Below are 288,358 nucleotides of genomic sequence, written 5' to 3' on the forward strand. Positions count from 1 at the left end.
CTAGATATACTCATAGTGACCCGTACATTCACTTAATAGGATGAGTATCAGTATGTACTATAGCATGAAGAGTTCACTCCAACAAACAAGGAGAAGAACCAATGTCATTGATGTATCTGTATAAAAGGAGTCAAGGTACACATAGCCATCCAATACGAGATGGAGGCTCTTATAGTGGACACCCCTTTTATAGGAACATATCAATTTGTTGGAACTAAACCACAAACAAAAAGCCAAGAAAAGACCATGCCCCCAGTCATTACTTCTCTAGTCAAAGATGACATCATCGAGTTGCTCGAGGAGATATGATAAAGCAAAAACAAAGCAAACAAAGAAAAATCTCAACATATCCAAACAAGTATATCATTTTTGAGTTCAATGTTTTGGGATTGATGTCAAGTGTCAATGTCTAGAATAAATTTGAAAGAAATTTCTTTAGTAGGGTGACAACCATAGGCAGACGTAGTCAAAACAACTAGTGACTGAGGTCAAAGAAGAATTTTCACGATGAAGAACCTAAGAAGGACTAAGCAATAGTAGACAGACATAGCCAAGATGACTGGTGACTGACACAAGAGAGATCTTCCATAAAGGAATATGGAGACATGACCTAACCAATAGTAGGCAAACACAGTTGAAATAATTGGTGATTGTTGTGAAAGAGATTCTATGAGGAGAATCTTGAAGAGAGTGTCACTGGCAATAGTAGGCAGATGCTATGAGGACAACTGGTGACTATCGCGAAGGAGATTCTATGAGGAGAATCTTGAAAAGAGTGACACTAGCGATAGTAGGTAGACGCAGTGAGGACCACTGGTGACTGTCACGAAGGAGATTCTATGAGGAGAATCTCAAAAAGAGTGACACTAAGGGGGAATGCCCTCGAGCTGTGACAAGACTCAATCCAAGGATACATGAGCGTAAAGTAGGAAAAGCAGGAAAGTGAAAGCATGAAAGCGACTGTATAGAATAGCCAGAAGATGCACTACAAGATGGAGCATTAGGAACAAGAGGTGCCTATTTACCAAGTTTTCACCTTCTTGGCTGTATTTCTTTTTTTTTGATACCATGATGCTTGTTTCCAGGTTTTCACCAATGGCAGTTTTCTTGTTTTTCAATTTTTTTGTATTTTTCTCTTTTTGAATTTTTTTTTTTTGAATTTTTGAGATTTTTCAATTTTTTTGGTGTTACCAAGGTGCCTATTGCTAGGTTTTCACCAAGGTAACAATTTTTCTCAAGACTTTTTCTGATTTTTATGATTTTTTCAGAAATTACTAGCTCTCAAGAAGGATTACCTTGATTTTGTTCCAGTGTCTAGCAAGGTGCAGGACAATATGTAGTAGCAAGTTGGTGGATAAGTGGAGATGGAAGACAAGGAGTATGAAGTGGTGAATGTTACCCTCAAGGGAAGCCTTCACAAGATTACCCAAGCTAGGGAAAAGGATATAACAATATAAGCTCATGGTGTAATGAATGGTATCGTGTAAGTAATCCAAGAAAGTGATCATGTCAAGAGACTGCCAAGAACTGAGTTTTCTTCTTTCTTTCATTGATCAAGACTAGAGGGTAAACTGAATAGGATAGCAAAGTTTGTTATGGAGGTTATGAGTGAGTGACTTGAGACAAGGACATTTGAAGGATAAGCAAGATCATGATAGGATGTCATGGATGGAAGAATTATGCATGACACCTATTTACCAGGTTTTCATCATGGTACTTGTCCAAGGTGCCACAAGAAGTGGTTTTCACCATAGGACAGATTTATTTTTCTTTACTTTTGCTACCAAGGCGTCTGTTTCCAAGTTTTCACCAAGGCACTTTTTTTTACTTTTTTTTTTTTTTTTGAATTTTTTGGATTTTTAGAGTTTTTAGAAAGAATTCAAGCTTTTCTCAAGTTATATAGCATGCCTATAAGAAAGATAAGTTATGGTAAGCCAAGGCCATAGCAAGGTACACTCAAAGATGTTGATAAGGTAATGGAAGGGAGATAGTAGAAAAGATATATGGAGGATAAGGTTTTAGGCTATGGATGAGATAAATGGGATGGAAGGATAAAAGGTGGAGGATAGAAGGTGGAGTTAATAGGGTATTGAAAGGGATGTGCAAGGGTAGAACAAAAAGTGGGCAAGATCAACGTCGACACACACCTTGAAGGGTAGTGGAATGATGGAGGAAATATGGATAAAATAATATGAGGTTTAGATGTATGAGGTGGTGGAATAATTTTAGAGGAAGGTGGAATAGAAGGCTTTGAAACCTTTTTAGGAAGATGTTGGGAAGAAGGTGGAGTGAAAGCCTTTGGAAGCTTGAATGTCAACTTTGATTTGTTTTCAATATTCAAGTCCTTCAAAAGAGACTTGGGAATCCATATAGCTTTTGATTTTTCATTAGATGCTTTGGAACGCATTTCTTCAATAATAGATTTAAGAACCCATACTTTCTTTAGTTGAGCTCTTTGAATAGTGGACCTTCTTTTGCATATTTTCCTTCTTGACATTCACATGTCGATTAGGGGAGACATGGTGAACTTTTGAGGATGGATTCATGCACGTGTGTTTGAGTTGATCATCCAAATTTCTTCCAAAGGGCTTGGGATTTATGGATGAATGAGGCCAATATGACTAGTTTAGATGGAAAGGTGGATGTGAAGAGTTCAAATATGTGTATCTTTGTTGATCTTTTGGTAGGGTAGGAGGAACATGTAATGGGCTAAGAGTGGAAGTAGGAGATAGAGGAACATAAGGTCCCAATATGGATGGAAGACTTGAAGGTTTTAGCTTAGATGAGTATGCACCAAGGATAGATTTAGAAGATGTGAATGGACCATGAGTATGTATATCAGCATCTTTAGAGTGAGCAATATGAGCAAAGTCATCAATAGATTTATGAGTAACTGTTATAGGACCAATACCTTTGACAAGAGTATTTAAAGCTGGAGCATAGTTTGGAAGTGAATGTAGCAAGGTAGAATAAGAGAGTGAGGGAACACTTTTCTCTTCAAAAGGAATTTTGGGTAACATAGGAAAAGTATCCTTCTCTTGGTCTTTTGTAATCTTCTTAAGGATGGTGGAAGGAATATCTTGATCTTGCTTAGTAGAGGTGCATGACATGGGAGATGGAGGACTATGTGGCTCTTGAGATGGAAGCACGAGATCTTGGAAGACTTGAAAGGGGATGAAGGAATCTTGGTCTTGATCAACACTTGTTTCTTCATCATTTAAGTGGTCCTCTTGACATGAAACCAAATCCAAGAATGAGGGAGTATCTGAATCCGTATTCAAATATATTTCTAGAGTCTCCATAACAGGCTCTTGAAGGGACAATGGAGGAATAGTTGGATTGGGGATAATAGGAGGAGCAACACATGGAAGTTTTGGATCTTTTCTTTGTGTAGTATGGGAGAGGTTTGCAGCTAAGTCAAGATTACCTTGAGTTTCCTTTAAAGGTAGTCCTTGAGGGTACATATAGTCAACTGGGGGAGTAGTGAGTTCTTTTGGTGAATATGGGTTGGAAAGATTGGACAATTTAGAAGGTGGATGTATGTTGGAGCAAGTAGAAGTTGTGTTTGAACCGTTACTAGACATGGTCTCATGAGGTTGATCCTTCTTGAGAGTAGAATCTTTAGTAGTTGAGAGCTTAGATTTTTGAATTATGCCACTGTCAAAGAGATCTTGGATCTTATTTTTCAGCTCCTGACAATGGGAAGTTTTATGTAAATTATGTCTATGATAGGCACAATAGTTACTTATAAAGGAAACTCCCGCCAATGTGAGCTTAGGTAAAGTAATGAGTTTTTCTTCAAGAAGTTCTTCCAAGGTTAATTCATAAGATTTTCCCAAAGGTGTGAAATCACGCTTTGGTTTAGCTTCCCAAGGTTTGTTTTCAAAGATATTCCTAGATTTCTTGGGCGTATGTGAAGTGTTCTCAAATGTCTTGGATTCAAGATCACAAGAATGTGATTTTTGGTTGTCATAGGAGGAAGGGAAATTTTCTCTCAAGGAGAATTTATTTGATGATGTTTCATCTTCCTGCTTCAGTCTTTGAAGTTGAGTGCTCATTGATTGGATTTGTTGCTTCATGTTTGCAATAAGTAGCTCTTCTTCCTCACTAGGAATATTGGATTTAGCACATTTTTTGTTAGCCATTTTGATGTACTATGTTTCAATTAGTGACAGTCAAGTTTTAGAACATAAGTCAAGTTGCCACAGTCATAGATAGTGACAAAAAGTAAAACCTTAGACAAGGACCACACTAGAACATAGTCTCAGAAAAGCAAGATAAGAATGTAGTATACTAAGGTACAAATAGTCTAATTTGAAGGCTAGAACAGCCAAAGATCATGATATCATGACACAGAGTACAACAAGCACTAAAAGACAAGAGCAAGATAACTAAGAGACAAGACTAGTTAAAGTATGGATTGCAAGTCATTAGCTAAGTAGGATGCCACTGTTTGGGACTGTTTTCAAACAGAGAAACAGTAAACCAATGTAGGAAACAAACTTGGTACAGAGCACAGATAGCTCTAACAAACTAACTTGATAGTTTAGACTCAAGATCTCACGTGAAGATCCTTTGAAAGTCGCATGAGAAAGTACACAGGGCCATGTAAAGACTCAGGATAGTATAAAGATTTCACACGAGGATGTGTGAAATCTTCAAGAGCTGCTGGGGAGATCTGACAACCCACAATGAACCACATCCATGGAGATTTCTTCCACAAGGACATTTATATAGTGGTTGTCACTACCACGTCAAAAATGGCTATTACCACTCGAGGTTCCATCCACACAGTTTGCCCTGTAGAGGGATTGTCTACTATGGTTAACCCTCTCTAAAGGTGACCAACTCACAATAGTGTACCACAAGGGGACTTAGCTTCCAGATCCAAGATTTTGACACCTTTACACTTTCATCCCAATCAAAGCAAGCAGATTAATTCGACATGCTAAACTAAGATTATCTCTTAAAGATCTATGATGTCAACTTCTAGTGATCTATCAACCTCTCTGGGGAAAGGATGCCTCAATCAACAAGTTGAAGACTCATTTATCTACGAGATGCTCAAAGTATCCTCCCCACCTACAAGGAATCCATCATAGAGAGGAATTTCCCTAGGAACCCATTCTCTCAAGATCCACGAATAGTGTTCACGGGGCCTAATTACTATGTGTGTACAGATGTTAATTCTCGAAAGCAAATCTATCCAAAAGTAGTCAAAGAGCACAAGGTGGTACACTTAACGCTTTAACTAATGTGAGGTGAGTCCAAAGATGTGAAACATTTAACCCCTCACACAAGCCAAAACGAGTCCACAACTCAGAAACTACTGAGTTCTAGAAAGCACAAAAGGGTTGCCTTGTGGAGCATTTAATGCTTCTTTCCTGTAGACCCCTCCCCTTTAACATGGTGTTGATCTTACAACCACAGGGTGAAACGAGGGGCCGATAGATTTAGCGAGTCCAATAACCTAAAATAGCTATCTAAATCTATCACTAGTACCTAAGCCTGCTAAATGAATACTAACGAAGATCACACCCTAGTATCAAATTATGCATGTGTTGTAAAATGAAAACATGGAAGGAAACACACACAAGCTTGACATGAGAGATGTTTTTTTTAGATCCAAATGAAGTGTTATCAGCTGAGGAAGGTTACCTGGTGATCCTCGCAACGCGCTTAGTAGATTTTACTTGATTTTTAACAATTCTTGTGTTGTCTTCGAAACTAGCAAAAGTGAGATGCATTTTTATTTTATTTTTGCTTTCTTTTGTCATATTTGGATGGCCTTTCTTTCTTCCTTGCTATTTTCCAAAAACCTGCAATAAAAATTATTGATTAAAATTCCAAGATTTGCATCATGAGTTAATAATTTTTTTTATGAAAACACATTAAAAAATTATTAAAAATAGAATTATGATCCAAAAAATTTAAAAATTTTACTGTAGTCTATAGAAAGCCTCCCAAACATTCAATAAAATTTTTGGATTGAAATTCTTTGATTTATGTCAAGAATTAATTTTTTATGGAAAACCATAAAAGAATTAATAAAAATATATTTTAAATTTGAAAACTCTGAATTTTTAATTATGATATCTAGACATCATCCTAAACTTTTAGTAAAAATTTTAGATTTTAATTCGATGATTTGGTGTGTAAATTAATTTTTCAATGAAAAAACCATTAACAAATTTTTAAAAATCCAATTTTGATCCAAAAATTCTACAATTTTTACTGTGCATGCCAGACATTGTCGCAAATTTACAAAAAAAACATCAGATCAAAACGTGTTATTTTACTAGCTCAAATAATTTTCATATGACAAAATCATTAAAAAAATATAAAATAAAGCTTTAATTAGAAAAATCTAAAATTTTGCATGTGATTTTTTCCTATTGTCTAGAACCTTCAGTAAAAAATTTAGACCAAAATTCATCAATTTGGTCTGCTTTTTATGATTTTTATGAAAAATCATAAAAACGATTAAAAAAAGAATTTTGATCAATTTTTTTATTTAAAACTTTAAAACATGAGAAGGAAGAAAAAGAAGAAGAAGAAGAGAAATAGAAGAAGATTAAGAGGAGATGAGGAAGAGGTTTCTCAAATGCTTATTTTCTCATCATTGTTGGATGCCTTCTCGAAGTGTCTTCAAACCTACAACAAGTCAAACCTGCAAAACAAGATATAAACAAAAAGAATGAGGCTAGAAAATTGATTTCTCAGCCCCATGGTGGGCGCCAGAAATGTATGCATGAATATGTGGCCTCTGCTAATACACACACACTTCAACACGGTCTTTATTTGTGGATTCATCCTGGAATGAACATTGGATTGTTCATCTGAAAATCAACTAGCAAGGCGGCCTGTTGCCTTCTATCTAAAAGGATTTTGCTTGTTAGATATCCTCAAATTTGAGGTGTTAAGAAACCAGACCCTCTAAGAATCAAAGATTTAAGAAATGAATTTAATCTATATAATTATACAGATTAATCTAGAATGAGAAATGCATTATAATCTAAGAACAAGTAAAGGAAACTAGATTAATCATACGCATATTATGCTAAATGAAAATTAAGCTAAGGATGTAAATGTATGTAAAAAATGAGAAAATGTGAGTATGAATTCTAGTAGCAATTTGATGCAAATTCCAAATTCATCCTCTCCAAAATGAAGAGATGAGGGTCTCTTAAATAGACTTTCCTGGAATCCATCAACGGTTGAGATTGATTTCAATCAACGGTCAGGATTGAAGATGAAGTTCAGTCATAAAGGAAGATTCCCAAATTAGAGGGAGTTAACTGATTTAATTTGAGTAGAATAAGGAATTAACTGGTTTAATTTGAGTAGAATAAGGAGTTAACTGATTTAATTTGAGTAGAATACGGAGTTAACTGATTTAATTCCTTTTTGATCAACAGTGAACTAAGAATTTTCTTTTTTGAACTGAAGAGAGATTTTGGTAAGATATTTAATTTAATAAAATGAGATATGCTCTCATAATTACCTTTTCTATTTAATTAAATAATTCTATTTAATTAATTAGAGACACTTTTCTTATTTAATTAAATAACCTCATTTAATTAATTAGGAATGGCTTCCCATTTAATTAAATAACTTTGTTTAATTAATTAGAAGTAAGTTCTCCATTTAATTAAATAATTTTGTTAAATTAATTAGAAATATCTTTCTCATTTAATTAAATAATTATATTTAATTAATCAAGATAGGCTTATTTATTAAATTAAATAAATTTAATTCCATAGTACATTAGCCTTAGGAGATAATTTAATTTAATAAAGTATAAATACTTTAAATTAAATTATAATTAAATCAAGTAGGTTTAATGCGACTAATATGAGTACGTACTATAGGAATTAAATAAGAAATATGATAAATGCAGATTAGAGTCTTCTACATCTGACAATTAAGTCAAGTAGCGAATAGCAGAATGAGAATTGTCTATTAGAATAGGACTTAGAATTGATCAGAAATAGACCAGAATTGGTATCATGGCAATGAGCCAATTTTGGGGTATTACAATGACAATACGATAGATAGTAAAAATTCGTGATGTCCCTAGTTATAGAAAAGATTTTAATAGAAATTAAGAGTTAAATAATAATAATATGAGATTAAGATAGATAGATAAATATATGATATAAAATCATCTAATACATATATTTTGATATATTTAATGATAATATATATAATCTATGAGATATATAATAGTTATAACAAATAAAGATATTAATTATAAATAATATCAAATAACAATAATAATTTTATAATGTATATTATGAGATGAACATATCCAAGAATAATATTATAATATATCATTATAATACAAATAAATAACATATTACTTTAAATATGAGTAGTAAATATTATTATAAATTAAAAAAATACACTATGTAATAATAATAATAATAGTTGATGTTAATAATAATTTTATTAATATAATATACGGTTATACAATCAATACAGAAGTCTGATTAATAAACCTAACCAACATTATATGTTTAATCAAATATATTACACAAAATATCAATGACATTACTGCATGGAAAGGGGTGACATCACGCTAGCGTAAGGAAGAGTCGTGTCACATCGAGCTAACATTTAAGGAGGTGAGCGAATGGTTAAAAAGGGGCATGACTGAGTTCCATTTTGGGAGAAGACATAGAATATCCCACTAGCAACAAAGGCATCGATTATTACATTTCATGACCCCCAAACGTGCACGGACTAAGGTGATAAGGCAGCGGCATGTAAAGGGCATGTACAAGGATTAGCTTCATACTTACATCAATATTAATATGAAGGACATAGAATAAAGGTGAAAAAGCATATCAGGTATTGTGGATAGAAGCTAAAACATACGTAAGACCCCCCAAACATATTCACAAAGACATAATAAACTTTTCCAATAAGTAAATCACAATAATTTTAGGGGTCTAGTTTATAAAGGAGATTAAGGGTGTTAAGAGTAAGTTATAAGTTGATATATACTAGGAGAGATTCTTAAATTCAAATATATTTTATTCTATATATAAGCTATCATTATACATACATACATACATACATACATACATACATACATGCATACATATATATACATATATATATATATATATATCAAAGAATTGGAATCTCTCGAAGATAAATACAAATTCCATATATTTCCAAGCATAGAATGGGTTCTTGAAGTTATTCATAGGACCTTAAATTGGAAGTTAAGGGCAATTTAAGGTACATTCAAAATGGGAAATTACAAAATTCTTCACTTATAATGATTAGCACTACTATACTCTCAATGATAAGGAAACCTAAATAGGAAGATCCTTAATATTCTATTCTACGATTTTGCCGATTTGAAAATTCCATACATGCTTTATGTCTGTCCCTATATCTACTTATATAAGCAATGAATATACTTAGATATAATCATATAAATGTGGGTTAAAAGTAAGGTGATGAAGATTCTAAATAAATACACTAGCATAAGGGATACTTTTGTATAGTATCCAAGAGACCAAGCATTTCTAGAGGTTGGACAAAATCATAGTCTAATAATAACTAACTACTTAATAGAGTGTATTTGAGTGCTTTTTTTAAAATAATGATAAATGTTATGATGGTTGGTGGCTCTTATAAAACTACCAATTATTAATGACTAGAGAATTTTCACCATCAACCCCCTTATTTGCCAACTGGTATGCCTCCCTATTGCCTTTCCAAAAAATATAACAAAGCTAAGTATTTGCAAACTGATCTAGAATATTGAGAACTTCTTCTAACTTTGAGTTTAAGACCCAATTAGGTGTTGCTCTTTTCCTTATTACATTTAATACAATCTGAGAGTCTCCTTCAATGATGATCTTGGATATGCCTAAATTTAAGTAGAGTTGAAGTCCTTCTTGCAAGGCTTCTATCTTGGCCAAATTATTAGTTATTGGGTCAATGGATTTAGCCCTTTTAGCAATCCAATTACCTGAATCATTGGTAATGATACAACTGATGCCTATTAAACCTAGATTGTCTCTAGATGCTCCATCAAAGTTTAACTTAGTCCATCCCATTGGAGGGGGGTCCATCTACATTTTTCCCTTGTCTCTTTATTCTTCATTTTATAATTAAGTGGGGGATTAATAAGGTTACTCCATTTATTTTTAATATATCCATCCCAACTTGAGAATGATCCTTCTTCTTTCTGGGAGTTCCTGAGGTGAGAGTTTAAAGTCTTGACTATACTTGCTTCAATTTTTTGACAATCTCATCTGGCTGCATGTTCTAGCCACAAAATATTCATCTATTCCTTTCTTTCCAAACCTCCCACATGAAGATAGATGGGAAAATATTCCAAATTCTACTATAGATACCTTTAGAAATGTTTGTGGACTAGCTTTTGAGAAAATCAACAAATGAGTTTGGCATGGGGATGTTTCAACCCAACATATATTTGAGCCATTCCCAACAATGTTGAGTGTAAGGACATCTATATAAGATGTGATTAGTATCTTCACTATTTTCTCTGCATAACTCACATCTAAAGGGACCCTCAAAACCTAGTTTGTGAAGTCTATCAATCGCAAGGATCTTGTTTTGAAATGCCAGCCATAATAGGAAACCAGCCTTTGGTAGACATGACAAATCCCAATAGAGCTTAAGTGGGATTTTGACTTCTTCCCATCTTTGGGAATGAATGAGAGCTTTATATCCATTTTTCACACTGTACTTGCCATCTTTTGATGTAGCCCAAATGAGATTGTCATTCCTTTCTAATTGCTTAATTTTCCTATTATGGATTATCTTTTTGTATACCTTTTTCGTTGTTGGTTCTGCATCTATATTATCTAGATTTTCCATACCCAACTAGTGCTTCCATTCAATTTTTTTTTGGTTTTATAATCACTAACCTTGCTTCCCCATAGATTGACTAATTTCACTTTAATATCAAAAGGTATCTCCAAGCTATCTACTGGGGGGTGTCCATCCCATGAATCTTCCTAGAATAAGACTTCATCCCCCTTACCAATATCCCAAGTAAGATATTTACTAATGAGGGCTCAACATTTAACAATAAAATTCCAACTCTCAGAACCTTTGGGAAGAGTCTTCATCCTAAAAATAGAAAAGGGGTCAGTCGCATTAAGGTACTAGTTATACATAATTTTAGCCCATTTTTTATCCCTTTCAACAAAGAGGCGCCATGTTAGTTTGGCCTCTAATGCTTCATTTTACCAATATAAATTTTTTTATGCCTAATCCTCTAGAGTCCTTTGGTTTACAAATATTTTCCCATCTTGTGAGGGCCAATTTTCTAAAATCCTCACAATCATTCTAGAGGAAGCTTCTAATTTTTGCCTTGAGCCTCTTATTGATATGTTTGGATAGAGGAAGGCAAGAAAGTGGGTAAGTTGGTATAGTGGACAACACTAATCTTATCTTTGTGATTTTACCAACTTTTGTGAGCCATTTATCTTTCCAACCACCTATCCTAGCCTCCAATCTATCCAAAATACTTTTCCATGCCTTATTGGATTTACTGCCTTTTTCTAGCTCAATACAAGGTATATACATGGAAATGTACCCCTATTATACCCCATGATATGACAAATCTTCGTTTCCATTTCTAGTTTAGTATTAATAAAAAAATATTTCAGATTTTGTTGCATTTACTTTTTGACCTGATGCTGCCATATATTGTTGGATGATAGACTTGATGTTTAGAGCCTCTTTTGTTGTACTTTCACTAGGCAGTATGGTGTCATCTGCATATTGTTGGTGGGTAATGTTGAGGATGTTTTATGTTACCATTATACCCTTTATTTTCCCTTTGTTGTGAGCCTCAGTAAGTGCTCTCCTGAAGGCTTTTTCCATGATAATATATAGAAAAGGGGATAGGGGATCTCCCTATCTAATACCTCTCAATGTTTCAAAGAAGCCCTCGAGATACCATTAATAAGAACTAAAATTTTTGTGGTAGAGATACATTGATATGTGAGGTTGATCCATTGGTGTGAAAAACCAAAAGCTTCTAAGGTTTTACATAAGAACCTCCAATCAACCGTGTGATATGCTTTTTGGATATCTAATTTCATGAACATGCTTGCCCCTTTATTCTTATAATCTAAATGTATTGTTTCTTGGATAATAAGTATTCCATCTAGGATCGATCTACCTAGAACAAAACTAATTTTTTCTTCAGATATAATTTTAGAGAGAACTAATTTAAGTCTATTTGCTAAAAATTTTGATAAGATTTTATAGATAGTGTTGCATAAAGCTATAGGTCTAAAATCCTCAAAATTTTTAAGATCCTCCTTTTTAGGGATCAAAGTAAGAAAGGTGTAATTGATTTCAGATAGCAACAAGCCACCATTTCTTGATGCTTCAATAGCTTTCCAAAGATCTATACCAATAATGTTCCAACATTTTTTATAAAAAAATGTTTGGAATCCATCTGGACCTAGAGATTTGTCAGGATTCATATTGAATAACACTGATCTGACTTCTTCCAAGGTGATTGGTTTGTTTAAAGATTTATTATCTTCTAATGAGACTACTTTAGGAATGGCTTCAAGCATTTTTGACTGAGCTGCCCTATTCGAATAGTCATATTTGTTTAATATATTCTAAAAGTAACTCACAAAAATCTCAAATATTTTATCCAGATTTTCAGTGATAGTACCCAAAGGATCTTTAATTTTATCTATTTTTCTTTTAGCTCTATTTTGGAGGGTAGAGTTATGGAATAATTTTGTGTTCTAATCTCCTTATCTAGCCATTTTCCTCTTGACTTTTGTCTCCAAAATATTTCTTCTTTAGCTAATATGTTTTCTTGTTTGGCGAGTGGTTCCTTTTCTAGAAAGAAGCTATCATTATTCATACCCTTCTAGATTACTTCTAAATTTAGTTCCTTTAATCTTTCCTCAATCTCTAATTTTTCTTTGAATATATCATTGAACTATTCTTTGTTCCATTTGAGTATGTTTTCTTTAAGCATTTTCATTTTTGAGACAAAAATATACATTCTAAATCCTTTAAAATTACCTTGATTCCACCATTCTTTAATGTGTTCTAAGAAAATTGAGTCTAAAAACCACATTTCTTCGCACTTGAAAGGATTTCTCACTAGTTTAGAAGGTTCAAAAAATTCAATTCTAACAGGGTAGTGGTCAGATCCAACTATTGGAAGAATAGAGGCTTGAATGTAAGTGTTAATTTCACTTAGTTCTCCTTTAAGGAAAAACCTATCCAATTTATAAGCTATATAAGAGAAATCCTTCCTTTTATTATTCCATTTATATTTCCCATTATTAAGCGAGATGTCAATCAGGTTGTTAAGATTACACTAGTTTTTAAAATCTTTAGTAGCTTGGGAGGACTGTTGGATGCCTCCAAATTTTTCATTTATATTTAAGATAGTGTTAAAGTGTCTGCCTAAAAGGATGAGATCATTTTTATGATTATTGATAAATAAACTAATTTTGTCCCATAGAAATTTTTTATCTATATTATAGATTGGGCCATATATGTTAAATAAAATGAATTGAAAGTTGGTTTTGATGCTTTTGACTCTACTTCTTAACCAATTGTTATTTGAATTTAAAATATCTAAAGAAAATTTCCTAGGGTTCCAAATGAAGCCTAAACCTCCTAATGCTCCTCTAGATTCATGCAGATTAATATTCCAACTACCTATCTTCTTTTCTAGCTTAGTACCTTCTTCCTTCTTTAATTTTGTTTCCTATAATAGAATAATTTTTTATTCAAATAGTTTTAAGTTTTATTTTAGTAGTCATTTCTTGCTACGGGTGTTTAAGCCTCTAGCATTCCAAGTAGTGATCTTCATGCTTCCTTGGGAAGGATCTTCACCTTCCCTATGTTAAATAACTAACTAATCTTTTGTTGCTCTTTAGCTTGCCCGTGTGCTTCTCTAAGTTCCTTAAGGGATTTCCTTCCTCTTTTAGTTTTCACTTTAACATACTTAGGAGACTATAGTCCTTCATGATTCATCTAGATACTGAGCTATTTAATATTCTCCTATGCATTTAAGATGATTTCAAAATGTATACCTTATTTTTCTTCTTTATCTTCGCTTTCTAGTTCTTGTAATATTTGCTCTGTAATGCTTAACAGTTGTTTTATAGATCTATCCTCTATTGGTGGTAGATTCTTGACATCATTCCCTTCAAATTCTTAACCTTGTACTACCATTAGTACATCTTCAATTGATTGTGAGACTTTCTTGTTTGTATCATGACCTTCTATGTTTAGCAAATCTCTTTTTAGATCTTCACAAATATAGTTGTCTCCTCCTAATTTTAAAACTCTCTAAATCAAATTCTCTTTCTATGCTTCACTACTCCTATCAATATTCTCAAAGCTAAATACTTGGATTAATTCCTCAATGAATGATTCCAAGTTGTCTACTTTAGTTTTATTTAGATTCAACCTATCCAATTCTTCAGCCCATACCATACCCTAGGTAGAAATTCTTGAAAATCTTGTGTTAGCGATCTTTTTGTTTTTCTCTATTCACTTCTCTTATCCTCATGATTACTGCCAAAAGGATCAAAGAATTCTAAATTAGATGGTGGCATCTGCCAAAAATTGGTAAACCTGTTGATGGGCTCTTTGTTGGTGGTTATGGTTTCTTTCACATGATCTTCTATCTGCTACTGTGGAGATCCCAATTCCTCTTCTATATTCTTGACTTCCCCATTTTCTGAAACTTCACCCTCAAATAAGAGGTTATTTTCTTTTTCTTCTAGGCTGGTGACCACATTATCTAGTGGCTTCTTGTTTTTTTGTTTCTCCATTTTCTCTAATGGCTTTCCCTCTTCAATTGTTATACCTATTTTCTTGTTCTTTTTGTCTTTTTTTGAATTTCTCTTGAATTTTTTTTTGATAGTGGCTTATCCTTGTTGCCTTATCATGGAAAAATGTTGATTACTATTTCTTTTATCTATACTGAGGTCTTTGGACCTTTGAATTTCACTGGAAGTTTGATTCCTTTACATTCCTTCATATCTGATCCATCAATATTTTCTTTGTTGATTTCTGATTATGTGTGTTTTCCTTCTTCTGTGTTTTGACTTTCTTTTATATCTTCTTGTATAGTCTCTGGAGCTTTCTTTTGTAATTCCTTGGGGACTATAGAAAGGCTATTTCTAATCTCTGACAAAGGATTAGCCCTTGAGGTCTCATCTTTACTGACTGCCCCCCTCTCATGAGCAAGCTCTGATTTCCATGTTGAATCATGGTGAATCTATTGTAGATCATTCTTATGTGAAGAATCCCTCTGGTGCTTTTTCTGATTCCTTATGTTCATCATAGGGAAAGTTCTCTTAAGACCCATAAGTAATTGCAACATTTTGAAAACAATTTTCCTATCATTGTCTAGTCTAATTGGTTTTGAGATTTTACCTTCATATCTGTGAAAGTTTAATCTATATATAGCTTTGTTAGTTATTACTTTAACTAGTCTGGATTTTAATTTATTAGCCTTGCACTTAATCAGAATTTTAATATAATTGTAGCAACAGAAGGAAGTATCCATGCCAATCAAATCACCAATAGAGATCCCTATTTTCTTAATAATTTCTACATGTAGAAGATTTGGAGGGAGGGATTAAAGGGTAAACCAAGTTGGGATTAAGAAAATTAAGATCCCTTCCTTACAATCTGGAATCCATTCAAAAAATATCACAGCATAACCTTTAAAAAAAATTTAGGAACATAAAGGAAGTCTTTTTTGATAGATTTGTTATTGCAGTGAATGTATACTAATCTATCAGAGTGGTGAGAGACACTTACCTAGTTCTTGCAGAATTCCTATAACCAATTTTTGAGATTGAGCAATTCACACTTTAGACCATTCTAAAATGAAAATATGCCAACTTTTTGGCACTCTTACCAATGGTCTTCACTATCATGGTTACTTATGATGAGAATTTTATCATATGAGTTGGAGGGGTAGGATTTAGGAATAGATCTAGGTTGTTGGTTAATGGAACTGGGGGGATTGACATCAGGGTTTTTGCGGTGAGGTGGAACATATGAATTGGGTGAAGCATAGGAAGATGTAGGACTTGCGAACTCATTCCTCCTAGGTTGATACTTATAAGTGTGTGAATGATCCAGAATACTGTTAGAAAGAAAACCTATCTGTCGAGAGAACAACTCATTATTATTATTTTTTGAGTATTTAGTGAGACTAGAAAACCTAATTTGGTTATCCAGGCTTGTCATGGAAAAAATGATGGGGTGAGCATTATGGGATCCTAAAGAATTGGAGAGCCTAAGAGGTTCATAATAATCAGATTAGAATTTTACCTAAAGATTATTATTTACCTCCTAGTGGGAATGGAGTGGAGTTACCTGGTTATGGATCTCCATGACGTGCTTTCTAACATTCACAACTACATATGATACACTTTTACCTCCTCTTCTCTCTAAATTATTCTCTAAGATAGCTAGGATTTTGGCTAAAGAAGCTCCTACATTATTTTGACTCACCTGCTTTGCATTCAGATGTCCCTGACCTTTTTTCCCATTAAGGACCACAAATAGATTTGAAGTTTCTACTATATACTTGGTATTTACAGGGGGATTGGTTTTGAAAGGAGACACAAAGTGACAAATTCTCCCTAGCTTATTCCACTCCCTACCAGAGTTTTTGAATTTCGGTAAAAGATTTGGCACTACACCTGTACTTGGTATAATTTCCTTCCTAGGGTTTCCAAACTTCTTAGTTATCTATTGATTTCTATATGAGCATTTCTCTTTTTTCACATACTTTGAGTTATTCACTAAATTACTAACTGCTCTTCTTGCCTTTTTTTTTTGGAAAAAGTGGACAAGCCACTATATATATATACATACATACATACATATATATATATATATATATATATATATACATACATACATACATACATACATACATACATACATACATACATACATACATATATATATATATATATATATATATATATATATATATATATATATATATATATATATATATATATATATATATATATATATATATATATATATATATATAGAGGGAAAGAACTAGAAAGAAAACCCAGCATCGTCACAATATTTACAATTGACTAACATTAATATTTACAATCTTACTATATCGGTGAACAACACCAACACCATCAAAATTCAAAAAAAAATGAACTTTACCATGTCATCACACAGCAGGCATGGAGGACTCAAAATCAGTCAAGACAAGATTTTCAACAATATGTAAAACATGCCTGAAGTGTGGAAAAAATAACCCAAAAAGATAGGAAGAAACTGCTATGGTATCTTTCTTCCATATCCTCGCTAGAAGCACCCAAAGCAAGGGTGGATGTCATACTGGGATTTACAGAGAAGCCCCATCCAAAATTTGGACATGATAAGGGAGCAACGTCCCAACCTAATCTCGAGCCCTTGAAAGCAACATCTGAAGTACCAGTAGAAATGCTAGTAGAAGATGGCGCACCCAAAAGACTTGGTTTGGTGACATTCGAGTGAGGAAGCCGAGTAGTTTCATCTAAGACATGATGGATAAAATTAGGAACATTAAAATCCAAGAATGACCAGGCACCTAGTTCACTAACTGAATGTGTTGGGGTAGCCAAAGATTTCTTCACATGGGCAATTTTTGCTCGTGCATTAGAAATTGGCATACCCAAAATGTCAATCACAGAAAATGCAACTTTCTTCACCTCCTCTATTAGTTGATAACCCAGAGCACATGCCATGAATTGTAGGGTCTTGGTCAGAAACTGAGGATTGTTCTTTTCAAAGGTCTTTTGTAGCACTTCAAAGGTCATCATAACCTCATGGTTCTTCATTAGCATGGTTCTTGAAAATATTCCACCAACCAAGGCATTACTAGACCACAGGTCATAGCTCTACATCGCACATTGCAACTTATTTTCAGCCCAGTATTTTGACCTGACCACATTGATAGCGATAATTTCCAACCTTGATGTAGATTGTAGGAGATCCATGGCATTAGAAAGGAAAATGGAAACCAAAGTTAAAGGAAATAAAACATTTCTTGCTGATGCAGAAAAGAGATCCTCCCTAATTATGGTTTGAATCGCACAATGAATGTTGTAAGAGTGCACGATGAACATAATGTCCATAACTACATCATCAAGAGGATGAGAAAGGGCATCTTCATCCAATGTTAGATGAAGCTTGATTCTAAAGTTTTTTGGGAGAATTCTATGATGGAATTGGTGGTAGGAATTGCATTTTATGCATGGTTCTTGAGGGAGTGACATCTTGGAGGAAAATTAGATGGCAAGCACAACAAGCTGGAGAGATGAAGACTTGAATAGAGGTCCATTTTGCATATTTAAATAAATCCCTCAACGTACACACACAATAAGTGGAGTACCTGCACTCATGTGTGTAATAAAGAGGATACCATTAAATCAAAGCCCATTTGCAATTTAAGAAGGGCAAAGTACAAAACTGTTGCCCCCAAAATTGAAGAATGAGAAAATTGTTCTGCTATTGTATGTGTTGAATTTAATCTTGTCATGTACAAAGTACCACATGAACAAACTGAAATGAGTTTGTACTCAAGTGATGTCAGCCAACAAAATTCTGCTCAGTGAAGATTTAGCACGATTTTACCTTAATCTCACACATGGGAGCCTAATTTATAAAGGCATCAATAAATGCTCAATACCAAATTTGGTTAATGCTCGATGACCATTGAGTGATGTTAGAGTGTCCATTCTGGCTTACTTGGCACATATGACATTTTGGCTTAGTTGGCATCATCTACAGCTTAGCATCTATAGATCACTCAAGACACGTAATCCGTTCGGCACCTGAAGTCACTAACTTGCTCGACATCAACTGTGACTCAGTACATATTGATCACTTAGCACATGAAGCATGCTTGACACCTGAAGTAGTTCAATATCTACAAGAATTTTGGCTCGGCACTAGAGGTAACTCGACACTTATAAGGATTTTGGCTTGACACATACATTGTACTCATCATCTATACATTAGCTTATGTAGTATTCTAGCTTGCTTGATGCATATAACATAGCACATGAGGCTTTCTAGCATACTTGGCACATATGGCATACTAGCTAGCTCGGCATCAGCTACGGCACAACATATAAAGAACACTCAAGACATGTAATTCATTATGCACCTAAGTCACTAGCTTGCTCGATATCAACTGTGACTCGACTCATATTGATCACTTGGCATATGAAGCACACTTGGCACCTAAAGTAACTTAGCACCTATAAGAGTTCTAGCTTGGCACCTAAAGTAACTCAGAACCTATAAGAATTCTGGCTCGGCACATGTATTGTATTTAGCATCTCTAGGTTAGCTCATGTAGTATTCTAACTTGCTCGGCACATGTAATATACTAGCTTTCTCAGCATAAGAAGCATTCTAGCTAACTCGTCACATTTGGCATTCTAGTTTGCTCAGCATCAACTATGACTCAGTACATATAAATTACTCGATACATGTGATTCGCTTGGCCCCTAAAGTCCTTGACTTTCCCAGCATCAGCTATGACTCGACACATATTAAGTGCTTGACACATGAAGCATGCTCGGTACCTATAGGAAAAATAGCTTGGTACAAACAATATACTCTGCTTCTATAGGTTATTGACCATTAGTTTCTATAAATCTTTATAGTGCTCCATGAATGTAGAAGGGTTTAGTGTAAAATTTGTAATCCCATTACATCCTAAGTTGGAGAGATAATCTGCCATTCTATTACCCTCTCTGTGTGTGTGTGAAATTTTGACCTCCTAAAATTGATCAATAAGATTCCAAATTTTTTGGAGCACATATTTGAGTTTCCAAGAAGATGATTGTCTCTTAATACAAGCAGAGATGATAACTTGAGAGTCACCTTCAATCTACACCTAATGGAAGTTCCCTTTCTTTGCAAGAATTAGTCCTGAAAGTAATGACTGAGCCTCATCTATATTGTTAGTTCCTATAGGAAGGGGAGCCATTGTAATTGCTAGGACTTTACCAATGCAATCTCTAATGCATGCTCCCAAGCCTCATTGTCCTAGATTACCTCTAGATGCTCCATCAAAGTTGAGTTTGACAAAGCTAGGCGTAGGGGGTTGCCATTTGACTGTAGATCTATCTATAGGAGTTTGCAAATTTGAAGAAGTGTCAGTTCCAAATGGGATGAAAATTGATTTCCATTCCCAAATGATACTTCCATCCTAGGAAGTGATAACTGGATTGAATCTACATCTATTGACACTTGCATTAGTAACTTTTGAGATCGATTTTTCAATGATTTGGAGCAATTTCTCTAAGGATGATACTTCTTTTCTAAAAATCCTCTTGTTTCTTTCCCACCAGATAGCCCAAATTACTAAAGCAAGTGTACATTTCTAGATTCCAACAAAGAGGGCATTGGGGTAAAGAATTGGCCAAGCCTAAAAAATGTCCCAAATATTATTTTTTAATGGGTTATAAAAATTTAATTTGTTTAAAACAAACATCCAACATTGGTATGCAAATTGAAAACTTGCAAACAAATGGTCAATTGATTCATTTTCCTCACCACATAAAACACACTTGAAAGGAGAGGCGATACTCATCCTAGCCAATCTATCACTTGTTAGAATTATATGCTTAATTGCTAGCCATGCAAAGCACCCAACCTTTGGTAGCACTACTTTATTCTAGCATAACATAAATGCTCGCGAAGGTGGTTTTGTTGACTCAATTTGCTAGACAAGTTTGTAACCTTCCTTGATTGAATAGTTACCATTTTTTGTCAGAATCCACATTAGTTGATCCTCATCTTTTGATACAAAAGCCTATCTATCTGAGAAGATACATTGAAGTTATTGTTTGTATTGAGAATCTAAAGGGAGTTGGTCTTGATCTTTCCATATTACTTTCCTTGAGAAAATGCAAATTGCATCCATAAAGTGAATAGCAAGATTGCCCCATTCTACTTCTATAACCGAGATGATATTTTGTATATTTGGCATTGTATTTAATGGAGGGTTTCCATCCCACAAGCCACCCCAAAAGTTGATCTTGTCCCCACAATTTAATTCCCAGGAAATGTAATTAAGCACAATATCTCTAGATGCAATCATGAAGTCCCAAATGATTGATCCCTTAGGAGGATCCAACATAGAGAATATTTTGTGTGGCTCATTGTTATTGACACCAAACTGATTGTGATTTAGTCTACATCTGCCAAACCAGCTTACCACCAAACACTTTGTTCCTTTTTGTCAAATCATGAATTCCCACTCCACCTAAAATAGGATGAAATGCCATATTTTGTAGAAAAATAAGTGGAAGTTTCTTTTCATTAGTCAAATTTCCTAACCATAGAAAACCATTAATAAGTTTTTGAATTTGTGAAACAACAAAAGACGGTGCTTGCATGATAGCCATGTAATAATTAGGTATTGTAGAAAGGACCAACTTAATAAACAATATTCTACTATATAATGACAACCATCTAACTTTCCAAGAGGCAATTTTGCTCTTAATTCTTTGATATACACCTTCGCAAAAAAAATTCTTGTTTGAACCCATAAAAAAAGGAATTCCAAGATAAGTGGAGGGTAGAAAATCCTCAGAAAACCCCAAGATATACACAATCTTATCTAAGATGATTCTATTTGTATAAAATAAGAAGATTTTTTACTTTTGAGGATTAATTTTCTATCCTAAAACTTCTAAATATAGAAAAAGAATTTTCTTAATTTGTTTAGCCTTAGAGACTGTTGAGGCACCAAACAGTAATGTGTCATTAGCAAATAGAGAGTGTGTGACTGAAATTGTTGTACCTTCAATTTTTGCTCCTTTCCACTTATCAGATAGATGATGGTGCTTGATATTCCTACTAATGGCTTCAGCCATAATGATGAATAAAGCCAGTGAAAGAGGATCACCCTATCGGAGACCTTGCATGGAGGAAAAGAAACCAGAAGCTAACCCATTGATAATGACTGAGAACCAAGCCCTCAAAATGCAAGCTTTAATCCACTTACACCATTTCTTATCAAAGCCCATTTTTTGGAGGAATTGAAAAAGGAAATTCTAGAAAACTCTGTCATAAGCCATTTGCATGTCTAACTTGATAACAAAATTAGAAGATTAATTACTCTTGATGGAGTGAAGTACTTCATGAGCTACCATTGCACCCTCCATTGTTTCTTTACCAGGAACAAAAATACCTTGTTCAGGAGAGATTATGGATGGAAGAAGTTTTTGAAGTCGTAGATAAATGGCTTTGGTAATAATTTTGTAAGTCAAGTTGCAGAGTGAAATTAGGTGAAAATTTACAAAAGTTTTGGGCTCTTTGGTTTTTGGAATAGTTGTTATATTTGTAGAATTGAAATATTTTGACATAGATTTGAACTTTCTGGATTCCTCCATAGCTACTAGAAGGTCCCACCCAATAAAATCCCAATAGTTCTGAAAGAATAGTGTCATGAAACCATCTGGACTTGGAGCTTTTTCTGGAGGAAAGAAGAATACTTCCTCTCAAATTTCTTGAATGGTAAAAGGGGCCAAGAGCTTGGAATTATGTGCAGGGGAGATCATTGTAGGGATATGCTAGATGAAATCCTCAACTTGTGAAGGCAAAGGTGAAGGATGCTCTATAGGTGCAAGAATATTTTGAAAGAACTTGACACCCTCATCTCTGATTTTCTAAGGATTGGTTAGAGTATTACCTATTGCAGCATTTGAAATTTGAAAATTAGATTGAGCTACCCTTTTTTGTTGGGTAGAAGCATGAAATTTTTTTTTTGTTTCTATCTCCTTGTTGTAACCAGACTTCCCTAGACTTTTGTCTCTAGTAATCTTCCTCCCTGTTACACAATTCCTCCCATTTAGTCTGTAATACTTTTTGCTTAGCATAAGTGTCACTATCCATCCCAAACTTGATAATGGAGCAATGAATCTCCTCCAATTGTAGCTTAACAACCTCTTTCTATTTGAAAACATTCTTAAAAAATTGTATGTTCCAAATTTTGATATGCTCCTTGAGATGTTTCAATTTACTGGCAAATTGATGCATTCTAGATCCTGGAGCAAAAGGAGCATTGATCCACCATTTTTTTAAAAGTGGGAGAAAATGTGGGTGACGCAACCACATACTTTCAAATTTAAATGATGACTTATGTTGATTTTGATCAATAGATGTAGCTTGATAAATGTCTATGGAGATTGGAAAATGGTCAGATTTTGGTGCAAAAAAAATCTCTGATTGAAAGAAAAAATTACCTAATTTCCAGTCATGAGAAAGCAAAAATTTGTCTAATCTGACTACAATTAGAGCAAAACCAAATCTCCTATTTGTCCATGTAAACTTTCTATTAGACAGTCGAATATCCATCAAATCATTATTCTTAACAAATTGAGTGAAATCCTGAATGGTTTTGATGGGTGGGCAAATACCACCAACTTTCTCATTTTGATTCAAGATCGTATTAAAATCACCCCCAAGGATGACTTGGTGGGAGTTTTGAGATTGAATCAACATTGCTATTTGATCCCATGTTTTCAACTTTTCTTTAGTGGAAGTAGGGTCATACACATTGAAAAAAGTAAAAGAGACGTCAAAGTCAAGCACCTACAACATTTTTTGAATTAGCTTGTTGTTGAATAAGATGACCCTGAATTGTTAATGGGTTCCAAAGGATAGCCAGGCCCCCAGAGGCACCCATGCTGGGAGAATGTACTGAGGAGCACCTTGGCCATTTGGCCAAGGACTTCTGAAATGTTTCTTGTGATAATTTTGTCTCTTGCAGCAGCATAATGTCAGCTTTTGAGGATTCTAAAAACTTATGAATCTCGCCTCTCTTGTCAGAGGCATTTATTCCTTTGACATTACATGATACAATTTTCATTACTGACAAGGAGAACTGGTCGTTCTCCTCATCATTCTCTTGTTAACAACAAAGTTGTCATCTAGTGTGGTATGAATACCTAAAGCAATCTCATTCTTGGTCTTAAAACCCTTTGGGCACCCTCTAGATTTGGGTGTCTTGGAGGTCTGAGTGTGGAGAGAGGGAAACTGAACAATGGAGAAAGTGTGTTGAATACCAAAGTTTGGAAAGTTGTCTTGAAGCCTAGATTTTGGTTGAAACTTAGAGACCTCAGGCTCCTTCAAAATGACCTCTTGAGATTGAAATTCCAGTTGATCAGCAACTTATGGAAAGTTAGGATCCTCCATATTGCTTGGGATGTTTTGAGAACTAGGCTCAATTTAATCCTTATCAATCTCATGTTCCTTCAACTTTATCTCTTCAAAATGAAAATTTGAATTATTTGCCACATGTTGAAAGATGCTCTTCTCAAGACCTAGAGGATCCAGGTCAAAGCATGACTCCAATATCGAATCCAATTTATTTGCTTGGTTTGGAGTTTCAAAATCATCAACATTCATGCAACTAGACACTTTCTTCTAGTCAATTTGACTATTCCAATATTGAAATTTTTTGAGTAATACATCTAGGTCATTGTTATCCTGATTTACAATATTAAATCCTTCTTCCTGAGCAATACCAAATACTATGTTGTTGGCAATTGAAGAAGCAATTTGATCTCTAATTTGAAGGGTTTTCCAATTGGCATAATGGTTTTTGATGGGATCCTTTGCTTTGAAGCAGACTAATGGAAAATCTGAGGATGGGTGGCTCTTATCCAAATCCAAACCATGCCTAGAAGACTTTAATGCCAGTAGATCATGGGAATTTTTTTGTTCAATTAGCAAAACTTGTATATATGGTAAGACCAGTTGTAAAAGTGTAGATAATTTGGATGTAGTCGAAAGATCTAGGCTCTAATTACCTACTGAAGTTTAGGCACACTAAAAAGAGGCCATAGGGACCTTATCATGGAATGTATCTAAAGGGGCATTGTGGGCACATAATTAAATTGGGATCAGTACTATAATCTGGACATACTTCCTGAACCTCATTGGTTGAATCTTGGCATTGAGTGTTGAAATGACCCAGTTTATCTTTAAAAATTTGAACTATTTGCTCATTCTGAACTATGATTGACTGGTCCCATGAACCCAATTGAGAATTTATAAATAAATGAGATGGAAGAGGTTGTTGCATATCTAGCAGCAAACAAACTCTAGCATCCAAATGTGGTCGATCATATGGAATAAGATCATGTAATAAGAAAATTCCTAATTTTTTTGCAAGAATTTCAATGATCTAAGGATCCTTATACTCTAGAGGTAGAGAGAGGAAGGAAATCCAATGTGGTAGAAAAGGGATCTAGAGAGATTGTTGTTTAAAATTTGGAATCCAAATCAAAGTATATAAACCAGAACCACAACAAAACCAACCTTTCTATTTATGTACCAAATCTTTAGTAGCTTTTCATTCAAAAATGGCTATAAAATATTTTGAATCAGAATCAATATAGAAGATATCCCTTAATTAGATGAAAATTTACCAATTAAAGCAGTTTGTTGGAGCAACCCAATAGAGTTTTGTAGCATATGGCTAGGGAGTGTGATCATTAACCTAGTGTCAACATGTGATTCTTTTGAGATGGATTCGGCCACCACTTGCTTCTTTCTCCATATTTGTTGTTTCTTGGTTGGTATGAAGGGGGCTCTGAGAGGATCTTGCATATCTTTATGGGGCGGTTCAACAGGAGATTCCTGACCCGAGTCCTTACTCGAGTCCTTATCCTGGGTTGAATTTGTATGTGAATGAAATGTTGATTCTGAAGGAAACCCTTGACAGATATCAAAGACTGGTTGTTTGCGATTAGATCCATTCTTTTGGTTTTTCTTTGATTGCTTCTTAGCCATGTGCCCATTTTTTTTTTAATAATATAGTTAAGAAAATTTGTTATTAATATTTTAGATTATCTTTTCTTATTCATAATGAACTTTACCTTTAATTGTTCACTTTCTAATTATCATGCATGTTCTATATTTCTAATTCTACCTCCAATTTCTATTTTCCCCTCATTATTTTCTAGATTTTATTTAAATTTTTTTATAAAAACAAAATGTTTCCTCAAAATTATTTTGGTTTCATCTATTTAAAGTCTGGTTTGGGAAAGAAAAAAAAACTCCATTGTAATAGGTATTTTAGATTTTTTCTTATTCATCCTCCATGATCTAATTATCTCTTTGTTGACTCTTTTAGATATTTTTAAAACTTTTCCTCTATCTGCTTTGTATAAAGATGGAGGTTTTTAAATTACCAAACTAATAATTGTTGGATGAAACAATCCAAAACTTCTTCTTTTTAACTTTCATTTGTGAAGTACACGCTTCACTTGTGTTGAGTTTTTGTAATGTAATGTTTCAGAAAAAATTGATATGGTTATATTTGATCCAATATGCTTTAAAATGAAGGTTCGATTTGAACTGGGTTTTAGAAATTTGAAATACAAATATTTGATCTACTAATCAACGCTCTTTGTAATAATGTGAAATGAGTTGAGATATGGAAAATTGAAGAGGTTAATTATTATTGAATATAAAAACTTTTTTTAAAAAATTCATTACTATTATAAATCATTCTTTTTAATTTATCAAGATAAACTATCATCAAATCTTGATTTAAAAAAGACCATGATTGTTTGAGCAATGCAAACCTAAGAACAAGATCATAGTGGTGATAGAAAATTTTTCTTTCCAATTTAAAGTATATATTGTATATGTTTTCATAATCAAACAATCAATAATAATTTTATACCCTTTTTTAATTTTTAAAAAAAATCACAATCTTAATGAGGTACATCTTTCTTTCTATTTTTGGCAAGGAAACCTAGTTAGCTCTAACTTTGAATTAATGTTTTCCCATTTAGTAATTTTAAGCAATATAAATCATTAAATTTATCTTTAGTTTCATGGATTTATGGTCTTTTATAGTATATTTACTTTAGCAATATTGATGAAAAAATAGGTATGTCAAAAAAATCCAAATTGGATAGGATTGAACTATGTGGGAGTTTTTCTGATTCACAATTGCAAATGGTCTCATAAATGGCTTCTATGAATACCATTCTCATGAGTAGACCATTGGAATGGGATCCCACTGATCGAAGTAGATTAGCAAACCTTCTAAATACAAAAAGAAGGGAATATGAGGATAAAGTATTTCTGGAAGCAAGTTAGAGCTTACACAATTATTTTGAGTACATTATTGATGAGTTTGACAACATCCTTGTGTGAAAAATCATGTGGCCATTTATGACCCATTTCTGTGGTTGTAATTTTTGTGGAAGGAAGGTTATTACAGGTAGATGCATCCACAACTTTGAATGAGTATAGAAGATGATGTGTCATTGTCTTTGAAAAATAGCTTGTAGTGAAGACACTCACATACAAATCATAATTTCTTATAAACTATTCCATATTTCTTAGCAAGTGTAAGAACCATGTCCTCCTAGGCAATGTCACATAATCAAAAGTAAAAAAAATGCAAAAATAAAAAGATGATACCCTAGTTGAACAGTCAACATTCATTCCATTTACCATAATCAAGGATTAACAAATGGTTGACCATCTTGGAGTGTAACTACATCACATTATCAAAGATGTTGACCTAAATTTCATCCATCCATTAAAAAAAAAAATGATTAATAAATAAACTCAAGATCATTATAGTTACACTATCTATAGTTTAATAATCACATCCAAAAGATTAGTGTTCATCTACAAGCTCTAGTCTCCATAGCCATTAGACATCATCCATTCACTATCTAAGGTGGGAGTGTGGCCTAGGCACTTTTACCATGCCAACCGCATAGTGTTTAGCTCCCCTGAGGTCCTTCCTGAGTTGAAGAACATCCCAACCCTGACACGATAAGCCTAGAATTTTGGAACAAGTGGATTGGATGGATCTGGTGCAACTATGAAACATACTATGTCTAAGTAGCCTAATCACAAAAGTGGTAGGAAAAGAAAAGAAAAACAACATATCTACACATTTGTAGTGAAATAAATGAAACCATATCTACTTATATGCAATACAATGAAATAATGACATATCCACACATATGTATTAAAATTAAATGGAACCATATCTACTCATATGCAATGTAGTGAAATAATGACATATCTACACATCTGTAGTAAAATTAAATGGAACCATATCTACTCATATGCAATGTAGTGAAATAATGACATATCTACACATATGTAGTAAAATTAAATGGCTTGGCCAAACACTTTTAGAGCCAAAATTAGTTGATAGAAGAACAAACATATTGTATCCATTCTAATCTATACTAGCAGATAGAAGAAACAAAGCATATTGTATCCACGCTATCCCTTCCAAATAGCCACACTACTCCAAACCATAAAGAAGACTAAATGCATTCATTTCAGAGGAACATTGAAGTAAACAACTTCTAAGTGAGGGATTTCAAGTACACATCAATTCACATGCACCATAACAGATTAGTTTCTCAATGTTCTAATGTTGGAAAATAAATTGAACAAGGATAGTAGATGCTACTATATACACATGCATTAATTCAAGCTTGTAGAGTTATATCAAGAGACCATCTTGACCTAGGCAAATAGTAATACTACATACATTCATGATTTAACCCCAACTTCATTGATATTAATAAATAGATAATCATTTGTTGTAACAAGAGTAAGTAAATAGTTGAGTGAAAGGTAGTGTATAATGCCAATGTTCACATTACATACATCAATTGAGGTTTAGAGGAGGAAAGCAATTTTTACATTGATCTGGTACAATACCAAGTAAGTATTGTTCTGCATTAATATCTATAACTAATAATCCACTACCCCCAAAGTAAGAAAATAAGTAAAGTAAAGCTCATGATAGATACTCTCTTCAATTACTCAATAATTTCATTAACTATAATTAGTAGTAATAGGAGGAGTTGATAAATCCCCAACATAATTACATCATAATTGTTTATTAACTGAAGGCTAGTTGAATCATGGGAGATTTATATCAAACAGTTAGACAAGATCACCACTACATATACATTGTCTTGGTTGTAATAGTTTATATATTTACATTCTTTGAACACCATAAAGGATTTGCATATTTGTAGGCTTAGATGATCGATTATGACACTGTTACTCCATAATTTCTTTCCTAAACTATTTTTGGATAGCACTTGAGTTGATCCGAGTTTGGTCCAAAAGTATCAGGATGTATATCATAGGGTCCCTATGTATATGGAAAAGAAAAAGACCATCTCACTTCCACAAAGACATACATAATTATTTAAGAAACATCATCCATTGCTAGTCTACATTAGATTAATATTTTATAGGAACTAATGAAGAAGGAAGCATGGGGTATGCCCGATTTAAGGCACGACCTTAACAATTAGACTTATCAGATAATGTGAATCCAACTTCTTCAGAAGATGGAATACCATATTTTGGTTTGCAAAGGACATCAAAATGTATATTTGGATTGATTAGAATCCAATAAAATTAAATGCCCCAACTTTATTCTCAGTGGCTAAGTTGTTTGTGTAGCTGCTTCTACTAATTTTCTCTTTGATTTCCAACACACATATTTCTTGTCATAGTTAAGAGTTGTGTCTCGATGGTTTCAATCTAACACCATCATTATCATATGATGCAACATATTGATGTATTATTTTCTATTTCTAGGAGTTTTGGGGTGGGACTAATGTTTCATTTTGATGCAACATAAGAGGTTTATACCCATTTGAATCATCCCCAATAGAGGCCCTCATGTCACAAGTTCAAGTATGACACAATTTATTTATTTTTATTTATCTTGTTATTTTTATTTATCTTGTTTCCTCAAATCCCATGTTTTACACAATCATAGAGGTTTCTTGTACTAGTTATTACTCTCAAGCCACACACTCCCATGGGAGTAAGCTCATAACCTAATAAGAAATTAAGAAATCTTCTACAAAATGGTTGAGGGACTTAAGTGTAGACTTTTCAATGAAATCCATAATTTAAGTTCTCAAAATGATTGGGAGAAAAACTAATAGTCAAGACTCTGGTTTGAATTTTTGTACACATCAAGATGTTTATTCAACAGAATTGAGTTCATTCATAGGTTGATCACTTCTATCTAATAAGGTTCTTGTTCAAATTGGAACCACACATTTACCAAGAGCATGGTAAGAAATGTAAAACAATATTTGAATATACATATATTTCTAGTGCTATTTCATTTGTGTAAATGAGATATTCAAACCTAAGAGGAATCATCCATTAATTTTCTACACTTAGAAGTAAGATACAATCAGAAGGAGCTTGGAAATTCTGAAAGTTGTCAATACTCTTCCCAACCACTCTCTCCTTCCATCCACTTTCCCCCATCCTTCATGCGTTGTCCCCCTTTCCCAACTTCATAACCAAAATTTTTATAGAAGAAAAGCCCCAAATATTTATAACTGACCCAATTTAATTAGTTAATCTACGTGACGACTAGTTTTCCCATTTTACCTAGGTTATGAAAAATGGGTTGTAATATCCTCCTCCCTTATAAAATGCATTGTCTCGATGCATTGATGCATATAAGAATTGTAATCGTATCTAAACATGATTAAGAAAAGAGATTTCATTACTTATAATAAGACATATGATAAATTGATTTTCAATGGAATGCATTCTAATACAAGATACTTCAATTGTAGCTGCTCTACTAAGTTAAGGTTATGCAATTTATTATTCATACTCCTATATCACAATGCACAAAATAGAATAATTTTCTATCTACCATTTTATGTTTTCCTTCACAAGAGATTTAAGTAGAGACAAAACTCAAAGTTGACTTATAATAAGGGAGAAAAAGGGTTGATAAGCCAACAACAATAATAACAATGTGATGTGTGTAAGCTACCAGACGATCCGACCTTCCTCTTTTGAGGAGCTAGCCTTCTCTACCTTAACCACACTCTCACCTTCACCCTGCAAACACTTAGATGCACTTGAAACCACATCAATAGGTCAGTGCTCATAGCAACGTGATTAGATATATCTACACATATGCAAATCTTTTATGGTGTTCAAAGAATGTAAATATCTAAACTATTACAAACAAGATATTGTATATGCAGTTTGGTGATCTTGTTGTTGAAAATAGATTGATACAAGTATGATAAATATGTTTTGATTGATGAAGAGGATTTGATCAAATGATGTAAAAATATCACCTAGAGGAAAAGTTGAGTTATGATATGAAAAGGTGTACAAGAATCAGTTGAGATAGTGATATCATAGTGGATTGATAATCTACTTAAGGTTGCAAATGTTGGTTACACTAAGCAAGTTCAAAAGAACAAGTTAAACAAATTTTTTCTACCAAGCATGACCGAATGAACAGTAGGTGTTGAGCAAAGTTAGTGCAAGCCAAGCATAAAATTAGTTGGAGCCGAGTGAAAGTCTATTTCAGTGTATGTCGAGAAAAATAGAGGATGAGTAAAGTTTAGTTGATGTTGAGCACCAGTAAACTTTAGTTCATGCCGAGTGATTTTTTAGAGGATGTCAAGCAACGTAGTTTTTGTCGAGCATCAAAAGCAAGTTAATGTTGAGTGTCAACATAATTAGAAAGATCGATTGATCTAAGCCCACAAGTTTGTTTTCTTTGATTGTGTGAACCAGGTGGAAGATAAGATTGATGATCTGGAGACAAAGAATTCATGGTAAACTATTTTGAAGTGAATTCAAAGAGGATTGAAGGAAATTTTTTTAGAAATGAAATGGAATGAGGGGTAGATTCATTGAATCTTACCTAATCTGTCCTAATCCTAAATTGGATAATGTAGAATGAATGACAAAATATCTTAATTCTCTATTTATAGGGATGGTTGGTCAGAAGCAAGGGTTTTCATGTGTGAGAACCTAAGAAATATAAGGACTCTAGGGTATTGCTTCATTAAGTGACCTAAATGAAGAGTTTGCATTGGCAAGTTAAGCAAGAAGGCTTAAGGGTATGGATGCTTGAAGGGCAAACAAGCTATCAAAGTTGAAGTGTGTGAGAGCCAAGTAGAATGGAGGACTAAAATAGAGATTTGTAATCTACAAATGGAGTTGTAAGTTGTTATCAGATCAAGCCTTATTGTTACCCTACAATATTTGTATTAGTCTAGGGCAAATCTTTTTTTATTAAAGTTGACCTAATAGTCATTTGTAAATCCTTTAACCAAGTGACATTCCAAGTGAATGGTCTACTGTCCTCTAACAAGTTCACTCCTAATAGGGTGATTGAAATCCTTTAACAGGGTCACATTTAACTATGTGCATTCTAACCTTTAACAGGGTTGGTCTTTCACAGGGCATCACTTCAGAAGAGTGAGAAAGAGTAGCATGTTACTAGTGGTTTTTCTCAAATTGGGTTTCCACGTAAATCATTGTGTCAAGTATGTTATTGAATCTATTATGTTTCATGTTTACATTTCTACAAATTGATTTGACAATAACCTACAAGTTTTAAGTAATTGCATAATCTTATGGATGCATGCATGATGATAAATATTTTATGGGTTTACTAAGCTGTGAAAAGTTTTATTTGTATATTTAGACCTTGGATAACTAATTCACCCCCCCTCTAAGTTATTCTAAAGAATTTTAACAATTGGTATTAAAGCCATTTGCTTAAGAGGACTAGTTTGAAGGCACTAGAAGCACAAAGATCAAGATGTCAAAAAGAGAAGTACCCAAGCTTAATAGAGATAACTTTCTTGCATGGAAAAGTTTGATGAAGCTACACCTTGGAGGACTTGGAGATCATGCATAATCTACCATTACTATTGAGCCTATTGATACTATTGGACTCCTAACTATTGAGGATCTTAAAAAGAAGAAAGGATGCAACCAGGCAATGTTGGAGATTGCCTCTACCCAAAGCTATGCTAAGTTTGATGATATAAAAAGTCTTGATAGTGAAAAGAAAATGTGGGATGCTCTACACGCTATCTATGGAGGAGACAAGAATGTTCTGAGAACCAAATTTGAAAGTCTCAAAGGTAAGTTTAATGATATGAGAATGCAAGAAGGTGAAAATATTGCTCAATATTACTCAAGGATAAAAGATTTTGTTAATGCAATAAGAGGAGCTATTGGTAAAATAGATGATGATACTATACTAAGCAAAGTTTTAAGAACACTACTATCTATATATGCTATTAAAGTTTATGCAATTCAAAAACTGAGATGTGTTCTAGGGAATGATCTAACTCTTGAAGGTCTGGTAGGTAGACTCACTACTTTTTAGCTATCTAACTTTGATAATTACAAATCTAAAAATATTGAATTCACTATCAAAGTTAAGGTATCATTGAAAGAACCTAGTTTGAAGAAGAAAAAGACAAAATATGTGTCCAGTGACAGTGATATAGATGAGGAAGATGTAGATCAACTTGAAGCACTACTAGTAAGGAGATTCCACAGAGGTAAAGGCAAGTTTAAAGGTAAACTACCTATCATTTGTTTCAACTGCAATGAGGTTGGTCATATTGTTGTAGGATGTCTAGAGAAGAAGAACTATAGAGGTGGTGATGAGTACAAAAGTAGAAGAGAAGAATACAACAAAGATTACAAATACAAAGGCGAGAAGTCTTGCTACATTGTTGAAGACAAAACAAGAGATGAATCTGATGAACATGATGATGAAGTGTATGTTGCAGTGCAGGATGAATCTTATGAAGATGAGACAACTACATTTGTGTCTTGTGTGAACAAGAATGAAAAATGGATCATTGATAATGGATGTTCATATCACATGATTGGAGATAAAAGTAAGTTCATTACCTTGAATTGTTATGATGGAAATCGTGTAAGATTTGGTAATGATACACCATGTTTGATAAAAGGAAAAGGTTCTATCAAACTCAAAGAAAAGATTTTGTGTGAAAATGCTTACTATGTTGAAGGGATTTGACTATAATATGTTGAGTGTGTCACAACTGAATAATTTAGGATGTAAGGTTGAGTTTGAAAAAAAATTGCTAAGATATATGATACTGATGGAAAACTGATTGGAAAGGGTGATCAAAGTAGGAGTAATCTATTCTACCTTGATATAGAGGATGCTACTTGTCTAGTTATAAAATTTGATGATATGTGGCTATGGAATAAGAGGTTATGTCATGTTAATTTTGATAACTTGGTTAGTATTAGTAACATGAGAAAAGTTAGAGGTTTTCCTAAGTTGAAGAAGCCTGATAATATAATGTGCAAACAATGTCAGTTAAGCAAAATGACAAAGTAAAGTTTTAAGAGTAAAACCCATACCTCTAAAGGAATACTTGAGATTGTTCATACTAACTTGTGTGGACCAATTGAAGTGCAAAGCTACAAAGGTGATAAGTGCATTATATTGCTTGTTGATGATTATTCTAGAATGATGACAGTTATGATTTTGAAACAAAAACCTGACACTTTCCAAATGTTTAAGTGGTACTTAGCAAGAGTTGAGAAGGAAACATGTAAAAGTCTGAAATGTTTGAGATCTGACAGAGGAAGAGAATATACATCAAATGAGTTTGAGATGTTATGTAATGACAGAGGAATCAAAAGACAGACATCTGCTCCTAGAACCCCTCCACAAAATGGAATTGTTGAAAGGAGGAATAAGTTTGTAATGGATTGTGCTAGGACACTCATGATGGAGAAAAATGTTGCTTTAAAATACTAGAGAAAAGTTGTAATGTAATAAACCCAAATTGGGGGTCCATTTCTTATTTCCAACTTAATCTCTTATTTGTATCCTTTGCATTATATTTTCTCCGATTTGTATAGATTTCATTATCTTTTTTCCAATTTGTCCTTACCAAAGTTATAAATCCATATATATATATATATATATATATATATATATATATATATATATATATATATATATATATATATATATATATATATATATAAATTGAAAGGGTCATGTCCTTTCATAATATTAATTAAATAATTATTATTATTATTATTATTATTATATATATATATATATATATATATATTAATAACCTTAATTATATTAATTAATATCACAGGATATGTTATATTAATAATTATGTTATATCAACTATACATATTTTATTATATTAATTAATAAGGTTAGTTATAGTAATTTCATAAAGAATATTATTTTAATATATCAAGTATATATATTGTAATACATTTTTAATATGGTATTTTTATATTAAAATATATCTTAATCATAATATTATGATATATTATATTAGATTATTATTATTATATGATATATGATATTATAATATTGTATTACTTAATAAAATATTATTATTTTAATAATATTATTAATATTACTTTATAGATGTAGTACTTATTTATTATATGCCAAAGTGGGGACATCATAGTCCTCCCCTCTTGAATTTGCTTGCCCTCAAGCAAAATCTTTCATACACAGGCTTTATCATAGACACGAAGCATGTATATGTGAAAATGCGGCCTATGCTAACACACACACTTCAACATGGTCCTTATTTGTGGATTCATCCCGGAATGAACATTGAATTGTTCATCCGAAAATTAGCCGGCAAGGCGACCTGTTGCCTTCTATCTAAATGGAATTGCTTGTTAGATATCCTCAGATTCGAGGTGTTAAGCAACCAAACTCTCTACAAATGAAAGATTTAAAAGAAAATATGACTAATCTATATGAGAATCTAGATTAATCTAGAATGGAGTATGCACGTTTAATTTAAGAACATGTAAAAGAAGATTATGCTAAAATGTATGCATATTATGCTAAATGAGATTAAACTAGAAAATAAATATCTTATGAAAATAATGAGCTCAAATGAATGCACAATCCAGGAGCAATTCGATGCAAATTCTCATTCAACCTCTCCCAAAATGAAGAGATGAGGGTCTCTTAAATAGACTTTCCTGGAATCCATCAATGGTTGAGATTGATTTCAATCAACGGTCAGGATTGAAGATGAAGTTCAGTCATAAAGGAAGATTCCCAAATTAGAGGGAGTTAACTGATTTAATTTGAGTAGAATAAGGAGTTAACTAATTTAATTCCTTTTTGATCAATAGTGAACTGGGAATTTCCTTTTTTGAACTGAAGAGAGATTTTGGTGAGATATTTAATTTAATAAAATGAGATATGCTCTAATAATTACCTTTTCTATTTAATTAAATAATTCTATTTAATTAATTAGAGACACTTTTCTTATTTAATTAAATAACTTCATTTAATTAATTAGGAATGGCTTCCCATTTAATTAAATAACTTTGTTTAATTAGTTAGAAGTAAGTTCTCCATTTAATTAAATAATTTCATTTAATTAATTAAAATAGACACATTTATTAAATTAAATAAATTTAATTCCATAGTACATTAGCCTTAGGATATAATTTAATTTAAATAAAGTATAAATACTTAATAATTAAATAAAATATTAATCAATAGGTTTAATGTCACTAATATGAGTAAATACTATAGGAATTAAATAATAAGCATGATGAATGTAGATTAGGGTTTTCTGCATTTGACAATTAAGTCAAGTAGCGAGCAACCGAATAAGAATTTGCCTAATGCAATAGGACTTTAGGATTGGTCATAAATAGACCAAAATTGGTATGATGGCAATGAGCCAATTTTGGAGTATTACATTTTGCCCCTCTTTGAATGAATGTGCGAGCAGCACATTTAATTCAAAGATAATCAGAAAACATGATGCGAAGATGAGATTGGTTTCGAAGTTGATGACACAGAGACCAATTGATAAGCTTTTAAGGACTATCTCTAGAATAGAGCTTAATCTTAAGGATCCAAGAAGAGCACTTAGATACCTAAGATTGATAGCATTTAAAAGACTATCTCCAGAACTAAGCGTAATCTTTAAGGATCCAAACAGAACATCTAGATACCTAAAATTGATAGTATTTAGAAGATTATCTCCAGAATAGAGTTTAATCTTCAAGGATCCAGATAGAACACCTAGATACCTAAGATTGAAAGCATTTAGAAGACTATCTCCAGAACAGAGCTTAAACTTCAAGGATCTAGATAGAATACCTAGATACCTAAGATTGAAAGAAGATAACAAGGTCCAATCATGAGTCATAGAATCATCCCCAGAATGAGGCTTGATCCTCAGGAGTCAGGGTTTAGACTATCCCAATACCTATCCATCAAACTCTGAGAAGAGTTGTTATTAATCAATTGATGAAAAGATAAGATACATGGCAAAGATGCCAGATAGAAGGGAACAAGATGCTCTGAGTGATGAGATGCCCTAAGTGATGAGGACATAAGATGGGAACGAATGTCCCGAGCAATAAGTATTCAATGATGTAATCATCCTACCCCCTTGGGAGCGAAATCAAAAGATGACACACCAAAAATATGATTTGAAGCAGTATATCATGAGATATAGAAGAAATCTAAGATGTAGCAAAATGTAGAAGAGATCAGAATGATCAAAAGAAGATTCAGAGTTGATTTGAAATGATTGCGAAGTCGCAAAGACCAAGTTTGACCAAAAGTTGACCAAGTTTAGCCACAGTTGACTTGAGTAATCTATTTTTAATAATGGATTTTGAAAATGTAGAGTTGAAAGGATTCCAAGAATCACAAAGTATCAGAAAGATTTGGGCTGCACAAGCATTTGATCGTGTCAGTCCTCAAAATTTTAAAATACATTTTTGAGGCTCTTAGGGGTATCAAATTTTGAATTTGATCCTGAAAATGGATTCAGAATGGTCAAATTAGCTAGGGGTGTGTTTTTTGCGCAAATCTGAGCACTTCAAAAAATTTGGTCAACAGCTATATAAGGTCTCAAGGGGTCATTTTCAATTTATTTGTGCTTTTTGTCTTCTATTGATTTGAGCTCTGAGAGAGACATGGCAGTTAGTGTGAGACATCATTGATTTGAGCGTTCTAGACATCACAGTCGCCTAGCAGACTATGGACCACCGGTGAGTCATCAATTCCCTTCCTTCATACTTTTACTTTCACGCATTTCGATTGTATTTATTGCATGTTTTAGCATGTTTTTAGGGGGTCCAATCTCTCTTTGCACGAGACCTATTAGCTTTCACGTAAAGATCTTCTTTCTTAATGCGAAGAAACAGGGTGCGTTATTTCTTCGCACACGGCGGGGAGAATCTTCGCACGGGAAGCATTAGGTTTCGTGCCAAAGACGAGTTTCTTCATGCGAAGGTAGTTTTTTTTTGTGTGACTATGTAATTCTTCATACGATGATGTAATTCTTCGTGCGAGATCGGATTTCTTCACACAAGGCTTTGAGAACTTCATCCAAAATTTTACTAACTTCGCACGAAATTTCATGAAATTCGTGCGAAAGTCCATGACAGTCATGCTTAAAAGTTTCAGTTGGGCTTTAAAAATTGTATTTTGATTTGTTTTGATGCATCGTTTTGACTTGATACTGATTGTTTCATTTTTTCATTTTTGTTGTGTGTGTAGGAGGTTTTTGGTGACATCGCATTCAAGTCACATTTCCCACCATATGGGGAGTTATTGCGGAGTCTTGATGATGCAAATCAGGCACATATTGCTCAATTGGGTTTGTCTTCTTTGTCTCAGATTCTAGTTGTGATGATGAATCATGACCTTCTCACTGCATTGGTTGAGCGTTTCCATTTGAAGATGAATACCTTCACTTGTCGATGGGTGAGATGAACATCACACCAGAGGATATATGGAGGATTTTGCAGATTCCTTTCCACGGTGCCCGGGTTGTCTACAATATAGTGCCCCGAGTAGGGATAGAGGCACTGTCCATTGTGTTCAGGAGGGAGCTACCTAGAGGCAGGGCTATCAGCTGGGATTAGTTGATGCACACTTACAGACCCACGCACAGGCTAGCATCGGTGCTGGCTATATTTCTGAGTTGTTTCCTATGTCTTGACAGAGGATAGCATGGTTTAGAGTGCAGGTGGAGAGTCATGCTCCGCAGGATGTTAGAGGCACCTAAGATATTTGGGTGGGATCAGTGCATGTTGGTTCACCTTTTTCATGAGATGCACAAGGTTGTCTTCCATGAGAAGAAGACCATGGCAGCCAGAGTATATGTGTTATAGATCTGGGCCTAGGAGCATCTTCCCGTATGTAGGCCAATTTTTGAGGATGCCCGAGAGCCCATGGAGCCCTATATTTGTATATATCAAGGGCATATTACCCAGGCCCACTTGGGTAAGACAGAGCAGTGGAGAATACATCTTGATGACCTGGTGTCTGTTGTATGGTGATCTTGGCAAGAGACAGAGGACTATGATGATGCTCCTAGAGAGTTACCATGGATGTTCAGTTCTCGACCTCTGGTGGGTAGGACGACATCCGTTATTGAGAGATTCATGATCTCTCGAGTGTGGTGGCAGTATAGCTGACTATAGGATATTTCTCCTGAGTTTTGTGCCTATGCCAAGTTACAAAAGGATGTTGAGTGGGGTTGGCCAACGCGGATGGATCCAAGGCGATCCATGATAAACATTTGTAGCTTAGTATTAGTTCAGTGGGACTACTTGCCAGAGGTAGTAGATGCCGGGATGACGCCTGCATATCAAGCATTTTTTATCAGCCATCTATTCCCATGTTTTACAGATCTAGTGGGGATGGTAGGGCAGGCAAAGTGACAGGTGCCCCAGTAGTAGCAACAGTCACAAGTCTAGCACCAGGTTTAGCAGATGCAGATTCCCCAATGTCAGATGGGATCAGACCTAGGTGCCAGGAGCAATGGGACTAGGCAGATTTGGCACCGTAGGTAGAGGATAGAGGAGGAGGCCCCTTAGCAGGAGGCTCCACAGTAGCAGGTGCCACCACAGTCGCAGGCACCACCACAGCAGCAGGCACCTGAGATGCTTGATGAGGACATGCCAGATCAGCTGACAGCTAGGGTGTAGGACACGGTATGGCAGTACCAAGAGTGGATTCATCAGGCCTCCCAACAGTTGGGGGACTTGTAGATTGCAGTGGCAGTCTGGGATGCGCAGCTGATGGAGCGACAACGGGACATAGATCTTTGGAGAGAGCGCACCAAGACTGTAGAGCGGAGATTGGAGCTGGCACAAGATGAGATCTGGTTTCAGTCGATTTGGGTAGCGTATTCCTATGCTGCATATACTAGCGCGGTGCTAGTTAAGACACTCTAGGTGCAGCATTTTTCTCAGTATGCACGAGAGTCTAGAGGCGCATGACCTCTTGTGAGACCAGATATGTCACCGTCACCTCTGCCACCTACTGCCCTTGCTCCTCCTAGAGGTGAGGGTATGGGACAGAGTTAGACGCTCTATGGCTAACTATGATTTTGATCCCTGGCTATGAATCGAATGGTGTGCTATCACCACATGTATCATTTTTGATCGATTGTGCTCAAGTAGCGCCCATTTTTGTACTAACCCATTCTTTTGATATATATATATATATATATATATATATATATATGAGATCTTGAGCCGAGTATTCCTGTGTACATGTCATTGTCTATTTTTGTTTTTTTTACTTTGATGTACATGAGATGTATGTTGTACTTGGATAGAATTCATATGTATGAACTGACATTTCATGTAGTGTTGTGTGTTTTTGCTTGATAGTCGCAGGTATTCCATTGAGGAGCGTGAATCGACAAACCAAACGCTTGTGTACTCGTGGAGGAATCTGATACATGTGGAGATGCCCCCCAATCCTTCATTACAAAGGGTAGGAATAGAATGACCATTGAATTGTGTGCTTATGAAAATGAAGTATGTAATGCAAGACTATGTTAAATGCAACCCTAGGTTTGGTTACGAAGCCTCAATATATAATTATCACTAGATATAGAACAAAGCTCGTAGGTCATACAATTCCCACTGGCATTACAATCATGAAAATATGAATATAACATATGTTATTGGTTTATCGGGATTAAATGTAAGCATTCGAGGCACAAGAAGCTAGAATGACCAGAACATTTGTCCCTTTTAATGTAGCAAGTTAACATAAGCATCAGAGCATAAACACTAGGATGACCTGAATGTTGCTTGTATGATAGGCACACCAAACACATGAGAGATCCCTCTTATGCTAAGTATTCAGTATTTATTCTGTCTACAATGACCCTTGCATTTGTAACTTGAGACAAAAGTGTGCTAGATATACTTGCAATGACCCGTACATTCACTTAGCAGGACGAGTATCAATATTTACTGTAGCATGAAGATTTCACTCTAACAAACAAGGAGAAGAATCAACGTTATTGATGTATTCATATAAAAGGAGTCGAGGTACACACAGCCATCCAATACAAGATGGAGGCTCTTATAGTGGACACCCCTCTTATAGGAATATGTCAACTAATTGGAAGTAAACAACAAACAGAAAGCAAAGCAAAGATTATGCCCCCAGTCATTACTTCTCTAGTCGAAGATGACATCATCAATTTGCTCGAGGAGATATGATAAAGAAAAAATAAAGCAAATAAAGAAAAAGATCAGCATATCCAAACAAGTATATCATTTTTTAGTTCATTTTTGGGATTGATGTCAAGTATTAGTGTCCAGAACATGTTTGAAAGAAATTTTTTCAGTAAGGTGACAACAGTAGGTAGATGCAATCAAAATGATTGGTGACTGAGGTCAAAGAGGAATCTTCATGATGAAGAACCTAAGAAGGACTGAGCGACAATAGACAGACACATCTAGGATGATTGGTGACTAATGCAAGAGAGATCTTCCATAAAGGAATCTGGAGACATGACCTTAGCAACAGTAGGCAGACACAGCTGAAACAGTTGGTGGTTGTTGCTATAGAACAAGAATTTTAGTGTGCAAAGAACATTAAAAAATAAAGTAAACATTCACAAACCAAAAAAACTAAATTCACATATATGCTTAGACAAAGAAAGCAAACAAGAAGTGCAAACCTCACAAGAGAAAACACTCCATGCTTTCTTGATTCTGAAGATGTGTCCTTTTGCTGTGGATGTATGCTCAAGATGCTCAAAAGTTGCTTCAATGGAGATGGGTAATGGAAAATTGGTAGCTTTGTGAGCTCTCAATTTTGCATTATAAGGGTAAGATTGATGGCTTTGGTTCTCAAAAATAGCATGGTAACTTTAGCTCAAAAATTGTTGATGAAATGGCTTGGGAGGGCATTCAATTTATAGGCTAAGGGGTAGAGGGATGGAGCGCTTAGATGCAAGGATGGATGAAGGCTTAAGGAGGGCTAGGATGCACTCAAAGGAGAGCACATGGATTGTGCTTGTTTAGCACCAATGGGAAGGTGACACTTGTCACAAGGAGGATGAGTGTGAGAGGGTAGGGTAAAGGGTTGGTTAAAGGCATGATGAGTGGGGTTGAGTATGTAAGAGGGATGTAAGAGGAATGAGTGTGGAAGAGGGAAGAGTGTGGAAGATGGGTGTAAGAGTCATGAGTGGGCTTGTAAGAGTCTTTTATGTTTTGTAAGAGCACTCATGACTTAGTGGTTGGGTTTTTTGAGGGGAGACTTTGGTTTGGATTAGGAAAGTCTTAAACTTATTTAAGGAATGTGACAACATTAGGGGGTGGATTAGGCTTGGGTTTAGGATTAGATTAGGGATGTTAGAGATGTGTAAGTGGATGGCATTAATGAGGGTGGGTGAGTTAGTGGCTAAGCTTGGTTAGTATGGGTGGATGGGGTGGATTAGGCTAAATGGAGGATTAGAGATAGGTTAGGGGTTTTTGAATTTGAGGATTTCATTTATCAAATAGATTTATTTAATAAATGGGGATTTTTGGAATTAGATAGAAGAATAGGATTTAATTGATAAATAATAGATTATTTGATTTATCAATTAGGACTATAGATGATTAATTAAATTAATCAACTAGGGGATGGCAAAGGATTAATTAAATAGAAATTTAATTAATAATGCCTTTTTAGATAACTAAATAGGATTACTAAAATAGTGTAATCAAATTTAGGTGTCTACATTTTTCCCCTCTTTGACATAGTGTTGAGACAACACTATTTCAAAGAAGTTTGAGTGAAGACGACACGAAGAAGATGTTTTAGCAACAAGGTTGCCCCAGTCTCGGATAAGAAGAGGAGAGACTAGACTTAGATGATGCCCCCTCAAGAAGGCGGCGGGGAGAGAAATGAGGCTCGACGACTTCTTGAAAAGTACAAAAAATTGAGATCAGCTAAGACACAGGTTGGCAAAGAGAAGGGGTTGAATTAGCTCAAACTCTCACTACGGGAGAATGATAAAGGGAAATCAGAGGCACAAAAGTAAAGCAAGCTTAAGACTTTCCAGGATTGGGGAGGGGGGGGGGGATGGAGGAGCAGAGCGCTATAAAAGGAATCTGTGGTAGGGAGATAGAATGATAAAGTTGATGCAACAGGATTTCAAAGAGTCAGATTGGCGGAAGATGGGTTTCGGAGATCCCTAGGACTAGAATTGTGGATCTCGAAAGATGAGGCTTGGTGGATTGATTTGGATTGGTGGATCCCTAAGACTAGGATTGTGGATCCCTAAAGCTAAAGGTGAGGAGTGATTCAAAGAGATACTGATACATAAGATGGGATATGTGTTGGATATGGATGGGGGATAATGGAGATGAAGGGAATCCATTGAAGCTTTTTAAGCGGGGGGATACTTCAAAGAGAAGTACCACCATGTAGTTGAGCACTAGATTTGCTATAGGACAGTTGGTTAATTGCCAGGGTTACCAAGAACATCAAGGCCTTTTTACCAACCATCCAGAGGACTGACGAACTGACTCAAAACAAACACGCAAGGATTTCCCCAGTATCGCACATGAATCCCAAAGGAAGCAGCGTGGAAACGACACTAAGTAACCCACAAGTAGAAAAAGAAAACGAGCAAAAGACCTGATCAAGACCTTACGCTCTAATTGCCCCATTCGCAGCATACCATGATATGGAAGATCGTGGCAACCTTGAGGAGGGAACAAGGAGATTGCTTGGAAAAGATATTTCAAGACCCAAAAGGGAAGATCCCAAATCAAAAGAAAGCAAAAATCCAAAAGAGAATTGTTTGCCAACGAGATGGGTAGGACGAGGTACTAACGGACCAAGATCAGACATGAAGAAAGCTATATCCTGCAAGGACCTATCGGAGAGCACCTAAGTTGATGGATCGGGATGATTAATGCATCTGGCAAGCTGAACTAAGAAGGATAACACTTTGGTGACATGAGATCTAGCTAAAGGATGCATTGGAATAGCTAACCAAGGTGTGCGATGTGTGCAAGATGTTGATCAAGGATGAACTAACACGAAATCCGGATAGATACAATGATACTAAGCTAAAGAGGATGTACAAGCTAACAGACCAAGATATGTTACAAATGTACAAGTTTGTTCATGTTTTGGTTTTTTGTGAGATGGAAATGTTTGTGAAGGATGGGATGTCTATAATAGTTGATAGGTGGATAGGTAGATGGTTTGTGAAAAGCTTAAGGAAAATGGGATTCTGTGTGTGCATGTGATAGGATACAGGCTAGGATACAAGATTATTCACAAGCTGGAATATGGTACAAGCTTTGGACAAGATTCGGATATATACAAGGTATGGTACAAGATTTACAAGGTATAATACAAGCTTTGGTACAAGATTTACAAGCTGTACAGGAGGTATTGACAAGCTCCATCAGATTTTGGATATTTGATTGGAACACCAAGGGAACAAGCAGGTGTTTTATGGGATGGTGGGTGGATGGATGAGGGATAGGATAGTGATAGATAATGGATTAGTCTTTAGTGCACAAGGCACCTGAATTACCAGGTTTTCACCAAGGTACCTGTCCAAGGCACTTGAATTGCCAAGTTTTCACCATTGGACGCTTATTTCTCTTTACTATTTTTTTTTTTGTATTTTTCAAAAGCTGGGTATACCAAGGATCTTCAAGCATAGAACTTCTTGAGATGAATGATGTTAGTGGGATCATTCAAGAGTTCTCCTTCTGGTGTAGATAATTGATAGGCTCCGGAGCCAAAGGAGGCAGTAACCACATAGGGACCAAGCCATGTAGGTTCAAACTTGCCTTTCTTTTCTCGATCTGCTTGGACTTTCATATTTTCTTTGAGGACCATGTCACCTGGCTGAAAGTGTCGTGGGAGCACCTTCTTGTTGAAATTCCTTTTGAGACAATTTTGATAGACTGTGAGATGGTCATAGGCTTGTTGTCTCTTCTCGTCTAAGAGATCTAGTTGGGTGAGTCGAGCTACTCTGTATTTTCATCTGAGATTTTCCCTCGCAAAGATATGCGTAGTGAGGGAAGTTCAACTTCTATAGGTAATACCGCTTCAGCACCATAGACTAGGGAGTATGGAGTTGTGCCTTTGGATGTACGGAAGGAAGTTCGATAGGCCCATAGAGCCGGATTTATTTGAAGGTGCCAATCACGGCCGGAATCATTGACAACTTTCTTTAGGATTTTGAGGAGGGTTTTATTAGTTGCCTCTGCCTGGCCATTACCTTGTGGGAAATATGGGCTAGAAAAGCAGTGATGGATGCGGAGGGAAGTGCATAATTCTTCCATGTTGAGATTTTCAAAGTTACCTCCGTGGTCAATGAAGATGGTGGATGGGATGCCGAAGCGGCAAACAATGTGGTACAAGATGAACTTGGAGACTTGAACTCCTGTAGCTGAGACTAGGGGGACTGCTTCCACCCACTTAGTGAAATAGTCTGTAGCTATTATTATCCATTTATGTCCATCAGATGAGAGAGGTGTGATAGTTCCAACTAGATCAAGGCCCCAACAAGCAAAAGGCCAAGGTGGTGCAATAGGCTGTAGATCCTGTGCTGGAGCGTGCACAAGATTTGCATGCTGCTGACATGGGAGACACTTTCTGACAAAGTCACAAGAGTCTTCTTTAATGGTAGGCCAATAGTAGCCTTCTCTAAGGATTTGTCGTGCTAGGACAATACCACTCGTGTGGGCACCGCAAAGTCTAGAATGTACTTCTTTTAATGCCATCGCGGCCTCATTTTCATCTAAACATCGAGAGAGAGTATCGTGATAACCCCGACGATATAGGGTATTGGCTATGATAACATAGCGGGATGATTTTCGGATGAGTTTCTGGCGTTGGGTACGTGTGAGGTGAGGGGATATGATACCATCATTAAGGTAAGCGTGAATTTCATGGTACCAAGGGGATTGGGGACAACCCAAGATACAAACACGGTTTGAATCCTCATTTGCATAGGCAGGTGTGAGGAGCTGCTCAACTAAAAACTCATACTGCGTAGCTTCTTGGGGAATTTCCAAGAGCGAGCCGATAGTGGCCATGGCATCTGCTGCCTTGTTCTGCATTCGAGGCACCTGTGTAAACTAAAGCTTTGTAAAATGTTGGGTCAGCTGATCAACTAGCTCTTTGTAGGGTAATAGCTTTTCATCTTTGGTTTGATATTCATTTAAGACTTATTTGATGATGAGCTGGGAATCGCCAAAGATTTCTAACTCAGTGATATTCCATTCAGTAGCTATCTTTAACCCTGCTACAAGAGCTTCATATTCTGCTATATTGTTGGTGCTGGGGAATTGTAGCTTGAAGGCTTTTGGAATATAATCTCCTTGAGGTGTAACTAATAATATTCCTGCTCCTGATCTATGAGATGTGTATGAGCCATCAAAATAAAGCTTCCATGAGGGTTGTTCTTCAATTAGGCAGATATGCTCATCTGGGAATTCTGTGAGCAAAGGATATGCATCTACTAGAGGTGCATCAGCTAGGTGATCTACTATAGCTTGCCCTTGATTGCCTTTCTGTCCACGTACTGGATGTCAAACTCACTTAGTAGCATAACCCATTTGGCCAAACGGCCTGTAAGTGTTGTTCTGGAGAGCATATACTTGAGAGGGTCAATCTTGGAGACTAGTTGGATGGTATGACTTAGCATGTAGTGGCGAAGCTTTTGAGTTGAGAAAACAACTGCCAAACAAGCTTTTTCCATAGGAGTGTAATTGAGTTCATAACCAACTAGGGTTCTACTGATATAGTAGATGGCTCTCTCTTTGCTATAATCATCATGTTGTGCTAGAAATGCCCCTAGGGCAGTAGGTGTTGCTGATATATATAGGATCAAGGGACGACCAGGAACTGGTGGAACCAAGATAGGGAGATTGGTGAGATACTACTTGAGTTGATCGAAGCTGCGCTGACATAAAAGATCCCACTTGAAGTTCTCATTTTTCTTTAGCAAGTGTGAAAATGGTGTACACTTATCTGCAAGTTGGGAGATGAAGCGCCGGACAGATTGAAGTTTTCCCTGAAGAGAGCGAAGCTGTCGCAGTTTATGGGGAGGAGGCATGTCTAAGATAGCCTTGACCTTTTTGGGGTCGATCTCTATACCCCGTTTAAAAACTATGAAGCCTAGAAGCTTGCCAGATGTGACCCAAAAGACACACTTCTTGGGATTTAGCATGAGATGATATTGGGCCAACCTATCAAAGACTTTTTCCAGGTCAGCAAGATGATCCATGAAGGTGTGAGATTTGACTAGGATATCGTCCACATAATCTTCCAAAATGCTATGGATAAGATCATGGAAAATGGTTGTCATAGCTCTTTGATAGGTAGCCCCAGCATTCTTTAGGCCAAAAGGCATCATGGTGTAGCAAAAGGTTCCCCAAGGGGTAATGAATGTTGTCTTATGTTGGTCCTCTTCTACAATCTTGATCTGATTATACCCAAAAAATCCATCCATAAGGGACAGAATTTCATGTCCAGCTATAAGATCTACAATCATATCTATGTTGGGCAAGGGAAAATCATCCTTTGGAAAAGCTTTGTTAAGATCTCTAAAATCAGTGCAGATTCTGATGTCACCGGAAGGCTTAGTGACAAGGACCATGTTGGAGATCCATTATGAGTAGTCGATAGTTTGGATAACCTTAGCAGCTAACATTCTTTCTAGTTCAGCTTTGACTAGTAATGCCACCTTGGGGTGCATTTTTCTAAGCTTTTGTCTGACGGGCTTGATCTTTGGATCGACTGCAAGATGATGAACTACAAGCTTTGGATCAAGTCCTAGCATGTCCTGATATGACCATGCAAATCGGCCAATGTTCTCTCGTAAAACCTCAAAGAGGAGGTTAGCTTGGTCTTGTGATAGGGATGCAGCAATGTGAACAATTCTAGGGATCTCTGAAGAACCAATGTTGACTTCTCTAGTATCCTCTATTAGAATAAAAGACACCTCTGGTCGATTATCTTGAGGAGGCAATACTAAATCCTCATGTTCTGCTTGTGGCTCTGGATTTTCTTGCTGAGGGGTTCTCTGCGCTGCCTTAGCTAGTCCCAGATTTACCTTAGTTCCAGTTTTGGGTGTATCGAAACTAGGTTGGGGAGTTTCTCCAAAATACCCCTTGGGATCTAGCTTGTAGATGTAGGTAGAATCTGGCTTTGTCTTCTTATGAGGAGTTTCAGCTCCCATGAATCTTAGAAGTGCTTCCTCTGATGCGAACTCATCAATATGTATGACACTTGGTTGGTCCCAATCTATGAGTTGTGGATGAGCGAGTGGTAGGTCAATGAGATGGATGGATAGTTCTCGGAGAACAAAGTCTCCTAGGAAGATTTGGTCTGGGATATCGTCGTAGGCTCTCTTTTCAACTTCCTCGGGAATGTCTTCAATTTCAACAAGGTCGCGGTGAATGTTCGAAAAAGCATGACCGTTCTCGTTGGTGCCCCCAGTTGTGGGTATGCCAAAGCAAAGACCTGACTTCATTTCCCAATTATGTGCTTCGATGGGACATTGCATGCCCCTTTCTTCTAGTCCTAGTCCACCTCCTTGATAGTTCCATTTTTCAGTGATGAGCTTATGTTGTTGGGGATACTTCTGGCTGAAGTGATCAAGGCGTGCTTGATTTCTTGGAGGTGCATCCTTATGTAGCTAATTGTTGATATCTGGAGTGACCTCCTCATGAAGAGGGGTTTTTGAGGACACAAAGGTGGTTGGGCCAAACTGTTTGTATCGAGGAGGTGGAATCTCCTTAGCTTTGTGACATGTTGGTCATCCATGGGTATGTGGATCAAGTGGGATTGCTCCGACAACAAATGCATCTGATAGACTATATTCTCCACAACCTTTGTTGTTGATCTTTACAGTAGATAGGGTGGAGGCAAGGATGGTTTCTACGTCATTACAAGTGTGGGATGAGCTGGCGATGGCTGTGTCGATGTCTATTCCAGGGCAATGGTTTGTATATGAAGCTTCAACCGCATTGCAGTAAGCAAAGGGTTCTGGATCGGCATGGATGGTTACCTCAGTGCCCTGATGCGGAAATTTGATGCACTGATGGTAGGTGGATGGAACGGCCTTCATAGCATGAATCCATGGGCGACCGAGGAGGATGTTAAATGGTAGGTTTAGATCAACAACATGGCAAACTGTCTCTTGAATGACTGGCCCAACCTTGATTGGTAGCAAAATAGTCCCTTCTGTGGTCCTTTCCAAGTTGTCATAAGCTTTGATGGTGATAACCTCACTGATCATATCTGCCTCAGTATACCCAGCTTGTTTTATGAATTTTAGGGTGCAAATGTTCAAGGCTGATCCATTATCTATCATTACTCTTTTTACGGCAAAATTGGATACCATGATGGCTATGCGAAGCGGAAGGGTGTGATCTGGCTCAACCGCGGGTATGTCCGTGGGTTTGAAAGATAGGGCACATGAGGATGAAAGGTGTCCAACAAGATTACGAAAATTAGTAGCATTGATATCAGAAGGGACACGGGATTCTATGAGAGCACTGTCAAGGATGTCTTTGTACACAGGACTAGTGCGGAGAAGGTCTAAAATGGATATTTGGGCTGGCATGTTCCCAAGGTGTTCCAAGATATTGTACCGGCTTTTTGATGGAGCTGATGGTGTTGATGAAACTGGTGGGCCTGCGATGTTAAATCGTGCTCTTCGAGTGGTGACCGCACACTCATTGTCTGGTCCTTGGATATTGATAACATTGACAGAAGGCACTTTCTCAGATATACAACCTATAAGGCTACCATAGTCTATATAGGATGAAGTGTGGTCATTGTTCTTCCCATGCTGTTGGTTTGGCTGGCAGTTGTTGGTTTTGTTTTGGATAGGTGCTTTTCCAGGATTTTGGTTGTTGTGTGGAGGAAAAGCATTTTGATAAATCTGTAAGCCTGCATTGGGAGAGGTTTGGGCACCAACAGTGATTTCCTTCCAATCAATGAGGTCTTGCACATAGTCTTTCAGTTTCATGCATCTGAGGGTGGTGTGACCGTTTACCCTATGGAACTTGCAATACTCATTGTCCTTGTACCATGCAGCTTTGGATTGGCTTGGATCAATTTGTTGGGTAGAAGGAAATTTGATGAGGTTTTCCTTAGCCAATTTCTCAAAAATAACATCCAATGGCTCACCAAGGGGTGTATAGTTTCTAGGTGCAGGTTGGAATCTGGGCTTTTGCCCTGCAGCTACATTGATGGCATTAGCTTGATTGTTAGACCCTTGAAAGTTGGGTCTTGTATTGTGGTTTTGATAGCTTTGGTTATTTCGTTGTTGGTAATTGATAGCTTGTTGGTTGTTTGTTTGATATGGTGGGTTAGACTGGTTTTGAGAAGGACCAATGATATTCACATGTCTGGTGTCAGTAACCCCATCTGTTGCAACATGCTTGTTTTTGTTCCAATACCTAGACTTGTCATTGGAATGTGATTGATTTTGGTTGGCCTCTTTGTAAATCTTTACCACACCATCTTTGATGAGTCCTTGTTCAAGGATCATTCCTTTCTCTTTGATATCCTTATAGGTCTGCAAATAGTTCATGGTCATGTGGTGAGCCAAGCTGGGATGTGCATTATCAATAAACATTTTCACCACATGGCGTTCTGGCAAGGTGCAGGATATGCAGGTGGTAAGGGTTTGCCATCTTTGTAGGTATTCGGCAAGGCTTTCTCCACCTTTTTGCTTGGTGTGGACAAGATCAACTATTGATAGCTCTGTTTCAACAAGATGGGCATATTGGGCTACAAATGCCTCAGATAATTCAGCAAAGTTTTTAATTGTGCCATAGGGGATTCTATAAAACCATTCAAGAGCTGGTCCAAAGAAGCTTTTGGGAAAAAGGCACAAGAGGAAGACATCATTGTATGCCATGTCCTGCCAATGCATGTAAAATTCTTTGATATGTGTGACAGGGTCTCCTTTTCCTCTGAATTTGTCAAATTTAGGTACCTCAAAGTGTTTTGGAAATGGTGTCGTGGTAATGGCTCTGTCAAATGGGTAAGGACGCACATTCTCAAACTTGAATGTCTTTGGATCATTCCCTTCTTGGATGGCTTTCAGAGCTGTCTTCATTTGCTCCCACTCTGAATTGATAGGTGATGGTTGGGGTGCCCCCAATGTAGGAGTGCCTTGAGGTAGGTATGTGCTAGATGGGGCCACTGAATATGGATGGTTGTGAGGGATTTGCTGATAGGGATTGTACATTGTTTGGGCAGCTGCATGGTGGATGACGGGTTGTTGAGGGAGAGGTGGCGCATATTGCTGCATGTGCTGCGAGGCTTGCTGTTGATATGCGATTTGAGGTTGGGATTGAGGAACATAAGCTGGCTGTGGGATAAATGGATTGCTTTGTGGAGGTAAGGTATAAGATGGTTGTGAGGCTTGGGGAAAGGATCGGAGGGCTTGTGGGGTTTGACCAATATATGTGGGTTGTGCCCCCATTTGGGATGGTATCTGCAAATAATTGGTGGTTGGCTGGGGTGGTGGATTACCTCCTAGAAGTGGCATTGAAAAGTAGTTGGTAATTGGAGGTCGTGGATTAGTTGGTGGTGGAGGTGGTGGGAATTGAAAGCTTGGGAATGGAACTGATGAGGTTTGATAGCTTTGTGGCTGGATTTAGAAGCTTGGTAGAGTGGTGGTGGGAGCTGGGGTCACGTGGGAGCTTGGTAGAAGATTGGCAGTAGCTTGTGGGTTTTGATAGCTTTGTGGAGTGAAGGTAGTAGCTTGTGGATTTGTGGCCGGTGGTATTGAGCTCCCAAGACTTAATGGAAATGATGGGATTGTACTTTGGGCTATGGTGAACAAGCTGGGGGCGATGAAAGGTTGATTACTTGGCCCCATGGGTGGCATCCTTGTTGTATATTGCTGAGGTTGGCCAAAGATGCTAGCACTGATTTGGGAGATGGGTGGATTTGGAAGGCTGGGTTGGGGAGCAACAGCAATAGTGAAGGGGGTGAACAGTGAGGTGTTTTGAGTAAAGGGGGTTTGGAGCGGAGAGGTATGAACCAAGGATGGAGTGGTGGTGGCTGGGTTGGCTTGCGGCATGGAGATTTCAACTTGGGTGGATGATGGTATGTTTGGGTCTGTTGGGTCATATGGATTGGCTGGAGGCTCTTCTTTTGGAATATATTGAGGATAATTTGGATCATAAGAGCCTATGGGTGGTGGTAGCTGCCCAAACAACAGGTGAGATGGATCTGATAATGGAGGGGGTTTTCCAAAGTCAAAGGTTCCTACATTGTCCCTTTGAAAATTAGCTATGATTGTCTCTTTGTTTTTGTCTATAATGGCATTTACCAATACTGCATTTCCTGGTTGGTTCATGAAAGCTTCAATGTCAGTAGGTGATGGCATAGCTTGCTCTGGGCTGAAGGATGGCTGAGTGCTCAAGGGGGGTGAGGTTGTTCGATCCAAATGATAGGGCTCCATTGTTTCTATCTTCTTGGCTAAGCGAGTGACGGGTGGCATGAAAAATGCTCCTAGGGATGAGATGCAATAATGCTGATGGATGCAAAAGGGGGAAGGCTTTTCTATGCAAATGATTTCCTAGGTTGAGGCAAAGCTATATGACAAAACCTAAGGAGGATTGGGTTGGGGATTCTAACTTCAAAGATATGTTGTCAAAGCACAAAAGGTCTGTTTTCCTATGTGCAAGCTTGGTGGTGATTGTGTCAACTTAAGGATAGATTGATGATCCTTTAGGAAGAACACGAGATTGACCACTTGCGGATCCCAACCTTTAGCTCAAGGTGATGAGGGATAACAAGTGACAAAGCTAGATTACCCTAGACAAAGCTCTGTCAAAGGAATAACCTTGGTGAGATTGGTGGATTTGGAAGATTTTAGGAATGGCAAACTTTTAGCAAGGTGACAACAATTTTGAAAGCTTAGATGTGCAGATTTTCGATTGCTGACTAGATGGTTTGATTCTAAATGAGATGGATGAGCTAATAATGCTTAAGGGGATAACCTAAGATGGCTGGCTTTTCTACAAAGATGACTCTAAAGTGAAGCTTATCCAAGAAGATGGGGAGAAACAAGGGTGTCTAATCATAGAAATCATGCCTAGTTGGTAAGGCATAAGCAGGATTAACTCCTAGATGTTGGCTAAATTTGATGGTGCGCTCTAACCAGGCCTCTTGAAGTGCTTCGTCGGTAGCTTTGTTCTCTGCTTTGTGGAGTTTGGCAATTCGTGGGCTTGGTGTTATTTCTTTTCTCTTGGCTGAAAGTTCTTGGTATGCTAGAGATGGCTTGAATTTGACCTTGTGAAACTTTTGTTTGGGTTTGGGTTGTTCCGACATAAATTCCTGAATTTGCTTGACTTTGGAAAAGATCTCAGTTGTTTTGCTTCAACTTGTTCAACTTCTAAAATAGGCAGTGACTATGCTAAGTGTGCCCTAAGCTAAGATTGACCAAGTTTGGCAAACATTCATTCAACAAGTAAAATAAAAACAAGCAATAGATAGGAACACCCAGATAGAAGTTTGTGGTTCTCAGAATGTGATACTTGCGCCAAGGAGTGTGTATGTTCTACAAATGTTTCGATCAGTCACTCCAAACACATTAACATCCTAGATGGTTTTCTGCAAGGCTAACAATTGGTTTAGCTAGGGAGTCCTCGATATACGCAAGGTACGTGAGGCCCAAATCCATAGATGAGACCAAAAGGATGTCACACAGCCGAGAGGAGCGGTAACCCACTTCTCCTCTTTCACTTCTCAAGGGTATAAAGTTCCTTGAGGCTTAGCCCGAATGACAAAATCTTGATCCCAAGAGAGGTTTCTTTCGATTCACCTCCTAATTCTTATACTCCACCGGAACGCTGGAGTTGAGGTCATCCAAGGGGTGATGAAATCCCCAAGCAGGCCTCCTAAAAAGAAACAAGGTTTTGGATCCTAATCTTATGCACCCAAGATGGCCTCGAAATACGACAAGGGGAGAGAAGACTTGGATGACCTTGGGCTAAAAAATACGCTTGTTCTTTTACCAACTGACTCTTATGTGTGCTAATCTAGACTTTGAAAGCACTCATGTTTAAGAGACAATGTTCAATTCCAACTTGAAGCGCCAACAAAAGTAAATCGATCGAAGAATGAAAACAATAAGAAGAGTTAGGGTCAACAAAAGCAAACTCGCGCACCTGGAGGACCTCCACGTCAAGTATCGATTAATTTTCTTTAAGGCATTCAAGATTGAGTGTGAGTTTGTTTTAAGCCCAAAACAAAAGTGTGTGAGATTCGATTTCAAGCACACGCCCAGAGGCTCTCCACGTCAGTTGTTGTTCAATTTTAGTGCCCAAACTTGAAGTGTGATCGATTTAATCTAGAGTTTTGGCCATTTAAGAATTTTGATAAAGTTAAAGCAAACGTTCAAAGACCAAGTGAGTGAGTTAGATTGTGGAACATTTAACACCTTTTTCAAGTAGACCCATCCCCATAAATGGCGCTGAGATTGCAACCAATGGTTAATATTTGATGGGTGATTAGAAAAGAGGTGAGTCCAAGGAACTACTCAAATTGATTTTTGTAAATTTGTATTTTAACTTAACAAAGTTTCTTAAATGTCCAAAAATCAAACTTTACCTAGATTGCATGTGGAAAAGAGATTTGTTTTGTTCAATTTTAGAAGCACTAAATGAAGTGTTTGATATTGCAATGGTTAATTGATCCTTGGCATTCAAGATTGGATTTTTTGTTTTAAGCATGCATTCCAAGGAAAGTTGATTTTAATCCATGGCATTCAAGAGTGTGTTTTGAGCAACATTCATTCAATGAAAAATGTGTTTAACCATTCAAGTTCATTTTTTAGCAACATGCATTCAAAGACAAATGGTTAAGCATTCAAGTTCATTTTTTAGCAACATGAAAACCTGCAAGAAACATGGTTAGTGGTTCCATATGTGCTCCAACCTGCAATGAGACAAAAAAAAGCAATTTAGTTAGTTAGCCAAAATCTTCAAAAATGAGAGCTTAACTATTGGAAAAAAAAATTTAACTTTTTTTGTTGTTTTTTCTACGCGTAAAAATGCTTAAAATGGTCTAAATCCTACGGAACCACTAAAAGTCAAATTTTGATTTATACTCTTTTTTTTTTTTTTTTTAAATTACAAAGTGCAGAAAGCAGGCAAAGACGACAGTCTATCAAGCGGAGATGCCACAATACGGAGACACTAAAATACAGAGACGCTAGTATTCGAAGACGATAGAACAGATTTGCGGCACAAAACACAGGTGACAAGCAGAGACGCCGATTTGCGCAGATGCAAATTTTTGCAGACGACGATTTTCGCAAACGCGGATTTTCGTAGATGTCGATTTTCGTAGACACGGATTTTCGCAGACGTCAATTTGCGCAGACGTCGATTTTTGCAGACGCGGATTTTCGCAGACAGAACAGGTTGCAGACGCCAAAACTGCGCCAAAAAAGTTGAAAAATGCGATTTTTTTTTTTTTTTTTTAGATGGTATTTCTTCTTCCTAAGTGCGTTCTTTAACCTGCAAAACCAAGAAAAACACCCTCACAACACACTCAAACAACAACAAACATTAGATGATTAGAAAAAATGACATATAGATGAAAATAGATGATTAAATGACCCATAGTGGGGTCCCACCGGGCGTGCCAAAATGTAGAACAAGAATTTTAGTGTGCAAAGAACATTAAAAAATAAAGTAAACATTCACAAACCAAAAAAACTAAATTCACATATATGCTTAGACAAAGAAAGCAAACAAGAAGTGCAAACCTCACAAGAGAAAACACTCCATGCTTTCTTGATTCTGTAGATGTGTCCTTTTGTTGTGGATGTATGCTCAAGATGCTCAAAATTTGCTTCAATGGAGATGGGTAATGGAAAATTGGTAGCTTTGTGAGCTCTCAATTTGGCATTATAAGGGTAAGATTGATGACTTTGGTTCTCAAAAATAGCATGGTAACTTTAGCTCAAAAATTGTTGATGAAATGGCTTGGGAGGGGATTCAATTTATAGGCTAAGGGGTAGAGGGATGGAGGGCTTAGATGCAAGGATGGATGAAGGCTTAAGGAGGGCTAGGATGCACTCAAAGGAGAGCACATGGATTGTGCTTGTTTAGCACCAATGGGAAGGTGACACTTGTCACAAGGAGGATGAGTGTGAGAGGGTAGGGTAAAGGGTTGGTTAAAGGCATGATGAGTGGGGTTGAGTATGTAAGAGGGATGTAAGAGGAATGAGTGTGGAAGAGGGAAGAGTGTGGAAGATGGGTGTAAGAGTCATGAGTGGGCTTGTAAGAGTCTTTTATGTTTTGTAAGAGCACTCATGACTTAGTGGTTGGGTTTTTTGAGGGGAGACTTTGGTTTGGATTAGGAAAGTCTTAAACTTGTTTAAGGAATGTGACAACATTAGGGGGTGGATTAGGCTTGGGTTTAGGATTAGATTAGGGATGTTAGAGATGTGCAAGTGGATGGCATTAATGAGGGTGGGTGAGTTAGTAGCTAAGCTTGGTTAGTATGGGTGGATGGGGTGGATTAGGCTAAATGGAGGATTAGAGATAGGTTAGGGGTTTTTGAATTTGAGGATTTCATTTATCAAATAGATTTATTTAATAAATGGGGATTTTTGGAATTAGATAGAAGAATAGGATTTAATTGATAAATAATAGATTATTTGATTTATCAATTAGGACTATAGATGATTAATTAAATTAATCAACTAGGGGATGGCAAAGGATTAATTAAATAGAAATTTAATTAATAATGCCTTTTTAGATAACTAAATAGGATTACTAAAATAGTGTAATCAAATTTAGGTGTCTACAGTTGCAAAAGAGATTCTGTGAGGAGAATCTTGAAGAGAGTGACACTAGCGACAGTAGGAAGACGTAGTGAGAACCACTGGTGACTATCGTGAAGGAGATTCTATAAGGAGAATCTAAAATAGTGACACTAGCGATAGTAGGCAGACGCAGTGAGGACCACTAGTGACTGTCACGAAGGAGATTCTATAAGGAGAATCTAAAATAGTGACACTAGTGATAGTAGGCAGACGCAATGAAGACCACTAGTGACTATCGTAAAGGAGATTCTATGAGGAGAATCTCGAAAAGAGTGACACTAAGGGGGAATGCCCTCGAGTTGTGACAAGACTCAATCCATGGATACACATGAGTGGAAAGTAGGAAAAGTAAGAAAGCAAAAGCATGAAAGCAACTGTAAAAAGTAGCCAGAAGATGCACTGCAAGATGGAGCATTGAGAACAAGAGGTGCCTGTTTACTAGGTTTTCACCTTCTAGGCAAGATTCTTTTTTTTTTTTTTTTTTTGGTGTTACAAAGGCACCTATTTGCTAGGTTTTCACCAGGATAACAATTTTTTTCAAGACTTTTTTTGATTTTTATGATTTTTTCAGGACATATAGATATGTACAGAGAGCTTGTTGAGATTAGATCAACTGTAAAATCGCTTCAGGTGGAGAGTGTTGACAGGCTCTTAAAGCACTTCTCCTTCGGTTGTGGAAAGCTGATAAGCGCCAAATCCATATACTATGGTAATGATGTAAGGACCTAGCCAATTTGGTTTTAACTTTCCCTTTTGCACTCACTGTTGTTGATTCTTAGGGTTCCCTCTCAGGATGAGGCCACCCAACTAGAAGTCACGTGGCCCAACCCTCCAATTGTAACTTCTAGTCATTCTTTGTTGATATGCTCGCAGATGATCACATGCCACTTGTCGTCATTCATCCAGTAACACAAGCTCTTGAAGCTGAGCTATCCTATAGTCATCATTGGTGATAAGGCCTTTCATAGAGATTCTCAAGGTAGGAATCTCGATCTCTATTGGAAGCATAGCATCCGCCCCATACACCAACGCAAAGGGAGTCATGCCCGTTGGAGTTCTGATGCTTGTCCTATATGCCCACAGAGCTGGATTGATCTAGAGATGCCAGTCTCTCCCTAATTTTTTGACTGTGCAATGAAGAATTTTGAGGATCGCCTTATTGGATGCCTCAGCTTGGCCATTACCCTAGGGGTAATAAATGGAAGACCAATGTTGTGTGATCTTGAATTTCTTGCACAGTTCCTTGAGGTCTTTATTCTTAAACTGTCCTCCATTGTCAGTAATGGTTGAGGATGGTACACCATATCTACAGATGATGTAGTTTGTGATAAAAAATGCTACAATTTTTCCATCAGCAACTATGAGAGGGACTGCCTCTACCCATTTCGTGAAATAATTTGTAGTTGTGATGATGAACTTATATCCATTAGAAGAGGTTGGGTGAATTTGTCCCACTAAGTCGAAGGCCCATTATTGAAATGGCCATGTTGTAGTAGAGGGAATCAGCTCTCTGGCTAGAGCATGAATGAGATTCTCGTGTAGCTGACACTTCTTGCAGGACCTAGTGTACTTGATAGCTTCTCGCTCCATTTTGGGCCAGTAGTAACCAACACGAAGGAGTTTGCAAGCTAGTGTCAGGCCATTGGAATGAGATCCACAAATGCCCTCATGAACATCAATTAGTACACGTTTGGACTCTTCAGGTTCTAAACACCTAAGGAGTGTTCTATCGATACCTCTCCTATACAGATCGTTAGCAATAATGACATAATGTGAAGCATTATGGATTAGGTAACATTTCTCATTATGGGTCAGACCTTTCAGAATGGTTTGATTATGAAGGTAGGAATATATGTGATGTTAGCGAGATGATTCTTGTCCTATAATAGAACAGATCATCCTGGAATCAGGTGTGTCATAGGTTGGGTAGTGTAACGCTTCCACCAAGAAATCATGTCGAAGATCATTTTCTGGCATTTGTAGCAGGGAGGCCAGAGTGGCCATGGCATCAACTGCTTTATTATCTGCTCGTAGAACTTGCTGGAAGGTGATGTGTGCAAAATACTTCTTCAAGTCATCAACCATGCACTTATAAGGAATTAGTTTCTCGTCCTTTGTGTGGTACACATCATTAACCTAGTTGATGACAAGCGAAGAGTCACCAAAGATGTCTAACTGATCCACTCTCCATTCAGCTGCAATTTTTATGCCATTGATCAAAGCTTCATATTCATCAATGTTATTTGTACAAGGAAACAAAATCTTGTATGCTTTGGGCAATGAGTATCTCTGTGGTGTAATGAAGAGTAATCCAGCACCTGATCCTTGTTGTGTGAAGGACCCATCAAAGAACATAGCCCACGTATGGTGTGTGAGTGTCAGAATTGACTCATCTGGGAAATCAATGTTCATTGGTAGAAGACTCTGTATGGGTGCCTCGACCAGTTGGTCTGCAATTGCCTGTCCCTTTATAGCCTTGCGTTCAACATATTGGATGTCAAACTCATTGAGTATCATGACCCATTTAGCCAATCTTCCTATGAGAGTTGCCTTACTAATCAAGTACTTTAATGGATCTATTTTAGCCTCAAGCCATGTAGTGTGAGCAAGCATGTAGTGTCTCAACTTTTGGGAAGCAAAGACAACTGCCAAAAAAGCTTTCTCAATAATGTTGTAGTTCTTCTCATAAGAGACCAATGTTCGGCTCAAGTAGTAAATAGCTCTTTCTTTGTTGTCATTGTCTTCTTGAGCCAATAGGATTCCTAAAGATGTTTTAGTGGCTGAAATTTACAAAAGCAAAGGCTTCCCATGAATAGGAGGCATAAGAATTGGAGGATTGACAAGATATTGTTTGATCTATGTTAAGCTTTGCTCACAATCCTAGCTCCAATTGAATTTCACACCCTTATGTAAGGTCTTTGTGAAGGGTTGTGATCTATCCGCCAATTGTGAAATAAATGTGCGAATAGATTGAAGCCTTCCCTATAGTCCTCTTATCTGACTGATGTTCTGAGATGGTGGCATGTCCATTATTGCTTGTACTTTCTCCAGATCTACTTCAATTCCTTTTGTAGAAACAATGTATCCCAACAATTTCCCTGATGTGACACCAAATGCGCATTTCTTAGGATTGAGTCGAAGACTGAACTTTTCCATACGATCTAGGATGGGACCCAAATCTTGTAGATGAGTATTTCGTTTAGCACTTCTAACCAAGGTATCGTCAACATAGTCCTCCATGGTTCTATGCATCATGTCATGGAAAATTGTAGTAACAACCCGTTGATATGTAGCACCAGCATTCTTTAAACCAAATGGAATCAAATTTCAACAAAAGGTTCCCCATGCACATGTGAAAGTTGTTTTCTCCTAGCCTTTTGGCACAATTTTTATTTGATTGTATCTAGAAAAACCATCCATAAGTGAGTACATCTCATAGCCAACTGTCATGTCTATGATCATATCAATATTAGGGAGTGGAAAGTCATCTTTAGGACAAGCCAAGTTAAGATCACGGAAGTCTGTACAAATCTTGATAGATTTATTGTGCTTGGAAATAGGAACAATATTGGATATCCATTTAGTATAATCAATTGCACAGATGAAACTAGCCTTTACGAGTTTCTCCAATTCTGCTTTGATGAGCAATGCAACGTGAGGGTGCATTTTCTAAAGCTTATGTTTAACTGGTTTGATGCCTGGTGCTATGGACAAATGATCCATGATAAGATCAAGATCTAATCCTGGCATGTTAGAATATGTCCAGGCAAAATTTATTTTCTTTTCCTTGAAAAAGGCAATGAATTGTTCCTTCTCTTCAGGTGATAGTGACTGCGCTAGATGTATCATATGAGAATGTTCTTTTGTGCCCAGGTTAATTGGTTGCATCAGCTCTATTAAAACTGATGATCTCTCCTAAAAGTGATTGGGAAGGACATCAAATATCTCATCCGTGGGTGCCTCAGAGAGGTTTTCACCTTTGGATATGTCTTTTGTTTTTACTTTTTTTGGATCCGACACTGCCACAATGTGGTTTTCACCATCGGACCTCTTGTATTTTTTCCTTTTAATTGTGTGACTGAGATATTTGATGTCGGCCTCAGTCATGTTGATACTCTACTCATTGGTGGAAGACATTATAGGTTGAATAGCATTTAGGTAATAGGCAAGAGCATAGTCATTTTGGAACGTGAGGACTTTGTTAGATGCATTAGGATTCCATTCTATAAGCTCGGGATGTGTGAGTGAGAGAGTAGTGGCTGGTTTAATTGCATTCACAGTATAGTCATTAAGTGCGTGGACCAACAATTCGAGACCTACGGCGACCTCATCCACAGGTGTGTTCAAATGCCTCGGAATACTAATGTTAGGAATTGATGACTCTAGGACACTAGTTGAATCAGACCCCCATGACCTAACCCTAGACATTTCACCCACTTTGATTCGATTTTCATAGACATACACTTGGTCAATGTCTTTATTAGTAGTAGCTTCTGAAAGAGAGTCAAATTCATATTCATGAGAATCGGTGCTACATGGTGAGAGACTATAGAACTCCCCAACAATGGTAGGGACATACTCTCCTTTAGCCTCTGAATTCTTACACATATACTCAATATGGCATGACTGACTAGATTCTCCCTTTTCTGAATGATAGTTGAGTTGCTCAGTATATTCCTCAGAAGAATCACTAGTATCATCCATAGTGCTAACACATGGCACAAAGTCATTTGGCTTAGCAAAGAATTTAGTGAGATCATAAGGAATAGGATGAGGGTAGGAATCCTCATCATCAAATTCTTCCTCTTGAGTATCTGACTCAGCTTCTAACTCATTTTCAGATGAACTCTTAGGTTTGGGGATGAATTGATTTGATCCCTAATGGAAAGGGACCTTCTTAAACCCTAGGCCAGTTGTATCACTATTGCTTTGAGTTGTTTCTTTGATAGGATCAATTAGGCCATTGTTATTGCACCCAATAGGGCCAGTTCCCTTGTAACCAAAACACTTCATAAGCCTAGAACCAAGTCCATATTTCTTAGGAGTGATTTCTCGAGCTTATTCTGTTAGGTCCACTAGAGCCTCTTCTCTGTAAAGCCATGCAACAATGGCTCTATTTTCACTTTCATATTCTAAGGAATTGTAGCCTTGACAAAAGTGCCATTATACTTGGTCTGAGGTGTCAGCATAAACAACTTCTTTGCCTTTGAGGGTCTCCCATAATGTCGAGGGGACTCTAGGAGAGACGTTAATGATAGCACTGGTTCAATGTGGTACTCTCCCATACCAGTTTCTTTCAATTTGAATGACTGCTCAATTTGTTTTAGTTTATTGTCATGATGATCAATAGACTCACAATTAGCAGGGATGAAAGTTTTAGCAGCTTTGAGCATATGGCAGGTGTAGCTAATAGCGGCAAGAATAGTAACTTTGGAACCATGCAATGGGAATTTGATGCATTGGTGGTATGTGGATGGCACAACACGCATCTCATGTATCCATGGCTATCCTAATAGAATGTTGTAGGCCAAGGGAATGTCAAGCACTTAACAGGTGACATCCCTTTCAACAAGATCGACGTGAATTGGTAAAACCACAAGACCTAGAGAATTTTGTTTCACTTCATCGTATGCTTTAATAGTGATCTTTCATCAAGGATCAACAAAGTCCTCAGGATAATTCAATTGTCTAAGAAGAGCAGCAAAGACAATATTTAGGCCAGGACCATTATCAATGAGTACTCGACGAACACGTGTCTGGTGGATCATAACCTCAATGTGTAGAGGCTGATTGTGTGGATGATTCAGCGAGTTTTCATCTTCTTCAGAAAAAGTCATAAGGTATGGCGAGGTCAGGTGACCTACCATGGATTGAAATCGCTCAAGATCAAGATCTTGAGGAACATTTTCCTCAGCGAGGGCTTTATCCAGAATCTTCCTATGAGTAGGCGAGATTTTAAGTAGCTAAAAAGATAGAAATCTGAGCATTAGTTCATTTCAATTGATCAAGAACACTATAACTAGTTGCGATCAAGTTTGTTGTGGGTTTTGCACCTTTACTAGATGGACCGGCAAGGGCTTTGTCTTTGTGTTGTTCAAGATTTGAAGTAGGAGGCGCAGGGCCCTTGAGCACCAACTTAGCATGAGAACGAGTGACATCATTAGCATAGTGTTGTGAAGGCACATTATCTATTGCATTGGAAGTAGGGCCCCTCAAGAAAAATGGTGTCTTGGGTTTGTCATTATCTTGCTTGCCCTTAATGGTAATAACATTTTAATATTCAGAATCCATAGGTTCAACCATATGAATGAAATTTTCATCATTGGAATAGGTGTGGTCCAAGTTTTTGTTATGTCCATCTACCATAAGATCATCAGCATCAATCATGTCCTGGACTTTATGACGCAAGTTTATATAGTTTTTGGTTTTGTGTCCCTTGTTTTGGTGATACTCAAAAAATGAGGTCTCATTCCACCATGGTGGACATGGTTGTGGATCATAGGGACGCGGGTTATCCATTGGTGAAATAAGCTTATGTTGTAGTAATGTTTTGTAAACCACATCCAAAGGTTCCCCCAAAGGCATATACTCTCGCTTGGGGCATGTTGTCCATGAGTTTCTCAATTTGTTCCTAGACATCTTATTGTCAGGGGGAGGTTTCTCAACATTTTTGGCTGCTTTGAGGTAGTCTGTGAGATTAAACGCCACTTTAGCCGGTTTGGGTGTGACATTGTCAACAGCTCCATCATGTACAATTTCTCGGTTCTTGTTGACATGTTTGGTTTTATCCCTGTTGGAAATGGAACCTTGTTTTGTGTCTCTCTAAAGAGTGAGCTCACCTTTCTTAACCATAAATTCCTTGATACGGATAGCCTATGTAATCATGTCTTCAAAGGTATGTGGATCTTGAAGTTGGACTCTGTATCCGAAATTAGGTAGGAGGTTATCAGTGAAAATGTCAAGCTTCTCCATTTCTAAAATTTTGCGAGAATACTTAGTGTATAGTTGTCTCCACCGTTGGAGGAATGTGAGAAAAGGCTCACCAACTTTCTGTTTAAGGTTGCATAGATCTTGAATATTGACAAGATGTTGAATGCTATGTGAATATTGCTGAACAAATAGATTGGAAATTTCATCAAACGTCTTGATACCACGAGGTAAATGTGAGAACCACTCCAAAGCCTGACCACTGAGGCTTCTAGGGAATAAACACATGAGGTATGTTTGATTGTGTATAAAATCCATAGACAAAGCACTAAGTTCCCGCAAGTGATCTTGGGGATTAGTAGTACCAAAGTACTTGTCATATTTGGGTAGCTCTATGCCTCGTGGGAAAGGCGGCATGTTTATGCTTTTGTCAAATGGAAATGAACAAAGAGCATCCAATGTGTATGTCTTTGTGGGTTTCTCTTTCTCATGCATCATCTGAGCCAATTGGTCTTGCATAATTTTCAATTGTTTTTGGAGTTTAGAGGTCTCAGTTTCTTCTTCAGTTTTGACAATGGTTTCTACATTGAAATGAGAAGGTAACTTTGCTCCCTCTTGGGCAAGTTTGAGAAAGTATTTTTCTTTCTCTTCATTGATTAGGATTCCCATGACCCTTTGAAAGTTTTTGTCTCTTCGAAATTTTGCTATGTGTTCAAGGAAGATTTCCACCTCTTCATGTTCCTCATCGATGTCATAGTCTTTCTCTTTCTCTTTGTCATTCCTAGGTGGTTCTTGATGTCAACTATGACTATCATATTCAGGTTCACGGTTAGTCATTATAGGAACATGTTCAATTTTTGTATGTTGTGTTTGAAAAGGTCCTCTAGAGAAAGGATCATACATCGTGTTTGGGAATGCAGGACCTCTACCTGTCTCAGTATCCTCTTGGTACAAAGGATTCCTAATTTGTTGCAAATTTATGGAAATGTTTGTTGAACTCGAGATGACCTGGCAGGTGAGGGAGATTGTGAAGATGCCTCTCTAGCCGGACTGGATACAGATTGCATAACGAAAGGTAAGCAACCTCTGCCATGATTACGACCCCTAGCACAACCACGTCTAAGGTTATAAGGATAAAACATGTTGCCACTTCTGCTTGTGACAGTCATAGACAAGGACAAGAAGCTAGAACCTGGACAAGGACTACACTAAGACTGAGTCTCAAAAAGGGCAAGATAATAGCAAGAATGTTGTTTTCCAAGGCACGAATGGTCTGATTTAAAGGCTAGAACAGCCAAAGATTATGACCAACGTGACACAAGGTATAAAAAGCATTAAGAGAAGGGAAAAAAAATAACTTATGAGATGAGACTAGTCAAAGTACAAGACACAAGTCTTTGGCTTAGAAAAGTATTTCTATTTCAGGACTGTTTGTAGACAGAAAGCGATAAACGAATGCAGAAAAGGACAGCGTGTAGAGCACAAATAGCTAAAGCAGACCCAAATTGGTAATGCTGACACAAGGTCACGCGAGAAACCTTTACAGGTTGTGTGAAAAAGTTTTACAGACCGCGTGAAGACTCATGACAGTAGTTTAATTTCGCACCAGAACAAAATGATTTCACGCAAGGACCATATGATTTCGCATGAGACCCAAATGATTTCGTGTGAGAAGGCAGACCAGTCTTACAACAACAATTGATTTTGACAAGATTTTGATCGTTTCAGTAACCAAGCAAATAAACAGGCATGTAGAACAGGCACGTAGAACAGCAAGCAAGTGATTTCAAGCACATTTGAAAATAATGAGCAAGGGCAAAAGCAACCTTGCGCATGAACAATCAAGTGACTTAGTTTGTGCTAATCCCTAGGAGGGCTATTTGTGTATGTTTTCAAAGAGTTTCGCAATCATTGCACACATTCCTAGAAAGTGAAAAGTTTGGCCTCTCTAAGGTTTTTAGTAATGTTTTGACTCTACAACTTTTATGACTCACAAGGGTGACCTCTAATCCTGGCGTGCCGAGGTTTCAACACAGTCCGAGAACTTAATCTTCAAGAGCTGCTGGGGAGATCTGACAACTCACAATGAACCACACCCGTGGAGATTTCTTCCACAAGGACACTTATATAGCGATTGTCACTACCACGTCAAAAATAGCTATTACCGCTCGAGGTTTCATCCATGCAGTTTGCCCTGTAAAGGGATTGTTTGCTACGGTTAACCCTCTCTAAAGGTGAGCGACTCATAATAGTGTACCACAAGGGGACTTAGCTTCTAGATTCAAGGTTTTGACATCTTTTCACTTTTAGCCCAATCAAAGTAGACAGATTAATTTGACACGCTAAACTAAGAGTATCTCTTAAAGATCTATGATATCAACTCCCAATAATTTATCAACCTCTCTGGAGAAAGGATGCCTCAATCAACAAGTTGAAAATTCATCTATCTACAAGATGCTCAAAGTATCCTCCCCACCTACAAGGAATCTGTCATAGAGAGGAGTTTCACTAGGAACCCACTCCCTCAAGATCCACGAATAGTGTTCATGGAGCCTAATTACTATGTGTGTACAGATGTTAATTCCCGAAAGCAAATCTATCCAAAAGTAATGAAAGAGCACAAGGTGGTACACTTAATGCTTTAACTAATGTGAGGTGAGCCCAAAGATGTGTAACATTTAACCCCTCACACAAGCCAACACGAGTCCACAACTCAGAAACTAGTGAGTTCTAGAAAGCACAAAAGGGTTGCCTAGTGGAGCATTTAACACTTCTTTCCTGTAGACCCCTCCCCTTTAACGTGGTGCTGATCTTGCAACCATAGGGTGAAACAAGGGGCCGACGGATTAGCGAGTCCAATAACCTAAGATAGCTAATTAGATCTATCACTAGTAACTAAGCCTGCTAGATGAAAACTAATGGAGATCACAACCTACTATCAAATTATGCATGTGTTGTAAAATGAGAACATGGAAGGAAACACACACAAGCTTGACACGAGAGATGTTCATTTGAGGTCCAAATGAAGTGTTATCAGTCAAAGAGAATTACCTGGTAATCCTCGCAATGCACTTAGTAGATGTTTTACCTATTTTTAGCAACTTTATCACGCTTTTCCAATTGTCCTACAAACTGTTGTTATGTTGTTCCAAACAATCAAAAAACACAAAAAAACCAGAAACAGTGACCAGTTAGCAGAAAAAACCAGAAAACACGAAAATTAATGCAAAAATAACCTCTGTCAGTAGAGTCTCGCGTGAAATTCCTGATAGTTCACACGAAGAAGTTTTATGACCTGCGCGAAGTTATAATACAGCCCACGCGAAGAAATAGGTGACGCACAAAGTTTCGCTCACTCTAGCACTTTTTCACGTGGTACACAGAGAATCTTCGTGCAAAGATTCTGGATCCTCGCGCGAAAACGAATAGTCTCACGCAAAGATTCTCAAATCTGTATGGAACAATATGGACAGAGATGAAAATGATTCAAAAAAATGCAGAATGAAGCTAGAAAAATTGATTTTTTAGGCCCCACGGTGGGCACTAGAAATGTATATGTGAAAATGCGGCCTATGCTAATGCACACACTTCAACATGGTCCTTATTTGTTGATTCATCTCGAAATAAACATTGGATTATTCATCTGAAAATTAGCTGGCAACGCGACCTGTTGCCTTCTATCTAAAGGGAATTGCTTGTTAGATATCCTTAGATTCGAGGTGTTAAGCAACCAAACCCTCTACAAACGAAAGATTTAAAAGAAAATGTGACTAATCTATATGAGAATGCAGATTAATCTAGAATGGAGTATGCACATTTAATATAAGAACATGTAAAAGAAGATTATGCTAAAATGTATGCATACTATGCTAAATGAGATTAAATTAGAAAATGAATATCTTATGAAAATAATGAGCTCAAATGAATGCACAATCTAGTAGCAATTTAATGCAAATTCTCATTCAACCTCTCCCAAAATGAAGAGATGAGGGTCTCTTAAATAGACTTTCCTAGAATCTATCAATGGTTGAGATTGATTTCAATCAACTGTCAGGATTGAAGATGAAGTTCAGTCATAAAGGAAGATTCCCAAATTGAGGGAGTTAACTGATTTAATTTGAGTAGAATAAGGAGTTAACTGATTTAATTCCTTTTTGATCAATAGTGAACTGGGAATTTCCTTTTTTGAACTGAAGAGAGATTTTGGTGAGATATTTAATTTAATGAAATGAGATATGCTCTCATAATTACCTTTTCTATTTAATTAAATAATTCTATTTAATTAATTAGAGACACTTTTCTTATTTAATTAAATAACTTCATTTAATTAATTAGGAATGGCTTCCCATTTAATTAAATAACTTTGTTTAATTAGTTAGAAGTAAGTTCTCCATTTAATTAAATAATTTTGTTTAATTAATTAAAATAGGTACATTTATTAAATTAAATAAATTTAATTCCATAGTACATTAGCCTTAGGATATAATTTAATTTAAATAAAGTATAAATACTTAATAATTAAATTAAATATTAATCAATAGGTTTAATGTGACTAATATAAGTAAATACTACAGGAATTAAATAATAAGCATGATGAATGTAGATTAGGGTTTTCTGCATTTGACAATTAAGTCAAGTAGCGAGTAGCCGAATAAGAATTTGCCTAATGGAATAAGACTTTAGGATTGGTCAGAAATAGACCAGAATTGGTATCATGACAATGAACCAATTTTGGGGTATTACAAAGCATATTTCCATTCAAAAGACGAGAGATTTATGAAATATACATGAATAAAAACACAAAGAATACACAATGTAGATAGATGAAAACATGAAGTAGACACGATGTAGATAGATGAAGGCACGGAGCAAACACAATGCAAACACATCATACATAACCTTGGTTAGATCCCAAAAATTAACAATGTGCAATGACTATACTTCTTCATTAGGCTTATGAACCTTGCAACCACAAAATAAGCATCAGTACATGCATATAAAAATATATAAACTTCAAAGAAATTCGAATGATAATAAGTTAATCCAAGCGAGTTCCATACTAAGCCCAAGAGCAAAACTTTGGCCCCTTGGCCCCGGTGGTAGGTGTTAGGCATCCGCATGGGGTGGTCTACTTAGTGGGTTGCTTGTTTGGGTAGAAAGGTTCTTGTGAAAAGGAGCCATTACTATCTTTCCCTTAACTAGCACTACAATAGGGTGTTCTCTCCTGATTGCAGACTCCATAGGAAAGTGGTAGGGTTCCTTTTTCTTATTTACATAATCCTTTGGAAGGTATGTTTCTCTCTCTCTTTATTATGATCATCATAAGATGGTAGATTTACGATGTAGAGGGCACGTGAAACAAGCTCCAAGAGTATCTGACAAGTGCTTAAAATTACTCCGCCTCTCCCTCCACCAACTCCCTACCTTAGGATATCATAATGTGGATGAGAAGATGAGTATAAAATTTAATTTACTTAGTTCATTTGAAAGATTTCTTCTTATAGTACACAAACAACTTTCTCTCTCCTTGTTACGATCATCTTGATGGTAGAATGATGATGCAAAGGGCGCGTGAAACAAGCTCCAAGCATATCCGACAAGTGCTCAAAATTACTCTGCCTTTTCCCCCACCAACTCCCTATCTAAGATTACGTAATTTGGATGAGAGATAGACTCTCTGTACTATAATTGAAATGTATTCTAATAACTATGTTTTCCTTAAATCAACATATTTATATTTCATTTTTTTTCATTTTTTCATATATATATTTTCCATTTTCAAATATTCCGATTTCATTTCTTTGTAACTAGAATCATTGATTGATTATTCAATATTCTTCACAATGACAAATGTGTCAGTAATAAGAAAGTTACTAATAATGATATTTCATATTAATAATTTTTCAAAATAACAATATAAAGAAAATATCTAACTTACCTCATACCTTGTGTGATTAGGGTGATGATGTGGAATTTTGTAATAATTTGCCTCTCATATTCCACATTAACATCCTTAGAGGAATAGATCAAACAAATAGCTTTAATAGTGAGTAATGAAATTCAAGTGATGAGTAAATAAATGTAATACTCAATAATGACCAATACTTATCTCATAAGCATCAAATCATAAATTTTCCTCCATATGGTCTTGCTTATATCATTTGAGATATAATATCAAGTTATTAAATAACATTCTTGGAATTAATAATAATATTCCAATATTTAAACATCTTTCCTAAAAAATTTCACACATATATATTTATGTATATTTATATAGAGAAAACTATATAACAACTATTTTAAATAACAAGGATAACTACCTTAGTTAATAAAATGCATTAGCTTAGTACCATGTACCTCTTATGATGTAGCCATTATAATTTTGGCTTTATTACTTTATGCTTTATTGAGATTTTTAGATGGAATTCTAACTGGTATCTTAATCATCTCTTCCTCCTTATTCCAACATTTGATCTCCTCCATCATTTGACTTGAGTAGTAGTTCATTTATTTTATTCTTTATTGATTTCTTCATTGTCGTGTCTAGGCTTGTACTTATATTAATTGGTTGTCTTTTTTCCTCTTTAAATCTTGATTACCAAGTATCCATATTTTCCCAACTATGTAACCCTAAGTGTTGCAAATTCACTCCTTCTTGTTAAACCTATAACACTATAAACACCAGTTGAGCCAATTTCTTCGACCTCTCTAAACACGACGTCTTCTTCATTCAAATCAATCTTATGAAATGACTATATAAGTCTATCATAACTTCTTTCATTGATTTTCTATAAGTCAACATCCTGATGCACGACATCAGTCTAGGGACTGTGGTACCCGTCTATTGTACCCTGTGACGCAGGTGATGCAAAGGCCATAGGTGGAAGATTATACTTTCGATACTAGTCTTTCACGTACGTGATGAGAATTATTTATCACTTCCTTTCTTATTTTTCTTCCAAGCTTCCTATATGAATTCCTTTATTCAAAGGGATGGAGACTGAATTGCTTATTTTTTAATGAATGGTCTCCCCCCATATATAGCTTACTGACTGTACTGGAAATTCGAATGTGACTCGATTCTTAAGTGTTGATTGTGTTATCTCTAGGTTTTGGTTAGATGATTGGTCCTTCCTTTGATGCTTCATGATCGATATCTAATTTGGGAGACCCAAAGTGTACCATATGGTCATCACCGTGAGATATAGATTATGCACCTTTGTCCCATGTTTCCAACATGATTGATAGTATAGTTTCCACTCTTATTGATATAGTCTTCAATCATACAGTAATAATAAAATGATATATAGGCTATCATTAGCCGTTCATGATTCAAGAAGACTCGAGCTACCGTGCAACTCATAATACGCTAACATGAAGAAAATAAACTTCGAGTGGGTCATTAGATTTTAAATCATAACTGTGCATATCTTGCAAATCTTTCAATAAGGAAAATGGCTTGGTGAAGTTCAAATCGTTCTTCCTGCAAAGCTCCATCCATTCCACACAACTACGTCTTCTGTCTAGCAGAGGGAGGCTCTCAACAACCATACCCACTACACCCTTTTGCCCATATTGGAAGGCAATATTGTGTGAGGAAAAAGACTCTAGAAGCTCTTGAACGATTACATTCCCATTTACTATTGCCTGCATAAAATAGATTATAGTTGGGAACATATTGTAACTATTATCTATGTGCCATTTGTAGTACTCCACGATCAGAACAGAGAAATGACCACCTCATCAAACGTGAGAGGCAAAGAATTGTGATCATTCGAAGCACTGGTGTTCCTACCTTGGCCATGTAACAAAAACTCTCTCTTCCCTCGGCTATGATGGTGTGAGTTTCTATAAATCAACTGCTGTCCAATTTAAGTTACAGATTTTCACACAAATCAGAAAAATGATGGAAGCTTGACCATGGGTTGTAGGTGTGAGTTGACGTCACTAAATTATTGCTCAAATCTCATGTAAACTATCCAGATTATAATCTTTGGAATTTGTCAACCATCTGACTGCTCCATATAAATCTATATAAACTAATTTGTTCGCATATGATGCACTGTCTAGTAAAAATTAAAATAGCATAAGCTTGTTCAAATCAAGTGTCTACAGTAGCATATTTCATCGATTTCCTGAAGGTTAAATTTATTTGTATTGATCTCTAGATGCTAATTCATCCATTCATTTATAAGTTCTTTACATCTCATTTAAATTCTTTTGTAATATTATAGGATGGCAAAATCGATGCTCTGATACCATTTGTAATGAACCCAAATTGGATGTCCATTGCTTATTTCCGACTTGATCTCTTATTTGTATCCTTTGCATTATATTTTTTCCAATTTGTATAGATTTCATTATCTTTTTTCCAATATGTCCTTACCAAGGTTATAAATCCATATATATATTAATTGAAAGGGTCACGTCCTTTCGTAATATTAATTAAATAATAATAATGTTAATTATATTAATTATATATATATTAATAACTTTAACTATATTAATTAATATCACAGGATATGTTATATTAATGATTATGTTATATCAACTATACATATTTTATTATATTAATAATAATATACTTATATTAATCAATAAGGTTAGTTATAGTAATGTCATAAAGAATATTATTTTAATATATCAAGTATATATATTGTAATACATTTTTTAATATAGTATTTTTATATTAAAATATATCTTAATCATAATATTATGATTTATTATATTAGATTATTATTATTATAATATGATATATGATATTATAATATAGTATTACTTAGTAAAATATTATTATTTTAATATTATTAATATTACTTTATATATGTAGTACTTATTTATTATATGCCAGAGTGGGGACATCACATGTAAGTACAATTGTCTATACCTTGAACTGTGTACAAGTCAATAAACGTACTCATTCAACACCTTTTGAACTATGGTATGAATAATCACCCAATGTAAAATATTTTAAAGTATTTGGAAGCAAATGCTTTAATCTCAAAGATTTTAGGAATGGTAAACTAGATGCAAAAAGTGATGAGGATATATTCCTAGGTTATTCCATAAGAAGTAAAGCTTATAAGTGTTTGAGTAGTTACACTAACAAAGTTGTGGAAAGTGCAAATGTGAAATTTGATGAATATACAGAAGTATATGAGGTTGAACCTATGAATGAACTAGAAGAATACAAATCATTTACTTTTATGAAGGTATGATTGCTAAAGACGATGTTGCAAATCAAGTTACAAACCAATAGCAAGTTTTAGTGACTATCGAGTCATGTACTATGAATATTGAGTTGCATTCAAGAACCAAGCTACATTCAGATGTTGAGTTATAGAATGAAGTTGAGGTACATTCTGATTTTGAGATTAGTGTACATGAGAGAGATGTTGAACTACCTAATAGAGATTCACATAGTGACTTAGAAGTTGAAAGACCAAATGAAGAAACCATAGCTGAACCAAGATTTTCTAAATATGTCAAGAGACATCATCGTGTTGCACAAATCATTGGAGATAAAAATGCTAGACCAATGACAAGGAACAATGAGAAATGATAGATGTTTATTGAGCATGAAAGAACCCAAAATAGTGAAAGATGCCTTAGAAGATGTGGATTGGAGTAAAGCCATGCAAGAAGAGATTGAACAAATTGAGAAAAACAAAACATGGACTCTAGTTCCTAGACTAGAAGACAAAATTGTGATTGGCACCAAGTGGGTGTACAGAAAGAAGCTAGATGAAAATGGTGAAGTCACAAGGAATAAGAGAAGATTATTTTGCAAAGGATATGCACAAGAAGAAGGAATTGACTTTGGAGAAACATTTGCCCTTGTTGCTAGATTGGAAGGAGTAAGAACTCTACTTGCTTATTCTCTATACAAAGGTTTCAAAGTTTATCAAATGGATGTTAAATCTACATTTCTAAATGCCATATTAGAGGAAGAAGTTTACATAGAATAGTTAGAAGGATTTGTTGATGATAACAATAAAAATATGGTATGTAGATTAAACAAAGCTTTATATGGTTTGAAGCAAGCACCAAGAGCATGGTATGAGAGACTTCATAATTATCTTGTGAAGATTGGATTTGAGAGGACTGATGATAACAACAATCTATACTTGAAGACAGAGAAAGGCAAAGCTAGTTTTTATTTGAAATTTTTGTTGATGATATCATATTTAGAGGTCAAGATGCTTTATGTAAGGCATTTGAAAATGAAATGAAGCAAGAATTTGAGATGTCTATGTTTGGAGAGATCAAGTTCTTTGTGAGTTTGCAAGTACACCAAATGAAATATGGTATTTACATCACTTAGTCAAAGTATGTCAAGGAGATACTGAAATTTTTTGGATTGGAGGATTCCAAATCAGTAAATACATCTATGGTGATAGGACATAAATTGTCAAAAAATGATGATTCAGTTGAGGTGAATCAAACATTATACAAGTCTATAATTGGAAAATTACAATATATAGTACATAGTAGACCTGATATTATATTATCTGTAGGGATAGTTGCAAGATTCTCTACTAATCCCAGAGAGAATCATTTGATGCCTCTAAAGAGAATAATGAGATATCTAAAAGGAACAGAGGAATATGGTCTATGCTACAAGAAAAATGAGAAATTTGAATTAAGAGCCTATACTGATGTTGATTGGGCTAGAAATATTGATGATAGAAAAAAAACACTAGTGGAGGAGCATTTTTCTTAGGCAAAAGGCTGGTTACATAGACTAACAAGAAACATAACTGCACTTCACAATCTACTATTGAAGTTGAATATGTTGCTGATGTTGTAAATTGTACAAACATTGTATGGATCAAATAACTACTCAAAGGTATGAAGGAAGAGACCACTAAACCAATGTTACTTTATTATGATAATACAAGTGCTATAAATATATCAAAGAATCTTATGATGCACACAAAGACTAAGCACATTGCAATCAAGTATCATTACTTGAGAAAATCAGTTCAAGATAAAGAGGTGAAGATGGAATATGTTAACACAAAAGAGAAAATTGTTGATATCTTCACAAAAGCATTATCTAAGGATGCTCATGAGTATCTAAGAGGTAAACTAGGGATGAGACCCCTACCAAAGGCTATCTAAGAAACAAAAGGAGTGTCATGCATCAAACATCTTGATTGACATATGTTACACATTGATGTAGTGGATCTTACTTTAGGAGCTGCCTAAAGTAATCAAAATGTTGAAATTACAAATCAGTCACAAGCAAGGTGACAAAGGAAGAAACTAAAGAAGTTCATATTTACACATTAAGATGACAAGTCTTTGGCATTGTTGTCAAAGAGGGAGATTGGAACTGATAAGAAGAGACATATAATTGAAGGGATATATATACATGATAAGGGAGATTGGAATTGATCAAAAGAGATATTGAAGATAGACATAAAGGAACTGAACAAAAGAGGGAGAAATCCTACAATACAGTATGAGGGAGAAATTCTGACTACTAAGGAAGAAAGTGTATTTGATAATTACATCTACCTAGTAAGAGGAAGATAATGTAGAGGGAGATATAAGAAGTAATTTAGAGGGAGTCATAAGGATGAGTTGATTATCTATTGATCATAATAGAACAAAATTTTGTAACATATTCAGAAAATGAAAGTTGTTGATAGAGGGAGAGATTTCAATACAAGGAATTATTTTCATTTTGCTACTTTGTTGGTCTTACAGTTTTAACCGAGTCGGTTTGGTTTGCTATCAATGCCAAAGAGAGAGATTGTTGAAAATAGATTGATACAAGTATGATAAATGTATTTCAGTCATTATTTTTTCACTGATGTCAAACCTGCTATTTTGCTAGTAAAACAATTGCTTATATGATTTGAGTACATCACTTATTTGATTGATGAAGAGGATTTGATCAAATGATGTAACAATAGAACCTAGAGGAAAGGTTGAGTTATGATATGAAAAAGAGTACAAGAATCAGTTGAGACAGTGATATCATAGTGCATTAATAATCTACTTAAGGTTGCAAAGGTTGGTTATACTAAGCAAGTTCAAAAGAACAAGTTAAACAAAGTTTGTCTACCAAGCTTGACCAAATGGACAGTAGGTGTCGAGCAAAGTTAGTGCAAGCTAAGCATAAAATTAGTTGGAGCTAAGTGAAAGTCTATTTTAGTGTATGTCGACTAAAATAGAGGATGCCAAGTAAAGTTTAGTTGATGCTGAGCACTAATAAAATTTAGTTCATGTCGAGTGATTTTTTAAAGGATGTCAAGTACTACAATTTGTGATGAGCATCAGAAGCAAGTTAATGCCAAGTGTCAACATTATTATAAAGATCATGAATTTGATGGATCTGAGCCAACAAGTTTGTTTTCCTAGATTGTGTGAACGAAGTGGAAGATAAGATTGATGAGTTGGTGGCACAGAATTCATGGTAAGCGAATAATTTTATTACACTCGATTTCCTTTTAATTTTTAACTTTTTACTTAGTTCTAAATTTCAATTAATTTATCTAGAAATTATAATGTTGATTACTAAAGTCTAAATCAATTTAAAATTACTAAGAATCTAAGACATAACTAAATTTTGTTTTTGTAGGCTTATTGGAACTATTTTGAGAGGGCCAAAGCATTTGTTGAGGAACAGAATCAAGAATGGACAAAATTTGGTTGCACCATTCTTTCTAACGAGTGGACGGATGGGAAGAGCAGGACTATAATTAATTTTTTGGCCTGCTGTTATTTTGAGGTGAATTCAAAGAGGATTGAAGGAGAAGTTTCTAGAAATGAAATAGAATGAGGGGTAGATTCATTGAATCTTACCTAATTTTTCCTAACCCTAAATTGGACGATGGAGAATGAACAAAAATATATCTTAATTCTCTATTTATAGGGATGGCTGGTCAAAAGCAATGGTTGTCATGTGCGAGAACCTAAGAAAGATAAGGAATCTAGGGTATTGCTTCATTAGGTGACCTAAATGAAGAGTCTGCATTGGCAAGTTAAGCAAGAAGGCTTAAGGGTATGGATGCTTGAATGGTGAACAAGCTATCATAGCTGAAGTGTGTGAAAGTCAAGTAGAATGGAGGACTACAACAGTGATTTTTAATCTACATATGGGGTTGTAAGTTGCTTCAGATCAATCCTTACTATTGTTCTCTATAATTGTATCAATATAGGGTAAATCCTTTGGATTAAGTTTGACCTAATAGTCATTTGTAAATTCTTTAACCGAGTGACATTCCAAGTGAATGGTTTAAAGTCCTCTAGCAAGGCTCACTCCTAATAGGGTGATTGAAATCCTTTAACAGGATCATATTTAAAAGTGTGCATTGTAACATTTAACAAGGTTGGCCTTTCATAGGGTATCACTTCATAAGAGTGAGAAAGAGTAGCATGTTATTGGTGGTTTTTCCCAAATTGGGTTTCCACGTAAATCATTGTGTCAAGTGTGTTATTGAAACTGTTATGTTTCATGTTTACATTTCTACAAATTGATTTGATAGTAACCTACAAGTTTTAAGTAATTTCATAATCTTATGGATGCATGCATGATGATAAATTTTTTATGGGTTCACTAAGTTGTGAAAAGATTTATTTGTACATATGGACCTTGGATAATTGATTCACCCCCCCTCCCCTCCCTCTCAGTTATTCTAAAGAATTGTAACACTTGCTTAACTATCTCATATAGATCTCCCACGATTCAACTAGCCTTCTATTAGAAAACAATTATGATGAAATTCTATTGGGGATTTATCAATTCCTCCTATTACTACTAATTACACTTAATGATTGAGAAAGTGAAGAGAGTCTCTATCATGAGTTTCACTTTACTCATTTTCTTACTATAGGGGTAGTGGATTATTGGTTATAAATATTAATGCAAAACAATGCTTATTTGTTATTGTACCAAATCAATGTAAAAATTGCTTTCCTCCTCTAAACCTCAATAGATGTATGGAATGTGAATATTGGCATTATATAATACCTTTCACTCAACTATTTACTTACTCATATTACAAAAAATGGATTATCTATGTATTGATTGTAATGAAGTTGGGGTTAAATCATGAATGTATGCAATATTATGATTTGCCTAGGTCAAGATGTTCTCTAGATGTAACTCTAAAAGATTGAACTAATGCATGTGTTTGTGGTAGCATCTCCTATCCTTTTTCAATTTATTTTTGAACATTAGAACTTTGAGAAACTAATCTATTATGGGGCATGTGAATTGATGCATACTTGAAATCACTCATTTAGAAGTTATTTACTTCATTGTTCCTCTGAAATGAATACATTTAGTCTTGTTTATGGTTAGGTGTAATGTGGCTATTTGGAAGGGATAGAGTGGATACAATATGCTTTGTTTCTTCTATCTGCCAGTATTGATTAGAATGGATACAATATGTTTGTTTATTCTATTAGCTAATTTTGGCCCTAAAAGTGCTTGGCCAAGCCATTTAATTTTACTACATATGTGTAGATATGTTGTTATTTCATTGTATTGCATATGAGTACATATGGATCCATTTAATTTTACTACAAATGTGTAGATATATTGTTATTTCATTGTATTGCATATAAGTAGATATGGTTTCATTTATTTCATTGCGAATGTGTAGATATGTTGTTTTTCTTTTCTTTTCCTACCACTTTTGTGATTAGGCTACTTCGACATAGTATGTTTCATGGCTACATCAAATCCATCTGATCCTCTTGTTATGATTTGCTAGGCTTCTCATTCTAGGGTTGGGGTGTTCTTCAAGTCAGAAGGGCCCTAGGGGAGCTAAACACTCTGTTGTTGGCATGGTAAAAGCGTCTGGGCCACACTCCCACCTCAGATAGTAGATAGCTGATGTCGGATGGCTATGGAGACTAAATCTGATAGATGAAATTGATCTTTTGGATGTAATTATTAAACCATAGATAGTGTAACTATAATGATATTGATTTATTCATTAATCATGTTTTTTTTAAAAGGATGGATGATGTGCAAGTCAACATCTTGGATAATGTGATGTAGTTACACTCTAAGATGGTTAACCATTTATTAATCCTTGATTATGGTAAATGCAATGAATGTTGACTATTAAACTAGGGTTTCATCTTTTAATTTTCACATTTTTCATACTTTTGATGTGTTGAATACAATTGTTCATTTGTGTGTTGTCTTTGATGTTACACAAATGTCATATTAGTTATAAGACAGAGTCTACTGAGCTTAGTTGATCAGCAAAGCAAAAGACAAAGTCTACCAAGCTCAGATGGTCAGTAAGTGAATTACAGAGTCTATTGAGCATTCCTAAATATTACACTATGGAGATAGTTTCTACCGAGCTCACTCGGGCGCTAAAGGATTCTATAGCAGAAGTTAGTTTCTACCGAACTCACAAGGTCAGCAAAGGAAAGTTAGTATCTACCGAGTTCACTCGGTCTCCAAAGGATTTTGTAGAATTTGCAGTGTTTATCGAGCCTCATTGGGTTAACACTAAAAATCATTTCTAGAGTATTGTTTACCGAGCAGGGTAGGCCAATGAAGGATTTCATTATTTTGAGAAATAAAGTTAAATTGTTTCATGTAATATTTGTAGCTGACAGATGTAATGATTATTGGTAAATGTAACTTGTAAATGAGTTGACTTGATAATTTTTATGGTATAAATAAAAGGTCAGTTGTGAATTCAAATGTATGGATGAATGAGTGAGCATGCAAGTGAGTTAATTGTGTAAGTGTGAGCAAATTTTGAAGAAGGATCATATATCCTTGAGGAGCAACAGAGTTGTATTCGATCAGAGAGGATCTAGTGAAGTAGAGTAGAGATTTGTAACAACAAAGTTTAGTTGCATCTCATTCAAGTCATATATTGTTACTTTCTCACCATTGTAGTAGTAATTCCTAAGTCTCTTAATAGAGTTGGGTTAACAACCATTTTTGTAAATCCTCTAACAAGGTGGATAGTTCTACTGAATTGTTCTAAAGTCCTCTATCAAGGTCACTCATAGTAGGTTGATTAAATCCTCTAAAAAGGGCACACCTAACAGTGTGTTTTGTAACATTTAACACGGTTGGCTCCTAACAGGGCTCACTTGAGAAGAGTGAAAATTGGTAGCTAGTTACTTGGTGGTTTTTCTCATATTGGGTTTCCACATTAAATCTAGTGTCTCTTATGTTCATGTTATTTCCTTTTGCATGCATGTTAATAATTGTGAATGCTTAAATATTAGTAATAAGTTAATACACAATACATCTACCGAGTTACAACATTTTTCTATATGGCTACCAAGTGACATCAGTAACTAGTTATTTAAGACATTTAAGGGATTTATGGATTTATTTTTGTGGTAACTGATTCACCCCCCCTTTTAGTTACTCCATCTATATTTCCAACAATTGGTATCAAAGCTTTTGGTGCTTGTAGGAAGGATTTCAAGGATCTAAGCTAAAGATCAAGATGTCTTACAAGAGAAAAATTCCAAGGCTTAACAGGGATAACTTTTTAGCATGGCAAGGTCTCATGAGACTCCATCTAACTTCCATTGGAGATACAAGATTGAAATATCTTGATCAAGCATATGTAACTCCTTTTGGAACATTATCTACTAATGACATTACTGAGAAGAAGACTCATAACACCATGATGATAGACATTGCATCTGCCCTAAGCTATGAAGAATTTGATGATGTCAAGGACTACAAAACTACCTTTGAAATGTGGAACAAGCTAAAAGATATCTATAGAGGTGATGACAATGTGAGAAGAGCCAAAGTAGAAAGTCTAAGAGGACAATTTGATCAAATGAGGATGAGAGAGGATGAAACCATCGCCAAACATGTTGAAAGAGTCAAAGTAGTTGTCAGTGCAATCAAAGCTTCTGGAGGAGATATTGAGGAGGAAACAGTTGTAAGTAAAGTTCTTAGAACATTACTTCCCATTTATGCAATTAGAGTTTCTTCAATTCAAGAAACAAGATGTGAAGCAAATCATAAGATAAATTTAGAGGCCATAGTAGGACGATTGACTACATTTGAGCTAGATAACTATGATAACTATATTCCAACTTCCAAGAACATTGAATTAGCATTTGAAGCCAAGATTTCACTCAAATAAAAAGGCAAGAAGATAAAGGATTCTCAGTCAGAAAGTGAAGAAGAATTAGAATAGAGTTCTGATAGTGATCTTGAGGTGGTTAAAGCTATACTAGCAAGGAAATATTCTAGAGGTAGAGGAAAATACAAAGGTAAGGTTCTTCTAATCTATTTTTCATGAAGAAATTGGTCATATTGCTGCTAGGTGCCCAAATAAGCAAAATAAGGATAAGAAGAAAGGTCACAAGTGCAATGGCAGGAAAGACTTCAAATCATTTAAGAACAAAGGTAAGAAAACATGTTTTATGGCTAAGGATTCTAATGATTTTGATGATAGTGAAGATGAAATTGTTTATGTTTCTATGAAAGATGAATTTGATAATGATGAGGAAGATAAAATGGCACTTATCTCTCATGTGAGCAAAAATGATACATGGATCATAGACAATGGTTGCTCTCTTCATATGACTGGTGATAAAACAAAGTTTGAACATTTTGAAGCCTATGATGGTGGTAGTGTAAGGTTTGGTAATAATGAACCTTGTTGCATAAAAGGAAGAGAAAGAATCTCACTAACCAAAGATCTTTTATGTGATAATGCCTATTGGGTTGAAGGACTAAAACACAATCTTTTGAGTATAGCACAACTAATCAATAATGGATTCAAAGTGGAATTCATGCATGGAAAAGCAAGATTGTTGGATAACAAAGGAAAGCTAATTGGATTAGGCATACAAACAAAAGGTAACTTGTTCTATCTTGAACTTGGTGAATGTTCATGTTTTATTGCTCAAATTGAAGAAAGTTGGTCATGGCATAGAAAGTTATGTCATGTGAATTTTGATAACTTGGTAAAAATAAAAAAATTCAGGAAAGTAAGAAGTGTTCCTAGTATAAAGAAACCTGAGATTGGTCTATGCAAGAATTGTCAGATTGGTAAGATGGGAAAGACTAGCTTTAAAAGTAAGAACTATTAGTCTGAAGAAGTTTTAGAAATTGTGCATACTAATTTGTGTGGACCTATTGGAATCGAAAGCTATACTGGAGAAAAGTTCTTCATTCTTTTTGTTGATGATTACTCTAGAATGATGACTATCATGTATCTAAGAGAGAAATCATAAGCATTTGAGAAGTTCAAGTGGTATTTGGCCAAAGTAGAGAAGGAAACAGGGAAAAGACTAAAATGCTTGAGGTTAGACAGAGGTAGTGAATTCATCTCCCACGAATTCAATAACTTTTGCATTGAAAGGGGAATCAAAAGATAGGTATTAGCCCCTAGAACTTGCGAGAAAAATGGAATAGCTAAAAGGAGGAACAGATCTATCATGGACAATGCAAGAACTTTAATGATTGAAAAGAACATTGCTATCAAATACTGGAAGGAAGCTATCAACACTACAATTCATACCTTGAACCGAGTACAGTTGAAGAAGAACTCATTCAAAACTCCTTATGAGTTATGGTATGGCTATAAACCTAATGTAAGTTACCTAAAAGTATTTGGAAGCAAATGTTACATTTTGAAAGAATCTAGAAAAGGTAAATTTGATGTGAAAGGTGATGAAGGAATATTTTTGGGGTATTCTTGCAAGAATAAAACATATATATGTTTGAATTTGTCTACTCAAAAAGTCATAGAAAGTGCACATGTGAAAGTTGATGAGTTTGCATAAAGGACTAAAGAAGTAAGCAAAAAGGAACTAGAAGATTATAGGAGATTTGTTTTCATTGAACTTGATACAGTGCCAAATACATTTATCTATAAGGAATCTTCTACTCATGAGTCTTCAGTAATCGAGTTGCAGGAAGTTCAAACCAAGCTATAGGATCCAGAGTCACATTCTGATGCTATTGAGCCAATGCCTACCGAGTCTAAAAGACCCGAGCAATAGACATAACAACCAGAACCTGAAGTTGAAGTGCAAGAGGATGACAGTGCAATTTGTTCAAAAGGCAAGGAACCTGTATTAGCCAAGTATGTAAGGAGACATCATGCACTATATCAGATCATTGAAGACAAATCTGAAGGTACTATGACAAGAAGTAAGCTAAAAGGTACTTGTTTACTTGTTGATTTTGAACAAAGAAATGTCAAAGATGCATTAGAAAATGGAAGTTGGATTGAGGGTATGAATGAAGAGATAAAGCAAATAGAAAAGAACAAAACATGGACTCTTGTACCTAGGCCTAAATATAAAAATGTGATTGGAACTAAGTGTGTATTCAGAAATAAGTTAAATGAAGATGGTAAGGTGTCAAGGAATAAAGCTAGACTGATATGCAAAGGATACTCTCAAGAAAAAGGAATAGACTATGGAGAGACTTTTTCTCCTGTTGCAAGATTGGAAGGTGTCAGGACCCTACTTGCATATGCTACATAGAAAGGATTAAAGGTTTATCAGATGAATGTCAAATCTGCACTTCTTAATGGTATTCTAGATGAAGAAGTTTACATTGAACAACCTGAAGGTTTTGTTGATCTAGACAAGAAGGACATGGTCTGCAAATTACACAAAGCATTGTATGGTCTACAGCAAGCCCCTAGAGCATGGTATGAAAGATTGCATAACTATCTTATTCAGATTGGTTTTTAGAGAACTAATGATAACAATAGCTTTTATATCAAGGAAGGACTAGATAACAAGATTGTTTTGGTAGAAATATTTGTGGATGATACTTTGTTCATAGGAAATGATGACCTATGCAAAGAATTTTTAGAACAAATGAACAAGGAATTTGAGATGTCAATGTTTGGTGAGATTAAATTCTTTGTTGGTCTTTAATTTAGAAAAGTAAGAATAGCATCTACATCACTCAATCTAAATACATCAAGGAGATACTCAAAAAGTTTGGGATGGAAGACTATCAACCAGTTGGAACTCCTATGTGTATTGGACTAAAGCTTACCAAGGATGATGAATCAAAGGAGGTAGATCAGACACTGTATAGATCTATGATTGGAAAGTTGCAGCATATAGTTCATACAAGGCCAAATATTGCTCTTGCAATTGGTATTGTAGCAAGATTTTCAACAAAACCAAATGAAAATCACATGATGACAATCAAAAGGATCATGAGATACTTGAAAGGCACTAAAGATTATGGATTATGGTACAAATTTGGAGGTAATATGGATTTGAAAGTGTTTATTGATGCAGATTGGGCAAGAAACATTGATGATAGAAAGAGTACAAGTGGAGGAGCATTCTTTCTTGGAAAGAGGTTGGTTTCTTGGACAAGTAAAAAGCAAAATTGTACATCCCAATCCATAGCAGAAGTAGAGTATGTTGCAGCAGTAGTAAACTATTCTAATATTGTTTGGTTCAAACAATTATTGGAAGGCATGAAGATTGAAATCAAAGAACTTGTTGTTATGTTTTGTGACAATACAAGTGTAATTAACATATCTAAAAATCTAGTGATGCATTCAAAAACCAAGCACATTGCAATAAAGTATCGCTTTGTCAGAGAATTGATGTAGGATAAGGAGATCAGATTGGAATATGTCCATACAAAGGAACAAATTGCTAACATATTCACCAAACCATTACCTAAGGATGCATTCTTGTATCTAAGAGGTAAGTTAGGGGTCATTCCCTTATCTTAAGCTCACTAAAATGAAGTTTTAGTGATGCATCAACAGGTACCAAGTTGAAGATCTATTAGTTGATGTAGCATAGTTATGGAAATATTGCATATAAATTAGTACATAAGGTACATTGCTATTCATTTGGTTTGTGTTGTCTTTGGCACGTGTTGTCAAAGAGGGAGAGCATACTGTCATATCTTTCTGAAATTTGAATTTGTTTGTGAAGAGTTTGATGTTTGAAAAAGAAGCTATGTAATTCCTTCACAGAGGGAGATTACTATATTTGAGAAGTTTGTGGAATGAAATCTAAGAGGGAGAAACATTTTGTCAGAAAAGACTTGTTCTCAAATTTCATTCTGCTATGACATGTTGTGTTGCCATCAATGCCAAAGAGGGAGATTGTTGAATACAATTGTCCAATTGTGTGTTGTCTTTGATGTTACACAAATGTCATATCATTTATAAGATAGAGTCTACTAAGCTTAGTTGGTTACCAAAGCAAAAGATAGAGTCTACTGAGCTCAGATGGTCAGCAAAGTGAATTACAGAGTCTACCAAGTGTTCATAAATATTACACTATGGAGATAGTTTCTACTGAGCTCACTCAGGCATTGAAGGATTCTGTGGCAGAAGTCAATTTCTATCAAGCTCACAAGGTCAACGAAGGAAAGTTAGTGCCTACCAAGTTCACTTGATCTCCAAAGGATTTTGTAGAATTTGTAGTGTTTACTGAGCTTCACTTGGTTAACACTGAAAATCATTTCTGGAGCAGTGTTTACTGAGCAGGGTCGACCAATGAAGGATTTCATTATTCTGGGAAATAAAGTTTAATTGTTTCATGTAATGTTTGTAGGCGACTGATGTAATGATTATTGGTAAATGTAACTTGTAAATGAGCCAACATGATAATTTTTATGGTATAAATAAAAGGTCAAGTTGTGAATTCAAATGTATGGATGAATGAGCGAGCATGCAAGTGAGTTAATTGTGTAAGTGTGAGCAAATTTTGAAGAAGGATCAGATATCCTTGAGGAGCAGCAAAGTTGTATTTGATCAGAGAGGATCTAGTGAGATAGAGTAGAGATCTGTAACAACAAAGTTCAGTTGCATCTCATTCAGGTCACATATTGTTACTTTCTACCCATTGTAGTAGTAATTCTTAAATCTCTTAACATAGTTGGTCTAACAACCATTTTTGTAAATCCTCTAACAAGGTGGACAGTTCTACTGAATTGTTCTAAAGTCCTCTTGCAAGGCCACTCCTGGCAGGGTGATTAAATCCTTTAACAAGGTCACACCTAACAGTGTGTTTTGTAACCTTTAACAGGGTTGGCTCCTAATAGGGCTTACTTCAGAAGAGTGAAAATTGGTAGCTAGTTACTTGATGGTTTTTCCCATATTGGGTTTCCATGTTAAATCTAATGTCTCTTGTGTTCATGTTATTTCTTTTTGCATGCATGTTAATAATTGTGAATGCTTAAAGATCAGTAATAAGTTAATACACAGTACATCTACCGAGTTACAACATTTTTCTATGTGGCTATCGAGTGACAGTAGTAACTAGTTATTTAAGACATTTAAGGGATCTATGGATTTGTTTTTGTGGTAATTGATTCACCCCCCCTCTTAGTTACTCCATCTATATTTCCAACACTAATGATGTGGTATTGTCTAGTAGGACAGGGTTCTTACATAGTCATAACAGTTTCTTGTAATGGTTATTACTCTCAAGCCACACACTCCCCTAGGAGTAAGCTTATAACCTCATAAGAAATATTGTACAAATGGTTGAGGGACTTAAGTGTGAGACTTTTCAATGAAAGCCATAATTTAAGTTCTCAATATGATTGTGAGAACAACTAACAATCAAGACTTTGGTTTGAATTGTCATATGCCTCAAGACGTTAATTCAACAATATTTTGTTGGAATTCAGTTCATTCACAGGTTGATCTCTTCTACCCAATAAGCTTCTCGTTCAAATTGGAACCACACATTACCAAGAGGATAGTAAGAAATGCAAAATAATCTTTGAATATACATATATTTCTAGAGCTATGTCATTTGTGTTGATGAGATATTCAAACCTAAGAGGAATCATCCATTCATTTTCTACACTTAGAAGTAAGATACGGTTAGAAGGAACTTGGAAATTCTGAAAGTCATTAATACTCTTCCCAACCACTCTCTCCTTCCATTCGCTTTCCCCCATCATGCGTTGTCCTCCCTTTCCCAGCTTCATAACCCAAAATAATATAGAAGAAAAGCCCCAAATATTTGTAACTTACCTAATTTAATTAGTTAATATACACGACAATTAGTTTTCCCATTTTACTCTAGTTATGAAAAACAAGTTGTGACAGTGAGTATAATGGTCTTACAAAATTTTGTGCAGTGATATTGTAAGTGACTTTTCAACTTAAATTTAATAGTTGACATTTTTGAACAGTTATTTATATTTTTAATAATTTATTAACTTCAATTTATGGTTTATTGGAAAAGAAAATATTTGAAACGAAATATATTGAATTTTATATTATTAGTGAGAACTAATTAATTGATGACTCTTACATGCACAGTTGAATTATTAATATGAATTCGTTCATATTCATTTGATTAATACAAACTTAGCAAGGAGGTAATGTAAGTTGATTCCCACAATATAATAATAGCCGCCAAAACTAGCCAACCTAATATGAGTTTAATGGTGTAGAATTTTTTAAAATTTACATCTAAAATTTTGAGTGATTTTTCCATGCATAATGTTATATTGGTGGAGTTTTAAGGTGTACTCGGTAAAGAGTCCATAATAACAAAGGTTGCATTATTGTCATCCAAATCCATACTCTATTACTCTAGTAAACAAGAGGGTACAACAAAGATAAACTCTAACAATGTGATCTCAATATAGTTAGCGCTCTCTCTCTGTCTCTCTCTCTCTCTCACACACACACACTCATGCATATGTCTTGTCATTTTATGCAATACTTCTCAAGCAACTCTTTATCAATTATTCTACAAAATAAATCACTCCTATCAGCTCATCATTAAATGTAACTGAATGTAACTGCTAGTTTATTGTCTTTTACAATATGAAATATTCTATGCTAGCCATCAATTCAATCATCTATTATAATAAGATTCAATTTGTAGACTCATATCTTACAAGAATGAATGGTTCCATATCATCTAAGAGATTAACTAGTAGACAAAAATATGTTAAATATTCATTAGAGAGACATATAGCCTATTCTAAAAACACAATCTTTGTTTAATAAAGAAAAACATCTTATAAAAAATTATGTTTTTCTAATTTAAGAACTTCTATTTTTAAAATTCAAATTTTTGATCCCCGGAAAACTAATTTAAATTCAAATTTTATTTTTTATTTTTTATTTTACACAAATCAATAATTAGTGTAAAATTATTGAACAATCCTACTTCCTCTTGCATATTACAGCAGCGTAATTAATCAACTCTACAAAATTTCTGCTTCAAATCTTATCAAAGCAAGTCTCATTTCTCTGAGTAAACTGCTGCAGTCGTCAGTTTAGCGTCTCGCAGACATTCCTCTTCGTAAAACACTCTGATTGATATTGCATAATGCTCTGAACAAAGACATCCCAATGACCTCTTCACTGCCAGTGACAATTAGAGTACCGTATCTCCAAATTCATCCACAGCATGTGCAATACATGCAATGTAAATGGAAATGTTGGCCTCTTCCTCTCACAATTAGGAGAGGTCCTCTTCAATTTCGAGCTGCTGCATCTTCTAGAAGGAATAAAGAACGTTCTTTCCCAAGGCCTGCGGTACTCTTCATAATATCTTGACTATTTCTTTTTCGTGCTTACACAGTGCATCTTATGTCTTTTCAGGCTCTTAAATTAAATCCCCTAACCCTAACTCTTATTCTAACTACAGATGCTTAAATCATTACTATTATGTTTTCTATCTTTTCTTAATTCACTTCCTTAAATTTTGAGGGAGTGTTGGGACAATCTTATGGTCTGTATTCTCGCGCTTTGTGAGCTTGGGTTACACACAGCTTAGTCTGAGACTGGATTCCTCTTATGGTTTGTAATACTGGGTCACCGTCAAGCTTAGACCCTATTTTACTATGATTCTTAAAACTACATTTCACTCTTACCATGATTTCTAAAACTAATTCAAACCGAAGCTTAGATTACATGCTTAAGATTTGCAAACTTAGGTCATGCTGGAATATAAGCTAATTGCATCTTTATTAAGATTTTTAGACTTGGTCAAACTCGAACTTAGACCCCATTCTGAAGATTAGAAAACTTGGGCTTTGCTTGAATATGAGCCACACATATGCGCGAGCCAAGTTTTTAAGACTTAAAATCTTGGGTTGCACTCAAATATTGGGCTGGATTACACTGAAGCTTAGATTGCAATTGTAGGATATGCGATTTTGTGTCGAGTTTTTGTGAACTTTGGTCATGCCCAAACGTAAGCTTGAACTGCATTCTAAATAAGATTTGTGAATTTGAGTCCTACTCAAATCTACCTCATACTCATCGCATCACAACCTTGCTATGTTTAGGTGAAGTTATGGATCACCGTAATGTAATAAGGTGGATTTGAATTTGGATCATGCCTTTATCAGTGGCCTCACCACCATTACACAACACCTTGACATACTATTTGAGTTTAGCAGCCTACGTAACTGCACAACTCTAGTAAAGGGTTGGTGGAATGTCCCGTCTTGGGATCTTCCTGACTTCTTCCCTAGAATAACAATTTGAGCTGAAGTTGAAGGAGGTAATTCATTCACAAACATAACTTTATAAAAATATTATCAAATTTAATACACAATTTAAGTTAATCCTGGTTTAGGTCTTGCAATAATATGAATAGTCATTAAGAAGTAAGAATATATGATAATATCTAAATTCACAAGCATTAACATTAAATATCAAGATTTTATGATAACATTAAAATCCATATAAACACCATTCATATTTAAACCGAAATACATCAATAGCACTAATAATTTTCCAAGGCATATTCCTATAGCAACTGTATTAGGAATTTGTTGGAAATTTTATCGAACACAATCTCAAGCATGGTTGTGCTTGTATGAAGAGCATGGATGGATTCTTGTCCATCCATCTCATGGTGGCATACTTGAGAAGATCTCCGAGTCCAGGGGCTCTCATATATCTCCCAGCCCATAAGCATGCATCTTGGGGTGGCGTACATGAAAAGTCCTCAAACCCAAGAGCACTCATTGCCTCCTAACCCACAGACATGGCAGGATCTCAGGTCTGCTTCATCTCTCAGTCCGCCTTGGAGATGCACCCTCCTCCTTGATCAAACCCTGGAGCACTCATTTGCCTCCCAGCCCTCGAGCATGGCAGGATCTCCAATTCATCCATCTTAGGATGATGTGCTTGATAAGACACATTAAGACTGTCTTCCTCAACAAGCCCAGGAGAATTCGTAGGCCTTTTGGCCCATAAGCCTGCATCTTGGAGTGGTATTTTTCATTAGAACAATAAATTTGTAGCTGTAGCAATTAGTGCTATTCTGTAATGTGTTTGATATCTTCTAATGCCTTGGATGGTAGTACTACCAGTTTTTTCATTTTTGTTTCCTCCTCTGAATAAGTGTAGATAAGGATGGCTTACTGCTTTGTGCGTCTATCTTACTTGGTGTAGTTGCATACTGTTGAATAAGTGTAGAAGTGGCTTGCTCAGCCGCCTAGTGTGTTCCCTTTCAACTTCTTACATCAAGAACACTCCATTGGAGAAGTGTGAACTTGGCTGGCTTTGCCACCCAGTGTGCTTAGTTGATTATATCACTTCACGTGCTGCCAATCTAGATAATGGGGTGTGGTCCTATCACTGCATGCTCTTGCATTGCCCATTTTGGGAACTAGGTGGTCAGAAACTCAAGGGCATTGCACTGTAGCTTTGTTTTAGATTTTTTTTTTTTGGGGGTTGCTTATTACACAATGAAGAATTAATGAGAACATCCTCTTTTGATCAAGGAGTAGGAAAGATATTTTAGTTCAACCCTATCTTAAATTCATGTTTTGATTTACCTTTCATATTAGTAATAATTATGGTTTATTTGTTTGCATGTGATAACATCAAGTTCCTAATTTGTTATCACACTAGTCCTGTTATCATTATTTTGAAATGCATGCATTTAATTTCAATTGTTTTTCCATTATAATTTCTGAATCTCAATTTTCTACTATATACATTATGTAGTCTGTTTTCTTACTTTAGTTATCATATGTTAGATATTGTAACAGTTTAAATTTGCTGGGCCTAGTAACTTGCAAATTTGTATATATTCAAAACAGTTTCTATTTCAGGATACTGAAGTTTTTAATATAGGATGAGTACATTTGTTGTTTGACAAATTCTTGTGATGATAGATTGTCATTCTGATTAGTTTCTTAGAACTACACTCAACATAATTTGAAAGATCACCATAGTTAGTTGTCATAACTTGAATGGGGAGAGGGACGGAAGGGGGAAGGGACAAAGTGGCAAGGTAGGAGGGAAGGAGACATTGTAGGGTAGGGACAGGGAATGGTTGGAAACATATTATAAGTATTATTTATTGTCCTTTGACTTAGAAACAATATTCTCCTAAGAAAGGTAAGACAAGTAAGATTTTAATGTTCAACTATCAGGCCATGCAGTTTACACAAGGGCATGTTTGACAGTGAATTCATTGCAAACAAATTCCATTTGTTGATCCATGTGGTTTCCTGTTTTCTTATTGGCTAATTTCTTTGTATCTGAGTAGTTGATTCTTTGAGCAAGAAATGTTAATGTGAGTTTTATGCCAATACAACATGTAAAATCAAATACTTAGTAGTCTAGGATGAAAAACCAAATCTCCAACTCTTTCTTGAGTAAGGACACTCATATGCTAAACAATTATACAGAATCACAGATTGTGTGGTCAAACGTGACAACCTTAAGGGCCCGTTTGGTTGCTGGAATAGGAATAGGAAATTAGGAATATTTTTGGTATTCTCTGTTTGGTGCGCCAAATTAGAATAGGGAATATGGATACATATTCCCATTTTGCCCCTAAAATGAGCATATGTCCATCCCCAAAAACAGCTGTTATTGGAATAGGCCATTCCTATTCTCAATAATACTTTCCCAAATTATATAATTTTTTGGAGTCCGTTGTTAGGTTAAGACTTGTATCATTTTGGCCCTCATTTTACAAGGCAATATTTTCTCTGTAAACAACACGTCATTTTCAGTGGGTGGACATTGGACGAGGGTTTGTGCTGCTGAGTGTGTGAGGAGGCAAAACTATCAGTGTTCGATCTATCCAATTCACACAACACCAAGTATGTGCCCTCTATGCTGGTCTGGGATGCATTTTTTTTATTTGTTTGGACTCACAGCCATATCACACATTTCAGAGATGCGCTATTATGGTATAATGGTGCTTCAAACATATGTTTTCCCTGTGATAATCTGTAGAAATGGTGCTCTCATGTCAGCGTATTTGAAATTTCATCACCTGCACTTGGGAAAAACGCCTCGTATACATGATGTAATTCTCCACTTATAATTTATTCACAAAATGTAAACAAATGGTGCCCATTATTCACAATGAAAAGCAGTACCCCTGTCGCTAAAGTGACACAACCTGGCAACTTGGAACACAGGTCATATTGTTGAGAAAAGGCCACTCAGAAATCACTTATTTAAGTCCATTCAAAATAATAAATTTGCCTATTATGCAGGCCCCTCATCACTTTGGCGCATCTGTAGTCTCCACACACATTGACATTTACATTATTTGTTAGTTCCTTATTAAGAAAACAAGATTGAGATTACCATTTAAACCAAACGAGATTGGGATTGGGTTTAACATATTTTGAATCAAATTTGAGGTGAACCAAACAAGATTGGGATTACCATTTTCCATTCCCATTCTCCATTTCCATTCATGTTCCTATTTGGTATTCTAATTTTCAATTCCTATCCCTGCATCCAAACGGGCCCTAGGGTTCCTTCTAATTGTGGACTTTCAGTCAGTTGTAATGATGTGATATGCTGGTATCACAAAGGAACATATGCTAGTTCACTAAGACTTTGCCAACTTGACTTCACGAATGATATGGTGAGTGAGTGCAATAAGTTACTTCTAAGTTTCTAACTGTGTACAAGGTCTTGGAAGGGAGACCTAGGGTGGGAAACAATGTTGGAGTTGCCCATCAATGAGCAATGGGCAACCTTACCAGTTAGGGCCTTGTGCTTAAGTATGGTATCTCCCAAATGTTAGTGACTTGGTATGGGCTTTTCCATAATTTGTCAAACATACTACATTCATCAGCTTTCTCACGCATCTTGTTGAGCTTATTTTCTTCCCCCCATGCCTTGTTGAATTTATTTTCTTTCTCACATATATTGTTCCATGTTTATATCATCACTCAAGTTTGCATCTTGCCCATGTTCTAGATGATAAGGAGTGATCCTAAAGGCGTTTTGAGCTAGAAATTCATCTCCCTCAAAAGTGAGCTTCAATTTTGCATGCCATTCTTTGGGAATTTTCCTTAAAAGTTCTTTGATGATGTTTACCAATTTCACTTGCCCGGTTTGAAGTTAAAGAGAAAGCACAGGATCGCTATCATAAATCAAAACATGAGGACGTTCAAACTTGGCAATAACATTTCTTCTAAGGGCTTGTTTAGAAGGTACTTGTGTTGCATAGAGGAAAAATAATTGATCATACCAATATATTTTCATTCATCTTTTGCTAGGGGTTCTACATCAATCACCTACTGGAGTGGTAAGACATGGTTCTCTTGATCAACTTCTTGTTTGGAGATTCAAGGGTCGCACTGGTGACAACTCCTTTTCTCCTTGAAGCCTTCTCATATCCTTGAACATGTCACCTCTTGTGCACAATGTATCAACCGATACCTCCATGGGAGCTTCTCTTAGTTTATCCTCTATTACCTCTTGCATAATTTAATGCATTCTTTGTTCTATTAAGGGCCTTTTAACTCGAAGAACATGTATTTTTCACCTTTATAAATCATCTAAAGTTGGTATTGATCACTATATCCTTCTTGTAAAACCAGATCTTGCCGTGACCCAAGTTCATCATTTTCATCTTGTTCCTCCTTTTGCAGATCATTTTTGGAATCACACCAAGTATCCTCAAGTGCTTGAAAATCTTTGAGTCCTAATGTTTTGTGGACTTTCTCTTTCACCTCTTATTTCTTGCACCATATAGGCAACACATTTGGAATAGATGCGTGATCTCCTAGTCCAATTCCTTGTTCTTATCCTTTAAGAGCAAAATTCTTGAAGTTTTCAAATGCAGTCTTATTTTCTTTTGATGATGAATAATGCAACATCAAGACCTCCTCTACCTTTATCCAATATAGACCAAGATCTGCTTCAGTAAATAAAATTTCATTATTTTCTCCATATGCTGTGATCATCAATCTTAATCTTGGTGTTCTATCTACTCTGATCTGATTTGTTATCACCCTCCAATGTAACCACATGTGTGAGAAATCTGTAGCCATGTTTCCGTTCAATCTTCTTGACCAATCTCTTCCCAAGAGCATGTCGTATCCATCTGGAATGTCTACGACAGAAATATCAATGAATTGTTCAACTCCATAATCACGGGGACCTTAGACTTGTCTAGTTGGGTAACTTTCTTGTTTGTATTGTTGGGAATCAAACCTAACCTCCTGCACATGTTCAAGGGCATTGCATTACTTCTCACTCCTGAATCCACAAAAAATTATGTAGGAGCTTCCCAAATATTTTCAAAGAGAGCAGAAATGAGGCTGGCTCATCCTTTCCTTGATATAGAAACACTATATCTTGCTTGAGGTCCTTATTCTCGAGATGCTCTGTAATTGTTGAATCTTCGTTATTAAGTGTATTGTGACTTCCAACAGTCTCTTTGTTACTTGTAACATCTTGAGTTGAGATTATCATCTTTTGTTGCTTTTTGTACTTCACTAAGGGAACTATATGCAACATAAAATGGAGTTGGTCTATCTTGAATACAACTATGTGACCCTTGATCACCATAGTGCACATTTTGAACCACTTTTATATTTTGGATTATATAGGGTGCTCTTTGGATGTATGGTGTATATTGTGTGGTACTTGTGGTACTTTGAGTAACATTTCCTTGAATAACATTATCATCCAACTCACTAAGGAGAGTTCTTCTAATCTCTGACACTTTCAATAGCTCAATTAGTGTCAGAATCAATTTTAACTTTCTTTACCTCTTTTAGTCACACACTGACTTGACCTCTTCAATCCATCTTCATGAGAAGTGCTATTCGTATTTCGCCTGCACTCGGATGAGTTTTTAGGATGATTTTGAACATTGCTTGCATTTGTTGTGATAGTGTGTTCGGATTCCTTTGATACACCTTGAGTCCTAAATTCCCTTGTGATTGTTGACACACATTAACATCCTTCATTCCTTGCACCGAAGCACTATCGTTCATGGAGGGAAAACATAACCTTGCTCTTCATTTGGTTCATTTGTTGATGTAGGTGAAAACTCGAAGTGTAGCATCTCCACTGGACCATTGGCTGAAGCTGCTGGGAACTTCCGGTTTTGCTCTTCACAAATTTCAAATAATGGTGTAATGAAACTCCCAATAGTTTAAAACTTGATCATGTATCACCATGGGCACAATCTCATATCTGATTACAACGGGTTTTTCTTTTTATTCTGTTTTCTTCATATCCTATTGGATAAAATGAGAAACTATTTGGAAGTCATAGCATTGGGTCTTGAAATGCTAATTTGTGTTATGCAATCTACACCAATTAGGTAATGCTGTTTCTGTTATGAGCACCCTATCAAAATTCGGTGGATTGTCCAATGGCAATGCCACATTTCCATTATTAGTTGTTGTCTTTTGATAAACTTGATTTCTACTAGTAGATCCTTGATGTTTTCCTTGTATGTTGCCTTGATTGTATTTCTGATAGTTGTCTTGGTAACTATTTTGTGGAGCTTGCAGAGTCTTTATCATGCCTTGTAATTGATCGCTATGATTCCTCAAGTAAGTTACTTCTATTGATAACTTCTTTATTTGCTCAACAGTTTCCCTCATCTCATCCTTCTCCTCCGGGCTTCTTGTAGATGTAGCTATGCTGAGATACATAGGTTGTGATGGAGATGTTTGAGACATGGGGTCCCTTGGATGTAACACCAACTAATTCGATGGGACTTAATATGAAGGTTTAGGAATTTGATTCATGATTTGTGTTTGATATGGCAAAGCTTGACTAATGCCATGAATTTGATTTGCAGCCGTGGGTGTCCCCATATGTATAAAAGGGGTTGACACATTTTGATATAGTTTTCTACTTACTTGGACCGCTTTCGTATAGCCTTCATTCAAACTTGTTGAGCTGGATGTGAACTTGTGAACATGGGGGTAAGCTGATCCAAGGCGCTATAGTAAATTTCCCTTTCTTATTCATCATTGAGAGTATAGGGAGCGTTCAACCTTGAGACAACTTTTGGAATCGAGTGTTGAAGGAGCTAAGAGGTTTATGCTCCTGTCCCTTGACTTCAACAAATTGTTTATGTAGTGCCAAGGGTGAAAGTGGAATTCCAAGCCTGTTACAAATGTATTTTTCATTGCTTTCCATGAATATAATAGAGGAAACAATCAACTTGGAATACCAATAACAAGTTCTTCCTCCAATAGATAAGGAAAGAGTCTACATGCGACATCAATATGTTGGATCCTCCTATTGCACAAAGCATCTTCAAAAATCTTGATGTGTTCTTTTGTTGTCCAATTTGGATCATTGTCATGAAACTTAGAGCAAACGTTTTTCAGGCTTTTAAGAAAACCATGATAAGTGGCGAAAGTAAGCTGAGATGATTGTTTTGAATCCAAGGTACAATTGCTATTGCCACTGGGAATTGTTGAACTAGAGTTGTTTGAACCTAAGTAGCTTGAGATATAATTGTCTTAAAGGACTTGTTAATTGATTTGGCGAAGTTGACTTGCTTGGATTATTGGCTCTTCTATTCTTTCTTTGATTGTAGAATTATATCTCTTTCATGAAATTGTTAAAGAGTGAATGAATGGAGAAAATGAAATGCTTATTGCATTACAATGAACTCTTAAATTGTGTTTATAGATGCTAATTATAGCATGAACAAAAAAGTAAAGTTGTCTTAATTAAGATAATGTCTAAAAATAGAAATGAATGATCAAACTATACCGTCCTTAATTGCAAGTACTTCAACTTAGTGACAATTTAACTCCTCTTTAGTGTGTTTGCATTGTACACTTGCACTTTGCATGCGCGTCTCTATTTCCTTCTCTCTTTCGTAGGTGAATTTGGGGTAGGATCTAACACATTTTCATTGATTTCCCTATTCTTCCTTGTGCAAAACTCGAGGTAGGACCTAACCTGTAGGGGTCTTCCTCCCCTTTCTCATTTTAATCTCATTTTTGTGATAAAATCACTGTTTCCTGCTTGTTTGCCCAATAAAACCTACTGGAAATTACATATTTGAGATCCTGAGGGGCCTGCATCTCAAATTTTTCCCCTAGGGTAAGGGATGAGGTTGTCACTTACAATGGGCCCTCATTTGGCTTCCCTCGGGCCTATTTCAAGTTTGTGGCCTTTTCCGCTTAGTTTTCTCAGCCCTCGCAGGGTTTCATCTCTAAATCACTATAAATCAACCTCTTTTGCTTCATTTGGCAATCTAAGCATGAATAACATTGTGCGTGAGCTAAAGAACACTTTGGTGTGTTAAATCTATAACTTGATTAAGCATACTGATCTGATAACAGATCGATCAGATCTGATATAGCATGATAAGTAGAGGACCAAGTCTAAGTTGCATTATTCCTTCTTCAAGATCGGTGTCTATCCTTAGGAGGTTGTATTAGTATTAACTAACAACATTGTTTGTGTTTTAATTAATATGTAATTACCCTTAGAAAGTTGCCAACTTCTAGAGAATTAGGCAAATGACTTTTGGAAGAGACATGTCCTTTCTAAGGACATGTCCCTTGACTCCTATACTTATAGAGTTTAAGGATGAAGTCGAAGAGCACACAAGATCAATACAAGTCTGCTCCTTAGTCATTACTGCCTTCATACGAATTGCAGAAGTAAAAGACAGAGTTCTGATTTACATTTCTAATCCAGTTAAAGGAAATAATCTGAAGTTACTCACAGCAAATTATAAGAAGATAGAGAAGGAAGAATCAAATCTATATTCAGTCCAAAGAATTTGCAGAAACTTTACATGGTATCAAATTTCTGGTAGTTGACCCTAGGCTCTGCAAAATTCAGTAATCAGACTTCATATATATCAAGCAACTATCTCCTATCTTCAATGGCATACACAATCATACCTAAGGACAAGTTTGATGGGAAAGAACACTTTGATGCCTGGAAATTCAGAATCATGATGATTCTTGAAGAGAATGATGTAAAGCAATTTATTGATGGAGCATCCAAACAACCTCCAGTTGAACCTCATAAATCTATCTAGAGTAGAGGAAATAGAAAAGCCATTCAAATCATATTAGATGGAGTAAAAAGTGATATCGTACACATGCTTACAAAACATCAAACTGCATTTAATATGATGAAAGCATTATGAAATGCATATGAGGTCAACAATGCAACTAGGGTTTTCGCACTGAAAAGGCAACTAAATCACATTCAGATAAAGAAAGTAGAATCAATGAATTCTTACTTCCTAAGGGTTGCCGGCATTAGAGATGAACTATCAAGTATAGGAACCATTATTAGTGACACAGAATTAACACTAATGACTATAGATGGATTACCAGATTCATGGGAGACTTTTGTACAAAGAATAAGTGCCAAAGATAATCTTCTTGATTTCAACAGACTTAAGAATAATTGTCTTCAAGAAGAATCTAGAAAACTAAAGAAAGGAGGGAAATTGAAAACAAAAGATGAAAAACTTCATGTTCTTAATACAAACTCGTATAAGGGCAAGAAGAAGCATTTCAAGAAGAAAAAGAGAAATCAAAAGAATGGAAAACCCAAGAAAGATTTATCCAAAATAAAGTGTTTAAAATGTGAAAAGTTTGTACACTACAAATCTAATTGTCCTGAGAATTCTAAACAACAAGCAAACTGTACAAATGTTACTAGAGAAGAAGATACCTATGATCCTGAGAATCGTGTATTGTACTCATCACTATCAAGTGAAATTTCAAGTAAAGCATGGGTAGTTGATAGTGGATCTTTTAGACATATAATGGGATACAAACAAGCACTAGACTCTTTATCAGAAAAGGTTAATGGTGAAGTCACCATTCGTGATAATTCAGCACATTCTGTTGAAGAAATTGGAAATTGTACGTTGAAGCTAAAATTTGGGAATTCTCTTCTTCTCAAAGGTGTACTCTACATACCAAGAATTAAAAGAAATTTAATCTCAATTACAACACTAGAAGATGATGGGCATAATGTTGCATTGGTGGACGACAAAGTAATAACTTGGGAAAAGAACTCCTCAATCAAGAAAGCAAAGTTGATTGGTTAGAGAAAAGGATATTTATATGAGTTGAATACAGAATTTAGTTGACCTATTCAAGCCTTAATTCATGAAGCTACAGACATAAATGAAATATGGCACAAAAGATTAGGGCATCTAAATTTCAAAACCCTATCAACTATGGAAAAGATGGTTACTAGGTTACCTAAACTAAATAAAGACCACTCAAGCATATGTAAAGGGTGTGCTTTGGGTAAAAACACCAGAAGTCCATTTCATGATAGCACTAAAAAAACAAATAATGTATTAGAATTAATTCATTCAGATTTATGTGGACCTATGTTTGTTCTTTCTGTTGGTTCCTAAAACCACAGATTGGAATCTTACGAGCCTTGCCTGCTCGATGCTGGGATATCCAATTGTTTAAGGCCAACTTGATGAGATCGATTGACATGATCTAAATCTCCTGCACTTTCGGCTCTGCAAAATCGAGGCGGGTGTACTTGATCCTGGACAACAGCCTTATATCCAAGATGCTTAAAGCAAATTAGTTAAAACATGAATGCGATGAAAGCCTACAAAACGACAAGAATTGTAGAAAGCTATTAAGATTGCAAATTACGAATTAAAAATAAAAGTAAATAATTGTATGAATGTTTTTTGAATAAAAGTGATTATTATAGATGATTGCAACAAATGAGTATATTATTTCCTTAATGGAAAGAAATGAAATAGTTGCCAGCATATGGACTATGAATCAGGAGTAAAAGACCAGTGCTTAATTAAAAGGGCAATCAGAGTCAATATTCTAAGTTGAAATGTACACCTTTATAAAGTTTAATATATTTTAACTATAAATAATTTTAATAACTTAGACACGACGGGTCAGTTATATAAACACAATTTAAACTAGTCTAAAATGCACTTTAACTCTTGCCGAGACAAATAAGACATAAATACGAAAATAATTAAATATTTTATAATATTTATGTTTATCAAATTTAAAATGCAATAATGACCCAGTCCACTTATTCGAATATTAAAATATTTATAGAATAAATAAAAAACATTTACAAAGGACACAACTTAATAATAGTATAAAACTCCGAAATATAAAATGAATAATTAGGCCAGAAATAAATCACAACAAAGACAGTCCTGATAGATGATCAATTTATTGCGAATGTATTTGGATCGCACAAATCCACCCCAATAATCCACCATCCACAGGCTTAGTTCAAAAGGTCATTTCTCCGCCAATGAAGGAATATAATACATCATCGATTATAGCATAGGTAAAAAATTAAAAATATGAATATGTCTCTCCCTCCCTCTTGAATTTGATTTTACATCTATTTATATCTGATGAAAAGGTGTGTAACCCTTCCAAAACAATACACCCTTTTCCTAACAAAAAACTAACCAATATATAATTTTATTTAAACCCAAATATAGCCGCCGGTTTAATGACTAATGTTTCTATAATTTTTATTACACCAAATGTAACCGACAATTTAGCTTATTCCTCCTTTATATCTTCTGGGCGCTGCTTATTTCATTTTCTCTCAACTATTATCTCCTGCGCAATCCTTCACACGCTGAATAGCCTACTTCTACAAGTCGCAATCTCCATTTTAAGCATAGACTTCTGAACGCAAAACCGCCATGGTCATGACCTGGAGTAGGCAATTTCGAACCGACGTCAAAAATTATCGTGCCCTCCTCTTAGGCACATGTTTTCGAACTCGGGTTATCTCCCACCGTGCTTGATCAAACCTTTGTATCCCAAACCTGCAATCAAACACAAGAAATCATTAGATATCAATAACAAACAATAAATCTTCTTCCTAAGCAATCCGGGCAAGCATGGGCACTGAAAATTCCACTGTTGAGCATAGCGTCTTGAAAAGTAGGTACTTCTAAAATAGAGTGCTTTCATCCTATTTCCCGGCCCTGCTCGCAACATGAAAAGCAGCAATAAATATCACTTGTCTGCACTCTTTAGAGACATTCGCACATTTTAAAACTCTTTCGCACTCTTCATCCTTACATATGGAGAATATGTGGGCTTTCTATCATCAAGAATAGGGCTGGCATGAATGTTTTCAAAACCCTGTTCTTCTTTCTCATTATCTTTAATGCCTGAAAACTGAATGTTCCCTCCATTGTCAGCAAAATCTAAATATTCAAAATTGTTGGCAGTTATATTTGTTGTCATTTTTCCTCCTGTATGATCACTCTCATTTGCCAATTGAGAGTCACTAACATCTTGTGGAGTGGTTTGTCCTTTCTGCCCAAATTGATGTTCAGTCATAGGGGACCCTGGTACTGTATCTGGAGAGGATGTGCCATTCTCTTTACGTACAGGACAAGTGACAGCCATTTTCTCTTTATGTTCATAAGCATAATTTTCCCTTTCCATTGATCTTCCAAAACCACCTTTAACTTTCTTAATTTCTGATTCACTCAGTGCAGATGCTGGACAAGAAAGATTAATTTTTGCATTATACTCAGCATGACTTTCAGCCTTCTCTTCCCTCAAATATGACCTCATATGATTTGTTTTAGGTGTATTTACATAGTTTTGCACTTTAACACTCACTTAAAATTTTCTCCTCTTTCTTATTAGAGGGTTTTATGAGCAATAAATCTTTTTCCTTGATCTCATCTGCACCCATATTTAGTTGTTTCTTCTGGCCATTATCTTGTCTATGCACTTCTGTATTTAGGTTTTTTTTCTTCACTGCTGTCTCACGGTGTTTATGAATGCCATCATTGATTTTTACTTTCAACATCTCCTCTAAAACATGAATTGGAGGATGTGTTTTAAAATTTTTTAATGGCATCCTTTCTGCAGAATCATTTGAGTTATCAATGCATGTTCTAGCCTTTATTTTATTAATCTCTGGGTTTGCATCCCTTTTTCCTGTTTGTAAATCATCATACTCTGCACAATCCTCTGAAATTCCCATGTGATATCAAACTAAGACATCCCTGTCAATGCTTTCACAACGAATTGCTTGTGCACTGAAATAATAATCCAGATATTGTTCTTTAGTTCCTTCAATTAAGCTTATAATTTGTCAACTGCAATAATAATATCTCTATTCTGTTTGGTTTTGTCTGCTCACAACAGCAGAGCGAAAATGGGGGTTAACTGTATTTGCTATTGCTTTTGTATCTATATCTATAGCAGATAAGTATGTATTTGGTGTGGTATAGTGTATCAATAGGAGACCCTAACTTGCAAAATTAGTGAGTCTTTTAGTGTTCTGAAACCTCTTTATCACTGCCGTAGGAATATTTAAGATGTTAGTATATTTGAACCCATATACTCGTATGTTATTTCTTATGATACTTCTTGCTCATGGTTGTAAATCCTCCGATATCCTCAGTCTTCAACATCATTTCACAAATGGAGGCCTTAAATTTTGCAAAATTTTTGGGCTCCATCACCTTCTCTTGGAGGATTCTGGTATTATGTTTTGTTCATAGATGACTTATTTAGGAAAACATGGATTTACTTCTTAAAATGCAAAGAATTAGAAGAAATCCTAAAGAGACTTAAAGAATTCAAAACATTAACTGAAAACTTTTCAGGACATAAAATTAAAACCCTTAGAACTGATAACGGAGGGGAATATACTTCAAACTTGTTTAAAAGGTTTTGTAAAGAATCAGGGATTAAGAGGGAGTACAACGTTCCTTATAATCCAAAACAAAACGTGGTAGCAGAAAGAAAGAATAGAACAGTTATAGAAGCTGCTAGAGCTATGATTTTTGATCAAAATCTAGAATATTATTTTTGGGCAGAAGCCTCTTGTACTGTTGTCTATATTCAAAATAGAAGCCCGCATTCTTACCTTAGAGATAAAACTCCTAAAGAAGTATTTACTAAGGTCAAACCTAATATAAGTCATCTTAGGATTTTTGGGTGTCTCGTATATATCCATGTTCCAAAAAGAAAAAGAACCAAGTTAGAACCCTTTGGGAGGAAATGTATTTTTGTAGGGTATAGCGAAACATCTAAGGCATATAGGATTTTCATACCTGGACAAAAAAGTATTGAACTTAGTAGGGATGTAATTTTTGAAGAAGATCTTACATTCAAAAGAGCCCTAAGTTTTGAAGAACCTTCTCCTTTATCTAGTTCTGAAAGAAATAGTGAATTTGGGTCCTAGAGGGAGAACTTAGAAGAAATTGAAGATGAAATTCAAAATTTGAATCTTTAAGAAACTCAAAGTTCAAAGGAAAGACTACTTTGGGCCATTAAAACAGTTGAGGTAGCTCAAGATTTTGCTGCACCTTCCGGAACAATTAGAGAAAGCAAAAAAACCTAAAAGATTATCTAGTTATATAGTAAACATGAGTGATTTATCCAAAACAGAACCAACCAATCCTTTTGATGCTATTAAACATACAGCTTGGAAAGAAGCTATGACAGAAGAATACCAATCTATTATGAAAAATGATGTTTGGGAAATTGTTCCAAGACCTAAAGGAAAATCTGTTGTTTCTTCCAAGTGGATATTTAAAATAAAGCATGTTGCTGACGGTAGCATTGAGAAGTATAAAGCTAGATTTGTAGCCAGAGGATTTTCTCAAAAAGAAGGGATTGATTATGAAGAAACTTTTGCTCTTGTTGCCAGATATACCTCCATAAGAGCAGTCTTAGCAATTGCCGCATTGAAGGGATGGAAAGTACATCAAATGGATGTATAAACAACATTCCTAAATGGAAAGATTATAGAAAAAGTATATCTGAAGCAACCTGAAGGATTTGAAACTCATCATCCTAACATTTTTGTTTGCAAGCTCAAGAAAGCTCTCTATGGGCTTAAACAGGCTACAAGGGCTCGTTATGAAAGAATTGATAAGTATGTCGCTGGCTTAGGATTCTCCAAAAATGAAGCCGATCCAAATTTATATTATAAAAGAGATAAAGATGATATGGTAATTCTGATATTGTATGTTGATGATTTATTAATAACAAGTGATGATCATCTTGTAGATCAATGCAAGAAAGATCTAATTGGAGAATTCGAGATGAAAGACTTGGGATTCCTTCATTACTTCCTAGGGTTGGAAGTACGGCAAAATTCTGACAGTATCATACTTAATCAAGGGAAGTATACATCCAGACATTTTGAAGAGATTCAGAATGTGGAATTGCAAATCCATGTCTTCTCCGATGGAGACTAATCTACATAAACTTAAAGAAGTAGCTGTAGAATCACCTTCTATAGATTCTACTCTCTACAGACATATGATTTGGTCCTTTATGTACTTAGTAAATACAAGACCTGTTATTTGCTATGCTGTTAATGCCTTAAGCCAATTTATGTGTGAGCTAAAGGAGATTCACCTAGTTACAGTTAAACACACTATGAGATACTTACAAGGCACTCCTAATTTTGGACTCAAATACGAGAAGGTTGGCTTAGACTTACATGGATTCACTGATTCAGATTGGGATGGAAGTGTTAAAGACAGGAAAAGTACTTCAGGATGCTGTTTTAGTTTAGGATCAGCAATGATATCTTGGATATGAAACAGTCTTCAGTAGCTCAAAGCTCCACAGAAGCCAAATACATTGCAGCCGCAATGGCCGCTCGAGAAGCAGTCTGGCTAAGGAAGTTACTTGTGAGATTATTTGGGGAAGCCATGAATCCTTTGATTATTCATTGTGATAATCAGAGCTCCATCAAGCTTTTAGTGAATCCAGTTTTTCATGATAGGTCCAAGCATATTGAAATTCCTTACCATTATGTAAGAGATATGGTAGACAGAAATTCTGTAAAATTAGAATACATTTGCATTGCTAATTAGATAGCAAACATACTCACCAAACCTCTATCTAGAGTGAACATAGAACACTTCAGGAGAAGACTTGGTATGGTTGAGTTGTAATCCATTTGTACTCTTTAAATTATTAATAAAATAATTTTATTTTGTTAGGCTATTGATTGTTACGGGCTCCACCATTTGTATTCATTATTTAAGAAGTGACGATCTTTGAGATAATGAACACTTGTATAAAAGAAATTATGAGAGATGACGATCTTTTAGATAATGTGCTAAACAGTAGAGTTCTATTGTAAGATCTAGATGAGTTTAAGATCATATTATGATGTTGACATTGCTATGTCAATGAGTCACAATTTGGATAAAGGAATTTTATTATTATTCTCTAGGTTTATCTTGTATTCTAGTAGGTCTTAAACTCAGGATCATGTTGTGATATAGAAATACCAATATCTATGAGTCACAACTTGGATAAATGAAGAAATTATATTACTCTTCAGATTTATCCTGTACATTGTGCTCTTTGCAATACTGTTATCACTAGCAGTAGTGATTTGTCATACTATAGGTTTAGTAATATGACATTGTATCATGTATTCTATGATACCACATGCTAAGGAGATTTAGATAGATATAGAGTATCAATTCTTGCTTGTTCATCTTTATTGATGTTGTTAGATATGATATCTCTTAGTATGATTAACAGGTTAAGAGGGAGTGTTAAATCTGTAACTTGATTAAGCATACTGATCTAATAACAGATCAATTAGATTTGATACAGCATGATAAGTAGAGGACCAAGTCTAAGTTGCATTATTCCTTCTTCAAGATTGATGTCTATCCTTAGGAGGTTGTATTAGTATTAACTAACAATATTGTTTGTGTTTTAATTAATATGTAATTACCCTTAGAAAGTCACTGACTTCTAGAGGATTAGGCAAATGACTTTTGGAAGAGACATGTCCTTTCTAAGGACATGTCCCTTGACTCCTATACTTATAGAGGGTAAGGATGAAGTCTAAGAGCACACAAGATCAGTACAAGTCTGCTCCTTAGTCATTACTGCCTTCATACGAATTGCAGAAGTAAAAGATAGAGTTCTGATTTACATTTCTAATCCAGTTAAAGGAAATAATCTGAAGTTACTCACAGCAAGTTATAAGAAGATAGAGAAGGAAGAATCAAATCTATATTCAGTCCAAAGAATTTGCAGGAACTTTACATTGTGGACATCCTAATTTGACATAAGAGCAATTGCAAGGTGGAGATCAAAGACTTTGTGATTCATCCATTAAAGCAAAGAGGGATTTAACACCTTCAATCCAACAATCTTCAAGCAAGCATACAAGATATCTTGGAGTTGGAAATAGTTTGTGAAGATGGCTAGAGTACTTTAGTCCTTGGGGGCTTGGTATGATTTCTATGTTATGTTCAAATTTGTGCCTTGTTTCTCCATCTTTATCCATTCACATGCACTTAAGCACACATTGATTGCATTTGCATGCTAGGGTTTCGCTCTAGAGAGTTAGATCTTAGCATTACATTACATAGCTCTTAGCATTCTAGATTCGTACTCTAGATTCACGAGCACTACACACATTACATTGCTCTTAACGACTATCCATGGAAGTGGAAATCACCAAAACGGGGGTTTGAGTATGGCAAAATCCTATACAACCACCCACACACAGACTTATTCAAATTTGCAAGATTCAGAATTTCAGAGCATAGGTTCAAGTACAGATCTGAAGACCACATGTTAAGCTCTTTCTAGATCCGCATTTATTTTTGGGATTCAATATTCTGAGGTAAGGATCAAGGTCATTCCTGACCCAGTGCCTAACAAGCACAGTACTGTTGCAATTTCAGTAGTCTGAAGGCAAATCTGAAATTTTTGGCACTTGTTTTAGCCTAGGTAAGGGATGAGGTCATCCCTTACCTAGGGTCAAGCACGAGGCCATCCTTGACTGTGTGAGATTCAAACTCCAACTCAGATTAGATTTTGCAGTTTTTGGGGGCTTAAATAAAAAAATTGGGTCCTTTTGGGTTTCCAAACAATAGTAAGTTAGCTATTTGGCCCTTTTCATTTCATTGATCTCACAAGTGCACACATTTCTATCCTTAAGTCTTTTCATTTCAATTCCTAGGTCATAGATTTGTGTGTTTCATTACTTTACTTATCTTCTTATCATGAAAGTCAATACCTAGGAAGATCCTAAGTCTTTAAGGTTGAGGTCCTGTGCTTTTGCCCTTTGTTCTTAGTGGCTCTTGCTGGATCTAATTCGTTGGTTTGGTTTCTTCCTCTTGACGCCTGTTTTGTAATGGTGGAGATGCATCACATTTTCACCATCACACAAACTAAAAAGAAAGCATAAATGACCATTGACTAAAATTAGATAAATATAACAAGATACTAAAATATAAAAATTATTCTAATATTTCAAATCCTTCTCTTGGTGGGGAGTTGATCTCAAGATCCTTTCTCTTTCTTATTCTAGCTTTTTAAACCTCTCTGGTGAAAATGAACAGATTCTTCTATCTAGCTTGAAACTACTTTTGATGCTTTCCTTGATTTGCTTGGGCTAGTCTTTCATCTTTTCTCTCTCCTTAGAGCCTTGGTTGAATTTCTCTTTTACGCTCTAGCCTCCTTTGGATTCTCCTTTCTAGTTTCCAAGCTGCCCTTTCTTCTTCATTTAATAGATAAACAATATCCAAAAACTCATGTTGCTTCTTCTTTGTCTCCAAGTAATAGTGTGTATGTTGCAACAATATTATCTTGAAGTGTTGCTCAATTTTCCTTTGGCTGTTGTGATCAAGGAAATACCATGTTACACCATCTTCAATTTGCTGACAATATTTTATGTGAACTTTTAATAGGGTCCTTCATCTAGCACCAAGTTCTATCAATAGGAGTTTTATGCTACTACAGCATGTAGAATCAAATACTTAGTATTCTAGGATGAGCACCAACTCTCCAATCCTCTATTGATTGTGAGGAGAGAAAACCTTATATAGGGAGCTCTAGTACAATGAATGACCATGATTAAGTCAAAATCAATGGCCCGAATAAATCCCCTGAAGCCCTAGTTAGGGTTTTTATAACTACTACTACCAATTATTAAATGCCCACCCAATTACAAAAGAGCACAACCTTGTTGGCCAATAGAAAAATTATGCCTTTATGGACCAATGACAAAATAAGGAAGGTAGAAGCATATAGAATAAGCCACGAATCAGTTGGTCAATGATAAAATGCCACATGGACCTATAAAAACTCCTCCTTTAGAAGATAATTTTCTTTGACTTTTCCCTTTTGGCAAATTCAATGAATCTGGACATAAAATTGTTGAGCTCGTCCACTAGGACACTTGCTATTGATGTGATTGGTTAAAGACAAATGGGTGCCATGTTAGCATGCTTATCTTATAGACTTGATAACTATCTTTTGGATTAGGAAATATCTCTCGATACTCAATATCTTTGTTACATAATTTTAACTCATGTTAAAATTCAGTTCTGAAAAATCAACTGAAGTAAAGCATACATGTTTATCACCTTCAACTTATACTCAAAATTTCAAAGAAAACACTTATCATTCATATTGAAAGAATAGATAATGTCCTTGTATTATTCATCATGATAATACAATTGATATTTACAAACATGAAAGGATTAAAGAATGCTGAAAGCGAAATTCTCTCACACAATTGACCGTGAGAGTAGTCCCTTTTCTATTGATATATATATTCCTACTTTACCAAAATAAATAACATGAAAGAAGCAAAATAGAGGAAAGGTCATGGGCACCAGTCATTGCCTGTAATGACTAGTTGAGTTGCATTCATTCGCTTCCACCCATTGGCTGCCTCGAACCGAGTCCCATCCATGCATTCAAACCCTGCATTCACATAAAAGATTCGGTAGATCCAATGGATCTAAGGAAGGACCATGTCTCATCTCGCCTCATATTCATACTCCTATCATGCTATGCATTTCCACAAAATAGGAAAATATACGAACAGTAAAAGAGGCAAACAATCATATCAAAAAATGTTTTATTACTAACATGTTTGCTTACTGTGCAATGTCCTGTATCTAATAAGTACGTGGATATAACCGTAGGCTCCCACGAGGGTTATTGAGCCCGACGTACATATTAGGAACAGGATTAGTGGAGTTGATCATAAAAAACAAACAAACAACGAAAGTATAAATGGACATATCTATTTATAAAGCCTTTTACTTTCATAATAGATTAAAAAAAAGCAAGCTTAGTACCGGACAATAAAAGCATTAAAGGGAGAAGTTGTTGACTTGAAACCTTTTGTTTTGATTGAACAAGTAAAGGAGTGATAAGATAAGTACAGCTATAGAACTGTCAAAATGCTACAAAAAAGATGCTTCAAGTAGAATGTTCATAGATTACATTACATCTTTGAACATGAATTGAAAAAGTGTTTTTAGCTTGTATCTACAAAAAAATGAATCATGATGCAATTAATAGGAGTTTCAAGATAAATGTTATTTTCAAAATTTGTAATGCAAGACATCTTCAGGATTTAGTTACAAGTTTTCATTAGAAAAATATCAAAGAGTCTATTAACATACATATTCAATCAAGCAAGTGAATAAACAAAAATGAAATGCATGAGGATTGTTACATCCCAATTTTTGACCTAATTTGAAATATAGCCGTTGAGGTTCACATGAAGACAGTTGGCAATTTAATTTGTTATAATCTGGCAAAATGGTAAGATAGTCAATCATTATGATTTCAAGTGAAGATAACATTCTAGTTGATCGTTAATCACTAATTCATGGAATTGAGATGAAGGTTAACCGTTATGATTATTTATGATTAAATAATTTATAATTTAACTACGGAGAATTTCCTTGCAGGAAACACGTCGAAGGAGTGGAAGCATTGTCAGAAAAGAATTAGGTAGGAGCATCACCATCATTGAGCAAATGGGTTGAAGACCTAGCAACTTGAAACATGATACATCTATGGGACCCGCATGAGCTATTTAAATAAATAAATTGAGAAAATAATTGGGTTAAAATATAAAATGTATCTCAAAATATTTTAATTTATCTTTCATCATATTATTTTAATAAATATTTATATACGTGCATATAATATAAAAATGATTTGACACCATTATAATTTAATAATTTAATAAAGTGATGTTTATATGTACATATAAGATTTTAATAATATTCAAATTATAATAATATTTGAATAATTATAATTTTCGAATTACAACCTTCCAACTCTTTTCTTTTCAATTTAATATTCGGTAATTCGAATAGTCTTATAATCTTTCCAACTTCTCTTCCAACCTTTTTATTTTATTTTCCCTGTTTATTTCTCTCCTTTTTCAATTCGAATTTATGATGTATTTGAAGAGTCTTCTTGAAAACCAATGGTAGCCAAATAGACATGGCCGACCATTATAAAGAATATCATGTTTCGATTTGGAAGCAATTGCTTCGTTACCTTCAGCATTCAACCTAACTTTTCTTTCAATCTACTACGTCTTCTTATCGAGCCGAGTGAAAACGTTATCAGATCTATACTATTCATAAGCTCTAAGTTTCCGATTTCCTTCTGACTCCCTTTAAATTCTACCAGCGATAGGAGTTTAGAGCAAAGAAATACATAGTGGAAGATCAAGAATTCCGGTCGCTGAAAGAGGATCCCGAATTTGTATATAGGTCACATGTTAAATTTTAAACCGAATTCAATTGGCTTTTATTACATTGTTGGTACGTTTACCTTTATTTACTTTGTTGCTGCTGTATAATATGAACAGTAAACTGATTAGAGAGTGTATTTTCGAATACATAACTTCCATCCATGGTCGGATTTACGTACGACTTGATATCTTGCCTTCTGATTTTTCTATTAAGTAACCTTGAGATTGTTTTAATTATGGATTCAAAGATGGAAACTTAATTGATTTTCATGAATCAATAATCATGCCTGTGTTATCATCATTAACTACATTACTTGTTTCACTCCATGCATTCTGTGAAAGTATCTTTTGCTCCCCATGATGGCTGCACATAAGTATTGAATAGCAAGTTATAAATCAGAATATTGATTCCATAATAGAATATAGATTTTATATTAGAACTTTGTTTAAAAAGTGGTCATATCAGAGTAAGCTTATACAAAAATATTTTCCATATGCCTCTGAGATAAGGAATAGTACTCTCAAGAAGAACCAGTAAATAATTTACAAAGCAATTTTAATCTTTGCTAAGCCATAGACCCAAGTCGGGCACACTGTATTGGCTGTGAATATAAAATGTATTTGTACTCTTATGAAAGACAAGTATTACGAATCTTTTGTTGAAGCCAAGAAAAACATAGTACGAATCCATAGCCATTACACCGATGGATATTAGACTTAACCAATCAAATTCTGGAATCTTTAAAGAACATAATCATGTAATCACAGATTGTGAAATGCTGGATGTATGTAATTTTTCTTGTATAATTGACAGAACCGGTTGTTCAGAGAATTCCAAACACCTGGGTCTCACCTGGCTGTGTAGCCAAGGAGATGGGTGATGAGGTGAGAGAAAGGATTCTGCAATAATATGAATTAGTATTAGTTATGACATAACAAGATTTAATATTTTTAATAGGAAATGTTTAATAGCTTATGCAAGATCCTGTTTAATGTATTTCCTGATGACAAGTCGGGAGGTGTGGTTAATACCAGGATGCCCAGTGGATGGCAAGATGACCTCTGTCTATTCCGGGTAGGGAGGGCCTTTCTCGTTAGAGATCGTGTGGGGATAAGATTTGGTCTGAGGTTGGGTGGTTAAGCCCCTGACAATGTTTCACCTCTCCATAAGTTGCCCACAAAGATAAGCTATACATTCAATTGGTTGTCGAAAATAGGTATTTTCACTTTTATGATTAATATGCTAGAAGGTAAGATTAGTTGAGTTATCTCATCATTACACCTAGATGCAAGAGATAGATTCATGGATTGTTTTTCATTTATATGAATATCGAATATAAGTATATTTTCTAATCTTGAGTTACTATCACAGTTAAGTAATTGGAAGGAAATGAATTTGAAGCCCTAATTGATTGAGTGATAACTGGACCCTAAATCATACAGTGGTATTGGGAGCCCTAATTGAATCCATGGTATTGGAAGCCCTATTTGAATCTGTGGTATCAAAAGCCTTATTTGAATTAGTGGTATTGGAAGCCCTAATTGAATCAGTGGTATCAAAAATCCTAAGTGATACTGATATAACTAAAAGCCCTAAATGAACCATGGTAATTAATGCCCTAATTGATACAGAGGTATGTGATACCCTAATTTTAAATATAGTGGTATTTAATCGTAATCATCATTTGATTTTGAGATAGCGGTTTTTAGATGGTAGTCGTCACTTGATTTTGTTATAGTGGTATTTGTGGACTAACTTGGGTGGTTGCAGGAGCATTCCTAGTTTTGATTTCGATCTCAAATTTCATGGTATATGGTTTTTAACTTTTGTAGTAATTTTCTTTGATGGTTTTTTCAGCTCTTCATTAAGAAATTTTGTTTAATTGATTTAACCATCACTCCCTTTCATATGAACAAAACTGATTTAGCTAACTTCCTATGATGATGAAGTGATAATTGTATTTCTTTGAGTTTTTTAGTTGTTAATTAAGACCCGAGAAAACGGGATGTTACAAGGATCATACAAAGGTTTTATGACATTAATATGACCTCTATTCATGCATAAAGGACAATTAGTGTAATGACCAGAAAAGTGTGTCGAAAGTGAAGTCAAAGATAAATCAGCAAGGAATGATACAACTGTAGATGCAATAAGACAGGCTAATTCAGTCAACTATGTGCATGAAATCTACATGATTTAATTACAAGTTTACATCAGTAGAATATCAAACAGATTTTGTTAAATATCCAAAATTAATCAAGCATGAAAGAAGGCTAACATATTTGAGAATGAACTTGTATTAAGAAATCTACAGCTGGTAGCAATGGAAAGGATGGATGATGTTACCATATGCAGGAAAAGTTAAATATTCAAAGCAATGATAATGCAGTCAAAAATCAAGGGATGAGTTTTTGCTACCGTAAGTTTCAAAATACTGTATTTACATATTATCACTGTCAAAATGTTTGGTGAATTCCATTAAATAGAGATCTGTAGTAGAAGATTTCCAAGTGAAAATATGAAAAGTATCTAGGTTTCGACAACAGAAAATGGATATATTCTCATTAGTATGTATTTTCAGAACAACAACATATGTATGCATGGGCTATTAGAAGAGCATAGATTCAAAATATTCACTAGCAGAGATCAAATACTCGGGTAGGAAGAATCTGTAGCTGTAAGGGTTTAATTTGTTTAAGTACAAATTCTAATGATACAGATGAGCAAAACAACATAACAAATGTGTCAATTTGGTGCTCAAAGCAGCAGAACCCATAAAATTTCTTGTGATATACTTATCCACAATCAACAAAGAGAACCCTATGTTTGTTTCAAACAAACACCCTGTTACGGTAAAAGACTAGTCATGGATAGAAAAAGCTCCAGACAAGTTGGCCCAGTTTGCTTTCAAAAATACAATCAAATACAAGCAAACTCTTGATCAGAAGGTCAAAACGACAGATTTAGAAAGTCAGAATAGCGGAAGATAAAGTCATGTTTGTAACAAGTAAATACACACTTGCGGTTACAACTGTTGTAACCAATGGCATAACAAATACTGGAAAATCAAGCTTGTGAGCTTATGAAAATGCTCTAGATATCATCAAGAATGGTGGCCAAAAGAAGACCCAGTAATGACAGAGAGAGGACTCCATAAAGGCGCAACAAATACTACAGAAGAGGCTCGAAATGCTTCACAAACTGCAGAATGCTCCATCATGGCGGCTAGGGTTTTTTCAAACCCTTATTCCCCTCTCTACCTTATGTATTGACAAAATGAAGAAATGATAGTGTTTGTTTTGTTTTAGGTTTTCATTTCTAAAAAGCTTGGAGGATAGGCTGCCACGTGGTTTATTGTTGCCCAAGTTTTTATCCCAAGTCCTAATCAAAATCCTTTTTATTCTTTGGCTTATGTTATAAAGTCCTTATTTAAATAACAACTGGCTCGTGTTAGAAGTTTGTAAGATACATGTGATAGACGTAATGGTGTTCATTGCTTGGTCATAAGAAGAATTGTGTTTTGATTATTTCTAATCCTCGTAATATCTATTAACAATGCATTTAAAGTCAAAGTTGTAATTACTGTTCAGTTGATTGATACATTATAAATCAATTAATTAACGCTAAGGTAATAAATGCATTATTAATAGAATTATGAGTCATAGTCAAGAAGGAGATGAGGTGTAATCATGTTGGATCAAGAATAGGGTCTTATGATTGATTAAATCTTGTTAGAGGAGTCTTAGTTCATCATTTATGCCATGTGTCATAGTTTTCCCCTAGACTTTCAGTTGTTATTGCAGACAATTAGGAGTCATTAGGAGATCTTTGAGTCAATTTAGGAGAGTCTTTTGGGATTTTTTGACTTGGCATTATGGATATATTATGAAGAGTTAGTTTGACATTCATGATGCATTGTTTGAAGTATTCTGAAGACCTTTTCTAAGGGGATTTTTTTTCTGCTCGACCCAGGGTGGTTCCTCTTTCTTAGGTAACATTTATTGAGCAATGGAGGAGGATTTTTATCTATTATCACTTATACTTGAGAGGGATTTAGTATTGGAGAGAAAACCTTTGTTCTTAGCATTGTGTTTACAATATTGTTTTAGAGTTAAAGTATGTATTTTCAAGACCTTGGAGAAATGTATTGAGCATTTTGGATTTATCTTTGATGTCATTTTTTTGTATGTAGATTGATGATTGATATTCCTTGAAGTGTTTCTTTCTAAAACCTTTAAGATTTGTCTCGTTAAGCATCTTTCATAATTGTTATTGTTCTATACAAGTAAAGAGTTGTACTAATTTTTGCAAGTGTTAAATGTGATTAAATTCCTTTTAATATCTTTGAATATTGGGTCTTCTTTTGAAATACTTATGTGCAGATCAATGAGTCAGAGATTGTATTAGTCCATCAATTGTTAAAGGTTCGGCTTGTGTTTGAGGAAATACTATTTTCGCCCAAAATCCTTTTGGTGTATCACCATTTTTGTCCATGCATTTTTTAATTATCAGTCATTGTTTTTCCGTTTTTTCACTAGTTTCGTTGATAGTTCCTTGTTATTAAGTGACCCACTATTAAAAAAAACTAATAGGAACTGGCCTAGAATCTGGAAGTTCAGTCTAGTTATAGGTCACCCACACCTTTGACTGATCCCATGTTCTTTAGAAATCTCAAGCATCTTATGTGCTTGAGATAGGGTGCAATTTCTGGAGTTAATAGTTTTGGGATGCCCAGTGAGACCTTCCTGCTAGGTTTTTTGAAGATTTTCTGTTCTGAAACACAAACAACAAGGTGTCAAATAATTGAGGAAGTATTTTTGTGTATTTGGTGTCTCTGTAATCAAGAGATTAGTGGTTTTCAAAGTTTATGACAAAGGTTCGGACTAGGTGTTCCACTACTTTTGAATACTTGTAGTTGGAAACTCTGAAAAGGCATGGAAGGATTTTTTCTAGGAATGAACCAGTTAAAAGGACACAACTTTCAGTGCTTGATATTTGTGTTTACAGAAGGAGTAATCAATCAAGTGAAAGAAATATGAGGCATTCAACAAGTCCAACTTTAAGGATTGATCCTTTTGAACCTGATATTTCTGTTGTTTCAACTGTAACAGCAACAAGCACAGGTTTTGTAGCAGCAAGTAAAGGTGGTTTCACAATTCAAACAACCCCTGTCAAAGTTCCCATACAACAATAGCAAACACATCTACCACCACCAATGGCGAGAAGGTTTGCGTTTGTGCCATTTAATCAAGGAAGCCCCTTGAATTTTGTGCAGCATCATGACATACCTTTGGCTGCCTTGAAGAGTGTACCAGATTTCACCGGAGAAACTTAAACCACGACATTTGAGCACATCAAAGACGTTGCAACATTGTGCAACATTCATCATATCACAGAAGAAGACATTGCTGTTAAATTACTTGCAGCTTCATTAAAGGGAAAAACACTCTAATGGTTCAGAAGTCTAATTGTTGGCTCCATCGGTTCATGGGATGTTCTAGGAGATGCATTGACAAGGCATTTCGAAGATAAATCAGACCATTAGTCTCTAGTGGAGTAGCTCACAACTATAAACTGTGCTCCCTAAGAACAAATGAGGGACTTCAACAATAGATTTCAAAGGACTTGGACCAAAATACCTATCTCGGTAAGGCATTCAACAAACCATGCATTTCTATATTTTTTGAGAAGCTTAAATAGTGATATTTCTATAATGATTCAATCAATGGGAGGTGTATCGCTGCCTCAAGCACATGATATTGCTATTAGAGCTAAGAATAGTCTTATTCAAGCAAGCAAGATAGCCTCTAGGCCTCCAATGCCTATTTTCCCAGATATTCAGCCAAATATGCTATTAGCAATCTCGTCTTTTAATGCTTTACTTGCTATTCCTAGCCAAGAAATAGTTGTTGCAGGCCCTTCACAGGAGCTATAGGAGATTAAGAATAGTCCGCTTAAGATTGAAAATTTGATGCAAACCTTCAGTAATGAGCTGGTGAATTTGAAAAGACAACAATTTCAAGATAGGCAACCTTATTGACAGCAGATTGAAGTTGTGAATCAGCCTTATCAACAATAGAACCAAGGCCAATTTCAAGCAAATAGGCAGCCATATCAAGCCAATACAGCTGGTTATAGGCAAAATATCAATCAAAAACCTTTTTTTACCTTATAATCCAGCACCTCTTAATGCTATTATTCCAGTGAAAGACATTGTACCTATGCAAAATAACTTGGCTACGGATTTCGAGTGGTGTTATCCCTACAATGAACCACATAACCAAACTACTTGCACAAATGGAATGATTAACCAGGCTTTGATAGTACAAAATACAACCATAGAGCAGCAGAATGCAACTGCTGATGTACCTGAGCAGCAACATGATACACATGCTCCTAAGACTATATTCCTTAACTAACGAAGAGAGGAGTATTGTGCAGTAAATAATGACTCACTAGTATCAACCAACACTAGAGAAAAGAGGAGAGCTCTTGAAATGGAGTAAATGGAAAATAAAAGCAAAGAACCTACTACTAATGAGTCAATACCTACTATAGAAGCTGCAACTAGTACTCCTATCCGTACTGTCAAAGATAGCATTTAGAAGCAGGCATACCGGTTCGTACACATCAAAGAGCACATCTTGCTATTCAATTTAATATAGTAGACAATATGAAGAGGATGAACATGACCATGTTAATGTGGGATATGTTGGCGTTTCCAGGGTAGACTGATATTCTAAGGCGAACTTTATCTGATGAGGTGATTCCTAAAGAGGTCCTAAGGAGGCTGTGAATGAACTTCAGAAAGTTGTATTGACAAATGCTGATCACAATGATGAAAAACAAGACAGCAGCAAGGAGACCAACAACAAATCAAATAAGAGTGTTAAGCCTTCGCCTTTTTATCTTTCATTAACTATTGGTGATAAATTAGTCCATAAATATGGTTCATAGTGGAGCTACAAGCTCCGTCGTGCCTAAAACAATAGCAAATCAGTTAGGACTAAAATACCAACCAGTTGAAAAGGGAGTTGCCAAGCTTGATGGACCATCCATTGGTACTATAGGTCTCATTAAAGATGCAAGTCTCACCCTCCATGCCTGTCCTAATTCTTCTATTCAGTAGGATGTCATCGATAGAAATTGTGTATCGGCCGGTGGGTCCCTTTGGAAAGGAAATTGTGTATCAGCCAACGGATCCCTTTGGAAAGGAAATTGTGTATCAGTCGACGGGTCCCTTCGGAAAGGAAATTGTGTATCAGCCGACGGGTACCTTCGGAAAGGTTCTTGTTATGTAGCCGACGGGTCCCTTTGGAAAGGTTTTTGTTATGTAGCGACATTTATGTGGCCGACGGACTCCTTCGGGAAAGTTCTTCAAAAAGTATTTATAACCCCTTTGGGAAGCATTGTAATCATCAGATCTTATGAATCAAGCATAATGTAATGTTCTGGCATATGCGAATAATAAGAAGAGTTCTGCTATTCGTGTTCGTGTTCATTATCTGTGTGCAGTTCTTAATTAATCTATGCGGTAAACATAGGATGTCTATATGATATATTTAACACTGTATTTTGCCATTTGTTTATCTAGAGATCTCATTGTTAAGATTGGGGGGTATTTATCATCTGATTGGTCCCACACGTTGTTTGGGACAATTAAGTTAGAATTGCTTGTAAAAGATCATATAGAACCATACGTACCTAGTGCCATAAATGCAAACTTAGTTTCATTTGCTGAGAGAGACCATGGTAACATTCTTGAAACTAGAACTCATCTAGATGATATTCTAGATATTCTCCTTGATGCATGGGCAGCAAGTCAAGTTTTTGTAATGTCCTTTTTTTGACAGGCACCAGCTACTTATTTTATTTTAGCCTTTATTTTCCCCGGAGGCTAAAAAGGAAGAAATAAGGGGGAAAAGATATATTAAATTAATTACTTATAAGGTTACTAAACAATGAAATATTAAAAAGTAACTTTATATTTAATTGATTTAATATTAAAGTGACTAACATAATAAAATATCAAAAAAGTCACTTAAAAGAATAAAGTGTTGGATTCCTCTAGAAGTTTCTTGGAGTTGCTTGTGAAATCTTTATAAGGAGCCTTTGGGGGGTCATTTTACACATCTTGAGTTGCATATTCATCTATTGTGTTGAGAGTCTTAGTGCTTGCATACTTGCCTGAGGGTTTGAAGACTTTAAGGTGCCAATTTCGGTTGTGAGATATCAACCCTAGTTGGGAGTGGAGGAATTGGTATTCAGCCAATTCAATTGTGATTAATTGGGAGATAATATTTAGTGATTTTTGTTCATCCCGTGCATCTAATTTTTGACATCAGTTGGCAAGGAGAAAGGTTTCAGTTTTTGCAGCGGATCCAAAAAAGCAAAGCGAAAAAGCAAAGCCAAAAAAGCAGTCTGAAAAAACAAATCCAAAAACGCAGTCCGAAAAAGCAAAGCGAAAAAGCAGAGCCGAAAAAGCAGTCCGAAAAAGCAGATCCAAAAAAGCAGTCCGAAAAAGCAAATCCGAAAAAAAGCAAAGCCAAAAAGCATGTCATCTCAGCTACTTATTCCAAGTTCTTTTGGTATTTACATTTGGCAAATTGTAGATGGATACATTTGACAAGTAATATATGTCTTTTTGTTACCAAAGTATTCAGTCTTTGTAAACATTGAAGTATTGAAGGGAAATCAACTTAATTCAGTTGTTCAGTTTGTATGCCAAATGTTTGTAAAAACGTCTCATTGCATAGTCATTCATAGGATGCATGCCAAGTGTTTGTGAAAATACCTCTTGGCTGTGAGTGTGCATTTTACATCAGAATTTCATGTACTTGCATTTGGAAAATAATAAAAAGAAGTTGCGTATCACTTTGATTTCCAATTAGTTATTTTGCAATCATTTGTATTCATCAATATCATTGGCATTCAAAAATCATAGCAAAACAACAAACATCAACAAACTGAGGTTGCAAGGGAAGTGTTTGACAAAATTCCTGAGGCAGAAAAATAGGGATAAAACTTCAAAAATTGTCAAGACACTTTACAGTGGTATCAGAGCTAAAGTTCCTGCCATCCTGTACGGGTTATGATAGAAGAGTTTCCAAATGTTCCATTCATAAATCCTTTGGATAAATTCTATAACAGGGCAAGAAAGGGCTTAAGTCCTTTAGAATTCATGGAAGAAAGCAGTACTTAGCAAATGCTTAATGCTCTCGCAAGAGGGCAACAGGAGTTGAGAGATGAAATGGTAAGAGGAAGAGAAGAACCGTCACTTATCCTTGGACAGCTGGTAGATAACAAAAATAATGGAAATGATAGGAACCATAATAGGACTAATGGGCAGAATGGACACAATGGGGGTCAAGAAAACAATGACACAGCTCAAAGCAGTGCTAGAACAACAAGTAGAGCTACTCTTAGGCCTCTTATGCCTACATTTTTGAGAGAACAGGGTGCTGCAAATCATGACCAACAAGTAAGAGAGGAGGGATATGGTGATTATTTGAGGGAGTACAACTCTCTAGGTGATGATTTCAAGGCTGCCATGTCACTAGTAGACTTTTGTGGTCTTAAATTGAGAAATAGACCAAGAAACAATCAATGGGGAGTGCAAAATCAAGACTTGCATTGTAAGGTGGGAAAACTAACCTTACCATCATTTGATGGAAGTAACAAAGGTACAGCTAGAGCTTGGGTTCAGAAGCTCGACACATATTTGTAGCTCAATCCTACGTTGGAAACAGAGGCTATCCAGTATGCCACACCCCATTTGGAAGGTGAAGCACATGAATGGTGGTACCATGGACTTGTCACCTTGGGGCATGCCAACATTACTTCATATTTGGAATTCGCCCAGAAGCTCATTGACAGGTTTGATCGTAAGGATCCTGAACTCCACTTTAGGGAGTTAGCACAACTCAGGCAGACTAATTTAGTGGATGCTTACATCATAGAGTTCCAACGGTTGGCAGTTATGGTGACAGATATTTCAGAACTGCGGTTGGTTATGCTCTTCATTGAGGGATTGACAGAGCCTCTTCGTGGTTGGGTTAAGGCCTTTGAACCAGATTCTCTCTAGGATGCTATCATGAAGACTAGAGACATGGAATATTCTACATCTAACATTAGGGCTCCTAGCAAGCCTTTCACATCCCATAAGGATAAGGGGAAGAAGCCATTCCAGAAAAAAAGTAATAAGGAGAACTTTGATGAAGCCTATAGATAGGAGTGTTGGCTTAAGGGGATTTGCTATCATTGCAAGGAGAAATGGTCTAGTGGACACCGTTGCCTAGGGAAAGGCAAGGCTCACTTAATTGAGGTGATATCAGATGATGAGAGCAGTTCTGAGGAAGAGGAAACTCAAAGGGAAGACAATAACGGTTCAGATGGGGAAAATCATGATGAGATCATTGCTTCTATCTCCAGTACTCCTAATTTCAACTCTTTCAAAGTTCGTGGGGTCCTACAAGGTCATCAAATAGCAGTATTGATTGATAGTGGAGCTACTCATAACTTCATTTGTGCATCATTGGTGAACAAGCGACAAATTCCTCTAGAGGATTTTGAGGGATTTAGTGTGATGGTGGCTGATGGGCGTAAGATAACTTGTACTCAGTGGATTCCACAGTTGTCTATTATGATGGGCAACCACACAGTTACAGATGATTTCTATGTGGTTGACTTGGGTGATATCCATGCCATACTTGGGGTCCAATGGTTGCAGTCATTAGGGAAGTACTCACAGAACTTCCTAACCATGGAACTCAAGTTCAGAGATGCTGACGGGCGTAGAGTGGTGCTTAGAGGTATGGCATCTAAAGCACCTAAGATTGTTTCAGCTAGACGTATGGAGAGTATTTTTAGGCATGATGACATAGTTTGGGCAGCAGAGTATGTGATCACTCCTAAGGAATCTACAGATTTAGGACAGCCAGTCCACATTGACATCAAGGAGCTATTGGGCAAACATGACAAGGTTTTTGGTGAGATACTCGCAGGGAGGCCACCGGACAGAGGCTTCGAGCATACTATTGAGTTGGAAGAAGGGGCCAAGCCAGTGATTATTACCCCTTATCGCCATCCTAAGAAATTTAAGGATGAGATCGAGAAAGCAATCTAGGAATTGCTTGATATGGGACACATTCGTCCTAGCTCCAACCCTTTCGCTTCTTCAGTGGTTTTGGTGAAGAAGAAAGATGGGACCATAAGAATGTGTATAGATTATCGAGCCCTCAATAAGAACACAATCAAGAACAGGTACCCGATACCTAGGATCGATGAGTTATTGGATGAGTTACATGGGGCAGTATGTTTTTCAAAGATTGATCTTTGATCGGGTTACCATCAGATTAGAGTGAGGGAACAAGATGTGCACAAGATTGCTTTCCGATGCCACTATGGGCACTATGAGTTCTTGGTGATGCTATTTGGATTAACTAACGCACCTGCCACATTCCAATCTTGTATGAATCATATCTTCAACAAACAGTTGCGTAAGTTCCTCTTGGTATTCTTTGATGATTTGCTCATATACAGTAAAACTTGGGAAGAACACTTGCAGCAGCTTGATGAGATCCTTACCATCATGGAGGAGCAGTCCTTGTACGCTAAGGCTTCGAAATGTGAGTTTGGCCTCAGAGAGATTCTTTATTTGGGACACGTGATCAGTGCAGAGGGTGTCCAAGTGCATCAAGAGAAAATACAGGCTATTCTAGATTGGCCCACACCACGGTCACTTATAGAGCTACAAGGCTTCTTCGGACTGTGCAGTTACTACAGGCATTTTGTTAAGGGGTTCTCACAGTTGGGGGCACCTTTGACAGATTTGACCAAGAAGGGTGCATTTTGTTGGACAACAGAGGCGCAACGAGCTTTTGATAAGCTCAAGGAGGTGATGAGTAGTTGTCTAGTGTTGGCACTTCCTGATTTAACGCAGCCTTTCATTCTAGAGTGTGATGCTTCAGGGGAAGGTATTGGTGCAGCATTGATGCAGAATCGACACCCTATCGCCTTTGAGAGCCGTAAGTTGAGGGGAGCTGAGAGACTATACTCCATCTATGATAAGGAGATGCTCCCCATTATGCATGCCTTGGCGAAGTTTAGACAGTATCTAGTTGGGGGAAAATTTGTGGTGAGGACAGATCATAACAGTCTCAGATACTTCTTAGAGCAGAAGGACTTGAACGAGAGACAGCAAAAGTGGGTTAGCAAGATACAGGCATATGATTTCGACATAGAGTATGTTAAGGGGAAGAAGAACATTGTTGCAGATGCCCTCTTCAAGAGGTCTTCAGCTTGCTCACTCTCTGAGATTTTGGCAGATTGGAAATCCATCTTACTGGTGGAGTACTCCAAGAATACATTTGCTTGTGAGTTGATGGATGAATTGATTCGGGATGATAGGTACAGGATAGTTGATGATGTGATTTACTACAAGGATAGGATCTACCTGGTACTGGAATCAAAATTGAAGGAGAAAATACTACAATCTTGCGTGAAACACCCCTAGTAGGCGATCAGGGCTACTTCAAAACTTATAGACAGATTAGAGAGAGGTTTTCATGGAAAGGCCTCAAGGATGATGTCTTGAAGCATGTGAAGGAGTGCGTGACTTGTCAACAGAATAAGTCCGAGCATACACATCCAGCTGGGTTACTTCAACCTTTGCCCATTCTTGAGCAAAAGTGGGAGAGCATTTCGATGGATTTCATCACAGGCCTACCCAAGGTACAGGGGAGAGATAGCATCTTTGTTGTGGTAGACCGGCTCACAAAATATGCACATTTCTTTGCTATTCCGACAGAGTACAGGGCTTCACAGGTGGCTGATCTATTTTTCAGGGAGATCTTTAGATTGCATGGGCTACCTAAGAACATAGTCAGCGACAGGGATAATAGGTTTATGAGTGCTTTTTGGCAGGAGCTATTTAGATTGACAGGTACTGAGTTGACACCCAGTACTAGTTATCACCCTCAAACTGATGGGCAAACATAAATTGTTAATAAGTGGGTTGAGGGGTACTTGCGTAATTATGTGGCAGGACAATAGCAGGCTTGGATCAGGTGGTTGCATTTAGGAGAGTATTGTTACAATACCACACACCATATGTCCATTGGAATGAGTCCTTTCAGAGCCTTGTACAGGTATGATGCACCTTCATTCGTGGAGATGGCTTTTGGTGAGAGTAGGGCACCTAAAGCAAAAGATTGGATTCAGGAAAGCCAAGATATATTGAAGGCACTCAAGGATAATTTGGTAATGGCACAAAATCAGCAAAAGACTTAGGTAGATAAACATAGGGTTGAGTGCAGCTTTGAGATTGGTGATATGGTATATCAACGATTGCAGCCCTATAGACAGTCCTCTATTAAAAAGAGTGGAGCAGAGAAACTAAGACCAAGGTTGTACGGTCCATACAAGGTTACCAGGAGGACTGGGGAGGTAGCATATGAGTTAGAGCTGCCTGCAAGCAGCAAGATTCATAATGTATTTCATGTTTCATGCCTCAAGAAGGCATTAGGTCAGCAGGTTATCTCTTCCACGGATCTTCCACCACTTGATGAGGAGGGACATTTGGTCTTGGTGCCTGAAGAGATCATTGATGTCAGAGAGAGGAAATTGCAGAACAGAGTGATTAAAGAGTACTTGGTGAGATGGAAGGATGTGCCTGCAAAGGACGCCACATGGGAGAATGAGCAGATTTTACAGCACCCGAGTTTGCAATTGCTTGAGGACGAGCAATTTCGGGAAGGGAGGACTGTAATGTCCCCTTTTTGACAGGCACCAGCTACTTATTTTATTTTAGCCTTTATTTTCCCTAGAGGCTAAAAATGAAGAAATAAGGGGGAAAAGATATATTAAATTAATTACTTATAAGGTTACTAAACAATGAAATATTAAAAAGTAACTTTATATTTAATTGATTTAATATTAAAGTGACTAACATAATAAAATATCAAAAAAGTCACTTAAAAGAATAAAGTACTGGATTCCTCTAGAAGCTTTTTGGAGTTGCTTGTGAAATCTTTATAAGGAGCCTTTGGGGGGTCATTTTACACATCTTGAGTTGCATATTCATCTATTGTGCTGAGAGCCTTAGTGCTTGCATACTTGCCTGAGGGCTTGAAGACTCTAAGGTGCCAATTTCGGTTGTGAGATATCAACCCTAGTTGGGAGTGGAGGAATTGGTATTCAGCCAATTCATTTTTGATTAATTGGGAGATAATATTTAGTGATTTTTGTTCAGCTCATGCATCTAATTTTTAACATCAGTTGGCAAAGAGAAAGGTTTCAGTTTTCGCAGCGGATCCGGAAAAGCAAAGCGAAAAAGCAGAGCAAAAAAGCAGTCCGAAAAAGCAGATCCGAAAAAGCAAAGCAAAAAAGTAGAGCCGAAAAAGCAGTCCGAAAAGATCCGAAAAAGCAGTTCGAAAAAGCAAATCCGAAAAAAAGCAAAGCCAAAAAAATGTCATCTCAGCTACTTATTCCAGGTTCTTTTAGTATTTATATTTGGCAATTGTAGATGGATACATTTGACAAGTAATATATGTCTTTTTGTTACCAAAGTATTCTGACATTGTAAACATTGAAGTATTGAAGGGAAATCGACTTAATTCAGTTGTTCAGTTTGTATGCCAAATGTCATGTCCCCACTTTAGCTCAGTCTAACAGAGACATGTGAGTCTGCTTATTATGGGGTCTTGTAGGCTGACAGGGTTGGATAGAGACCCAGTATGGTTATTCAGTGTTGGAGACTTGGTTTTCTGGTGGGTATTGATCAGTTGGGTGACGTTCCTTGTTTTTAGGAGGTAGTTCCTACATTTATGGGGTTCATTCCTACTTTTTAGAAGGTATGATCATGCCTAGGGCTGGGTTTCCATGAGATGACCCTTTGGGTTCAGTTTAAGAGGGATAGGGCTTGTTTCCTAAATTTTAGGAGCATCCCTAGATTTTAGGGATGAGACTGCCAGTGGAACCTTGATTTCCGACTTCAGTCACAGACAGGTGACAGGATGATTTTATGGTTTGTGATGTCAGTTGGGCAGTTTGTGGCTATTTGGGTTATATTTTTAATATTTCCTAAGTTAGCGTTTAATATTTAAATAAGGCTAAGTTAATAGCCATTTTGGAGTAATAAGGGAATTTTGGCCTCATCTGGATGCATATCCCATGTTATGATAGCTCGTTGGAAAGATCTTGAAATTCTCTAAATCTTCCTCTTTGGTCTCAGGGCAATTCGGTGAGCGAATTTATTACTATGGTGGAAAAGGTCATTTTCTAGTGACATGGTCACTTTAAAATAAGATTTAATTCATTTTTATAGCCAACGCCAATTGGGGGTCACTTTAGGGTTTGAATTGTTTTGCAAGGGGTTATAAGGAAATGGGCGCCATTTGTCATCATGATGCATATTTTTCAAACACTTCTTTTGAGATTTGCTTTGCCTGAGCGATTTGCATTTTGGGACGCAAACCCCAGGGTAATTGCTGGCTGGGAAGTAACCCTCAACAGCATTGGGTATTGGTTTGTCAGTAGTTTCAACAGTATTCAGGAGGAAGGTAGACGCCACTTCAGCTTGGGCCTACAGTTTGTTTTGTTGGGCATGTTCTTTGGCGTATGGGAGGTGAATTCTAGCAGCCGTACACTGCCATTTCTTGCAGCCATACTCTGTCATTTGCAGCACTTGGATACATAGAATAATCGATTACTCAGCAGCAGATTCTTGCATCTTATCAGCCTGTTTTCATCAGCCAGTTGTGGCGTCATTGTTAGAGGAAATGTACTGGATCTTTTATTTGGCTCTATAATTCAGAGATCTGCCTGGTACGATTTGTATCAACTCTGACTTTACTGCATATTGTTATTTATTTTCAGACTCTTTTCTTGCCATTTGCTACTTCTCATTTCTATGTGGAATAATCATCAAAAACACAAAAACAAACAAACTCTTCTGTATTTCCGTCTAGGTCTACAAGAAAACATTAATAAACAGGAAAAAACAAAAATACCTCTTGGCTGTAGGTGTGCATTTTACATCAGAATTTCATGTACTTGCATTTGGAAAATAATAAAAAGAAGTTGCATATCACTTTGATTTCCAATTAGTTATTTTGCAATCATTTGTCTTCATCAATATCATTGGCATTAAAAAATCATAGCAAAACAACAAACATCAGCAAACTGAGGCTACAAGGGAAGTGTTTGACAAAATTCCTAAGGCAGAAAAATAGGGACAAAACATCAAAAATTGTCAAGGCACTTTACAGTTGCTGAAAGTCATTTTTCTGATTTTAAGTATGCTGGTTTGGGAACCTACATTATTCATGAGCTATTCCAAATTTAGTCAAGTCAGAAAATCAGATGGAAGAGAGGCAAAATCAGCTGGGGGAAATGTTCTTTGACGGGTCTTAAAGCAAAAATGGTGCTAGTGGAGGCGCTATGTTGGTTACACCTTATGTTGAAAAGTATTAATCTGCTTTTCGTTTTCTTTTGCATGCTCTAATAAAGTTGTAGAATATGAAGGTTTGATTCAAGGTTTGGATTGGGGAAAGAAAAGAGTTGTTCAATGTATAAAGGTATAAGGGGACAGTGAGTTGATTGTTAATCAAATAAGAGGTTTAAATGCAGCAAAGAGTGACACTTGCAAGCTGTACAAACATCGAATATGGGATATCATTGAGGAGTTTTCCGCCTTCAATATTGTCTCTATTCCAAGAAATTAGAATCAACAAGTTGATAGACTTGCAGCTGTTGGTGCTCCGTTTGACATACCTGTGGAAATCAGCAAGGAGAACACCCAACAACATGTCAAAGTTGTGGTAAAACCATCTATTCATGATAATAGCACTAATTGACAAGTATTTGATAGCGATGAGCAAATTCTTAGGTTTCTGTTGGAAGATGTATTTTCTATTTCAAATAAGGACAAGCTGAAATAATATTACGATGATCAGATTATTCAACTTAAGTCAAATAAGCTTCCAAAGGGTTTAGTCACTTTGGAGTCTATTTTCAAGAGAGATGATGAGTTCAGAAAGAACAAAGCTAGTATGTAGGTGAAGGAAGAACACTATGAAAATATTGAAGTGGCTGAAGGAAAGTTTCTGAAAGTTGGTAAAGTCTGCACAGCAAAGGAAAAGTCTGAATTTGTCGATTTATACAAGGAATTTCTAGATGTTTTTGCTTGGGAATATTTAGATCTGAAGGGTTTTGACCCAAATATAGCTCAACGTACTATAGAGTTGCTTCCTAATGTTAAGCTTGTAAAACATAAACAAAGGTCTATCAATCCCAAGATCAAACCTTTGATGTTCAAATAGTAGACTAAATGGATTGAAGGAGGTATCGTTTATGAGATCAAACACACTAGTTGGGTCTCTAACTTAGTTCTAGTAAGAAAGAAAAATGAAGAAATCAGATTATGTGTTGATTTTAGAGATTTGAACAGAGCATCATTGAAAGATTATTATCCACTACCCTCAATGGAACAAATACTTTAGGTTAGTGCTAGTTCAACAAGATTCTCATTACTTGACGATTTTTCAAGATATAATCAAGTGAGTGTCAAAGAAGAAGACCGATATAAAATAGCCTTTACCACAAAATGGGGTACAATGGCTTATTAAAGAATGCCTTTTGGTCTATCAAATGTTGGTGCCACATTTTAGAGGGCAATGAATATGACCTTTCCCTGCTGTCAAAAATGGTTTTGGTGTACCTTGATGATATAATTGTGTTCTTAAAGGATGGTGATGATCATTTTGCTCATTTTAGGTTGGTTTTTGAGAGATGCAGATAATTTGAAATCTCATTAAATCCCAAGAAATGTATATTTGCGGTGCACGAAGGCAAGTTATTAGGTCACATTGTATCAAAGGAGGGCATAATAGTTGATTCAGAAAGAGTTGAAGCAATACTTGAGCTTCCTTTGCCAAGTCACAAAAAGGGGCTTCAAAGTTTCATTGGATGAATAAATTTTGTGAGAAGATTCATGCTTGACATTACTGCTTTACTTAAGCCTCTCACAACAATGCTTAAAAAGAACGTAGTTTTCACTTGGACTAAAGAAGGTAAGCAAAGTTTTCAGTTGTTAAAAGAAGCTATATCATCAGCCCCAACCTTGGTTAATCCTGATTTTTCTAAGGATTTCATTTTATATGCATATGAGAGTATAGACGCTATTTCAGCTATTCTAGTATAGAAAAATGATGAAGGATATGAACAACCTATCGCTTTTTACAACAGAGGTCTTGAAAGTTATGAGTAGCGTTATAGTTTTGTAGAGAAGCATGCTTTTGTTTTCATTAAAAGCCTTAAAAAGTTTAGGTATCTTCTGTCTAATAATAAAGTTCATCTTATGGTATCTCACCCAAGTGTCAAAGATTTCTTCCTCAGCAAAGATCTCAATGAGAAGCGTGGAGATTGGATTACTAAGGTGTTGGAGTATGATGTCATCAAAATCACCAAATTAGTAAGGGGAAAAGGGCTATGCGAACAAACGGTACATCAATCTTCAAAAGATAAGGAATGTGATGATGAGACAACTGTATTTAATGATGATACAGGTGTTGTAGATGAACTAGCTAGCTGGTTGGTCGAAATGGTCCATTTCTTACAAATTGGTGAGTGTTCTCTACTGCTTGATAGAGCCAAGCTAAAATATATTAGGTTACAATCCATACCCTATGTTTTAGTTGATGGTGTTTTGTTCAAAAAAGATATGAATGGTGTTCCCCTCAGATGTATTGATAATAATTAGACCAACAAGCTTTTGAAGTAGTGCCATGATGCAGGGGGCACTTTTCCCCAAAGACAACTTATAAAATTATGAGAGCTGGGTACTATTGGCCCAATCTATTCAAAGATGCTCATGCCTGGGCAAGGAAGTGCAAACAATGTGCGTTGTTTGCTGGAAAAGAGAGGTTGACTGCTTTACCCTCGCATCCTATTCTAGTTGATTAACCATTTTTGAAATGGGACATTGATTTTATGGTTCCTATAAATCCAAACTCCAGTGTTGGTCATAAATGGATCCTCATTGCCACAGATTACTTTACTCGTTGGACAGAAGTTGTAGCACTAAAGGAGGCGAATGAAAGTTTTATTTTGAACTTTTATGATGAATTAACTACAAGGTTTGGGGTCCCTGAATCTATAATCTCTGATAACGCTTCAACATTTGTGGGGGCTAGAACAACTGAATGTGCTTTGAGAAATGGTGTCTACCTCAACACTTCATCAAATTATTATCCTCAAGGTAATGGTTTGGCTGAAAGCACCAATAAAAACTTGCTAACGATAATAAAAAGGAATTTAGAAGAGAACAAGCATGATTGGCATTCTAAGCTGAGATCAACGCTATGGCTTGACAGAATTACTCCTAAACAAATTTTTGGCAATTCACCTTACATTCTAGTATATGGAAAACAAGCCAAGCTACCTATTTCCACAGAGTTCCCTTCATTGGAGTTCATTGGCAATTTAATGCTTTTTGAAGATGATGATCCACTAAAGCTGAGGTATGCTAAATTGCTAAAGCTCAAAGAGGAGAGGGGTAAGTAATTACAAAAAATGGAGTACCAACAGATTCAAACTAAGAAGGTTTTTGATAAGAAGTCCAAGCTCATAAACTTCAAGGAACGAGATCTAGTTCTAAAGTGGGATGTCTTGAAAAGTAGGCCAGGTCACCATAACAAGTTGGATCACATGTGGGCTGGGCCATTTCTGATAGCTGAATGTAAGGAACACAATGCATTTCAACTTGCTACAATGGAGGGAGATGTTTTACCAATCCCTGTGAACAAGATTCACCTCAAACCATGTTTCGAGGTATGAGTTATCAATCCTATCTTGTATATATTAGGTTAGTTTTTCCTATTTTCAATAAGTGCGTCTGCATTTTAGTTTAGGTTTTCCCTAAGTTCTATCCAAGCACATATTTGTGTGTTTCTTTCCTACTATAGATTTCATGTTTTCCTTAGGTCTAGTTGTCATTTTCAGTTGCTGGTTAGAGTTGAACTTGGGTGACCAGGGTTCGCTCCTTGGCAACGGTGCCAAATGTTTACTGTAAGGGTTAAATAGATTAATGCACACAGACAATAGACAAGAACAGTAGTACTCCTTTTATTATTCGCATATGCCAAAAAGATTACATAATGCTTTTGATGATGATTACAATGATCTCGGATGGTGTATATATACTTCCCGAAGAACCTTCCCGAAGGGGTCTGTTGGCTACATAATAATTACCGAAGGGCTCGTTGGCTGAATGTTTTACAATTTTACCAACAACACTTAGTGTTCCTACAACATGGTTATTCAGATAACTACATTAAAAGATGTGAAGGCAAAAGAGATATTTGAAAGCAAAGCAGGTTTTATGCTAATAAGTTTGTTTCATGTACAGATACAGGTATGAAGTTTGAGGTTGTTGAAGGATCTTGCATAAATTACATGAATGAAGCCTTTCGACTAAATCATATAGAGGCCAAGATTGAAGGATTGAGGAGACTATCGAAGGGACATGCATAAATTACTAGCGTGAAACCTTCTGGTCAAATCATGTAGAGGAAAAGATTGAAGACATGGGGAGACTGTTGAGGGGGCATACATAAATTACGAGTATGTGACCTTCTAGTTGAACCATAGCAGAAGATTGAAGACATGAGCAAATTGTCAAAGGGACATACATAAATTATAAGTATGAAATCTTTCAGTTGAATCATGGAGATATTGGAAGTCTACAAGTGCACAATCAGGTTTTCAGTCAAAAGGGAAAAGCGGATTATAACAGATTGAATTAAATTCGATGGCTGGTTCATATCAATAAAAGTACAATAGCAGTCAGATTTCAGCATTCTAGGTGGAGGTTTCAGTATGTCATAAATAAGGGCCCGTGGTAGCAATAGGAGTGATGTTTTTTGCATTTATACATGTTAACACATGAGTCATTCATAATTCTGAAATAAAAAGATATATTAGACCATATAGATTTGCTGATTAGAATATGTAAATGAAACTAAGTGAAGCCACAAGCTAAACCAGCAAGGGAGATGCTCAAATAAATGTTTATTCTTGAAGTCATGAGAGTTGATTCAATAGCAGATAAAGACTAGAATAGATTCTTAAAAATAAAATAAAAATAGAGTCAAGCAAAAGATATTGTACTTAACTATTTTGTAATCATTATTTTCCAAGTTGAAATCAAAATATAAAATTAGTAATTTCAAGATTTGGTTCTGATTGTTAGGTTTGTTATGATGCAATTAACAAAGAGCTTCAAGGTAAACACGATCTTTAGAGTTTGAAATGCAAGATGCTACAGGATACTAGCAAATTGAATATCTACAAGAGAAGTTTCAAAGAGCAATGATTTTATTACATTATCACAAAGGAGGAACATTTCATTTATATATTTTTTAGGATAACAACATGTGTGTGCATGACTAGAAGAGTGCAAATTCAAAGATCTATGATATTTGCTAGCAGAAATCAAAGACTTGGATAAAAAGAATCTGCAGCTACAAGGGTTTTATGAGTTAAAAATGCAAATTCAGATAATTCAGATGAGTAAAACAAGGATAAACGACAATGTGAATGCTAAAATGTTGTAAAATATCTCCAGATTTCTAAAAAAATAGAGATCAAATCCATGGCTCATAGTTTAAAAAATCAATAAATTGCAAAAAAGAGCTTCATGTTTATCAAATAAACAACTTACAGCTCCCTGGAAAGTTCACGCCAACGATAATATTACTACAGTTTGAACACATGGCAATTCCAACAGCAGAAATAAAGATTCACAACATTCAAATAGTAGAAACCCCATGAAGTAGTGATGAAGCTACAACATCATAGAACCCAACATTCACAATATCAATGACAGAACCAGTCACGACTAAGAAAGAAACCCAGATTGTAACTCTAGCACCAAGAAAATTGCAGAGCAAGGTGAATGGAACCCGTGCCACCATCAACAAAGTATCTCACGGCATCATAGCTCATGCCATAAACTTGTGAACATGAAATGGAGCCACGACATGGAGGAATAAACTCATGGCGTCCATAACCAGCAGATAAACTCATGAAAAAGAAAGCCATAAACCTGTAAGTCAAAAGAACCACGAAATGGAGGTGATCTCACAGTCTCAATAGTAGAACCATGAAATGGAGTCACGACAGTAACATCTTACAAATGCCATTAACCCATGACTAGCAGTGAATATCAAGAACAACAAAAAAATGTTTGAACCCTAGCCACCACAAGAAGAACGGTATCAATAGCAGAGCCATCAAACGGACGAACTTGTGAATGAATACCAGACGTCCAGCCACGGCAAGGAGGAAAAACAATGAAACATTGCAGATATGGCGTCCAGGATTCATGGCTTTCGAACCCACAAACAACAAAAGGTATAGCATAACTCCTCATGGCGGCTAGGGTTTCAAACCTTTTCTTTTCTCCCATCTTCTCAATTCAAAATGTTGAGAATGATTATGTTTTTTACCTTTTGATAGCTCTTTGACCACATTGCATAATATTTCGGGTCCATGGTAAAAGCATTTTTGTGTTAAAACTATAAAGCATTTTTATAAATGTTTATACATATCAAATGAAGTTCTATTTTATCACTGGGTATATATAAAAATTTATAAAATGTTTTATTATACCCCCTTTTCCCATATTTATCAATATTAATGTCTAAAATTAGTAAAATAAATGACATTGATTATTAAACACAGTAATAATGATAAATATAATAAAAGAAGAATATTTGTACAAATATTATAAAATTAATATATCAAATGGCTATAATTATAAAGCCTTTGTTATTATTAATTATTATAAAAGGGGGAAAGAACAAATTGAAGTAATACAAAGTTGAGAGTTTATTTTAAGATCCGAAGTGATATTAAGTCTTTCATGTGAAGCCAAAGAGTTCTATTTTTAGCAGAGATAGACTGTTTGAGTTAACTAAACGTTACATGTAGTGATGGAGCACTATAGTGCTATTTTTGTTGGCTAAGGGCAGTTTGAGTTTTACATGCAACAATGGAGCACTTTAGTGCCATTTTTGGCGGCTAAGGGTAGTTTGAGTTTTCCATACAGTGATGGAGCACTTTATTGCTATTTTTGGTGATATATGGAGCAACTAAGGCCAGTTTTGCATGTAGTTCGTTATGGAAGCCTGTTTTATGCATATTTTGCATATTTTTGAGGAGTTTTACATGCTATATTTCTGGGTTGATTTTGAAATCCAAGTTGGGGTTTTATGCATGATTTCGAGGAGTTAAAGGCAATTTTCCAGTTAGCTATCAGCTGGACAGGTGTTTGAGAGTAGTTTTCAGTGACTTCTTCATAGTTTGGATCAATTTTGACTTATTTTTTCTATGCATGATTCTGAAATCCGAATTAGGGTTTTGAGCTCTATTTATTGTACATACACCTCATTATGAGGGATCTTTCGGATTCAGATTTTTGCACATTGCAAATTTTGAGTTGATTGTAAGAGCAATTCGTAGCAAAAGTTTTTCAGCATTGGTTATATAGATTCAGTGGTTCCATCTCATTGATTCTTGTGCAATATTGTGGATTCTTTACTTTTATGTTGTGTTCGTCCTTCATTCAAGTTATATTCTTTATTGCATGTTAGAAACTTGATACATGTGATTACAGGTCCTTATTCTTTTTGCAGAAAATTAGTAAAGCCTAGGTTTTCCTTTCGAAGCAGAAGATTTCGGGTCCTTGCATAAAATCACTTTTGTAGTTGCATGTTTGTCCGAGTATTGTGAATCATTTGTATCTTGCATAATTTGTGTTGATTTGATTAAAGTTACATTCAAAATCATCAGTGTATCACCTCATTTAGGTTAGTATTCATTATTTGTCATTCATTTGTCATCCCTTTTCCTACATACAATTTAGGTTTTAGGTGAACATTATTTAGGAACTGACCTAGCTTCCGGAGATTCATCTCTCATTTTAGGACAACCCACCACTCGAGAGAGTTTCAATGTTTCAACTGGATAGCTAGATTTTGCATCTTGCTATAGGCACAATCCTGATTGTCAAATGTCTAGCAGGCAGACAATAAAAAAAGGTCGCCAAAAATGTTAGTTAATTTTAACTCATGCTAAAATTCAGTTTTGAAAAATCAAATGAAGTAAAGTATACATGTTTATCACTTTCAACTCATACTCAAAATTGCAAAGAAAACACTTTTCATTCATACTGAAAGAATAGATAATGTCCTTGTATTATTCATCATGATAATATAATTGATATTTACAAACATGAAAGGATAAAAGAATGCTGAAAGTGATTCTCTCACGCAGTTGACTGTGAGAGTATTCCCTTTTCTATTGATATATATTCCCACTCTGCCAAAATAAATACCATGAAAGAAGCAAAATAGAGGAAAGGTTAGGGCACCAGTCATGTAATGACTGGTTGAGTTGCATCCATTCGCTTCCACCCATTCACTACCTCGAACCACGTCCCATCCATGCATTCAAACCCTGCATTCATAGAAAAGATTTGTTAGATACAATAGATCGAAGCAATGACCATGTCTCATCTTGCCTCATATTCATACTCCTATCATGCTACGCATTTCCACAAAATAAGAACATATACCAATAGTAAAAGAGGCAAACAATCATATCAAAAAATGTTTTATTACTAACATGTTTGCAATGTCTTGTATCTAATAAGTACTACTATGCAATGTCTTGTATCTAATAAGTACGCGGATATAACCGTAGGCTCCCACGAGGGTTATAGAGCCTGGCGTACTTATTAGGAATAGGATTAGTGGAGCTGATCATAAAAAACAAACAAACAACGAAAGAATAAATGGACATATCTGTTTATAAAGCCTTTTACTTTCATAACAAATAAAAACAAGCAGCTCAGTACCAGACAATAAAAGTATTGAAGGGATAAGTTGTTGACTTGAAACCTTTTGTTTTGATTGAACAAATAAAGGAGTGATGAGATAAGTACAACTATAGAACTGTCAAAATGCTACAGAAAAGATGCTTCAAGTAGAATGTTCATATATTACATTACATCTTTGAACATGAATTGAAAAAGTGTTTTCAGCTTGTTTCTTCAGAAAAACGAACCATGATGCAATTAACAGGAGTTTCAAGATAAATATTATTTTCAAAATCTGTAATGCAAGACTTCTTTAGGATTTAGTTACATCCATCACAAAAATATCAAAGAGCCTACATACAGATTCAATCAAGAAAGCGAATAAATAGAAATGAAATGCATGAGGATCATGCAAAGGTTTTATGAGATCAATATGACCTCTATTCATGCATAAAGGACAGTTAGTGTTATGACCAGAAAAGTGTGTCGAAAGTGAAGTCAAAGAGAAATCAGCAAGGAATGATACAATTGTAGATGCAATAAGACAAAGACTAATTCAGTCAACTATTTGCATGAAATCTACAGGATTGAATTACACGTTTACATCAGTAGAATATCAAACAGATTTTGTTAAATATCCAAAACTAATCAAGCATGAAAGAAGGCTAACACATTTGAGAATAAACTTGTATCATGAAATCTACAGCTGGCAGCAATGGAAAGGATGGATGATGTTATCATACACAGGAAAAGTTAAGTATTCAAAACAATGATCATGCAGTCAGAAATCAAGGGATGAGTTTTTGCTATAGTATGTGTCAAAATACTGTATTTACATATTATCAATGTCAAAACGTTTGGTGAATTCCATTAAACATAGATCTATAGCAGAAGAATTCCAAGTGAAAATATGAAAAGTATGCAGGTTTCTATAGCAGAAAATGGATATATTCTTGTTATTATGTATATTCAGAACAACAACATATGTATGCGTGGGCTATCAGAAGAGCATAGATTCTAAATATTCGCTAGTAGAGATCAAATACTCGGGTAGGAAGAATCTGTAGCCGTAAGGGTTTGATTTGTTTAAGTACAAATTCTAATGATACAGATGAGCAAAACAATATAACAAATATGTCGATTTTGTGCTCAAAACAACAGAATTAAAAAATTTCTTGAGATATACGCAATCAGCAAGGAGAACCCTATGTTTGTTTCAAACAAACACCCAGTTACGGTAAAAGACCAGTCATGAATAGAAAAAGCTCTAGATTTAGTAGCATCCAGTAAAATGGTATGAAAAGTAAATATCCATCAATGCGAAAAGATACAAGCTCCAAAAAAGTTGGCCTAGTTTTGCTTTAAGAAATACGATCAAATAAAAGCAAACTCTAGATCAGAAGGTCAAAATGGCAGATTTAGAAAGCCAGAATAGTGGAAGATAAAGTCATGTTTGTAACAAGTAAATAATCACTTGCGGTTATAGTTGTAGCAACCAATGGCATAACAAATACTGGAAAATCAAGCCCATGAGCTCAAGAAAATGCTCCAGATATCATCAAGAATGGCGGCCAAAAGAAGACCCAGTCTCAACAGAGAGAGGATTGCACAAAGGCGCAACAAATACTGCAGATCAGGCTCGAAATGCTTGACAAACTGCAGAGAACTCCATCATGGTGGCTAGGGTTTTCTCAAATCCTTATTCCCTTGTCTACCTTATGCATCGACAAAATGGAGGAATGATAGTGTTTGTTTCATTTTAGGTTTTCATTTCTAAGAAACTTGGAGGATAGGCTGTCACGTGGTCTATTGTTGCCCAAGTTTTATCCCAAGTCCTGATTGAAATCCTTTTTATTCTTTGGCTTATGTTATAAAGTCCTTATTGAAAGAACAACTGGTTCGGGTTAGAAGTTTGTAAGATACATGTGATAGACATAATAGTGTTCATTGCTTGGTCATAAGAAGAATTGTGTTTTGATTATTTCTAATCCATGTAATTTCTATTAACAATGCATTTAAGTTCAAAGTTGTAATTAGTGTTCTTTTTATTGATGCATTATAAATCAATTAATCAACACTAAGGTAATAAATGTATTATTAATAGAATTATGAGTCATAGTCAAGAAGGAGATGAGGTGTAATCACGTTGGATCAAGAATAGGGTCTTATGATTGATTAAGTCTTGTAAGAGGAGTCTTAGTTCATCATTTATGCCATGTGTCATAGCTTTCGCCTAGACTTTCAGTTGTTATTGCAGACAATTAGGAGTCTTTAGGAGAATTTTGTGTTAATTTATGAGATTCTTTTGGAATTTATTGAGTTGGCATCATGGATATATTATGAAGAGTCAGTTTGACACTCATGACACTGTTTTGAATATTTTGAAGACCATTTTTGAGGGGATTTTGTTTCTGCTCGACCCAGGGTGGTTCCTCTTTCTTAGGTAACATTTATTGAGCAGCGGAGGAGGATTTTTATATATTCTGTCACTTGTACTTGAGAGGGATTTAGTATTGGAGAGAAAACTTGTGTTCTTAGCATTGTGTTTACTGTATTGTTTCAGAGTTGAAGTATGTAGTTTCAGGACCTTGGAGAAATAATTGAGCATTTGGGATCTATCTTTGATGTCATGTTTTTGTATGTAGATTGATGATTGATATTCCTTATAGTGTTTTTGTCCGAAACCTGTAAGATTTGTCTTGTTAAGCATCTTTCATGATTGTTATTTTTCTATACAGGCCAAGAGTTGTACTAATCATGCAAGTGTTAAATGTGATTAAATTCCTTTTAATATCTTTGAATATTGGGTCTTCTTTTGAAATACTTATGTGTCGATCAATGAGTCAGAGATTGTATCAGTCCATCAATTGTTAAAGGTTCAGCTTGTGTTTGAGGAAATACTATTTTCACCCAAAATCCTTTTGGTGTATCACCATTTTTGTCCATGCATTTCTTAATTATCAGTCATTCTTTTCCCTTTTCTTCACAAGGTTTGTTGATAGTTCCCTGTTATTAAGTGATCCACTATTTAAAAAGAAAACTAATAGGAACCGACCTACAATCTAGAGGTTCAGTCTAGTCATAGGTCACCGACACCTTTGATTGATCCCATGTTCTTCAGAAATCTCAAGTGTCTTATGTACTTGAGTTAGGGTGCAATTTCTGGAGTTAACAATCCTTAATTCTTCAATTATGATGGCCAATCTTCCCAAATTGCCTCATCTTCCTAAGTCTTCTTTAGTTCCTTATTTGCATTGTAAGAATTTTCCTAGGGCTAATATGCTAAGATCTAAAAGCCCAAAGAATATCATATGCAAGAGAGACAAAATGATATGATCAATTAATTGACTGTATTCAATAATGATCAATAATGATCATTAATGAAAAGAATGCCTATAATCAATATGTATAATGTAGATATGTCTGAATATATAGGCAAGACATGATATCTAGGAGATAAGCAAGAGGTAACCTATCACCCACACAAGGTGGAATCACATGTCCACCAAAGGTGGATCATCCTCCATTATATAATGAAGTATGTGCAAACATGTGCAACAATGTGAGAATGATAATGTGATAAGTGCACTAAAGGTGGATCTTACACAAAGTGTAAATGTGATAATAACTATCACCACTTAAACAAGATTTTCTTCTACACCATGTGCTAGAATAGGATGCAAACTCCTAGGTGTATGCATTATCTTAAGTAAGCTTAAATAGAGTGGATTTGAATTAATTATTTACACCAACATCGCCCCTTAAATGCAACTTAGGACGATGCACTTAGACTCACAATGCTAGATGACAATGCAAGATGGGTCTCGACTATTAGGCCATCTTAGGTACCCAATGCCCGTTTACAATATGCAAGTGCAAAAGCAATGCAATGCAATCTCTCATAAAGAGGAGAAAAAGAGAAAACCTAGTGGGAAAAAATCCCCCAAAAAAGAGATGAATACATAAAAAAAAGAGAGAGACAAAACCTTATGTAAGGAAAAAGTCCTTCCCATAGGAGAGAATGGGGAAGTCAACTAACCCCCCTTGATAAAATATCCCACACCCCCAAGAGAGCTCGCAACTGAAGATACTTTCTCTCAGTGAAGGGTTTAGTGAAGATGTTTGCAATCTGCACTACTATCGGACAATATCTCAAGTCAATGACGTGCTCCTGTACTAACTTCTCGTTGAAGTGCCTATGGACCTTGATGTGTTTGGTCTACTGATGTTGGACTGGGTTCTTTGATATATATATATAGTACTCTAATTATCACTCCAAAGGACTAGAGGTTGTGGAATGTTGAAACCAACCTCTCTCAAGATATGCTGAAACCAAATAGCCTATGTATTTGTGTTAACAACCCCTTTGATACTCAGCCTCAATCAAAGAGAGAGCAATAGCATGCTGCTTCTTACTTTGCCGACAAATAGAGCCTAAACCAAGATGAAAGCTGTAACCTAAAATAGACTTACAATCACAAGATCACCAACCCAATCTAAGTTTGTATATATCCAACCATGTCAAGTTGAATACCTACTGTACAGTGAATTCCATATGTATGTGTACAGTGTAGTATGCATTTGGTTGTAGTATGTGAGAAACGATGCCAACTACAACAAATATGCCAGGGTGTGTATGTGTCATGTAGATGCGACTTCCAAGAAGCTGTCTATACAATATGGCATCAACAAGTGGTGTGAAACACTTAACTTCAAGCATGACACCTAGAAGAAAGATAGTTGGTGCAGGCTTGCAATCACTCATGGAAAATTGAGCAAGTCAAGAGCATACTTGGGCTAGGAAAGTGTGATCCTTGCTGAGGACTGTGGATCTCAATACTGAGAAAATAGTGTGATAAGCACAAGTCTGTCATAGAAAATTTGTCCTTCAAAGAAGACTTGACACTGTTGATGATGGATGAAGTACTTGCTGTTATGACTAAGTCGTCAACATAGAGCACAAATATCTTAGTGAGAGGTATCACAAAATGTAGACATTCGGATCTGAATGACACTTGGTGAACCTTGCTAAGAAGAAAGGAATCCATTTTGGTATACCAAGCCTTAGGAGCCTTCTTTAGGCCATAGAATCATAGATAAACTTCTGCAATTTGCAAACCAAAGAAGTATCCTATACAAATCTCTGTGGCTGCTCCACATAAATCTGCTCATGAAGATGCCCATGTGGGAATGCACTCTTCACACCCATTTGATGTACAACCCAACAATGAGTTGCACAATAGCAAGTGTCAAATGAATGGACTTCATCTTGGCTATGGGTGCAAAGATCTCAGTATAGTCAACCCTTGGAATGCATGAAAAGCCTTTTACAACAAGTCTAGCCTTATACTTGTCCACACTTCTATCTGTTGCATACCAAGCCCTAGGATCTTGTTTGAGGCCATAGGTAGACTTCCTCAATCTACAAACCAAAAAAGTATCTTATATGAATCTCTATTGCTGCTCCAAATAATCCTCATGAAGATCCCCATGTACAAATGTACTCTTTACATCCATCTGATGTACAATCCAAATCTGATGTACAATCTAACCTTGAGTTGCACAATAGAAAGTACTAAATGAATGGAGCTCATATTGGCTACACGGGCAAAGGTCTTAGTATAATCAACGCCTGGAACTTGTGAGAAACCATTTTCCACAAGTCTAGCCTTGTACTTATCCACACTTCTCTTGGCTGCAAACTTGGTCTGATAGATCCACTTACATTGAATCATCTTTCTTCCCTAAGGAAGAGGAATGAAGTCCCACATGTGATTCCTTGTTAGAGAACTGTACTCTTCCTCCATGGCTAAGTCCCACTTAAGAACTCTTGATGCTTCTTGAAATGACTGTAGATCAGAAGCAACTGTAATGTAACCATGTGGAAAAGATTGACACTTCAACCTTGTCCTTTGAGTGTCTGAAGGATCTCCCACAAGTGAACTTGCTGAATCAAGAGGCTATTGAGCCCAACAAGGTCTAGTGGAAGAAGATGAAGAAGGAATATCCTTCAACTATAACTGGACCTTGCGAAAGTGTAATCCTACGAGTCGGGGTTGAGAGAATATCATCATCTGAATCATTATCATCACCATCACTTTCCATAATGGAGGAAGGAAGTGGAGTTGTCGAGGTCAAGCTAGGAGAAATTTCCTCCAAGCCTGTATGAAAATATCACGTGTCTCTGGATCCATAAGTCTCAATGCCTCAACACTTTTAGGATTTCAATAAATATGCAAGGCTTACTTTGAGGTTCCAATGCCTTGCGTTTCTATAGAGGTATGTGCGCCCAAGCTCGACAACCAAAGACTTTGAAGCATTTCACAACTGGTTTTCTTCCACACCAAGCCTCAAAAGGAGTGATTCCATCCAAGGCATTAAGAGGAATTCGATTTTGGATGGGATTGGCACAACTTATAGCTTTAGCCCATAAAGATGGATAAAGAGGCTTAGTATGAGTAATGCAGCTAGCTATTTCCTTAAGATTTTTATTCTTCCTTTTTGCAACACTATCTGGTTGTGGAGTTTATGCAACTGAATGCTGGAGATCAATTCTCAAGTGTACAAAAGTCTATAAATATTGAGTTCACATATTCCCTTACGTAACCTGTTCGTAGAATCTTGATGGCTTTCCTTGATTTCTTCTCAACATGAGCCTTGAAGGTGAGAAACTTGTCAAACTCTACACCCTTGTGACCAAGAAAGTAGACCCATGTAAAGCATGAATACTAAGTAGTCATCAATGAAGGTGAGGACATAGCGAGCCTTGCTGAATGATGGCACTGGAAAAGGGCTTGCTACATCGCTATTAACTAACTCAAGAACAATTGATGTTCTCCAAGTCTTCCCTTTTTCAAACTTCTCATCGCGGTGCTTGCCCATTGAACAACCTGAACATACACTCTTAGGAAACGTGACTATAGCTAGACCTTTTACCATGTTCTTGCTGTTATGTTGCTGATGATAGCAGTATTTGAGATGTCCAAACTGCTCATGCCATAACTTACTTTGTGAATTTGAATGTGTCAACAAGGCTTGATAAGGAGACTTAGGCACAAAGTGGGAGAATGAATAAAGCCTTGTGTCATGATTAGATTTTTCCACTGCAACAAGAGCATCATCCTTAAGATTTTTACCACTACTAAATCCGGAAGGAACTCAGTTATATTTCCACCTCCATGGTGAGTCATTCGGTAAATTGAAAGGAGATTGGTTCTTAAGTTAGGAACATAAAGAACATCCTTGAATGCTCCATTTTCCATCTCAACTTGACCCTTCCTTTATGCTTCTACTTGAGTATCATCTCCTACAAAGATGTGAGGTGCCTTAGATGGTTGCAAAGAAGAAAATTGCTTCTTTGGAAAACCCATATGACAAGTGACACGAGTCAAGAATCCAGTCCTTCAAGAACTTTTAGTTGCCTCAAATGCTTGCCCTTTTCCTTTCGAAGTGGAAGGAGATGAATCCTTGGAAGCATTTGGTACAATGATTTTGTTCTTGTTAAGTAAGTTTTCCAAGTCATGAATCCTCTTCATGTGGCAATGGTGCTCACCATAATTTGGTTTCTAGCAATGTGCACAAAGTGGTCTATCCTTCTTAGAATTGTTTCCTTCTTGTTGGAAGAAGATGAATAATTGCCTTGTTGTGAGGAGAAAGATTCTGTTGGCTCTAATTGTGGTTTGGCCATCCAATACTTTTACTTCTTGTTGGAACCTTTTCCACCTTGATTCCTTTGATTCCCATTATTAGCCACCAATACCTTAGACTTCAAAGACTTGACTGTTCTGACATTTACATTTCTGCAAATGAATCAAATGAAGGTGTAGTTAGGGCACTTTCCATAGTCAACTTGTGAGTCTGATAACTTGAAACAAAATCTGAATATTCTGAAGGAAGCCTGCCTAACATGTTATGAATTAACTGTTCATCTTTATCTGTAACACCACAACCCTTAAGTTGTGCTCTAAACTCATTGAGCTTGCTGATATAATCTTGAATTGTGTCAAAGTTCTTAGTATCCAAGATGTGAAGATTTGCCTTAAGTGAGAATCCCTTGTGCTCATGCACTTTACCATACAAATTTTCAAGTTTATCCCAAGCCTCCTTCATATCGTCAAATCTTTAATGTGAAATAAGAGATAACTGGATTAACCTTGTCTCATAATTCTTAAAGCCATATAATATTTGATCTTCCAATCAAATATTTGCTTTAGCATCCACATTAGGATCAATGGGTTCTTTAATTGTACCATCCACATAAAGATTCAGACCTTTTTCTATTAATTTACTCCATACATTATCTTTTCATCTGACATAGTTATTTGGAGTAAAAGTGGAAATTTAGGAGAACTCATAAGGCAAAAATGGAAAATACAGTAGAGAAAGAGACACAAGCACACAAGACACCCCACCAAATTCACTCAATAAAAAAACCCTACCAAAATAATGATTTTGACACTTTATATGTAGTTCTCGTACAATTTCCACTTGCCAAAATGGGGCTAAATGATCTTCTAACTTTGATGATTACAATTACCCCGATAGGGCCAAATTAGACTTAAAACAATATGGCTTAGGCTCCAACTGAAATCCTACCTTTACACTGCTTATAAATGGCCAAAAAAGGACCTAGATCTGAAAGTGATATTTTTGCCCAATCAAGGTATGATTCGATAGTAAATTTGGAAAGTAGACAAAATCTATGCAGTAAAAAAAAAATGCATTGGAAATGTGTACCTATGAGACCGAATGAAGCTTTAAAAGTTGCAAAATCAAGGATTAGATAGGTACAGTCACTAAAAACTAAGGTTTCTGCAAAATTTGCACCCAAAACCCAAAACCGACAACATTGAAAAGTCCATGAGATTCTCTACCAAAAATAAAACAATAGCACCTACAATGGATTTTGTATGACCAAGTTATGGACTTCCAAAGTTGGAATGCAAATCAGAAAATGCAAAGGGTGGGGTTAAAAATTTCAAACCTTGTTGACATCAACAAATTGCAAGATTAAATTTGATGGTCATACAATCATCATAGCGAAAAAATGCCCGATTTTGATGTCTAGATTACCGTCATATTTAGGGTCGCTATTATAGAAAAATGCTAGGTTAAATTTGATGTCCAAGAGGTCGTTGATGCAAAATAAATAAAATCTATGAAATGATGACTCAATAGCTATCAAATATAACATAGTGTACCTCCACATGCTAGAAAAAAGGTTGCCTTTGCGCTAACTAGATTGCTGGTGTCAACCGTACTATTCTATGTCCAAGTGATTATATGCCATGCGATGTGTCCTTGTCGGCATGGTATAGGGTTGGCTGGATGGATGGACTGGGGTTTGACGTGGTGGTTGAGCCTTGGCAGCAGCCCTGTTGAGATCCACTAGGGAAATTGGTGGTGACTCCTAGATGTCCTCCGCTGTGGTGGAGGTATTGTGGCTGCAGGGGTGGGGGTGAGATGGCAGTGGAGCGACTGTTCCTAGTGGCATGGAGGAGGGAGGTTGGTGGCACTCCTGCGGGATTTAAGATTTATCCCACATGCAAGAGGATAAATGTATTTCCTTTGTTTTTATTGAGTAGTTCGCCCTGCTTAACCAAAATCTGCGAAAAGGTTGAGTTGCCGCTTTGACCGATTTTGTTGTATAACTTAGCCACGGCCTGAGATCGTTGATTAGGTTTAATTTGAACCTTGTGAAAAAAAATCCCGCATTGATGCCGAATCCTGATTCAGGACAGGTTATATTGAAACTTGCACTACAACAAATGCAAGTTGAGCTGAAGGAGGATGTTGCAGGGGCTGGGAGGTGGTTACTCGACTACCAATATGAGGAATATTTTGCGGTATATTTTCTATCCGAACTATAACTTGGCTAATAGTTCCAATTTTATAACTTGCAGATATGACAAAATCATGGTAATGAGACTTGCCGTGAGTCGAGCGAGTCGTCTGAGTCAGCAAGTCAAGTTACCTCAGCCGGGTCAAAATGACCCGTGACCCTGGCTCAGCTGGTCAACTCGGCTAACTCACTTGACTCGGCTGACTCGGTTAGGTGACTCGGCTAATTTTTAATTTTTTTTGCCTTTGTAGTTACATAATCGATGTATGTTACGTATGTGATCAAATTACCTTCTATTTTATGATGTTATTGTGTCTTTAATCTTTATTCAAGAATGGGTGCATGGAATTAATTTAAATCCAAAAAAATCTCTAAATTTCAAGGGTTTTATCACTTTTCTGAGTCACTGCCAAGTCACAGGTGAGTCCAAGTCGGGTCATGAGTCAAGTTACCCTTGTTGAGTCCGACCCGGGTTCGAGTCTCATTACTTTGGACAAAATACAAGCCAAGGGCTCGAGAACTCCAAAATTCTGCCAAAAATAATTTCAATAGAAAAAACAATCTTTCAGGAGAAATTGTACTATTGCTGCAGATCAAGCCATATGAGCCAAATTCACAATTTCTTTTGCCTCAAATTGGACTTTTGTCCAAATTAGGCAAATTTCTTGTCAAAATTTGTTGAAATGGTCATTCAAATGCAATGGGGAGGTCAAATCTTGCTCTAGATGCTCTTATAAGACTTTTGTCCAAATTAGGCAAATTTATTGTCAAAATTTGTTGAAATGGTCATTCAAATGCAATGGGGAGGTCAAATCTTGCTCTAAATGCTGTTCCCAAATTTGAATAGATGCCTTCCAACCATCGAAGCAAAATCTCTCCTAGGGCTATATGATGAATGCTCCTATGGCTCTAATACCATGCAAGAATATGCCTAAGGCCAATATGCCAAGATCTAGAAGCCCAAAGATTAACACAAGCAAGAGAGACAAAATGACATGATCAATTGATTGGGTGGATTCAATAATGAAAATAATGTGTATAATCAATATGTATAATGTAGATGTGCTTGAATATATAGGCAAGACATGATAAGTAGGAGATAAGCAAGATATAACCTATGACTCACACAAGGTGGAATCAATTGATATCCTGTCACATTTGCTACTCCTAGAGTTAAAACTCGATTAGTATTAGGCAATTTTGATTGGCTCTGTCTTTCTCCTTGAATCACTATTAGTGTTTTGCTCTTGATGAGCATTGAAATGGAATGTACAACCTCCTCATATAGATGTTTGAAAGGCGGTATGCACCTCTTCAAGCAAGGCTGACTAGATTAGACTAACTAAATTTCAAATTCACACCCGTCATTCATAATTTAGATGCAATCAAATGTTTAATTAAAGCTGCATCATTTTAAAAAATTGCCTTCCATCATTAAATTAAGATGCAGCGCCCCCAACCCCCCCCCTTCAAGTCACCTCTTTTCATTTATCAACATCACATCTCTCCATCATATAAATTGCAGCTCTCCATCATATAAAATCAAAGCTCATTCTTATTTAAAATCATAGGTCTTGGCATTTATTTCTTTTGCCCAGTATAGATCAATCCATATCAATTTTCCCTAATCATTGATTCACTAATGTTTGGATCGCCATCATTGGTAATTACATTTAATCTCAATTGTCAAGCCCTATTATTAAATACAAACCCCTTAATTTATTTTTATCCATTTGCAAATGAATTGTCTCTTGTATTTCATTTGATTTCCTTCAATTTCATGGAACTTGTGCCAAATATATATCAAGCCATTTTACATTTGACTCCAGCCCCTTTATAAGATTGAACCTCATCCTCATTGGTAATGCAGGAGCATCCTGGGGTAGTTGGCAATCCTGCATGGTGGATTTGTTTTGATCTTGGAGTTGGAGAACTCTATCAAACAAGAGGTGATGCTCAATCGTTATTGGGTAATTCCTGGTGCAGTATTGACCGAGGTGCTCGGTCGCTGAAGGTGCTCGACAACTGAGGGAGCTAGGCATACATTGTGTTAATCGGCTTATACTACATCGCTCGACATATACTGTGTTGCTTGGTGTGTGTCGGTGGCTCGACAACTGAAGAAGGTCGACGATGTTGTTTTTCTAGGATTGCTGCAAATGCACTAACAATGCCATTGTATTGATTGTGTTCCAAATACAAATTAAAGGCTTATTAAATATGAGAGGAGAGACATGTAAAATCCCTTAGTTGGTTATAGCTAATCTGGCATCAATTTCTTTCACAATTCAATTGCTTGACATTTCATCAAACACTTGGTAAGCATTTTTCCACACCAGCTAGTGCTATTGAATATATAACTAAATTCCTCAAGTCTGGTCTAATCAACAAATTATGTTTTTCCAAATAGCAATCATTTACAATTAACTCAAATGCCTTTGCAAAAATCTGCTAGCTAAATTATGAGACCAGTTTAATGATGAACAACAAACAGTCCTTCTACCAATTACTGTTTTCTCAAAGCAATTACTAAATATATTTCCTTTATTAAAATAGAGAGCTTGGAACTTGCTATAATGTTGAGATTGTAGCACCCGATAATGCAAAATTTTGCCCAGCTGAATCTATCCAACTTCATGTATAGCTACAATAGTCTCCACCAAATTACTCAAGAACCTTCAACTAGAATGCAACCCCTATAATCTTGATTGTAGGCCCAAAAAAGCTGAAATGCTGTAAAAATTTGCCTTAGGGCAAAATTTACCCAAGATCAAAGAACTCAAGCACAAGCACAATAGTAGACCAGAAAGAGTATGATTAGAATATCGATATGTATTCGGTTCAAAATATGAAACTACACTAGGAGTGCTTGTATATAAAGACCCCTGGAATGCTTCTAGAATGCATAGGAATTAGCAACATGATAAGTCATACAACTAGGCACATGTTCACCAGATATGGGTTATCCTCCATTAAGCATAGGAGTAAGTGTGATGATGAGAGGATAAGCCTATGAAGGTGTAGTACGCAAAATAATGTTGTAGACACCATGTGCTAAATTAGGAGTGTGAATAACTGTGTTGTCTACATAGCAACTCAGTTAATTATGCAAATTCCAATGTTGTAGACACCATGTGCTGAATTAGAGTTGCTTACTTCTGTGTTGTCAACATGACAACCCATGAAAGTATGCAAACTCCTAAGTGTCTCACCAAAATAATGCAATATAATAAAATAATGCATTAACCTAAGTAAACTTAAGTGTAAATACGTATTTACACCAACACCCCCCTTAAGTGCAACTTAGGGGAATGCCCTTAAGCTTACGAAAACTAAGATGAAATGCAAAATGGGTCCCGACTTTTAGGCTATGTTAGGTACCCATGTACATAATGAAATGCAATCTCTCATAAAGCGGAGAAAGAGGGAAAAACTCATGGGAAAAACCCTCCCCCAGAAAGAGAGATAAAAAGACAAGATGCATGGATGGATGGAGTAATCAAGACCCCCCCATCATGACATACATCAAGTATATACAATAGTGAAGAATGAGGAGAACAAAATCCCATAAGAAGAAAAAGTCCCCCCATAAGAAAGAAGAGGAAGAGAGACAAGGTAGGCCCCCCTCCCCCCAAATGAAGAATGCTGATCAGTTAAAGCCGCTCCAATGTAGAAGCTAGTCCAAGAGTGCTGAATGATGTTCCCCCCCTTTGGAAGAAACAATGGCAAAGGTACTAATGAGATGCTTCCCCTATGTGTGGAAAGAATCCCAAAGATGTATGGTGGCCCTGAAACCTGCTTAACTTTCCCTGTGTCGATGCTGATGGTCGTCCCTTCCAACAGTGACAAAAAGAACGAGTGCAAATCTAGCAAGGATGTCTGTGCAACCTGTCCCAAGTAACCATCTGTCTCCTCAACTAATAAAGAGACCTCCTGCAACTGCTATACATAAGGATCTACAATCACGTCAACTTGTAAACATCGATCATGTAGAGGATGGACATGAGGGTCAGAGTGAGCCTTCACAACAACCGTAGAAGGATCGTCATCATCAAAGAGAAGATGTACATCATCAATGATGTCTCCCAAGTCTGCTATGTATGACTCCACAAACAAACCTAAAATGTCTACTATGTAGTCATCCCCTCTTGCTAGATTTGGAAGACAAGGTGTACCCTGCTGTGCTGGACCTATCATTGTGGCAATGTACGCATGTAGACTTTACTGATGCCGCGACCTCTCGCTGCAACTGTCGATAGAACCCCACGTATCTAAATCTGTTGAAGCACTATTGCTGGTGTCACCATTAGTTTTGACAGTGTATGATGTGCAGAGAGGATCAAAGGATAAGCTAGGTGAAGTTTCCTCAAAGTGTACATCCTTCTCCACAAAGATCTCATGTGTCTTAGGATCCATAAGTCTGTATGCCTTAACATGGTCTTCATATCCATGAAAGTACAAGGCCGAGGTGGTGGTGTCTTGCATCCCCTAGAAGATAGGTTTGCCCATGCTAGACAATCAAAGACTTGAAGTGATTCACAACTATTTTTCTGCCGCACCATGCCTCAAAAGGAGTCTTACCATCTAAGGCACTATGAGGAGACCTATTAGTGTAGGATCAAGAGAGTTGGCTTTTATCATGCAACTTTCCATGGACTTAAGAGTACGAATCCTTAGTGCTGCAACATTTGTCCTATGCGGATGAATGCTGGTGGGTTCTGAAGATCAATTCCCTCAAGTTTGCAAAAGTCTTTAAGTCTTATGTCCACATATCTGCTTTCATTGCCCATTTGAAGAACCTTGACGACTTTCTTGGATTTCTGTTCAACATGAATCTTGAAGGCTTGAAGTTTGTCCAACACTTCATTCTTATGATGAAGAAAATAGATCCATGTCTAGTGTGAAAAGTCATCAACAAAAGTAAGGATGTAGCAACCCTGGCTGACTGATGTCACTGCAAAAGGACTTGCTAAAACCATGTGAACCAACTGAAGAACAACGGGTGCTCTTGAAGACTTCCATTTAGTATACTTCTCCTCGAGATGCATATCTGTTGAACATGATGAACACTCACCCTTAGAAAAGTTGATGTTAGGTAGACCTTTGGCCATGTTTTACGAGCAAAGTTGCTGAAGATGGCAGAAGGCAAGATGACCATACCGCTCATGTCATAGTTTGATTTGTGAATTAGATTGAGTCAACAAGGCATGTGAAGGAGACTTAGGCACAAAGTGGGAGAAGGAATAAAGCCTCTTGTCATGATTGACTTTCCCCACTACAACCAATGAATCATTCTTTAGACTTCACACCATTACTGAATCTGAAAGGAACTCAACTTTGTTTCCATCTCCAAGGTGAGTGATTTGGTAAATTGAGAGGAGATTAGAACTAAGGTTTGGAACATAGAGAACTTCTTTGAATTCCCCATTTTCCATCTCCACATATCCTTTCCCTTCAACTTCCATTTCGGTATCATCTCCCACAAAGATGTGCAATACCTTTGACTGCTTTAATGAAGAAAAGTCTCCCTTTGAAGAACCCATGTGATACGAGGCACTTGAGTCAAGAATCCATTCTGATGAAGAACTTGTATTTGCCATAAGTCCTTGCCATTTTCCGTTTGAAGTTGAATCCTTGGAAGTACCTGACACTTGAATTTTGTTCTTCTTGAGTAGATTTTCGAACTCATCGATTCTCTTAGTCTTGCAATGATGCTCATTATGATTCGGTTTCTTGCAATATGCACAAAAAAAAGTTTATCCTTCTTTTCATTACTTCCCTTATTGTTGGAAGAAGAATTGCCTTGTTGTGAGGAGGATTGTTGTGTCTCAGATTGTGATTTTTGCTTCCATTGCTTTTTCTTGGTGTTGTTAGAACTTCTTCCTCCTTGACTTGATTTGTTCTCATCACTAGCCACTAATGCTTTGGTCTTTGATGACATGAGAAGTCCCATATCTATCAAGTGAGATTGTTTAAGAATCAACATCTCTACAAAAGCATCAAATATAGGCTTCTAGAAAGCACTTCCTATGGTTAACCTGTGAGTATTATAACTCGAAACAAAGGAAGCATACTCTGAAGGTAGCCTCTTCAGGATATGATGAATCAACTTTTCATCCTTCATGGGATTTCCACAATCTTTAAATAGTGTCGTAAACTCATTGGCTTTGTTGATGTAATCCTGAACTATGTCAAAGTTCTTTGGATCCAATAGAAGTAGATCATCCTCAATCTGGAATCCCTTTTCCTCATCCACCTTACCATACAATGCTTCAAATTTGTCCCATGTAGGTTTGGATTCCTTGAAACTAGAAGTGTGGAAGAAGACATCTCTATGTACACAATTCCTAATAATTCCTAAAGCCTGTTGGTCTTGTTTTTGTCAATCAACGAGTGCTGTAGCATCAATGGGTTTGGGAATTGTACCATCAACATAAAGACTTAGACCTTTTTCCATTAATCTACTCCATGCACTAGCTTTCCATGTAGAATAATCGCGTGAAGTTAGATGTGGACATTTAGGTGAACCCATGATGTAGAAAAGTAAAAGAGCACAAAAGAGAGACACAAGAACACAATACACACACCCCCTTTTCACTCAATCAAAAGACCCCCCCCCTTCGGAAAAAAAAGATGCTTTTGGCACTTTATATGTAGTGTGTGTACAATAGGCCACTTGTCAAAATGTACAAAGTGGACTTCTGATTTTTCTCTTTACAATTGCCTTTTGAGGCCCAAATTTGTCACTAAGCACTGTAGCTCAGATGTACAACAATTTTGAAAATTAATCAATGCATTACAATGTAGAAAAGGCCTTAAGTTTGAAAGTGAGATTTTTGTCCACACAACCTTATAATTTGATTGCAGATTTGGAAAGTAGACGAAAAATAATGCACTTATAAAAAAATAGAACCTAAAAATGTGTCCAGATGAGCCCACACGGAGTGTTTGAAATTGCAATATGCAGGATTGAATAGGTACAGTGGCCAAAAAATACATTTTCTGATAAAGTCTTGCACCAAAACCAGAAAAGAACACCACCACTAAAAAGTTTAGGAAATTCTACCCAAAATAAAAAAATTGCACCTGATTTGGAGTTCGAATGACTAAGTTATGGCCTCCCAAAGTTGGACTGTCAAATCAAAACTGCATCTGAAGAGGGGTTTGGGCAAAAGACTACGTGCTTAAATTTGATGGTCAAACGACCATCGCAACAGTTGAAAAATGCATAGGAATGACTGTTAGACGACCATCAAATTTAATCACATGAAATGATGATGTCAGTAGAAAATCAGCCTCCCTTGCTAACGTGGCAGGCTGACTGGATTGTACGGAGCCATATGAATGTGATACGTGGCACAGTATGGTCCTACGTGGGAAATGTATGGTCTTCTGACTTGGTTGCCATGCTGGTGCTTACATGACAGATGATTTGGGTATTGTAAGGGTGACGTGGCTTGTTTGTTGTTGCCACGTGGCGGGTCTTCAGAATGATGACGCATGTCCCAGAGTTGGGGTCTTAGTGGGAACTGTTTCAGATGCTGGAAAATATTTTCGGTAGCCGATTTGGACAGGCGAGAAATTGTGTAGCTACCGGAGCTTTTTAAGAGTCGCCAGAGTGGGATCAGAGCAATTGGCCGGGAAACCACGAAACGCTGGTTGACGAGTTTAGCAGCGGTGTCGTGGAAATGGATTCTGCGGGTGCCAAAAATATTATACGGTTGGTGCACAATCGTCGTAAAAACTGTCGTTGCCGTAGAATGTGTAGTGCCTTTGGCGCCGGTGGCAAGTAAAGCGCCGGAAAAACTTTAAAAAAGGGCCGCCGGTGGAAAAGAGTCTGGCAAGGGTGTGGTAGGATTATCCCACATGCACCCTGCGCCTTAGTTCTGAGCTATATAAAACAACAAACGTGAGGGTAACAACCAAATGAGCCCGCCAGTGGATATTGCCGTGAGTTGGCTGCCGGGTTCCATTTGGTGCAATCTGCCGGTTTATATGTATAGATTGCTAGTAATGTTAAGCCTCTGTCCGGTCAGAATTTGTTATGAAGCCCTCCAATAAAATGGAATATTCTGTGCAGGGCCGGGGTGTGATTGCCTGGTACTTGTGCAAAAAAAATTTCTCTGTTGCCCGAAGGGCAAATTTTTTTTGAAAAATGCAGAATTCGAAAATAATTGTAGAGAAGATGAAAATAACATATCTGAAAATTAAATTGTAGATCTAAAATATGATCATACTGAACTTGTAAATCGGGCCTTCGGGTGCCAATTTGCAAAATTTTTTTGCCTCACAATCGACTTTGGCCTAGGGTAGGCGAATTTATAGCCGATTTTCACCAAATTAATGTTTTAGACGCAATGGCGAGGTCCGTTTTGACTCTAGACACCCCCAGTAACTGCAATACTCCAGATTTGGGCCGAGGTGTTGAAGCAACAAGATGGTCTCGAATGGCTTTGTGAAGAGAAATTCTCCAAGAGTTCTAATACCATGTAAGAATTTGCCTTAGGGCAAAATTCACCCAAGATCAAAGAACTCAAGTAAAAGCACAATAGTAGACCAAAAAGAGTATGATTAGAATATCGATATGTATTTGATTCAAAATATGAAAGTACACTAGGAGTGCCCGTATATAAAGGCCTTTGGAATGCTTTTAGAATGCATAAAAATCAACATCATGATAAGTCATACAACTAGGCACATGTCCACCAGATATGGGTTATCCTCCATTAAGCACAAGAGTAAGTGCGATGATGAGAGGATAAGCCTACAAAGGTGTAGTACGCAAAATAATGTTGTAGACACCATGTGATAAATTAGGAGTGCGAATAACTATGTTGTCTACATGACAACTCATTTAATTATGCAAACTCTAGTGTTGTAGACACCATGTGCTGAAGTAGAGTTGCTTACTTCTGTGTTGTCAACATGACAACTCATAAAAGTATGCAAACTCTAAGTGTCTTACCAAAATAGTGCAATATAATAAAATAATACATTAACCTAAGTAAACTTAAGTAAGTGTAAATTCGTATTTACACCAACAAATGCACATCCCAAAAACTAAATGCAGGTCCTCCAGATTATATCACAAGGCCTCAACAAGAAAACACAGGTCTTATTTCAATTTCAGACCACCAAAATCATACCACACTACCCAGATTTACAAGGATAAAGTACGCCAATGGGCTGGTCTGCTAGGTGCCTGAAATCAATGGAGAAATGATGCCCCACTTTGAACTAAACAGCTAGATCAGTCATAGCCACAAAGTTCTTCAAAAACCCTCAGACAAAGCATGCCAATTTGTAGGACTCAATTGGCATTTGATTACAAGAATATATGTACCCAGATTTTACAAAGTTAGATGCCCGATTCTGATTCTAGAATTTGCAGATGGAAATATAATTAACTCTTCAATCCCAGATCTCCTAGCTATAGAGAATACAGGAGGGAGAACACACAAACTTAGACTCGCCAAACATCAAATTAAATCTACCATACCTCAATAGTAGATTCAATGCACCAATTCAATCTTCAGAAAACCCCAAATCAAACCCTTATACTTCAGCAATGACACAAAACCCCAGGCTTAGAATGCCACAAAGACAACAAAGTAAAGAGATAAACAAATAATCAGATGCTTTTCTCATCAAATGTTCTCATATTTATAATCTCCAAATGGCACATGTTTCCCAAAAGAACTCCATTTAAGAAGCTTACTGTACACAACATTAAAATATAATAAAGTGCCATTAACATAATTTATTAATTGCTTTTAGCTCCAGAAAATGACCTTTTCCACCATAACTTAAAATTATGACACACAAGGCTACTGTTTCTTGTTCCCACGATTTTAAACTTTTCGTCCCGGTTCCAACGAGCAATGATACTGAGGTGACCAACCAACAACACCAACGAAAATAACAACCTCAGTGTATTTAGATGAATAATAATAATAATTCACCCGTCTTGCAAAAACAACTGAAGAAGCATCAGAATCGAAATCTAACAATACCAAAGTGATCCTGATGATGAAAGACGATAAATGAACATGACAGGGTGACTTACTATAAATAGACGCTCCCTCCAAGATTCTTGGACCCCAAACTGGAAGCCCAAAATAAAAACTGAGAGCATCACCCAACTCCTCTAAATCAACTGAGCTCATCGAAACCAACAGTTTGACTTACTATAAATAGAAAGTCTCTCAAATGGAGTCAAAACACACCATAGGCTATTGGAAAGCCTATAACCACACAACTGAGACCCTCAAATCCCATTGTTAGCTCATGAGGTCTTGATTGTGAACTGACCTAGCTAACTGCAGAAACTTGGTAAAAAATGGGGACATTACAATCCTCCCTCCCTAAGATTGCTTGTCCCCAAGCAATCCTGAAACAAATAAACATCACAGTCCACCCCGATCCCAAGGGTAGAATTGTGTACTATTCCTGCAGTGTACAAGCAACTTCTATAGCATCAACACCCAAATAACTGATATCAATGATAGAATCATCTGGAAACTGACTGTAGATGCTGATGGTGATAACAACCCATTAGAACTCAATCTAACTGGAATATCAACTCTGTCCACACCTGAGTCCCCATCAAACTGATACTCACACCCAACTGCACTGTGGAGATCGTAATAACCATAGGTAATTGAAATACTACTACCAACTCCAACCTTTGCCAAACTGTTCTGGGTGTGTAGATACTGTAAGGGATCTAACTTGCGGTTGTCAATCCCATTTGCAAAAGATGGTGCTAACCCATCCCACAATGGATGGTCTGAAACTGGAGCCCACTCAAATTGACATGAAACGAAGCCCTCTACCTGTGGGTCAAAAGAAAAGTGATGAGCACTCCTCACAGTGTAATGCTGATAAAAACTCCCAATCTCTGTTAAGGGCTCATCATCATCAAGCTAGGAATTAGAAGATGGCTCCCATCTCTGACTCTAAACTATTGGTGGGCAAGATCTTGGGCAACCCTCTCAGGAAACCCAACCTCAAAATCCCTATAAGAAAGCATAGTAGACAGAGTCTCTACAATCTTTCCCACCAACCTCTGCATAGCACAAGAGCCTTGGATGAGAGTACCCTCGGACACTCTGTATGAATCGTCCCGCACATTCAAACTCTCCAAAAGATACTCCATGAAAGACTCTATGCAATAGAAATTATATGTGGAAGCATCAACTTGCTCCCTTGAAACCCATAGCTGATCCCTTTGAAAATGTGGCGCCGCCAACTATCCAATGCTATAAGTTGTATGAGATGAAGAAATAGATTCGCTTCTAACAGAAGAAAGCAAATCACCATGAGAGCTCGTCTCAACTGATGCTTTCACCTCCCCTATACCTACTGCACCCATATGCTGGACGAATGTGTCAGCCACATTATCATGTCCATCATCCCCAATCGTAGAAGAAAACTCACCACCAACCACAATATGCAACTGAATTGGATTTGGGGCTAGTGTGGTCCGAACATACTCCAACTCTACAGTCACCTCATCCAATCGTGACTGTGACTCCTGAAGAGCCAACTGAGTACACTAAAGAGAGTCCACAGTCACCTCAAGCTCTTAGGTGAGCTCAACCACCTCCTCCTCTTTCCCTAACGTCTCATAATAGGTGCTACTCCACTCCAAAAGGTAATCCTTGTCAGCAACTAACTGAGAGTAACTATGCTTCAAGATCTTGACAACCTCTTGAAGCATATGAACCTCTGCTAGTGAAAGACTACTATCGCCGTACTCATCTAACATAGGAGCACCCCAACTAGATGTAGCTAGCATCTGACGAATAGCATCATAATGCTCAAGAGTTGAAGAAATGTCACTATCATTCACTTTCAGCTGACAAGTCACATGATGCGTCTGTAACCCCTGCCTCCTATGCAAGGTCTCTGTCTTACTAATTGCACTGTTGATAGGAAACCGAATCAGAACTGCCCACCACAAGATCACTCATTGCATGTGTGCTATTGACCTTGCACAACTCTGCATCCTAGATACAACTACTATATACCTCATTCAACTCCTCATCTGAAGAAATGGAAGCCCTCACAATATCAATATCCCCACATGTCTTAGCTTCCACCTCAAAGGATAGATTCTGTAAACATTGATCTTGGAACCCATCCAAAACCTCCTCGGAGTCATCAGTTGATACCTGGCAAGGGATATTGTACCCAGTGCAACTATAGCATCATCAAATGTATCATCAGATGTGTCCATACTATCTGCATCCACATCTACTGACTCCACTGTAACATACAAATCACCAACATCACAGTTGGGTGACTCCATACATGCATTGCTCCCACCTGAGGAAGCAATTGCCTCTTGTACTGGAGCAATACTATGATAACTCACATACAGATCTCCAATAATAATCCCCTCCTCGAGAGAGCTAGAAGTGTTAGTAGTAACAATTTTATTAATTATCTCTGCACTAGCTGCAACAACTCTGGGAGCCTCAACCTACTGAAGTTCAATGCCACTATCCACCATGGGTACTGACACATCTACTGATCTCTGTGAAATGAGTCCATCATCAACACTGTGGATGGGGCTAGCAATTGCTGTACTATATATAGGTACATCAGCATCATGGACACCTGTTGGGGAAAACTCAAGCCTCCTTCCTTGCAACCTCGATGTCGGCCTTCTAAAGGCATAAACCATATACCTCGCTGCCCTCTCAACTATTACGGGATTTGACAAGCTCTCCGCCAACCTCTGTTGATGAAGCTTCAGTTTCTCCAAACTCTCTTGCAAGGCATTCATTTTTATGCTAACTTCCTCATTACTCCTCTGACTTCTAGAACTGCCAGTCCTATGTCTGTCCATAGCTCGAGAAAAAAAGGTGCTGGTCACTCTAGAAATTAGATTTGAAAATCTTCAAAGTTGGCACCAAACAAAATAAAGACTAAGCCCAATTCCTGCAGGTTGGCAGAAAACCACTTTCATACCATTGTAAGATCTCTCAGTCGGTTATAGCTAATCAGGCATCAATTTCTTTCACAATTCAATTGCTTGACATTTCATCAAACACTTGGTAAGCATTTTTCCACACCAGCTAGTGCTATTGAATATATAACTAAATTCCTCAAGTCTGGTCTAATCAACACATTATGTATTTCCAAATAACAATCATTTACAATTAACTCAAATACCTTTGCAAAAATCTGCTAGCTAAATTATGATACCAATTTAATGATGAACAACAAACAATCCTTCTACCAATCGCTGTTTTCTCAAAGTAATTACTAAATATATTTCCTTTATTAAAATAGAGAACTTGGAACCTGCTATAATGTTGAGATTGTAACACCCGATAATGCAAAATTCTGCCCAGCTGAATCTACCCAACTTCATGTGCAGCTACAGCAGTCTCCACCAAATTACTCCAGCATCTTCAACTAGAACACAGCCCCTATAATCTTGATTGCAGGCCCAAAAAAACTGAAATGCACATCCCAAAAACTAAATACAAGTCCTCCAGATTATATCAGAAGGCCTCAACAAGAAAACACAGGTCTGTTATTTCAATTTGAGACCACCAAAATCATCCCACACTGCCCAGATTTACAAGGGGAAAGTACGCCAATGGGCTGGTCTGCCAGGTGTCTGAAATCAATGGAGAAATGATGCTGCACTTTGAACCAAACAACTAGATCAGTCATAGCCACAAAGTTCTTAAAAAACCCTTAGACAAAGCATGCCAATTTGCAGGACTCAATTGGCATTTGATTACAAGAATATATGCACCCAGATTTTACAAAGTTAGAGGCCCAATTCTGATTATAGAATTTGCAGATGGAAGTGTAATTAACTCTCCAATCCCACAACATCTCCCAGCTACAGAGAATACAGGAGGGAGAACACACAAACTTAGACTTGCCAAACATCAACTTAAATCTATCATACCTCAGTAGTAGATTCAATGCACCAATTCAATCTTCAGAAAAGCCCAGATCAAACCCTTATACCTCAGCAAGGGGCACAAAACCACAGGCTCAGAATTGCCACAAAGATAACAAAATAAAGAGATAAACAAATAATCGGAAGGTTTTCTCATCAAATATCCTCATATTTATAATCTCCAAATGGCACCGGTTTCCCAAAAGAACTCTACTTAAGAAGCTTACTCTACACAACATTAAAATATAATAAAGTGCCATTAATATAATTTATTAATTGCATTTAGCTCTAGAAAATGACCTTTTCCACCATAACTTATAATTCTGACACCCAAGGCCACTGTCTCTTGTTCCCACGATTTAAAATTTTTCATCCTAGTTCCAACGAGCTATGATACTGAGGTGATCAACCAACAACACCAACAAAAATAGCAACCTCAGTGTATTTAGATGAATAATAATAATAATTCAGCCGTCTTGCGAAAACAATTGAAGAAGCATCAGAATCAAAATCTGACAACACCAAAGTGATCTTGATGATGAAAGACAATAAATGAACATGACAAGGTGACTTACTATAAATAGACGCTCCCTCCAAGATTCTTGGAGCCCAAACTGGAAGCCCAAAATAAAAATTGAGAGTATCACCCAACTCCTCTAAATTAATCGAGCTCATCGAAACCAACAGTTTGACTTACTATAAATAGTAAGTCTCTCAAATGGAGCCAAAACACACCATAGGCTGCTAGAAAGCCTATAACCACACAACTGAGACTCTCAAATCCCATTGTTACCTCACGAGGGTCCTAATGGTGAACTGACCTAGCCAACTGTAGAAACCTGGTAAAAAATGGGGACATTACAAGACATGTCTCTACGGTTAATCATCAATAGTTAATATAAAAATAACAATATATATAATATAATATATAATATTACATATAATATATATTATATATATAAGATATTTATCTAAATGATGATTTAACATTAACAATGTATGTCATGGTAAAATCAATCTGACTGAAGCTACAACCTTAACACTCCTTAGTTAGGGAGGATTGTTATAGAACACATTATGCTCTTAAGTATATGAAGAGATATCATCTTAGTATGATATTCCTGGAATGACATATTTAGGGATATCAACATAAATTCATCAACTTAGATGTTTTTCTTTTAATATATTCCGAAGTATGATTCAACAAGAAATATCAAACATAAAATATTCATCATACATATATTCTTTTGGTATGTGCACTGACATCAAATCCTTGATGCCTACCAAAAATATGTTATATCCTAAAAGGATATAAGTTATCTGATTTCCGGCACTCCGGGACGACAATTTAATATAGTATATTAGATAACAAGAAATCACAATGTCATGGTCTCTATCATGACAAGTATCATGATTTCTGGCACTCCGGGACAACAACTTAATGAAGTTTGATCATGACACGCTCGTTATCATAACTTCAACACTCTAGGGCAACAACTTAATGAAGTTTGTCATGATAATAGGTCTACCGTTTATAAGATCGCCACCTTACAATAGTTACCTTCTGTATGATACGTTCGTTATCATGACTTCCAACACTTTGGGACAACAACTTAATGAAGTCTGTAATGATAACAAGTCAATTATTTATAAGATCGCCACCTTACAATGGTTACCTTCTGTATGATACTTCCGTTATCATGACTTCCAACACTCTGGGACAACAACTTAATGAAGTCTGTCATGATAACAGGTCTACCATTTATAAGATCGTCACCTTACAATGGTTACTTTCTATTTATATATGTTAATGAAAGATCGTCACCTTTCATTACATATCATATGTGAAATAGTAACCACCATGAACCAAGTCAAAAGGTGTTACAAGGGCTTTCACCTTAATTCTCTCTCATAGAGAAGAATACATTACGAGGAATTTCACTTCGAACTTTTCCCTTATAGAGAAGAGATCACACTTCAAATTTCTCACTCTAAACAACAATCCTAGGAAGTCAAGTCCTCTAGTTACTCCCTTAGAGCTATCTTCACCTAAGGATGCCTATTGAACTCCCTCTGAATTTGATATCGGTCTTCCTAACTTTCTGGTGATAATTCATTACTTCCTCATTATGTACACAGGAGTAGGCCCATCAAAATCATGCAGTCACACACATGTATCTCTAGACTCCCTCTAAGTATCAATCTTCTAAGCTCTTGCATTGCCTTCAAAGAAGTGTCATACTCCCTCTCAATGTAGAAGGATGCTCATAATCTCAATCATCAAAGATATTTTCTTCAAGAGCCTCACTTTATCTAGCCTGATCACAACTTCTTTGAAGCTACTGTCATAAGCTGCTTAATGTGCCATGCTTCTTTTTCCACAAGATCAACTTCAGATACAAAGGAAAAGATCAAGGAAAATTAACTCATATAGTACATATAAAACTACAAATGACAGAGAGACTATAATTAGTATTACCTAAGAATAATAAATACGTATCTGTACATCACCATTATTAATACAAGTTGCCCAAGATGTGATTTAGATTTGAAACTCTGATGATGTCCCTTCTCTTACATCTCCCTTCTAAAGATGGTTCAAGTGGGAATGGAACATTGACTATTATTCTCCCCCACAATGTAAAATTTCCACTTACATTCTCCTCTTTGGAAGAAATTGTTCACAAGAGAAACAATCTCAATACGATCCACTTTCTTCAAATTAATATGATTAAAACTCTTGGAAGTTAACTGAAGCTGATCCTCTAGTTGCTTCTTCTGACATGAAGGCATGCTTGGTCCCAATCATGGAAGATGTCTTTCTTATCATCTGAGTTTAGAGTATAAATTTCACATATCATTAGAATACTCTGACACATGGAGACTAATACTCTGACACATGGAGACTATGTATTAATTCTTGGCCATGGCAGTTAGATGGAGATCTTAACATCTCACATACCCCATGCTTCGAGTCCTATTAATCTCCATGGTGTTAACCTCATAGGCTAACATAATATTATCCAATTTTCCAATATTCCTCATACAAGGAATTATATGGTTTATGACAATATGTCCATTTTATTCGAATACAAAAATAAAATTATTAATATTTATATTCAAGTCAACAATAAATTATTGTTTGAATGGATCTCATACCATAGCCTTATACCTTAGGTTCATAAATATATATTTTAAATGCCATTACTATTAAATGGTATGAACCATATTATTCAATTGAGAGATAAATATATTTGCATCTATATCAAAAATAATAATTTAATTCCAATGGGTCTACTATGTATTTGAATTGTTGAATAATACATACCTTTTATACCTTTGGGTGGACCTGCATTTCTGCCACCACTGCGTAACTATTGCTATGTCAGTACAATTTCCATGTTTTTCTGATGTTGGATATTTGGAAGGCTTATTTCTTTTATCTTTCTCCCTCGATGGTTATAAGGACCCGCGTGGCATGATTACGATGCGAAATGGTCTCATTCATGCTCTTTTTAGAGGCCGCGACATGTTTGTCACTCCTTTGTACTTCGGATATTGTCCATGTATTAACTCCTACATAGCTTGCATAGTATTCATAGTTTTTCTTTATTGACCTTTCCATGTTGGCATCATCATGTGTCCATTGGTGGTCTTGCCCAATGAGAACCTCCTTTTCCCAATATGATTTAGCACATATATTTTCCATCTGGGCCCGCGGCATGGGTTTATGACATCTCAATGTATTTGAAATAATTGCCCTTACTACTCTCATGACCATTTCTTATAAGTGTTTTATTTCATCATTTTCATGGTCGTGCTATATTTCATTCCTTCTTATTTTTATCTCCTATCCTAGTCGATATCTTTCCCAATGCCATACTTGCCATTTGAGTAGTGCCTTCATTCCAATTTTATCCTTCCATATGCATATCACTTAAGTAGTGACTTGTCAGTGGGCATTTGTGGGTGATTGGAGTTTGAATGTTATCAATATTTCTATTTCCTGTATTTGTCATTTGCCTTCTAATTTATTCCTCATTTCACCTTAGAAAGCATACCAACACATAAGATTTGCAATGCGACTGTAAGGAACACTATCAACGCTACTGACCGATATTTGTTTGTATGTGTGGAACAAGATTCAAACATGCACGGTATAATCAATCCTTGGTATTAATGACAATATTAAACTCCCAAACGCTATGCACGTAATATTTCGCCAATAACTATTTGATTCCTTATTTATGTTGTTTCCAAAGTCTTCCAATTTCTAATCGTCTTCTGCCATCATTGATGCTTAATTAGCATCATCGGTGCTTAAATACAAGATATATATATATATATATATCTGTGTGTGTGTGTCCTTTAGCCGTTGATGTTCTCAGTGAGTGAGAATTCAAATTTATTTGATAAGGTTATTCTTATATAAAACCACTTCAATCTTCGATATTTCTATCATCTGCCTAGACGATTATGTCTTTTGCTAGGTATTAATAAATTTAAGAAGCTCCTCCATGTCCATTCTTCTCCGTGCCCAAGTGTTTGTGCAAGTGCACCAAGACTGCTACATTGGATGTTCTTTCGACCTTCCTTTGTTCGATGTTGATCACTCCTCTGGTTAGATTGTTGCCATATTTGTACAAGTTCGGCAGAAATGTAATTTGTAATCTTCCTTCGCAGATTCCTAACATCCAACGAGTTATTTTCCTTCTTTGCATTTGTATTTGTTCTTTCTAGCAGGGCAATCTTCATTGGTGATATAATCTTAGAATACAAATTTCTTTGATTGCTCCATTACATCTGCAACCTAGCTCTGATATCATGTTGTTTTTTTGGACTGCTACAAATGTACTAACAATGCCATTGTATTGATTGTCTTCCAAATGCAAATTGAAGGCTTATTAAATATGAGAGGAGAGATGTCTCATGATGAAGAGACACGTCTCTACGGTTAATCATCACTAGTTAATATATAAATAACCATATATATAATGTATTATTATATAATATAATATATAATATATATTATATATATAAGATATCTATCTAAATGATGATTTACCATTAACAATGTATCTCATGGTAAAATCAATCTGACTGAAGCTACAACCTTAACAGGCGATACTTGAGGGAACTCAGTCTTGCTTGGAGTTTTGCTGACGCTTGGTAGTTTGGCTCGCTGAATGGTGTTTTGCAGATTGGATCGGCCGACTTAATGCATTTAATGCATGTGATCGTGATGTGGATCGATCGTGGGGATGTATGGATTTATTTGGGCTTTGGATCTTTAACTTAGGTGCATTTAATGGGTATTGTAAGCCGACTAAGGCATTTTGTATTTAATATCTGTTGCAGGCCAACTTGTGGTTTAAATAGGTATTTAATGTAAGGGTTTATTTAATTTGTAACTTGCTAGGCCGACCTGTGGCTTAGTTGGGTATAAGTAGAGGGTCTTGTGGAGTCATGAGTCATAATTAATTCAGCATGGAGTAGTTGAGAGGGGCAAATTGTAGCAGAGTTAGTAGCTGTGGCCTGGGAAACAAGGAGATTGCTTGGTGGCTTGCGAGCAGAAGTTTAGACCTGGCTGGAGGTTTCTACCAGAGTGCTGTTGTGCCACAAATTTGGACTAGCTAGGGTTTGGGATTGGATCTTGAAGGATCTTGTAGAAATATTACTTGCTTTGCATTTGGCTGTAACCAGGAAGGCTTTACAGCTTGACACATTGCAAGTAATCAATTGTTTTATTAACAAAGAATTGAGTTTGGTATCAGATCTTGTATCTTGTATTTCTGTTGTGTGATTTTTTGCTGGGGGTTAGGACATCTCCTTTGGGGATTCTCTTGCCTTGTACAACGTCAATTGGCCAACAAAATTATGTGTTCATCTAACTTACTGCGTGTTTATGTTTTGTTTTACAGGACCAGGTCTGATCCCTTCATCCGACACCGGGTAATAGCTTAATTTGTGATGTAAATTGACCCTCCCTAAAGAGCTGGCCTAAAATGTTGGTGGAGATCAGAGCTCAATAAGGCTCATCAATTAGACCAAAAGGTGGAAATCTTCGCTGAGTATGTCATTCAATCAGACTGAGGAGTGGAAATCTCCAATAAATAGGGCAAACACAAAAAGAATTGGGTGGAAATCTATATCAAATAAGGAAAACTTTTAGTCAATAGGTGGAAATTGAGCCTCAATAAGGCAAAACCATTTGTAGCAAGGTGGAAACCATCATCAAGGCAGGCAAAGCCATTGCATGTAAAGTGGAAACCAGACTTGAATAAGAAAAGCCAAAATAACTTTGAATGGAGATGCAAGGCAAATAAGGCAAAAATCTAAGTGCTGGGTGGAAATAAGGCAGCATGCTTGCAACAGCAAGTGGAAACTAACACCAAAGAAAGCTTCATAAATGCAATGTGGAAATCAAACCTGAATAAGGCAATTGTTATGATCGAAATACTTAGGTTGCAAAACACAATATATGACTCTATTCAACTATGGGGCTATACTGAATGCAGAATCCTATTAACTTTCATCCCTCCTTTGCCCTAGCTATTAGTTACATGGAGTCTTTATTTATATCAATTTACAAAGCTAATCATTTGGTTTGCAGTCTAACCTTGATTACTGTTTAGCTTGTCTGTACCTGGTTGAAGGTTACTGTTCAAATATTGAAAATTATATCTTACCCCCTTGATTTATGTGCTGTTTATAGAGATAGGAGTAAGCATTAAGGCTGTTTAAAATCTGAAGTTTTACCAACTATACATAAGGCTTGCATACTTCTAGATTGCTATTAAGAGTGGAACGTGTTTCATTCGTTGTTAAATGTCAACTCTTTAGGGAAATAACAGAAACATTTATGGCTGAGTTGATATTGTTGTAATGTCTATCTTTTCCAGAAACTACAGAAGGATGAAGAAGACAACGAGGACTTAGCTGATGCTGATTTGGAGGCATTGTTTAGCCAATTGGAGAAGGATCTTGAAAAAGGTACATTATCTGATGATGTGGAGATTACTGAAGAGGAAATGGCCAAATTTGAGGAAGAATTAAGAGGACCATCAAATTTAGATGCGGTTGATGAGAAAGCATTACTTGACTATGCACCATCGGAATTAGAGGACTATCAACTGCAGACATTGGCTGCAGCATTGAATGTGGGTCGTCGTAAAGCCAGCGTAAGTGTGCAGCAATTATATCTCCCCATCCATCTTTGTATCACTTTCTTTTCTTTTTAATGGATTTAGTTATACAAGTCTTGTTTCTTTTTGCAGATTAAAAAGCTTACAGCAGAAGTAGGCCTCAAACGAGGAACAGTCCTTGAATTATTGCGCAATCCTCCTCCTCAGCTAGTTTTGTTTCTTGATAGAGAGTATCCAGCAAAATCAATTGAAGATACCGAGTCTACCAAATATAATGTAGAGTCATCTGAATTTGAAAGCAAACCTTCAAACTCTATATTGACATCTCAGGCTGAAACTGAGGTGCAAAGGAATGAATCCGAGTCACCAGTATTTGTGAATCTGAGGGGCTGGAATGCAAAGAAGAGGCTTAAAAAAGTGCAACTTGCAACACTGGAGAAAGTATATCAGCGTACGAGGCGCCCAACTGTGAGCATTTCCTTTTGTTCTCAGAAACTAATAAGAATTGCAAACTTCCCGTCTGAACTTTCTTTTCAATGCTCCAAGGCATACATTATACATGTAGGAAAATGTAAGAATGAAGTAAAGGCATTGAATTATGCTATATATGTTACTTAGCAAGACAGGAATACATCAGCCATATCATCTTACACTAAAACCTCGATAATATTTGTTTCTCTCAGTATGACATTTGAAGAGTTTGCTTCTGTAGATGGATATCTCTAATGAGGACTGCAACTTTCCTGCTAGTGAAACTTAAGTGCCTTTGAGTGTAGGTTTATTTAATTTCATGTTCCAAACCTAGTTTAGCTTCTTCAGTAAATGTTTTTATGAACAATACATCTTGACATATTCCTTATTAGCTTTGTTAGATAATTTTTTAGTGTCATAAATATATTTAGATAAATTATCAGTCTTATCTACTGACTTTTATTCCACAAACAAGTGCATTAGGGAAAGCAAATCGATTCAAATCCACAATAATATTCATTTCAACCTTCTTCATTCATAAGAGTTAAGGAATTTGGGTTACTAGAAAGAAGAGGATATCTAAGGCAATTGTTGTGTTGATGGGTTATGTTGTGACCTTTTCACACATCACTGCATTGCAAATGGGGAGTGCCTACATATTTTCTTACTTGGTCATTTTCTTTGAGTCCTTGGTAGTTTGGTGTAGTTTCCCAAGGTTCCAAATGTCTTCATTGATGCTGGTGATTTATGCTGAGTTTGGAATCAATTGTCATTTGTCTTTGGCTCTAAGAAAAGAAGTTCTGTGATTGGGGAGTGGAATTTGGCGAAGCATGGAAAAGGAAATAGATCTTTCAAAAGGCCTACCCATGAAGTTTTGAGTGTTTGGACAAACTTACTATATTTAGTAATTTCTATTTTTAGTAAGTTTCACCATGTCTCCATTTGGCCTAATTTTGTGTTTGGACAAACTATTTTTAGTAAATTTCACCATGTGTTTGTTTGGCCTAATTTTGAGTTTGGAAGAACTTATTATTTTTAGTATTTCTTTTTATAGCAACATATGAGCATTGACTGTAAAGCGAACAAATAATATCCAGATTTCGATAAGTTGAAGTAACAGGCTAAAATGAGGAAATTTGGCTAGGCATGGCTGCCATCCAAAATCCTTCAATGCCTACTAGATGCGCCTAGGAGAGGAAATTCACAACAACAAAGGATTCCTCTTTGAGTCCCAAAATCCTCCTCTACCCTAAAAATGGGGCCAGGAGAGGAATTTCACCATAATAGAAGATTCTTTCAAAATTTGAGAAATGCTTCTCAAGGGTCTAGGTCACTTCATGGGCGCAAATCCACCCCATGCAAGGAATTTCATCCAAGTTCCAAATTCCTCCTATGCAACTCAAATGTGGTCAAGATGGCAAAATGCTGAAAATTTGACTAAGTGAGAAATTTCCTTGACCCCCTCTAATATGCGCCCAAGATGGAAAGAACATGGAAAGACCAAAAAAGACTTAGTATGGGAAAAATCTTTCTCACAAGTCCATATGCTCTCATGGGTGCTAATCCACCTCGTGCAAGGAATTCTCTCTCAAGCAAAAAATTCTCCTCCATGTCTAAGGTCAGCTCATGGGCGCTAATCCACCTTGTCCAATGATTTTCCTCCCCAACCAAAATCCTCCTCTCTATCTAAAATGCACCCGAGTTTGAGATTGCATGAAACGTAGAGATTTGGCTAAGTGTGGAGAAAATCCTTCTTTATCTAATTTGCGCCCAACATTGGAATAGAAAAGAAAAGAATTTAAACACCCAAAATGATAATTTTTAAAAACAAAAGGGCGTGACACATGGAAATGAAAGAGTCGAAATTCTTTTAGCAACTAGTGGGGTCCACTAAGAAGACAAGTCAGATTTTTTCCTGAAATTGAACCGGGAGGAATATTTTAGAAGGTATTAAATTTGTTGTTAAAATTACCCCAGTGCCAACTTAGCAATAGAAGTGCAAATTCTCTACATAAGGGAGTGTAGAATCTTATTTCTCACATCACAACTTGAGGATTATGAGGCACATGTGAGCGTCAGAAGAGAATCAACTTGTAGTGAGTTTACAAGTAAGGGAGCTCTTTTTGACACAACTCTTATTTTGATAATTTGGGTTTGTAGGAAGTTAGATGGAAGAATCAAAGGTAGCAAGCATGTCAAGGCAGGTTCAAATAAAGAGAGAGCCTAAAGAATTTCTCCTAGAGTCATGGATTGTGTCAAAGTGGAAAGAAGTCAGCGCAACCAACCCAAGATCTCTCAATTTGAATGAATTTAGAAGAAGAATGTTTGGCTATAAAGGACACCCTCCATCATTTTTGACTAAGAAGTTGAGCGGAAGTGGAATTGCGGCAGCAACTCATTTCCCTCCCGCTGAACAATGCCTAGATTTGATTATTGAATTGCAAAGTGCTATACTTCCAAGCAAAGATGAAAATTAGCTTCCTGATGTCAAGCTGTTGGAAAATCTCACTAATTTTTCATTCTACGGTATACAAGACAAGAGAGGTGGTCTTAAGGCTTTATGATTCTAGAGAAGATGTGCAGAATTCAACAATTGCAGGTGGTTGTAGAAGTCTAAGCCTCATCATTCCAAGATGCCCAAGCAGCTTGTTGGGATGACTTCAAATAGGACTATAGTCACCCTGTGATGTTGTTGAGCTGAAATATGGGATGCCCACAATCATTCAACTTTGAGCCATAAATGATCTTTTTCCTTGAAGAAGCGACAAATGAAGTCAAGGTTTGGATTAGTCAAGACTAATCAGCGATAATTTGGATGGGCAATTGAGGAATTTGGAGCAGTCCTGGTCTTTTTATGTGAGCTCCTACAGTATATACATGTTAGCAAGAATGACCAGTTATGAAGGTTCTAGGTGAAGAGGACCCGTAGGTGTAGTTGAAGACAATTCAATGTGTATGAATGTTATCCTTAGCTGCACCATATAATACATGCTGGTTCCTTAAGATCTAATGATGCCTTCACCATGCATATTGTTAGATCTCTTCAGGGTAGGGTTCACATGAGGTTGCCACAAGAAGTGATAAAGCTGATAGAAAAGTGCGGTCCATGTTTTATCTAGCACTCAATATTCACTTACATTCAACTTCAAGGGTTCTCCTTTGCTATTGGCTTCCAAGATATCTGGCTAATAAGATTCTGCTACTAGAGGCGATGAGGAAATTAACATCTTATGATAAAATTAGAAGAAGAAAAGGGTGAACTTTTATTTTGTAATGTCCCTTCTTCCGGATTGAGTAATTGATGCTAAAAACCTGTAACAAGTGTTAGTAGATGAAAGAGATAATATAAACATACATAAACATGTAACCATTATCAGTAACGAACAAAATAAATAATCATTAAAACCATCTAAGTGCTTATTGCCATACTACACCCACCTAATCCTTAGAAGAAGACTCTACTCAGATTTGCCTAACCCTCTGATGAGAGTAACTCTTGATTAGGAAATGATCATATTGAAAGTGTCCTTCTAAGGCTTCTGGGATCCCTATTAATGACTGAACCCAATTAACAATAAATACTTGGCAAAGATCCCATCTCTAGCCAAGCTTCTTATCTCTAACATATGCATATGATTAAACAATACAAACTATATTCCTCTAAGAGATTTTCTATAAATCTCCCTCTAGATTCGAATTTGAAATCTTGACATTGACAAAGAATTCCCTCTAATCTCTATGATTTTTCTTAGGAGAAACTCAACATTCTTAATGAATGCCCTCTACCAAGATCTTACTTCATCTCTATGAGATATACAAGGTTCCCATTTTATGTATTGATAATTTTTCTACCATATGATACATATTTATTTCTAATATATAAATATTAAGTGAGATATTCCTCTGGTTGCCTGTAATCTACAACTATATTCTCCTCTTAACATTCTTATTTTATTCTCTACTTCCTCTTATATAAAATGGTTCTGCAATATAGGTCTCATTGCATTTGATTCAACTACTGATCGCTGCCTATATAATATTTAGGATCCTTCTTATTTATATTATCTTATAACTCTCGTAATCTCTATTGTGAGTTCTTCGTTTTATATTCTCCTTACTGCCTTTTTTATATTTATATTTTATTGTTTTTCCTCTACACTCTTATTGTCGTCCGTTTATTCTCCTTCAGTCTCTAGACTGAATTCCTCTTTTGTTATAGTCTTTTATGTTCCTTTGTTTATTGCTGGGTGGATATTTATCTGTTTTCCTTTTTTGGTTATGTTCATAAAGCTTCTTTGAACCCCATGATATTATCCAATGCAGATATAATATTGTGCTCCTTAGGTTCATATATTTATTTTCTGGCATACATGTTTTTTTAATACACTTTCGTTGACTTTTTATACTCCTCATACCTGAGGGAGATTCCAATATTTAATACTCATTGCTTATTTCACTATGTTCTCCTTATTGTATTGAATGAAGTGATGTATTTATTTTTTATTGCTGTTCTAAATAAGTTTTCTATCAGTTATATTCTCCCTTCATCATTTTTCCATGTAGGAATGTCTCTTCTATTATGTATCACTGCTCCTATAAGGTTCGTGGCTCCACTGGTTATTAGCTTCAGTTTGAATAGATGTAACTGCTCTACTGTAATGTCCCCTTTTTGACAGGCACCAGCTACTTATTTTATTTTAGCCTTTATTTTCCCCGGAGGCTAAAAAGGAAGAAATAAGGGGGAAAAGATGTATTAAATTAATTACTTATAAGGTTACTAAACAATGAAATATTAAAAAGTAACTTTATATTTAATTGATTTAATATTAAAGTGACTAACATAATAAAATATCAAAAAGTCACTTGAAAGAATAAAGTGCTGGATTCCTCTAGAAGCTTCTTGGAGTTGCTTGTGAAATCTTTATAAGGAGCCTTTGGGGGTTCATTTTACACATCTTGAGTTGCATATTCATTTATTGTGCTGAGAGCCTTAGTGCTTGTATACTTGCCTAAGGGTTTGAAGACTCTAAGGTGCCAATTTCGGTTGTGAGATATCAACCCTAGTTGGGAGTGGAGGAATTGGTATTCAGCCAATTCATTTGTGATTAATTGAGAGATAATATTTAGTGATTTTTGTTCAGCCTGTGCATCTAATTTTTGACATCAGTTGGCAAGGAGAAAGGTCTCAGTTTTCGCAGTGGATCCGAAAAAGAAAAGCGAAATAGTAGATCCAAAAAAGTAGTCCGAAAAAGCAAAGCCGAAAAAGCAGTCCGAAAAAGCAGATCCGAAAAAGCAGTCCAAAAAAGAAAATCTGAAAAAAGCAAAGCCAAAAAGCATGTCATCTCAGCTACTTATTCTAGGTTCTTTTGGTATTTACATTTGGCAATTGCAGATGGATACATTTGACAAGTAATATATGTCTTTTTGTTACCAAAGTATTCAGTCATTGTAAACATTGAAGTATTGAAGGGAAATCAACTTAATTCAGCTGTTCAATTTGTATGCGAAATGTTTGTAAAAACATCTAATTGCATAGTCATTCATAGGATGCATGCCAAGTGTTTGTGAAAATACCTCTTGGTTGTAGGTGTGCATTTTACATCAGAATTTCATGTACTTGCATTTGGAAAATAATAAAAACAAGTTGCATATCACTTTGATTTCCAAGTAGTTATTTTGCAATCATTTGTATTCATCCATATCATTGGCATTCAAAAATCATAGCAAAACAACAAACATCAACAAACTGAGGCTGCAAGGGAAGTGTTTGACAAAATTTCGAAGGCAGAAAAACAGGGATAAAACTTCAAAAATTGTCAAGGCACTTTACATCTACATGGCTTATTGCATATTGACGACAATTTACAATAGTTTTTGTTAGAGTAATTAGATATTTTTCTAATTAACTCTATTTTACTTAAGCTAAACTTTAGGCATCGAGCAATTATTTCTTTTATTAATTATTGTCATGCAACCTAGTTTTTATCTATTAGAGTTTTGATCTCCTTTATAAGGATGATCTCTCTTTGTAGTCTTACACATTCACTTTTGATTATATCAATTTATTTTTTTGCTCATCAAGAATGTCTCATCTGTGGATTTGGGAATTCCAGCTTCCATAGCTTTTGCATCTCTCTTTTTGTGACAGGTGTTTGCATGTATGTGATTCTTGGGAGCTGCGGGGTTGATATTTCATCAACTTCATCTTCGTATCAGAGCTCCAAATCTTCATGCCCGTGTTCTATTTGTGAGAGATATGGCATTGATTTCCAAATCTGTGTTTTCTTCTTCAGAGGATTTCAATTTTCAGGAGTGTTTTGTATTGGATCTAGGGGGGACCTATTTTTTAGAGAACTTTGAGCCTAAACAAACATCACCGTTGAGCTCAGAGCACTCGAAAAGTCCCATTTCCATATAAAATATGTTCAATTTGGACTATGTTGAAATTTGAGGCAAATTTTTTTTAGTCCAAGGCATATTGCCTTGGGTTTGAAACTCGAGATGCTGATTTTTTATTGTAGTAAAATAAATACTAAATTGTAATTTTAAAAATTTTCTTTTTTTGTTGTTTTGTAAAGTGTTTAAAAAAACACATAGTGTGAAGAAGAGGCATAGATTCATTATATATAAAAATTTGGATCTCCTTGGACGTGGGCCCTAATGTTTTTGCCTGTCCAAGGGATGATTTTTTCGGAAGCTGAACCTTTTTGATTGGAGCAAAGTCAAAGCGGGCCCTCACACGCCTCCAACACGCTCTCCAATGCACCAACCACTCGCCTTCTTCACAATCTGTGAGATCCTTTTGTTAGCACCGTGCATTTGCAGGGTCAAAGTTGTTTTGACAATCCCAGTCAGGCCCTTTGATTCTAGTTCCCAACGGCCACATCAGCGGTGTTGATGGCGGTGTTTTGTTTTAGTTTTCCAACCATGGCTTTGATGTGTTCAATGCATTTTTGTCCTATGTTGGTGGTTCTGTTTTGAGAGTTGGCAGTTTTTTTTTTTACACATTGGTCTATGAGGATTGGTCCCTATGACAGTTTACGGTGGGTTTGGCCTTCATGAGCTCCTCAACTTGCCATGGTGCATGTTTTTGAGCAATACCAGTGATCGCACCCTTACTTTTGGCGCTAACTGCGATATGGGCTCTTACACCGCTAACTGTGATGCACATGTCATCCTTCGTCAGCTATCAAATCGAGATCAGGGCCAAGCCATTGCAATTTTTTGGGAATCCTTGCTTGTTGTGTGGACTGAACGTGCGCACATTTTTTTTGGGGTAGCAAGGGACACGAGGTCCCTTTTGCTACTACATTGTCCCACTGGGACACCTCTGTTCGATCACAAGCCTTTCGTTTTTTGGGAGGATGCAGTTTCTTTTGTTGCCTTATTCACAATTTTCTTCAAACGCATGACATATACTATTTTTGGCCACTGGTTTTTTTTTTTTTTTGATTGGTAAAAGGCCAAGGCCATATGATTTTTATTAAAATAGAATAAATTTATAACATTCTCTATTCAAACGGGCACTGGTAGAAAAGGCCATCGGTTATTTTTACTAGCACTGGCCTACTGGTTTTTCCAAAAAATTGGATATCTTTTTTCAGCAAAAGTGTCATTTTTTAGCCATTTTTTTTTTGTCTCGATGGCCATTTGACTATCAAATTTTTGCTCGTCACTTGCTGATGTTAGCACTGCATCAACACTCTTGTCACCTCTTCTTGCTTTGTTTGGACCTACCTTCATGTTTTTGCTCATATCTTGGGCATATAGACTTCGTTTTCCACAAACAACATATCACCAGAAAGCTGGTTCCAAGCCCATCACAGTGGTATAAGTAATTTTCAGTTTTGATGGCTTTTTCTACTGTCAAAGTTATGAGTTTATTTTTTCACTCTGGGAGACATATCTTGAGCATTTGATCTCTCCAATTTGGGAAATCTTTATATCGTTGGAAAGGTCTTTCAAGACTCTTTCCAGTGATGCTAGTTGTTTTTCTAGATTATACTCCAGGTACATTCTGTTCAAGTTTTTGCATTTTTGCGTTCTGGTGGATATGTTGGTTGTTTAAGTTCTGGGGATCAATTTTCTTGCTTCAGATGATTCATCATGGGTTGTACTATATGTTGTATCAGCCTTATGTCTCTTCTAGGCTATTGAGACATCATTTCTATGCATTCTTGCAAACATACTAAAATAATGTGCCATATCGCATCTGTATTTTCATTTTAGTTATTTTGCCTTGTTTTGCCTTCTCATTTGAGCAGTGTCTTTTGAGGAAACTCATACAGCTTATTGTATTTTTGGGATTCACCATATCTTATGCCTTGTTGAAAAAGCACTTCTCTGATTAAATTGCCAAGGGGGGTTGATGTTTTCCTTTGTTTGCCATCTTCCTTTGTCTAGTGAGTAGTCCTTCCATGACACAAGTCTCATGACGTATCTTAGATTGATCACCATAGTACACACATGTATTCTTTTGTGCATCTTGATCGTGGTTCCTTGACATGCAACTCTTTTGGCCCACTTTTTCAGTTGCTTGTCACGTCACCCTCATCTTCATTTAGGGGGGGTTCTTCTGTTGGTTCTTATGCTTCCTTGGTTCGATGGAGTAAGCTATGTATTCAATATTTGTTCCTATGTACTTGGTGGATGCATTAGCTAGGTACCTATGCATTTTGGTGAGATGGATCATTTACCATATATATTCTCTTCTTTTCATTCCTACTTTGGATGCAGACTTCCATGTTCAATTGATCAACTCTTTAGGCTTTGGTGTTTTATGCCATCTATATTTTCGAGTTTAGTTGTTTGCCTTGTTTGCCTGCTGATTCAAGTAGTGCCTTCAGAGAGCACTCATGCAGATTATAGTTTTCTATACTTACTTAGGTTCTATTTCAGTGGAGATTCTTCAGATCAGCAGTTACTTTTTGACAGAGCTTTATAACTTCTTATGCTTCAGTGATGTTCTTCATGATCATATCTTTTGTTCCTATATTCTCGAACATTCTATAGTTTGGAGGCTTCTTCAGTCCTTCACTAGTTCTTTCAGCATTTTTTCCATCTCTTTTCGGAGTAAATTTTTTCCCATGTGGTTTTCTTTGTTTCTCCTCTTTACAAAGATTTGGTTGTGCTTAGATACCTTATCAGGCCTTATTGCCAAGACCCAAATCTACTTTCAGTAGTAGTTTCTAGGTTTTTAGCTACTCCCTAAGTTTATCTTAAGGGGGGTGTTATAGTAATTAGATATTTTTCTAATTAACTCTATTTTACTTGAGCTAAACTTTAGGCATCTAATAATTAATTCTTTTATTATATATTATCATGCAGCCTAGGTTTTACCTTTTTGGGTTTTGATCTCCTTTGTAAGGATCTCTTTGTAGTTTTACACATTCACTTTTGATTATAGCAATTTGTCTTTTTTCTAATCAAGAATGTCTCATTTGTGGATCTGGGAATTCCAGCCTCCATAGCTTTTGCTTCTCTCTTTCTGTGGCAGGTGTTTGCATGTAGGTGATTCTTGGGAGTTGTGGGGTTGATCTTTCATCAACTTCAACAGTTTTAATAGTGTTTAACCAATTTTAATTTGTAAGGGCCATTTAACAATGTTTGGTAATGTTTAGATTAGCGATGGACTTTTTAGTCAATATTATTTAATTTGAAAAAACTAGTGATAAAATAGTCATTATTAGATTATATATATAGATATTTATTTATTAGATAAGAATATTTTCATCTTGTTACATCCCATTTTTTTCAAAAAAGTAATTGTTGATATTTAGGATAATTTGAAATGGATGATTAGATTAGTAGTTGCATTTTTTCTTCTTCTTTTCACATGAATGGGAATGTTGGTCATTTGTTAAATGCCTTGTGAAAAGGAAGATGTGGTTACTCATTATGATATTTCTTGATGGTTAATCAAGTTAGCTAATAATTATGGTAACTAAATTTCTTTTGAAAGGAAAATGCTTTCACCTTGTCAACTCTTTTAGCAGGAATGTGACAAAGGGGGAGGAGCATTGCCAGAGAGGGAATAGGGTATGAGGGCACCAACCTACTATTGCTGGGCCATCAGGTATAAACCTAAGCCACCATGCTCAAGGAAAAGTGGGCTAGGCAATAAGAGTATACCACGTGTCCAACATGAGCTAAGTTGAAACATAAATATACTTCCAAAATAATAAAAGAAATAAATCAGTTGTTACCTTTGAATTGAGTATGTGGGCGAACTAGAATCCTTCCCTTGTCAAACGTGAATTACTCTATTAACACCATATTATCTACGTAAGGTTGCACATGTTACACACATACGTATATTTAAATATGATGTATATGTAACGTTACACATATTTCAAAATGTAATATGTATAGATACTGCACAAACATATGCAGGTACTATAGTTTTATTAAAATACTTCATGGAGAAGTCCACTATTATCTTTATTTTACGTGGTGGCAGTTAAAAGTATCATGGGGTCCATCCCCACCCTTCTCTTTTATTATTTCTAGCTTAGCTCAAACATGTAATGTCGCCACCTTCTTTTCTTATTATTTTTGACATAATGCATTTTATTACTACCACCACCTTGCTAAGTTTCCAAGAACCGTAACTCCTCCAAGAAGTATAGAGCATTTAAGCATATATGATTTTCCAATGTCACACACCCCATTCTTTCTTTCTTTCTCTCTCCAAGAACCTCACAGCATTCTGCAAGATATCGTCTCCATTTTTCATGATTTTGGTATCTCTCTCAGTTCTACCATCTGTTTTTGTACATCCATCTCTTTGCACGTTGGCGTGGAACCAACAATGATTGTTGAGGCTTGTGGGAAGACTCGATCACTGCAAGAGAGTCTAAGCTATTATTTATCACAGGCCGTGCTTGGTATCACCTTTCCTAGCTTTACTGTTTCATAGAATTTTTCTTTTACATATTATCAGCCGGCTTGTTAAGGCTAGATTGGTAGCATTATCATTACAGGGTCATAAGTGTTCACAGCAGGTAATGTTAAGGGCTGTTCTTATGCATGTTGAATTTGAATTTAAGTATTTCAGTAAACATCGTCCGAATCAGATCGTATACCTTAATGATGTTTCTATGGCCTGTCCCAATCTTTCATGAAACAATTTTTATGCAAGTCTTCCAGTAAGTTCGACTAGTAGTATTTTAGTTATAATTTCTTGATCAGTTATGTCATTCTGTCCTGAGGATAATAATGTCACTTCCCTCGTATAGAAGTATTGTACCATATATCTCTGAGACAAGGGAAGCTTTTTCTCAAGGAGAAGATGTAATTATCTGAAAATAAATGCATACTATTTTGCTTCCATGTAAGCCCCTTGTTGGGCAGAAATTCCAATGACTGCAAATACAGTTGAAATTATTCAAGAAATAACAGATAGTTACACCCAAGACCATCTAGGATGACCAATTATGGTCGAGATGAGAGGTGTAGAATGGTAACCATGAAGTTTTCTTGTAAGAAAGGTTGGTAAATCAGAATCTGATAAACATTAAAGGAAATTAATAACTAGATCTATAACCAAGTCAGCTCATGGTGGTGAAGGGGTATGGTCTTGTTGTCAAGTTGAGTGGTGGGTGATTGGGCACATAGTGTCTGTTTACTGCATGGGTAAATGAATTAATGCACACAGACAATGAACAAGAACAACAATACTCCTTTTATTATTCGCATATTCCAAGAGATTACATTATGCTTATGATGATGATTTACAATGTTTTCCCACAGTGTACATATACTATTCCAAAGAACCTTCCCGAAGGGGTCTGTCGGCTACATAATAAATAATTACCATCTACATGCTAATCTACCCGTTGGCTACACAATATTTACCAACGACATCAACCCGTCGGCTACACAATATTTACTGACGACATCATCCCCCCCAAAAGAAAAAGTCGTCTCCGGATGACAATTACAAAATATCGGAGACAAATTAACAAACAAAATACATTAACTGACTAACTACAACAAGATAGATCTGTTTCTGTCACATCACTTTCACATTCGTCTCGTGCCTGCACCAAACTAGTCTCCAACTCACGATGCATCTATAGCCTTTGCTAACACAATACTGTCTCCTTAATCAAGCTGACCTTGATAGCCACCCGTGCTGCTTTCTCTTCCAACTCCTGGGTACACTTAGCCAAGTGTCGCTCTATTGCCCTCAACTGGATGATCAGCTCCTCCAGAGCTCTCTATGCATCCACCAAGACAGCTTCACGTCCAAAACCTACTCCAAGTGCCTCAAAGCGTAACATCCCTCTCGAAAGGCTTGCTTCGTTGATCTTCCCACCTCTAGCACACTATGCTTGCAGCAGCTCTAGGTCTTATCAATTGGTCACATTTCACACTATGAAATCATAAACACCTTCGCTGAGAGAGCACCATCTGCGGAAGAGGGGCTCTACAAGAATGAAGTTTGCGGAAGAAAAGACTTAGCCGTGGTGAAAAGGTGAAGTCGCCAACGAACAAGATGCAATCCATGGGGACAAGGAGGTAATCGCCATGTACATCTGCGGAAAGGAGATGTTAGGCCGTGGAAAATTTAAAAAGCCATCGGTGGGAGACAAAGAGTTCAAGCCGCGGGGAACAAATGAAAAACCCATGGACCTTCCCACAAAACATGCTGCCTGCGGGATAGGTGTTTGTGGAACAGCTCGCGAGACACCCTGACTGTGAAACCCTGTTCGCGGGCATTCACTTTAATTTTTTTTTTTGAAAATTACAACCTCAATTCTCCCTCCGGACTTCGTCATTCTGTGATGATGAGGGAATCGTTCAGACTTCTTCATTCTATGACGATGAGGGAGTTTTCCTGGCATGGTACATCTTTAGCTTCGAACCATTGACTGCCTGAGACACTTCTTGTCCGTCTAAAGTCCACAATTTTATTGCTCCATTGTCACCTACCTCCCGGATCTGGTATGGCCTGACCCATCTAACCTTAAATTTTCTTGGTTTGATCTCATGTCGTCTGTCATACTTCAACACCAACTGCCCCGGCTGAAACCTATTGAGTTTCAGGTGTTTATCATGCCACGCTTTGCGTTTGTTCTTTGTCACCTTTGTGGCCCATTGTGCCTGCAGTCGTCGCTCATCTAGATCATTTCCTTGCTGTCGGCACCTTTCTACTAATTTTATGGTGCGGTGTAACCTTTTCTTTCTGCATGGTCCATTCACCGTGTACCGGATGGTAGGATCTTTCCTTTTTTTGGGTTCGTACTGTATGTTCTTCCTCTCAGCTTCAGCCGTAACCACCTTTCCTTCTTCTGCTTCTCTTTATTCCTTCGGACATTCATATTCCTCTTCTTTCTCACCTTTGTCCACCCTTAACATATTACAGCTCGGAAAGAGTTTGTAGTCCTCTATCTGCTAGTGGAAAAGGCCGTTCACCGAGTCTATGTCGTCCTTATTCGATCCTCCTTTTAATCTCAATACTCCTTCGTCCGGTTTCATTCTCTTCTTTCCTTCATCGTCCCTCTCGCATTCCCCTTCTGAGTTTGATGACTTTGCCTCCTCACCTACCATTTGTGAGTGCAGGTCAATTATGAATCTTCTATCGCCACGCTCCATTGATAGGGTATTTCATTTCCAATCATGTTTTACTTTTGCTTGTACTAACCAATTCTGTCCCAAAATAGCGTCATATCCTTTTCTTTTCAATGGGATGACCACGAAGTCCAATAAAAATGGCTGCGTTCCAATAGTTACCGGTTGGACCCTCAAGGTTCCCAATAGTTTGATCCCGTGCTGGTCTGTTGTGAGCAACTGGAATGTTGGTGGCCACAGCATAGGTTGTCCTAACTTTTTTCATACATCTTTAGGTAACACATTCACACTTGACCCTCCGTCCACAATTGTGTCTCTCAGAACAGTTCCCAGAATGCCCATCTTCACTATTGCCAGATGCCTTCCCGTTGTGAGTACCAAAGGCATTGGGTCTGTTGTTGTCATTCCACTACTATCCCTTCCTATTTCCTCCGTCGCTTTTGGAAACAGTGTATAATTCAGAATGGCTGTTCGTAACTGGGTCATTGTGAGGTCACTAAATTTGATCGGGACTTCCATTTGCATTACCTGCCTTATTATGTTTTGCTAGGCGCAAATCCTTGTTGAGGTGCCGATGGTGTGCTTCAACTGAGATGTCTCTGCCTGTGCTGCTTTTCCAATTTCGGCCTGTGCTTCCTCCAATTTCCTCTTTTCTTCCGTCGGGTCGGGGTACAGTTTTGCTTGCCATCACGTAATTGCCAGAACCTCCTCTTTGTCCGTCCTAATGGTGATCAAATTCACTCCTGCTTTCGGGCACTTGGCATCTTCATGATCGCTGGGTTTGCACCATCTGCATAATAATTTTGGTGTGTTTGTCGTTGTACAGTCTCGGGCAAAGTGGCCCCACAAATTACATGCTCACAATTGAACCATCAGCCTGCCATTCACATCGTACTGAATTCGACTTTGGCTCCCATTATTATTGTTGGCATTGTTGTTTTTGTTTTGTCCTCTGTTATTATTTTTGTACCCACTCGAAGTGGCACCATCAATGTTTGTGTTTCCGTTTCCTCCTGACGTGGAAGCTACTTGTGTCAGAAGCACTTGTTGAGGTCCTCTTGTTTTCATATTGAAGGGGCATTCTTTTGTGGAATGTCCCATGATTTGGCAGATCTCGCAGAACTGGTTCTTCGGACAGGATCCTTTTATGTGACCTTCTGCCTTACATTCCGTGCATCGTAGCTCACTTCCCTTCGTTTCTTTCTACATGTTCTTAAATTCCTTCATCATGCAGATCATGTCTTTCTGGAGAGCTCGAACCTTCTTGCTGCTATTTTCATCATCGCTACTCTCTTTTTTCGAAGACGCATCGTCGTCTAACTCAGATGAGCTACTCTTCTTTTTTGTTTTTTGCTCACTTTCGAAATTCATCGCCCGATTGTATGCTTCAGCGTATGACGATGGCGGCACAATCTTCATCTTCTTCCGCAACTTTGGTCGTAGGCCTTCAATGAACCATCTTTTTTGCAGTCCATCTATCGGCTTATTTTCCATTTTGTTTATTAAATCTTTTAATTTCTTCACGTAGACTCAGACAGTTTCATTCTTCCCCTGCTTTGTGTTGTATATTTCCGCTACGATCTCATTGTCGTCGCGCAACAATTGAAATTTCGTGATAAACTCTTTTTTAATGGTGTCCCAATTGGTTAACTTTTGGGGATCTGTATTGGCAAACCAATCAATTGTGACACCCCATAGGGTTGCCGGAAATTGTTGGACCCATTCGTTTGTATCTATTATGCCATTCGCCCTCCAAATTGTTTCGCATGTTTTATAGTGTCGGATTGGATCGGTTGTTCCATCATCAAACTTCAGCAGCTTTTCCTTTGGTCTTGCCATCACTGCTGGATTTTGTGCACAGGCGTTGTTCGGTCTTGCAACACTGGCATTGTTCACTCCTAGACCAGCGCTTTGTACTCCCACATTGGCACTTTGCACTCCCACACCGTGGCTTTGCACTCCTACGCCGGAGCTTTGCACTCCCACACCGTCGCTGTTTGGTACAGGTGTCCTATTTGCAATAGCTACAAACTTTGGTGAAGAAAGATCTTTTGAAGTTGTCCCTTCTGGAAGTGTATCGTGGATGAAGAGTTCACTCCACGCTCATGCTCCCTCGACACTTGGAGCCGTGTGAGTTAATTTTATTCTGTCTGGATTCTCTTCCCTCGATGAATACAAATTCAAAAATTCCTCCCTTGCTTCTTCCACCAATTCCTCCCACTATCGAGTTTCCTCCAACAATTCCTCAGTGCTTCAATGTCGGCCGGCAATCTTCTGAAACCTTCATCTGCACTCGGCCTGTTGTGCCAAAATTAATTTTTCTTGTGCAGTGCATATTCCGTCTTTTCCCTTTAGCTTATTTCTATCCATGTTTAAGCTGATTTGGCATTAGTCTGCATTCCTCTGCCTTTGTTCTAGGTCCATTAGGCAACAACGCCAAATGTTTACTGCATGGGTAAATGAATTAATGCACATAGACAATAAACAAGAACAATAGTACTACTTTTATTATTCACATATGCCAAGAGATTACATTATGCTTATGATGATGATCTACAATGTTTTTCCACGGTGCACATATATTGTTCCGAAGAACCTTCCTAAAGGGGTCCGTCGGCTACATAGTAAATAATTACTATCTACATGCTAATCTAACCGTCGGCTACACAATATTTACCAACAATAGTGTCCATATAAATCCCTGGCTGGGGTAGGTTTAGTCATAGTTTGCAAACTCGGACTCAGAGAGTACTCGGCAAGCCCAAAATTTTCAACTTGGCAAAAACTCGCCATATACTCGACAAAAAGTCGGGAAAAATTCGGCAAATCAGGAAGTACCAATATTTAAAATCTCTTAAAGAAACATATATTTTTTGTAGAATTCAATTACAAAATGTATTAAATTAGAAATTGACATCTCAATAGAGAAAATGCGTAGTTTTATAGCATTATCATCATGTGAAAATGCATCTAATCTAATGTTTTCTCAGCATTGAGACTTTTTACCAACATATATTTACATCTATAAATACGCGAGAGTTAAACTTGAGAGTACTCGGCCAGCAAAAATAATTGAGGGTACTCGGGAACTTTGAGAGTACTCGGAGAGCTTGCAAACTATGGGTTTAGTGACATATGACGCTACTGTGATCACTAGAGGTCAGGATAACTTGCAGTCGGATGGATGGGTTGATGAAATGAGTTCACAACTTAGCTGGTTGTGAAATTTAACATCAGGATGCTTAGTGGTAGGACATGGTTGTTCCTGTGCCTTATCCCGTGCACGGAGGGCCTTTCTTAGTTGAGATTGTGTTGGGATACTTAAGGTCCATGGTTGGGAGGTTAAGCCTCTGGCAATGCTTCTCCTCTCCACCCAATGCCAGGACTTGCTCAACATAGAACAGATCTGGTTTCATGCCTTCCTCATTTACCGGGTATTTTACTTTTATGTTCTTCAAGTTCAGTCGAATATGTAATAGTTAGTTGCAGATGTAATATTCTTTTTCAGTATTTTCAATTCACTTAATTAAGTATTTAAATTACTTTCCTTCATTCTGTTGGTAAGGGCATCTATCTAGAATTCAGTTAATTTGTTATATCTATTAACCTCTTTTCACATGAATATATAATTAACTGTTATAACTGTCTTCTCATTGTTGTGAATATGAAAAGTAACTATGTTCAATAATTTAATAGTGATAGATCAAGTAAAAGAAGATTCAAACACAGCTCAGCCTGATTTTGAGGAGAAAAATACATCCATTCAACTGCCTAAGTGATCCGGACCTGAAATAACGAATCTTGATACGTTATCTAGGTAAACTACAAAATTGAAAATTTAACAAGATGATAGGTTGAATCTCACATCAACAAACTAAGAGCAAGAAATGTTCACCTGACTTACAACCTAATGAGGGATTGGGAGTCACATGATGGTAGAGGTGAAGAATCATTAGAAGAAGTTGGAGCCAAAGAAGAAGAAAATTCACAAGAAAAGGTAGAACACAAGAAAGGTCCTGTATTGCTCAGGATATGTAGACAAAGAAGAGTTAAGATGTCCCAAGTGAAAGGCCTCCATAGAAAAGACCAAGGCCATGGGTAACACAATCATCACCTTGCAGTTCCTCTAATGTACAAGAAGTTGATCTCTTTATTGGGAAAAAGACTGGATCCAATGCAAGAAGAGAATTACAGAAAGAGTGTCATCTGACCCCAAAAGAATAAAATAGGCAAAGTGTGAATACTTCCGGAGAATTTGCCCAGTAGAGGAAAGAGGAACAAAGACCTCCTTCAAATATATTTCAAGAAGAGAATTACGGGTCATGTGACCCCAAAAGAATAAGATAGGCAAAGTGTGAATACTTTCGGAGAATTTGCCCAGTAGAGGAAAGAGGAACAATGACCTCCTTCAAATATAGATTTTCATATGCAAGAATGCCTTGACAGAATGTTAGTTGATGACTTGGGAGATCCAGAAATTTCCATTATTGATGAAAAATTCCATCACGAAACAAAGCAATTACAAGTGCATGATCAATAGTTATCCACTCCACTAGTGGGGAGAGTGAGGAAAGATCTTGTGGAAGAAATTGAGCTTGATTTGGAGTTATAGGAATTTCTAAGCCAAAAATGCAAGCAATTAGCGAAGAGTAAGGCAAACAAATTCTCCAAAAGCACCAAAGGTGAATCAGGATTCAAAGTTTTACATGTAGTTCCAAGGACTATTAAACTGGTGCTGGAGACCTAGACAAGGAAATGGACACATGGGAGCTCAAGAGGTCAAGGAGGACATGAAGGCATTAAGGATGATCAATTGGAATGTAGGCCAATTATGGTATTTTGTAATGATAATAGCAATGCAGTGATCAAATGTCCTAAGGGTCCTGATAAGGACCCTAGGACCAATAGATGAATTGTGGTAATATGATGCCAAGATGGGTGAAATAAGTATCTAAGAGTTTAAACATTGTAATAGGACTTAGAAATCAAACTATTGTAATAAGGTTCAACTGTAAGGCCATTTTCTTGGGTAGAAAAGCTATGAGCCCCCAAGTCAAACTTGGTCAAAGAACCACCAAACTTGCATACAATGGGTCTAGAGCCCATTTAGGGTGATTTGATATGGTTTGGAACTCCAATGTTAAGGATTTCGCTATTTTGCCAACACTCTAAACTGTCTCTACAAAATAGCAATAATTATTCTGTCTATTTTGCTGTCCCTTAAAACTGTCTATGTGAAATAGAGATAGAAGTTACCTAATGGTCCGATCGTTCAAAAATCAGTTTGGGAAGCTAATGCAAGATTGTATAAAGCCTTTAGAAGGCATTCCATGAACAGAGGTGACTGAAAGCAATGATTTTGCATGGACAGTGATTAAAAGAAGCTATAAAACTTGAAGTATTCTGCAAGCATTGTAAGTGGAATGGTTAGTTGATCATTGTTGTTGAAGTTTTTATGTCTTTGAATGATTAAGGTATAAGTTGCAAACGTTTCCATATACCTGTGCATGAATTAAGGGGGTAAATCTATCCTTTTCCATTGGTTGCTGCTGACAGACACTAGGAACTGCATCTTGCCTCGTCGGTGACTCGGCCCAACGGTCATCTTCTCCTATTGGCTCCATCTTGGGTGATGCAGGTACGTCTACCTACACTCTTAACTCTCATGACGTGCATTGTAAGTCTTTTTGTTCTTCTCTCTTAAACTCTGTAGTTGGTGCAGCCCATCGAGCCCCTCACGCGTTAAATGCTAGTCTTGTCACCCTGAATATCAATGAGCCATCGTCCAGCGTGCAGGCCTCTTGCTTGATTAACGCTGTTTCTACCCCTTCGTCCAGCGTTCTTGGTCGGACTGTTGGTGTTCCGCTCTCTAATGCGGTTGTTGATGCTTCCCATCGTGCCCCTCACTCTTTAATTGCATTTCCTGTCACCATTAATAAGAGTGAGCCGGGGTCCAACGTGCAAGCTCCCTCCGGGGACATCTTGGATTCTGCTCCTTCATCCCCCACTATGGCGACGTCGGAGTGGGAGTCTCTCCATCTTCCTAGTGGCTCTAATGCTCTCCCAGCTGCCGCCAATCATGTGGTTCATCCCTTGAACCTTAGTGCTAACCCTATTAGTGACCAGTCTGGTTTCCCTTCTCTTTCCCACCACACAGTGCTCGATTGGGAAAATAAACTTGTGGTCAACTTATCTCATGCCATTATTGACCGTCTTTCCTTTAATTTTTTGAAACGTGGTCTCAACTTTGCCTGTGCTCCTCGATCTATTCCTCACATTAAATTTTTGGTTGAGATCGAGCATGCTATTCGCTCCCTCTCCTCTGATTTGGCGGAAGAGGTCAGACAGGACTGTGCTGTTGCCCTCAGGCGTGCCAAACCGCCCAGACTCAACTTCCCCAAAGCTGAGTTGTGTGCCTTCAAGCATTTAGTTGCCAACAACGATATTGTCATTACCAAGGCTGACAAAGGTATTGCCACTGTCATCATGAACAGACATGATTATGTCACCAAGATGGAGGTTTTGCTCTCTGACTCGAATAGCTATAGAATCCTTCCTCGTAACCCGTGTTTGAAGATTCTCAAGCTTGTCAAGGCCGCCATATCCAAATCCTCCTTTGATGAGACCACTAAGAAAAAATTGTGGCCATCTAAAGAAGTAACTCCTCGCATCTATGGGGTTCCAAAAATTCATAAAGAAGGCATCCCGCTTCGACCCATTGTTGACACCATCGGGTCGCCAACCTATGAGTTGGCATCTCATCTTGCCAAGCTCATCTCCCCATTGGTGGGAAATTCTAACACCTTTGTCAAGGATTCTAGCCACTTCGTCCAATTTTCCAAGGACGTCAAGTTGGAGAAAAATGACATCTTGGTGAGTTTTGATGTGGTTTCTCTCTTCACCAAGGTGCCCATTCCGGACTCTATAGACATCATCAAGGAGAAGATGGGTGAGGAAATCGCTTCCTTAGTGGATTTATGTTTGAGGTCCACTTTCTTTTCCTTCCAAGGCATCTTCTATGAGCAAGTAGACGGGGTGGCTATGGGCTCTCCCCTGTCCCCGGTCATCGCCAACCTTTATATGGAGCATTTTGAAGAGGTGGCCCTCCACTCTTACCCCCTTAAACCCAAATGGTGGAAGCGATATGTGGATGACACAAATGTGTGTTGGCCACATGGTCAAGACAAGCTAGTGGAGTTCCACCAGCACATCAACAACTTATCCACCAACATCTCCTTCACGATGGAACTTGAGTCAAACAACCAGTTACCGTTCCTTGATGTTCTTCTCATCAAGAAGGCAGATGGAACCCTCGGTCGTTGTGTGTATCGCAAGGCCACGCACACTGATTTATACCTCCACTCTTCTTCTCACCATCACCCCAGCCAAAAGGTTGGCATCCTCAAGACCCTTTCTCTTAGAGCCCTTAGAATTTGTGATGATGACAACTTGAACCAGGAGCTGACCCATCTCCGCCGTGTCTTCAAGCTTAATGGTTACTCTCATAAGCAAATTTCTAAGGCGCTTAACCAGGCCAAATCTTTCCTTCTCGCTAGTGCCAACCGCAAACCTCTTTTGTCTCCTCCTCCCTTGAGTGTGGCCCTTCCTTTCATTGATGGTATATCCCAAAAGATTGCCAAAATCTTGTCCAAAAAGGGCCTCAGGGTTACCTTCAAACCCCTGTCCAGGATCCGTAACTATGTTCCCCCTCTTAAGGACTCCAAGGATGCTCTTCTAAACTCAGGAGTTTACAAGATTGTTTGCTCTTGTGGTGTAGCCTACATAGGAGAAACAGGTCGCTCATTCCAGACTAGAATTAGGGAGCATGGTGCAGACATCAAACATGAAAGAGTCCAAAAATCTGCTCTAGCAGAGCACTCATCTGCAACCAAACACCACATTTGTCTCGAGAGCACCCAAATCCTTGTCAAGGAAGATAACTACTTCAAGAGGAAGTTAATGGAAGCCATTGAAATTCACCACCATCCCCTTAATCTCAATCGAGAGGATGGATGGTCCTTGAGCCAGTCTTGGCAACCATTATTAAGTTCGCTGGATAGTCATCACTGCCCTTGAGCATCCCCCCTCCCTGTCCTTCCTCCTCTCTTCTTCCCTGGTCGTGCTCGCTCCTTTGCCTCTTGTGTATGCTTTCCTTTATGTCGTGGCTCTAAACCCCCCCCCCTTTTTGTTCTCCGCCTCAGCCTCCCCCTTCTTGTACTTTCTAGTCTTGGTCCCCCTTTTCTTCTTCCTTTGTTCGCTTTTTCTCGTCTTTTCCTCCTCACTGATTTTTATTTGTTTAAATTTATTTATTTATTTATTCATTTTTTACCTCAATAGTTGTCTTATTTATTCTTTATTTATATCGTTATTATTAGGTCATATTTGTACCAGTATTTAATTTCCTTTAATAGTATTTATATTTACATTTTCATATACGCATACATATATTTATTATTTCTCCTGTCCTTTTAACGCTTTTCTTTTTCTTTTTTACTTGCTTTTGCCTCTAGATTGCTTTGTTTTTTTTTCTAATTATTTTCTCTAATTCATTACTTGGGAGACTCCTTCGTTTACTCTCAATTAAGTTCTTTTAATTTTATCTCTTTTTTCCTTTGGGGTTTTGTCATTTTTGTACTCCTTGTTTTCAATGCTTCTTCTTCTTTCTCTCTCCCGTGGGTCCTACCCTCAAGTTTTTTTCTGTCCACCTCTCTTTTTACCTACCTTCTCCCTTTATTAACCCCTGCACTAGCTGGATCAGCTCACATTTTTTCATTCTTGCATTCTCTCATCCTGATGATGGACCACAGAGTGTGATCCGAAACGTTGATGCTAAAAAAATAGCAAACACAATCAAATCCAGAAGCAAATTGTCAAAAAAAGATTGATAATATTGTTTTATGGTGGAATTGTTTTCTCATACCTTTTGCAAATAGATGATTTCCATGTGTAATGTAAGGTTGGTTTGAGGCATTATATAGATGCTTAACTTCTATCATTGAATGTGGCACAAGCTTTGAAGATTGCACCTCCTTTGTGTAATTGCTTTGGAAAAGTAAAGTGACTTTCCTCAACTCTTCAGTCATGCTTTGGCCCAACTTCTTTAAATCATCCCCACTTGGTGGATTACTAGCAACTTGGTCCTTATTGGTGTTTTGAACACTGCTATTGTTTTTGTAATTTGCTGGTATTTTGATTGATTGTTGTTATTATTGTCTTGTCTGTACTGCAGGCAATCTCGTGGATAGCTAGGCATGTTACTTGTGTTCAAATGTGGAGGTATATTAAAGTTATTCAAAGGAATGGATAAAGTGAAGGGCTCATTATTCCTATTGCTTCTTTAGTAAACTTTTAGTCCACTCCCTTGGGACTGCTGAAATCTGTGTACCTCACTTTTGCCTTGAACTAGAATGCTACTATTCAATGGTGGAAAAATGTAGCCATCCTTCCTCTATAGGCTCATTTGGGCTTTGTGGATTCTTCGCACATGGAATTTCCACTGGACCATAAGTTGATGTTGGTGGAAACCTCCCAATATATTCTCTGTAAAATTCAAGACGAAATGACAACCACTCAAAAGTTAAGCATTGATCATATCTTGTAGTTGGTACAATCTCCAACTCTATTTTCGAAGAGTTGTCTCAATTAACCAATTCATCTATTACCTTCTGAAATACGTTAGTAGATCTTTTGAATTCAAGGAATTGTTAACTCCAAGTATTGATTTGTCTCATGCAATCTACACCAACTCGATAGTGCCTCTTCGGTTAGAAATATCTTATCTACTAGTCTATTCTCTCTAGTTGGTGGATTGTCGAGTGACAACACTACAATGCCATTGTTGGGATTGGTATTCTGAGTCCTCTTTGAATTGTTGTAGTATCCTTGATTGCTTGATTGAGGACCACCTTGATTTCCCCCTTGGTTATTCCTTTGGTATCCACCATCTTTGTTGCCTCTCTGATATTTGTTATCTTGATTGTTCCTTTGATATTTCACTTGGTAATTCTCTTGATAATTACTTTGATAGCCACCTTGGTTAGCTCTGTGGTTGCCTCCTTGCAAATTTCCTTGGAAGTTCTTTTGCATGTTCTGTAACTGATTGTAAAGATTCCTCAAATAACTGATCTCCGTAGAACTTCTTTACTTGAAAAACTAACTCCCTAATCTCATCCTTTTATTCTTGTAGTCTTCTAGATATACTGCACCTTGAAGATTACCTTGAAGATATTCTAGATATTCTTGTAATTACCTAGGTGCAGCACAAGTTGGAGCTTGAAATGTTAGCCATGAAACTTGATCGTTTGGAAATCCAATATTCATAGAAGGCCCTGATACATTTACTTTCATTGCTGTAGAGTAAGCTTTATTCAGATTGGTTGGGGCGGAGGCAAGATTCTTGTGAACATAGATGTTTGAGAATCCAAAGCATTGTAGTACATCTCTAATGCACCAACATCTTGAACTATATGGAGCTTGTAATTGTGTGTGCCTTGTGAAAGCAATTGTTGAATGAACTAATGGCTTCATGCTCTTGCCTCTTGATATTTGTGAATTGTTTGTACAAATCCAATGCGGTGATGGGAATTCCAAACTTCCCAACGAATGTTTTCTTCAATCGATTCCGCTCTATTATAGACGAAGTTGGCAAATTGACTAATCAATAGAACATTTCCTCCCCTAAAGAATGGGGAAAGAACTTATATGCCACATCTTCATGCTGAATCCTTCTGTTGTGTAATGCATCTTCAAAGATCTTGATGTGTTCTTTTATTGTTTGATTTGGATCATTCACATGGAAAGTGGATCAAGAGTGTTCTAGATTCTTTGGCAAATCATCGTAGTGATTGAATGAGATAGGCAAAGCATTGTTTTGATTCCATGGTGGCTTTTGTGCCATTGCTGCTTGCATTGATTGCACTACTTGGGTTTAAACAACTGGGGTTTGAGAGACTTGAGCTGGACTACTAGATGAACTTGCCCAGCTTGAAGTGTTCTCTACCCAATAATTTCTTCCTCTCTTTTGAAAATGCAACTGTACCAATTGTTCTTTGTGGTGTGGTGTCAGTTTTAATATTCTGTCTTCTTTCTAATTGTCACCTTTCAAATCTTTCTAGAGAGAAAGCTCCAATCCTCTTATCCAACTTTGTGTTCTAGTTTTGATCTTCTTCGAGGTTTGATTGAGCCAAGCTTTGTGCTTTTCTTTCACTCTCAAGCCTTTTCTGAATTTCTCTTTGGCGTTCCAACCTTTATTGGTTTCTTCTCTCAGTTGGTTGTGCCTTTCTTTCTTTTTGATTCAATACCTCACTAGTGTGTAAATAATCTATGTCTCTTTGATCTTTGCAACCAATTAAGTCTAAAGAAGCTATGATATGATCTTGAAGTGTACCCTAAGTTTATCTAGGCTGTTGTGATGTGGGAAGAACCATTTTACAATATCTTCAAATTTTGACAAATACTTGAGAAAATGATGGGGACACAACCCAAGCACAAAATGGACACAACAGGAAAAGGGAAATTGTATTAACTGTGAAAATAAGCTAGTACATTCAGTACAGAGAAAATAGACTTCAAAACATGCCCTAAGGGCTTACAATAGCACAAAGCTGGAGATAATTTCTCCCTTTGGTACCCCTCTCTCAATTTCCACTCCGAACTGCCTTTTACAATGCCAGAATGTCCTTAAATAGACCCCGGAGGGTTAAGGACTAGGAATACATTCTAGAAAGTGCTAGTAGGCATCCACTGACCAAGTAGAAGGCTCTAGAAGCCGCGTTAGAAGTTGGTGCAAATTTAGAATAATCCAAAAACGGTAACCGAACTTCCGGGAGGCATAACTTTTGAACTGTAGCTCCGATTGACGAACCGTTTACATTTTCGGAAAGCTCTCGAAGCACTCTATAGCCCTATGGACCAGCGTCGCTCGTCCCCCATTTTTCGGCCCTTTTCGAGGTCATTTAATGCCCCTAACCTGACTTTGAAGCATTCTTAGGAGGTCTCCAAAATCCGAAAAACTGCGATAACTTTCAAATCGTGGAGCCTTTTGACCTGATTCTTTTTCTGGAATGCTCTAAATTACAATTACATTCATCTGGCCAATTTACACCTCCTAGTTCACCAAAATGATGGCTCAATTACATACTCCTATTTTTTGGCATTTACACGTATCCCAAGGTGTTCAAATACTCTATCCTAGAACGCTGATAGTGGAATTGTGAGAGTTGGAACCTTTATTTGACCCAAATGGGTATCCAAAAATGAAAACACATGAAACATAAACTAAGTCTAAGTACATTTTTTTGGGTGACATAGGATTGCCCTTGTACCTCTGGATGCTCCTGCATCAGAAAACTACAATTAGGCCCTCCTAGTTTTAATTTTTATTGATGTGAGTTTTGTTCCACATAGGCAAAATCAAACACTTAATGCTTTAGGATGAAGACAAAATACTCAATCCTTTCTTGAATAAGGTAACTTCTAATGTTAAGTATGCAAACTAAGATCATAAATTGACTTCAAGATTCCCTCAATTGTGGATTCTTACTCAGTGAAATAATGTGATATGCTGGTAAACACTTGGGGACTTGCATTATTTCTCGAGATTTGACAATGCACTTCTAAAGATTTGGCTTTGCAATGTGCATAGAAAATATTTTTTTTTGGTTTTCAAATTACTTGAACTTAAACTAAGCCTTTACTTCTATTCTTGAGTATAAATGCAAGGGATCATGGATGGACTTGGACTCTACTAGATGCAACTTGATTAGTGACTACACCCACCTTGTGGAAGCTTCCAAGGCATACACATGATTTTTAAATCAATATTTCTTCTTCAATCCCACCAAATGGATGTAAACTAAAGATTCGATACCAATTGAAGTTAAATGCTTTCAATCATCAGATAATCACACAAGTTACACTTTGTTGGGTGGATATTTTGCAACCGACAGTTTTGGGTAAAAATTCAGTTGCAAAATAGGATGACCAGCCACAGCGTGTGAGACAGAGTCTCTCCTACCTTAAAGGGAAGGCTCCCCCTTCTCATTGTTCCTTGGATCAACTCAAGGTAAGCAAGAAATTGAGAGATTTATAAACTGGGTGTTACTATTATCCTTTCTTCTTAACTTTCAAGAAAGGATCCACTTATTCGTAAGGCGAATAATGGGCAAGGTGAATCTCTAATTACACTTCTATCACAAGCTGGAAATAGTGATACTGATAAATTTTAACCAACTCAAAGGCTAGCCAAAACATACTAGTTTGGCTCTAAGTCCTGTTGTACTTCTATGTGGTAAAATCTTTACAATTAGGGCACAAAGATTCCTAAAAGTAACAACAATTTAACTATTTTGCAAATTAAGACGAACACCCAAGCTATAGACAAAGCTAATAGCTATGGATTTTCACAATTGTTCCTGGTCAAAGCTCGGGATTCAATTGTTTCTTAACTCTTTTCTATCAATCACAAAGGATACAATATCAATAACAAAAGATAATACGAATCAAAGATAACTTGAATGAATAATAGACAAAGCTTATAATTTATACAAGTGACAATTTCACTTAATCAAAGTTAAGTCTCAAATGCACCTTTGTATTCACTTTTTCTCAAAATAATGCTCACACAAAGAAAGTTCTGCTGGCACAATTTTTTCAGAGCTCTCTTGCATAAAGATAATGATGATTTTACAATGAGGGGGGCACTCTTTTATATAGGTAAAGAAGTTGAGAAAAAAGGGGAGGAAAAAGTGGGAGCAACTCAACCAACTTTGACCAAGTCTAACTATAGAAACTAAAGGGTTACATGCAACTGCACATGCAAATTGCATTACATCTTTTACAAACACATTTAACTTGCATTACATGCAATTACACTTTTTCATGTAATGCATCTTCTCCAACTACAAACATGAAAGAAGAAGAAAGAAGACGGAAGAGAAAAGAACAATTCTGAAAGGACTTGTACTTGATGATGCAATCCCAGATGATAACAGGATTGAGAGCTCCTGTACTTTGTACTGCTGCATTCACGTTGATAACCATAGTGTTGCATCTTTTGATAACCTCTAGCTCTCTTTGATGAATCGTCCATTATCATGTGGAAACTTGATGTGATCCATCTTTTCTCGCTCAAGTTGTCGTGAATTCTCCTTTGTAGATTAGCACAAACTAGAGTTTTTGACACTTTGAAAACCTTCTTGACGATGTTCGGATGTACACTCGAAACAACTTTCCATCAGCACCTTTAACTCCCCTTTCTTTTTTTTTTTTTTTTAAAGTAAAGTGCTTGGTGCATGGGAATGCGTGTAAATGGAGATTGCCAATTTTCAAAAAGTGACTTGGGCTTTCAAGATGTCACTGCACGGGAAATGGATTACATGTAAATGCAACATGTAACGGAAGGTGGAGGGTGAAATGAGAAGCAAGTGTGAGTGAAAGATACGCTTTACATGCATATGCGGATGAAGGCTAAGATGGAAAGCATGGAAAGATATAGAAACATGTATTTACTCATGGAGGTGTGAATGCATATGGAGAGGAGAAAATGACATCTTTTTGACTTTTCAAAAAGTGACTTTTAGTCAAAATTGGACCTTTTAGATGCAATTACACGTAAGACATTTCGTGTAATCGTGTCGTACGAATGAAAGCGAAAAATGAGATGGATGAAAATGGAAGTGGAAAATGGGATTACATGCATGTGTGAATGGCGAATGATGGTGAAAAACATGTAATCACATTTGTCGGATGAGATGTGAGATGTAATGACATGGAAATGGAATGTGAAAAATGATAACGCTTTGGCATATAATGAAGGAAAAAGACGTTTTGGGAAAAAAAAACCTTGCAACTTCTCCAAATGGAGAAAAATTGGCAAACAAAAACACAAAACCAAAACAAAAGAAAAACAACATACTTTTGAAAACAACTCAAAACATGCCAAGATGCAATGCACTCTAAAGATGAAATTCCAATTTGGAACTTGGGGAAGAACCAAAAACATGAAAATGAAGGAGAAATTCATATTTTAAAGGAAGAATGCACATTCTAAGGCAAAGATTTGTACAAATGGCATCCATTCAACGATTTCATGCATAAAATCAGCGAAGATAAGCATGAATTAAAATGCATGAAAGAAAAGGTCCACTTACATGAAGATTAAGTGCCAAAAATGAAGGAGAAAGAGCTAAAATAGCAAATTTTATAGTCTTAAGACCAATTTTCCTTTAAATCCGGATTTTCAAACAACCGTTTGACTTTTTCCGCACTTGCACGTAATGGACATTCAATGGTCGGATTTGACATGAAAGTGTCAAATAAATGGTATCCAAAAACAATATCATGCATTTAAAACTCAAAAACAATCCCTTTTGATCAAATGTATGGGTTGAAAATGCAATTTTTTTAGTTTTTTGAACAAAAACATGACTTCTTTATTCAAAAATCTAGGCCGTTTTTGCAAAAACGTGGCAAAAAGCTGCATGTTTTTGAGTCATTTTTGACTTGTGAATGCAAAAGCGACTTCACCAAATGGATATACATGGATCTAAATGCAAAAAAGTTGCTTTAAAACACATAAAAGTGGATTAAAACCCCAATTTTCCGAGCATTCTAAGCAAAAACGCTTTGGTGTTTTAACACCAAAATAATGATCACAATGTAATGGAATCAGCAAATAAGGTCAAAACGATTTGATTCCAAACAAAAACATGTTCCAAATTTGAAGATTTCTGGAGATTTTTGCAAAATTGTGTCTTAGCTTGGGAGTTTTGAACACATTTTTGGGTGCAATAAACTAATTTTTGATGAGGGCAAAATGATCATCTCTCCAAAACGTTTTGAATGCAACTGATTTCATCCAAATCCATGGAGAAAATTAAAAGTTATGATCAAAATAGAAGGTTTTTGGAGCAAGAACATGTTTTCTTCACTTAATAGGACATTTTTATGTTCATTACATATTTTAAAACATGTAATAAGACAAAATCGGACCTTTTTGAGTCCAATGCATGTTTTAAAAAATGTCTTTGATCATAATCTCACTTTTTGAAGCCCATTACATATTTTAAAATGTGCAAGTCTCCAAAATCTCATTTTTTGGAGTCACATATTTTATAAACATATCTCACCTTTTTCATGCACAAGCATGAAAACTCAACTTTTCATGTCATTGCATAAAAAAGGTCCACTTTTACAAGCATTTGATGTAATGGCATAAAAAAGGTCTTCAAAATGAGTTTTTATATGCATTAGCATGAAAAGTTTCCACTCTTCATTTTTTTTACATGCATATGCACATAAAATGTCCATTTTTAGGCTTTTAAGTTATGCATTTCACTTATTTTTATACAAATGTCAACAATATGGGTCAAAAATAACATTTATGCATCATATTAATCAATATAATACATAAATATTATATTAAAGTGACATTTATATAAGTATTTGATTTAAAAATAAAAAGTTTAAAAAGTAACTATATAGTTCTATAGTCATTTTAAGTGAAAAATTAAAAAGTAACTCAACTTAAAATTATAACATAAATTGCATTATAGTCACTTTAAGTTATAAATTTAAATGAAAAGTAACTTCAAAACATAACAAAAAGTGAGTAAAATGTTATATTTTCAAAAAGTGAATGTCAAAATGAAAATATAACATTATATTTTTAATTTGTGCCGTTGCACCTAAAATGTCCACTTTTGAGGCATTAAAATGACCATATCTCTTGACTGACAACTCCGATTGACCTCTAGGTTAGACCGAATCGAAGGGGAAAACGAAAGGCATGACATGAGCAAAATCAAAGAACTAAAAACAAACAAACACAAACTCAAAAGCAAAAAACAGACTTTGAAGGCTTCAAAAATCAAGCAAAGACTCGACAAAAAACAAAACAAAAAAGACTTGACGAAGGCCTTCAATAAAAAGATTCATTGTATCAATTGGTACCAATTGGTTGATCAATACTAACCAATTAAATAATGAAATAAACTTAGAGAAATGTGAAATTAATTTGAAAAAGTTTCGTACTGTTACCTATATTTTGTGGTGACAAAATGCAGGACAACACAGTTACAGTTAGCAAGAGGCTAGTAGCTCGGATTTGTTCGAGTCAAGAAAGTAAACATCTATAATTGCTTTCATTCAACTAAATTACTTGAAGAAATTATGCTCTTTTCTACTCTATTCTCTCTTGACAACTTGAAAATGAAATCTATTCTAAATGATGATGAAGATAACCATGCGATTATTCAAACTTGATCACAACTATCACCATGCAAAATGCAACAATGATAAGTAGAGAAAATTTTGCATTATCTTAGCAACAAATCTCCAACATCTCCTTACAAATGAGACTAGGCAGCTCAAATACGATGAACAAGCAAGATCAGATTAATATCAATGGCCTAGATTGAATCCTACAAACCCTAATTGGGTTGCCAACTCATCAATCAGTGAGCTTCAAGCATCCCAAAAATAGACCAATAGCAATGTTAAATAAATGTAGCAACCAATCAAATGACACCAAAACGTGTGCCAATCTGAATTATCTAAACTACCATCCAATGAGAACATAGTTTGCCACTAAGGCGCACATCAAATTATCATTTATAATAACATTTCCTTTGTTTTTCTCTTTCTTTGTCAATTCGATGAACCTGGACACCATACTATTGAGCTCATTTATTAGAAGCATGAGCATGGTTTAAATCTTCCAATCTACTAAGTTCATTTCAGTTTTGGCTGTAGAAATTGTTTTCTCTCATTCAACTACTTTGTGTTTAGCTGAAGTCATGAAAACCTTGAGACATAAAAGCCCTTCCAAACACTCTCATCAAACATCATTTTCTCTTGCTTCAAAAGGTCTTAGCTCCTCTCTCACAACTTCTAAGTTCATGTTTCCTTCATTCTTTTCCTCAAAGTTGAAGGCAGTCATTATTGCACCCAGAGCTTCTTCAATCATATGGATGGAAAGACCAAGCTGAGCATTATCATCCCTTACCCATCGAAAATACCTTTTCTATGCACTAAGGCAAAGTACCATGATTCTATATCCTCTTTTTATCCAACCTTGATCAGCTTTCCTCTTACCAATAACTGCTCAGAAACATGTAGCTTGGTTATGGTGTCTTTGATAGGTTGGAATTCATCCCAAAGGTCCATGAAAGCATGAAATCTTGCTCTAAGTGTTGAGAGTGTTTGAATTGTTTCGTGAATGCAGGGAGAAGTGTCAATCCCTCTTGCACCACCCGCTCTATCCGAGCTCATGTTTCTTGGAGTGAAGTCCTTGAACCTTCTATATTGTCAATATCTCCCCTCTCAAGGGTGAGTTGTAGTGTAACTATATGGTCTATTTGTTGAATTGGTTTGTAGGCTTACATCAAATTATCATTCAAAATAATATTTCCTTTGTTTTTCTCTTTCTTTGCCAATTTGATGAATTTGGACACCATATTATTGAGCTCATTCATTGAAGGCATGGGTGTGTTTTGAATCTTACAATCTTCTCAGTTTGTTTCAGTTTCATTGTAGCAATTTTGCCCCATTCAATTGCATTGTCTTTGGCTGAAGTCATAAAAACTTTGGGACATCAAAGCCCTTCCAAACACTCTCGTCTAACAACACCATTTTCTCCCACTTCAAAAGCTCTCAATCACTCACTCAAAACTTCTAAATTCATGTTTCCTTTGTTCTTTTCCTCAAAGTTGAAGGCAATCCTGCAACACCCAAAGCTTCTTCGATCGTAGTATCGATGGAAAGACTAGGCTGAGCATTATCATCCCTCACCCCTCTAAAATATCTTGCCTATGTACTAAGGAAAAGTTCCATGATTCTATATTCTCCTTTGCTTTGGCCTTAATCAACTTTCCTCTTACCAAAATCTGCCGAGGAATGTGCAATTGGGGTATGGTTTTGTCTTTGATAGGTTGGAATTCATCTCAAAGGTCCATGAAAGCATGAAATTTGGCTCTAGGTGTTGTGAGTGTCTGAAATTGTTCCATGAATCTAGGGAGAAACATCAATCCCTCTTGCACCATTCCATCTATCCAAGCTCATGTTTCTTGAAGTGAAATCTTTCAACTTTCTATAATGTCAATATCTCCCCTCTCAAGGGTGAGTGGTAGTGTAACTATATGGTCTATTTGTTGAATGGGTTTATAGGCACCCGTGTAATATGCTATCAACCTATGGTTCTCTTGCTTGTACTTGTTCTTCTCTGCGATTCTTTGTCCATTCTCTTTTGCATGGCCGTAAGAGCATCCCGAGCCTCCTCATATTCTATTTCCCTTGTAGTAGTTCCCAACCCATGTTCAACTATCTCATAGTCCTAGATATGAATGTTATCTCTTGTTTTATTCACCTTAGGCCTCAAATCATCCTTGATCACCTTAGCTATTCTTCTTGCAGGTTGACTCTCTTATTCTTGGTGTATAAGATCTTCAAGTATTCTCGACTAGTCCTAGCTCAACAACATTTGGCTTACCTTGCATCATATCCCTTTACTAGTCAAGTTTGTATTCTCCAAACTCTAGATTAGGTTCTTCTCATCTTCGACTCTCAATTGGGTTGACTGCAACAACTTCATTTTGACTCTCATTAGGAGGTTGGATTTGTCCCTTCTAAGGAGAATCTTCAATATTGACTATTTTATCATTATTAATTGGAAAGTATCCCTTCTACCTTAGAGGCGCTCAAGGAAATACCCTAAAGAGCTCTCACTAGTGCTATCTTTTGATTAAGAGGTAACCTCTTGATGTATCTCCTTATCTCAGATGGCAAAGTCTTCCCTTGCTTCAAGGTGGTGCTTTCTTTAGATGGGAGAGTTGCCTGTTTTGTCTCTTTTCTTGTGGTTCTTTCATTATGATTCCCTTTTCCTTTGAATTCTTGTTTGGTGGAGCCTTCATAGTATTTTCCCTTTTCTTGTTAGCTTCACTCTACTACCCACTCAATGCTTGAGGCTGTCCCAACTCTTCTTCAATTTCTCCAACCTCCATCTTTTCATATGTTAGGGGGATCCTTCGCCTGACTAAATCTTTCATCTTTTGATCTAGCAATTTCTGAGTGTGGAGGGAAACTTGAATCATCAATGTCTCAAGACTAATATCCCTCTAATCTTTCCAATTAATTTGTTCCAGCTCATGATTTGTAGTGGCCTTAAAGTCCCTTCTAACCATGTTACCATCATCTTCTATTTGATCAGGGATTGCATTTCCTTTCCATTTATACTTTCTGATCTCTTTTGTTGTCAACCTTAAGAATGTCCTCTTTCTAACCTCTAAGTTCTCATCTGCATCAACCCAATGGTCTTCCAAATATCGGATGTGGAGATGTGTATTACCATAGGCTCTTTCGATCTTCCTCTAGGGATTGAATTTTCCCCTCAATTCATAGAATCCTAACCCATAGTATTTGTGTTCCCCATCCCCTACCTTAGCTGTTGCCTATGATGGACAATTCTCACCTCCCAATTTGACGTCAAACTTAACCCCTAGCTTATGTTTATCCTTTAGAATTCTATCATAGGAGAGTAGTTGCATTTTAGTCTCCATGACGACTATTTTGTTTGTCGAGTACCTTGGTAGCTTCCTTGGGAAACTTGTATTTCCAAGTAGGCGAATGCATGTGAACTTGTTATTTCAAATGTACCATGATCCATGTTCTTCAATCAGCTTCTTAACTTCTTTAGTAAGTTGCACATGTGGTACCCCTTGTAGCTACTTTACAATCTTCATGGTGAAGGCATCATTGAAGATTTTGAAGTCCTTGTGATTGTGAAGGTGTAACTATGAATAAATACATGCACTAAGTACTCTCCCTTTTCAGTTCCACACTTTCCAGAAATTTTCAATCTAGAAAATTTAACAGCCCAGCTAGCGTGTAGACAAGATAGGATATCATGTAAAATGCCTTGGTGTCCTTTATTGTCCTTAGTTGATGATTGATGTTTCGTTGATAATCTTGGCCCTTGCAAACATAACTTTTCCTGATAAGATCTTGTCTATGTAGAACACCCAAGGCTTGAATGTGCCTCCCTGTGGCTCTTTGATGTAGGAACATCCTAGGGTTGTCAACAATCCTATACGTAGGAGCATCGAGCTCGAATTGTGGACTTATGGTTTGTGCAGTTTGGGATGTGTTTGAGACATATTGGATAACCTTGTCCTAAGTGTGAAGAGTGATTTTACTAGTTGTCTTGGAGTTAGAGCCTTTTTGGAGGCTACTGTGACGTGTTCCTGATTTACTGGAAGACTTTGGAGATTGTTACTGCGAGCTTCCATCCAAGGGAGTTGGCATTTGCGCTCTTGGATTTGGATTGTTGGATGGCACGTGGACCTCTGCCTTAGGGCGGGTTCTCTTATGTTGTCATATGAGTTAGTTATGCATTGTAAACTTGGGGCTTGTCCTAAGTATTTAGTTATTTCTTGTATTTAATGTTTGTTTCCAAGACGACTTGTGGCTCGAGGGTTTATTTAATGTAACTTACTAGGCCGACCTGTGGCTTGGTTTAGTATAAGTAGGGGAGGTCTTATCTTGAGAGAGGAGGAGCATTCAGTTCAACATGGAGTAGCTGAGAGGAGTGAAGTTTGGCAAAACTAGTAGCTAAGCGTGGGCTTGGGAAACAAGATGGTTGCTTGGTGGCTTGTGAGCACAAGTTTAGATTCTTCTTGGGGTTTTCTACTAGATTGTGGCTTTGGGCTAGCTAGAGTGTGGATCTTGCAAGGTCTTGCAGAACTATTATTCTAATTGCTGATGTACTTGGCCATAACCCAAAAGGCCTTATAGTTGAGTATGTTGGATGTAAATCTTATGCTTCTATTATGAGAATTCGCACTATTTTGGATCTAAATCCCTGTGTTATTTTTATTGTTCCATTGTGTGGTTATTGTTGGGTGCCAAGACATCTCCTTTGGGGATTCTCCTACCTTGTATTGCATCAAGTGGTATCAGAGATGGTTGATCTAGTGGAGCTTGTTGGATCTGGTTGATCTTGTGGATTTGTTTCTTTGGATTTATGAAGATCTTGGAAGATGTCTCCGATAAGATTGGACTCTAGGGAGATTAATGATATCTATGATGCTGTGGAGACTAGGATTTTAGAGAAGGTTAGATCAGATTTTAGATTTGAGATGGAGTTGATGAAGGATGAGATCATGAGAGCTATTGCTGGTGTACCTAGGAATATGGGTACTGAAGATGGTTAAGGAAGTTGTTGAAGACTTAAAAGTTGTTGGATCTAGTGGTGAAGACAAAATTGATCAAATGGAGAGACTTGTGGAAGATAGAACTAGTCAGTTGGATAGATCTAGAGTTCAGTTGAAATTGAAGCATAAGATGGATGATTCTAATTTCTTAGGTACTTTGGATCTTGAAGAACTGATTGATTGGATTTGTGAATTGGAAGACTACTTTGAGTTAGAGGATATTGAAGATCCGCTCAGAGCGAGTCTGGCACAAACTAAGCTGAAAAGACATGCTGCTTTATGGTGGAAAGAATTGCAAAGAGATAGAGAAGAAGGTGAAATGAAGATCAGCAGGTGGAGATTGATGGTGACAAAATTGAAGGATAAGTTCATTCCTGCTGATTATGAACTTGAATTGTTTAAAAGATTGTAGAATCTGAAACAAAAGGATATGTTCGTGAAGGATTATATTGAGGAGTTCTATAAGATGACTTTTCAGTCTGGACATAGAGAACTTTCCAAAGAAAAGGTGGCTAGATATGTTAATGGTTTGAGATTCAATATCCAAGATGAGATTTGTATGTCGAATATTGCTTCAGTTGATGATACTTATCAGTATGCTCTGAGAGCTGAAGAAAAATGGAAGAGAAGAGATCAAGGTAATTCTCGAGGGAAGGAGAAGCAGGATCACTTGGTGAAAGATAAACAAATTGCTTAAGATGAACCAAAACCAGTTGAGCAGAAGAAAATGAGAGGTAGGGTTGCATTTAAAGGCATTTGTTTGAAGTGTGGTGACGAAGAACATAGAGCTTTTGAATGCCCCAATGCTAACAGGAAGGCTGGTGATAGAAGAGTTGCTATGGTAAATGAGAATGTGGATTCAGTGAATGAACCTAAGGTGAAGGAGAACTTGCTGGTTCGACTAGTGTTGCTTGGTAAGAAGATGCTGGAACCTTGTCTGAAGTGTAATTTGTTCAAGACTCGTTGCAAGTCTAGAGGTAAATGTTGGAATGTAATTGTGGATGGTGGTAGTATTGATAACCTAGTTGCTGAGGAGATGGTTCAAAAACTTGGTTTGAAGAGATGGGGACATCCTTGTCCTTATAAGATCAGTTGGTTGCAAGATGAGCATGCTTTGGAAGTAGAGGAGCAATGTCTTGTTGATTTTTAGATTGGACAATATGTTGATCAAGTGTATTGTGATATTGTGGACATGAGTAGTTGTCACATATTACTTAGTAGACCTTGGCAGTATGATTGCAGGGCAGTGAATGATTGCGTCAAGAATGTGATTATTGTTGAGAAGGGTGGCAGGAAGCATTCCCTGATTCCTTTGAAGAATGTAGAATTTGGTAGGAGGAATCTAAGTTCTAGTTGCCGAGTTGAGTTGAAGGATTCTGAAAGGGTTAGAGATCAGCATGGAAAGTAGAGTTGTTGTACACCAAGGATAGATGTGAAGATGACAGTTGCAGGAAAGAAGTTGCAAAAGTGGAACAAAGGAAAGAATGTGCAAGTTGTTGGAGGACATGTATGTGAAGAACCAGTTTGGGGTTTATGTGCTGAACCTTGAAAGATGTTCTTTCAGCTGTTAAGAACATCTTTTCTTTGCACTTGAGGTGTCTGATGCAAAAGCATCCTAGGGTAGTCAGCAATCCTGTATGCAAGAGCATTGATCTTGGATTGTGGACTTATGGTTCACACAGTTTGGGATGAGTTCGAGACATATTGGGTAACCTTGCCCTAAGTGCACATAATGATTGGGGTAACTGTCTTGGAGCTAGAGCCTTTTTGGTGGCTGCTGGTAACGTGTTCATAATTTACTAGCAAATTTTGGATAATTTTTCCATGAGCTTCGATCTGAGGGAGTTGGCGTTTGCACTCTTGGATTGGGATTGTTGGATGTCACATGGACCTATGCCTAAGGGCATGTACTCTTATGTTGTCATATGAGTTAGTTATGCATTGTAAACTTGGGTCTTGTCTTAAGTATTTAGTTATTTCATGTTTTTAATGTTTGTTGCCAAGTTGACTTGTGGCTTGGGGGTTTGGAGGTCTTGTCTTATCTTGAAAGGGAGAAGCATTCAATTTAGGATGGAGTAGTTGAGAAGAGCGAAGTTTAGTAGAGCTAGTAGCTACGCATGGGCTTGGGAAACAAGAAGGTTGCTTGGTGGCTTATGAGCACAAGTTTAGATTCTTCTTGTGGTTTTCTACCAGATTGTGGGCTTGGGCTACCTAGAGTGTGGATCTTGCAAGGTCTTGCATAACTATTATTGTAATCGATGATGTACTTGGCTATAACCCGGAAGGCCTTACAACCGGGCATGTTGGATGTAAATCTTATGATTCTATTATGAGAATTGGCACTATTTTGGATCTAAATCCTTGTGATTCTTCTGTTGTGTGGTTATTGTTGGGAGCTTGGACATCTCCTTTGGGGATTCTCTTGCCTTGTACTACGTCACTCTCCCATCACCCTGTTCAACATTATAATGAGATCTCCAATATCCTTCTTGAAATCTGATATAGTTATCTTGTTTAGCTTCAAAATTTTGGAGAAATGACTACATGGCTCAGTTGTCCATTCATCATTCATTCTCTTCGCACATACATCCACTTGATCATAATAATGCTTCGCGACCCCTAGGTGATAAAGACATCTCCCTCATGAGATGGTATTTTGGAGTAATGACTACATGGCTCAGTCATCCATTCATCATTCATTCTCTTCGCACATGCATCCACTTGATCATAATAATGCTTTGCGACTCCTAGGTGATAAAGACATCTCCCTCATGAGATGGTATGTCAAAGGCCATCCAACCAGCCTTTACTGATAGCATAGTGGTAGGCTTCTTTTCTTCCCCATATTCAATTGTCTTTTTTTGGGCATTGTAATTCTTTGCATAGTCAAGGAGCAACTCGGTGCACTACATGGTAGGAGGGAAGACAACTACATGAACAATACAGCTCTTCACAACCATCTTAGCCATCCTTGAATTTGGTACCTTCATCATCCTTTGTCTCACTTAAATCGTGTTGAGGGATCCAAGATTAGTATTCCCAATCTTCTTATACTTTGCAGTGAAATTGGATTTCAGTGCTATCTCTTTAGTGTCCCTCTTTGATTGAGGTTGCCTCTCTTTCTTCGTGTTTCAAAGTTGTCTCCTGACTTGCTCTTTCTTGCCATAACAAATCATCCATTAGTCTCTCAAGTTTAAAATTGTGATTAGCAAGCCAAGGATGACACTTGAATTTGAAATTAATGAACTATCTTATTTGATTTTTGTAATATTCTTTTCTTTGCTTGAATTCAAAAAGCGCTTTTAATTTTTTTTAATTAAAGAAAAACAAAAAAGCTCTACAATTAAAGATGATGCCATTAAAATGATTCACCCCTTTTATTCAATTAAGACTTACTATCATTAGCAAAATCTCCACACTAAATTTTCAAATCGTTCTAATGAGGCCCCCACCTAATGAATTGAACTTTATTTTAATGACCCTTCAACTATTATCATCCTAACTCGATTTAATTCATTTTAATCCAAACATGATTATTACTTTGATTTTCTTTCATACCATAGTGTCTAGCATTTTGATTTAGACGGAATGAAATTCTAATTTCAATTATGAAGAAAGAAATTAAAATCTAAAACAATATTCAAGGGGTTGTTGCATCATAATGCCTTGTATTTGCCATCTCACTACCTTTCAAATACAACCCGCTAAGAAGACTTAAGTTTGCTAACAAATCTAGCAATATTTCACTGTTAATTTTAAGAGTAATTTTCTTTGCATTCGATGTCTAAATGAATTGTTTTGCCTCCCTTCATATATAGGTGATGAGAGGGCATGGCATTCTATGTCAAGGATGACTAGGCAATATTTAGCCAATGAAACTCCATTTTATTAAATTTCAACCCACAAGAATCAATTTGGCTTTACCTTCCCATAACACAAAACAAACATTTTAATTAAATAACAGTGGCCATGAACGCCAACTTTGCAAAGGCTCGACTTGGGACAATTCTTAACCTAGACCCTTATGTTTTCCGCAAACTTAGACTTTGAGGTGGGAGCAAGATTTTAATGCTTGAGAGGATACATAATCCCCACAAATGGGTGGAATCCGCCCTCTACAGGGAATACATTTTGTTTCATTTTATATGTCTTTAAATATCTCCATTCCCCCCTACCTCCCAAGCAAACATCGTCCCCTATCTTCATAACACTATGGTAGGGATTCTTATGCATTGAGGAATTATCCTCTCCTTAGAGTGGAATTCAACTATATGAAAGGATTATTAGATCTTCATCTTCAAACATTGATTATTTTGATCATCGCTACTTGAAATCTCCTTAACTCACCTTCTTTCATTCATTCTCATTCATTAGTACATACCACTTCCTAATACTCATTACCTTTCCATTCAAACATCAATAACACTCCTCAAGTGCAATCATCTCCAAGCAAGGATTTTGCTAAGGGATTAGGAAAAATTATAGAAGGTTAGAGGATTATATCCTTGGGAGATGGAGAAATCCACCATCTCTTAAGGACATCCAAGTTTATCATCAACTCTTAAATCTTGACCGTAATCCATTTATTAAACAATCACCCCCCGCACTTTGTTAATCACACTTATGTAAGTGTGCAAGCTTGGGGTGGAAACAAGGAGGGCCTAAGGATTTTCGTAGAAAAGAAACTCATCTCCCACCCATTGCACTTATATATACACCATATTTCTCTTTAGACATTTACATCGCCATTTGTTCCCTCCCCCTTTGTTATGATATTCTTTTGAAGGTGATGGGGTAATATCATTCCAAGGTAGGATTAGGAAGAGTTAGAGGATTAAATCTTTTTTGAGCGAAGATCACACCTATTAAGAGGATTAGCAAAATCCTCACAGGCTAGCAAAGTCCGCTTAGCCCAGAGGATCTTCCTCTCTGTGCAAGCTCATCAACTTATCTTTCCCTAGACTTGAACATTGACACATAGTCAAAATATAAGAATGTCGAGGACTACTAATCCTTGTGGGAGGGCGGAATCCGCCTTCCAATGAGGAATTTCATTTTGCCACATTTGAAAGTTTCTGTTCCTATATGTTTGGACTCTAACCTTTGACTCAACCTTAAATTGAATTCTCAGTTCAATCCCAATTACTGCAGGACTTGGAGGGATGCAAGGATTCTTATTATCCTTTCATCTCAAATTTAAACCTTCCTTAATCTATCCTTACTCTGCTTGATGCCTTCCATTCACTCTTTCAATCCCTTATCACTCACCTCAACCAAACACATCAACCTAAACTTTCTCTACAAAACTGATTGCTACAACAATGAGGGAGAATAGGAGGTCCCCATCTTTAATGGGATGATGGTGTGAAAACCTCACAACAATACTCAACTTGGCCTTCTATGCACTTGAAATATAGAGAAGTATCCCATACTTAGGAAAACTATTATGGTTCCTTCCATTTTCTCCTTTGAGTGCAAATGAGATATGAGGAAGGAATTTAACTGTTTGAAGAATATCCTTTGGCATACATGAATTTCCTCCTTTGGGTGTGAATTGAAATAAGCCAAGGATTTCAACATTTTCAATGAATTCCTTGCCATCCATAAATTCCTTACCTTATGCATGATTTTAACCCTTCGAAGGATTATAATGCTTGGGACAAATGTAATGCCTCCCAAGGATTTCTGCTCTAGGGCGTTAGGATTTTGCAACTCCAAATCACTTTCCTTGGACTGTGTGGGTGAGTGCTATTTGACATGGTAGGTAAGTTTGGTAATGAGGGGAATTCCTTGCTTTGGGGGAATCCATGCCTTGGAGCACTAGTTAGCACATATGAAGGAATCTTTTACTTAGGCACAATTCCATGGCCACAAGGAATAACGCTTTGGAGCACAGATAGTTCTTGGGGAAGGATTTTACAATTTCAAGGAAATTCCTTGACTCCCAAGGATTAGGGCTTATTAGTGCTCTTGATGTTTGGAGGAAGAAAACTTTGATACTTAGCCATTTATTGCATTCCTCAATGCTCTTGGACTAACACTGCCATTTTCTCTAACTTTCTTCATTTCCACTTTCGGCAAACTTGAAGAGGTGTCTTGGAATTCCTTTGACTTAGCCATTTCTATCATTTTCAGCCCATCTTGATTAATACTTAATCATTTTTCATGCTTTTCATATGGATGTTCATGATGAAGGATTCTCTCATAGTGAAAATCTCAATTTTTTTTTGCCTTTTCCTAGTTTGGATGCTTTCAAAGGACATTCTTATACTAAGCCATTTTAGATCGCTTGCCTCAATTGCTTGTTTTTTCGGATATAGAATTAGATACCCTTTTGTCTTCTCTTCAGCTAGAGCTCATTTGTTGCCACAACAGACCAGTCAAAAAAAGGCTTACTAGAAGCAGTAAGTTTGTTGAAACTTGAAACACAATTTGGCCAATTAGAGGCACAATGAAATTCATTAAAAATACTCTTACTAAATATAAACACTACTAAAAATAGTCACTGCTATAAATAGTAAGTTGTTTCCAACTCAAAATAAGGCCAATCCAAGATGCAATGAATCTTACTAAGAACAGAAATACTAAAAATATAAATTTCCAAAACTAGGAAGTACATCAAAATTTCATTGGCATTCCCTTTTGAAAGATATTTCCATTTCATTCTTGACCAAATTTCACTCTCTGCTTAAGGTAGATAACATTTAATTCCAAACTCAGGATAAATGACCATGGTAGTTCAAGGGTTAGGAGACAACATTGACTGCAAATAGACTTGGCTTAAATAGGAAAAAGAGGGAGTTTTCATTTGCAATCAGGCAATGTGCGAAAGGGTCACAACATGGCCCTCTACATTTTTGCCCACTTGATCATTTCTTTTGAGTCCCTAGTAGTTTTGGCATAGTTTAAAGTTTTGATTGGGCATTGATGATTTGTGCTAAGTTTGAAATCAAGTGTCATTTTCCTTTGGCTCAAAGAAAAAAAGTTTTGTGATTGAGGAGATTATGGAATTTGGCTAAGTGTGGGAAAAAAAAGATCTTTCAAAAGACCCACCAGTGATGTTTTGAGTGTTAAGAAAAACTTACTATTCTTAGTATTTTGTAGTTTAGTAAGTCCATTTTTAGCAAGTTTTATAGTGCCTCCTTTAGGCCTAATTTTGTGTTTCAACAAATTTACCGTTTTAAGTAATGTCTTTTTGACTAGGTTTCATTATATCTCCATTGGTTATGTAGGAGCATCCAAGTGTGTGAGGGCAATCCTATATCACCCAAAAATTTGTCTAGTGATAGTTTCTGTTTGTCCTGTTTGCAAATCTGGATACTCAATTGGGCAAATTAGAGATTCCAACTCTTTGATTTCCACTATTACTTTTCTAGGTCAGCATTTTGGCACGTGAGGATTTTTTGACAGTAATGTATGGAAATTAGCTATTTCGTTGGTGGGCCATAATTATGAAGAATAAAAAGGTGTGTGTTCAAGGGAAGGTTGCAATTGAAATTTTAAGCATTTTGGAAAAGGAATTAGATCAAAATGTCTCAACGTTTGAAAGTTATTGCAAATTTAAGTTGCCCAAAGACCTAGAAACCCAAAGTTAGATCTAAGGCACTAAATGACCTTGTGCTGGCCTAGTAAATAGGAGACAGCCGTAGTTTTAAGTTGCACAAAGACATCCTAGAAACCCTTTAGAGTCAGATTTGAGGCACCAAACAACCTTGTACAGCCCTGAAAAAATAGGGGATGATTGCAAGCAGTCCACATTGCTATAGAGAACTCAAAGAGATTTCCAATGATGTAAATGGTTTGGCAATCAGAGTCGCAGATCAAAAGATATGCTTCCCAGATGTTGGACCACTTTTTCTAGAACCTTCTATTTTCACACCTACTTCTAATTTGAATTCCTAATCTTATATTTTGGTTCCTAACTGCCAAATGTCATAATGTAAATTATATTCTTGGCTCTAACCCTAAAATAGGCTATCTAAGGCCCATCTTTGTAGTGAAAGGGCAATTTTTAGGGGAGTTTGGGAGAAGATACTTTGAGAAGGGGTTTTCTCTAGAATTTGATTAGATTGTAGCCCATAGGGCATGAAGTTGGGTCTATATAGACTATAATGCATGTAATAACTTCCTATTACAGATAATAACAATTTCCTTTTCTGTTGTGTTCATTTCTGTCTCAAGTTATGCCCTCATCAAACGGTATTAGAGCCAATTTTTCCTGAGTGTGTAGATAGATTGCCGATTGTGAGGTAGTTGGCAAGAGGATTGTGGTTGTGGGTTGTGAGATAAGTGTGAAAATGCCTCTACAAAGGAACCACGGTGGAAGAGTCAAAGGTGTTACAAAAGAGGGTTTTAGAGCCTTCCAGTGGCAAGTGGAAGCCTTGCAAGAACAACTACAAAGAGGGATTGAAATTAGGGTAAGAGACCAAAATAACAAAGAATATGAAGAAAAGGGGCAAGTTGGAGAGGTTCAAGAGGAAGATAGGGATCTAGAGGCTGAAAGGCGTCTGAGGGTTATTTTTAGAATTGGAAAAGACCCAAAATTGAAGTTTCCACATTTTCTAGAAACCTAAATCCAAAAGAGTTAATCGATTGAATCAATGATATGGAGGAGTATTTCGAGTATGAAGATGTAGAAGATCCTAAGAGGGCCAAGTTTGTAAAGGGCAAATTGAAGGGTCATGCTAAAATTTTGTGGCAAGAAGTCTAGTTGGAGAGGAACCAAAGAGGAAAGGAGAAGATAACAAGATGGGATCAGATGGTGGACAAATTGAAGAAACAATTCATTCCCATCGACTATGATCTTGATTTGTTCAAGAAGATGCAAGGGTTGAAGGAAGCGGAAAAGTCTTTCCAGGAATATACAAAGTTCTATTGAGTAGGGAGAAGGTTGCTCGTGACATTAATGGAATAAGGTTGTGCATTCAAGAGTAGTTAAGTCTAGTTAGAATGACTAGTATTGAAGAGGCATACCAATTTGCCTTGAGGGTCGAGGAGATAGAGGTAGTGGTAGGTCCTTTGGAAGTTGAAATGAGGACCAAAGGAAAAATTAAGATGTGGGAACCAGTCAAAATCAAAGGAATGAGGGCTTCAACCACTTCTGTGATCAAAATAATGGAGACCAAAGAGGAAGAAGAGGAAGAGGAAGACTTGGATAAGGACCAAGAAGAGGCAGTTTTAGAGTAACTTGTTTCTGTTGTGGTGAAGAAGGCCGTTGAGCCTATGAATGTCATCAACCCCAAGAAAGGACATATAGGAGAGTTGAAGGCTAGGCAAGAGTTGTGCATGTAGGTGAAGATGGCCAGTTTAAACATTCAAATGTTATAGCGAGGGTAGAAACCCTCGTTGTCAGGAGAACTTTGATAAATGGAGAGGAGTTAGATCAGAGGAAGAGTTTGTTTCATACTAGGTGCAAGTGTGAGGATAAGTGTTGTGATGTGATTATCCATAGTGGGAGCATTAACAATCTAGTGTTAGAGGAGATGGTCACAAAGTTTTAGCTCTAGAGAGAGAGAGACCCACATTCATACTAGATTGCCTTGCTACAGGATGACCACAAAGTCATGCTTGGTGAAGTTCAAGATTTGAAGCTACCACAATGAGATACTATATGACATCATACCTATGGATGCATGTCATGTTGCTAGGAAGGTTGTGGTAGTATGATAGGCGTGCTATACACGATGGTTGTGCAAACACGTATTCTCTAAGAAAGGATGAAATTCGTTACAAGTTGAAGCCCCTAATGAAGGAAGAAACAAAGGCATGAAGTTGTGCTAGGGTATGTCTTGTTGATGTGAGCAAATTTCAAGATGACATGAAACATTAGCACTTGTGTTATGCTTTAATTCCTAAGGTGGATAAAGAAGGTACTAGAGAAGTTCCAAAAGAGGTTTTAGGTCTATTAAATGAGTTTTAAGATATTGTATTTGATAATGTCGCTAAGGGGTTGCCACAAGTAAGGCAAATTAGTCATCAAATAGACTTATTCTGTGGAGCCAGTTTTGCTAAACAAGGCTGCTCTTAGGATGACTCCTACTTAGACTGAGGAGTTGAACAGACAAGTTCAAGATTTGCTGAGGAAGGGTCTGATGCTTGAGTCCATGTGCAGTTCTGGAGTATTAGCTCCAAAGAAGGATGTGTACATAATCTAGGGCCATAAACAAGATAACTATCAAATACAAATTTCCCCTACTAAGGATGGATGATCTTATGGACTCCTTGAGTGGAGCTCAATACTTCATGAAGATAGATCTCAAGAGTGGGTATCACCAGATTTGGATGAGAGGGCAATGAATGGAAGACTATATGCAAGATGAAGGAAAGGAAGGACTATATGAGTGGGTAGTCATGCCCTTTGGGCTAACCAATGCACTGAGCACCTTCATGTGACTCATGAATGAGGCACTGAAGAAATTTATGGTAAAATATGTAATTGTTTATTGGATGAACATTTGATGCATATTCGTAGTCTTTGAGAAGCTAAGGGAAGAGAGACTTTTGATTAATTTGAAGAAGTGTAGCTTTGTAAAGAGCGGATTAGTTTACTTGGGGTTTGTTGTCTCATTTGATTGTCTAAAAATGGACCCAGAGAACATAAAGGTCATCCTAGAATGGCTTGCCGCAAGGTCTTTTACTGAGGTAAGGCCCATCCATGTTTTGGCTATTTTTTATAGGAAGTTCATTAGAAACTAAAATCGTATCTGTGCACCCCTAATTGAGACAAAAAGGGGGGACAAAAAAGAATTCAAGTGAACTGTAGGAGCTGCAAGGAGTTTTGAATTGCTAAAGAAGGTGACAGAGCAACCTGTGTTAGTAGTCCTTGATTTCAACAAGGTGTTCCAGGTGGATTGTGATGCCAGTGGAAGTGTCATTGGCATTGTATTGAGCCAAGAAGGTAGCCTATCGCATATTTTAGTGAGAAATCAAATGATGCAAAGTATTTTGTTTATGACCTGGAGTTCTATGCAATAGTTCAAGCATTAAAGAAATGGAGGCATTATCTGTTGCCAAAAGTTTTTTTTTTGTATATTGATCATCAGGCATTACAATACCTAAATAGCTAGGGTAAATTGAAGAGGCACTTGAAATGGGTAGAGTTCTTGCAGAGCTATAGGTTTGTATTGAAGCACATTAGTGGACGACCTAATAGGGTTACAAATGCCTTAAGTAGGAGGCAAATATTTATTGACATAAATGCGGATTGAGGTGGTTGGGTTTAATGAACTCAAGACTTCGTATCTTGAGGATCTTGATTTTGCAGAGGCTTGGAAGGCTTGCAAGGAACTTGTTACCGTAGATAGAACAAGGTGGCTAGATACATGATCCAAGATGGTATGCTATTCAAAGGGAGTCAGCTATGCATTTCGAGGAGCTCCATTAGGGAGAATTTGATCAAAGAAAAACATAACGGAGGAATGGTAGGACACTTTCTCAGGATAAGACCATTGCCATTGTCAGTGAACATTAGTTTTGGCCTTAGTTATCACAAGATGTGAAGAAATTTGTGTAGAGTTGTCGATTGTGTTCGGTAGCTAAAGGAGTTAGAATACAAGACTCTATCAGCCATTGCTTGTTCAAGGCCTTGGGAAGATATAAGTATGGATTTCATTCTTGGTTTACCGAGGACACAAAGGGGCAATGATTCAGTATTTGTGGTGGTTGACAAGTTTTCAAGATGGCTCATTTCATTCCTTGCCAGAAGACCCCATGATGCAGTTCACATTGCAGATTTGTTCTTCAAAGAGGTGGTGAGGCTATATGGTCTTCCAAAGAGTATAGTTTCAGATTGTGATACCAAGTTTGTTGGGTATTTTTGGAGAACCTTATGGAAGAATTTGAAGACAGAGTTGAAGTTTAGTTTTGTACATCACCCACAAACTGAGCTAGTGAGCTAAAATCTGGGTAACCTGCCAAGGTGCTTAGTAGGCAGTAAGCCCAAGGGATGGGACTTTATTCTACCATGGGAAAAATTTGCTTACAATAACTCTGTGAACATAAGAATTGGTAGGTCGCCATTCCAAATTGTGTATGGGGGTAGTCCAAGGACTGCACCAAAATTGAGAAAGATGGATCAAGGAGGTAGAACTAGAGCTGAGGTAGAGGACTTTGCTGAACATGTCAAGAACATACACGAGGAAGTGCATGAGTATATAACTAAAATGAACATGCAGTATAAGGCTAGGACAGATCAAAAGAGGAGGCATAAGGAGTTCCAAGTTGGGGACTAGGTTATGGTGTACTTAAGAAAAGAGCAATTTTGAGTAGGCACCTACAACAAGCTAAAGTTGAAGAAATTTGGCCCTACAAGATTTTGAAGAAACATGATTCAAGGAATGCATGTGAGGTGAATTGCCAGAGGGCATCCACATTTCTCCTGTTTTCAACATTGCAGATTTAACAAAGTATCGAGAAGGTGGTATAGAGGAGGAATCTGTACTTGAGCAATGTCCAATTCTTACCTCTGGGAAGGAGGAGATTGAAGAAATCGTAGATAGCTGAGTGGGAAGGAGTACTAGAAACATATATTATGAGTACTTGGTGAAGTGGAATGGATGGCCTATGGAAGACTCAACCTGGTTATCTAAAGCGGAGGTCAACTGTTTGGGTTTTCCTCAACCAGCTGATATATGACAGGATCACTTCTCAAAACCCTAGGTGTCTGATGTGGGAGCATCCAGTGGTGTTAGGGCAACCCCATATCACCCAAAATTATGTCAAGTAATAGTTTCTATTTGACTTGTTTGCATTTTTGGATACCTGTTTGGGAAAATTAGAGTCTAACTCTTCGATTTCCACTATTAATTTTCTAGGTCAGCATCTTGGCACATTTGAGGATTTTTTGACAAATGTGTAATGTAGGAAAATGAACTATTTTGTTGGAGGGCCATAATTATGAAGATTAAAGGGGGTGAGTTCATGGGAAGGTTGCAATTCAAATTTTAAGCACTTTGGAAAAAGAATTGGGTCAAAATGTTTCACCGTTTTAAAGTTATTGCAGTTTTAAGTTGTTGGAGACAACCTAGAAACCCTTCGAACTCAGATTTGACGCACTAAAGGGCCTCATATGGCCTTAGAAAATGGGGGACAACCGTAGGTGGTTCATAGGGCTATAGAGAATTGAGAGAACTTTTCGAGGATATAAATGATTCATCAATTGGAGTCCCAAATCAAAAGTTACGCTTCCTGAAAATTGGACCATTTTTTTGGAACCTTCTATTTTTGCACCTACTTCTAATTTGAATTTTAGATCTTGTATTTTGGCACCGGACTACCAAATGTCATAATGTAAATTTTATTCTTGGCCTTAACCCTAAAATTGGCTATTTAAGGCCCATCCTTATGGTAAAAGGGCAACTTTTCGGAGCAGTTTGGGAGAAGGGTTTAACTCCAAAATCTGATAAAATTGTAGTCCATAGGGCATGTAGCTGGGTCCTATTTTGACTCTAATGCATGTAATAACTTCCTATTACAAATAATAGCAATTTCCTTTTCTGTAGTGTTCGTTTTTGTCTTAAGTTGTGCCCTCATCAATTGGCCTAGTTTGAGTTTAGAACTACTTTTAATAGTTTCTACTTTTAGTAAGTCTTTTTATAGCAACCTATAGGCATTAACTGTGAAGGGAACAAAGAATATCCAAATTTATGTTAGTTGAAGTAAAAGGCTAAAATGAGGAAATCTGGCCAAGGCATGGAAACAATCCAAAATCCTTCATTTCCTACTAGATGCGCCTAGAAGAGGAAATTTACAATGATGAAGGATTCCTCCTCAAGTCCCAAAATCCCCCACCACCCAAAAAATATGCTCAAGAGAGCAAGTATAGGATGACGAAGGATTCTTCAAAAATTTGAAACATCCTCCTCTAGGGCCCAAGTGCGCTCATGGGCACAAATCCTCCCTATGTAAGGAATCTCTTCCAAGTTTCTTATTCCTCATCCATTACTCCAATGCGTTCAGTATGGTAAGATGTTCAAAATTTGTCCAAGTGTGAGAAAACTCCTTCACCCCTCTAATATGCACCCAAGATGGAAGAGCATGGAAAGAGCAAAAAATGACTTAGTATAGGAAAAGTCCTTCTCCAAAGTCTAGATGCATTCATGGGCACTAATCCACCTTGTGCAAGGAATCATCTCTAAAGTGTAAAATTGACCTCCATGTCTAAAGTGCGCTCATGGGTGCTAATTCATCTTGTGCAAGAATTTTCCTCCCCAAACCAAAATCTTTGTCCTTGTCTAAAATGCGCCCAAGTTTGAGATTGCATGAAATGTTGAAATTTGGCCCAACATCCTTTTCCATGGCTAATATATGCCCAATGTTGGAGTAACAAGAACTGAATTTAAACGCCCAAAATGATATTTTTTATAAACAAAAAGAGTGTGACACATGGAAATCAAAGAGTGGGTATTGTTTTAGTGACGTGTGGGGGCCATTGAGAAGACAAGACAAATTCTCTCCCAAAATGGAAAACAAAGGGATAGTTTAGAAGGTATTAAATGAGTTGTTAAAATTACCCCAATGCCTCCTTAGCAGTAGAGAGGGAAAATTCTCTATGTGAGGGAGTGTAGAATTTCATTTCTTACATTGCTAGTTGAGGAATACAAGGCAAGAACATGTGAGTTTAAGAAGAGAAACAATTTGGAGCAAGTTTAAAAGTAAGGGAGTTCTTTTCCTTCTAGATTCACGATCATTCCAAGTTTGAGGCGAAGTATGGAATTATTCTCATTTAAAATTTCCTGTTCACAATTCTTATGTTGATTATTTAGTTTTGTAGGAAGTTAGATGGCAAAATCAAAGGTAGCGACCATGTCAAGGCAAGCTCAAATCAAGAGAGAGCATAAAGGATTTCTCTCAAGTTGTGGATCATGCCAAAGTGGATAGAAGTAAGCGACACAAACTTGGGATCGCAGACATTGTATGAATTCAGAAGAAGAATGTTTGGCTATGATAGATATTATTATATTTAGCGACGAAGGTGAACAAAAGTGAAACTATAGCTGCAACTGATTTCCTTTTCCTATACAATCCTCATATTTGATTGTTGAATGTACAAATTACTATAAATTTGAGCAAAGATCAATTCTATCTCTTGACAACAAGTTGTTGGAAAACCTCATCCCAAAAGCAATTGCTAAAGCATTTGGGATTCCAACATATCATTCCATGGTATACAAGACAAAAGAGAGAGCCCTAAGGCTCTGTGGTTATAGAGTAAATGGATGTGTGGAAGTTGTAAACTACAAGTTGCTATAGAATTCTAAGTCTCATCATTTCAAGATTCCCAAGCAGCTTGTCAAGATGGACTTCAAATAGGGATATAGCAATGTTGTGATGTTCCTAAGTTACATCATGGAATGCCCATAATCATTTATCCATGAGCCATGGATATTCTATTTAATTGAAGAAGTGACAAATGGAGTCAAGGTTTTGGATTAATCAAGATTAATTAATGACTATCTAAATAAGAAATTGAGGAATTTGGAGCAATCCAAAACTTTTATATGAGCTTCAACATTGTATACATGTTAGCAAGAATAACTAGTTGTGAAGGTTTCAGATGTAGGGGACCCATAGGGTGTGGTCTAGGATAATTCAAGGTGTACAAATGCTATCCTTAGCTGCACCTATATAAAACAACTAGTTTCATAGGAGCCAATGATACCTTTTCTATGCACTTTGTTAGATCTCTTCAAAGTGGCATTGACATGAGGTAGTCATAAGAAGCAATAAAGTTGATAGAAAGTATGACTCTTGGTTTATCCAGTTCACATTATTCACCCACATTTTCCTTCAAGGGTTTTCCTCCTATCCCTACAAGCTTTCGAGATACTTGACTAATAAAATAGTGCTACTTGAGGTGACAAGGCAATTCACAACTTATGACAAAATCTAGAAGTGGAAAAGTGGACTTCAATTCCTAATCACAAATTTTGATGAAGTCTACCCGACACTATCAACAACACAATGGTCAACAAAAGAGTTACAATTTTACCATCTCTCATTTCACACAACAGGTTTATATTTTGACACCTATAACAGAATAAGAATGGTGGCTAGTAGAAAGTATAGGGATAGAATCAAACACGAAGATTAATTAGGCTAGTACTACAGATGACTACAAAGTCAACAAGATAATGTATTCCAAATTACCACTTAGGATGATGAGAATATGTGAAATACATCGAGTGCTAGATTAACTAAAAGAAGATTTGAATGCAATTCAACCTGTTTTTGAGAAGGAGAAACATAAGTCCATTTAACCACCTAATTGGCCTCTATCTGAAATAACGGATCTTGATACATTATCTAGAATAGTTACAAAGTTCACAAGATGGTGGTTTGACATCAAATCAACAAATTGAAAGAAAGAGATGTTCATCTAACTTATGACTTGATAGAGGATTGGGAATCACATGATGGTAGAGCTGAAGAACCATTAGAAGTTGATGCTGAAGAAGAAGAGAATCCGCTAGAAATGGTAGAACATGGAAAGCGGAAAAGTATTGCTTAGGATATGCAGACAAAGAAGAGGCAAAATGTCCCAATTGAAAGGCCTCCACAAAAAGGCCAAGGCCATAGTTAACATAATCATCACCTTGAAGTTCCTCTAGTGTACTAGAAGTTGATCTCTTTATTTGGGAAAAGATTAGATCTAGTGGAAGAAGCGAGTTATAGGAAGAGGGTCAAGTCACCCCAAAAGCACAAGATAGGTAAAGTGTCGAAATGCTTCTTGAGAATTTGCCCAATAGAGGAATGAAGAACAAGGACCTCCTTAAGAAACAAATCTTCATATCCAATAATACCTCAACACATTGTTAGTTGATGATTTGAGTGATTTAGAAATTTCAATTCTTGATGGAGAATTCCACAAGGAAACATTGTTGGAGCTGAAATAGTTAAAAGTGCACAATTAACAATCAACCTCTCCAAAATGGTTAAGGGAAAGAATAAGGAGGGATTCTGTTGAAGAAATTGATCTTGTGTTGGAGTTACAAGAGTTCCTAAGATGAATAAACAAGCCAATTGAGAAAAGTATGGGGAAGAAATTCTCAAACATTACAAATGTTGAATTAGGATCCAACGTTTTACATGCAACGGTATCAAGGACTCACAATGCCAAGGGTGAAATTAATCCATAAGGATATAATGTAAGAACAACTAACCTTGGAAATGCGGCCAAGGCATAAGTGATGGAAGAATTTGATGATTTCACTCAGGCATTAAAAGAACAGATAAAGATGGAAGAGAAGCGTTGCGAATTGAAAAGCGAGAACAAAGCTTTGTGTGCACATCTACAATGCCTACTGCATCCAGTTAGGTAGGAGATCAATATTTATTTCCCCTGCAGCTTTTCCAAAGGAATCAGTGGATGATCTTGAATAATTGAGGAAAATAATTGTAGGCACCAACAGGTGGGTGAAGAATGTTAATGATGTTGCTTGTAAGCTCTTTGAGGATTTAGCTTAGATGTATGGAAGAACTCTGGCTATTCTTAGCATAATACAATGTGTAGATCAGGCATGGGAGATAACCATATATACCAAAATGTGACCACTCCACACTTAGAGGCTTTGATTAATGGTGGAGTGATAAGAGAGAATGAGTCATATGACTTTCAACAATGATATGGTGTAGTAGTCACAGGAAAGGAATTATTTGATAAATCAAATGAAGAGTCAACTTGATTGAGGAAAGTGATCAAGAACATCAAGGAATGTATCCTTAATACCGGTCATAAAGAGGTTGATTGAAGAGATTATTTGAAGAACAAGTTGGAGGAATTCTTTGGCGTGAATTCTTTCTTAGAAGATGCAATTTTTTTTATATTCTTGAATCTCAAATATTATGCATAGAATTCACGAGCCAGCCATAGAATGGGAAAATAACTTTAACAAGTGTGAAAACGACATAGCTATTATGGAGTACAAACACAAGACTATGCCTAGTGTGTCTATGGATGAGCTAGAAACAATCATATCCCATGTTGGTTCCCTAAACCGCAGATTGGAAATCCAAGAGCTTGCCACTTCTCCAATAGGATTCTGCAATCAAAGAGCTTGCCACTTCTCCAATAGGATTTTGCAATCAATTTTGGCCAATGAACGAGAATCACCTTGATTCCTCTGCAATTTAGACTCCGCTACACCTGGGCGGGTAGACCTTCTCCTTGAACCTGATCACTTGGTTCAGAGCTTTTCTATAGCGAATCTAAGCTTTGAAGAGTTCTTCAATTGGCAAAGTCTTTGAACTCGATTAATATGAAATTGAATTCAGAGTGTTTGGATTTAATAAATTGTATAAGGTTTTAACAATGAATTTAAGGTATGTAAGAAGGAAGTTATTGATTTTCTGAATTCAAAAATAAATCCAATGCTTCAATGATAAAAAGACCAATGCTTTAAATTATTTGGGCAAAGAGTCAACTACAGTTAAGATGATAACGTACAACTCTATAATGTTCTATGCACATAAACTATAAACAATTTAATGATCAAAACATGACGTATCAAATATATATATATATATATATATATATATTTAGAATTGCGTGTATATATATATACACGCAATTCTAAACTAGTCCAGATTGCTCTTTAACTCCTAAGGTTGGGGAGACAGACTGGACACAGATTCGGAAACAATTAAATATTTCACAATATTTGCGATGATCAAGTTTAAAATGCCATAGATGACCTCATCCACTTATTTGACATAAATTGTTTATAGAATTCAAAACATAATTATAAAGGACGAATCAATTGAAGTTTAAATCTCCATGCCTTTAATAAAAATAAATAAAGGACATTTTAGTTATCATTAAAATATAAAATTAGACTTTAATATTACAAAGACATATTTGAGCTCCTTATTCCTACGTACAAAAATATCTCTTTTATAAAAATGCTTATTTGAATGTGGGATATATCTTTCAAATGTGTCTTCTCCCCTCATTTATATTTCAATAATAAGGGAGGTATGTCTTTTCAAATTGAAAAGATACTCCTCTTCAGAAATAAATTGCACTTTTTCCATATACAATTAATGTTTAATTATACATTAAACTATTCAGCTGTTTCTTCTTCTGAAATATCCCAAATGGGATAGTTGCTCGATTTTTCCTCAGAATAACATTTAGATCATAAACATATGAAACCGTATCATAAATAAACCAGCAATGTAAACCATAGGAAATAACCCAACTGATATTTATCTGGTTGTTTTCCTCAAACTGATATTCAACACTTGAATATAGGTAGATGTATTACGAAACACAATAGAAAACCAATAGATTTACCATAGGATATTAACCTGTTCTTTCTCATAATAGTATTCAAGATTCAAACATATAAAATGCGTTACAAACCAATAGTATTAAACCAATAAACTCTCATACAATCTCCTTAAAACATGTTATTGCATTACACAACAGCAATACAATAACCAACATTAAAAATCCAATCCTAAATACATCTTTACAGTCGGATTGGATAACTTAAGAAGAGAACTTGTAAGCACATGCAAACACCTGATGTGATGTCTCCAAGGACAATGGGTTTGCATCCACTGTTTGCCGGCACGAGGGGCTACGTCCTCATACTAGTTGAAAGCTGAAGCTTTCTGAATAACTCTCACAAGAGAGAAAACTGAAATTGAATCATAAATCAAGCATGCCCAAAAGAAAGAGTCTCTTCTCCTTTTATCCTCATAGCTGTGTCTCTTCGACTTCCCTCCTGGCTTTTCGTCTTATCTCTCCTTGTCCTTTTTGCCCACTTTATAATATTAAATTGACCTTTTATAGTTCAAGTCCATGCTTTCCAAGTCAATTTTAATATTATACATAATATGCCTTTAATATTTCAATGTCCCAAAAAGGGGACATTACATCTTCTCGAATCCTTTATTATTTGTCTTTGATTGCACTTTTTTACTTATCCTTATAAACATAAAAGCCATCATTTGACTAGTTATTGGACCTTTCTTTAAGTTTGCACACATAGGTTTTTCTTTCTCATGACTTGGTACAAATTCTTGTGTTGGCATTTGTATTATTTGAATTAGTCATTGACGTCTGTAGAAGTCCAATGCTGATTCACTTTTGACTCGTGACACTTTTGGCATTCACCATGTAATCCATCCTTGTTAGTACTTTGCCTATTTACGACATGGAATGTTTGTTCTGTTTCGGGTCTTCAATGTTATATATTCATTTTAACATCTTCCTTTGATGCCATTTGTAATCGATGCTTCAAGAGAGGTTGCTAAAATAATCTTCTTGCTGACAAATGATGACTCTTCTCATGTCTCTATATATACCTCATTTTTTCTTGAGATGTCTAGGTTGGCTTAATGGAAAGGCACATCACCGTTTAATTGTAAACATAGGAAATATTATGAATGCTTCAATCACTTGGTGGAGTATAATATTTTCCTTGCGATTACATTCATTTCCTTAAAACTCCAAACTACCATATTTCCACTGCAAGGAGTATGAAATATTTTTATCTTATATTCCCCTCAGGGTTGTAATGATTGCTCATGAGGAAAAAGAATTCACATTTGAAGAGTTCGATACCTGTAGATATTGAGCCGCTAAGGAATATATATGTCTCTATATTGTAGACGACAAGCTGGATACATTAGTTTGTTGCTTCAAAAGTTTTGTTTACTGACTTTATCAATTCTGGATGAACCTTCTAATCAGCATATCTTAAATTTTTAATTAGATTGGATGTAATCTCTCCAATTATGTCTTCATGTGGCAGATTATCAGAACTAGTCTCACAAGAAGCAAAGTTGAATCCATACTCAAACATTTAAACCTCTGTATGGTATTATGGAGATCTGTTTGATTGCCATAGCCGGGCTGGCATCTTAGTCTTTTGATGCTATAAAAATCGTGTATTCTTCAAGGTCTTTGTTATAGGGATACAAACATGGGGTTGGTTGCTTTCCAATTAATCATTTTAGTATTGAGTATAGATGAAATTTCAATGTAGAATGAGGGATTTATTGATGATCTAGAAGTAATTTGTAGGTAGAATCTTTGCAACAATTCATGTGGGTTGGTTAGAATAATATTTTATATGCATATGGCAGAGGCTTATGTAGATATCAATAGAATATGTAAAATAGAACAATATTAATCATAGGGAGAGAGAATAAGGGCAATAAGGATAGTGCATAAATGGAGACCATAAAAATGAGGGCTCCATCATCCCGAATCACCACAATTAAAGAATAAGCTATTCCATGTGATGAGTCATTAAATGCCTTGTTAACATCTTGTCTCCTCATTGGTCAACTTGACCCACTCCCTTACTAGTGGGTGTCTTGTTCTCTCTACTTGGCCCCACAACTTTATGACAAGTGATTTATTAATGGTCAATCGCTAATTAGGGCTTGTATGACAAAATCTTTGCCTTTGATTCTATTTTGATCTTGGTCGTTCATTGGTATATTGAGGCTTATAAAATGGGCTTGCCCCTCTCATTTGTAACAAGAGAGAACTTAATTTTTTGCTATAAACTACCAAGCTCATTGAAGCTTTGTTAATTACTTTCATTGTTTTGAGAGTTTGCATGGTTTCTTGTTCCTCAAGTAGATTAGATTTTCTTTCAAGTTGTTTGATGAACAAGATTGATAATAAGTGTAAGGTTGGTCAAAGGCATTAATATGAATTCTTAACTTCAATCATTGAATGTGCATTGTTCTTTTCAATGACTTGAAAATTCTAAGCACAACCTATAAAAATTGCACCTCCTTTGTGTCTTTGATTTGGCGAAGCAAAGTGTGGCAGATTTCACTTAAATTGTGATTGTCTTTCATGTTCTTAGGTTTAGAATGGAATCTCTCAATCCTTATTCTCTTACTTCTTACATATTTTGTCACAACATCGTAGTACTTTTCATTGCCAAATTATTCGTATGCTTTTCGAGTTTAAAATTGTCCGTCTTCTTCAAGAATCACCTAAGTCCCCTATAATTACTAGCATACATAAAATTGAACCAGCTAATATCCATTATGAAGTCACAATTTTGCAGTAGGAACTTTGGAGTCATCTTTACCACTATGATGTTTGCAATCTTAACATATGAGGGGTCTTTTCTCATGACAGGATAGTGTCCTTTGGCACATTATTTCATGTTGGTGTTGTCATAAAACACTCGTCAACAAGTCCTTGTCTCATTTTAGAGATTGAATTATTGGGGTCCTTTTAGTGCTCTTAGTGAACAAACTTTGCTTAAGCGATACTCTCCTTTGGCTTCCTCGATCTATTGATTGAGTGTGGTTGAACCTCAACTTCTAGATGGGGTTATTGAGCGGTATTGTTTAGAACTAGAAGAAGCATTAGAGTTGAGGATGACAACCACACTTTTTTTCTGCATTGTAATAGGAGCCCATATTAGGAGTTATAGGAGTTATTGGTTAATGCATTACAAGCTACATGATTTGAGTTGGCCCTTATAAGTGGAAGCCTTGAAAAATCTTTAGGTGATAATAGAAGATCAAACTAAAATTCGGTGGAAATAGTTTTGTAACATTTTGTCTAATTGATGGGTGGGGTGGGTGGTAGGAGCTGCACACTGAACAACTTCCTATTGGGTTGAGGTGGAAGTTCTTGCAGTTGATTGATGCCTCCCATGAATTGAAAGTGTTGAGTCTCAGACTTTGTGGAATATGTTGGAGAAGGTGGGCATTGAAGTGTATGTTGAGAATGTTGATCAAGTTGTGACCAACAATGCACCTACATTCATAATAGTTTGGAGTCTTCTTGAGGAGATGTACCCTACCAATTTTGAAGCTTTGATGCTGCCCATTTGATTGATTTCCCCTCAAAGGTAGAAAAAATTAAAAGGGTAAAAATAATGGTTGAAGATCTAAAAAATCATTAGAATACATTTAAGACAACACTTGGGTGCTTAGCGTGATGAGAGAGCACCTCAAAGGAAATAAACTTGTGTAATTGGGACTCATGCAATTCAGCACCAAATTTTCACATTGTAGAACTATTGATGCAAGTTTTGTTTCTTCTACAACATACTAATTTAGTATGAAATACCAAATCTCCAACTCTCTCTTGAATAAGGATGCTCATATGCTAAACAATGTGGATGACTTGCTTGATCAAAGGAGACAACCTCAAGGTTCCTACTTAGTTGTGAACTTTTACTCAGCTATAATGATGTGATATGCTAGTTGTTTATTCAATAGATATCAACTCGACTTTAAATTCTTCAATTACTTCCAACCAAACAATTGCAAAAAATAAGGGTTTAGAAATTCTATCTAACTCTAATGGGGTGAGCTTCTAACAAATCCTTTCTTTGTTGTGTCAACTAGGAGTAGGAGGGTGATATCTTCTACCTTGTGGGAATGGTTTTCACATTGTCAATATTCATTCAAATACCCTAGGAATGTGCAATCTAAATAAACAGTCTTCAATAGAAGTTAAACACTTGGAATTTTAGGTCTAGACTAATTTTGCATTTTTACACACAATCAACAAGTGCTACAAGGTACGAAACACTAGCTCCACCACTAATCACCATTCAACAATATCTTCCATCCATTTGCTTCCACTTCCACATGAAATGAAATCCTAATCTAAGTGAGAGATGCAAAGAACCATGCAATACTTCAAAATGGTCATATATATCCATCATGCAAGCACAACAATGAATACACGAAAAATCAGAGAGAATTTATTACCAACTTGAATTTATTGCCACTTCCTTAGGATTCTTGCTTCTTTACATCTCCATTTTTCATATCAATGATCTCATTGTTTTCTCCCTTCTTCTCATTTAGCCTTGATTGTGCATGAGGCTAAGATAATTCTTTCTTTAGTAGAGGCGGAATTTAGCCTTGTCCTAGGATTGAAAATCCTAAGGAGGCAGAATCTACCCTCTCCTTAGGACTAATTTTCCACTCTCCCCACTTAGTTTTTTCCAATTCTAGGCCAGAAAACTTCTTAACTCCTTCACTTTTGGCCTTGGCTAGTTTAAGATCTTACAACTCATTATCAACTTCATCATTTTGCCATTCTAGATTTGATGTCAACCTCCCCATGCATTGATGTTTTCCATCATTGATGCAAGGTGGAAATCCAAGGTGTCACAGGATTTTGAATCCTGAGAAGGCAACAGATTTCATGGCTCCCCAAGGATTTTCACTTCTTTGCTTAGCATAGCTCCTTTCGCTTGATAACTTTCATTAATTCTCTCTTATGAATCTGCTATTGCTTTTAGGTGATTGTCATTGCTCATCCTTAGATTTTCATTCCAAATTTCCTTAAACTCTTTCTTGTTCTTGATGATCAGATTGGGGGCAGAATTCTAGAGGTGACTAGGATTATAAATCCTAAGAGGGCGGCGGATTCCAGTGCCCCTCTAGGATTTTTCACTTCGTTTTCATCACCAAATTTATCTTGCAAAATCCCACCTATTTCATCTTTATTTGATCAAACTATAGCTCAAATTGATCATGTTTTAAATCAGGCAACATTCAGTCCTTCCTAGGATTAGGAATCATAAGAGTAGTGGATTTCACTCTCTCTTGAGGATTCCAACTTACTTCACCTCTGCTGATTTGGATTCATTTTGTGGTCTCTTTGGACCTCAAACTTGCTCATCTCATGCCTAGTTGAGGGGAGATTCATTTTGCTTAACATCTTGTTCTAAGGTAATGGCTTGCACTCTTTATGTTTGAGGGCAAAAATCCTTGCCTTCAAAGGATTGTAGGTAGGGAGCAGATTCTGCCCCTACCCGAGGATTCTTACTTTGTCTTATTCTTTCATCTAAAAAATAAAATGTCATTTTGCACTTTTCCTTTGTTTTCCCCTTCAAATGTCATTCGAAGCTCGCTTTAAAAATGGGTGGAACTTTAGGGGGTGCTAGGGTATGCTTTCATTTACATGTTAACTCCAAAATTCTTCAAGTTTGTTTCTTCAGCTGAGATAGACAATTTATATGAAATATAACATTTAGATATAAGTTAAAGTGTACTTTAAGTTATATTTTATATAAATATCATCGAGATGTTTGAGATAGGTTTCAGTTTGTAATAACTAACAAGCTATTTTTCCCGTCTCTAATTAAACAATTAAATATAAATAAAAGATACATAACTCTTCATATTCACATGAATGAAAGATAATTGTTACAACTACTCTACATATTCTCTTGAAAGACTTAAACTAATTAACTGAATTCTAGTTAAGCGAAGAAATAAATTACTTAACTGTTTCCAAAATTAACATCTATCTAAACATAATGTTAACTGAAATTGAAAATACATAAAGGTAAAATACTCAAGGAAAGAAGATAACGTGAATGCAGATCCTTTTGTATTGTGCAAGTCTTGGCATTTGGAAGAGAGGAGAAGCATTGTCAGGGGCTTATCCTCCCAACTGCGGACCCTTAAGTATCCCCACACAATCTCAACTGAGGAAGGTCCTCCCTACCTAGGATTAGGCATGGAACACCCATGTCCTACCACTAAGCATCTTGGTGTTAGAGTGTTGACTACACAGCCAACTAGGCTATGGAGTCCTTCCCATCAGCCCATCTATCCAACTGCTAGCAACCCAGACCTCGAGTTATCACAGCAGCAAACATGCCACTAAAGCTACCCTAGCCAAGGATTTACACGGACACTATGTGCCAATCACGCATTGCTCGAATGGACAACAAGAATAGTACCATTTGATCGTTGACTTAGTCTATATTTATTTGTTTAAGTCCAACTATTTATTTTGTTTTTGAATTCTTCTCTTGTCTTGTAGGTATAACCCATTGATCATTTGATATCATCCCAGACTCTTCATCTCAACCTTGCTAGTCATCCTCTATGAATCTCAATGTGGTTCTCTATGTCCTTTAACAATCTCTATTTATCATAGTCAAATACTTTCTACCTAGCTTGGGCTAATGACAGGCATTTATATAAAAGATTCATGATATTTCATAACAGTTTCCTTAACTCTTTAAGTGTGCCTTCTCTTATCTTAGAGGCATATGGAAGATGCCCATGTATAAGTATTGCGTGGAGTTGGAGATCCTTCCAAATTAAATTTAAGTTCTGAAAAGAATAATCATAACAGTATGCAACAGATAATTTGGACCCTTGTGCATGTTTTATATAAACAGACTTAGGTAAACAAGACAGACAATTTGGAGCTAATCTGTCTAGCTCTATCTATATTGTCAATGTTTCTTTCATATTTCCAAAATAGAATTATATAGCCTTATAATATAACAAAAATGGAAAAGAAATGTAAAAAGAATGCATGACTTGGTAGAGGTATTATCACCCTCAAGTGCTAGTGAAAACTGGAATGCCTGGTATGGCTCATTGCCTGTAGATTCTAGTAGTCACTAGCATAATTAATTCATAGTTGAGGAACAAAGGCTGTTATGTATGCAATTACAGATATGAACCCACGACATTGTAGGTTCAATCGTAGAAGAATACAAATGTTATATGGAATGTAATCTCAAGTATGAATTATGACACTGTATGTGCAAATGGCAGAAGAGAACAAATGTAATATGAAATACAATCTCAAGTAGGGAACACAATACTATGAATGAAATTTGGAGATGGCAAATGAGATTGCAAATAGCAATTGCGAATGTAATCACTGATATGGAATGTAATCGCTGGTATGAATGCAGCTGCAAATAAAGAGATTGTCTTCTTGTTGCAAGAACATGCTCAGTTACGAGCAAGATAAGGAAAGGTGGCAACATCATGAGTTACATTCAAGAGCCATTAAAAGGCCGACAAGACATATGGCTAATTCAACCATAACAAATAAGCCACTGGAAATATAATGGCCCCATGACATGAATTAATAATATTAAAAACATTGCCAAGGTTGGAAATAATAATGACTTTACTCTCAACGTGTTAATATAAGGATGCCATCTTGTAGCTACCTATACTTTTATATGAATGTAAACATACACATACATATACGTAATATTCTAAGCATACGTATCTTGTGTATACGTCATATTTTAAGTAGGCATATACATTCATGTACGTCATTTGAATTTATGCATATACACATATATATGTATGTGCATGTACAAGTACATATAGGTACCATGGTGTCATTATATTAAGACATCTCTGACACAACAAGAAGTTCCGAGATCATCCCAATTTATAAAGGTAACATTTGTTCTTAATTTGATTTATGCTTAGTAATTTCTTTTATTATTTAACTATATATATTGACTTGGTTAGCTCATGGTGATCACTTGGTATACCCTTGCTTGCCTAGTCTAGTTTTCCATTGACCAAGGTGGTTAAAGACCCATACCTGTTAGCTCAATGGTAGGTGGTGCCCTCATGCCCTTTCCTTTTCTAGCAATTTCCCCCCTTCATCGCTTTACTGCAAAAGAGGGTTTATCATGGTAATAACATATTTCCCAAATCATTTTAATGAAATCAACTAACCATTTCCAATTTATATGACATCATAACGATTAACCAATATTTTTTATTCCAATGAAATCATAACGAATAACCAATACTTAAATTTCACATGAAACCATATCAAATAACTTGTTTTCATCAATCAACTCAAGTTCGCATGAAGTCTCAACGGCTAAATAGAATATTTAAAATTGAGCAAAATAGAGGATGTAATAGAGCTTCATAGGAGTTATAATAAAAATTCTAGATTTTGGGAGTTTCTGAAAAAATTCTAGAGTTGCACAAATTTTAGGATTTAGCACGCATTCAACATTGTAAACTCCCACACCTCTCCTTACTGTCTAAGGTGAAATTGAATTTGGAACAAAGATTTTGTAATGACTCTAACTTATTTCATCACAAATCTCTTGGTTTCAATTCCTTATACTTGACTAGCTTACCCTAGCTCTCTCTCACACCCTTGACAGACATGACTATCTAGCAAGCCAAAGTTGCCCAAACTCATTTCTTCGCCTTGAAGACTTGAAATTGCTACCGAGACCACTTAAGGCCACCTAAAAGCATCCAAGACCACTTCTCCTACTGCTAAAGAAAACAGATGGTGTCTCCATTTGCAATGGGGTAATGGTGTGAAAACCTCACAACAAGAACATTGAGTCTCAATTATAATTTTAAGAAAATGTTTATGATCACTAGGTAGTTGGATTTCTAGATTTGAAGAAGATTGAAGGGGAAAAGTGTCATGAAGATCATTTCTAATATACTAAGAGTATGGATGAGATAATATAGGTGATGACCTTAATGATTTTAAACACAAAATAATCAACTCCATTACTTCGTAAGTTTTTATAGCGTAATAAATTTTAATTCTTAGGTTTTTTCATTTATCTTTTATTTTTAATTTTAATATTAAACAATCCATATTGTGTTATTATAGGTGATAGAACCTTTTGTGGTGGTTTTATGCCTGGACAAGACCAAGGAGATCATTTGACATTACCATGGAAACGAGTAAAGAAAATATGATGATAAAAATAAGGCAGCACTAGAATTGGGAGGGGGGTGGGAGGCGAATCAGGCTTCTTCAAAGTAAAATAAACTATGCAAAAATAAATCCTTAAACCATAGATCTGATAATTAACCATGCAAGCAAAGATCCACAAGATCACATGAACACATGACACCAAGAATTTTGACATGGAAAGCCTTTAGGGAAAAAACCACGGTGGGGTTGACAGATGATGTACTCTATTAGAAGTACTATACCCTGTTAGGAGTATTACGATGGGAATGCACATAGATTCAGGTGCACTACCTAGAGCTCACTGCTCAAAGAAAACAAGGGAAGGCTCACTGCCTTATGGATTTATGTGAACTGCAATCCACAGTGGACAACAATCCACAATTCATGAACTGTCTAATAGCATTTTCCTCATGCCAGGTCAGTTCCAGTGAATTACATTACATATCTGCCTTAATTGCACATTCCACTCATAGCTCTTCGCTCATACATCAATAAATTATTCTCACTCACACACTTACCTTCGCAATTACAAATGATTACATTTATTTATACAATTCATCAACCTTGCGAGAACAAACATGATTAGCCTTAACCTAAACACCTAGTCAAAAATATTTATTCATTATAATTCAATATGCAATGTGACCTATTAAATGCTGGCTAAGACATAGAATCAATCCATAACATCCTCGAACATGGAACAGTTTCATAAATCACGCCATGATCCATCATAACATGTTACATCATCATGTCGACCAAGAACATGATGAACACTAACACACTTCTAGAAAATCCTCCAATGCGATCACACAAATCATTACGATCCTTCAACATGAATAGAACATGAAAATAAGACATCAACAAGCACCAATGAAATAGCTCAACAATATCAGCAACACCTCTATCTTAGAATCCGTAACCATCTCTACACTGTTCATCCAAAAAAATATCTTGCAATCCTCAAAACCATGAACTAATCTTGTAAAGTGTACAATTCCATGTCCTAAACATGCCATAGCCTTCACATCTAGAAACTATGTCACACTGATGCACACGAATCCAAATATTATCACTCTCTCTTCCTGAACTCTTGCTGAACATCAAAATACTAGTCCTTAATAAATCACCCATAACTCACTCAAGCTATTACTGCGATCCTATGTAAGTTGACATAGGTTAACTACAAACATCCCTTGACAAATCAGTTCCTTGCAACATCTGATCTTTAATACAGTAGTCTCACCAATCCAGTCTTTCTACTAAACATTCCTGCAACATCTTCTCAACACTGTCTCAACGAACTAATCTCTAAAGTGCATATTTGCACAATATCCCAACATATGATTCCATTTGGTCCATAATTGATTGAAGGGAGAACATGCAAAGGAGAAGAAATTAAAGAGAATAACCCAACGACTAGGTAAAAGTCCTACGAAAGTCTTAGTCTCATAGATAACTTAGTTACAAACATATAAATATTCTTTTTGCAAATTTGTGATGGAAAGCATATGGTGTAAAAGATCAAATCTTCAACATGTATGATGTAGCCATCAACATTTTGTGCTAGCCTTATATGATTGCTTGATTGAGTGCAATGTGAGTATATTCGAGGCCATTCACATAAAGAAGTGGAATAGGGTGACCCTTAAGTGCTTCAAGGGAATTGTTTTTGTCACTGTGTAGTAAATCTTTTGGTTTTGTATCTAAAAGATGGAGGGTGAGAAGACTTGTAATGTGATTGAGTTTGATGACATCAATTCATGATTGAATTTGGTTGTTGACAATGTGGAGCCCATGTTTATTGATGAGACTACAATTTAGAGAGGGAAGCAGGAGACAAAGCAATGGATGTAAAGGTGCAGGGGTGTGTGCAAGTTGAAGCAGTAGGAGAGGTTGCATTAAATGACAATACACTTGAGTGTCATATTGTTTACAATCTGATATAAGGTCATTGTCAAAGAAGTTGTGGACCACGGCTGAGATCGTTCCATCTCTTAGGGAGTTATTATATGATTCTCTAGGGTTCTTTTTAAACTCATTATCTTATGAGTTTGTAATCTATTGTTGCTGCTATCTGGCTTAAGGTCTGAAACCCTCAAGTATCCTTGGTTTCAGATCGACACATGGGCTCCCCTTGATCAAAAGGGTGATGTTTTGGTGGAAGAGATTTTGTCGTTGGTAGAAATTGTGTATCAGCCGACGGATCCCTTCGGAAAGGTTTTTATGTAACGACATGTATGTGACTGACGGACTCCTTCGGGAAAGTTCTTCGGAAAGTATTTATAACCCCTTCGGGAAGCATTGTAGTGATCTTATCATGAGATATCATATCATCGAAGTATAATGTACTGTGGGCATATGCAAATAATAATAATAAGAGTTCCGCTGTTTGCTGTTCGGTGTTCGTGTCTATTTCTTGTGTGCGTTGCTTAATTAATCCATACGGTAAACAGATTTGGTTTGTGAAACCTTAGCACATCTTTTTTTTAGGTTTTCCATTGTTTATCAGGATTGGAGGCCAATTTAGAGGTGAAGTTTAGAGTTATAAGTTGAGACTTATGCTAACTACAAGAAGGTATTTTCATACTTCTGAGCATCATTGAGGACAGAAACTGAGGGGACTAGGGTTCGAATTATTTTTGAGGACAGCTAGGTTTTGAGATAAATTAGGATTTTTTTACTCTTTTCTAAGTTTAGTAATACTCAGAAATATATTCCTAATAGCAGAAAGATCAATAATCTGGTTATTAATTTGAGGTTGCTGTAGAATTTCTTATATGCAAATAAAGTCTCAGATTTTTTTGTGCCCTTGTTTTGGAAATGTTATTATTTTTCTATTATCCCTCTTTGAAGATCTTTCACAGTGAGACCTAGGTGCTTGCTTGCATCTTGGTCAATAATGCTTCTTTGGCTTTCATTGTCAGTGAACATGTAGGGATTGATCTTTGAGGGATTTCTATCCATTGAAGAGGCATTTTTATCTCCTAAAAGTTGTAGTGATATACCCTTAGACAAGAGCATATGGATCAGAGATCTATGCTTGCACTGGACTAGTGGATTGTATGATCAATGACTATTGTAGACAACATTTATAATTGTTGTGGCTGTTAGTGTAGTGTTATTTTCACCACTTATTCTTTCACTTTCTCTTGAATTTTTTGGTGTTGATAGCACTGGGACCTATTGGACGTTGCTTCGACTGTTGTGTTTGGTGTAGAGGCTTCTACTTTGATGCTGGAAAATTTAGATTAGATAAAAAAGTAATCTTCTGATTCACATCGTCTACGGCCTTGATTGTGGAGGCACAGTGGTATGCTTGCCTAGATGCATTGGCGGTGAGATATTCCACCCTGACATGGATGTAAGTGTGTAGTCCCACGATGAAAATTATCACTTTCTGTTGCATGTCATCGATTCAGAGGGGTGCAAGAAAGTCATGGAAGTAGTGTGTAGTTGCACCAATTGATTTTAAAAAATTACTTTTTTTTGGTTTCCAAATTATTTGAACTTAAACCTTGTATTAGTTGGACAATTTTGGCACCATTTTTCCAAGTTTTGGGGACCATTTGTTTGTACAGATTTCAAGGAAAAGAACCTTCAGTCATTTAAAGTCATCAGACAATTGCATAGCCCGATTTCCCCATTGTCTAACTCATAAGCTCAGGACATTGACAATACATGTTAATGAACTGAAATATACATTTCCAAATCATTTTCAATACATATATTTGTAGCAAATAAAAGAATCATGTGCAAACTATATGTAGAAAGAAGTCTATTGTAGCTTAATCATACAAAATAAGACAAACATTAACAATCTATAAGGGTACCTTGTATATGTATATAGAACTGAAATCTACATCCATATTCACGAGCACACATCTATGATTCTATGTCCAAACTATGCTTATGTATGTGTATGTACAAAAACAGAGAAGACTACTACTGGAAGCATGATTGTTGTTGTAATGTCCCCAGTTTAGCAGTTGACCAAGTGTGTGTGCGTTAGCCTTGTTCTACATGGTCCCGAGGGCTAACGAAGGGTTTAATGGGATCTTGGAGTGTTTTGGCCTAGTCATTTCCAATTTGGGCCAAACAGAAGTTGATTTACTTAGTTTCAGGCATACTTACTATTTTTAGTAAGTCCGCAGGACACAGTGCAGGTCAATTTTGGTGATTGGATTTGATACTCCTCGGTGAGAGCTTTCCGATGAGCTATCACTCGCATTATTCGGAGTCCGATTGCTAATACATTTTAATGCCTGAAGTTTTATTAAAGTAACGTCTAATTTAATTGTAAAATATTAAAGTATTACTTTAATATTTATTTTATGGGGATGTGTACCCAAGGGAGACATAAGGGGTATTTTAATATATGTTTTATATATTACACATCTTTTATCCCACATTGCCGATATGAGTTGAGCGGACCCTTGGAAATAGAATAAAAAGAAAGCATTTGTGGCTTCATTAGACAGGTTGAATATGAGAAGAAATTGGTGTATGAGTTGCAGCTCCGTTCTTGGCATTTGAGGACGTTTATCCTCTCTTGTAACATTCTAGACGTCATTCCCTTGGGGTTTGGTCTTTGGAATTCTTTTTTATTGGTTTCATTATCAGGTAGTTTAGTTGCATTTCCGGCTACAGGCAGATTTGGTATTTTGCTCATATCTTCTTTACTACTTGTCCGACGCTTATGCCGCTTTGAGGGAATGATATTACGAAGGTAGTGGATTGATTGAAGGACAAAGCACTGTAGCAGCAAGTTCGAAAGCATGGGCTGGAGTATTATGTCAATAATGTTTAAGTAATCAGTGAGTTGATAAATCTGTGATGTATTTGGTTTTATGAATTCTGAAAATAACATTTTATTGGCAGCAGTTCATTTCCACTTTGCATATTATTGTAGTTTCTTTCTTGTTTATTTTGTATGATACCAATTCCATGCACAAAACACAACAAACAAATAAACGTTGATTTCCGGAGTTATGAGGGGTTTAAAACATTAAACGGAGAAATAAGAGGTTGAATGCAAACTGTTTGACATAATTCCTTTCAGCAAGTTGGTTTAGTTTTTTTGGACATTCAGGGGTGTCCATTACAGTGGTATCAGAGCTTCCTTGCAAAGTCTTTCATAAAGTTATAACCAGTAGGTGTCCATTACAGTTGTAATTTCTTTTTGTTCCTTTACTTTCATGATACAATAAGGAAACAACACAAGTATTTATGTATTGTATAAAAGAGTGCAAAAAGTCATCCATTGTTACTATTGCTTTATCCACTGGCCAATAAATGTATACAATCATTGTGTGTTCAACCGGATCATTCCTTACACTCATGAAATCAAACTTCAAACAGGGAAGTAATGTTTTTAGCATGGAAGCTTCCCATGGACCAGTATGCAAACAGAAACCTGAAAGATGCTGTCTAGGAAATACTTGCTGAATTACTGAATTTTGTTTGGAAAATTGTCTTTGACCAGCATAAGGTAATCTTTGTGTTCTTTTGTTTGTTTGTGTTTTTTGAAGGTTTTGTGATCTTTTAGCCACCAATTTAACAACCAAATACAACACAACCCCATTCTGAAAACAAATACTTTCTTATTGCAATGGGACATTAGCTATTTCTGGAAAGTGTGGCTAGTCGCTAAATTGTTTCTGGACTTGATTGTCAGTATTTTTACATCGACATTTCAGATCACACTCCGTGATCCATCATCAGGATGAAAGAATGAGAGTATAAGGGAAAATAAGATAAGTAGTAGACTCAACAAGCTAAAAAGAGGAAGAAAGAGGTGAGAGGAGGGAGTGAGGATCAAGGTGAGAATGCCAAGTGGCAAAGAAGGGACAGAAGAGCTAAAATGAAACAAAGGAAAAAAACTTTTTAGTTTGGGCATCTTCTACATATGACATGGCTAGTAAAAGTGGCATTATAACTAATTTAGAGTTGAATTTGTTTTCTGGTCTAGTAAATTCTAATTCTAATTTGTATCTGATGAATATTAGGAGTTTGCTCAATAAACTTGGTAATGTGTGGATTTTTGAACATTTAATTATATAAAATGCACAATAAAATTGCTTAGTTAATGCCCATTTTCCCGTGGTTTTTAAAATTTTTGGGCCAAAAGAGTTATTGCCTAGTAAATGTTTTCAACTATGATCATATCAATAAAAAGTATAATAGTAGGTTTCAAGGTTTACAATAAAAAAAATCTCCAGTAATTATGCACAACTTGAGAGTCCACGAAGTCAACAAAAACACCACAAGAACAGCTCCAGCCTGTCTGGTAATTTCACAATTTCAATAATGGGTAGGGGCATTGGCATATCACTAATATCTCTTGTTTATGCAGGAGGCAATGCTGAGTAATATGGCGCAGTTGACAAACTTGCCACGAAAGTCTATTCTGGATTGGTTTGATGGCAAGCGGGCACAGGAAGGTACCAAATTTGAATATAAGAAGAAACAACAATAAGACGGTTGTGGATGGACAGCATTTGAATGCACATATTCACCGATATGTAATTAAGGGGTTTACCAAATTTTGTACTAAAGAACTATAGATCATCGAAACAAGCTTCATGCTCATTGCCAGATTCTTGCATCTTGAGAATCTGTTTTCTTGATATTTATTGTCAAATGTGCATATTAACATCTTTTTGTTCCATTCATCTTTCAGAATCTTGTAAGATAGTTTATAGAATTACTGGATCAATCCTACCACTGCCGATGTTTGTAAAATGATAAGATCCGAAATGTTTATTTGCAAAATGTACACAGTTTTTAGTAGAACCATTTTTTAAATATGGCTAAATTTCCCAGTTCATTGTAAGATTTAAATCCAGTTCGCTTTAGAATTCTTCATTGCGTTTGCCATTTTTGTGGTGCTTCAATTTTCAGTACCCCAAATATTTCTAGAAGTCATTTACTAGATTAAATCAAACAGTCCCAAAAAGGAGGCCGGAGCTCATATTTTACTCTGTTAACAGTCCAATGGAATAAAAAAACATGCAGTTATAAATTAGAATGAATCTTTTCCTGCAAAATAGGAGTACCTGCATATGTAGAAATAACCTCATGTTCCCATGCTGTTGCTTAATGTTTAAATATATGTTCTGCTTAAATTTAAGCAGTTGTAGTGTTCCCATGGAAACTTAGAATTGAGCAAAAAGAATAATATGAAATCTTTTCCTGTTATTGTGGAGTGGCTAGCTTTTAGGATTTTAAAAAAAAAACTGTAATATAAAAACTGAGTGGTGTCTTTGCAAAAACATTTCGCTCTTTTATTTGTTACGAATTCTTTTTTTTCGTATCTCTCTCTAAATTTTATATTGAAAAATTAAAAATTAATATTAAAATAACTGCTTGAGAAATAAGCAGCGAAATTGGCAGCTGCATGGGGCCACAAACTTCACAAACTATTCCTTAAAAATCTAAGCAGTGACTGATACCCAAAATAAGCTTAAGCAGCTGCACAAGACCTTGCCCCAAGTTTTAAGCAACTGGTAAGAAGGGGATTGAGTTTTTCCCACCAGCTTATGGACTTTTATGCCTGTGGCAGTTTTTATATATTTTATGTAAGAGGTATTGTAAAATATTGTAAGGCCATAACTTTCAACTACAATAAGACAAAAATAGAGAAAACATATAGTTTTCCCCAATTGATATCTGCCTCAAAATTAGAGTTTAATTTTGAGTCTTTGCCATTATGGGAGCTTCCTTTAGCAATAGAGCCCAACTAATCCCTCATGTGACTCTTCACCAATTTGTATATAGCATCTTTGGGATCAACATCTCAACAATACTAAGAAGTTTGTTGGTCTTGTAGCTGCAAGGCCCTATGATTGGCCACCAACTTTTTCTAATCATCTAGAGATAAGGTCGTCCCTCTCAATTGATTGGATGATTACATATGTGATTTAGTTTCTCTATAACAAAACCAATAGCAATTTGTCAAAGGAGACTAGGGGCAAGTAGTCTTAACTCTAGTGCATCCTTGCCAAGTCACATCCATTATTTAATAGGATTAGTTTGAGATACTTTAGTTCTATCCATTATCACCTTTGAAGTGAGATTGAAAGTTGAGCCACAGAGTATATATCAACATATCTTATAACTTGCACAATTGGCTCAATGGAGTAAACATATTTGCAAATGTAAACAATCTACAAAAAATAATTTTTTAGAGAAGATATAAAATTTAAGATTCAAATGAGAATGAATGTTTTTTATTAAGTAGCCTAACAAGGGGGCTGACCTTTACAAGTTCAAAGCCTGAAGGAGGTAATTTAAACCATCAATTAGCCTATAGCACAAACAACAAGAACAAAATACGAAGCACAAAGGCTTAGACCAAAAAGAAAGGGCCAAATTCACACTAAATGAGAAGAGTAAGAGTTCTTTCTACACCGTTGGATAACTGTCTAGGTGATACTATCTTTAGGTTCTCGAATGAAGGAGACTTTGCTAGGGAAGTTGTCAGCACAATGATCAAAGTGTTGTAGAAGTTGATAAGTGCTAGCAAAGGTTCAATGTAGATTGAAAGAAAAAATAGAGGGAGTGCTAAGGTTCTCACGACCAGATGGTGAAGCACTAGTGGAATTAGGGGCATCAATAGGAGTTATAGAAGGAGCAAAACTTGGAATAGCAGTTGAAGCCTAACCTTGATCACCAATAGGGTCATCATCCAGATTTTCCATACGGGTTTCATCTTCATCAGTAGCCTGTGAATTCTTGAGGAAGAATCATAAAGAGAATAAAAAGCACAAATTATCAAATGATAGAGTGAATGTTACTACAAAGAATGCAAACAATTTACAAGTTAGAAACATCAATAAGTTAAGTTTCAAAAAATTAATGATAAACCAATGATTTACTTATCTTATTGTAGACCATCAATTGTCATTAACAATCTTTAATTTTACTTTTTTTCATTTAGGTATACCTCTTACTATTTTCTCCACTCTAAATTAACCACTATTATTTCTAAGGCCTATTTCACCTCAATCATTATTTGTAATTAAATGAAGTAGTTGACATATCTAGTATCCATGGGCTTGAGGAATTCATTCCTCACTTGAATAAAACAAGTGTAATGATTGTAAATGAACATTTATGTATCTTTAACGTCCGACACCATTGTCTTCACTTGATCCATCTTTTCAACATCTTTCACTGTGTTATTTAGTGCATGAATACATGGGTTTCAAAATAATTGGTTGTAAATACCTTGCATCGTCAAGCCAACTTACATATAAATGGTGTTTAATACTTTTTGAATGTTAGTAAGGCTAGACATGGAAAGGGGGAGCACGACAATTGTTAGGATTGTCATGTTTTGATCATCCCTTGGTTAGGATAGCACCTACATTTTTCAAAGGTGAGTTGTCAGATAGAAACAATGCCTAAGTATGGTTTCCCTACTACCTTAGCATGCCATGTTCCCTTTTAATGTTGACTACCTTGACTGGTTAAAACAACTTAAAATGGTTGTTTAAGGAAATCAACCCCCTTTATGTTGACCCCTTTTGTTTTACTGATGTGACCAATTTTTCATTGTTTTGTTAGGCTTCATTGTTTCCTTAATCTCCTTTATCAATTCAATTTTGATACTAGTGAGCAGGGTTGAGTTTTTTTTTTTTTTTTTTTGGTGTTTTTCCCCCCATGTCCTCAAGACAGTGATCAGGAACACTAATCGTCACCTGCAGGTAGGCAGAGTTGCAGTCGAGATGAAAGGAAGTGGACCCCACGCCCCCACAATGTGTGTTCAAGATAACACATGTATAGTGTAGGTATGCAAGTAAAGGTTTTTCAAATGGTAATGTAAAGTGGTGGACCGTGTTTCCCCAAGAGGAGATGTGTTTGCATGCTAACTGTTATGCAAGCCTGAGAGGCGATGACATGAATGTGGTAGAGGTCAATACTATGTTCAAGTTAAGTCCCAAATGTGTCTTGTGAATGTGCAGGGCAGTTGAAAATAAAGTGACCAAATGCAGTGTAGTGACCCCACATCTCTAGAAAAAGGTAACCTAAGTGCCAAATGTGACTTGGAAGGTGTTAAGTAAGACTAGTGATGATTCACATGGGTGTGTACACCTTGCACGACCATGGTGTTTTGATTTACTAAATGCAATATGGCACAAGGCTGCAAGGCATTTGTATGGAGAAGAATTGTTTGGTTAAGTGGTCGATCCCACATACCCATTAGGTTCATTTTGAATCCAAAAAGCACAACGCAAGCCCATTGGGTGGTGAATTTAAATATGACATTCAACTCGAGGCCTTTGCATGCTCGCATTCTCCAAAACCAAGTTAATAGGTAACTTGTAGACAAATGAGGTGCTCAAAAGGGAAAGACATCTATAACTATTGTGTGGTCAAAAGAAGGTCAAGCAAGTGATTAACAACCATGCGACATCATGTAGGCAAGAAAATGCTAGGTGTAAACAATCAAGGTAGTTTGACGTTGCATTGAAGAAGGAACGACAACATGTAGATTTTTTGAAGCAAGAGTGACATTTGATAGATATTTTGTAGGAATACATTATTGTATACAAGTCCTAATATTGTCGAAACTTGTTGAGAGTTTCACTAAGTTTGTTACAACCAAGAAATACAGATATACAGATCTCATAGTTGTTAGTGTCATAGCTGATATTAGGTGTAATCATATCAAGACTTGAGAAATGTCAACCATGGCATAAGGTAGGAAAAATGGATAAATAATCCCTCTTCTATTCAAAATATGTATTAGAAGAGAAGTGTTTCTCTATTTGAAGGATTGAAAATGGAGCTTGTAGAGGGAATACATGAATTCTAGTTCAAGAGAACGTGGTTGAAGAGAATCGTGCTACAAGAGATGTATAAAGACCACAAGTGTGAGCTAGTTGATACTTTTTCTTGTAGTTAGAGAGGTATTGAAATCGCCATAGGTAAGCTAAAGAGGTATTGAAAGCCTTGAGTGTTGCTACAAACTTCCTTTGGTGCTTGCAAATAATTCCACTCTCTAGTCATCACTAATATTCTTCCTAGTAGGTGGGATGCAAGGGAAAGACATGAGGCTATGGGGCCATCCATTTCCCCTCCATTAATTTTTGAAGCTCTCACCTAAGAGGGGAAATGGTGAGAATCTTGTATTCTGACATTTTGTGCATCAATCACCACATCTATATGATAGTAGCATGTCTCATAAACCTGGTTAGTTCCCAAGGAGACACTTTGACTTCTTTGAAGCATTGTAACCTTGAATTTTCTCTTGCAATTAGTTGGCTAGTTTCACCACAAGACAAAATTGGAGTCAACAATTTCAATTGGGAAAATATCCTTTTAACCCATTAGAGGCATTCAAAGAATCAAATATCTGTAAATGAATTGTAGGTTATTGCATTCCTTGTGACTATAAAAAGAATACCAATGCCATAGTGTAAGAGTTCTAATATTCCTATTCTAAGTATGCAGATAGGGAAAATCTTCAACTAAAGTTGTAGTAAGATTGCAAGCAACATATGTATCCATGTTTCAGTTTCAATTAGTTTAGTACATGTAATGAAAATAATTGCAACATTTATCTCTATATTAAGTATTCATATTTCATACATGTCTATAATATCAAGGGTGCTGATGTCTCTACAATTGTTTTGGTACTATGTGGTTGTTATACGAGTTTCTTACAAGGAAGGAGTTAAATACTACATGCAAACTATGGTGAGGCCGAATATACCATACAAATTCACAAGTATGATGTTTCAGTTATGTGAGTGGATTCATTTGTGTAAAGCATAAATATTTTAGTCTAGTTGATTAGAGTTCATTTGTTTTATATATATATATATATATAAGTTACTTGTTCTTAGACTACACCCTATGATTCTAAGGCATTGGTCTTTGTTGTACTTGTTTATATTTGTTTCTAGAATTAGAGAAAGTTTTTAAAAGTTTTCTAAATTTTTTTTAAATCTTCTCATCCTAGTTTATGTCTTATAAAACAACATTTAAATATAATATATGTGCAATTTAAAATGATGAAAATAAATATTTATTTGATACTAATAGATACATAGTCTAAATTAGATTGCAAATGGAAATAATACTTGCATATAGATGGAAATCAAATAGCATCACACTCTTTTTCTAAAAGCAAAATAGATTTTTTAATAGTGCATTGGTGTAGCATGTGATTCCAATAAAAATAGATAATTGTTGCTTCAACATCGAGGTCCTTATAAATACACTAGTAAGATCTAAGTAAATTATTTAAACATTTTAAATAATTCAATCTACTCGATGCACACGTACGCACGCGCGCGCGCGCGCACACACACACACAATCATTGATACATATAGCCATAAAAACTATATTATGTATGCTCCATGTACAAGCATACAAAGTGTCTTTATCTATGAATATTAAATACTATTATTTACAAATTTAATCTCTTTCAACTTGACTAGACATTGAACCTTGATCCCATGTGGCATTCAAGATCTCTTGAGCCCCTCATTATTTTGCAAGTTGACCTAAATATACAAAATATATAATTAGATACTATATGAATAAATAACTTTAAAAGATATTTAAAATGGCATATATCTTATAATCACAATTACAACATATTAGTACTCTAGTTCTTCTTTCTTATAATGCTTGACATCATCAAAAAATTGTCCTCACACGAGTGTTTACATTGATATATAACTAAAAAAGTCACATTTATCAATTACTTGGAAATACTTATTGGTATCAATTGAGAAAAAAAATCAAAATTAAACATATATACTTATACCAATTCATGTGCTAAGGATATTGATGATGAAACTATAGGACTAAAACCAACATCCAAATATTCTCATACTCTAAGAGGCATGACAATTGAATTCATTAGCCAAAAAACACAATCCATATACACCAACATTAAATTTGAAATAAATAAAATAAATAAATGTGTTATAGTGTACCTAAGCAAACCCAATGTCACAATCTATATCAACATGCATGCTTGATAATGTCCACTTATTCAACAAAAAATTGTATTTTGACATATTAAACATTATTTTCACTACGAATTTATTATTTTTGATATGTTGTAGAAATCTTTACATCTAATACAAAACTGATCGACTTGTTTTTGGGAAGTTCAATGCCATAGATTGGATAGAATGCAAAATGTTTGCATAAATTTAGTTCAATTATTAGTTGAAAATCAACCTACATTTACCATTTTTAAGTGTGACTCATAACTTGTTATATTTTTAATTATCAAAATACCTAACATGCAATTGAGATACATGTCATTCAATGGCTCATCATTTTAGGCACCATCTTGACGTCCCTTTACTCCCTAGTGAACCCACAATAGTGGATTACACTTTTTTGGAAAAAAGATTTCCTCCAAAAAGAGTCAAACGTGAATTTTCTATTGGGTAGTTTCAATAGAAACTCCCTAAAAATTTTAGTTGAAAGTTACTTTTGATTAGAAGTACCCATTTCAGGTACTTTTGATCGAAACTACGAATTACACATTAAAAAATTAAATAATCAACTTTCAATAGAAAGTGAAAGTTAGGCAGATAGTGTATCCATATATGTATATTTGTCTATATACATGTATATCATGATATATATGCCACACACACACACACTTGTATATAAATATATGCACATATATTTAAATAGACATATACACACATGTATGCAGGTGTGTGTGTATATAAATATAAATACACATATATGTAGATGCATACATATACATGTGTAGATATATTTATATATATCTACACATGTGTGTGTGTGTGTGTGTGTGTGTGTGAGAGAGAGAGAGAGAGAGAGAGAGAGAGAGAGAGAGAGAGAGAGATCATAGTGTTATGTGTGTGTCATATATATATAATTTTCCATTTATTCAGCTCATTTTAATGTGTATATTTACATTTAAATGTAGTCATTGACTTTAGTTCAAGAATATAGTTACACTTTAATTATTTCTCTATTTTAGGCAAAATATGTAGACTTCATTTGATAGTAAATAAAGTTTTTTTTTTGGCAAACATACATATTATTAGACATCATGGCAAATCAACCAATCAACCAATTCACCCTGAGGAGCTATTTTCATGAACTAATTAGGAAATTCAGAGATTGAGTGTTGATAAACAATGTTAGTAGCTCTAGTGTTTATAAGAGTACTTGTCAGTCCACTCTTGATAGACTAATTAGTATTAGGGATGACATTCATGTTGATAATCCTTATCTAGTAGCCACAATGGAGCCTATTCTTGATAGGAAGAGCTAAGAGGTTTCCTTTGGTATTTCGCCTACTAAGCTACAAGGATTAGTGCCCAAAGACACCCTAAAATGAGAATGTTTCTCATTTTATGTCAATCAAAATCATATAAACGGATAGTAGGTTACTAGATGTCATGATATTCTATGTCAACATTGATATACCCTTTCTTTCTTGCTATGCATGTTCATTATCCAAATAACGACCATATTCCACTTTATTTGGCATAGTAGCTTTTAGCCGAGGCTCATTTATTAGTGGTCATGAATTACACTAATTTTCCACCATATCTCAGACAAGGGTGTGATATGGTTGCTAACATAAATGCTTATTGTCGACAATGGTGGTTTATTTGGATGGTTAGTTGACACTTTTTCAAACTAAAGCCCAAAAACCTAATTAGGAGGCCTAGTTATAACCTAATAGGGCTTGTAGGCCTAAAAATAAGGAATCTTGAAATTGATAGGAAAATTATGTAAAAAAACCAACAACATGAAGTGTTTGGTGATTGAACTAATTGGTTTTGAAGCCCTAAGATCCTACAAGGTGATTGTGGAAGGGCTAGGAAGTACCTATATTATCTTACCTTGTGAACTCAAGATAGAAGTTAATGCACATTGAATTGATAGTGGATCTCTATGAGAGTAGGAGGGAAGTAAATTGCATTCCCCAAAGGAGGTAGGGTTTGTGGTTAGAAAGAAGCCCTAAGTGGCCCTAGAAGTGACCTAAAGTAGAGCTAATATTATCTCTTTGGAGAGCATCTCTAGCAAATTGGTATCAAAGCCTAACTAGATTTGGGTTGGTGTTTTAGTGCATGTCAACAATTGAGTTAGTTGGTGAATCCACTATGGTAACTAATGTAGAGTTGGCCAAGAAGGTAGAAGACTAGGAAGAGGAGAATAAAATTCTAAAGGTGAAGATTAGTGAGTTAGAAATTAAGCTTAGCGAGGTAGAAAATAAGATAGAAAAAGTAATAGTTAAAGTCATTGAGAATGAAGAAAAAGAAAGATAGAAAGCAATGAAATTTAATGATGATTTGCCTAAACCAGATCCTGATGTGCAAGAAGAACCCTTCCTTAAGGAAATAAAATATTTATGGGGAAAATTATTAGAAGGTATACCGCTCTTTATTTGAAAGATGGAACCAAACCTAGTAATGAAATGGATAGAAGGCCCAAAGAACCACTTTGAATGTGAAGGGGTGAGTGAAGCCAAAAACATTAAGGTGGCCAAATCAAGATTGAGAGGGGTAGCCTTAACATGGTGGAAGCTTATCTAGAGAGAGAGAGAGAGAGAGAGAGAGAGAGAGAGAGAGAGAGAGAGAGAGAGAGAGAGAGAGAGAGAGAGAGAGAGAGAGAGAGAGAGAGAGAGAGAGAGAGAGGTACTTGGAAAGGGATGGTTTCTAAGATTAAAGAAACTTACATCCCTAAAGACTATGAAATTCAATCATAGAAAGAGGCAGAAGTTGAGACAAAATGATCTTGATGTTATTACATATATAGAAAAGATTCAAAGATTATGTTTGAGGTCTATTGTAACAGAAGATGAGAGTCTAAAAGTTGAAATATAATTGAATGGATTGAGGTGGAATATACAAGAAGAGATCAACTTTCTAAGTTTTACTACATTCCACAAGTGCTATCCATCGACACTCGAGGTGGACAAGAGGAAAAAAAAAACATGAACAAGGTAGGAGACATAGAGTTAGGTGAAGAGATAGTTGAAGCCATAGGGGAAGCTTTTCTGGAAGAAGCACTTTATAAACTAGAGATCCTAAGGGGAATCTAAAATTACAAAGAAAAGTGGAATTCTAGTAGCAAAGGAGGCTACACTAGAGGAAGGAATCTAGCAGCAACAATAAAGGTAGGTTTGGAGGATTAAGGATAGGGTTTCTTTCTCATCCCAAGGAGGGGCAAGAGAGTAAATTATGTTCATGAGGATACTGCAAGTGTTAAGTCACCAAAGATGAACCTAGATTGGGAGTTTGTAAATAATCTCATGATTAGAAGGATTATGATAAAAGAACCTAAGAAGGAAGAGTTAGTACAAAGAAGAACCTTATTTAGGGTTAAGTGCAAGATCATGAATAAAGTATGTAAGGTGGTTCTTGACTCATGGTCTATTAACAACATAATCTTAGAAGAGGTAGTGAGAAAGTTAAATCTATAATTTATTCCACATACTAATTAGATGGCTTAACAAGGAGTAGCATGTTGTTTTGAATAAGAAATATTGGGCGGAGTTCATCATAATATGTTATAAGGACATGATATTATGTGATGTTTTTCCAATGGATGTATGCCACCTAATATTAGGTAGGCCATGACAATATGATAGAAAATAAATCCATAATGGTGAGAAGAATTCTTATGCTTTTCCAAAGGTGTTGGTAGCTAAAAATAGGATAAGGTACTGAGGGGCAGGGGGAGGGGTGAATTAATATCTTGAACAATTCACTTTTAAACACTTGCTTTACTCAAACCAATAGTCAACTTAAACATTTACCTGATAGTGTCCTTCATATCTCCTATCTATATTGATATTTAATGTAACTTCAACAATAAAATGAAAAAAACATCCAAACCATAAACTTGAAGCACATAAAACACTATTTTTGGTATCATAGAAAACCCTTGGTCAGAGGGAAAAATTGCAGTGGGGATGCTACCCACAACTCATCACTACGATAATATGGTGCTCATTAAAAATCTTAGAATAATGTCATTGTCATCTTCTCAATGACTTCACTTTGTTAAAAGTGTCTAATACCCTACTAAGATTATCAACAGTCCTATTAAAGACTACTATGTTAAGCTATTTAATCCCACTCTTTCAATGTTCACCCGATTAAGGGATTTACAAATGGGTTTAAAATAAGAACTATTGAGTCCTATTACAGACCACCTTGTAAAAGTATTTGGCAATATTTTTTATTAATTTGTTTGGTAAAGACCAAAATAAATTAGCCTATTTGTTTCCTTTCCTCTGCTTGATAGGTTCATTGCTTCTAACACCAATTCTTCCCCTTCTGATAGCATGTTGTGTTGTCACCTCACCAATACCTTTCTATTATATTTCTTGCTCTAATATATTTTCACTACAATACTATTCTTGATAGCTTCTCTTCTCACATCTCCTTCCTCATCGCTTTCTTTTTCTTCTTTCATGCTTACTTATGCTGACCTTAGGGTCAAATCATTTGTCTATTAGTGACTTAACACTTATTTAGTTGTTTACATTGCTACTAAGCTCCACATGTAGAAAGAAGAATCTCCCAAGCTTCACAGTGTCTAGCAAGAATTTGAGACAAAATGTAGTGTAATTCATGTTTCACAATTGCTACCAAGCTAGTCATTTAGATTGCAGTGTTTTCCAATCTTTACAAAGTTTGGTGAGCTTTGCAGAGTCTACTGAGCTCATCAGTGCAAACCATACATGATGTAGTGTTAACTGATCTTTGTAGTGTAACCCAAGCTAATTAGTGTCTACCAAGTTGATAGTGTTAACGAAGTGAATGAAGGTAGTGTTGATTGAGCCATTTAGTGTCAACTGTGTCTACCAAGTTCTTTAGTATTCACTGAGTCACTCAATGCTAACCAAGTTCTTGATACTCTAGAGTGATCAATGTGGATTGAGCATCAGTGTTAAATGAATGCTAGAGTTTTTCGAGTTGATAGTGTTGTCGAGTATCAAAATATCACCTGAGTTGTCTTCATAACTCGAGTTACAACAGTAAGCTGAATTAGTGAAGATTGTTTGAATTAGGTGTTATAGACGAATCCAGAAGGTAATTTATTGGATTGGTATATATGTAATACATCTTATCATATCCAAGTAACATTTAAGAATAATAAGAAAAGAAGCAATATGAGTGCAAACTAAGAAGGCTACAAGAAGTATAAGGAAAAGTAGAGTCTTATCTACTCACATTCAGGTGATCATTGTATTTCAAAGTAATCTCATTCAAAAAAATGAGTTGCAAATCAAAGATCAGCCATAGATTCATCCTAATAGGTGCATTATCCAAATCCTCTAACAAGGTGGGCTTAATAGTATTTTCCAAATCTCTTAACAGAGTGCATACTTCATTGTATGTTGTAAATCCTTTCACAAGGTGGACCTAATAGTCCTTATTGCTCCTAACAGGACAAATCACTAGAAGTGATCAATTTAAGCTTTAACAGGCTAACTTTATATTATTGTAATAAAGCTTGTGGGTATCATTCCCACCCCAGTTTTACTTTCTATTTGGAAGGTTTATGGGTTACCAAATATTGTGTCAAGTGTTATGAATTTTTTATTGCTTTCAGTCTTTCATGCATGCAATTAGATTTAGATTACACAATGAATGTTTAATTGGTGAATTAAAGTATAAATCTTATTGGTTCATGATTCACAACCCTCCCTGCCCCTCTCAGTCACCTAGTCTATACTACATTTTCAACAACATACTCTTTTCACTTCCTTACCTAATTAGGGTTTCTAGACTCTTCCAAAGGATCCATTTGACCTTTTGTCCCTTGTGATACTAATAGACCTTAATGTCTCCAATAAGCTAAGCCTTATACTACTAGCAATAAAAAATTAGTCTCCTTACTTAAACATAACAACCGATCATAACATAATGTACCATTATATAGTTTTGGCCAACAATGACAACATCCCAAAAATCATACCAACATGGTTCTAAGATTTTATCAAGGCAACCAAAGGATGATATCCCCTACAAGATTTAGTCTATAGTACATGGAAAAGAGCTTAAGTCTATTGGACCTAATGTTTTTTTGGTGGGTGAAAAGGAGTTTTTGAACACTCTCAAGGAGGGTGAAGGAGTTGGGTTTGTTGTAAAGCCCAAAGAAGAGGAGAAAGTCAAGAAGATAAATATCCATGTAGAAGTGAAAGTATTATTGGGTCATTTTAAGGACATTATAAGTGATGTGTACCTACTTCATTGCCTCCACAAAGGGCTACAAGCCATAAAATTGATTTCATCCTAGGGCCTTCTTTACCTAGTGAAGGTGCATACAATATGACACCTCAATAAAATGAGAAAATAACCAAGAAATTAAAATAAATCCTTGATAATGGTTTCATTAGGAAGAGAATTAGATTGTGAGAAGTTCTTATAGTTTTGAAACAAAATAAGGGTAGAACATGGAGATTGTGCACTAATTCAAGGGCTATAAATATAACCAAAATCAGGTATAGGTTTTCAATTCCTAGTATTGAGGACTTAATGGATTGTTTAAGAGGAGTGGAATATTTCACTAAGGTATATCTTAAGAATTGGCCATCATCAAATCAGGATTAAGGAGGGGGGTGAATGGAAGACAACATTCAAGACTATAGAAGGCCTCTATGAATGGCTAGTAATCAATGCCCCTAGCACATTCATGTGACTCATGAATTATGTGTTAAAGGATTACATTGGTAAATTTTTTGTTTTTTATCTGGATGGCATCTTGATTTTAAGTAAAACTAAAAAAGAGCATCTTAAGAATTTAGAACTTGTTTTAAGAAAGTTACCTGATGAACGACTAACCATTAATTTGGAGAAATGTTAGTTCATGAAGTAGGAACTTGTTTACCTTGATTTGTGGTATCAAAAGGTAATTTGAAGATGGACACATCAAAGGTTGAAGCAATTCTTAGTTTGCCTACTCCTAAGACAATAAGTAAGGTGAGCAATTTTTGTGGATTTGCTCCATTTTATAGGAAATTCATAAGGAAGTTTTGTGAGATTTGTGCTCCAATTCTTGACACAATAAAAGGGAAGATGAAGAGAAAGTTCAAGTGGTCAGAACAACAAGACAAATGATTTGAACTCATGAAGAAGAAGGTGGCCACACAACCTATGTTAGTATAACCAAGCTTTGATAAACTCCTCACCATAGAGTGTCATGCAAATAATGTTACAAATGGGGAAGTCTAGAGCCAATACAACATACCATAGGAATTTTTTAGTGAGAAGCTTAATGAATATAAGAAGAGGTATTCATCTTATGAATTAGAATTAGATGCTCTTGTTAACACACTAAGAAAAGTTACCTATTGCTAAGGAATTTTTTGTTTGTACACTGATAACCAAGCACTTAGTTTCCTTAACTCTCAAGACAAGTTGAGTCATAAGGTAAGTGCACAAAGTTGTGGTACCAAAACGAGGTATATGATGCAGCTTTATTTTTCTAAAATTAGTTATTTATTAACTTCAATGAGATTTTGAAGATAGCTACACTCAAAATTTCAAGATATGACCAAAAAAAGTCCTAGTCCTCAAAATATATTTTGTAAAGTACTAATTTTTATTTTAAATGTTGGAGTTTAAGGCCCTCAAGAAAGGGGTCCACACAAAGTGGTAATATTTATTTAGTTAAAACTCATCGTCATATGTGGTCCCCCTAAAATGAGTACTATTTAAAATATATTTATTTAATCACTCAAGTCAAAAGTTACCTAACACCATGTAGTTTGTGCCATATGTTTTGAGAATATTTTTGACGTATATTTATTTTTTATAAGAATTTTGTAAGTGGACACATCCCAAAAATGTGAAATATCTATGTGCTGCCCCTAGAATCATTGAAAACTAATTCAAAATTTGAACTTTTTTTTTAAAAGTGTGTATAATGGAGTATAGTTTCTAAATAAATAATGTGTTGCAAAATCCAATGAACGAGCCAAAATCTAACCCCCAAATACTACAAATTTTTTTTGAGAAAACATTGACACACATTCAAAAGAAATTATAGTTGAAAGGCTTAAAATAGTCTGAATTCAAAATAATTTATATGGTTATATAGCTAATGCAAGTATCTAGCATATTATGTGACCTAATTTTATCAATATCCAACCACGATGAAATCCGATGGAGATCACACAAGAAAAATTAAGTAGTTTTGGTATGCTTTATGGAAAAAACATCTCATACCTATTTGAGACTACCAAACCTTTGGGTACGACCTCCAAGGAAAATTCAAGGCTTGAACTTTGTGAATTATAATGAATTAAAAAGTATGCTCACCCCAAAATGTGAGTGCACTATACTGCAAAAACAATATAAAAATATAGTGGATCTATAGTGTGTGTATGTTATAGGGCACACACACTATGCGACAATAAAAAAATAGAAAACCCTTTTAAATAGGGAACATTGATGTCAATCTCAGCACTAAAATCATATACATAAAATTTAACATTTAAGTATAAGCTTTTTATACTTAAGTTAGAATTTATGTATATGGATCCAAGATGTTTGAGAGTGGTTTTAGCTTCATAGGAGTTAAGATAAAGATTCTAGATTTTGAGGGTTTAAAAAAAAACCTAGACTTGCCCAAATTTTAATAATCAACACATTATCTTCAACATTATTTCTAGTGGACTATTATTATAACCTTGAGCCTTTGACTTTCAAATGACCATTTTAGGATTGTTTCTCATTTTAATGTTTATCATCTCTCTCTACACCTTACCATATATCTTATAGTTTCTAAAGGGTCTGAATGTGTCATAAGGTATCCTAGGACCCATTACCATACACTAATGTATGGTAGGAGGTCTTAGGTATTCCTAGAAGATATAATTGTGTCCTTTGACCTCTTAAGAAGCGTATGATAAGGGGTCTTAAGGCATACTATGACATATTAAGTGTTATAGGACCTCATATGACCCCGTACCATGCATTAGTGTATTGTAATAGATTGTAAGGGGTCTTAATGGGTCTTACAACACAAAAATGTTTCTTAGATCCCCTTAAAACCCCTTACAACACCTTAGGATCCATTTACATACATTAACATATGGTAAGGCATCCTAAGAGTTGCAAGGGGTCCTTAAAAAATCATAAGAACCCTAGAATTTAGAGAAAGTGGTGCTAAGAGGTCACTATGTGTCTTAGGACACAGTAATTTGTTCTAGTTCTTCCTATGACACCAAAGGACCCCTTACGATATATTAGTACATGGTAAGGGGTCCTAGGGTACATTAATATGTCCTAAGTGCACTTAGGACCCCTTTACATGTATGATAAGGGGTTTAAGTGAGCTTAACTTGGCTCTTAAAACACATTAATAGTTCCTACAACCTCTTAAGATCCTTTACGACCCAAAATTACCACACCATGTATTAGTGTATGATATATAGCCCTAAAGGGTTACAAGGGATCTTTGAACACATGAATGAATTTTGGGACCACTTAAGACCCCTTAGGACCCCTTACTATCAACTACTCTATGGTAAGGGTTCTTAATGGGTTGTACTTATTCTTAAGGGTTCATAGGACACATTAATGTGTTGTAAGACCCCTTACAACCCCTTAGTAGATACATAAGTGTATGGTAATGTGTCGTAGGGTCCCTTATGAACTCTTTAGACCATTTTGGAACTATAAGATGTATGGAAGGGGTCCTTATTCTAGGACCCTACTCATAGTCCATTCAAACTCATTACCATATACTAGCACATATACATGTATCCTAGTATGTCATGCACCCTTTAATGTGTTTTAAGGGGAATTAATGGGTTCTAATGTGTCCTAATTTTTCCTAATGCATCCTAAGTGTTTATAATGGGACATAATAGGTCCTAAGTACACTTAGAATCCATTATAACCCCTTATGATACACTAGAATCACTTACATCTCATTCATGTATCCTATAGTGGTTAATATGTTATAAGGGGTCCATGGCCATTTAGACCCATTAGGATCCCTTATGATATATTAGGATAATTAAATTCAAATATGACACATTAGGATTGATTATAACCACTTAGGACCTTTCATGACCCCTTAGGACACATTAGTGTGTCTTATGATGGTTAATGTTCTAAGGGGTTGTAAATTATTCTTATGTATTTGAATGGAACCTAATGGGTCCTAATGGGCCATAAGGTGTCATAGGATCACTTAGATGACTTTAGAACCCCTTAGGACAAATTAGGACCCACTAGGACATATTATAGCCCATTAGTGTATTCTAAGTCCCTTGATGTGGTCTAAGGGGTATTAATAGGTTCTAATGTGTTCTAATTGGTCCTAATGCATTTTAGTGGGTCTAATAGGTAATATAACCACTTTGGACCAATTATAAACCCTTATGAGATATTATGATCCCTTAGGACACATTAGTGTGTTCTACGATGGTTAATGTGTTGGAAGGGGTTGTAATGGATTCTACTATGTCCTAATGGGTCCTAATGTGTACCGATGAGACCCAATGACCCCTACTATGTCATAATGATACTTAATGTTTCCTAATGGGTCCTTGATATTTCCTAATTACCCCTTAGGAAGCATTAGGACCCATTGGGATACATGAGACCCCAAAAGCATGCCCTACAATGTTTAATATGCTCTAGGGGGTCCTGATGTGTCATAATGGATCATAATGGGTCCTAGGAGGTTTTAATGAGTCCAGAGGGTTCCTAGAACCACTTAAGACACACTAAATCCCCTTTTGAAAAATTGGGGTTGATTAGCACACATTAGAACCCTAAAGTGTATCATACGATGATTAATATGTTATAAGGGGTTCTAATGTGTGTTAATGGGTTTTGAGGGGCTGCAAGGTTCTTATGATCACTTAGGACTTATTAAAAGCCCTTATGAAGCATTAAAATATATTAGGACACATTAAAAAATATTAATTTCCTACAATGGTTAATGTGTTGCATCACCTTGAACCTCTATCTCTCTTACTCCCTCCATCCCTCCCTCACTTCCTATATACATGGTTAAACATGCATGGAAATTTCCAAAATAATAATAGGATATAGTTAATAAAATGAGGAATGATATTTAAACAATATTTCACAAGTTAAGGGGTAAATATTACAAGAAATGGTCCACTAGGGATCATTATCACAATAACATGTTGATTCCTAAAGTTTACCTAAGTTTGGAATTTCAATAAAACCCTCAAAATATATATTCTTTATCTTATTTCCTATGAACTTGAAACCACTCTCAAACATCCTAGAAGTATATACATAAAATTTAACTTAAGTATGACAAAGGAAGAGTATGCAACGTATACTTCAATGTTGCATTTTATGTATGATCCTAGTGCTAAAATTGGCTAGTAGGGCCTCTTGGATGTTACATGAAAATTTAAAAAATATTTTTACATGTAAAGTGAATTTTTATAGTGTGTATGCACTATAGCTCGCACTCACTATAGTGTGAGCGCACTATAGGGTGATTACACTATATTTTGAATTTCTCAAGCCTGTGCCTCAAGCTATCCAACCCATAGTGTGATCACCCTATACTGCAATTACATTATTAGGTGATCTCATTATCCCTTTGATTGGGAGAAAAAAAGGAAAATGACATCTCTTTGGTATCGCATCTTTGTGTACTTACCCCATAGGCACATCAAATAGATGGAGTATCTTCAATAATATGCATTCAAAATTAAGTGCAAGAAAGGGCAGTGCAATAAAGTTGTTGATGCCTTGAGTAGAAGGCTATTGATAGTCCAAGAAGATTATTTGAAAAGCATAGGGATTGAAAAATTGATACATGAGCATCTTGGGTTTCCTTGCTATCGTACTCATCTTTGTTCATTTTGCATGTTGGAGTCGAGTGCCAATGGTTCCCAAGTTGTTGTTGTTGCTGATTTGTTCAATGTTGACCAAGTTTTTGTAGCTATCCAATATTGGCCAAGTGTTCCTTAATGTGTTGAATAAGCCTGATATTTATTGATGCTCAATTCCTTCTTTGACTGAGTTTGTATGTGATTGGTTCTTAGTTTGAGTTGACTTATGTAATTAATTTGGATTGTGAACTTTACATTTTGATCTTGTCTTGGGATATGTGTAGACCATTTTAGGGTCAAAATTTCTATTATGTAATGATCTAAAATCTTCTGCGAGCCATTTTGACAAGTATAAATAAGGGTTTTTAGGTTTAGGTTATAAATAACTTAGGTAGTTAAGAGTATATTCTCTAGGAATATAGTATTTGAAGTTGGATCATGGATTTTGAAGTTGTATTTTGTTGGTTGTAACCTTGAAGGCCTTACAACTGGGCATGTATGCAAATAATTTGATGAATTAATAAAGCATTTTGAAGTTCCTTCTCTCCTTGGTATTTTTTTTCTATGTTGTTTTCTTCTACTATGTTACTTAGCAAGGTGATTGGATAGTTAGGTGTTCCTTTGGCCCTAGCACTTCAATCTTTCCACATTGCATAAAAAATTTAAGGAGTTATACAATGAGGATGAAGACTTCATAGATGCCTATAAGGAATGCTAAGATTTTAATAATCATTTCCATAGTTAGTATGCATACTTTACACTAAAAGGACTCTTGTTTAGGGGTGGATAGTTATGTGTTCCAAGGGGACTAATGAGAGAAAACTTGATCTAAGAAAAGTACAATGGAAATTTGAGTGGAAAATTTGGTTTGAATAAGATGCTAGAGTTGGTAAAAAGATTCTATTACTATCCAAAGATACACAAGGACATAGGGAGGTATGTTGAATAGTTTACCATATGTTAGAAGGCCAAAGGAACATCTTCAAATGCTATAATTTATTAGCCTTTACCAATCCCCAACAGGCCATGGGAGTGTGTAAGTATGGATTTTATTGCTAGATTTCCCAAGATAGAGAATGGATTCGATAGTATCTATGTTGTAGTAGATAGATTTATCAAAATGAGCCATTTGATTCTATACAATGTGACTCATGATGCTATTCAAATAACCAATCTATTTCTCAAAGAGTTGATAGTATTCACAATCTACCTATCATCATAGTATCATATAGAGACACAAAATTCAAGGGAAATTTTTTGAAGACCTTGTCAAAAAGGTAAGGTACCAATTTATTATTTTAGTCTACTTACCATCCCCAAAAAAATAGGTAGATAGAATTTTTCAATAGGATATTGGGTATAATATTGAGGTGTTTAACCAAGGAGCATTGGAAAGCTTGGGATCAAGTTATTCACCAAGTAGAATTTTCTTACAATGATATAGTTGAGAAAATAACTAGAAAATATCTCATTGAAATAGTGTATGGTTTACATCCTAGAGGGGTATTTGATCTTAGAAACCTTGAATACATGGAAAGAATGAGTGGACATGCTAAGGATTTTGCACAAGCCATGAAAGAGTTACATGAACATGTCAAACAAACTTTGATAGAGAATACAAAAGATAAAGGATAGAACTAATATCAAGAAGAAAGATGTATAGTATAAGGCTAGATACTTAGTAATGAAACATTTGAAGAAAGAAAGATTCAAAAAGGTATTCCTAGCAAGTTGTAGGTGAAAAGAATCGGTCCATGTAGGATATTGGCCAAATATGGAAACAATGCCTATAGAGTAGATCTACTAGAGCGCACGACCCTCTCTCTTATTTTTGATATAAAAGATATGGTGCACTTTAAGGGTGCTAGTACTATGGAAGATAAATAAGTTCCTAATGGTACATAGATGATCAATAACTTTAACCTTGCCTCCCTAAACCAGGCCACAAGAAGAGAAGGTATTGGATTCATGGCTTGCTAAGGATATAAAGCATGGGACTTACATGGAGCACCCAATCAAGTGGAAGAATCTACCTAAAGCTAAAGCCACTTGAGTCTCTGAAAGTGATTTCAAGGAGTTTTCTATTGATCTTACACTTCTGTAACCTGATGTGACTTGACTTCTTTCCTATACGGGGAGAATGGTATAGGAGCACCTAGGGGTTCTATGTGGTGTACCCTCAATTTTTTATTATGAGATCTTATAAGGATCATGGATTCAATAAAGACTATCTAGGAGTCTAATAGGTGATTTTATAAGTAATTGATAGTGTTTTTATTTCATTGCTAAATTTGGGTAAAGTTTGTCAATGTATTGGCCAAAAATTTCCATGTAAGAAAGATTGGGCATATGATAAAAAAATGGCACAATAGTGCAAAAAAGGATCTGTATGTATGGTATACATGTTTAGGTGGTTATTTCCCATCACTCTACATCAATAGGTGATGATGTTGTCAAAGGAAATGAAAATATGCACAAGTTGCAAAAATGTTGGTATAACAACATTTTGCAAGAAATTGTGTTTCACCAAAAATAAATAATGGAACCAAAAAAATTAGATAAATAGGATGGTAGGACATATTTTATGTCTTCCTTATCATTGTAAGGAGCTTTGACATCATTTGACATGAATTTTAATAGAAAATAGTTGACAATTACTCATAATCTCTTTGTAGAACCTTTGCAGCTGATACATCTCGTGTCAAATAGATTGAATCATGATTTTATTTATTTATAAAAAGTTAGTTTAGTTCATTTTCTTGTAGTGTGGGATTTGATGGGAGTTTTTGTTAATTTCTATGTGTGTAAATAAAACTCAAACCTTTGTACCTTATTTATTGGACAAACCAAGGTTTCAAGAAAACAATAACACAAGACTCTAGCATCGAATTTTCACAACCATTGGATGTTTGATAGTAGGTTCAATGTACAATGTATTCCCTTTTTTGGAAGTCATAAGGCTTTTTTTCTATTTTTAATCTCTTTCCCTAGTGAGCTATATCATAGCCCAACTAAAAGAAAAGAGCAATCAAAGCTTGAAACTTGCAAGAGCTAATTGGATTAATAAATCCAATGCTATGGAGATGTGAAGGATGTTTATACCAAGCCTTCATAAATATTTTAGGAGTTGACAAATTCATTTGAGTGGTTTTCCCTTTGAAAGTTTGATAACTACATATTTAATTTGTAAATTGGAAGAGTTAGGGTTTGCGCATTGTATAAATAGATTGAGCCAAAAGACCTGAAAAATTGAAAAGAAATTTGAAATGGGCATCTACAATGGAGGGTTTTTTTTTAGGGTTATTTGGCATTTTGAAAACTAAAGCCCAAAAATCCAATCAAGAGGTTTAATTTTGACCTAATAGGGCTAGTAGCAAGGAATCTTGAAATTGATAGGAAAATGAGGCAAAGAGCCAACAAGATGAATTATATGGTGATTGAAATGATTAGTTTAGAAGCCCTAAGCTTCTACAAGGTGATTATGGAAGGGTTAGGAAGTAGATAGATGAGATTCCCTCATGAACTCAAGATAGAATTTAATGTACATTGAATTGATAGTGGAGCTATGAGAGAGTAGGATTCCCCCTAAGGAGGTAGATTTGTGGATAGAAAGCATCCTTGAGTGATCCTAGAAGTGACCTAGAGTAGAGCTAAGAGTAGCTGTTTGGAGAGCCTCCTTATCACTAACCAGGTCTGTAAATTCTCAAGGAATCCATCAAGATTATAAATTAGTTCTTGGTTTTTAGAAACTAGGTATAGTTTTTGATAAAATCCATTTTGGGTAAAGAAAAGAGATTTTGAGTGATACAAAAGAGGAAAGGGAGCATCTAAATGGATAGATCCTACATCCATATTTGTGTCACAAATAATAAATATCAAGGAGGATCTATTAGGTCCTACCTGATTCCATCTAGGATTAATAAAGAGAGATGAGAAGAAAGGGGAGAAATACAAATAAATGATGATATCACATTAAATGGGTATTAAATCATCATTAAATTGAAGTGCTTACAATTTAAGATAGTACATATACTAAATTGGAGGGAGAGAGAGTGAGTAAGTGAGTGTGTGGGGGAGAGAGAGATATAGAGAAAGAGAGACAGAGAGAGTCTTAAGGAGATCTATAAAATAGGTAGAGAGAGAGAGTAAATGGGGGGTGGGAGAGAGAGAGAGTAAAAATAGATCACATTAGGTATTGTATACCCAATTATGTCATAATATACAATAATAAGGGTTCTTATGTCAAAATAGGCCACATTAGGTCATAGTGTGCAATACTAAGGGTTCTTGCATCAAAATTGGCAATATTAAGGTCATAATAGGTCATATTATATTACAATATATCCTACTGTACCATAATAAACCCTATTGGAAATATAAGAGGAGTAACTAAGAGGAGAGGGGTGAATTAGTTACTACAAAAATAAATCCTAAATCCCTTAGATGTTAGTACAAAATGCAAACAGATAACTAAATACTACTAAAGCTCGGTAAACACACAGAACATTGTAACTTGGTAATAACTAGATTAGCTCAGTAATTGATTAAAAAATAGATCTTTAGATGTTATCTATGATTACCGTTACTTTAAATTAGATGAAAAGACATAGAAGAAAATAGAATGAACACATTTGACACCAGGATTTAACATAGAAACCCAATTTGAGAAAAACCACCAATTGCAACTAGTTACCATTTTTCACTGTTCAAAAGTGAGCCCTGTTAGGAGCTAACCCTTTTAAAGGTTACGAAACACACTATTAGGTGTGACCCTGTTATAGGATTTAATCACACTATTAGGAGTGGTCTTGTTATAAGTCTTGAGAAAAATTCAATGGAATTGCTACCTTGTTAGAGGATTTGTAAAATAGCTATTAAGCCGACTCTATTAGAAGATTTAGATCACTACTGCAATGGTTAGAGAGTAACAATGAGATGACTTGATTTGAATGCAATTGATTTTCTGATTATAGATTTCTATTCTGGCTTGTACTTGATTCTTCTTTATCAAGTATATCTTTTCTTCTCCACAAGGATATTCTGCTTATCCTTCAAATTTGCTTCTTCTTCTCATCATTAGATCTTCAATCACATCATCTCTTTCACTTTCACTTCTACTTTCACTTTCACACTTTGAAATCACAACTTGACCTTATACTTATATCTTCCACTTTGTCAAGTCAACTCAAATACAACTTAGAATAATCAATATTCATCACCATAGTTAGCTAGAATCAATAGATAAATCAATTAAGCTTAGTACAACAAAATAAGAAAATCTTTCATTAGCTGACCCAACTCAGTAGAAACTAGCTTAGAAATGATTTCCTTTTTTAACCAACAGAAGCTTGGTTAACACTGCAAACTTGCAAAAATCCTTTGGCAACTAAGTGAGCTCGGTTAGCATTGGTTTATCCAACTTTCCTTCATTAACTAATTGAGCTCAGTTAATACTCACTTTTTGCAACATTTCCTTTGATGTCCAAGTGAACTCGGTAGACACTACCTTCTAAACTAGGCAAACATAGGAACGCTTGGTAGACACTGAGAACTATCTTCACTACCCGAGTGAGCTCAACATATACTAACTAATAATTATATGGCATTTGTGTATCATCAAAGACAACACACAATTAATCAATTGTATCCAATAATGTCCCTCTTTTTCATTGATGGCAACACAACATGTCATACCACAAAGAAATTTTGGATTTTAGACTTGAGAACTCCCTCTATCAATATGAGCTCTTCCTTTTACTAGATTCTATTTGCAACAACTGCTACCAAGTTTATTTAGAACATTCTCCCTCTTTCAACAAACTTATTCTTTGAAAACTTCTCCCTCTCTGGTTCATTACTTTATTCTGGCTCAAAATCTTCTCAGAGATATGACAATAAACTTCTCCCTCTTTGACAACACATGCCAAAGATAATAATTTTGTAAATACCAATGTACCTTAAGTACTGATTCATCTACAATATGCCCTTTCCAATTCTGCACCAACTTATTGATCTTCAATAGGTTTTGGTTGATGCATTCACTAAACTTCATTTAGTGAATTTCAGATAGGCGAATGACCCCTAGCTTACCTCTTAGATACAAAAATACATCCTTAGGTAATGGCTTGGTGAATATGTCTGCAATCTATTCTTTTGTATTTACATATTCCAATCTGACTTCTTTATTTTGCACTAATTCTCTTAAGAAATGATATTTTTATAGCAATATGCTTTGTTTTAGCATGCATTACTAGATTATTTGATATGTTGATTGCATTGGTGTTATCATAATATATGACTATTGGATCTTTGATCTTTACCTTCATTCCTTCCAATAGTTGTTTGAACCAAACAATGTTAGAAAAATTGTCTGCTGCTGCTACATATTCTACCTCTACTATGGATTGAGATGTACAATTTTGCTTCTTGCTTGTTCAAGATACTAGTTTCTTACCAAGAAAGAATGCTCCACCACTGGTGATTTTTCTGTCATCAATACTTCCTGCCCAATCAACATTAGTAAATACTTTCAAGTCCAAATTGCCTCCAAATTTGTACCATAAACCATAGTCTTCAGTACCTTTTAGATGCCTCATGATTCTCTTGATTGCCATCATGTGATTTTCTCTGAGATTTGCTAAGACTCTTGCCACTATGCCAACTACTAATGCAATATCAAGCCTTGTATGCACTACATACTGCAATTTTCCAATCATTGATCTATATGTGAGTTGATCTACTACCTTGGAATCATCATTTTTGGAAACCTTATGTCCAATAGACATAGGGGTTCCTAAAGATTTTGAATCTTCCATTCCAAATTTCTTCAGTATCTCCTTGATATATTTGGATTGAGTGATGTAGATACCATATTTGTTCTATTGTATCTGCAACCCAACAAAATTTTTTATTTCACCAAATATGGACATCTCAAATTCTTTACTCATTTCTTCTGAAAATGATTTGCATAAATCATCATTTCCTATGAATAGAGTACCATCAACAAATATTTCTACCAACACAATCTTCTTATTTGGTCCTTCATTGATATACAGTCTACTATTGTCATTTGTCCTTTGAAAACCAATCTATACCAAGTAATTATGAAGGCTTTCATACTAATCTCTGGGGGCTTCTCTGAGACCATATAATGCTTTGTGTAGTTTGCAAATGTAATGCCCTACCAAGGGACCCATAAGAAATGACCTCAAGTTTTTACTAAGTTTGCCAAACATTTTTTTTGAAGTAACAAGAAAGTATAACATACACATCAAACACATAGTAGCAGAAGCAATAGCATACAATCAACTAAAAGCACACATAACATATTACATTCCTTAAGGATCCCATGACATTGAATTACATTTAAATCTAATCTAATGCTAAGTCTAATAACTACCATATCCATTTGAAAGAATAATGAAAAGTCCAATGTCCATACTATACATTTCTTCCAAATGCCTCTTGGCAAATTAATTTGAAATGCTCAATCATCTACTATACATGTCACAGGGTATGGAAGGCTTAAAAGAATATACATGTGTAGAAATAAAGATACACCATCCTCCTCAAATCCATCATACATAGTACAGTAAAATAAATGAAACCATCCACCATACATGATACATCCATCCATCATAAAAGATATAAATATCCAACATGAAATACAACTATCCATCATAAAACACATCTAACAAGTGCACGATTCCTCCCAACCATCAATAGCATCATTAGACCATTGTGGGCCCTAGCCATCCCTCGTGCGTAACATCCCAAGTCATCGATAAGATTGTCAGTACTATAGTAATAGGGACATCACTACTAAAACATGCTACAACATACGCATAAGGAAATCTAACATGCTAATCATCAATATAAGGAAATGCATCAGTAAATAACATCATCTAAACATGATAAACAAGTATCCCAAGAAGCTCTAGCCACAGTCACTACTGACAGATCTGAATGGTAAGGGTAAAAAGCACTACCACCTGACCGCGTGGAACCTAAATGGTCCACTCCCACCGTTTTGAGGAGATAGTCTCAAGTCCCAAGTAGGATATCAAATCACATATCACAAGTACTCTCTAAGTCCAAGAAATCCTAAAAGTAATCTAACTCAAAGGTTCTAAGACAGATCGACTTCTAAATCCTAGAGGCACATAAGACACGTAGGAAACCTATTATGTAAGTGGGCAAGTGTCATCACATAAATCACATAAAAGTTACTTTGGCAGTTAGCTTAGAACTCTAGGGTCCCTAGTGATCCTGATACAACCACTAGTATCCTCTTGTACTAACAAGGTATAATACATAATGCAAGGTTGCAACCAAGTGTTCTCTCTACTCTCATCGTAGTCTATACTAGCACTCGAGGCATGGGCAAGAACATAAAATTATCTTATTAGGTTCATTTTAATCCCCATTTAGTGTAATATTTTCACTTATTAAAACAACTTACAATGAGTTACCCCCAGGACCACTTAGGGTCCTTGGCCCCCATTGCAAGCCACTTCCCAATACTACAAGTAGATTACCTACCCTAGGCTCAATAGAATAAAAAATCATAGAACCATAGTAAAACCACCTCAATCCTATACAAGCAATTGGAAAGCATCAAAAGATAATCACATCAGTTCTCCATGAGCAACTAAAAGCCATCAAATGATAAATCACAATATCCATCGGTTCTCAATGAGCAACTAGAAGTATCCCAATAATACTGATCAAAGACTCATAAATGGTCAAGTCAAACATGTCACAACATGACATCACCAAGATCAAAGCAAACACTTCAGTTCCATCAAGGTGACTGGAAAGTAGCCAAAGTATAACTGATCAAAGACTCGAAAATGGTTAAGTCAAGTATCTCATATACATATACCTTAGCTTCGTACAAGAAGACTGGAAAGCAATAAAAATAGTAAATACAACCATAACATAGAGCATACTTAATCACATTACCATAGTTGGGATGAAAAGATCGAGATCAAATAAGCATGACATCACAATCACATAACCCCCAAGCCTCTGGTAACAACCTAAGATTGGTCAAAGCTAGAACAACCCCTAAAACCCCAAACACAGACAACATAAGATACAAGATACAAGTACATATTTTGGTTTGTTTTAAATCACATGGTTGGGTTAAATACAAATTTTCAATCTTTGTTCTAGTGTATATTTCAAGTTACAGGATTCTCTGTTTACCTTATAGTTAACCCAAGTATCTTGTTCAAATAACAATAAGGATTTACCTCCATAATAAATTTCCTGAAATCAATTTCCTTAAAATACTCTATGGGTAGATGTTTTGAATTACTTAAATTATCAAGATTATAACTAATGATCTTTCAATGAAATAATTTTGATTTTCTTAAAAATCATTATCATTATAAAATGAATTCATTTCCATTAAATATCCCCCCTTTAATTTAATCTCAAACAAATTCCATTTACTTAAATTGATTAATAATTCATTACATTACTTCAATTGTTAACTAATCTTAATTAAATTTAATTTAATTAAATTAATACATAAAACTAATCATATTATCACCCATTAATAAGTTATTAAAACTCGATAATTATTAATGAATAATTAATAAATTTACTAATTAATAATAATGATTGTTAATAATTAATTTAAAAACTTTTAATAAAAATTATTATTTAAAATTGAATTTTCTAATAAACAAGGTTTATAAAATAATTTATTTATTAAATATAATTTAATAATATAAATTTTAATAATTAATATTATAAATAAAATTATCAATAACTAATAATGCATATTTTATTTTATTTAAAATTTAATAAATTTATAATTATAAAATAATAAAATTGCACCCCTTTAATATAATGGGCGGACTGCTATATGCAAGCCTGTGGGTTGCCAAAGGCAACCGTGGATAGCATGTGTAGCCACGATCTGCCATTGGTAGACCTGCGGTCTGCTATAGCAGTCGCTGCGACTTTTAAGAGGTGGGTGGTAGGTATAAACCCTCCCCTCAATATTATTTTTTTTAATAAAAATTTATTATTTAAATTTATTTATATTTATTATTATATAGATATTTTTAAATTTAAGTTATTTAAATTGTGGTACACAATACCCCCCATAAACACACACACACACACACACACACACACACACACACACACACACACACACACACATATATAATTATTTTAATAATATTTACAATATTAGCCTGATAGAAAAATTATGTTTAACCATTCAGATTTCCAATTAAAAATTTTCTTTTTTTTAATACTCAAAACCCTCCCTAGTTTAAAATGATAAATTCTTTACTCTACGAAATGAGGATCTTGATTTCTTCTCTAATCTTCACGTATACAGAAGGTATCGAAATACATTCAATAATTACAATATTGAAATGTTCAAGTATTCACCACAGAGAAATTCAAATTCATAATCCACAGGCACAAAGAAGACAAGAAATGAAAGTGCATAATTAAATTGTACGAATAACCACGAGTGTCTACCTGGACACTGATGCTAATCGCTACACCCAAGAAGATTGAAGAGAATTCCCTCCTCCCAGAACCTTCCACTTTTCGAAAAATTTCTTCCTCTTCCAAAATTTGCTTCCCCCAAAATTCTCATTCTAATTCCTCCTCTAAAAAATGAACCTTCCCATTGTGATAAAGAGTCCTCTCCTCAAATTAGGGCATTGATTGTGCGTTCACTCGAGAGAACTCCTTGCTCACAACCCTTAACTCAATATTAACTTTTATTTACCTTTCTTTTTATCTTTCCCATGCACATTAAATGAATTATTAAATTACTTTATTTAATTTTCACTTGACTTTGTTAATTAGTTAAGTTTACTCTCATACACGTATCATGTGATCATGAGATATTTAATAAATTAATTTCTTATATTTTAATCTCATGCATATATCATGCAAAGTTAAATTTTTTTCATAATTTAATATATTATCACTTTTAAATTTATTTTTGAAACTTAATTGATAAAATATTTATTAACTGAAACAATAATAATATTTAGCAATAATTTACAAATGAACTCTAAATATATTATTATTAAATTAAATAAATATTATCACATTTTAAATTTATTCGTATAACTTTATCTTCAAATTTAATTCTTGTTATTTAATTAATTTCCCAATTAATTAAATATAATTAAATATTAAGATATCATAATAAATTTTCATTAAATTAAATCATTAATTTAATCTTTTAATTATACTTAATTAATAGAAGATTCACTAAAGACTCATAAAACAAAATACAAAAACCCATCATAGCAAAACACATACAAAATCAAACTAAAGGGTTATAATCACAAATTTATGTCATTCGACACATTTAGAGGGTACTCAACTCAGATACTTTTCCTAATTTTTAATTAGGACAAATGACTTAAAGTTTTAGGATTTGGACTCAAGAATTTATCTCCCGTCTCTTACCATTGAGATAATGCAATAGGGTACGCTCATCCTAGCAATTCAAGGAAGTCGATACCTGGTACCTACAACTTACATAAAATCTATGCATGTACATACACAATATATATTAGGCTAAACAGGAAATGGCAAGAAGTGGTGCATCGTGTAGATCCTGACTAGCAGGTGACTACAACTCCCTTCCTTAACCACATCAAAAATGTCATACATAAAGAAAACAAACACGCACACCATACACATGCAGTATGGGGTAAGTAGCCATAGGAAAACATTTAATAATCCATCTAACTAATCATCATCGATAACTAAAAATAATGAATAATCATCATGCATAATTCAAATATAGAGTACCAAGTAATCTCATCATATAATCAATTGAATCTGAAAAAATATTTGATAATCTCAAAATAATGCTACTAATCATAAACATAAAACTAGACTAAAAGAGTTTGAAAATGATAATATAAATGCAAACTAGGGGCAGGCACTATAGCAAACCATGTCTCTTTTGCGAGGATCTACAAAACCTTTTGGTTGCTCAATATAGACCTCTTCATCAAGAATTTCATTCAAGAATGTAGATATGACATCCATTTGATATACTTTAAATCTTCTAATCTTGCTACAGGAGAAAAAGTCTCACCATAGTCAACACCTTCTTGAGAATAAATTTTGCATACTAATCTTGCTTTGTTTTTAATACTTTTCCATCTTCATTCAACTTATTTCTAAATACTGACTTTGTACCAATTACATTTTTATCCTTGGGTCTAGGAACAAGATTCCAAGTTTTGTTCTTTTATGTCTGTTCTATCTCTTCATTCATTGCTTCAATCCAACTTTCATTTTCTAGAGCATCTTTAATACTTTTAGGTTCAAATTCAGTAAGTAAACATGTACCTTTTAATTTGCTTCTTGTCATTGTTCCATCTAATTTGTCTCCAATGATCTAATTAGGTGCATGATGCCTTTTGACATATCTTGCTAACATAGGCTCCTTGGTCTTTGAATGAGTTTCACCATCTTCTTGAATTTTAGTTTCAAGCTCGGGTCCTTTTGTTTGTGACTTGAGTTCATCAAGCTCAGTTTGAACTAGCTTGGTAGCCTCTGATTGTAACACAGGTCCTTGCACTATTTGCAACTCGGTAACTATTGATGTTTCTAGGGACTCGGGACATGAAGCTTCTTTTCTCTCAGATAGATTTGGGAGAGTATGAAGTTCATATTAAACAAATCTTCTGTAATCTTTAGGTTCCTCGTTGCTTTCTTCTTCACTCTTTTTTGCACATTCATCAATTCTAACATGTGCAATTTCTATAATCTTACGAGTAGAAAAATTCAAACATATGTATGCTTTACTTCTGCAGGAGTATCTTAGAAATATGCCTTCATCACCTTTTACATCAAATTTTCCTTTTCTAGATTCTTTCAATATATAATATTTGTTGCCAAATACTTTCAAGTAACTTACATTAGGTTTGTAGCCATACCATAGCTGATAAGGTGTTTTTTTTGAATCTTTCTTTAACTAAACTCTATTCAAGGTATGAACTGCAGTGCTGATAGCTTCCTTCCAGTATTTGAGAGCAACATTCTTTTCAATTATTAAGGTTCTTGTACAATCCATGATAGATCTATTTCTTCTTTCAGCTATCCCATTTTGTTGTGGTGTACCAGGGGTTGATAATTGTGTTTTGATTCCTCTTTCAATGCATACATTATTGAATTCATGGGAGATGAATTAACCACCTCTATCTGATCTTAAGCATTTCAACTTCTTTTCAATTTCTTTTTCTACTCTTTCCAAATACCACTTGAATTTTTGAAAAGCTTCTTATTTATCTTTTAGGTACATTACTGTCATCATTCTAAAGTAGTCATTAGCAAAAAGAATAAAAAAAATTTCTCCACTATAACGTTCTATTTCAATAGGTCCACATAAGTCTATATGAACAATTTCTGAAGCTTCTTTGGACTAATAGTCTTTGCTCTTGAAGCTAGTCTTTCCCATCTTACGAATTTGGCAATTCTTGCATAGACCCATGCCAAGTTTCTTCAAACTAGGAATACCTCTTACTCTTCTATGTTTTGTTATCTTAACTAGGTTATCAAAGTTGACATGACATAGCCTTTTGTCCCATAACCATCTTTCCTCTACTTAAGCAATAAAATATGAACAATAATTGAGATTGAGATAAAATAGATTACCTTTTTTTTGTGTAAGAAAAAGTGATTGAAATGATAAAATATAATAAAATGAAATAGCATGAAATAATAGATTTAATCCAAAAGAGCAAGAAGAGTTTTACCATACAAATGATACAAGATCAATGAAGCAATACCAAAGAGGAAGCAACACAAGAGATAAGGATTTGATAAGGGGAAAGCAAAGAAAACCCCTTGTGAGTATTATGAATGAGGCAAATGCCTAAGAATGTGAGAGAGAGAGAGAGAAGAAATGGAGAAAAATAGCTCATTTACAATAGCATCAAAAACTTAATATGAATAATGGAGACTAGATGAAAATGAGAGAGAGAAGCACCTCTTTTAAAAAGATGAGAAAGGAGTTGCATGTCTTTGCATGTGTAACTCCCATTTCTATGAATGCCACAATCATAAAAGGTGTGTGCAAAGTGTCAAGTTCCTCTTAAGGAGGATTATCTATTTTCTTTATTAAAGAAAATATAAAAATGAGTTGTCCTCACAAGTGGACAATAGGACAAGAATGACATGTCCTTTACATGTGGACTAGAGGACAAATAAATAATACATAAGGGATACCTTGGTTTATCCCAATAAATAAATAAATACAACCAAAGAAAGATTATTAATTCTAACATCCCCCTTTAATCTTTACTTGGGGAGATTATATCAAAGGGTATCAAACCCAAGTTCTTACGATAAAATTCAAATTTCTCTCTAGAAAAAGGTTTTGTCAAAATATCAGCAACTTGATCTTCACCCTTGCAATAGATGAGGGACACTTTCTTTTCTTCAATGTGTTCTCTAATGAAGTGGTGGTGGAGAGAAATATGCTTTGACTTTGCATGGTAGATAGGATTCTTTGCCAAGGCTATTGCACTTTGATTGTCACAATACAAAGGTGTAGGTTCTTGTTGAGGTAGACCCAAATCTTCAAGAATTCTTCTAAGCCATAGAGCTTCTTTAGATGCATAAGTACAACTTTTATATTCAGCTTCAGTAGAACATAGAGAAACAAAGGTGTCTTTCTTACTTTTCCAAGATATAGCACCTGAACCAACAAAGAAACAATAACCACAAGTAGATTTCTCATCGTTGGGATCTCCACCTAAATCATAATCAGTAAATCCTTGTAAAGTAAAAGTAGAACTAGCATCGTAAAATAAAGCTAGATTAAGAGTTCCTTTGATATATCTTAATATTCTTTTAGCTACTTTGAAGTGTGTTTATTGAGGTTTGGACATAAATCTTGAAACTAAACCAACACTATATGCAATATCGGGTCTAGTAAGGGTGAGATAATTTAAACTTCCTACAAATTGTCTATAAGAGGTAGCATCAACAAAAAAGAGTGTTTGTATCAACCATTAACTTAGTTCCTAATTCACATGGAATAGAAACATGGTTAGAATCATTCATTTGAAACCTATCCAAAAGATCTTGAGCATACTTTCTTTGAGAAAGAAAAATTTCCTTAGGTGTTTGCCATATTTGCATTCCTAAAAAGTAATGTAAAATTCTTAAATCAGTCATTTGAAATTTTTGATTGAGTTGAAACTTAATATCAGAAATCAAGGTCTTAGAACTTGAAGTAAGAATCAAATCATCAACATATAGAATAATAATGATAATATCATCTTGAATATGTTTAATGTATAAGTTAGGATCATTTTTACTTCTATCAAAATCTTGAGAAATAAAAAAGGCATTAATTTTGGAATACCACTCTCTTGGAGATTGCTTTAAACCATAAATAGATTTCTTTAATTTAGATACTAAATGCTCATTACCTTCTTTGATAAAACCTGGTGGTTGAGCCATATAAATTTCTTCATGTAAATCACCATTTAAAAAGGCACTTTTAACATCCATTTGATGAATAGGCCAATTCATTTTTGAAGCTAAAGAAAGCACAATTTTTATAGTAGGCATTTTAGCAACTAGTGCAAAAGTTTCATTGTAATCTAAACCTTCAATTTGAAAAAATCCCCTAGCTACTAGTCTAGCTTTAAACTTACTAATTTCATTATTTGCATTGAGTTTGGTTTTATATAACCACTTGTATGAAACTAAATTCTTACCATGAGGAAAAGAGACTAAATCTCAAGTTTCATTAGAGATTAAAGTATCATATTTCTCTTGCATAGCTTTTTGCCAATGAGGTTGAATCTTAGCTTGTTCAAAGGTTTGAGGATCATTAGAGTTCATGAGAGAAGTCATCAAACTATAATTACAATAATTAATTCTCCTAGGTTTAAGTCCACCAAATCTAGTAAGATAATCATCTCTTTCATTAAGTAAACCTTGAACCCATTTAGGTCTTCCCTTATTAGTAATAGATTCATCACTAGAAGAAGAGTCATGATCTATAAATGCATCATTAGTATCAACATCATTACTAAAATTAGAAGAAATAGGAGGAATAAAAGAAGATACTTGAGGAGTAGCATTTAGAGAAGGAGGTTGGTCCTCCACTACTACAATATTACTTCCACTAAATTCATCATCTTGAACCTTGGAACAATCATGTACTTTATTTTTTGCAATACAAATATCTCTTGCAATTTGAACTTTGTTAGTAAGAGGATTATAGAATCTATAACCTTTAGTATTTTCATCATACCCAACAAATATAAATGGAGAAGATTTAGCATCTAATTTATGCCTTTTTTGTTTCGGTGTATGAACATAAGCAATAGATCCAAATATCTTTAAGTGTTGTAAATTGGGCTTTCTACCTAACCAAGCTTCTTCAGGAGTTATATCCCTCAAAGTCTTAGTAGGAGTTCTATTAAGAATATAAGTGGCACAAGACATAGCTTCAGCCCAAAACTTATAATTCATATTTTTTGCATGTAACATGCATCTAGCCATTTTCACAATAATTCTATTCTTCCTTTCCGCTACACCATTTTGTTGTGGTGTATAAGGAATGGTAAGCTGATGTTTAATACCAAATGATCTTAAGTAAGAATGAAAGGCATTATTAACATATTCAGTACCATTATCAATTCAAAGAATCTTTATCTTAGAATCAGATTGCCTTTCTACTAACATATGAAATTTGGAAAATGTATCAAGTATTTGATCTTTATTATGTAAGAAATATATCCAAATTCTTCTAGTAAAATCATCAATGAGAGTAAGAGCATACCTTGATCCTTGAATGGAGATATTTTCCATAGGTCCTAAAAGATCACTATGAATCAATTGTAACTTATGAGATGCCCTCCATGATGAACCATGGGGAAAAGGCAACCAATGCATTTTTCCACTCATGCACCTAGTCCATGTAATCTTAGATGGAACAATATGAGGTAATCTTTTAACGATATGAGATTTTAGCATCAATGATATATAATCAGAATTTAAATGATCAAGCCTTTCATGCTAGACATTAAAATCAATATTTGCTTGCAAAGAGTACCTTGAAGAGGTAAACTCATAAAACTTGAATAAGTTATCATGACCCAACTTAGCATTAGCAACAATAGCATTAGTGCTAGGATTAATAATAGAACACATGTCCTTATGAAATTCAACTTTATAATCTTGACATAATTTAGCAACTGAAAGGAGATTGGTTTTCAAGTCAAGAATATAAAGAACATCATGTAACTTTCCATTTGGAACATTAACATCACCAAATCCTTCAATTTTGCAACTACGATTATCAGCTAATGAATTGGAGTATTTGAAGGATCCGGTTGCAAAGAATCAAAAACTTCTTTCTGAGATGTAACATGTTGAGAAGCACCACTATCAACTATCCATTCTAATCATTTAGAGGCATTGTAACTAATAGTAAAAGCATGACGAGATTGATTACCATGAGATTTTTTATTATTGTTATTGATAGGTTGCTTATCATTTTACTTTTTAAAATAATTGTTAGTCAAATGACCATCTTTCCCACAATAAGTACAATGAAGTTTCTTATTAGGACTATTATATTGATTAAGATGGTTATTATTACGATTTGTATTTTGATTATTATTGTTGTTAAAAGAAGGTCTAGAATTAAATAGGTTGTTATTATTGTGATGATTATTAAAGTTATGATTGTTATGATTATTATTGAAATTGTGAGTATTACAATTTTGATTTTGATTATTATTTGGAGCATGATAAGATGATCTAAGATTTTTATTTTGATTTTTAGACACAAATACATGTTCATTAGATCTAAGAGTACCAAATTGTAATAACTTAGCTTCCTCTTGACGCAACAAATTTTGAAAAATACTATAAGTTAATTGAGTAGACAAAGTAGGAATAGCAAGTTGAGAATGAACATTAGTAATAAATTGTTGAAATTGTCTAAGAAGACATTTCTTTAAAATAATGGTAATTAATCTAATATCAGTGAGAGTAACACCTAATCCAATTAGTTGACTTTTAATATAATCAAATTTAAGTAAAAATTTATCCATGAATTTGAAATCAATATACCTCAAGTCTTCCAAATTGTCTTGCAATTGAATCTTGTGTGATTCAGATGGCTTGTCATACGCTTGCTTTAAAATATCCCAAGCTTCATGGGCATTAGTGCAATGAAAAATTAGAACATATAAATCTAGGTTAAGAGATATACCAATGAGGCCAAGGGCTTCCTCATTTTTAGTATTCCATGCATTTTTTTCATCTTGTGTAGCTGAGGTACCAAGAACTACAGAAGGGTTAGTAGCAACATTTAAAATATGCTTAAAATGAAATATAAACGAAAGATGAGTTTTCCAAGCATGATAGTTTGAGTTATTTAACTTGATTTCTGGAATTAAAGTCGACATGATTTAAAAATTATGTTTAAAATTTAAATAATAGATTTGAAATAAAAAAGTGAGATTTATTATCCACAAGAATGTAAAATAATTATTAAGAGATTTAGAGAGTCAAAATTAAAAACTAAAATATTCCCTGCAAAACCACTGGTCAGATTGAAGAAATAGGAAAAATAAAAATTTGAAAAACTGGAAAAATGTGTTACACACAGAGCGATAAATTTTTTAATTTAAGTCTATTTTCAATAAAATTTAAAGAGCTTTTTCATTTTTATGTGTTTTAAATGCTGTTCAAATTTTAGCCAAACCCAGATCACGGATTGAGAGATATCATAAAAAATACGAACTGTTGTCTTAAAACATGAAAAATAAATAATACTGCACATACAGTATAATAACTTTTGCAATACTATTCTGATACAAATGAAATTTAAAGGGTTTTTTTATTTTTATATGTTCTAAATGCTGTTAAAATTTTAATCAAACCTAGATAATAGATTATGAGATATAAGAAAAATATGAACTGCTATACTTTCCTTTCTAAAACAAAAAACAGGAAAAAGAAACTTGAATTTCAAAAAACTTAAAAAATCTACAACAGAAATAGGGTTAGATACAATAAAAAAAAAAAAAAATAAAGAATCTTTTGGTGGCAAGCCTTCCAAAGGAGGTTAGAAAAAATAAAAAATGAAGAACTGTTTGGCAGCAAGCCTTTCAAAGAGGGTTAGAATGAATAAGAAAGAAGAAAATCTGCAAAAGAATAAAATAAGACTTTCAATATTTCAAACTTCAAGATCTTCACAATATCAAGCTCTTCTAATGAACCCTTCACACAAGCTCAAAACAAAGATTTGTAGCTTTGATACCATGTAAGAAAAAGTGATTGAAATGATAAAATATAATAAAATGAAATAGCATGAAATAATAGATTTAATCCAAGAGAGCAAGAAGAGTTTTACCATACAAATAATACAAAATCAATAAAGCAATACCAAAGAGGAAGCAACACAAAAGACAAAGATTTGATAAGGGGAAAGCAAAGAAAACCCCTTGTGAGTATTATGAATGAGGCAAATGCCTAAGAATGAGAGAGAGAGAGAAGAAATGGAGCAAAATAGCTCATTTACAATAGCACCAAAAACTTGATATGAATAATGGAGACTAGATGAAAATGAGAGAGAGAAGCACCGCTTTTAAAGAGATGAGAAAGGAGTTTCATGTCTTTGCATGTGTAACTCCCATTTCTATGAATGTCACATTCATAAAAGGTGTGTGCAAAGTGTCAATTTCCTCTTAAGGAGGAATATCTATTTTCTTTATTAAAGGAAATATAAAAATGAGTTGTCCTCACAAGTGGACAATAGGACAAGAATGACATGTCCTTTACATGTAGACTAGAGGATAAATAAATAATACATAAGGGATACCTTGGTTTATCCCAATAAATAAATAAATACAACCAAGGAAAGATTATTAATTCTAACAATTTGCTTATCAGATCCAACCAGATTTCCTTTTCCATCCAACAGTTTGGCATGTCTATTCATGAATTCTACCTTGAATCCAATGTTATTTAGTTGTTCCACACTCAATAGATTATGCTTTAGTCCTTCAACCTAATAAGTATTGCCACATACAAGTTCTTTAGTCAACAAGATACATCCTTTTCCTTTTATGTTACAAGGTTCATTGTTTTCAAATCTTACACTACCTCCATCATAATATTCCATATGTTCAAATTTTGTTTTGTCCCCATTCATATGATGTGAGTAGCCACTATCAATAATCCATATATCATTTTTCCTAACTTGAGAGATAAGTGCCATCTTATCTCCTACATCATCAGATTCATCTTTCATAGCAATATATACCATTTCATCTTTATTGTTATTAGAATCTTTAGCTATAAAATAAGATTTCTGTTAGAATTCTTTTAGAATAACTGAGAGGGGGGGTGAATTAGTTATTCAAGGTCAAATAATGTCCAATAAATTTTTTTTTAATAAAACAGGGGTGAATCAAAAGTACTAGCCTTTTTACTTTCTTGTCAAATCCTTAATGGCATATAATTGAAATTATCATGCATGCAATTAAACATTAAACAATCATGATAAGTAAACATGCATCACCTCATAACACAAAAGATTTTGGTGATCTAGAAACCCTCCAGGAATAAGAAGGTAAAACTGGGGTGGGGATGACACCTACAAAATTACTATGCAATTAATTTCAACCACTTCTAATGGTTTTCCCTGTTAAAGGCTTTACACACTATTAGATGTGACCTTATTAAATGATTTTTACACCCTATTAGGAGTGTGCCCTATTAGAGGACTTAAAAACATTCAACTTAGAATGCCACCCTATTAAAAGATTTACACAAAGTTGTTAGGCCCACCCAAGTCCATGGGATTTATAGTCACCTTCTCAAAAGAATCTTTTATCCCTCTCTAAGGATCTTCTATCCTTCTCTTGAGGATCTCTTATCCTTCTCCTAGGCATTTTCTATCTTTTTCTTGAGGCTTTTCCACCTAGCTGTTAAGCTAACCTAGTAATGTAGGATTTCAATGTCTAATACAATGGTAAGAAAGTATTAGAAGGGTTTTGACCTAATAAAGATTGCAACTCTAACCTTGCAGATTTCATATCACTCTTTAGTTCTTTTCTTTGCTTGGCTTTTCTTCCTTGCAGTGCTGATAGCTTGTCCACCCTTCAAGATTTGTCTCCTTGAGTTCTTCCACTTGTTATGCCAATACACTCTATGGTCACTTGATCAACTCAGAGTCTTGATGCTTTGTGCTTACTCCTTACTATGTCCTCTTCTTGACACTTCACACTAGCCTTCTCTTGGCTTCTTCACACGACTACACTTATGACCAACTCACTCTCTCATTTTTGATCTCTAACCTATAACTCCTTATAAAGATGTTCTATTCTTCATTTTTTGCTCAAGTCTTCTCGCTTATCAATTTGAATTGATTTTAGAAATTGTTTTCCCTCAAAACTGTTTCTTATAGAAAATCCAATAGTATTCACCTTGAACTGGTTTGCATGGTTCACATAAAATTTTGTGACATCTACTTATCATCCTTATCATCCAACTGATTCACAAAATTCAATGTAACAAACTTATCGTTATTGATCTGGCAATTCTTTTGACTTAACAAATAATGCAACAACTCGACATCATTGGTTTACTGATGCTTAACATTAATTGGGTTACTTGGCTTCTACTACTATTTACTAATGCTCGGCACCCTAAGAGATTTGCTCAACATCTGAAGAAATTTTCTTGGCATCCACTACCTTTTTCTGATGCTCAGCACCTAAAGGATTGCTCAACATTTGAAGAAATTTTCTCGGCATCCACTACCTTTTTTTGATGCTCAACACTTGAAGGATTGCTCGGCACTCATGGATGAACTTAGTCAGTCTTTGCAAATGGTTTAGTCAAACCTTGCATTTTGCAGTGTCCATTCCCTGTGTCTTAAAGTATGTCATTAATACATGATTTCATCACTGTCTTAGCTGATCCTTATACTTCATTACAACATCATAACTTCAACCTTTTTCTAGGTGTTCTAGTTACATTTTGTCAATCAACCAAGTGATAGTATTTGGATCACTTAAGCAATTGTCATTCTTATAGTTAGCAAGTTTGACATCAATGAAAAATAATGATTAAAAGCATTCTTTACCAATTCCGTCATTTTTCATTCAAAGATCTTTTCAATCATTTCCAACAATCTCCCTCTTTGGCATTGATGGCAAACCAAACTAATTGATTCAGCTGATCAACTTAGTTACCACCAAAATTATATACCAAACAGAAAACTTCTTATCATTACATATCTTCCTTTTTGTATCATGTCTCCCTCTTTTGTTGATACAAACTAAATCCTTTTTTCTGCTTCTCCCTCTTGATTGCTGCATCCTTACTCTATATTCCTAATCCTTTATAGCTGCTTGCTGATCAGTTTCTTATCTCTTCTAAATCTCCCTCTTTCATCTCTCTTTTTTTGGTCTACTACTAATCTCGTACATTCTCGTACATCTCCCTCTTACCTTTTATTGATCAATTTTTCATAAATCTCTCTCTTTGACATAAATGCGAAAGGTGTAGCATCTTCAACATGCTTGGTGTAAGCTTTGCATCTTATGTATTTTTCCTCTGTCACCATGCTTGTGACTGATCTGAAATTTTTGTTCCTATTGTCATTCTCTGCATCATTCTTTTGATATTTCAATTATCTACTCCTATTGATGTAGGGTAGCTTCTTTGTTGCTTTAGACTGGTTGAGTTAGGGGCTTTACCCCCAACTTGCCTCTAAGATATTCATAAGTATCCTTGGGCAATGGTTTGTTGAAGATATCTGCAATTTATTCCTTTGTGTGAATGTACTCCATCTTCACTTTTGTCTTCCACTAATTCTCTAACATAGTGATACTTGATTGCAATATGCTTGGTTTTTGCATGCATTAATAGATTCTTGGATATGTTTATAGCACTTGTATTATCACAATACAGTATCACAGGTTTGGTTACCTCTTCTTTCATTCCTTTCAATAGATGTTTGAGCCACACAATGTTTGTGTGATTGATTGCTGCTACCACATATTCTACTTCTGCAGTGAACTGAGATGTGCATGTTTGTTTCTTGCTAGTCCAAGTAACTAGCCTTTTACCTAAGAATAATGCTCTTCCACTTGTGTTTTTCCTATCATCAATGTTGCCTCCCCAATCTGCATCTGTGTATGCATTGAACTCAAACTTCTCATTCTTTTTGTAGTATAGGCCAAAATCATCAGTTCCTTTGAGATACCTCATTATCCTTTTTACTAGCATGAGATGATTTTCTCTAGGATTAGCAGAGAATCTAGCCACTATTCCAATTGCTAATGCTATCTCTGGTTTGTTATGTACAACATATTATAGTTTTCAAATCATGGATTTGTACATTGTATGATTGACTTCAGCTGATTCATCATTTTTGGATAGCTTATGATGGGGACACAACCCAAGAATAGAATGGACACAATAGAAAAGGAAAATTTTATTAACTAAAAAATAAGCTAGTACATTTAGTATAGAGAAAATAAACTTCAAAACATGCCCTAAGGGCTTACAATAGCATAAATGTGGAGATAATTTCTCCTTTCAGTACCTCCTCTCAAACTCCACTCCGAACTGCCTTTTACAATGCCAAGAATATTCTTAAATAGACCTCGGAGGGTTAAGGACTAGGAATACATTCTAGAAGGTTCTAGTAGGCATCCACCGACCAAATAGAAGGCTCCAAAAGCTATGTTAGAAGTCGGCGCAAATCTAGAAGAATCTAGAAACAGTAAAAGAACTTTCGGGAGGCATAACTTTTGAACCGTAGCTCTGATTGACAAACCGTTTACATTTCTAGAAAGCTCTCAAAGCACTCTATAACCCTATGGAAAAGCCTCACTCATCCCCCATTTTTTGGCCCTTTTTGAGGTCATTTAATTCCCTAACTTGACTTTGAAGCATTCTTAAGAGGTCTCCAAAACTTGAAAACTGCAATAACTTTCAAACCGTGGGGCCTTTTGACCTGATTCTTTTTCTAGAATGTTCTAAATCACAATTAAATTCATCTAGCCAATTCACACCTTCTAGTTTACCAAAATGATGGCCCAATTACATGCTCTTATTTTTTCAAGATTTTCTAGCACACTGATAGTGGAACTGTGAGAGTTGGAACCTGTATTTGGTCCAAATGGGTGTCCAAAAATGAAAACACATGAAACAGAAACTAAGTCTAAGTACATTTTTTTTGGGTGACACAGGATTGCCCTTATACCTTTGGATGCTCCTGCATTAGACACCCAAGGTAGATTGAAAAGTGACCCAAATGGGAAACCTCAGCTGCTGAAATCCAAGTTGAGTCCTCAATCGATCATCATTTCCATTTGACCAAATACTCTTCATACTGCCTATTTCTAGTACTCCTACCCACATGATGATTTAGAATGTCTTCTCTCTCCTCCTTCTTAGAAGCAAGAATTGGACATGGCTCTAACACCAGCTCCTCATCTGCACCATCATCATGATACTCTGTTAAATCTACAATGTTGAAAATAGAAGAAATGTGAATACCATCTAGCAGCTCCACCTCATATGCATTTCCTGAGTCATGTTTCTTCAAAATTTTACAGGGGCCAAATTTCTTCATTTTCAGCTTGTTGTAAGTACCGGCTGGAAATCTTTCTTTTCGTAAGTGCACCATGACTAGATCCCCTACATGGAATTCCTTATGTCTTCTCCTTTGATCAGCCCTAGCTTTATACTCTTGATTCATCTTGAGAAGGTGTGCTTGAACCTCCTCATGTAGACGCTTGATATGTTTAGCAAATTCCTCAGCTTCAGCACTTCTCCTCTCCCCTTGTTCTATCTTCCTCAATTCTGGTGCAGTACTTGGGCTATTCCCATATACAATTTGGAATGGTGATTTTGTAGTACTCCTATTTATAGAGTTATTTTAAGCAAACTCTTCTTGTGGTAGAATCAAATCCCATCCCTTGGGCTTATCCCCAACTAAACATCTCAGAAAATTACCTAGACTTCTATTTACCACTTCTGTTTGGCCGTCAGTTTGTGGGTGATGCGTGGAACTGAATTTCAAGTCTGTTCTCAACTTTTTCAACAATGTCCTCTAGAAATGCCCCACAAATTTAGTATCTCTATCAGAAACTATACTCCTTAGAAGACCATGTAGTCTTACCACATCTTTGAAAAATAAGTCTGCAATATGGATAGCATCATGAGTTTTGTGGCATGGAATGAAATGTGCCATTTTGGAGAACCTATCAACCACTAGGAATATTGAGTCATTACCCCTTTGTGTCCTTGGCAATCCAAGAACAAAATCCATAATTATGTCCTCCCATGGCCTTGATGGAATAGGAAATGAAAGATATAGGCTAGTATTGTGACTAAACCCTTTGGCAACTTGACAAACCTGGCAACACTGTAAAAAATTCTTCACATCCTGTGAAATTTGAGGCCAAAAATAATGTTCTCTAAGAATGCCAATGGTCTTATCTCAACCAAAATGTCCTGCCATCCCTCAACTGTGTTTCTCCTTAATCAAATTTTCCCTCATGGAACTCCTTGGAATGCACAATTGACTACCTTTGAACAACATGCCATCCTGAATCAAATAGTCTAACCACTTGTTTCTATCTATAGCAACAGGTTCTTTACAAGCTTTCCATGCTTCAGCAAAATCAAGATCCTCAGGGTACAAATTCTTGAGTTCATCAAACCCAACTACTTCAACCTGCATTACTATAAGCAATAACTATCTCCTACTTAGTGCATCTGCAACCTTGTTAGATTTTCCATTTCTACGCTTCAACACAAATGTATAACTCTGCAAGAACTCTACCCACTTCATATGCCTCTAATTCAATTTACCTTGGCTATTTAGGTACTGTAATGCCTGATGATCAGTATATAAAACAAATTCCTTCGGCAATAAATAATGCCTCAATTTCTTTAAGGCCTAAACTATTGCATAGAACTCTTGATCATAAACAGAATACTTCTTCTTTGCATCATTCAATTTTTCACTAAAATATGCAATAGGCTTACCTTCTTGGCTTAATACAACCCCAACAGTGTTGCCACTAGCATCACAATCCACTTGGAAAACTTTTTTAAAATCTGGAAGTGCTAACATAGGTTGTTCTATTACCTTCTTCTTTAGCAATTCAAAACTTCTCGCAGCTGCTGCAGTCCATTTGAACTCTTTTCTATCCCCTCTTATTGTATCAATTAGGGGTACACGTATGCCACTGAAATTCTTAATAAACTTCTTGTAAAAACTAACAAGACCATGAAATGATCTTACCTCAGTAGCAGATCTTGGAGTAGGCCATTCCAAGATGGCTTTTACCTTCTCTGGATACATTTTGAGACCTTCAGGTGATATAACAAACCCCCAATAGACTAACTCCCTTTTTGCAAAGATACACTTCTTCAAATTAATTAACAATTTCTCTTCCCTTAGCCTTTCAAGGACACTACGAATATGCAGTAAATGTTCTTCTAAAGTCTTGCTAAAAATTAAAATATCATCCAAATAGACAATAACAAATTTTCCCAAGAACTTCTTAACTACCTCATTCATGAGCAACATGAAGGTGCTTGGGGCGTTCGTCAATCCAAAGGGCATGACTAACCACTTATAAAGACCCTCCTTGGTCTTGAGGGCTGTTTTCCACTCATCTCCTTCTCGAATCCATATCTGATGATAGCCACTCTTGAGATCTATCTTTTTGAAGTACTGAGCTCCACTCAAGCAGTCCATAAGATCATCCATCCTTGGCAAAGGAAACTGATACTTGATGGTTATCCTATTTATTTCTCGAGAATCTATACACATCCTCCACTCTCCATCCTTCTTTGGTGCGAGTACTATAGGTACTGCACATGGACTCAGGCTTTATCGAACCAAGCCCTTCCTCAACAGCTCTTGAACCTATCTATTTAGCTCCTCTGTTTCAGTAGGAGTCAACCTGTGAACAACCTTGTTAGGCAAACTAGCTCCTGGAATCATATCTATCTGATGACTGATTTGCCTTACTGGTGGCAATCCATCTGGAACATTATCAGAGATAATATCTCCAAATTCCCCTAATAAATCTGAAACTTCAAGTGGTATTTCACTACTACCTGCTTTATCTTTCCTAGGAATCAAAGCATAGCACATATGCTGATGTTTCATGCCATCTAAAAACTTCCCTCCATCAATAAGACAAATCCTAGCACTGCTACATACCTTTTCACCTTCCTTTTTCATGGGCTTCAATTTGTGACAAACTCCGTCCTTTGTCAGAGAGTATGTGTTTGCATGCCCATCATGTACTGCATGTCTATCAAACTGCCACGGTTTACCCAACAATAGATGGCAAACATCCATCAGAATAACATTACAGAGAACTTCATCATGGTAACTCCAAATTTTGAATTTCACTAAACATTGTTCACTTACTAGGACCTTATGATCATCTTTTACCTAAGCAATCTGATAGGGCTGGGGATGTTTCTCCCTCTTGAGCTTTAGCTTAGAGACCATCTCTTCTGATACCAAGTTATTAGTGCTACCACCATCAATGTTCACGTCACAACATTTATCCTCACACTTGCATCTGGTACAGAACAAACTCCTCTGTTGTCCTAGTTCAATCTCACCACTTAGTAGGACTCTTTCATTTACCAAGGTCTCTACTCTTTTTGCATCCTCTGAATGTGATGATTGTGCATCCTCATCTACATGAGCAACCCTAGCTTGGCCCTCAACTCTCCTATCTATCCTTCCTTGTCATTGAGGGCATTCAAAGGCATGATGACCTTCTTCATTGCAATGGAAATAGGTACCATGGAAGCCTTCTCTTCCTTTTCCATGTCCTGTACCTCTTCCTCTTTGATTTCTAAAGTCCTGATCATGGGAGCGGTTGAAACCCTCATTCCTCTGGTTCCTGATAGTACCCACATCTTCATTTTTCTTTTGGGTTTCATTACGACCTCCAGATGATCTACCACTTCCCCTTCCTCCTTGACCGCACCCTCTTTGTCTTTCTTCAAACCTTTTATTCAGCTTCTCTTCAACTCATAGGGCAAACTGGTATGCCTCTTCAATGCTGGTCATTCTTACCAGACTTAATTCCTCCTAGATGCTAGGTCGCAACCCACTGATATAACGAGCAACCTTCTCCTTATTTTCTTCTGCATGCCCTGCTCTAATCAAGAGTCACTAAAATTCCTTTGTATATTCTTGGACTAATCCTCCTGCTTGCTTTAACCTATGCATCTTCTTAAATAAATCAAGCTCGTAGTCTACAGGAATGAACTACTTCTTAAATTTGTACACCATGCGATCCCATCTTGTGATCTTTTCCTTTCCTCTTCTGTTTCTTTCCAATTGGACCTCTTGCCACCAAATTTTGGCATGGCCTTTTAGTTTGGCCTTTGCAAACTTAACCCTATCTGGGTCCCTGATATCCTCATACTCAAAGTATTCTTCCAGTTCATTGATACAATCGATCAACTCATCTGGTTTTAGATTTCTTGAAAATACACCCACTTAAATTGTAGGTCTTTTCCCAAACTTAGTAATGGCCCTAAAAAGCCTTTCCTCTGCATGATTTAGAACTTCCCTGTCAAATTCCCCTTCTAGTCCCATTTCTTCTTCTTCATTGTCATCCTCACTGTCGTCACCTGTGGCAACATTTACTCCTCTACGGAGCTCCTCTTGCAATGCCTGTACCTACATTTGGAAGGCTCTAACCTCCTTAAGATTAATAACTTTGGCCCTTTCGCCATTCTCTCTTCGTGGAGGCATCTTCTAACTCAAACCCACAACCACACAGTCCTTGTGCAAAATGCCTCACAGTCGGCGCTCTGTCTACACACTCAGGAAAATCGGCTCTGATACCACTTGATGGGGACATGACCCAAGAATAGAATGGACACAATAGAAAAGGGAAATTTTATTAACTAAAAAATAAGCTACTACATTAATTATAGAGAAAATAAACTTCAAAACATGCCCTAAGGGCTTACAATAACATAAATGTGGAGATAATTTCTCCTTTCAGTACCTCCTCTCAAACTCCACTCTGAACTTCCTTTTACAATGCCAAGAATGTCCTTAAATAGACCCCAAAGGGTTAAGGACTAGGAATAAATTCTAGAAGGTGCTAGTAGGCATCCACTGACCAAATAGAAGGCTCCAAAAGTTACGTTAGAAGTTGGCGCAAATCTAGAAGAATCCAAAAATGGTAACCGAACTTTTGAGAGGCATAACTTTTGAACTGTAGCTTTGATTGATGAACTGTTTACATTTTTGAAAAGCTCTTGAAGTGCTCTATAGCCCTATGGACAAGCCTCACTCATCCCTTATTTTTCAGCCCTTTTTGAGGTCATTTAATGCCCCTAACTAACTTTGAAGCATTCTTAGGAGATCTCCAAAACTCAAAAAATTGCAATAACTTTCAAACCGTGGGGCCTTTTGACCTGATTCTTTTTTTGGAATGTTCTAAATAAAAATTACATTCCTCTGGCTAATTCACACCTTCAAGTTTACCAAAATGATGGCCCAATTACATGCTCCTATTTTTTCACGATTTTCTAGCACACTGATAGTGGAACTGTGAGAGTTGGAACCTTTATTTGGCCCAAATGGGTGTCCAAAACTGAAAACACATGAAACAAAAACTAAGTCTAAGTACAATTTTTTTGGGTGACATAGGATTGCCCTTATACCTCTGGATGCTTCTGCACCAAACACCTAGGGTAGATTGAAAAGTGACCCTGTCACTTTATGAATGGTAGAGGGAATCCCAAATGGGAAACCTCAGCTACTGAAATCCATGTTGAGTCCTCGATCGATCATCCTTTCCATTTGACCAAATACTCTTCATACTACCTGTTTCTAGTACTCCTACCCACATGATGATCTAGAATGTCTTCTATCTCCTCCTTCTTAGAAGCAGGAATTGGATATGGCTCTAACACTAGCTCCTCATCTGCACCATCATCATGATACTCTGTTAAATCTCCAATGTTGAAAATGAGAGAAATGTGAATACCATCTAGCAGCTCCACCTCATATGCATTTCCTGAGTCATCTTTCTTCAAAATTTTATAGGGGCCAATTTTCTTCATTTTCAGCTTGTTGTAAGTACCGACTGAAAATATTTTTTTTCGTAAGTGCACCATGACTAGATCCCCTACTTGGAATTCCTTATGTCTTCTCCTTTGATCAGCCCTAGGTATATACTCTTGATTCATCTCGGTAAGGTGTGCTTGAACCTCCTCATTTAGACGCTTGATATGTTCAGCAAATTCTTCAGCTTCAGCACTTGTGCTCTCCCCTTGTTCTATCTTCCTCAATTCTGGTGCAGTCCTTGGGCTATTCCCATATACAATTTGGAATTGTGATTTTCTAGTACTCCTATTTATAGAGTTATTTTAAGAAAACTCTGCTTTTGGTAGAATCAAATCCCATCCTTTGGGCTTATCCCCAACTAAACATCTCATTAAATTGCCCAGACTTCTGTTTACCACTTCTATTTGGCCGTCAATTTGTGGGTGATGCATGGAACTGAATTTCAAGTCTGTTCTCAACTTTTTCCACAATGTCCTCCAAAAATACCCCACAAATTTAGTATCTCTGTTAGAAACTATACTCCTTGGAAGACCATGTAGTCTTACCACCTCTTTGAAAAACAAGTCTGCAATATGGATAGCATCATGAGTTTTGTGGCATGGAATGAAATGTGCCATTTTGGAGAACCTATCAACCACCAGGAATACTGAGCCATTACCCCTTTGTGTCCTTGGCAATCCAAGAACAAAATTCATACTTATGTCCTCCCATGGCCTTGATGGAATAGGCAATGGCTGATATAGGCCAGTATTGTGACTAAACCCCTTGGCAACTTGACAAACCTGACAACTCTGTACAAACTTCTTCACATCCTGTGAAATTTGAGGCCAAAAATAATGTTCTCTAAGAATGGAAATGGTCTTATCTTGACGAAAATGTCTTGCCATCCCTCCACTGTGTTTCTCCTTAATCAAATTTTCCCTCATGGAACTCCTTGGAATGCACAATTGACTACCTTTGAACAACATGCCATCCTAAATCAAATAGTCTAACCACTTGGTTCTATCTACAACAATAGGTTCTTTACAAGCTTTCCATGCTTTAGTAAAATCAGGATCCTCGAGGTACAAATTTTTGAGTTCATCAAACCCAACTACTTCAACCTTCATTACTGTAAGCAACAATTGTCTCCTACTTAGTGCATCTGCAACCCTGTTAGATTTTCCACTTCTATGCTTCAACACAAATGTATAACTATGCAAGAACTCTACCCACTTCATATGCCTCGATTCAATTTACCTTGGCTATTTAGGTACTGTAATGCCTGATGATCAGTATACAAAACAAATTCTTTTTGCAATAAATAATGCCTCCATTTCTTTAAGGCCTGAACTATTGCATCGAACTCTTGATCATAAATAGAATACTTCTTCTTTGCATCATTCAATTTTTCACTAAAATATGCAATAGGCTTACCTTCTTGGCTTAATACAGCCCCAATAGTGTTGCCACTAGCATCACAATCCACCTAGAAAACCTTTCTAAAATCTTGAAGTGCCAACACAGGTTGTTCTGTTACCTTCTACTTTAGCAATTCAAAACTTCTCGCAGCTGTTGCAGTCCATTTGAACTCTTTTCTATCCCCTCTTATTGTATCAGTTAGGGGTGCACATATGCCACTGAAATTATTAATAAACTTCCTATAAAAACTAACAAGACCATGAAATGATCTTACCTCAGTAGCAGACGTTGGAGTAGGCCATTCCAAGATGGCTTTTACTTTGTCTAGATCCTTCGAGTGATATAACAAACCCCAAATAGACTAACTCCCTTTTTGCAAAGATACACTTCTTTAGATTAATTAACAGTTTCTCTTCCCTTAGCCTTTCAAGGACACTACGAATATGTAGTAAATGTTCTTCCAAAGTCTTGCTAAAAATTAAAATATCATCCAAATAAAAAATAACAAATTTTCCCAAGAACTTCTTAAGTACCTCATTCATGAGCCGCATGAAGGTGCTTGGGGCATTCGTCAATCCAAAGGGCATGACTAACCACTCATAAAGACCCTCCTTGGTCTTGAAGGCTATTTTCCACTCATCTCCTTCTCGAATCCATATCTGATGATAGCCACTTTTGAAATCTATCTTTGTGAAGTACTAAGCACCACTCAAGCAGTCCATAAGATCATCCACCCTTGGCAAATGAAACCGGTACTTGATGGTTATCCTATTTATAGCTCAAGAATCTGTACACATCCTCCACTCTCCATCCTTCTTTGGTGCAAGTACTACAAGT

General features: G+C 36.0%; 1 protein-coding gene across 1 annotated transcript; it reads left to right on the top strand.

The window, feature by feature from the left end:
• Positions 1-88,102: 88,102 nt before the first annotated feature.
• Positions 88,103-237,958, top strand: LOC149538442 (protein OVEREXPRESSOR OF CATIONIC PEROXIDASE 3-like). Its single transcript, XM_089799774.1, has 4 exons — positions 88,103-88,444; positions 166,208-166,486; positions 166,583-166,918; positions 237,519-237,958. Exons 1-4 carry the CDS (start codon positions 88,259-88,261, stop codon positions 237,639-237,641), a joined length of 924 nt encoding a protein of 307 aa, XP_089655900.1. The 5' UTR covers positions 88,103-88,258; the 3' UTR covers positions 237,642-237,958.
• Positions 237,959-288,358: the final 50,400 nt, after the last annotated feature.

Source organism: Cupressus sempervirens, chromosome 9 (genome assembly GCF_028749045.1).
Source record: "Cupressus sempervirens isolate cs-2001-9-10 chromosome 9, ASM2874904v1, whole genome shotgun sequence".
In the NCBI taxonomy this organism is placed as follows: Eukaryota; Viridiplantae; Streptophyta; class Pinopsida; order Cupressales; family Cupressaceae; genus Cupressus; species Cupressus sempervirens.

What these genes read in the sequence shown, in the direction of transcription:
- LOC149538442 (XM_089799774.1), top strand. Translation starts at nt 88,259, where the DNA reads ATGACCTCTTCACTGCCAGTGACAATTAGAGTACCGTATCTCCAAATT. An exon ending in GTTCTTTCCCAAGGCCTGCG is followed by an intron (nt 88,445 to 166,207) that starts GTACTCTTCATA and finishes TATCTTTTCCAG; the next exon opens with AAACTACAGAAGGATGAAGA. An exon ending in TGGGTCGTCGTAAAGCCAGC is followed by an intron (nt 166,487 to 166,582) that starts GTAAGTGTGCAG and finishes TTCTTTTTGCAG; the next exon opens with ATTAAAAAGCTTACAGCAGA.